The sequence below is a fragment of the Phyllobates terribilis genome, unplaced genomic scaffold (assembly GCF_046119375.1).
Source record: "Phyllobates terribilis strain yellow unplaced genomic scaffold, ASM4611937v1 Scaffold_230__1_contigs__length_3167835, whole genome shotgun sequence".
In the NCBI taxonomy this organism is placed as follows: Eukaryota; Metazoa; Chordata; class Amphibia; order Anura; family Dendrobatidae; genus Phyllobates; species Phyllobates terribilis.
The window spans coordinates 986067-1263679 of NW_027362990.1; the positions used below are offsets into that span (position 1 = coordinate 986067).

The following is a 277613-nucleotide window of genomic DNA, read 5'->3' on the forward strand; positions in this document are numbered from 1 at the left end:
TCCATCAACTTTTATATCCAACTCACACAACATACACACATGATCTGAAAAAAGAACGTTTTCCTGCCTATAATTAACAGAAACTATATTTTTAGAAATAAAACAATAATCCAATCTGGATTGTACCCTACCACTCTCAGAAAAGAAAGTGTTCAACAAAGGATTCATGTTACACACGCGCTGCATATCACACAACCCAAAATCATTCACTAACTCCAATAATGCTTTCCCAGACACATCCACATTCACTCTCCCCACATCACAGTTCATATCACCCACAATTACCACAGGTATTCTTCCTGGAACAAAAAGCTTAATTTTTTCAAATAAATTTTTGCGCTCATTTTTTTCAACTGGCGCATAAACATTAATAACACAAAACTTTACATTCTTGTATACAAAATTAGCAAGGATACATCTCCCCACCTCAATAACCAAATAATCACTCAAAACAACCTCCCTTCCTTTAACCAAAATACCCACACCATCATTCTTATTACATGCACTCCCCGACCACACAGACGCTCCATAAGACCATTCATCCCCTTTCACACCATCCACTACCCCACATTCTTGTAAACAAAAAATAGATGCATTTTGCATAGCTAAAAACTCAAAAATAGCAGCTCTTCTTACTTTACTTTTAAACACTCTTACGTTTTGGGACACTATGGTAAATCCCATAATACTTCTACTCCTTCACCAATTACACAAAGAAATAGCCTTTGGCCTAAACCAAAGCTCACAAGAGGACAAAAAGAAAAAACATTTACAATATTATATGGTGACACTATCCAGCACCACCACTATCCTCCTCCGCCATCAGAACAGAACAGCTGGTTTCCGACCCGCTGGCTTCACCAGCCACACTCCTCATTCTGGCAGTTCTGATCTTCCTCCGAGGCTCACTAAAATCTGCATCATCACTGCCCCCACCATCCTCCCTACGACTCTTCTTTGCACCCCTATCATCCTCCGAAGAAAAATCTTCAATGTTTTCAGGACCCGAAGGGTGTTCAGGACTGTCGGGTTCCGAGATTTGCACTTCACATCCTGTTGCATCCATTGCCTCTCCAAAAGTCATCATCTCAGGCAGCTCTGCTTCCACCACTTTCCTAGATATTCTCGCAGACACTGCCTTTTTCTCCACCTTTGCCACTTCCCTCCAGAACTCCTTTTCTTCCCTCCGCTTCTTCCTCATTTCTTCAGCAGAAGAAGAACATGGTCTCAGGGACACCTCCTCTGGCGCCGTAGAGGGAGAGGCTCTACCAGTTTCCCGCCTCCTTCCCTCTCTCTCCTCCCTCTCCAATCTTTCCAGCACTTTCAGTGCGCTTGCCATCTGCCTCCTCTCCAGCTCTTCCTCCTTCTGTTCTTTATCAGAACGTCTAGGTGCACTCATAGGACAGTCCTTATACATGTGATCACTACTCCCACAGACATCACAGGACTTGGCCTCTGGACACTGGTTGGCCATATGCCCCTCCTTTCTGCAATTTCGGCAACACTGCCCTTTAAGGCATGTTACCATGGTATGTCCGAAAGAAAAGCATCTACGGCAAAACATGGGCTGGCCTGGGTAAAAGAGGAAACCTCTATGGCCTGCAACGGAAAAATTTGATGGAGGGTGTCTAAAGCCCCCCACACTGTCAGGATCCCTTTTCAATTTCACACGGAATTTATACTGACAGTTAAAGATTCCTAGACAATTGACTTGCTTCACTCCCTTCCGCACATATTCACAGTAGCGAGAGAGGAAGCACTCCAGCAGCTCAGGGTCTGTAAAAGGGTTATAGACAGTCACAGTCACCTCCTTTTCTTGCAGACCAAACAAAGGTTCCCATCTAACTCCTTCCAAGCAGGGGTCACTAGAGTGACCACGGAGCCATTCAAAGACATTAAGGCAAACATCCTGGTCCATAAAGGTAACGTCATAATTACCTTGACGTGAAAATTCGTTGACACTGAAGATCTCAGAACGTCTTGCTCCAGCTTTGCCTTCAACGATGTCTTGGACAATGAAAACCACGTTGTTCTTGTTCTGGTCAGATGGATCCACGGACAAACGGATGGTGTTCTTCACAAAAGACATCTTGGATTCTGTCGGTATGGAATACCACAGGAAAAAGCAGAAAATCCTCCACAAAAGGGTCCGGATTCCTCCAGGAGACTCGCACCAATCAAGGTACAGTCATACGATCTTAGCCAAAAGGCCGAGAAGCGATAACCAGAATTGGTTTCAAACTACGGAGCCACCCAAGGATCCTGAAAAGTCCATTTGTGGAGATGAGCTCCTGGACTCCCGTTAAGAAGACATGTTGTCAACCTCTAGATCCCTTACATGCCTGCACTTTTCGGCTTGCTGCTGCTGCAATCCACGCGTTTTAGATCTGCATAACTCCACCTCTTTAAACACAGCACCTTCACCCCCTGCTGTTCCCACCCGCCTCAACACCGTTGGAAGGGAGGAGAACCAATTAAGGCGGGGGGTGGGGTGGAACGAGCAGCTGTCTACCCTTAGCAGGAGGGCTCCTGATTACATACCTCTCCTGCTGCTGCTGCTGCTGGCTGTCCAGCAGCAGACTGAAGGTGGCTGCTGCTGTGCACAGGTATATAAAGGCTCAGAGCCTATTATGACACGCGCAGCCAGCGTTCCATTGCCACATTCCATCTACTGCAGGCAGGATACCTGGCTGGCTGAATGTCGCTGAGAAGCTCACAGAGACCGCCATAAGCAACAGTTTAACAGAATGCTACAGACTAATCAACCAAACTTTTTGGGTTGGGTTCTCTTTTATAGTCTGCAGGCATTAAATGAAAGAAGTCAGTGTTCCAGCAGAAGGAGACAACGTTTCAGAAAAGGCATTGCAGCAAACCAAAAAAGAAATTTTAAGCGCAGCAGAGTAACCAGCGCACATACCTGTTAGCTCAGGTGAGTTTAAAAGGCTGCTGTTGATAACAAGGGCATTTGCTAAATAGATGGTGTGTGTGCAACAATATACTGAAAGGTCAATTATATTGTGCAGCTTATCTCACCACCTGTAGTTATTTAGGTGAAAGCTCCAAAATGCTTGCCTAATATGTCTGTTTATCCAAAAGGAAGTAAAAAGGGAGAGCTAGAAAGATAGCATTGCATCACATTACATGGCAATGCAATGCACAGTTGCTGAAGTTGAACCAAAATGAGCTTGTAATCTGGCTTCTGCAACTTTGAACATGAAAAATCCAATGAGGAGAAGAAAAGCAAAGCCAAAGAGTCCATCCCAAAATCCGACAAACAAGCAAAATGAACAAAAAACATTGAATTCAATTCTTTCTGATTTTAGAAACTGCATTAAAGAAGGGGTGCACCGGTCCTGGAGATACTGCAATACCAGGTCAATGCGTGGAGTGGACAGAGCAAGCTCTTTTTCCATCTCCCTGTTCTAAAAATCCATTTAATATATGGTCCCCAGATAGGGGACGTATCAGATATTAAACTGATAAGAACAGATACTACACTTGATCTTAGCCAAAAGGCCGAGAAGCGATAACCAGAATTGGTTTCAAACTACGGAGCCACCCAAGGATCCTGAAAAGTCCATTTGTGGAGATGAGCTCCTGGACTCCCGTTAAGAAGACATGTTGTCAACCTCTAGATCCCTTACATGCCTGCACTTTTCGGCTTGCTGCTGCTGCAATCCACGCGTTTTAGATCTGCATAACTCCACCTCTTTAAACACAGCACCTTCACCCCCTGCTGTTCCCACCCGCCTCAACACCGTTGGAAGGGAGGAGAACCAATTAAGGCGGGGGGTGGGGTGGAACGAGCAGCTGTCTACCCTTAGCAGGAGGGCTCCTGATTACATACCTCTCCTGCTGCTGCTGCTGCTGGCTGTCCAGCAGCAGACTGAAGGTGGCTGCTGCTGTGCACAGGTATATAAAGGCTCAGAGCCTATTATGACACGCGCAGCCAGCGTTCCATTGCCACATTCCATCTACTGCAGGCAGGATACCTGGCTGGCTGAATGTCGCTGAGAAGCTCACAGAGACCGCCATAAGCAACAGTTTAACAGAATGCCACAGACTAATCAACCAAACTTTTTGGGTTGGGTTCTCTTTTATAGTCTGCAGGCATTAAATGAAAGAAGTCAGTGTTCCAGCAGAAGGAGACAACGTTTCAGAAAAGGCAGTGTAGCAAACCAAAAAAGAAATTTTAAGCGCAGCAGAGTAACCAGCGCACATACCTGTTAGCTCAGGTGAGTTTAAAAGGCTGCTGTTGATAACAAGGGCATTTGCTAAATAGATGGTGTGTGTGCAACAATATACTGAAAGGTCAATTATATTGTGCAGCTTATCTCACCACCTGTAGTTATTTAGGTGAAAGCTCCAAAATGCTTGCCTAATATGTCTGTTTATCCAAAAGGAAATAAAAAGGGAGAGCTAGAAAGATAGCATTGCATCACATTACATGGCAATGCAATGCACAGTTGCTGAAGTTGAACCAAAATGAGCTTGTAATCTGGCTTCTGCAACTTTGAACATGAAAAATCCAATGAGGAGAAGAAAAGCAAAGCCAAAGAGTCCATCCCAAAATCCGACAAACAAGCAAAATGAACAAAAAACATTGAATTCAATTCTTTCTGATTTTAGAAACTGCATTAAAGAAGGGGTGCACCGGTCCTGGAGATACTGCAATACCAGGTCAATGCGTGGAGTGGACAGAGCAAGCTCTTTTTCCATCTCCCTGTTCTAAAAATCCATTTAATATATGGTCCCCAGATAGGGGACGTATCAGATATTAAACTGATAAGAACAGATTTTTTTTTTTTTTTTTTTTTTGAAAGCCCGAATTCGTGTACAAAACCCGAGTGCGCTTAAAAAAGTGACAAGTGCCACAAAAAAAGTGCACTAGGATGCTGGTCTTCTTGAAACCCTCTCCAAAAGGAGAAGGGTCCCCCAAACCATTCCCTGTCCCTCCGAGCCAAAAGGCCACAGCGAGGAACAGGGACAAAAAGCCACCTCCAGCCGAAGCCAGAGGCGACCCAATCTTACCCCCAGCACCTGCCCGAGTTCTCACCCGAGCAAGGCACTGGGAGCCAAAGACTGTGCTCCCCTCCCGGAAGAGGGGAGCCAACAACGCTCTCCTCCCGAAAGAGGAGAGCCAGGGGGGTTCAGGGGGGAGCGGAACCTGATGGCCACACACTCCCCCCCTAGACCTGCCAAGAGAGGAACCCGTAAGGGAACCGCATCCCGACAAAATCCTAGTAGGACGTGACACACGTGAATAAGTGGACACACAGTGACAAAGAAATTAAATAAATAGTGAAGGTTTCACAGTATAATACTGCCCGGACCTCCGACCGGGAATTGAAAAATTCCCCATCCTAAGGCCAGAAGGCCCGGAATAAGGGTGTGTGCGAAGAAAGAAAATTTGAAGTGCTTGTGCAAATGTGCCATAAACTCAAGTGGGGTTCCCAATCCCAGTGAGTTAAGGCACCCCAGGGTCACCACTCCTGGGGCACTTCACACTTCGGGCTTTCGATCTTCCCCGGCCCAATGGCGTCGATCCTGGGGGGCCATGCTTTCCACCAGATGACTATATTAGCCACCTGGCGTACTAACAAGCGCCTAAACCCCAGTGAGCATAATGTATCAATCTACTAGGGCGGCCAACATCCAAAACCGCCTTTTCGAAAGATACTACACTTGATCTTAGCCAAAAGGCCGAGAAGCGATAACCAGAATTGGTTTCAAACTACGGAGCCACCCAAGGATCCTGAAAAGTCCATTTGTGGAGATGAGCTCCTGGACTCCCGTTAAGAAGACATGTTGTCAACCTCTAGATCCCTTACATGCCTGCACTTTTCGGCTTGCTGCTGCTGCAATCCACGCGTTTTAGATCTGCATAACTCCACCTCTTTAAACACAGCACCTTCACCCCCTGCTGTTCCCACCCGCCTCAACACCGTTGGAAGGGAGGAGAACCAATTAAGGCGGGGGGTGGGGTGGAACGAGCAGCTGTCTACCCTTAGCAGGAGGGCTCCTGATTACATACCTCTCCTGCTGCTGCTGCTGCTGGCTGTCCAGCAGCAGACTGAAGGTGGCTGCTGCTGTGCACAGGTATATAAAGGCTCAGAGCCTATTATGACACGCGCAGCCAGCGTTCCATTGCCACATTCCATCTACTGCAGGCAGGATACCTGGCTGGCTGAATGTCGCTGAGAAGCTCACAGAGACCGCCATAAGCAACAGTTTAACAGAATGCCACAGACTAATCAACCAAACTTTTTGGGTTGGGTTCTCTTTTATAGTCTGCAGGCATTAAATGAAAGAAGTCAGTGTTCCAGCAGAAGGAGACAACGTTTCAGAAAAGGCATTGTAGCAAACCAAAAAAGAAATTTTAAGCGCAGCAGAGTAACCAGCGCACATACCTGTTAGCTCAGGTGAGTTTAAAAGGCTGCTGTTGATAACAAGGGCATTTGCTAAATAGATGGTGTGTGTGCAACAATATACTGAAAGGTCAATTATATTGTGCAGCTTATCTCACCACCTGTAGTTATTTAGGTGAAAGCTCCAAAATGCTTGCCTAATATGTCTGTTTATCCAAAAGGAAGTAAAAAGGGAGAGCTAGAAAGATAGCATTGCATCACATTACATGGCAATGCAATGCACAGTTGCTGAAGTTGAACCAAAATGAGCTTGTAATCTGGCTTCTGCAACTTTGAACATGAAAAATCCAATGAGGAGAAGAAAAGCAAAGCCAAAGAGTCCATCCCAAAATCCGACAAACAAGCAAAATGAACAAAAAACATTGAATTCAATTCTTTCTGATTTTAGAAACTGCATTAAAGAAGGGGTGCACCGGTCCTGGAGATACTGCAATACCAGGTCAATGCGTGGAGTGGACAGAGCAAGCTCTTTTTCCATCTCCCTGTTCTAAAAATCCATTTAATATATGGTCCCCAGATAGGGGACCTATCAGATATTAAACTGATAAGAACAGATACTACACTTGATCTTAGCCAAAAGGCCGAGAAGCGATAACCAGAATTGGTTTCAAACTACGGAGCCACCCAAGGATCCTGAAAAGTCCATTTGTGGAGATGAGCTCCTGGACTCCCGTTAAGAAGACATGTTGTCAACCTCTAGATCCCTTACATGCCTGCACTTTTCGGCTTGCTGCTGCTGCAATCCACGCGTTTTAGATCTGCATAACTCCACCTCTTTAAACACAGCACCTTCACCCCCTGCTGTTCCCACCCGCCTCAGCACCGTTGGAAGGGAGGAGAACCAATTAAGGCGGGGGGTGGGGTGGAACGAGCAGCTGTCTACCCTTAGCAGGAGGGCTCCTGATTACATACCTCTCCTGCTGCTGCTGCTGCTGGCTGTCCAGCAGCAGACTGAAGGTGGCTGCTGCTGTGCACAGGTATATAAAGGCTCAGAGCCTATTATGACACGCGCAGCCAGCGTTCCATTGCCACATTCCATCTACTGCAGGCAGGATACCTGGCTGGCTGAATGTCGCTGAGAAGCTCACAGAGACCGCCATAAGCAACAGTTTAACAGAATGCCACAGACTAATCAACCAAACTTTTTGGGTTGGGTTCTCTTTTATAGTCTGCAGGCATTAAATGAAAGAAGTCAGTGTTCCAGCAGAAGGAGACAACGTTTCAGAAAAGGCATTGTAGCAAACCAAAAAAGAAATTTTAAGCGCAGCAGAGTAACCAGCGCACATACCTGTTAGCTCAGGTGAGTTTAAAAGGCTGCTGTTGATAACAAGGGCATTTGCTAAATAGATGGTGTGTGTGCAACAATATACTGAAAGGTCAATTATATTGTGCAGCTTATCTCACCACCTGTAGTTATTTAGGTGAAAGCTCCAAAATGCTTGCCTAATATGTCTGTTTATCCAAAAGGAAGTAAAAAGGGAGAGCTAGAAAGATAGCATTGCATCACATTACATGGCAATGCAATGCACAGTTGCTGAAGTTGAACCAAAATGAGCTTGTAATCTGGCTTCTGCAACTTTGAACATGAAAAATCCAATGAGGAGAAGAAAAGCAAAGCCAAAGAGTCCATCCCAAAATCCGACAAACAAGCAAAATGAACAAAAAACATTGAATTCAATTCTTTCTGATTTTAGAAACTGCATTAAAGAAGGGGTGCACCGGTCCTGGAGATACTGCAATACCAGGTCAATGCGTGGAGTGGACAGAGCAAGCTCTTTTTCCATCTCCCTGTTCTAAAAATCCATTTAATATATGGTCCCCAGATAGGGGACGTATCAGATATTAAACTGATAAGAACAGATTTTTTTTTTTTTTTTTTTTTTTCCAAACACTCAGAAATTAAGTTTTATAATCTTAAATCATATATCACTAAACTCAAGATTTTAGTTCCATCATCGTGTTTAGATATTATATTTATATTTTTTCATTTGAATTAATATATATAAAGTTAAACATAACAATTCCTTTACAGTTTCAACAGTTTCCAAACAAATCACAACTGACATTACTTCACCCGGTTTCCCAAACTAAATATCCCCTTTTTCCCTTTTACTTTCCTCCCAACAAAACCCCTTAACTTCTTTTCTTCCTCCTCATGCTCTAACCGCATCTGTTCCCAATCATACTCTTCCTCATCATCTCTGAAAGTCACCACCTTCTCCAAAACTTTACCCTTTTCCTCTTTTACTTCTTTCTTTTCACCAGATACTTTCCTTGATCCACAATTTTCCTGTACCGTTACCTTTTTCTTCACCTTTAAACTTTCAACTTCTTTTCCCTGCTTATTCTCCTCTATAATTATCGCATCAACTTCCTTCTTCATTTTATCACCAATATCTTCCTTTTGTCCTCCAAAGTTCTTTTCAAAAGTTCCTTTGCTGCTTTCCATGTAACAATACCCAGAACTCCCGTTTACCATAATCCTCCCATTGTGCAAATTTTCTTCTCCTGTTGTCCACACCAAAAAACGTCTCTTTCCGTTCCAAATACCAACTTTGTTCCTGTATAATTTCTGAAACTTTACCATCTTACATTTAGATTCCAAAAAAACCATTATCTCCTCTATTTCCACAAACGGATTGTCCATGTAAATTATCACACTCTTCGGTTTCCCCATGAATGATGCACTTACTCCAATTTTCCCAGAATCCTCTTCACTCCAGCATTTGAAAAAATGAATGCACTTTTCCTCAGAAACTAGAGTCACATCACAAACTTTACCTTGCTTTATTTCTTGCATACAGTAGATATCCTTCTCCAAAACTTCATGTTTCCTCAAAATTTCCAGAATCCATTTTTCTTCCAAAAAAGTTTCTTCCGTCTCCCGTTTCACAAAAAAACGTAAGCATCTCTTCTTTTTCCAAAACTCCATCTCAATAATCCGTTTTCCTTCCGTTTTTCCTTTTAATCCTCCAAATGTTGCCACCACAGCTATGTGTGGCGACAGTTGCCCCCCACAGCTATGTGTGGTGACAAGGTGATCGCTTCTCGTTGCCCAGGGACTAATCCGACTCCCTAATAGCAGCAGGGGGGTTTAGCTCCACCGATGAGTGTAGCGATCCCCCCAGGCCAAGGAGCCGGGTACCCCAAGCACCTCCCAGTCAAGACCAAGGCAGCAACCGCTAGATCACTGCACTTGATCTTAGCCAAAAGGCCGAGAAGCGATAACCAGAATTGGTTTCAAACTACGGAGCCACCCAAGGATCCTGAAAAGTCCATTTGTGGAGATGAGCTCCTGGACTCCCGTTAAGAAGACATGTTGTCAACCTCTAGATCCCTTACATGCCTGCACTTTTCGGCTTGCTGCTGCTGCAATCCACGCGTTTTAGATCTGCATAACTCCACCTCTTTAAACACAGCACCTTCACCCCCTGCTGTTCCCACCCGCCTCAACACCGTTGGAAGGGAGGAGAACCAATTAAGGCGGGGGGTGGGGTGGAACGAGCAGCTGTCTACCCTTAGCAGGAGGGCTCCTCATTACATACCTCTCCTGCTGCTGCTGCTGCTGGCTGTCCAGCAGCAGACTGAAGGTGGCTGCTGCTGTGCACAGGTATATAAAGGCTCAGAGCCTATTATGACACGCGCAGCCAGCGTTCCATTGCCACATTCCATCTACTGCAGGCAGGATACCTGGCTGGCTGAATGTCGCTGAGAAGCTCACAGAGACCGCCATAAGCAACAGTTTAACAGAATGCCACAGACTAATCAACCAAACTTTTTGGGTTGGGTTCTCTTTTATAGTCTGCAGGCATTAAATGAAAGAAGTCAGTGTTCCAGCAGAAGGAGACAACGTTTCAGAAAAGGCATTGTAGCAAACCAAAAAAGAAATTTTAAGCGCAGCAGAGTAACCAGCGCACATACCTGTTAGCTCAGGTGAGTTTAAAAGGCTGCTGTTGATAACAAGGGCATTTGCTAAATAGATGGTGTGTGTGCAACAATATACTGAAAGGTCAATTATATTGTGCAGCTTATCTCACCACCTGTAGTTATTTAGGTGAAAGCTCCAAAATGCTTGCCTAATATGTCTGTTTATCCAAAAGGATGTAAAAAGGGAGAGCTAGAAAGATAGCATTGCATCACATTACATGGCAATGCAATGCACAGTTTCTGAAGTTGAACCAAAATGAGCTTGTAATCTGGCTTCTGCAACTTTGAACATGAAAAATCCAATGAGGAGAAGAAAAGCAAAGCCAAAGAGTTCATCCCAAAATCCAACAAACAAGCAAAATGAACAAAAAACATTGAATTCAATTCTTTCTGATTTTAGAAACTGCATTAAAGAAGGGGTGCACCGGTCCTGGAGATACTGCAATACCAGGTCAATTCGTGGAGTGGACAGAGCAAGCTCTTTTTCCATCTCCCTGTTCTAAAAATCCATTTAATATATGGTCCCCAGATAGGGGACGTATCAGATATTAAACTGATAAGAACAGATACTACACTTGATCTTAGCCAAAAGGCCGAGAAGCGATAACCAGAATTGGTTTCAAACTACGGAGCCACCCAAGGATCCTGAAAAGTCCATTTGTGGAGATGAGCTCCTGGATTCCCGTTAAGAAGACATGTTGTCAACCTCTAGATCCCTTACATGCCTGCACTTTTCGGCTTGCTGCTGCTGCAATCCACGTGTTTTAGATCTGCATAACTCCACCTCTTTAAACACAGCACCTTCACCCCCTGCTGTTCCCACCCGCCTCAACACCGTTGGAAGGGAGGAGAACCAATTAAGGCGGGGGGTGGGGTGGAACGAGCAGCTGTCTACCCTTAGCAGGAGGGCTCCTGATTACATACCTCTCCTGCTGCTGCTGCTGCTGGCTGTCCAGCAGCAGACTGAAGGTGGCTGCTGCTGTGCACAGGTATATAAAGGCTCAGAGCCTATTATGACACGCGCAGCCAGCGTTCCATTGCCACATTCCATCTACTGCAGGCAGGATACCTGGCTGGCTGAATGTCGCTGAGAAGCTCACAGAGACCGCCATAAGCAACAGTTTAACAGAATGCCACAGACTAATCAACCAAACTTTTTGGGTTGGGTTCTCTTTTATAGTCTGCAGGCATTAAATGAAAGAAGTCAGTGTTCCAGCAGAAGGAGACAACGTTTCAGAAAAGGCATTGTAGCAAACCAAAAAAGAAATTTTAAGCGCAGCAGAGTAACCAGCGCACATACCTGTTAGCTCAGGTGAGTTTAAAAGGCTGCTGTTGATAACAAGGGCATTTGCTAAATAGATGGTGTGTGTGCAACAATATACTGAAAGGTCAATTATATTGTGCAGCTTATCTCACCACCTGTAGTTATTTAGGTGAAAGCTCCAAAATGCTTGCCTAATATGTCTGTTTATCCAAAAGGAAGTAAAAAGGGAGAGCTAGAAAGATAGCATTGCATCACATTACATGGCAATGCAATGCACAGTTGCTGAAGTTGAACCAAAATGAGCTTGTAATCTGGCTTCTGCAACTTTGAACATGAAAAATCCAATGAGGAGAAGAAAAGCAAAGCCAAAGAGTCCATCCCAAAATCCGACAAACAAGCAAAATGAACAAAAAACATTGAATTCAATTCTTTCTGATTTTAGAAACTGCATTAAAGAAGGGGTGCACCGGTCCTGGAGATACTGCAATACCAGGTCAATGCATGGAGTGGACAGAGCAAGCTCTTTTTCCATCTCCCTGTTCTAAAAATCCATTTAATATATGGTCCCCAGATAGGGGACGTATCAGATATTAAACTGATAAGAACAGATACTACACTTGATCTTAGCCAAAAGGCCGAGAAGCGATAACCAGAATTGGTTTCAAACTACGGAGCCACCCAAGGATCCTGAAAAGTCCATTTGTGGAGATGAGCTCCTGGACTCCCGTTAAGAAGACATGTTGTCAACCTCTAGATCCCTTACATGCCTGCACTTTTCGGCTTGTTGCTGCTGCAATCCACGCGTTTTAGATCTGCATAACTCCACCTCTTTAAACACAGCACCTTCACCCCCTGCTGTTCCCACCCGCCTCAACACCGTTGGAAGGGAGGAGAACCAATTAAGGCGGGGGGTGGGGTGGAACGAGCAGCTGTCTACCCTTAGCAGGAGGGCTCCTGATTACATACCTCTCCTGCTGCTGCTGCTGCTGGCTGTCCATCAGCAGACTGAAGGTGGCTGCTGCTGTGCACAGGTATATAAAGGCTCAGAGCCTATTATGACACGCGCAGCCAGCGTTCCATTGCCACATTCCATCTACTGCAGGCAGGATACCTGGCTGGCTGAATGTCGCTGAGAAGCTCACAGAGACCGCCATAAGCAACAGTTTAACAGAATGCCACAGACTAATCAACCAAACTTTTTGGGTTGGGTTCTCTTTTATAGTCTGCAGGCATTAAATGAAAGAAGTCAGTGTTCCAGCAGAAGGAGACAACGTTTCAGAAAAGGCATTGTAGCAAACCAAAAAAGAAATTTTAAGCGCAGCAGAGTAACCAGCGCACATACCTGTTAGCTCAGGTGAGTTTAAAAGGCTGCTGTTGATAACAAGGGCATTTGCTAAATAGATGGTGTGTGTGCAACAATATACTGAAAGGTCAATTATATTGTGCAGCTTATCTCACCACCTGTAGTTATTTAGGTGAAAGCTCCAAAATGCTTGCCTAATATGTCTGTTTATCCAAAAGGAAGTAAAAAGGGAGAGCTAGAAAGATAGCATTGCATCACATTACATGGCAATGCAATGCACAGTTGCTGAAGTTGAACCAAAATGAGCTTGTAATCTGGCTTCTGCAACTTTGAACATGAAAAATCCAATGAGGAGAAGAAAAGCAAAGCCAAAGAGTCCATCCCAAAATCCGACAAACAAGCAAAATGAACAAAAAACATTGAATTCAATTCTTTCTGATTTTAGAAACTGCATTAAAGAAGGGGTGCACCGGTCCTGGAGATACTGCAATACCAGGTCAATGCGTGGAGTGGACAGAGCAAGCTCTTTTTCCATCTCCCTGTTCTAAAAATCCATTTAATATATGGTCCCCAGATAGGGGACGTATCAGATATTAAACTGATAAGAACAGATACTACACTTGATCTTAGCCAAAAGGCCGAGAAGCGATAACCAGAATTGGTTTCAAACTACGGAGCCACCCAAGGATCCTGAAAAGTCCATTTGTGGAGATGAGCTCCTGGACTCCCGTTAAGAAGACATGTTGTCAACCTCTAGATCCCTTACATGCCTGCACTTTTCGGCTTGCTGCTGCTGCAATCCACGCGTTTTAGATCTGCATAACTCCACCTCTTTAAACACAGCACCTTCACCCCCTGCTGTTCCCACCCGCCTCAACACCGTTGGAAGGGAGGAGAACCAATTAAGGCGGGGGGTGGGGTGGAACGAGCAGCTGTCTACCCTTAGCAGGAGGGCTCCTGATTACATACCTCTCCTGCTGCTGCTGCTGCTGGCTGTCCAGCAGCAGACTGAAGGTGGCTGCTGCTGTGCACAGGTATATAAAGGCTCAGAGCCTATTATGACACGCGCAGCCAGCGTTCCATTGCCACATTCCATCTACTGCAGGCAGGATACCTGGCTGGCTGAATGTCGCTGAGAAGCTCACAGAGACCGCCATAAGCAACAGTTTAACAGAATGCCACAGACTAATCAACCAAACTTTTTGGGTTGGGTTCTCTTTTATAGTCTGCAGGCATTAAATGAAAGAAGTCAGTGTTCCAGCAGAAGGAGACAACGTTTCAGAAAAGGCATTGTAGCAAACCAAAAAAGAAATTTTAAGCGCAGCAGAGTAACCAGCGCACATACCTGTTAGCTCAGGTGAGTTTAAAAGGCTGCTGTTGATAACAAGGGCATTTGCTAAATAGATGGTGTGTGTGCAACAATATACTGAAAGGTCAATTATATTGTGCAGCTTATCTCACCACCTGTAGTTATTTAGGTGAAAGCTCCAAAATGCTTGCCTAATATGTCTGTTTATCCAAAAGGAAGTAAAAAGGGAGAGCTAGAAAGATAGCATTGCATCACATTACATGGCAATGCAATGCACAGTTGCTGAAGTTGAACCAAAATGAGCTTGTAATCTGGCTTCTGCAACTTTGAACATGAAAAATCCAATGAGGAGAAGAAAAGCAAAGCCAAAGAGTCCATCCCAAAATCCGACAAACAAGCAAAATGAACAAAAAACATTGAATTCAATTCTTTCTGATTTTAGAAACTGCATTAAAGAAGGGGTGCACCGGTCCTGGAGATACTGCAATACCAGGTCAATGCGTGGAGTGGACAGAGCAAGCTCTTTTTCCATCTCCCTGTTCTAAAAATCCATTTAATATATGGTCCCCAGATAGGGGACGTATCAGATATTAAACTGATAAGAACAGATACTACACTTGATCTTAGCCAAAAGGCCGAGAAGCGATAACCAGAATTGGTTTCAAACTACGGAGCCACCCAAGGATCCTGAAAAGTCCATTTGTGGAGATGAGCTCCTGGACTCCCGTTAAGAAGACATGTTGTCAACCTCTAGATCCCTTACATGCCTGCACTTTTCGGCTTGCTGCTGCTGCAATCCACGCGTTTTAGATCTGCATAACTCCACCTCTTTAAACACAGCACCTTCACCCCCTGCTGTTCCCACCCGCCTCAACACCGTTGGAAGGGAGGAGAACCAATTAAGGCGGGGGGTGGGGTGGAACGAGCAGCTGTCTACCCTTAGCAGGAGGGCTCCTGATTACATACCTCTCCTGCTGCTGCTGCTGCTGGCTGTCCAGCAGCAGACTGAAGGTGGCTGCTGCTGTGCACAGGTATATAAAGGCTCAGAGCCTATTATGACACGCGCAGCCAGCGTTCCATTGCCACATTCCATCTACTGCAGGCAGGATACCTGGCTGGCTGAATGTCGCTGAGAAGCTCACAGAGACCGCCATAAGCAACAGTTTAACAGAATGCCACAGACTAATCAACCAAACTTTTTGGGTTGGGTTCTCTTTTATAGTCTGCAGGCATTAAATGAAAGAAGTCAGTGTTCCAGCAGAAGGAGACAACGTTTCAGAAAAGGCATTGTAGCAAACCAAAAAAGAAATTTTAAGCGCAGCAGAGTAACCAGCGCACATACCTGTTAGCTCAGGTGAGTTTAAAAGGCTGCTGTTGATAACAAGGGCATTTGCTAAATAGATGGTGTGTGTGCAACAATATACTGAAAGGTCAATTATATTGTGCAGCTTATCTCACCACCTGTAGTTATTTAGGTGAAAGCTCCAAAATGCTTGCCTAATATGTCTGGTTATCCAAAAGGAAGTAAAAAGGGAGAGCTAGAAAGATAGCATTGCATCACATTACATGGCAATGCAATGCACAGTTGCTGAAGTTGAACCAAAATGAGCTTGTAATCTGGCTTCTGCAACTTTGAACATGAAAAATCCAATGAGGAGAAGAAAAGCAAAGCCAAAGAGTCCATCCCAAAATCCGACAAACAAGCAAAATGAACAAAAAACATTGAATTCAATTCTTTCTGATTTTAGAAACTGCATTAAAGAAGGGGTGCACCGGTCCTGGAGATACTGCAATACCAGGTCAATGCGTGGAGTGGACAGAGCAAGCTCTTTTTCCATCTCCCTGTTCTAAAAATCCATTTAATATATGGTCCCCAGATAGGGGACGTATCAGATATTAAACTGATAAGAACAGATACTACACTTGATCTTAGCCAAAAGGCCGAGAAGCGATAACCAGAATTGGTTTCAAACTACGGAGCCACCCAAGGATCCTGAAAAGTCCATTTGTAGAGATGAGCTCCTGGACTCCCGTTAAGAAGACATGTTGTCAACCTCTAGATCCCTTACATGCCTGCACTTTTCGGCTTGTTGCTGCTGCAATCCACGCGTTTTAGATCTGCATAACTCCACCTCTTTAAACACAGCACCTTCACCCCCTGCTGTTCCCACCCGCCTCAACACCGTTGGAAGGGAGGAGAACCAATTAAGGCGGGGGGTGGGGTGGAACGAGCAGCTGTCTACCCTTAGCAGGAGGGCTCCTGATTACATACCTCTCCTGCTGCTGCTGCTGCTGGCTGTCCATCAGCAGACTGAAGGTGGCTGCTGCTGTGCACAGGTATATAAAGGCTCAGAGCCTATTATGACACGCGCAGCCAGCGTTCCATTGCCACATTCCATCTACTGCAGGCAGGATACCTGGCTGGCTGAATGTCGCTGAGAAGCTCACAGAGACCGCCATAAGCAACAGTTTAACAGAATGCCACAGACTAATCAACCAAACTTTTTGGGTTGGGTTCTCTTTTATAGTCTGCAGGCATTAAATGAAAGAAGTCAGTGTTCCAGCAGAAGGAGACAACGTTTCAGAAAAGGCATTGTAGCAAACCAAAAAAGAAATTTTAAGCGCAGCAGAGTAACCAGCGCACATACCTGTTAGCTCAGGTGAGTTTAAAAGGCTGCTGTTGATAACAAGGGCATTTGCTAAATAGATGGTGTGTGTGCAACAATATACTGAAAGGTCAATTATATTGTGCAGCTTATCTCACCACCTGTAGTTATTTAGGTGAAAGCTCCAAAATGCTTGCCTAATATGTCTGTTTATCCAAAAGGAAGTAAAAAGGGAGAGCTAGAAAGATAGCATTGCATCACATTACATGGCAATGCAATGCACAGTTGCTGAAGTTGAACCAAAATGAGCTTGTAATCTGGCTTCTGCAACTTTGAACATGAAAAATCCAATGAGGAGAAGAAAAGCAAAGCCAAAGAGTCCATCCCAAAATCCGACAAACAAGCAAAATGAACAAAAAACATTGAATTCAATTCTTTCTGATTTTAGAAACTGCATTAAAGAAGGGGTGCACCGGTCCTGGAGATACTGCAATACCAGGTCAATGCGTGGAGTGGACAGAGCAAGCTCTTTTTCCATCTCCCTGTTCTAAAAATCCATTTAATATATGGTCCCCAGATAGGGGACGTATCAGATATTAAACTGATAAGAACAGATACTACACTTGATCTTAGCCAAAAGGCCGAGAAGCGATAACCAGAATTGGTTTCAAACTACGGAGCCACCCAAGGATCCTGAAAAGTCCATTTGTGGAGATGAGCTCCTGGACTCCCGTTAAGAAGACATGTTGTCAACCTCTAGATCCCTTACATGCCTGCACTTTTCGGCTTGCTGCTGCTGCAATCCACGCGTTTTAGATCTGCATAACTCCACCTCTTTAAACACAGCACCTTCACCCCCTGCTGTTCCCACCCGCCTCAACACCGTTGGAAGGGAGGAGAACCAATTAAGGCGGGGGGTGGGGTGGAACGAGCAGCTGTCTACCCTTAGCAGGAGGGCTCCTGATTACATACCTCTCCTGCTGCTGCTGCTGCTGGCTGTCCAGCAGCAGACTGAAGGTGGCTGCTGCTGTGCACAGGTAAATAAAGGCTCAGAGCCTATTATGACACGCGCAGCCAGCGTTCCATTGCCACATTCCATCTACTGCAGGCAGGATACCTGGCTGGCTGAATGTCGCTGAGAAGCTCACAGAGACCGCCATAAGCAACAGTTTAACAGAATGCCACAGACTAATCAACCAAACTTTTTGGGTTGGGTTCTCTTTTATAGTCTGCAGGCATTAAATGAAAGAAGTCAGTGTTCCAGCAGAAGGAGACAACATTTCAGAAAAGGCATTGTAGCAAACCAAAAAAGAAATTTTAAGCGCAGCAGAGTAACCAGCGCACATACCTGTTAGCTCAGGTGAGTTTAAAAGGCTGCTGTTGATAACAAGGGCATTTGCTAAATAGATGGTGTGTGTGCAACAATATACTGAAAGGTCAATTATATTGTGCAGCTTATCTCACCACCTGTAGTTATTTAGGTGAAAGCTCCAAAATGCTTGCCTAATATGTCTGTTTATCCAAAAGGAAGTAAAAAGGGAGAGCTAGAAAGATAGCATTGCATCACATTACATGGCAATGCAATGCACAGTTGCTGAAGTTGAACCAAAATGAGCTTGTAATCTGGCTTCTGCAACTTTGAACATGAAAAATCCAATGAGGAGAAGAAAAGCAAAGCCAAAGAGTCCATCCCAAAATCCGACAAACAAGCAAAATGAACAAAAAACATTGAATTCAATTCTTTCTGATTTTAGAAACTGCATTAAAGAAGGGGTGCACCGGTCCTGGAGATACTGCAATACCAGGTCAATGCGTGGAGTGGACAGAGCAAGCTCTTTTTCCATCTCCCTGTTCTAAAAATCCATTTAATATATGGTCCCCAGATAGGGGACGTATCAGATATTAAACTGATAAGAACAGATTTTTTAATTGAATGCGTCAGAAGACGCGACATAAATTAAATTCCATTTGCATGGATAACCAAAAAAATGTCGCCTACGCCTTCATCATCCGAATTCAACTTTTTGTTTTTTTTAAGAAAATTTAATGATAATTAATAAATAAAACATAACATAACATATCCTTACATCAACAACAAAAAACTTCCAACAAAAACATCAACTCAACATTTTTCTTCTTCCACGTTTCTTCTTCCTCCATGACATGTCCAACAATTTCCAGTCAAAACCTTGCAGCAAAATCTTTTCATCTTCTTCAGCTTCAGCACTGGTATCAACACAATCCTGCATTACTTTCTCTTTTCCCTTATCATCCACCTTCCTTTTTTCCTTAACGTCTTTACTTCTAGGTACTCTCTCCAGTCTGCAAAACATAGAGTCCCCAACTCCTGAGAACTCCTGCTTCTCTCCCACAAACTCCTTCTTATTTTCAACTACTTGTATATCTTTGTCTTCTTTCTCTTTACAATCTTCAAACGATTCTTCAAATATCTTTTTCCCTTTCTCCTCTTTTTTCCCTCCTTCCTCATAACAAAATCCAGGTTTCCCATTATCAATTCTTCTTTTACCATTTTCCACATAACTGAATCCACATTTACCATTTATAACAATCCTTCCTAAACTTAGTTCATTTTGTCCATTTTCCCAAACTAGGAAACTTCTCTTCCCATTCCAGACTCCCACTTTATTTAAGTAGTCCTTCTGGAATTTTACCAAAATACTCCATGGCTTCAAAAACTCCATCACTTCCTCCATCTCTACAAAGGGGTCATCCATACAGATAACCACCTTTTTCGGCCTTCCAGCAAAAAGAGCATTAACTCCAATTTCTTTTCCTTCCCAATTCTTGAGAAGACAAATACACTTTTCTTCAGACTTCAGTGTTACGTCAAATACCTTTTTAAACTTGATTTCTTGCATACAAAAAATGTCCTCTTCAATGATCGTCCCATACTTGAACAGAATATCCAAGATCTGATTCTCCTCCAACGAAAAATCCTCTAACTCCGTCTTCACATAGAACCGTAAACAGTTCCTCTTCCTCGTCAACTCCATCTTCTTCCTCCAAAAGAACTGCCCCCCACAGCTATGTGTGGTGACACGATGATCGCCTCTCGTTGCCCAGGGACTAATCCGACTCCCCAATAGCAGCAGGAGGGTGAAGCCCTGCCGTTAGACAAAGCGATCCCCCCAGGCCAAGGAGCCGGGTACCCTGGGCACCTCCTAGCCAAGGCCAAGGCAGCAACTGGTAGATCACTGCACCTGATCTTAGCCAAAAGGCCGAGAAGCGATAACCAGAATTGGTTTCAAACTACGGAGCCACCCAAGGATCCTGAAAAGTCCATTTGTGGAGATGAGCTCCTGGACTCCCGTTAAGAAGACATGTTGTCAACCTCTAGATCCCTTACATGCCTGCACTTTTCGGCTTGCTGCTGCTGCAATCCACGCGTTTTAGATCTGCATAACTCCACCTCTTTAAACACAGCACCTTCACCCCCTGCTGTTCCCACCCGCCTCAACACCGTTGGAAGGGAGGAGAACCAATTAAGGCGGGGGGTGGGGTGGAACGAGCAGCTGTCTACCCTTAGCAGGAGGGCTCCTGATTACATACCGCTCCTGCTGCTGCTGCTGCTGGCTGTCCAGCAGCAGACTGAAGGTGGCTGCTGCTGTGCACAGGTAAATAAAGGCTCAGAGCCTATTATGACATGCGCAGCCAGCGTTCCATTGCCACATTCCATCTACTGCAGGCAGGATACCTGGCTGGCTGAATGTCGCTGAGAAGCTCACAGAGACCGCCATAAGCAACAGTTTAACAGAATGCCACAGACTAATCAACCAAACTTTTTGGGTTGGGTTCTCTTTTATAGTCTGCAGGCATTAAATGAAAGAAGTCAGTGTTCCAGCAGAAGGAGACAACATTTCAGAAAAGGCATTGTAGCAAACCAAAAAAGAAATTTTAAGCGCAGCAGAGTAACCAGCGCACATACCTGTTAGCTCAGGTGAGTTTAAAAGGCTGCTGTTGATAACAAGGGCATTTGCTAAATAGATGGTGTGTGTGCAACAATATACTGAAAGGTCAATTATATTGTGCAGCTTATCTCACCACCTGTAGTTATTTAGGTGAAAGCTCCAAAATGCTTGCCTAATATGTCTGTTTATCCAAAAGGAAGTAAAAAGGGAGAGCTAGAAAGATAGCATTGCATCACATTACATGGCAATGCAATGCACAGTTGCTGAAGTTGAACCAAAATGAGCTTGTAATCTGGCTTCTGCAACTTTGAACATGAAAAATCCAATGAGGAGAAGAAAAGCAAAGCCAAAGAGTCCATCCCAAAATCCGACAAACAAGCAAAATGAACAAAAAACATTGAATTCAATTCTTTCTGATTTTAGAAACTGCATTAAAGAAGGGGTGCACCGGTCCTGGAGATACTGCAATACCAGGTCAATGCGTGGAGTGGACAGAGCAAGCTCTTTTTCCATCTCCCTGTTCTAAAAATCCATTTAATATATGGTCCCCAGATAGGGGACGTATCAGATATTAAACTGATAAGAACAGATACTACACTTGATCTTAGCCAAAAGGCCGAGAAGCGATAACCAGAATTGGTTTCAAACTACGGAGCCACCCAAGGATCCTGAAAAGTCCATTTGTGGAGATGAGCTCCTGGACTCCCGTTAAGAAGACATGTTGTCAACCTCTAGATCCCTTACATGCCTGCACTTTTCGGCTTGCTGCTGCTGCAATCCACGCGTTTTAGATCTGCATAACTCCACCTCTTTAAACACAGCACCTTCACCCCCTGCTGTTCCCACCCGCCTCAACACCGTTGGAAGGGAGGAGAACCAATTAAGGCGGGGGGTGGGGTGGAACGAGCAGCTGTCTACCCTTAGCAGGAGGGCTCCTGATTACATACCTCTCCTGCTGCTGCTGCTGCTGGCTGTCCAGCAGCAGACTGAAGGTGGCTGCTGCTGTGCACAGGTATATAAAGGCTCAGAGCCTATTATGACACGCGCAGCCAGCGTTCCATTGCCACATTCCATCTACTGCAGGCAGGATACCTGGCTGGCTGAATGTCGCTGAGAAGCTCACAGAGACCGCCATAAGCAACAGTTTAACAGAATGCCACAGACTAATCAACCAAACTTTTTGGGTTGGGTTCTCTTTTATAGTCTGCAGGCATTAAATGAAAGAAGTCAGTGTTCCAGCAGAAGGAGACAACGTTTCAGAAAAGGCATTGTAGCAAACCAAAAAAGAAATTTTAAGCGCAGCAGAGTAACCAGCGCACATACCTGTTAGCTCAGGTGAGTTTAAAAGGCTGCTGTTGATAACAAGGGCATTTGCTAAATAGATGGTGTGTGTGCAACAATATACTGAAAGGTCAATTATATTGTGCAGCTTATCTCACCACCTGTAGTTATTTAGGTGAAAGCTCCAAAATGCTTGCCTAATATGTCTGTTTATCCAAAAGGAAGTAAAAAGGGAGAGCTAGAAAGATAGCATTGCATCACATTACATGGCAATGCAATGCACAGTTGCTGAAGTTGAACCAAAATGAGCTTGTAATCTGGCTTCTGCAACTTTGAACATGAAAAATCCAATGAGGAGAAGAAAAGCAAAGCCAAAGAGTCCATCCCAAAATCCGACAAACAAGCAAAATGAACAAAAAACATTGAATTCAATTCTTTCTGATTTTAGAAACTGCATTAAAGAAGGGGTGCACCGGTCCTGGAGATACTGCAATACCAGGTCAATGCGTGGAGTGGACAGAGCAAGCTCTTTTTCCATCTCCCTGTTCTAAAAATCCATTTAATATATGGTCCCCAGATAGGGGACGTATCAGATATTAAACTGATAAGAACAGATTTTTTTTTTTTTTTTTTTCTTTTTTTTTTTTTTAGCCCGAATTCGTGTACAAAACCCGAGTGCGCTTAAAAAAGTGACAAGTGCCACAAAAAAAGTGCACTAGGATGCTGGTCTTCTTGAAACCCTCTCCAAAAGGAGAAGGGTCCCCCAAACCATTCCCCGTCCCTCCGAGCCAAAAGGCCACAGCGAGGAACAGGGACAAAAAGCCACCTCCAGCCGAAGCCAGAGGCGACCCAATCTTACCCCCAGCACCTGCCCGAGTTCTCACCCGAGCAAGGCACTGGGAGCCAAAGACTGTGCTCCCCTCCCGGAAGAGGGGAGCCAACAACGCTCTCCTCCCGAAAGAGGAGAGCCAGGGGGGTTCAGGGGGAGCGGAACCTGATGGCCACACACTCCCCCCCTAGACCTGCCAAGAGAGGAACCCGTAAGGGAACCGCATCCCGACAAAATCCTAGTAGGACGTGACACACGTGAATAAGTGGACACACAGTGACAAAGAAATTAAATAAATAGTGAAGGTTTCACAGTATAATACTGCCCGGACCTTCGACCGGGAATTGAAAAATTCCCCATCCTAAGGCCAGAAGGCCCGGAATAAGGGTGTGTGCGAAGAAAGAAAATTTGAAGTGCTTGTGCAAATGTGCCATAAACTCAAGTGGGGTTCCCAATCCCAGTGAGTTAAGGCACCCCAGGGTCACCACTCCTGGGGCACTTCACACTTCGGGCTTTCGATCTTCCCCGGCCCAATGGCGTCGATCCTGGGGGGCCATGCTTTCCACCAGATGACTATATTAGCCACCTGGCGTACTAACAAGCGCCTAAACCCCAGTGTGCATAATGTATCAATCTACTAGGGCGGCCAACATCCAAAACCGCCTTTTCAAAAGATACTACACTTGATCTTAGCCAAAAGGCCGAGAAGCGATAACCAGAATTGGTTTCAAACTACGGAGCCACCCAAGGATCCTGAAAAGTCCATTTGTGGAGATGAGCTCCTGGACTCCCGTTAAGAAGACATGTTGTCAACCTCTAGATCCCTTACATGCCTGCACTTTTCGGCTTGCTGCTGCTGCAATCCACGCGTTTTAGATCTGCATAACTCCACCTCTTTAAACACAGCACCTTCACCCCCTGCTGTTCCCACCCGCCTCAACACCGTTGGAAGGGAGGAGAACCAATTAAGGCGGGGGGTGGGGTGGAACGAGCAGCTGTCTACCCTTAGCAGGAGGGCTCCTGATTACATACCTCTCCTGCTGCTGCTGCTGCTGGCTGTCCAGCAGCAGACTGAAGGTGGCTGCTGCTGTGCACAGGTATATAAAGGCTCAGAGCCTATTATGACACGCGCAGCCAGCGTTCCATTGCCACATTCCATCTACTGCAGGCAGGATACCTGGCTGGCTGAATGTCGCTGAGAAGCTCACAGAGACCGCCATAAGCAACAGTTTAACAGAATGCCACAGACTAATCAACCAAACTTTTTGGGTTGGGTTCTCTTTTATAGTCTGCAGGCATTAAATGAAAGAAGTCAGTGTTCCAGCAGAAGGAGACAACGTTTCAGAAAAGGCATTGTAGCAAACCAAAAAAGAAATTTTAAGCGCAGCAGAGTAACCAGCGCACATACCTGTTAGCTCAGGTGAGTTTAAAAGGCTGCTGTTGATAACAAGGGCATTTGCTAAATAGATGGTGTGTGTGCAACAATATACTGAAAGGTCAATTATATTGTGCAGCTTATCTCACCACCTGTAGTTATTTAGGTGAAAGCTCCAAAATGCTTGCCTAATATGTCTGTTTATCCAAAAGGAAGTAAAAAGGGAGAGCTAGAAAGATAGCATTGCATCACATTACATGGCAATGCAATGCACAGTTGCTGAAGTTGAACCAAAATGAGCTTGTAATCTGGCTTCTGCAACTTTGAACATGAAAAATCCAATGAGGAGAAGAAAAGCAAAGCCAAAGAGTCCATCCCAAAATCCGACAAACAAGCAAAATGAACAAAAAACATTGAATTCAATTCTTTCTGATTTTAGAAACTGCATTAAAGAAGGGGTGCACCGGTCCTGGAGATACTGCAATACCAGGTCAATGCGTGGAGTGGACAGAGCAAGCTCTTTTTCCATCTCCCTGTTCTAAAAATCCATTTAATATATGGTCCCCAGATAGGGGACGTATCAGATATTAAACTGATAAGAACAGATACTACACTTGATCTTAGCCAAAAGGCCGAGAAGCGATAACCAGAATTGGTTTCAAACTACGGAGCCACCCAAGGATCCTGAAAAGTCCATTTGTGGAGATGAGCTCCTGGACTCCCGTTAAGAAGACATGTTGTCAACCTCTAGATCCCTTACATGCCTGCACTTTTCGGCTTGCTGCTGCTGCAATCCACGCGTTTTAGATCTGCATAACTCCACCTCTTTAAACACAGCACCTTCACCCCCTGCTGTTCCCACCCGCCTCAACACCGTTGGAAGGGAGGAGAACCAATTAAGGCGGGGGGTGGGGTGGAACGAGCAGCTGTCTACCCTTAGCAGGAGGGCTCCTGATTACATACCTCTCCTGCTGCTGCTGCTGCTGGCTGTCCAGCAGCAGACTGAAGGTGGCTGCTGCTGTGCACAGGTATATAAAGGCTCAGAGCCTATTATGACACGCGCAGCCAGCGTTCCATTGCCACATTCCATCTACTGCAGGCAGGATACCTGGCTGGCTGAATGTCGCTGAGAAGCTCACAGAGACCGCCATAAGCAACAGTTTAACAGAATGCCACAGACTAATCAACCAAACTTTTTGGGTTGGGTTCTCTTTTATAGTCTGCAGGCATTAAATGAAAGAAGTCAGTGTTCCAGCAGAAGGAGACAACGTTTCAGAAAAGGCATTGTAGCAAACCAAAAAAGAAATTTTAAGCGCAGCAGAGTAACCAGCGCACATACCTGTTAGCTCAGGTGAGTTTAAAAGGCTGCTGTTGATAACAAGGGCATTTGCTAAATAGATGGTGTGTGTGCAACAATATACTGAAAGGTCAATTATATTGTGCAGCTTATCTCACCACCTGTAGTTATTTAGGTGAAAGCTCCAAAATGCTTGCCTAATATGTCTGTTTATCCAAAAGGAAGTAAAAAGGGAGAGCTAGAAAGATAGCATTGCATCACATTACATGGCAATGCAATGCACAGTTGCTGAAGTTGAACCAAAATGAGCTTGTAATCTGGCTTCTGCAACTTTGAACATGAAAAATCCAATGAGGAGAAGAAAAGCAAAGCCAAAGAGTCCATCCCAAAATCCGACAAACAAGCAAAATGAACAAAAAACATTGAATTCAATTCTTTCTGATTTTAGAAACTGCATTAAAGAAGGGGTGCACCGGTCCTGGAGATACTGCAATACCAGGTCAATGCGTGGAGTGGACAGAGCAAGCTCTTTTTCCATCTCCCTGTTCTAAAAATCCATTTAATATATGGTCCCCAGATAGGGGACGTATCAGATATTAAACTGATAAGAACAGATTTTTTTTTTTTAATTTGGCTATCCCCTGCAGAGGGATAAAACCGTTTATTAAAACTTTAACAAATTACAAGCATAATTAAAAAAATACCAAACGTTAAAAGACAAATGAAATTTACAAAACAAAAAAATACAAAGATTTTAAATAATTAGGTTCCATTGGTCAACAAGCCATTTTTTGGAAATATGTACATTCTTCTTTTTGTCAATTAAATAATAAGTATACATTTGACATAAACATAAACTTAAAACATCATTCACTGATAAAACATCTTGTTTAAAAATAGCAATGTTGCGCGCTTTCCAGAGAGATGACTTGGCGCAGTTCACTGTCTTCCAAGCCATTGTGTACTGGTCCATTGTGGGGCATTCCATAAGTCCGTATAGCACAGTTTTATATGTAAAGTCCTTGAGGTCTGCCACCCTTTCCAGTAGGGGGAGCAGTCTTCTCCAGAAATCCTTTGCAAAATTACATGTCCATAATAGATGTTCCACCGTTTCCTCTTCTTGGCATCCGGCTCTTGGGCAGATGGCAGACCTCACAAATCCTCTTCTGTATTGGAATGCCCGGCAAGGAAGACAGCGGTGCATGCAACTCCAAGCCAGATCTCTCTGTTCATTAAAAAGATAAAAAACGTTAATCATTTTCCAGATAGACATAGATTTGTCATCATCATATCTGTCAACATTACATATTTCCTCACTTTTTCGTATTTCTTTAATTAGTTTCTTACTATTTCTTAATTCCTCTATTTTCTTAGTCCCTAAATTAAAATCGGACACTATTTTCCTTAAAATCTCATAATGCGTCGACAAATTAAAAGCATGGGGCACAGATATATTAACTTCATACCATCCAAACTTTCTCATAAAAAATCCTGTATTAAAACGCATAAAAAAGGACCAATAGTGATTCTTAAAAAGGGCATTAAAACAGTAAACGAACAGATGGATTAAAAGAAACCTATTAAAATCTGGAAAATCTTTACCACCTTTTACTTTTGATTTCATCACGATTTCTCTTTTCAGCTTTTCCATTTTTGAGTTCCAAAAGAAGGTAAAACAGGTTTTGGTTATCTTTTTTAAAACATTAACAGGCGGGGGGAAAACCATGCTAAGATACAATAAAAGAGGTAAAATCACCATCTTTAAAACCAATACTTTACCCTCCATTGTAAGTCTCCTCATGTTCCACATACATATTTTCGTATTTACTTTCTGTGTAACTGTTTCCCAACTATTATAACCATCATTATTTTCAGTGAATGATATACCTAAAATGGAAATGGATTCGGAGACATTAATTGGTACATCACGTAAAATCATCCCCCCAACACTTAAAATGTTACACTTATTAAAATTGATTTTAAAACCAGAAGCTAGACAAAAGGATTGCACTTGATGGAGAGTGGCCGTAAGTGATGGTGCATCTGTACACAAGACCGCCACGTCATCCATGTAGCCTACAACCTTGGCCTCCAAACCACCGCTTCCAGGCAGAGGGACACCGCATATCTGTTTATTTTGGCGTATTGCACATAACATTGGTTCCAGTGCACAGATAAACAGTAGGGGGGACAGAGGGCATCCCTGTTTCACCCCTGACCGTAAAAAAACCTCTTGTGTCTTAAAACCATTCACTAAAATCTTACTTGTACAATCCTTGTAAAATGCTTTAAGCGATAGTAAAAACCCTTCTGGTATGCCCATTTTCTCTAAAACTTTAAAAAGATAAAAGTGTGAGACACGGTCAAATGCTTTTTCAAAATCAATAGATAAAATCGCCATTTTCCCCTTTCTGTCTTTCACATCCTCAATACAGTCTTTCACTAAATTCAGATTGTCCCATATACTGCGCCCCGGAACCCCACACACTTGATTAGAATGAATAACTTTGCTGATGACTTCTTTTAGACGATTTGCACAAATTTTAGCCATTATTTTATAGTCACAATTTAAAAGTGTTATTGGTCTCCAGTTTTCTAATTTTGATTTATCACCTTTTTTGTATAGGAGGGAGACTTCACCTTTCTTCCAGGAATTTAATAAAACCTTATTATTAAAAACCTCAGTAAACAAATAAAACAAATCATCTTTTAAAATATCATAAAAACATACATAAAATTCTATTGGGATGCCATCAGGACCAGGGACCTTTCCAGTTTTAAAACTTTTAATAGTTTTTAACACTTCTTGTTCCGTTAAAACTTGGGATAAAAACTCTTGGGATGCGGGATCTAAAACAGCTGTTAGTCCTTGCAGCGAATCATCCATTAATTTATTATCTATATTTTTTCCATTAAAAAGATTAGAAAAAAAAACCTCAACTTTACCCAGCATATTTTTTATATTATTCTCACCATCTATATGGTCAATTATCACTTTTTCTTTTTTATTTTTCCTAAAAAAATATCTGGAACACTTTTCATTTTCTTCTATATGTTGTACTCTAGAACGAAAAATTATCTCTTTTCCTTTTTGTTCTAGCCATTTTGAAATCTCTTCTTTTAAGTTTGAAATATCAACTTGTACATCTATCCCATTGTCTCTGAGCTTAAATAATGTTTGTAGGCGGGTATTTAAAATTCTATATTCTTCATATTTTTCTTTGGCTCTACATATACTCTTTTTAATAAAAAAGTCTTTTATTTTTACTTTCATTCTATCCCACCATACACTCATAGTCTCATTTGTTTTTTTCCCTTTTCTACATTTCCTATAAAACTCAATAAAATCTGATAAAATCTGCGGGTCGGTTAAAAGGGATACGTTCATTTTCCAGCTTTTCTTACCACATTTTTTGTTGTCATTTACTTTTATGGTAAAGGATAAAAGTTTATGGTCTGAAAATATATTAGTTAAAACTTCACATTTGGCAGGTATTGTTTTATCTGAACCAAAAATAAAATCAATCCTAGAGCTACAATTAGCATTGCTCCAAGTGAAACCGGCGTCCTCTGGGCTGTCACTATGACACTCTTTATATATGTCTATCAATTTAGCATCTTTGACTATATCATGTAGCATACCTGAGGTTTTATCGTAGTTCCTGCTTACAGAGCTGGAGCGCCGGTTTTCACCTTTTAAAACACAATTAAAATCCCCTGCTAAGATAAAAGGTTCAGAGTTATTAATAAATAATGGTAAAAGATCAAGCATTTCGGCTCTTTCATTTTTCTCTGGGGATCCATAAAAATTTAAAAACTGCCATCTAATACCATCAATAAAAGCTTTCACTAATAAAATACGACCTGGTAAAATTTCCTGAATAAAATCAATTAAAACGTTCCCTTTAAAAAGTATGGCTACACCCGCTGATCCTGCAGCATTCGATCCGGACCAGACAGATGGCCCACACTTCCACTCATCTTTATATTTTTGATATGACATTTCATGTGGGATATTACATTCTTGCAGAAAAAATACAGATGCAGTAAAACACGTAAAAAAATTAAAAAGAGCAGTTCTTCTCGTGTTAGATTTTATGCCTCTCACGTTGAGGGAAATACCTTTGAGTTCAGCCATCATTAGAAAATGTAGAAATTTTACTTAGGTAACTAAGAGCAACGGATTTACCTGTCCGATGAACCTGATCAGACCACTGGGCTTGCGCCTCCCTCCTCATCTGATAGTATCGTCACGAGAGTCTCCGTGGAGGAGGAAAGATTACCACATTTATATAAACCCGACGCTACACTGGCATAGCTCGGAGGGCTGGCTGGCAGAACCCGCTGGGTCTCCATTGGCTGGCCATGCAGTTCCTCATCAGGTGGGTCCCCGAGGGGTTCCGCCGCCCCTGTTTGACCTGTAGAAGGTCGTCCTATAGGAGGAGGTTGCGCACAAGGCAGAGCCTCTGACTCTTCAGAGGCAGCAAGATCCCGGTCCCCACCTGTAGCAGCGGAGACCGAAACCCCTGAGGGTCCAGCGTCCACGTCCCCTTCTGGAGAAGTGTCCATCTGTTCACCTCCTGCTGCCTCCTCCGAACCACCCTTTTTCTTTTTCTTAGGACCCACCTTTATCCACTCAGCGCCCTCAGCACTAGGAGACCCAGACTGGGCATGGGCTTCTGTGTCGGCCTTTTGCCGGTCCCTTTTGACCTTACCAGTAGTGCCCTTCTGCTCCTTCTCAGCCCTCCTTTTGGACTCCCGCAGGTCCTGCAGCCAGGTTTTGGGATTTGGTATTTTACCTGTCATAGACTCTGGAGACACTTCACTATTTGGTACGCCCTTATTGTCTCCAGAGGCTCCAGGTTGTTGTTCCTCCTCCTGAGGGGTGGTCTGATCTTTTGGTCCTTGGTCGGACGTCTTGGACTTCCCCTTTTGCTCATCTTCCCGAAATCTGTGAGGGCAAGAAAAATAAAAGTGACCTGGAGTCTGGCAAAAACTGCATTTCTTTTCCTTAGGGCATTCTTTTGTCTCATGTTCTTCACTAGCACAATTTCAACATGATACATGACAGTTTTCTTTTGAATGACCATAGCGCCCACAATTTCTGCAATATACTGGCATCCCAGAAAAGAAGAAATCCCCATTTGTTTGCCCAATTTTGAAACGGGCAGGGGGGAGCCGTATACCACCTGGTGTATTTGGATCTCTTGTACACTTCACAAGGAATTTCCACTTAGATGTCCATATGTTATATTCGTTTAATATCTTCCCAATACATTTAACACTTTTAAAATAAATTGCTAGAAATGACATTACTTCTGGAGCAGAAACAAAGGGCGAAAATATTTTTACAATAACCAGTCTTACCTCATCCAGGACGTGCTCAACAATTTGTATCCCTTTCAAAACAGGACTATTTTCAACTTTTTTTAACTTTTCTAGTACATCTCTAAAAATACCTTCTCCGGTGAATGTGATGTCATAGTCACCTCTTCTGGGATAATCCTGGATGGAGAGAATTTCATTCCTTTGTACGCCAAGTAGGTTCCTGAGCACGTCCTGGACTACATACCCTAATTTCCTCATATCCGAGCCACCCGCCGTGAAGTGAACTCGGATAGAGTTTTTTAGCCTCGCATAAAGAGGCACGAGGTTAGGGTCAACCTCCATGGAAAAACGCAACAAGGTTGCAAATTGCAGCCGCTTGCAATCTGCGCTCCCAGTGTTCTTGCAGCGAAAAACACCTGGAAGCTGGGGGATCGCAACTCGTTACCCTGGGACTAAGCCCTCTCCCTAATAGCAGCAAGCAGGTTAAGTCCACCAAAGTGGACGATCCTGCCAGGCCAAGGAGAGGGGTACCCGAGTGCCCTTCAACCACAATCTCCTGCAATAAAGCACTTGATCTTAGCCAAAAGGCCGAGAAGCGATAACCAGAATTGGTTTCAAACTACGGAGCCACCCAAGGATCCTGAAAAGTCCATTTGTGGAGATGAGCTCCTGGACTCCCGTTAAGAAGACATGTTGTCAACCTCTAGATCCCTTACATGCCTGCACTTTTCGGCTTGCTGCTGCTGCAATCCACGCGTTTTAGATCTGCATAACTCCACCTCTTTAAACACAGCACCTTCACCCCCTACTGTTCCCACCCGCCTCAACACCGATGGAAGGGAGGAGAACCAATTAAGACGGGGGGTGGGGTGGAACGAGCAGCTGTCTACCCTTAGCAGGAGGGCTCCTGATTACATACCTCTCCTGCTGCTGCTGCTGCTGGCTGTCCAGCAGCAGACTGAAGGTGGCTGCTGCTGTGCACAGGTATATAAAGGCTCAGAGCCTATTATGACACGCGCAGCCAGCGTTCCATTGCCACATTCCATCTACTGCAGGCAGGATACCTGGCTGGCTGAATGTCGCTGAGAAGCTCACAGAGACCGCCATAAGCAACAGTTTAACAGAATGCCACAGACTAATCAACCAAACTTTTTGGGTTGGGTTCTCTTTTATAGTCTGCAGGCATTAAATGAAAGAAGTCAGTGTTCCAGCAGAAGGAGACAACGTTTCAGAAAAGGCATTGTAGCAAACCAAAAAAGAAATTTTAAGCGCAGCAGAGTAACCAGCGCACATACCTGTTAGCTCAGGTGAGTTTAAAAGGCTGCTGTTGATAACAAGGGCATTTGCTAAATAGATGGTGTGTGTGCAACAATATACTGAAAGGTCAATTATATTGTGCAGCTTATCTCACCACCTGTAGTTATTTAGGTGAAAGCTCCAAAATGCTTGCCTAATATGTCTGTTTATCCAAAAGGAAGTAAAAAGGGAGAGCTAGAAAGATAGCATTGCATCACATTACATGGCAATGCAATGCACAGTTGCTGAAGTTGAACCAAAATGAGCTTGTAATCTGGCTTCTGCAACTTTGAACATGAAAAATCCAATGAGGAGAAGAAAAGCAAAGCCAAAGAGTCCATCCCAAAATCCGACAAACAAGCAAAATGAACAAAAAACATTGAATTCAATTCTTTCTGATTTTAGAAACTGCATTAAAGAAGGGGTGCACCCGTCCTGGAGATACTGCAATACCAGGTCAATGCGTGGAGTGGACAGAGCAAGCTCTTTTTCCATCTCCCTGTTCTAAAAATCCATTTAATATATGGTCCCCAGATAGGGGACGTATCAGATATTAAACTGATAAGAACAGATACTACACTTGATCTTAGCCAAAAGGCCGAGAAGCGATAACCAGAATTGGTTTCAAACTACGGAGCCACCCAAGGATCCTGAAAAGTCCATTTGTGGAGATGAGCTCCTGGACTCCCGTTAAGAAGACATGTTGTCAACCTCTAGATCCCTTACATGCCTGCACTTTTCGGCTTGCTGCTGCTGCAATCCACGCGTTTTAGATCTGCATAACTCCACCTCTTTAAACACAGCACCTTCACCCCCTGCTGTTCCCACCCGCCTCAACACCGTTGGAAGGGAGGAGAACCAATTAAGGCGGGGGGTGGGGTGGAACGAGCAGCTGTCTACCCTTAGCAGGAGGGCTCCTGATTACATACCTCTCCTGCTGCTGCTGCTGCTGGCTGTCCAGCAGCAGACTGAAGGTGGCTGCTGCTGTGCACAGGTATATAAAGGCTCAGAGCCTATTATGACACGCGCAGCCAGCGTTCCATTGCCACATTCCATCTACTGCAGGCAGGATACCTGGCTGGCTGAATGTCGCTGAGAAGCTCACAGAGACCGCCATAAGCAACAGTTTAACAGAATGCCACAGACTAATCAACCAAACTTTTTGGGTTGGGTTCTCTTTTATAGTCTGCAGGCATTAAATGAAAGAAGTCAGTGTTCCAGCAGAAGGAGACAACGTTTCAGAAAAGGCATTGTAGCAAACCAAAAAAGAAATTTTAAGCGCAGCAGAGTAACCAGCGCACATACCTGTTAGCTCAGGTGAGTTTAAAAGGCTGCTGTTGATAACAAGGGCATTTGCTAAATAGATGGTGTGTGTGCAACAATATACTGAAAGGTCAATTATATTGTGCAGCTTATCTCACCACCTGTAGTTAATTAGGTGAAAGCTCCAAAATGCTTGCCTAATATGTCTGTTTATCCAAAAGGAAGTAAAAAGGGAGAGCTAGAAAGATAGCATTGCATCACATTACATGGCAATGCAATGCACAGTTGCTGAAGTTGAACCAAAATGAGCTTGTAATCTGGCTTCTGCAACTTTGAACATGAAAAATCCAATGAGGAGAAGAAAAGCAAAGCCAAAGAGTCCATCCCAAAATCCGACAAACAAGCAAAATGAACAAAAAACATTGAATTCAATTCTTTCTGATTTTAGAAACTGCATTAAAGAAGGGGTGCACCGGTCCTGGAGATACTGCAATACCAGGTCAATGCGTGCAGTGGACAGAGCAAGCTCTTTTTCCATCTCCCTGTTCTAAAAATCCATTTAATATATGGTCCCCAGATAGGGGACGTATCAGATATTAAACTGATAAGAACAGATACTACACTTGATCTTAGCCAAAAGGCCGAGAAGCGATAACCAGAATTGGTTTCAAACTACGGAGCCACCCAAGGATCCTGAAAAGTCCACTTGTGGAGATGAGCTCCTGGACTCCCGTTAAGAAGACATGTTGTCAACCTCTAGATCCCTTACATGCCTGCACTTTTCGGCTTGCTGCTGCTGCAATCCACGCGTTTTAGATCTGCATAACTCCACCTCTTTAAACACAGCACCTTCACCCCCTGCTGTTCCCACCCGCCTCAACACCGTTGGAAGGGAGGAGAACCAATTAAGGCGGGGGGTGGGGTGGAACGAGCATCTGTCTACCCTTAGCAGGAGGGCTCCTGATTACATACCTCTCCTGCTGCTGCTGCTGCTGGCTGTCCAGCAGCAGACTGAAGGTGGCTGCTGCTGTGCACAGGTATATAAAGGCTCAGAGCCTATTATGACACGCGCAGCCAGCGTTCCATTGCCACATTCCATCTACTGCAGGCAGGATACCTGGCTGGCTGAATGTCGCTGAGAAGCTCACAGAGACCGCCATAAGCAACAGTTTAACAGAATGCCACAGACTAATCAACCAAACTTTTTGGGTTGGGTTCTCTTTTATAGTCTGCAGGCATTAAATGAAAGAAGTCAGTGTTCCAGCAGAAGGAGACAACGTTTCAGAAAAGGCATTGTAGCAAACCAAAAAAGAAATTTTAAGCGCAGCAGAGTAACCAGCGCACATACCTGTTAGCTCAGGTGAGTTTAAAAGGCTGCTGTTGATAACAAGGGCATTTGCTAAATAGATGGTGTGTGTGCAACAATATACTGAAAGGTCAATTATATTGTGCAGCTTATCTCACCACCTGTAGTTATTTAGGTGAAAGCTCCAAAATGCTTGCCTAATATGTCTGTTTATCCAAAAGGAAGTAAAAAGGGAGAGCTAGAAAGATAGCATTGCATCACATTACATGGCAATGCAATGCACAGTTGCTGAAGTTGAACCAAAATGAGCTTGTAATCTGGCTTCTGCAACTTTGAACATGAAAAATCCAATGAGGAGAAGAAAAGCAAAGCCAAAGAGTCCATCCCAAAATCCGACAAACAAGCAAAATGAACAAAAAACATTGAATTCAATTCTTTCTGATTTTAGAAACTGCATTAAAGAAGGGGTGCACCGGTCCTGGAGATACTGCAATACCAGGTCAATGCGTGGAGTGGACAGAGCAAGCTCTTTTTCCATCTCCCTGTTCTAAAAATCCATTTAATATATGGTCCCCAGATAGGGGACGTATCAGATATTAAACTGATAAGAACAGATACTACACTTGATCTTAGCCAAAAGGCCGAGAAGCGATAACCAGAATTGGTTTCAAACTACGGAGCCACCCAAGGATCCTGAAAAGTCCATTTGTGGAGATGAGCTCCTGGACTCCCGTTAAGAAGACATGTTGTCAACCTCTAGATCCCTTACATGCCTGCACTTTTCGGCTTGCTGCTGCTGCAATCCACGCGTTTTAGATCTGCATAACTCCACCTCTTTAAACACAGCACCTTCACCCCCTGCTGTTCCCACCCGCCTCAACACCGTTGGAAGGGAGGAGAACCAATTAAGGCGGGGGGTGGGGTGGAACGAGCAGCTGTCTACCCTTAGCAGGAGGGCTCCTGATTACATACCTCTCCTGCTGCTGCTGCTGCTGCTGGCTGTCCAGCAGCAGACTGAAGGTGGCTGCTGCTGTGCACAGGTATATAAAGGCTCAGAGCCTATTATGACACGCGCAGCCAGCGTTCCATTGCCACATTCCATCTACTGCAGGCAGGATACCTGGCTGGCTGAATGTCGCTGAGAAGCTCACAGAGACCGCCATAAGCAACAGTTTAACAGAATGCCACAGACTAATCAACCAAACTTTTTGGGTTGGGTTCTCTTTTATAGTCTGCAGGCATTAAATGAAAGAAGTCAGTGTTCCAGCAGAAGGAGACAACGTTTCAGAAAAGGCATTGTAGCAAACCAAAAAAGAAATTTTAAGCGCAGCAGAGTAACCAGCGCACATACCTGTTAGCTCAGGTGAGTTTAAAAGGCTGCTGTTGATAACAAGGGCATTTGCTAAATAGATGGTGTGTGTGCAACAATATACTGAAAGGTCAATTATATTGTGCAGCTTATCTCACCACCTGTAGTTATTTAGGTGAAAGCTCCAAAATGCTTGCCTAATATGTCTGTTTATCCAAAAGGAAGTAAAAAGGGAGAGCTAGAAAGATAGCATTGCATCACATTACATGGCAATGCAATGCACAGTTGCTGAAGTTGAACCAAAATGAGCTTGTAATCTGGCTTCTGCAACTTTGAACATGAAAAATCCAATGAGGAGAAGAAAAGCAAAGCCAAAGAGTCCATCCCAAAATCCGACAAACAAGCAAAATGAACAAAAAAAATTGAATTCAATTCTTTCTGATTTTAGAAACTGCATTAAAGAAGGGGTGCACCGGTCCTGGAGATACTGCAATACCAGGTCAATGCGTGGAGTGGACAGAGCAAGCTCTTTTTCCATCTCCCTGTTCTAAAAATCCATTTAATATATGGTCCCCAGATAGGGGACGTATCAGATATTAAACTGATAAGAACAGATACTACACTTGATCTTAGCCAAAAGGCCGAGAAGCGATAACCAGAATTGGTTTCAAACTACGGAGCCACCCAAGGATCCTGAAAAGTCCATTTGTGGAGATGAGCTCCTGGACTCCCGTTAAGAAGACATGTTGTCAACCTCTAGATCCCTTACATGCCTGCACTTTTCGGCTTGCTGCTGCTGCAATCCACGCGTTTTAGATCTGCATAACTCCACCTCTTTAAACACAGCACCTTCACCCCCTGCTGTTCCCACCCGCCTCAACACCGTTGGAAGGGAGGAGAACCAATTAAGGCGGGGGGTGGGGTGGAACGAGCAGCTGTCTACCCTTAGCAGGAGGGCTCCTGATTGCATACCTCTCCTGCTGCTGCTGCTGCTGGCTGTCCAGCAGCAGACTGAAGGTGGCTGCTGCTGTGCACAGGTATATAAAGGCTCAGAGCCTATTATGACACGCGCAGCCAGCGTTCCATTGCCACATTCCATCTACTGCAGGCAGGATACCTGGCTGGCTGAATGTCGCTGAGAAGCTCACAGAGACCGCCATAAGCAACAGTTTAACAGAATGCCACAGACTAATCAACCAAACTTTTTGGGTTGGGTTCTCTTTTATAGTCTGCAGGCATTAAATGAAAGAAGTCAGTGTTCCAGCAGAAGGAGACAACGTTTCAGAAAAGGCATTGTAGCAAACCAAAAAAGAAATTTTAAGCGCAGCAGAGTAACCAGCGCACATACCTGTTAGCTCAGGTGAGTTTAAAAGGCTGCTGTTGATAACAAGGGCATTTGCTAAATAGATGGTGTGTGTGCAACAATATACTGAAAGGTCAATTATATTGTGCAGCTTATCTCACCACCTGTAGTTATTTAGGTGAAAGCTCCAAAATGCTTGCCTAATATGTCTGTTTATCCAAAAGGAAGTAAAAAGGGAGAGCTAGAAAGATAGCATTGCATCACATTACATGGCAATGCAATGCACAGTTGCTGAAGTTGAACCAAAATGAGCTTGTAATCTGGCTTCTGCAACTTTGAACATGAAAAATCCAATGAGGAGAAGAAAAGCAAAGCCAAAGAGTCCATCCCAAAATCCGACAAACAAGCAAAATGAACAAAAAACATTGAATTCAATTCTTTCTGATTTTAGAAACTGCATTAAAGAAGGGGTGCACCGGTCCTGGAGATACTGCAATACCAGGTCAATGCGTGGAGTGGACAGAGCAAGCTCTTTTTCCATCTCCCTGTTCTAAAAATCCATTTAATATATGGTCCCCAGATAGGGGACGTATCAGATATTAAACTGATAAGAACAGATACTACACTTGATCTTAGCCAAAAGGCCGAGAAGCGATAACCAGAATTGGTTTCAAACTACGGAGCCACCCAAGGATCCTGAAAAGTCCATTTGTGGAGATGAGCTCCTGGACTCCCGTTAAGAAGACATGTTGTCAACCTCTAGATCCCTTACATGCCTGCACTTTTCGGCTTGCTGCTGCTGCAATCCACGCGTTTTAGATCTGCATAACTCCACCTCTTTAAACACAGCACCTTCACCCCCTGCTGTTCCCACCCGCCTCAACACCGTTGGAAGGGAGGAGAACCAATTAAGGCGGGGGGTGGGGTGGAACGAGCAGCTGTCTACCCTTAGCAGGAGGGCTCCTGATTACATACCTCTCCTGCTGCTGCTGCTGCTGGCTGTCCAGCAGCAGACTGAAGGTGGCTGCTGCTGTGCACAGGTATATAAAGGCTCAGAGCCTATTATGACACGCGCAGCCAGCGTTCCATTGCCACATTCCATCTACTGCAGGCAGGATACCTGGCTGGCTGAATGTCGCTGAGAAGCTCACAGAGACCGCCATAAGCAACAGTTTAACAGAATGCCACAGACTAATCAACCAAACTTTTTGGGTTGGGTTCTCTTTTATAGTCTGCAGGCATTAAATGAAAGAAGTCAGTGTTCCAGCAGAAGGAGACAACGTTTCAGAAAAGGCATTGTAGCAAACCAAAAAAGAAATTTTAAGCGCAGCAGAGTAACCAGCGCACATACCTGTTAGCTCAGGTGAGTTTAAAAGGCTGCTGTTGATAACAAGGGCATTTGCTAAATAGATGGTGTGTGTGCAACAATATACTGAAAGGTCAATTATATTGTGCAGCTTATCTCACCACCTGTAGTTATTTAGGTGAAAGCTCCAAAATGCTTGCCTAATATGTCTGTTTATCCAAAAGGAAGTAAAAAGGGAGAGCTAGAAAGATAGCATTGCATCACATTACATGGCAATGCAATGCACAGTTGCTGAAGTTGAACCAAAATGAGCTTGTAATCTGGCTTCTGCAACTTTGAACATGAAAAATCCAATGAGGAGAAGAAAAGCAAAGCCAAAGAGTCCATCCCAAAATCCGACAAACAAGCAAAATGAACAAAAAACATTGAATTCAATTCTTTCTGATTTTAGAAACTGCATTAAAGAAGGGGTGCACCGGTCCTGGAGATACTGCAATACCAGGTCAATGCGTGGAGTGGACAGAGCAAGCTCTTTTTCCATCTCCCTGTTCTAAAAATCCATTTAATATATGGTCCCCAGATAGGGGACGTATCAGATATTAAACTGATAAGAACAGATACTACACTTGATCTTAGCCAAAAGGCCGAGAAGCGATAACCAGAATTGGTTTCAAACTACGGAGCCACCCAAGGATCCTGAAAAGTCCATTTGTGGAGATGAGCTCCTGGACTCCCGTTAAGAAGACATGTTGTCAACCTCTAGATCCCTTACATGCCTGCACTTTTCGGCTTGCTGCTGCTGCAATCCACGCGTTTTAGATCTGCATAACTCCACCTCTTTAAACACAGCACCTTCACCCCCTGCTGTTCCCACCCGCCTCAACACCGTTGGAAGGGAGGAGAACCAATTAAGGCGGGGGGTGGGGTGGAACGAGCAGCTGTCTACCCTTAGCAGGAGGGCTCCTGATTACATACCTCTCCTGCTGCTGCTGCTGCTGCTGGCTGTCCAGCAGCAGACTGAAGGTGGCTGCTGCTGTGCACAGGTATATAAAGGCTCAGAGCCTATTATGACACGCGCAGCCAGCGTTCCATTGCCACATTCCATCTACTGCAGGCAGGATACCTGGCTGGCTGAATGTCGCTGAGAAGCTCACAGAGACCGCCATAAGCAACAGTTTAACAGAATGCCACAGACTAATCAACCAAACTTTTTGGGTTGGGTTCTCTTTTATAGTCTGCAGGCATTAAATGAAAGAAGTCAGTGTTCCAGCAGAAGGAGACAACGTTTCAGAAAAGGCATTGTAGCAAACCAAAAAAGAAATTTTAAGCGCAGCAGAGTAACCAGCGCACATACCTGTTAGCTCAGGTGAGTTTAAAAGGCTGCTGTTGATAACAAGGGCATTTGCTAAATAGATGGTGTGTGTGCAACAATATACTGAAAGGTCAATTATATTGTGCAGCTTATCTCACCACCTGTAGTTATTTAGGTGAAAGCTCCAAAATGCTTGCCTAATATGTCTGTTTATCCAAAAGGAAGTAAAAAGGGAGAGCTAGAAAGATAGCATTGCATCACATTACATGGCAATGCAATGCACAGTTGCTGAAGTTGAACCAAAATGAGCTTGTAATCTGGCTTCTGCAACTTTGAACATGAAAAATCCAATGAGGAGAAGAAAAGCAAAGCCAAAGAGTCCATCCCAAAATCCGACAAACAAGCAAAATGAACAAAAAACATTGAATTCAATTCTTTCTGATTTTAGAAACTGCATTAAAGAAGGGGTGCACCGGTCCTGGAGATACTGCAATACCAGGTCAATGCGTGGAGTGGACAGAGCAAGCTCTTTTTCCATCTCCCTGTTCTAAAAATCCATTTAATATATGGTCCCCAGATAGGGGACGTATCAGATATTAAACTGATAAGAACAGATACTACACTTGATCTTAGCCAAAAGGCCGAGAAGCGATAACCAGAATTGGTTTCAAACTACGGAGCCACCCAAGGATCCTGAAAAGTCCATTTGTGGAGATGAGCTCCTGGACTCCCGTTAAGAAGACATGTTGTCAACCTCTAGATCCCTTACATGCCTGCACTTTTCGGCTTGCTGCTGCTGCAATCCACGCGTTTTAGATCTGCATAACTCCACCTCTTTAAACACAGCACCTTCACCCCCTGCTGTTCCCACCCGCCTCAACACCGTTGGAAGGGAGGAGAACCAATTAAGGTGGGGGGTGGGGTGGAACGAGCAGCTGTCTACCCTTAGCAGGAGGGCTCCTGATTACATACCTCTCCTGCTGCTGCTGCTGCTGCTGCTGGCTGTCCAGCAGCAGACTGAAGGTGGCTGCTGCTGTGCACAGGTATATAAAGGCTCAGAGCCTATTATGACACGCGCAGCCAGCGTTCCATTGCCACATTCCATCTACTGCAGGCAGGATACCTGGCTGGCTGAATGTCGCTGAGAAGCTCACAGAGACCGCCATAAGCAACAGTTTAACAGAATGCCACAGACTAATCAACCAAACTTTTTGGGTTGGGTTCTCTTTTATAGTCTGCAGGCATTAAATGAAAGAAGTCAGTGTTCCAGCAGAAGGAGACAACGTTTCAGAAAAGGCATTGTAGCAAACCAAAAAAGAAATTTTAAGCGCAGCAGAGTAACCAGCGCACATACCTGTTAGCTCAGGTGAGTTTAAAAGGCTGCTGTTGATAACAAGGGCATTTGCTAAATAGATGGTGTGTGTGCAACAATATACTGAAAGGTCAATTATATTGTGCAGCTTATCTCACCACCTGTAGTTATTTAGGTGAAAGCTCCAAAATGCTTGCCTAATATGTCTGTTTATCCAAAAGGAAGTAAAAAGGGAGAGCTAGAAAGATAGCATTGCATCACATTACATGGCAATGCAATGCACAGTTGCTGAAGTTGAACCAAAATGAGCTTGTAATCTGGCTTCTGCAACTTTGAACATGAAAAATCCAATGAGGAGAAGAAAAGCAAAGCCAAAGAGTCCATCCCAAAATCCGACAAACAAGCAAAATGAACAAAAAACATTGAATTCAATTCTTTCTGATTTTAGAAACTGCATTAAAGAAGGGGTGCACCGGTCCTGGAGATACTGCAATACCAGGTCAATGCGTGGAGTGGACAGAGCAAGCTCTTTTTCCATCTCCCTGTTCTAAAAATCCATTTAATATATGGTCCCCAGATAGGGGACGTATCAGATATTAAACTGATAAGAACAGATACTACACTTGATCTTAGCCAAAAGGCCGAGAAGCGATAACCAGAATTGGTTTCAAACTACGGAGCCACCCAAGGATCCTGAAAAGTCCATTTGTGGAGATGAGCTCCTGGACTCCCGTTAAGAAGACATGTTGTCAACCTCTAGATCCCTTACATGCCTGCACTTTTCGGCTTGCTGCTGCTGCAATCCACGCGTTTTAGATCTGCATAACTCCACCTCTTTAAACACAGCACCTTCACCCCCTGCTGTTCCCACCCGCCTCAACACCGTTGGAAGGGAGGAGAACCAATTAAGGCGGGGGGTGGGGTGGAACGAGCAGCTGTCTACCCTTAGCAGGAGGGCTCCTGATTACATACCTCTCCTGCTGCTGCTGCTGCTGCTGGCTGTCCAGCAGCAGACTGAAGGTGGCTGCTGCTGTGCACAGGTATATAAAGGCTCAGAGCCTATTATGACACGCGCAGCCAGCGTTCCATTGCCACATTCCATCTACTGCAGGCAGGATACCTGGCTGGCTGAATGTCGCTGAGAAGCTCACAGAGACCGCCATAAGCAACAGTTTAACAGAATGCCACAGACTAATCAACCAAACTTTTTGGGTTGGGTTCTCTTTTATAGTCTGCAGGCATTAAATGAAAGAAGTCAGTGTTCCAGCAGAAGGAGACAACGTTTCAGAAAAGGCATTGTAGCAAACCAAAAAAGAAATTTTAAGCGCAGCAGAGTAACCAGCGCACATACCTGTTAGCTCAGGTGAGTTTAAAAGGCTGCTGTTGATAACAAGGGCATTTGCTAAATAGATGGTGTGTGTGCAACAATATACTGAAAGGTCAATTATATTGTGCAGCTTATCTCACCACCTGTAGTTATTTAGGTGAAAGCTCCAAAATGCTTGCCTAATATGTCTGTTTATCCAAAAGGAAGTAAAAAGGGAGAGCTAGAAAGATAGCATTGCATCACATTACATGGCAATGCAATGCACAGTTGCTGAAGTTGAACCAAAATGAGCTTGTAATCTGGCTTCTGCAACTTTGAACATGAAAAATCCAATGAGGAGAAGAAAAGCAAAGCCAAAGAGTCCATCCCAAAATCCGACAAACAAGCAAAATGAACAAAAAAAATTGAATTCAATTCTTTCTGATTTTAGAAACTGCATTAAAGAAGGGGTGCACCGGTCCTGGAGATACTGCAATACCAGGTCAATGCGTGGAGTGGACAGAGCAAGCTCTTTTTCCATCTCCCTGTTCTAAAAATCCATTTAATATATGGTCCCCAGATAGGGGACGTATCAGATATTAAACTGATAAGAACAGATACTACACTTGATCTTAGCCAAAAGGCCGAGAAGCGATAACCAGAATTGGTTTCAAACTACGGAGCCACCCAAGGATCCTGAAAAGTCCATTTGTGGAGATGAGCTCCTGGACTCCCGTTAAGAAGACATGTTGTCAACCTCTAGATCCCTTACATGCCTGCACTTTTCGGCTTGCTGCTGCTGCAATCCACGCGTTTTAGATCTGCATAACTCCACCTCTTTAAACACAGCACCTTCACCCCCTGCTGTTCCCACCCGCCTCAACACCGTTGGAAGGGAGGAGAACCAATTAAGGCGGGGGGTGGGGTGGAACGAGCAGCTGTCTACCCTTAGCAGGAGGGCTCCTGATTGCATACCTCTCCTGCTGCTGCTGCTGCTGGCTGTCCAGCAGCAGACTGAAGGTGGCTGCTGCTGTGCACAGGTATATAAAGGCTCAGAGCCTATTATGACACGCGCAGCCAGCGTTCCATTGCCACATTCCATCTACTGCAGGCAGGATACCTGGCTGGCTGAATGTCGCTGAGAAGCTCACAGAGACCGCCATAAGCAACAGTTTAACAGAATGCCACAGACTAATCAACCAAACTTTTTGGGTTGGGTTCTCTTTTATAGTCTGCAGGCATTAAATGAAAGAAGTCAGTGTTCCAGCAGAAGGAGACAACGTTTCAGAAAAGGCATTGTAGCAAACCAAAAAAGAAATTTTAAGCGCAGCAGAGTAACCAGCGCACATACCTGTTAGCTCAGGTGAGTTTAAAAGGCTGCTGTTGATAACAAGGGCATTTGCTAAATAGATGGTGTGTGTGCAACAATATACTGAAAGGTCAATTATATTGTGCAGCTTATCTCACCACCTGTAGTTATTTAGGTGAAAGCTCCAAAATGCTTGCCTAATATGTCTGTTTATCCAAAAGGAAGTAAAAAGGGAGAGCTAGAAAGATAGCATTGCATCACATTACATGGCAATGCAATGCACAGTTGCTGAAGTTGAACCAAAATGAGCTTGTAATCTGGCTTCTGCAACTTTGAACATGAAAAATCCAATGAGGAGAAGAAAAGCAAAGCCAAAGAGTCCATCCCAAAATCCGACAAACAAGCAAAATGAACAAAAAACATTGAATTCAATTCTTTCTGATTTTAGAAACTGCATTAAAGAAGGGGTGCACCGGTCCTGGAGATACTGCAATACCAGGTCAATGCGTGGAGTGGACAGAGCAAGCTCTTTTTCCATCTCCCTGTTCTAAAAATCCATTTAATATATGGTCCCCAGATAGGGGACGTATCAGATATTAAACTGATAAGAACAGATACTACTCTTAGCCAAAAGGCCGAGAAGCGATAACCAGAATTGGTTTCAAACTACGGAGCCACCCAAGGATCCTGAAAAGTCCATTTGTGGAGATGAGCTCCTGGACTCCCGTTAAGAAGACATGTTGTCAACCTCTAGATCCCTTACATGCCTGCACTTTTCGGCTTGCTGCTGCTGCAATCCACGCGTTTTAGATCTGCATAACTCCACCTCTTTAAACACAGCACCTTCACCCCCTGCTGTTCCCACCCGCCTCAACACCGTTGGAAGGGAGGAGAACCAATTAAGGCGGGGGGTGGGGTGGAACGAGCAGCTGTCTACCCTTAGCAGGAGGGCTCCTGATTACATACCTCTCCTGCTGCTGCTGCTGCTGGCTGTCCAGCAGCAGACTGAAGGTGGCTGCTGCTGTGCACAGGTATATAAAGGCTCAGAGCCTATTATGACACGCGCAGCCAGCGTTCCATTGCCACATTCCATCTACTGCAGGCAGGATACCTGGCTGGCTGAATGTCGCTGAGAAGCTCACAGAGACCGCCATAAGCAACAGTTTAACAGAATGCCACAGACTAATCAACCAAACTTTTTGGGTTGGGTTCTCTTTTATAGTCTGCAGGCATTAAATGAAAGAAGTCAGTGTTCCAGCAGAAGGAGACAACGTTTCAGAAAAGGCATTGTAGCAAACCAAAAAAGAAATTTTAAGCGCAGCAGAGTAACCAGCGCACATACCTGTTAGCTCAGGTGAGTTTAAAAGGCTGCTGTTGATAACAAGGGCATTTGCTAAATAGATGGTGTGTGTGCAACAATATACTGAAAGGTCAATTATATTGTGCAGCTTATCTCACCACCTGTAGTTATTTAGGTGAAAGCTCCAAAATGCTTGCCTAATATGTCTGTTTATCCAAAAGGAAGTAAAAAGGGAGAGCTAGAAAGATAGCATTGCATCACATTACATGGCAATGCAATGCACAGTTGCTGAAGTTGAACCAAAATGAGCTTGTAATCTGGCTTCTGCAACTTTGAACATGAAAAATCCAATGAGGAGAAGAAAAGCAAAGCCAAAGAGTCCATCCCAAAATCCGACAAACAAGCAAAATGAACAAAAAACATTGAATTCAATTCTTTCTGATTTTAGAAACTGCATTAAAGAAGGGGTGCACCGGTCCTGGAGATACTGCAATACCAGGTCAATGCGTGGAGTGGACAGAGCAAGCTCTTTTTCCATCTCCCTGTTCTAAAAATCCATTTAATATATGGTCCCCAGATAGGGGACGTATCAGATATTAAACTGATAAGAACAGATACTACACTTGATCTTAGCCAAAAGGCCGAGAAGCGATAACCAGAATTGGTTTCAAACTACGGAGCCACCCAAGGATCCTGAAAAGTCCATTTGTGGAGATGAGCTCCTGGACTCCCGTTAAGAAGACATGTTGTCAACCTCTAGATCCCTTACATGCCTGCACTTTTCGGCTTGCTGCTGCTGCAATCCACGCGTTTTAGATCTGCATAACTCCACCTCTTTAAACACAGCACCTTCACCCCCTGCTGTTCCCACCCGCCTCAACACCGTTGGAAGGGAGGAGAACCAATTAAGGCGGGGGGTGGGGTGGAACGAGCAGCTGTCTACCCTTAGCAGGAGGGCTCCTGATTACATACCTCTCCTGCTGCTGCTGCTGCTGCTGGCTGTCCAGCAGCAGACTGAAGGTGGCTGCTGCTGTGCACAGGTATATAAAGGCTCAGAGCCTATTATGACACGCGCAGCCAGCGTTCCATTGCCACATTCCATCTACTGCAGGCAGGATACCTGGCTGGCTGAATGTCGCTGAGAAGCTCACAGAGACCGCCATAAGCAACAGTTTAACAGAATGCCACAGACTAATCAACCAAACTTTTTGGGTTGGGTTCTCTTTTATAGTCTGCAGGCATTAAATGAAAGAAGTCAGTGTTCCAGCAGAAGGAGACAACGTTTCAGAAAAGGCATTGTAGCAAACCAAAAAAGAAATTTTAAGCGCAGCAGAGTAACCAGCGCACATACCTGTTAGCTCAGGTGAGTTTAAAAGGCTGCTGTTGATAACAAGGGCATTTGCTAAATAGATGGTGTGTGTGCAACAATATACTGAAAGGTCAATTATATTGTGCAGCTTATCTCACCACCTGTAGTTATTTAGGTGAAAGCTCCAAAATGCTTGCCTAATATGTCTGTTTATCCAAAAGGAAGTAAAAAGGGAGAGCTAGAAAGATAGCATTGCATCACATTACATGGCAATGCAATGCACAGTTGCTGAAGTTGAACCAAAATGAGCTTGTAATCTGGCTTCTGCAACTTTGAACATGAAAAATCCAATGAGGAGAAGAAAAGCAAAGCCAAAGAGTCCATCCCAAAATCCGACAAACAAGCAAAATGAACAAAAAACATTGAATTCAATTCTTTCTGATTTTAGAAACTGCATTAAAGAAGGGGTGCACCGGTCCTGGAGATACTGCAATACCAGGTCAATGCGTGGAGTGGACAGAGCAAGCTCTTTTTCCATCTCCCTGTTCTAAAAATCCATTTAATATATGGTCCCCAGATAGGGGACGTATCAGATATTAAACTGATAAGAACAGATACTACACTTGATCTTAGCCAAAAGGCCGAGAAGCGATAACCAGAATTGGTTTCAAACTACGGAGCCACCCAAGGATCCTGAAAAGTCCATTTGTGGAGATGAGCTCCTGGACTCCCGTTAAGAAGACATGTTGTCAACCTCTAGATCCCTTACATGCCTGCACTTTTCGGCTTGCTGCTGCTGCAATCCACGCGTTTTAGATCTGCATAACTCCACCTCTTTAAACACAGCACCTTCACCCCCTGCTGTTCCCACCCGCCTCAACACCGTTGGAAGGGAGGAGAACCAATTAAGGTGGGGGGTGGGGTGGAACGAGCAGCTGTCTACCCTTAGCAGGAGGGCTCCTGATTACATACCTCTCCTGCTGCTGCTGCTGCTGCTGCTGGCTGTCCAGCAGCAGACTGAAGGTGGCTGCTGCTGTGCACAGGTATATAAAGGCTCAGAGCCTATTATGACACGCGCAGCCAGCGTTCCATTGCCACATTCCATCTACTGCAGGCAGGATACCTGGCTGGCTGAATGTCGCTGAGAAGCTCACAGAGACCGCCATAAGCAACAGTTTAACAGAATGCCACAGACTAATCAACCAAACTTTTTGGGTTGGGTTCTCTTTTATAGTCTGCAGGCATTAAATGAAAGAAGTCAGTGTTCCAGCAGAAGGAGACAACGTTTCAGAAAAGGCATTGTAGCAAACCAAAAAAGAAATTTTAAGCGCAGCAGAGTAACCAGCGCACATACCTGTTAGCTCAGGTGAGTTTAAAAGGCTGCTGTTGATAACAAGGGCATTTGCTAAATAGATGGTGTGTGTGCAACAATATACTGAAAGGTCAATTATATTGTGCAGCTTATCTCACCACCTGTAGTTATTTAGGTGAAAGCTCCAAAATGCTTGCCTAATATGTCTGTTTATCCAAAAGGAAGTAAAAAGGGAGAGCTAGAAAGATAGCATTGCATCACATTACATGGCAATGCAATGCACAGTTGCTGAAGTTGAACCAAAATGAGCTTGTAATCTGGCTTCTGCAACTTTGAACATGAAAAATCCAATGAGGAGAAGAAAAGCAAAGCCAAAGAGTCCATCCCAAAATCCGACAAACAAGCAAAATGAACAAAAAACATTGAATTCAATTCTTTCTGATTTTAGAAACTGCATTAAAGAAGGGGTGCACCGGTCCTGGAGATACTGCAATACCAGGTCAATGCGTGGAGTGGACAGAGCAAGCTCTTTTTCCATCTCCCTGTTCTAAAAATCCATTTAATATATGGTCCCCAGATAGGGGACGTATCAGATATTAAACTGATAAGAACAGATACTACACTTGATCTTAGCCAAAAGGCCGAGAAGCGATAACCAGAATTGGTTTCAAACTACGGAGCCACCCAAGGATCCTGAAAAGTCCATTTGTGGAGATGAGCTCCTGGACTCCCGTTAAGAAGACATGTTGTCAACCTCTAGATCCCTTACATGCCTGCACTTTTCGGCTTGCTGCTGCTGCAATCCACGCGTTTTAGATCTGCATAACTCCACCTCTTTAAACACAGCACCTTCACCCCCTGCTGTTCCCACCCGCCTCAACACCGTTGGAAGGGAGGAGAACCAATTAAGGCGGGGGGTGGGGTGGAACGAGCAGCTGTCTACCCTTAGCAGGAGGGCTCCTGATTACATACCTCTCCTGCTGCTGCTGCTGCTGGCTGTCCAGCAGCAGACTGAAGGTGGCTGCTGCTGTGCACAGGTATATAAAGGCTCAGAGCCTATTATGACACGCGCAGCCAGCGTTCCATTGCCACATTCCATCTACTGCAGGCAGGATACCTGGCTGGCTGAATGTCGCTGAGAAGCTCACAGAGACCGCCATAAGCAACAGTTTAACAGAATGCCACAGACTAATCAACCAAACTTTTTGGGTTGGGTTCTCTTTTATAGTCTGCAAGCATTAAATGAAAGAAGTCAGTGTTCCAGCAGAAGGAGACAACGTTTCAGAAAAGGCATTGTAGCAAACCAAAAAAGAAATTTTAAGCGCAGCAGAGTAACCAGCGCACATACCTGTTAGCTCAGGTGAGTTTAAAAGGCTGCTGTTGATAACAAGGGCATTTGCTAAATAGATGGTGTGTGTGCAACAATATACTGAAAGGTCAATTATATTGTGCAGCTTATCTCACCACCTGTAGTTATTTAGGTGAAAGCTCCAAAATGCTTGCCTAATATGTCTGTTTATCCAAAAGGAAGTAAAAAGGGAGAGCTAGAAAGATAGCATTGCATCACATTACATGGCAATGCAATGCACAGTTGCTGAAGTTGAACCAAAATGAGCTTGTAATCTGGCTTCTGCAACTTTGAACATGAAAAATCCAATGAGGAGAAGAAAAGCAAAGCCAAAGAGTCCATCCCAAAATCCGACAAACAAGCAAAATGAACAAAAAACATTGAATTCAATTCTTTCTGATTTTAGAAACTGCATTAAAGAAGGGGTGCACCGGTCCTGGAGATACTGCAATACCAGGTCAATGCGTGGAGTGGACAGAGCAAGCTCTTTTTCCATCTCCCTGTTCTAAAAATCCATTTAATATATGGTCCCCAGATAGGGGACGTATCAGATATTAAACTGATAAGAACAGATACTACACTTGATCTTAGCCAAAAGGCCGAGAAGCGATAACCAGAATTGGTTTCAAACTACGGAGCCACCCAAGGATCCTGAAAAGTCCATTTGTGGAGATGAGCTCCTGGACTCCCGTTAAGAAGACATGTTGTCAACCTCTAGATCCCTTACATGCCTGCACTTTTCGGCTTGCTGCTGCTGCAATCCACGCGTTTTAGATCTGCATAACTCCACCTCTTTAAACACAGCACCTTCACCCCCTGCTGTTCCCACCCGCCTCAACACCGTTGGAAGGGAGGAGAACCAATTAAGGCGGGGGGTGGGGTGGAACGAGCAGCTGTCTACCCTTAGCAGGAGGGCTCCTGATTACATACCTCTCCTGCTGCTGCTGCTGCTGGCTGTCCAGCAGCAGACTGAAGGTGGCTGCTGCTGTGCACAGGTATATAAAGGCTCAGAGCCTATTATGACACGCGCAGCCAGCGTTCCATTGCCACATTCCATCTACTGCAGGCAGGATACCTGGCTGGCTGAATGTCGCTGAGAAGCTCACAGAGACCGCCATAAGCAACAGTTTAACAGAATGCCACAGACTAATCAACCAAACTTTTTTGGGTTGGGTTCTCTTTTATAGTCTGCAGGCATTAAATGAAAGAAGTCAGTGTTCCAGCAGAAGGAGACAACGTTTCAGAAAAGGCATTGTAGCAAACCAAAAAAGAAATTTTAAGCGCAGCAGAGTAACCAGCGCACATACCTGTTAGCTCAGGTGAGTTTAAAAGGCTGCTGTTGATAACAAGGGCATTTGCTAAATAGATGGTGTGTGTGCAACAATATACTGAAAGGTCAATTATATTGTGCAGCTTATCTCACCACCTGTAGTTATTTAGGTGAAAGCTCCAAAATGCTTGCCTAATATGTCTGTTTATCCAAAAGGAAGTAAAAAGGGAGAGCTAGAAAGATAGCATTGCATCACATTACATGGCAATGCAATGCACAGTTGCTGAAGTTGAACCAAAATGAGCTTGTAATCTGGCTTCTGCAACTTTGAACATGAAAAATCCAATGAGGAGAAGAAAAGCAAAGCCAAAGAGTCCATCCCAAAATCCGACAAACAAGCAAAATGAACAAAAAACATTGAATTCAATTCTTTCTGATTTTAGAAACTGCATTAAAGAAGGGGTGCACCGGTCCTGGAGATACTGCAATACCAGGTCAATGCGTGGAGTGGACAGAGCAAGCTCTTTTTCCATCTCCCTGTTCTAAAAATCCATTTAATATATGGTCCCCAGATAGGGGACGTATCAGATATTAAACTGATAAGAACAGATACTACACTTGATCTTAGCCAAAAGGCCGAGAAGCGATAACCAGAATTGGTTTCAAACTACGGAGCCACCCAAGGATCCTGAAAAGTCCATTTGTGGAGATGAGCTCCTGGACTCCCGTTAAGAAGACATGTTGTCAACCTCTAGATCCCTTACATGCCTGCACTTTTCGGCTTGCTGCTGCTGCAATCCACGCGTTTTAGATCTGCATAACTCCACCTCTTTAAACACAGCACCTTCACCCCCTGCTGTTCCCACCCGCCTCAACACCGTTGGAAGGGAGGAGAACCAATTAAGGCGGGGGGTGGGGTGGAACGAGCAGCTGTCTACCCTTAGCAGGAGGGCTCCTGATTACATACCTCTCCTGCTGCTGCTGCTGCTGGCTGTCCAGCAGCAGACTGAAGGTGGCTGCTGCTGTGCACAGGTATATAAAGGCTCAGAGCCTATTATGACACGCGCAGCCAGCGTTCCATTGCCACATTCCATCTACTGCAGGCAGGATACCTGGCTGGCTGAATGTCGCTGAGAAGCTCACAGAGACCGCCATAAGCAACAGTTTAACAGAATGCCACAGACTAATCAACCAAACTTTTTGGGTTGGGTTCTCTTTTATAGTCTGCAGGCATTAAATGAAAGAAGTCAGTGTTCCAGCAGAAGGAGACAACGTTTCAGAAAAGGCATTGTAGCAAACCAAAAAAGAAATTTTAAGCGCAGCAGAGTAACCAGCGCACATACCTGTTAGCTCAGGTGAGTTTAAAAGGCTGCTGTTGATAACAAGGGCATTTGCTAAATAGATGGTGTGTGTGCAACAATATACTGAAAGGTCAATTATATTGTGCAGCTTATCTCACCACCTGTAGTTATTTAGGTGAAAGCTCCAAAATGCTTGCCTAATATGTCTGTTTATCCAAAAGGAAGTAAAAAGGGAGAGCTAGAAAGATAGCATTGCATCACATTACATGGCAATGCAATGCACAGTTGCTGAAGTTGAACCAAAATGAGCTTGTAATCTGGCTTCTGCAACTTTGAACATGAAAAATCCAATGAGGAGAAGAAAAGCAAAGCCAAAGAGTCCATCCCAAAATCCGACAAACAAGCAAAATGAACAAAAAAACATTGAATTCAATTCTTTCTGATTTTAGAAACTGCATTAAAGAAGGGGTGCACCGGTCCTGGAGATACTGCAATACCAGGTCAATGCGTGGAGTGGACAGAGCAAGCTCTTTTTCCATCTCCCTGTTCTAAAAATCCATTTAATATATGGTCCCCAGATAGGGGACGTATCAGATATTAAACTGATAAGAACAGATACTACACTTGATCTTAGCCAAAAGGCCGAGAAGCGATAACCAGAATTGGTTTCAAACTACGGAGCCACCCAAGGATCCTGAAAAGTCCATTTGTGGAGATGAGCTCCTGGACTCCCGTTAAGAAGACATGTTGTCAACCTCTAGATCCCTTACATGCCTGCACTTTTCGGCTTGCTGCTGCTGCAATCCACGCGTTTTAGATCTGCATAACTCCACCTCTTTAAACACAGCACCTTCACCCCCTGCTGTTCCCACCCGCCTCAACACCGTTGGAAGGGAGGAGAACCAATTAAGGCGGGGGGTGGGGTGGAACGAGCAGCTGTCTACCCTTAGCAGGAGGGCTCCTGATTACATACCTCTCCTGCTGCTGCTGCTGGCTGTCCAGCAGCAGACTGAAGGTGGCTGCTGCTGTGCACAGGTATATAAAGGCTCAGAGCCTATTATGACACGCACAGCCAGCGTTCCATTGCCACATTCCATCTACTGCAGGCAGGATACCTGGCTGGCTGAATGTCGCTGAGAAGCTCACAGAGACTGCCATAAGCAACAGTTTAACAGAATGCCACAGACTAATCAACCAAACTTTTTGGGTTGGGTTCTCTTTTATAGTCTGCAGGCATTAAATGAAAGAAGTCAGTGTTCCAGCAGAAGGAGACAACGTTTCAGAAAAGGCATTGTAGCAAACCAAAAAAGAAATTTTAAGCGCAGCAGAGTAACCAGCGCACATACCTGTTAGCTCAGGTGAGTTTAAAAGGCTGCTGTTGATAACAAGGGCATTTGCTAAATAGATGGTGTGTGTGCAACAATATACTGAAAGGTCAATTATATTGTGCAGCTTATCTCACCACCTGTAGTTATTTAGGTGAAAGCTCCAAAATGCTTGCCTAATATGTCTGTTTATCCAAAAGGAAGTAAAAAGGGAGAGCTAGAAAGATAGCATTGCATCACATTACATGGCAATGCAATGCACAGTTGCTGAAGTTGAACCAAAATGAGCTTGTAATCTGGCTTCTGCAACTTTGAACATGAAAAATCCAATGAGGAGAAGAAAAGCAAAGCCAAAGAGTCCATCCCAAAATCCGACAAACAAGCAAAATGAACAAAAAACATTGAATTCAATTCTTTCTGATTTTAGAAACTGCATTAAAGAAGGGGTGCACCGGTCCTGGAGATACTGCAATACCAGGTCAATGCGTGGAGTGGACAGAGCAAGCTCTTTTTCCATCTCCCTGTTCTAAAAATCCATTTAATATATGGTCCCCAGATAGGGGACGTATCAGATATTAAACTGATAAGAACAGATACTACACTTGATCTTAGCCAAAAGGCCGAGAAGCGATAACCAGAATTGGTTTCAAACTACGGAGCCACCCAAGGATCCTGAAAAGTCCATTTGTGGAGATGAGCTCCTGGACTCCCGTTAAGAAGACATGTTGTCAACCTCTAGATCCCTTACATGCCTGCACTTTTCGGCTTGCTGCTGCTGCAATCCACGCGTTTTAGATCTGCATAACTCCACCTCTTTAAACACAGCACCTTCACCCCCTGCTGTTCCCACCCGCCTCAACACCGTTGGAAGGGAGGAGAACCAATTAAGGCGGGGGGTGGGGTGGAACGAGCAGCTGTCTACCCTTAGCAGGAGGGCTCCTGATTACATACCTCTCCTGCTGCTGCTGCTGCTGGCTGTCCAGCAGCAGACTGAAGGTGGCTGCTGCTGTGCACAGGTATATAAAGGCTCAGAGCCTATTATGACACGCGCAGCCAGCGTTCCATTGCCACATTCCATCTACTGCAGGCAGGATACCTGGCTGGCTGAATGTCGCTGAGAAGCTCACAGAGACCGCCATAAGCAACAGTTTAACAGAATGCCACAGACTAATCAACCAAACTTTTTGGGTTGGGTTCTCTTTTATAGTCTGCAGGCATTAAATGAAAGAAGTCAGTGTTCCAGCAGAAGGAGACAACGTTTCAGAAAAGGCATTGCAGCAAACCAAAAAAGAAATTTTAAGCGCAGCAGAGTAACCAGCGCACATACCTGTTAGCTCAGGTGAGTTTAAAAGGCTGCTGTTGATAACAAGGGCATTTGCTAAATAGATGGTGTGTGTGCAACAATATACTGAAAGGTCAATTATATTGTGCAGCTTATCTCACCACCTGTAGTTATTTAGGTGAAAGCTCCAAAATGCTTGCCTAATATGTCTGTTTATCCAAAAGGAAGTAAAAAGGGAGAGCTAGAAAGATAGCATTGCATCACATTACATGGCAATGCAATGCACAGTTGCTGAAGTTGAACCAAAATGAGCTTGTAATCTGGCTTCTGCAACTTTGAACATGAAAAATCCAATGAGGAGAAGAAAAGCAAAGCCAAAGAGTCCATCCCAAAATCCGACAAACAAGCAAAATGAACAAAAAACATTGAATTCAATTCTTTCTGATTTTAGAAACTGCATTAAAGAAGGGGTGCACCGGTCCTGGAGATACTGCAATACCAGGTCAATGCGTGGAGTGGACAGAGCAAGCTCTTTTTCCATCTCCCTGTTCTAAAAATCCATTTAATATGTGGTCCCCAGATAGGGGACGTATCAGATATTAAACTGATAAGAACAGATACTACACTTGATCATAGCCAAAAGGCCGAGAAGCGATAACCAGAATTGGTTTCAAACTACGGAGCCACCCAAGGATCCTGAAAAGTCCATTTGTGGAGATGAGCTCCTGGACTCCCGTTAAGAAGACATGTTGTCAACCTCTAGATCCCTTACATGCCTGCACTTTTCGGCTTGCTGCTGCTGCAATCCACGCGTTTTAGATCTGCATAACTCCACCTCTTTAAACACAGCACCTTCACCCCCTGCTGTTCCCACCCGCCTCAACACCGTTGGAAGGGAGGAGAACCAATTAAGGCGGGGGGTGGGGTGGAACGAGCAGCTGTCTACCCTTAGCAGGAGGGCTCCTGATTGCATACCTCTCCTGCTGCTGCTGCTGCTGGCTGTCCAGCAGCAGACTGAAGGTGGCTGCTGCTGTGCACAGGTATATAAAGGCTCAGAGCCTATTATGACACGCGCAGCCAGCGTTCCATTGCCACATTCCATCTACTGCAGGCAGGATACCTGGCTGGCTGAATGTCGCTGAGAAGCTCACAGAGACCGCCATAAGCAACAGTTTAACAGAATGCCACAGACTAATCAACCAAACTTTTTGGGTTGGGTTCTCTTTTATAGTCTGCAGGCATTAAATGAAAGAAGTCAGTGTTCCAGCAGAAGGAGACAACGTTTCAGAAAAGGCATTGTAGCAAACCAAAAAAGAAATTTTAAGCGCAGCAGAGTAACCAGCGCACATACCTGTTAGCTCAGGTGAGTTTAAAAGGCTGCTGTTGATAACAAGGGCATTTGCTAAATAGATGGTGTGTGTGCAACAATATACTGAAAGGTCAATTATATTGTGCAGCTTATCTCACCACCTGTAGTTATTTAGGTGAAAGCTCCAAAATGCTTGCCTAATATGTCTGTTTATCCAAAAGGAAGTAAAAAGGGAGAGCTAGAAAGATAGCATTGCATCACATTACATGGCAATGCAATGCACAGTTGCTGAAGTTGAACCAAAATGAGCTTGTAATCTGGCTTCTGCAACTTTGAACATGAAAAATCCAATGAGGAGAAGAAAAGCAAAGCCAAAGAGTCCATCCCAAAATCCGACAAACAAGCAAAATGAACAAAAAACATTGAATTCAATTCTTTCTGATTTTAGAAACTGCATTAAAGAAGGGGTGCACCGGTCCTGGAGATACTGCAATACCAGGTCAATGCGTGGAGTGGACAGAGCAAGCTCTTTTTCCATCTCCCTGTTCTAAAAATCCATTTAATATATGGTCCCCAGATAGGGGACGTATCAGATATTAAACTGATAAGAACAGATACTACACTTGATCTTAGCCAAAAGGCCGAGAAGCGATAACCAGAATTGGTTTCAAACTACGGAGCCACCCAAGGATCCTGAAAAGTCCATTTGTGGAGATGAGCTCCTGGACTCCCGTTAAGAAGACATGTTGTCAACCTCTAGATCCCTTACATGCCTGCACTTTTCGGCTTGCTGCTGCTGCAATCCACGCGTTTTAGATCTGCATAACTCCACCTCTTTAAACACAGCACCTTCACCCCCTGCTGTTCCCACCCGCCTCAACACCGTTGGAAGGGAGGAGAACCAATTAAGGCGGGGGGTGGGGTGGAACGAGCAGCTGTCTACCCTTAGCAGGAGGGCTCCTGATTACATACCTCTCCTGCTGCTGCTGCTGGCTGTCCAGCAGCAGACTGAAGGTGGCTGCTGCTGTGCACAGGTATATAAAGGCTCAGAGCCTATTATGACACGCGCAGCCAGCGTTCCATTGCCACATTCCATCTACTGCAGGCAGGATACCTGGCTGGCTGAATGTCGCTGAGAAGCTCACAGAGACCGCCATAAGCAACAGTTTAACAGAATGCCACAGACTAATCAACCAAACTTTTTGGGTTGGGTTCTCTTTTATAGTCTGCAGGCATTAAATGAAAGAAGTCAGTGTTCCAGCAGAAGGAGACAACGTTTCAGAAAAGGCATTGTAGCAAACCAAAAAAGAAATTTTAAGCGCAGCAGAGTAACCAGCGCACATACCTGTTAGCTCAGGTGAGTTTAAAAGGCTGCTGTTGATAACAAGGGCATTTGCTAAATAGATGGTGTGTGTGCAACAATATACTGAAAGGTCAATTATATTGTGCAGCTTATCTCACCACCTGTAGTTATTTAGGTGAAAGCTCCAAAATGCTTGCCTAATATGTCTGTTTATCCAAAAGGAAGTAAAAAGGGAGAGCTAGAAAGATAGCATTGCATCACATTACATGGCAATGCAATGCACAGTTGCTGAAGTTGAACCAAAATGAGCTTGTAATCTGGCTTCTGCAACTTTGAACATGAAAAATCCAATGAGGAGAAGAAAAGCAAAGCCAAAGAGTCCATCCCAAAATCCGACAAACAAGCAAAATGAACAAAAAACATTGAATTCAATTCTTTCTGATTTTAGAAACTGCATTAAAGAAGGGGTGCACCGGTCCTGGAGATACTGCAATACCAGGTCAATGCGTGGAGTGGACAGAGCAAGCTCTTTTTCCATCTCCCTGTTCTAAAAATCCATTTAATATATGGTCCCCAGATAGGGGACGTATCAGATATTAAACTGATAAGAACAGATACTACACTTGATCTTAGCCAAAAGGCCGAGAAGCGATAACCAGAATTGGTTTCAAACTACGGAGCCACCCAAGGATCCTGAAAAGTCCATTTGTGGAGATGAGCTCCTGGACTCCCGTTAAGAAGACATGTTGTCAACCTCTAGATCCCTTACATGCCTGCACTTTTCGGCTTGCTGCTGCTGCAATCCACGCGTTTTAGATCTGCATAACTCCACCTCTTTAAACACAGCACCTTCACCCCCTGCTGTTCCCACCCGCCTCAACACCGTTGGAAGGGAGGAGAACCAATTAAGGCGGGGGGTGGGGTGGAACGAGCAGCTGTCTACCCTTAGCAGGAGGGCTCCTGATTACATACCTCTCCTGCTGCTGCTGCTGGCTGTCCAGCAGCAGACTGAAGGTGGCTGCTGCTGTGCACAGGTATATAAAGGCTCAGAGCCTATTATGACACGCGCAGCCAGCGTTCCATTGCCACATTCCATCTACTGCAGGCAGGATACCTGGCTGGCTGAATGTCGCTGAGAAGCTCACAGAGACCGCCATAAGCAACAGTTTAACAGAATGCCACAGACTAATCAACCAAACTTTTTGGGTTGGGTTCTCTTTTATAGTCTGCAGGCATTAAATGAAAGAAGTCAGTGTTCCAGCAGAAGGAGACAACGTTTCAGAAAAGGCATTGTAGCAAACCAAAATAGAAATTTTAAGCGCAGCAGAGTAACCAGCGCACATACCTGTTAGCTCAGGTGAGTTTAAAAGGCTGCTGTTGATAACAAGGGCATTTGCTAAATAGATGGTGTGTGTGCAACAATATACTGAAAGGTCAATTATATTGTGCAGCTTATCTCACCACCTGTAGTTATTTAGGTGAAAGCTCCAAAATGCTTGCCTAATATGTCTGTTTATCCAAAAGGAAGTAAAAAGGGAGAGCTAGAAAGATAGCATTGCATCACATTACATGGCAATGCAATGCACAGTTGCTGAAGTTGAACCAAAATGAGCTTGTAATCTGGCTTCTGCAACTTTGAACATGAAAAATCCAATGAGGAGAAGAAAAGCAAAGCCAAAGAGTCCATCCCAAAATCCGACAAACAAGCAAAATGAACAAAAAACATTGAATTCAATTCTTTCTGATTTTAGAAACTGCATTAAAGAAGGGGTGCACCGGTCCTGGAGATACTGCAATACCAGGTCAATGCGTGGAGTGGACAGAGCAAGCTCTTTTTCCATCTCCCTGTTCTAAAAATCCATTTAATATATGGTCCCCAGATAGGGGACGTATCAGATATTAAACTGATAAGAACAGATACTACACTTGATCTTAGCCAAAAGGCCGAGAAGCGATAACCAGAATTGGTTTCAAACTACGGAGCCACCCAAGGATCCTGAAAAGTCCATTTGTGGAGATGAGCTCCTGGACTCCCGTTAAGAAGACATGTTGTCAACCTCTAGATCCCTTACATGCCTGCACTTTTCGGCTTGCTGCTGCTGCAATCCACGCGTTTTAGATCTGCATAACTCCACCTCTTTAAACACAGCACCTTCACCCCCTGCTGTTCCCACCCGCCTCAACACCGTTGGAAGGGAGGAGAACCAATTAAGGCGGGGGGTGGGGTGGAACGAGCAGCTGTCTACCCTTAGCAGGAGGGCTCCTGATTGCATACCTCTCCTGCTGCTGCTGCTGCTGGCTGTCCAGCAGCAGACTGAAGGTGGCTGCTGCTGTGCACAGGTATATAAAGGCTCAGAGCCTATTATGACACGCGCAGCCAGCGTTCCATTGCCACATTCCATCTACTGCAGGCAGGATACCTGGCTGGCTGAATGTCGCTGAGAAGCTCACAGAGACCGCCATAAGCAACAGTTTAACAGAATGCCACAGACTAATCAACCAAACTTTTTGGGTTGGGTTCTCTTTTATAGTCTGCAGGCATTAAATGAAAGAAGTCAGTGTTCCAGCAGAAGGAGACAACGTTTCAGAAAAGGCATTGTAGCAAACCAAAAAAGAAATTTTAAGCGCAGCAGAGTAACCAGCGCACATACCTGTTAGCTCAGGTGAGTTTAAAAGGCTGCTGTTGATAACAAGGGCATTTGCTAAATAGATGGTGTGTGTGCAACAATATACTGAAAGGTCAATTATATTGTGCAGCTTATCTCACCACCTGTAGTTATTTAGGTGAAAGCTCCAAAATGCTTGCCTAATATGTCTGTTTATCCAAAAGGAAGTAAAGAGGGAGAGCTAGAAAGATAGCATTGCATCACATTACATGGCAATGCAATGCACAGTTGCTGAAGTTGAACCAAAATGAGCTTGTAATCTGGCTTCTGCAACTTTGAACATGAAAAATCCAATGAGGAGAAGAAAAGCAAAGCCAAAGAGTCCATCCCAAAATCCGACAAACAAGCAAAATGAACAAAAAACATTGAATTCAATTCTTTCTGATTTTAGAAACTGCATTAAAGAAGGGGTGCACCGGTCCTGGAGATACTGCAATACCAGGTCAATGCGTGGAGTGGACAGAGCAAGCTCTTTTTCCATCTCCCTGTTCTAAAAATCCATTTAATATATGGTCCCCAGATAGGGGACGTATCAGATATTAAACTGATAAGAACAGATACTACACTTGATCTTAGCCAAAAGGCCGAGAAGCGATAACCAGAATTGGTTTCAAACTACGGAGCCACCCAAGGATCCTGAAAAGTCCATTTGTGGAGATGAGCTCCTGGACTCCCGTTAAGAAGACATGTTGTCAACCTCTAGATCCCTTACATGCCTGCACTTTTCGGCTTGCTGCTGCTGCAATCCACGCGTTTTAGATCTGCATAACTCCACCTCTTTAAACACAGCACCTTCACCCCCTGCTGTTCCCACCCGCCTCAACACCGTTGGAAGGGAGGAGAACCAATTAAGGCGGGGGGTGGGGTGGAACGAGCAGCTGTCTACCCTTAGCAGGAGGGCTCCTGATTACATACCTCTCCTGCTGCTGCTGCTGCTGGCTGTCCAGCAGCAGACTGAAGGTGGCTGCTGCTGTGCACAGGTATATAAAGGCTCAGAGCCTATTATGACACGCGCAGCCAGCGTTCCATTGCCACATTCCATCTACTGCAGGCAGGATACCTGGCTGGCTGAATGTCGCTGAGAAGCTCACAGAGACCGCCATAAGCAACAGTTTAACAGAATGCCACAGACTAATCAACCAAACTTTTTGGGTTGGGTTCTCTTTTATAGTCTGCAGGCATTAAATGAAAGAAGTCAGTGTTCCAGCAGAAGGAGACAACGTTTCAGAAAAGGCATTGTAGCAAACCAAAAAAGAAATTTTAAGCGCAGCAGAGTAACCAGCGCACATACCTGTTAGCTCAGGTGAGTTTAAAAGGCTGCTGTTGATAACAAGGGCATTTGCTAAATAGATGGTGTGTGTGCAACAATATACTGAAAGGTCAATTATATTGTGCAGCTTATCTCACCACCTGTAGTTATTTAGGTGAAAGCTCCAAAATGCTTGCCTAATATGTCTGTTTATCCAAAAGGAAGTAAAAAGGGAGAGCTAGAAAGATAGCATTGCATCACATTACATGGCAATGCAATGCACAGTTGCTGAAGTTGAACCAAAATGAGCTTGTAATCTGGCTTCTGCAACTTTGAACATGAAAAATCCAATGAGGAGAAGAAAAGCAAAGCCAAAGAGTCCATCCCAAAATCCGACAAACAAGCAAAATGAACAAAAAACATTGAATTCAATTCTTTCTGATTTTAGAAACTGCATTAAAGAAGGGGTGCACCGGTCCTGGAGATAATGCAATACCAGGTCAATGCGTGGAGTGGACAGAGCAAGCTCTTTTTCCATCTCCCTGTTCTAAAAATCCATTTAATATATGGTCCCCAGATAGGGGACGTATCAGATATTAAACTGATAAGAACAGATACTACACTTGATCTTAGCCAAAAGGCCGAGAAGCGATAACCAGAATTGGTTTCAAACTACGGAGCCACCCAAGGATCCTGAAAAGTCCATTTGTGGAGATGAGCTCCTGGACTCCCGTTAAGAAGACATGTTGTCAACCTCTAGATCCCTTACATGCCTGCACTTTTCGGCTTGCTGCTGCTGCAATCCACGCGTTTTAGATCTGCATAACTCCACCTCTTTAAACACAGCACCTTCACCCCCTGCTGTTCCCACCCGCCTCAACACCGTTGGAAGGGAGGAGAACCAATTAAGGCGGGGGGTGGGGTGGAACGAGCAGCTGTCTACCCTTAGCAGGAGGGCTCCTGATTACATACCTCTCCTGCTGCTGCTGCTGCTGGCTGTCCAGCAGCAGACTGAAGGTGGCTGCTGCTGTGCACAGGTATATAAAGGCTCAGAGCCTATTATGACACGCGCAGCCAGCGTTCCATTGCCACATTCCATCTACTGCAGGCAGGATACCTGGCTGGCTGAATGTCGCTGAGAAGCTCACAGAGACTGCCATAAGCAACAGTTTAACAGAATGCCACAGACTAATCAACCAAACTTTTTGGGTTGGGTTCTCTTTTATAGTCTGCAGGCATTAAATGAAAGAAGTCAGTGTTCCAGCAGAAGGAGACAACGTTTCAGAAAAGGCATTGTAGCAAACCAAAAAAGAAATTTTAAGCGCAGCAGAGTAACCAGCGCACATACCTGTTAGCTCAGGTGAGTTTAAAAGGCTGCTGTTGATAACAAGGGCATTTGCTAAATAGATGGTGTGTGTGCAACAATATACTGAAAGGTCAATTATATTGTGCAGCTTATCTCACCACCTGTAGTTATTTAGGTGAAAGCTCCAAAATGCTTGCCTAATATGTCTGTTTATCCAAAAGGAAGTAAAAAGGGAGAGCTAGAAAGATAGCATTGCATCACATTACATGGCAATGCAATGCACAGTTGCTGAAGTTGAACCAAAATGAGCTTGTAATCTGGCTTCTGCAACTTTGAACATGAAAAATCCAATGAGGAGAAGAAAAGCAAAGCCAAAGAGTCCATCCCAAAATCTGACAAACAAGCAAAATGAACAAAAAACATTGAATTCAATTCTTTCTGATTTTAGAAACTGCATTAAAGAAGGGGTGCACCGGTCCTGGAGATACTGCAATACCAGGTCAATGCGTGGAGTGGACAGAGCAAGCTCTTTTTCCATCTCCCTGTTCTAAAAATCCATTTAATATATGGTCCCCAGATAGGGGACGTATCAGATATTAAACTGATAAGAACAGATACTACACTTGATCTTAGCCAAAAGGCCGAGAAGCGATAACCAGAATTGGTTTCAAACTACGGAGCCACCCAAGGATCCTGAAAAGTCCATTTGTGGAGATGAGCTCCTGGACTCCCGTTAAGAAGACATGTTGTCAACCTCTAGATCCCTTACATGCCTGCACTTTTCGGCTTGCTGCTGCTGCAATCCACGCGTTTTAGATCTGCATAACTCCACCTCTTTAAACACAGCACCTTCACCCCCTGCTGTTCCCACCCGCCTCAACACCGTTGGAAGGGAGGAGAACCAATTAAGGCGGGGGGTGGGGTGGAACGAGCAGCTGTCTACCCTTAGCAGGAGGGCTCCTGATTACATACCTCTCCTGCTGCTGCTGCTGGCTGTCCAGCAGCAGACTGAAGGTGGCTGCTGCTGTGCACAGGTATATAAAGGCTCAGAGCCTATTATGACACGCGCAGCCAGCGTTCCATTGCCACATTCCATCTACTGCAGGCAGGATACCTGGCTGGCTGAATGTCGCTGAGAAGCTCACAGAGACTGCCATAAGCAACAGTTTAACAGAATGCCACAGACTAATCAACCAAACTTTTTGGGTTGGGTTCTCTTTTATAGTCTGCAGGCATTAAATGAAAGAAGTCAGTGTTCCAGCAGAAGGAGACAACGTTTCAGAAAAGGCATTGTAGCAAACCAAAAAAGAAATTTTAAGCGCAGCAGAGTAACCAGCGCACATACCTGTTAGCTCAGGTGAGTTTAAAAGGCTGCTGTTGATAACAAGGGCATTTGCTAAATAGATGGTGTGTGTGCAACAATATACTGAAAGGTCAATTATATTGTGCAGCTTATCTCACCACCTGTAGTTATTTAGGTGAAAGCTCCAAAATGCTTGCCTAATATGTCTGTTTATCCAAAAGGAAGTAAAAAGGGAGAGCTAGAAAGATAGCATTGCATCACATTACATGGCAATGCAATGCACAGTTGCTGAAGTTGAACCAAAATGAGCTTGTAATCTGGCTTCTGCAACTTTGAACATGAAAAATCCAATGAGGAGAAGAAAAGCAAAGCCAAAGAGTCCATCCCAAAATCCGACAAACAAGCAAAATGAACAAAAAACATTGAATTCAATTCTTTCTGATTTTAGAAACTGCATTAAAGAAGGGGTGCACCGGTCCTGGAGATACTGCAATACCAGGTCAATGCGTGGAGTGGACAGAGCAAGCTCTTTTTCCATCTCCCTGTTCTAAAAATCCATTTAATATATGGTCCCCAGATAGGGGACGTATCAGATATTAAACTGATAAGAACAGATACTACACTTGATCTTAGCCAAAAGGCCGAGAAGCGATAACCAGAATTGGTTTCAAACTACGGAGCCACCCAAGGATCCTGAAAAGTCCATTTGTGGAGATGAGCTCCTGGACTCCCGTTAAGAAGACATGTTGTCAACCTCTAGATCCCTTACATGCCTGCACTTTTCGGCTTGCTGCTGCTGCAATCCACGCGTTTTAGATCTGCATAACTCCACCTCTTTAAACACAGCACCTTCACCCCCTGCTGTTCCCACCCGCCTCAACACCGTTGGAAGGGAGGAGAACCAATTAAGGCGGGGGGTGGGGTGGAACGAGCAGCTGTCTACCCTTAGCAGGAGGGCTCCTGATTACATACCTCTCCTGCTGCTGCTGCTGCTGGCTGTCCAGCAGCAGACTGAAGGTGGCTGCTGCTGTGCACAGGTATATAAAGGCTCAGAGCCTATTATGACACGCGCAGCCAGCGTTCCATTGCCACATTCCATCTACTGCAGGCAGGATACCTGGCTGGCTGAATGTCGCTGAGAAGCTCACAGAGACCGCCATAAGCAACAGTTTAACAGAATGCCACAGACTAATCAACCAAACTTTTTGGGTTGGGTTCTCTTTTATAGTCTGCAGGCATTAAATGAAAGAAGTCAGTGTTCCAGCAGAAGGAGACAACGTTTCAGAAAAGGCATTGCAGCAAACCAAAAAAGAAATTTTAAGCGCAGCAGAGTAACCAGCGCACATACCTGTTAGCTCAGGTGAGTTTAAAAGGCTGCTGTTGATAACAAGGGCATTTGCTAAATAGATGGTGTGTGTGCAACAATATACTGAAAGGTCAATTATATTGTGCAGCTTATCTCACCACCTGTAGTTATTTAGGTGAAAGCTCCAAAATGCTTGCCTAATATGTCTGTTTATCCAAAAGGAAGTAAAAAGGGAGAGCTAGAAAGATAGCATTGCATCACATTACATGGCAATGCAATGCACAGTTGCTGAAGTTGAACCAAAATGAGCTTGTAATCTGGCTTCTGCAACTTTGAACATGAAAAATCCAATGAGGAGAAGAAAAGCAAAGCCAAAGAGTCCATCCCAAAATCCGACAAACAAGCAAAATGAACAAAAAACATTGAATTCAATTCTTTCTGATTTTAGAAACTGCATTAAAGAAGGGGTGCACCGGTCCTGGAGATACTGCAATACCAGGTCAATGCGTGGAGTGGACAGAGCAAGCTCTTTTTCCATCTCCCTGTTCTAAAAATCCATTTAATATGTGGTCCCCAGATAGGGGACGTATCAGATATTAAACTGATAAGAACAGATACTACACTTGATCATAGCCAAAAGGCCGAGAAGCGATAACCAGAATTGGTTTCAAACTACGGAGCCACCCAAGGATCCTGAAAAGTCCATTTGTGGAGATGAGCTCCTGGACTCCCGTTAAGAAGACATGTTGTCAACCTCTAGATCCCTTACATGCCTGCACTTTTCGGCTTGCTGCTGCTGCAATCCACGCGTTTTAGATCTGCATAACTCCACCTCTTTAAACACAGCACCTTCACCCCCTGCTGTTCCCACCCGCCTCAACACCGTTGGAAGGGAGGAGAACCAATTAAGGCGGGGGGTGGGGTGGAACGAGCAGCTGTCTACCCTTAGCAGGAGGGCTCCTGATTGCATACCTCTCCTGCTGCTGCTGCTGCTGGCTGTCCAGCAGCAGACTGAAGGTGGCTGCTGCTGTGCACAGGTATATAAAGGCTCAGAGCCTATTATGACACGCGCAGCCAGCGTTCCATTGCCACATTCCATCTACTGCAGGCAGGATACCTGGCTGGCTGAATGTCGCTGAGAAGCTCACAGAGACCGCCATAAGCAACAGTTTAACAGAATGCCACAGACTAATCAACCAAACTTTTTGGGTTGGGTTCTCTTTTATAGTCTGCAGGCATTAAATGAAAGAAGTCAGTGTTCCAGCAGAAGGAGACAACGTTTCAGAAAAGGCATTGTAGCAAACCAAAAAAGAAATTTTAAGCGCAGCAGAGTAACCAGCGCACATACCTGTTAGCTCAGGTGAGTTTAAAAGGCTGCTGTTGATAACAAGGGCATTTGCTAAATAGATGGTGTGTGTGCAACAATATACTGAAAGGTCAATTATATTGTGCAGCTTATCTCACCACCTGTAGTTATTTAGGTGAAAGCTCCAAAATGCTTGCCTAATATGTCTGTTTATCCAAAAGGAAGTAAAAAGGGAGAGCTAGAAAGATAGCATTGCATCACATTACATGGCAATGCAATGCACAGTTGCTGAAGTTGAACCAAAATGAGCTTGTAATCTGGCTTCTGCAACTTTGAACATGAAAAATCCAATGAGGAGAAGAAAAGCAAAGCCAAAGAGTCCATCCCAAAATCCGACAAACAAGCAAAATGAACAAAAAACATTGAATTCAATTCTTTCTGATTTTAGAAACTGCATTAAAGAAGGGGTGCACCGGTCCTGGAGATACTGCAATACCAGGTCAATGCGTGGAGTGGACAGAGCAAGCTCTTTTTCCATCTCCCTGTTCTAAAAATCCATTTAATATATGGTCCCCAGATAGGGGACGTATCAGATATTAAACTGATAAGAACAGATACTACACTTGATCTTAGCCAAAAGGCCGAGAAGCGATAACCAGAATTGGTTTCAAACTACGGAGCCACCCAAGGATCCTGAAAAGTCCATTTGTGGAGATGAGCTCCTGGACTCCCGTTAAGAAGACATGTTGTCAACCTCTAGATCCCTTACATGCCTGCACTTTTCGGCTTGCTGCTGCTGCAATCCACGCGTTTTAGATCTGCATAACTCCACCTCTTTAAACACAGCACCTTCACCCCCTGCTGTTCCCACCCGCCTCAACACCGTTGGAAGGGAGGAGAACCAATTAAGGCGGGGGGTGGGGTGGAACGAGCAGCTGTCTACCCTTAGCAGGAGGGCTCCTGATTACATACCTCTCCTGCTGCTGCTGCTGGCTGTCCAGCAGCAGACTGAAGGTGGCTGCTGCTGTGCACAGGTATATAAAGGCTCAGAGCCTATTATGACACGCGCAGCCAGCGTTCCATTGCCACATTCCATCTACTGCAGGCAGGATACCTGGCTGGCTGAATGTCGCTGAGAAGCTCACAGAGACCGCCATAAGCAACAGTTTAACAGAATGCCACAGACTAATCAACCAAACTTTTTGGGTTGGGTTCTCTTTTATAGTCTGCAGGCATTAAATGAAAGAAGTCAGTGTTCCAGCAGAAGGAGACAACGTTTCAGAAAAGGCATTGTAGCAAACCAAAAAAGAAATTTTAAGCGCAGCAGAGTAACCAGCGCACATACCTGTTAGCTCAGGTGAGTTTAAAAGGCTGCTGTTGATAACAAGGGCATTTGCTAAATAGATGGTGTGTGTGCAACAATATACTGAAAGGTCAATTATATTGTGCAGCTTATCTCACCACCTGTAGTTATTTAGGTGAAAGCTCCAAAATGCTTGCCTAATATGTCTGTTTATCCAAAAGGAAGTAAAAAGGGAGAGCTAGAAAGATAGCATTGCATCACATTACATGGCAATGCAATGCACAGTTGCTGAAGTTGAACCAAAATGAGCTTGTAATCTGGCTTCTGCAACTTTGAACATGAAAAATCCAATGAGGAGAAGAAAAGCAAAGCCAAAGAGTCCATCCCAAAATCCGACAAACAAGCAAAATGAACAAAAAACATTGAATTCAATTCTTTCTGATTTTAGAAACTGCATTAAAGAAGGGGTGCACCGGTCCTGGAGATACTGCAATACCAGGTCAATGCGTGGAGTGGACAGAGCAAGCTCTTTTTCCATCTCCCTGTTCTAAAAATCCATTTAATATATGGTCCCCAGATAGGGGACGTATCAGATATTAAACTGATAAGAACAGATACTACACTTGATCTTAGCCAAAAGGCCGAGAAGCGATAACCAGAATTGGTTTCAAACTACGGAGCCACCCAAGGATCCTGAAAAGTCCATTTGTGGAGATGAGCTCCTGGACTCCCGTTAAGAAGACATGTTGTCAACCTCTAGATCCCTTACATGCCTGCACTTTTCGGCTTGCTGCTGCTGCAATCCACGCGTTTTAGATCTGCATAACTCCACCTCTTTAAACACAGCACCTTCACCCCCTGCTGTTCCCACCCGCCTCAACACCGTTGGAAGGGAGGAGAACCAATTAAGGCGGGGGGTGGGGTGGAACGAGCAGCTGTCTACCCTTAGCAGGAGGGCTCCTGATTACATACCTCTCCTGCTGCTGCTGCTGCTGGCTGTCCAGCAGCAGACTGAAGGTGGCTGCTGCTGTGCACAGGTATATAAAGGCTCAGAGCCTATTATGACACGCGCAGCCAGCGTTCCATTGCCACATTCCATCTACTGCAGGCAGGATACCTGGCTGGCTGAATGTCGCTGAGAAGCTCACAGAGACCGCCATAAGCAACAGTTTAACAGAATGCCACAGACTAATCAACCAAACTTTTTGGGTTGGGTTCTCTTTTATAGTCTGCAGGCATTAAATGAAAGAAGTCAGTGTTCCAGCAGAAGGAGACAACGTTTCAGAAAAGGCATTGTAGCAAACCAAAATAGAAATTTTAAGCGCAGCAGAGTAACCAGCACACATACCTGTTAGCTCAGGTGAGTTTAAAAGGCTGCTGTTGATAACAAGGGCATTTGCTAAATAGATGGTGTGTGTGCAACAATATACTGAAAGGTCAATTATATTGTGCAGCTTATCTCACCACCTGTAGTTATTTAGGTGAAAGCTCCAAAATGCTTGCCTAATATGTCTGTTTATCCAAAAGGAAGTAAAAAGGGAGAGCTAGAAAGATAGCATTGCATCACATTACATGGCAATGCAATGCACAGTTGCTGAAGTTGAACCAAAATGAGCTTGTAATCTGGCTTCTGCAACTTTGAACATGAAAAATCCAATGAGGAGAAGAAAAGCAAAGCCAAAGAGTCCATCCCAAAATCCGACAAACAAGCAAAATGAACAAAAAACATTGAATTCAATTCTTTCTGATTTTAGAAACTGCATTAAAGAAGGGGTGCACCGGTCCTGGAGATACTGCAATACCAGGTCAATGCGTGGAGTGGACAGAGCAAGCTCTTTTTCCATCTCCCTGTTCTAAAAATCCATTTAATATATGGTCCCCAGATAGGGGACGTATCAGATATTAAACTGATAAGAACAGATACTACACTTGATCTTAGCCAAAAGGCCGAGAAGCGATAACCAGAATTGGTTTCAAACTACGGAGCCACCCAAGGATCCTGAAAAGTCCATTTGTGGAGATGAGCTCCTGGACTCCCGTTAAGAAGACATGTTGTCAACCTCTAGATCCCTTACATGCCTGCACTTTTCGGCTTGCTGCTGCTGCAATCCACGCGTTTTAGATCTGCATAACTCCACCTCTTTAAACACAGCACCTTCACCCCCTGCTGTTCCCACCCGCCTCAACACCGTTGGAAGGGAGGAGAACCAATTAAGGCGGGGGGTGGGGTGGAACGAGCAGCTGTCTACCCTTAGCAGGAGGGCTCCTGATTGCATACCTCTCCTGCTGCTGCTGCTGCTGGCTGTCCAGCAGCAGACTGAAGGTGGCTGCTGCTGTGCACAGGTATATAAAGGCTCAGAGCCTATTATGACACGCGCAGCCAGCGTTCCATTGCCACATTCCATCTACTGCAGGCAGGATACCTGGCTGGCTGAATGTCGCTGAGAAGCTCACAGAGACCGCCATAAGCAACAGTTTAACAGAATGCCACAGACTAATCAACCAAACTTTTTGGGTTGGGTTCTCTTTTATAGTCTGCAGGCATTAAATGAAAGAAGTCAGTGTTCCAGCAGAAGGAGACAACGTTTCAGAAAAGGCATTGTAGCAAACCAAAAAAGAAATTTTAAGCGCAGCAGAGTAACCAGCGCACATACCTGTTAGCTCAGGTGAGTTTAAAAGGCTGCTGTTGATAACAAGGGCATTTGCTAAATAGATGGTGTGTGTGCAACAATATACTGAAAGGTCAATTATATTGTGCAGCTTATCTCACCACCTGTAGTTATTTAGGTGAAAGCTCCAAAATGCTTGCCTAATATGTCTGTTTATCCAAAAGGAAGTAAAAAGGGAGAGCTAGAAAGATAGCATTGCATCACATTACATGGCAATGCAATGCACAGTTGCTGAAGTTGAACCAAAATGAGCTTGTAATCTGGCTTCTGCAACTTTGAACATGAAAAATCCAATGAGGAGAAGAAAAGCAAAGCCAAAGAGTCCATCCCAAAATCCGACAAACAAGCAAAATGAACAAAAAACATTGAATTCAATTCTTTCTGATTTTAGAAACTGCATTAAAGAAGGGGTGCACCGGTCCTGGAGATACTGCAATACCAGGTCAATGCGTGGAGTGGACAGAGCAAGCTCTTTTTCCATCTCCCTGTTCTAAAAATCCATTTAATATATGGTCCCCAGATAGGGGACGTATCAGATATTAAACTGATAAGAACAGATACTACACTTGATCTTAGCCAAAAGGCCGAGAAGCGATAACCAGAATTGGTTTCAAACTACGGAGCCACCCAAGGATCCTGAAAAGTCCATTTGTGGAGATGAGCTCCTGGACTCCCGTTAAGAAGACATGTTGTCAACCTCTAGATCCCTTACATGCCTGCACTTTTCGGCTTGCTGCTGCTGCAATCCACGCGTTTTAGATCTGCATAACTCCACCTCTTTAAACACAGCACCTTCACCCCCTGCTGTTCCCACCCGCCTCAACACCGTTGGAAGGGAGGAGAACCAATTAAGGCGGGGGGTGGGGTGGAACGAGCAGCTGTCTACCCTTAGCAGGAGGGCTCCTGATTACATACCTCTCCTGCTGCTGCTGCTGCTGGCTGTCCAGCAGCAGACTGAAGGTGGCTGCTGCTGTGCACAGGTATATAAAGGCTCAGAGCCTATTATGACACGCGCAGCCAGCGTTCCATTGCCACATTCCATCTACTGCAGGCAGGATACCTGGCTGGCTGAATGTCGCTGAGAAGCTCACAGAGACCGCCATAAGCAACAGTTTAACAGAATGCCACAGACTAATCAACCAAACTTTTTGGGTTGGGTTCTCTTTTATAGTCTGCAGGCATTAAATGAAAGAAGTCAGTGTTCCAGCAGAAGGAGACAACGTTTCAGAAAAGGCATTGTAGCAAACCAAAAAAGAAATTTTAAGCGCAGCAGAGTAACCAGCGCACATACCTGTTAGCTCAGGTGAGTTTAAAAGGCTGCTGTTGATAACAAGGGCATTTGCTAAATAGATGGTGTGTGTGCAACAATATACTGAAAGGTCAATTATATTGTGCAGCTTATCTCACCACCTGTAGTTATTTAGGTGAAAGCTCCAAAATGCTTGCCTAATATGTCTGTTTATCCAAAAGGAAGTAAAAAGGGAGAGCTAGAAAGATAGCATTGCATCACATTACATGGCAATGCAATGCACAGTTGCTGAAGTTGAACCAAAATGAGCTTGTATAATAGGTATAAATTCGCGCCAGTGGTAGTGGGCCTGGAGAAAGGAAGCCAGAGGTGGACAATTAAAAATATATTTATTGAGAAGATAAAAAGCAAATAAATTATAAAATGTAAAATATAAGAGGGTGAGGACAAAGATAAAAGATAGTGGGCGTCACTCAGATTGATGGACCAATAGCTTTGGAGGGTACCACGCTAATTATAAAAGGAACATCAATACAGCATAAATACAATATAAAATTAGTTGAGAGATCTTTCTTCTCAGATGCGACGGGCGGGTAGAGTCAGCTGGGCCCGTTAAGGGTAGGGACTCACGTAATGCCTATAGCAAAAGAGGGGGAGATTAATTAAAAGTATGTAATGGTAATCAGTAGTAGCTTGGATATAAATAAATATAAAGTAAGTACCTGTAAGGCCGGAGAAACGGCGGGAGGTGTCCAGGAAGAGTGGAGTTGGACTAATAAATATTGACCCCTTAGGTCGGTACAATAACTAGTTAAGACTGCACCAGGAGGCTCAGGATGAGCCGGGTAGGTCCAAGTTAAAATAGACTATCGGGTAACAGGAGATTCTGATTCTAAAAAACGTAAGTGATAAATATATGTAAGCGATAAATAAATGTTTGGTGGTGTCAGTATTGGTGAAAGAGCCAAATTTAACGCAATGGATGCTTAGTAAGAGGGTATAAGGTTATATTTACCTGCCCGGTAGTAGGTATAGGATATTGGCGACTGGTTTAAGTGATGTCTCAATAACTAGTTAAGACTGCACCAGGAGGCTCAGGATGAGTCAAGTAGGTCCAAGTTGAATAGACTACCAAGTAGCAGGAGGTTCCGATTCTAAAAATAAGTAAGCAATAAATAAATGTTTAGTGGTGTTAATCTTGGTGATAGAGCTAGGTTTAACGCAATGGATGCTTAGTATGAGCGTATAAGGTTATATTTACCTGCCCGGTAGCTGGTAAAGGATTTGGGCGATTGATCTGAGTGATGTCTCAAGTAGATAGTAATTCCTGGAATAGTTAGCCAGAGATAGGTAGGGCACAGGGTTACAGCTGCATCAGGAGGCTCTGACTGAGCTAGGAGTCGGTCAGCGTCTAGCGGACTAAAAGAGATCAGTAAACAGATAAATAGAGCTAGCAAGTAGGTCCTAAGTCGTTATTGTGAGGTTTAAATACCTAGAGGATGGTCTGGATGGCAGCAGGATGGTGCAGCAGGAGGCTTGTCCCAATATTGGGGAGCTGCAGGTGCTGCTTAGGAGAAGAAGGATTGTCGTCACTGTAAGGCTATGATGTGCGGTGCGGTGGGGCCGTGGCCCGAATCTACTTACAGTACGTAGTCCCCGATGTCAGGTGGTGTCGGTGGTCCGGGGCGAATGCGGAGTCCCGGCCGGTGACTGCCGCGTGTTCGCTGTTCCGGGTAGCGGGAGGGGGAGAGGAGGAGGGAGGAAGGAGCGCGCTTCCAGGAGAAAGGCGCGCGAGAGGAACGATGTGACGAGCAGTCACGTGGTACGCAACGTGCTGGTGTACGGAGGCCTGGCTGGTGCCTCTTGTGCTGGGTCAGAGTATAATCCTACGCGTTTCGGCAGCTGCGGCTGCCTTCATCAGGGACCACCGACACCACCTGACATCGGGGACTACGTACTGTAAGTAGATTCGGGCCACGGCCCCACCGCACCGCACATCATAGCCTTACAGTGACGACAATCCTTCTTCTCCTAAGCAGCACCTGCAGCTCCCCAATATTGGGACAAGCCTCCTGCTGCACCATCCTGCTGCCATCCAGACCATCCTCTAGGTATTTAAACCTCACAATAACGACTTAGGACCTACTTGCTAGCTCTATTTATCTGTTTACTGATCTCTTTTAGTCCGCTAGACGCTGACCGACTCCTAGCTCAGTCAGAGCCTCCTGATGCAGCTGTAACCCTGTGCCCTACCTATCTCTGGCTAACTATTCCAGGAATTACTATCTACTTGAGACATCACTCAGATCAATCGCCCAAATCCTTTACCAGCTACCGGGCAGGTAAATATAACCTTATACGCTCATACTAAGCATCCATTGCGTTAAACCTAGCTCTATCACCAAGATTAACACCACTAAACATTTATTTATTGCTTACTTATTTTTAGAATCGGAACCTCCTGCTACTTGGTAGTCTATTCAACTTGGACCTACTTGACTCATCCTGAGCCTCCTGGTGCAGTCTTAACTAGTTATTGAGACATCACTTAAACCAGTCGCCAATATCCTATACCTACTACCGGGCAGGTAAATATAACCTTATACCCTCTTACTAAGCATCCATTGCGTTAAATTTGGCTCTTTCACCAATACTGACACCACCAAACATTTATTTATCGCTTACATATATTTATCACTTACGTTTTTTAGAATCAGAATCTCCTGTTACCCGATAGTCTATTTTAACTTGGACCTACCCGGCTCATCCTGAGCCTCCTGGTGCAGTCTTAACTAGTTATTGTACCGACCTAAGGGGTCAATATTTATTAGTCCAACTCCACTCTTCCTGGACACCTCCCGCCGTTTCTCCGGCCTTACAGGTACTTACTTTATATTTATTTATATCCAAGCTACTACTGATTACCATTACATACTTTTAATTAATCTCCCCCTCTTTTGCTATAGGCATTACGTGAGTCCCTACCCTTAACGGGCCCAGCTGACTCTACCCGCCCGTCGCATCTGAGAAGAAAGATCTCTCAACTAATTTTATATTGTATTTATGCTGTATTGATGTTCCTTTTATAATTAGCGTGGTACCCTCCAAAGCTATTGGTCCATCAATCTGAGTGACGCCCACTATCTTTTATCTTTGTCCTCACCCTCTTATATTTTACATTTTATAATTTATTTGCTTTTTATCTTCTCAATAAATATATTTTTAATTGTCCACCTCTGGCTTCCTTTCTCCAGGCCCACTACCACTGGCGCGAATTTATACCTATTATTTAACCTAACCTTTACCTGGACACCGGTGGTTCCCTGTCCATTAATTCGCCGCTTTGTTAGTGTTTAGCCGGTAGCGCCTTCTAAACCTACTATTACCAAAATGAGCTTGTAATCTGGCTTCTGCAACTTTGAACATGAAAAATCCAATGAGGAGAAGAAAAGCAAAGCCAAAGAGTCCATCCCAAAATCCGACAAACAAGCAAAATGAACAAAAAACATTGAATTCAATTCTTTCTGATTTTAGAAACTGCATTAAAGAAGGGGTGCACCGGTCCTGGAGATACTGCAATACCAGGTCAATGCGTGGAGTGGACAGAGCAAGCTCTTTTTCCATCTCCCTGTTCTAAAAATCCATTTAATATATGGTCCCCAGATAGGGGACGTATCAGATATTAAACTGATAAGAACAGATACTACACTTGATCTTAGCCAAAAGGCCGAGAAGCGATAACCAGAATTGGTTTCAAACTACGGAGCCACCCAAGGATCCTGAAAAGTCCATTTGTGGAGATGAGCTCCTGGACTCCCGTTAAGAAGACATGTTGTCAACCTCTAGATCCCTTACATGCCTGCACTTTTCGGCTTGCTGCTGCTGCAATCCACGCGTTTTAGATCTGCATAACTCCACCTCTTTAAACACAGCACCTTCACCCCCTGCTGTTCCCACCCGCCTCAACACCGTTGGAAGGGAGGAGAACCAATTAAGGCGGGGGGTGGGGTGGAACGAGTAGCTGTCTACCCTTAGCAGGAGGGCTCCTGATTACATACCTCTCCTGCTGCTGCTGCTGCTGGCTGTCCAGCAGCAGACTGAAGGTGGCTGCTGCTGTGCACAGGTATATAAAGGCTCAGAGCCTATTATGACACGCGCAGCCAGCGTTCCATTGCCACATTCCATCTACTGCAGGCAGGATACCTGGCTGGCTGAATGTCGCTGAGAAGCTCACAGAGACCGCCATAAGCAACAGTTTAACAGAATGCCACAGACTAATCAACCAAACTTTTTGGGTTGGGTTCTCTTTTATAGTCTGCAGGCATTAAATGAAAGAAGTCAGTGTTCCAGCAGAAGGAGACAACGTTTCAGAAAAGGCATTGTAGCAAACCAAAAAAGAAATTTTAAGCGCAGCAGAGTAACCAGCGCACATACCTGTTAGCTCAGGTGAGTTTAAAAGGCTGCTGTTGATAACAAGGGCATTTGCTAAATAGATGGTGTGTGTGCAACAATATACTGAAAGGTCAATTATATTGTGCAGCTTATCTCACCACCTGTAGTTATTTAGGTGAAAGCTCCAAAATGCTTGCCTAATATGTCTGTTTATCCAAAAGGAAGTAAAAAGGGAGAGCTAGAAAGATAGCATTGCATCACATTACATGGCAATGCAATGCACAGTTGCTGAAGTTGAACCAAAATGAGCTTGTAATCTGGCTTCTGCAACTTTGAACATGAAAAATCCAATGAGGAGAAGAAAAGCAAAGCCAAAGAGTCCATCCCAAAATCCGACAAACAAGCAAAATGAACAAAAAACATTGAATTCAATTCTTTCTGATTTTAGAAACTGCATTAAAGAAGGGGTGCACCGGTCCTGGAGATACTGCAATACCAGGTCAATGCGTGGAGTGGACAGAGCAAGCTCTTTTTCCATCTCCCTGTTCTAAAAATCCATTTAATATATGGTCCCCAGATAGGGGACGTATCAGATATTAAACTGATAAGAACAGATACTACACTTGATCTTAGCCAAAAGGCCGAGAAGCGATAACCAGAATTGGTTTCAAACTACGGAGCCACCCAAGGATCCTGAAAAGTCCATTTGTGGAGATGAGCTCCTGGACTCCCGTTAAGAAGACATGTTGTCAACCTCTAGATCCCTTACATGCCTGCACTTTTCGGCTTGCTGCTGCTGCAATCCACGCGTTTTAGATCTGCATAACTCCACCTCTTTAAACACAGCACCTTCACCCCCCTGCTGTTCCCACCCGCCTCAACACCGTTGGAAGGGAGGAGAACCAATTAAGGCGGGGGGTGGGGTGGAACGAGCAGCTGTCTACCCTTAGCAGGAGGGCTCCTGATTACATACCTCTCCTGCTGCTGCTGCTGCTGGCTGTCCAGCAGCAGACTGAAGGTGGCTGCTGCTGTGCACAGGTATATAAAGGCTCAGAGCCTATTATGACACGCGCAGCCAGCGTTCCATTGCCACATTCCATCTACTGCAGGCAGGATACCTGGCTGGCTGAATGTCGCTGAGAAGCTCACAGAGACCGCCATAAGCAACAGTTTAACAGAATGCCACAGACTAATCAACCAAACTTTTTGGGTTGGGTTCTCTTTTATAGTCTGCAGGCATTAAATGAAAGAAGTCAGTGTTCCAGCAGAAGGAGACAACGTTTCAGAAAAGGCATTGTAGCAAACCAAAAAAGAAATTTTAAGCGCAGCAGAGTAACCAGCGCACATACCTGTTAGCTCAGGTGAGTTTAAAAGGCTGCTGTTGATAACAAGGGCATTTGCTAAATAGATGGTGTGTGTGCAATAATATACTGAAAGGTCAATTATATTGTGCAGCTTATCTCACCACCTGTAGTTATTTAGGTGAAAGCTCCAAAATGCTTGCCTAATATGTCTGTTTATCCAAAAGGAAGTAAAAAGGGAGAGCTAGAAAGATAGCATTGCATCACATTACATGCCAATTCAATGCACAGTTGCTGAAGTTGAACCAAAATGAGCTTGTAATCTGGCTTCTGCAACTTTGAACATGAAAAATCCAATGAGGAGAAGAAAAGCAAAGCCAAAGAGTCCATCCCAAAATCCGACAAACAAGCAAAATGAACAAAAAACATTGAATTCAATTCTTTCTGATTTTAGAAACTGCATTAAAGAAGGGGTGCACCGGTCCTGGAGATACTGCAATACCAGGTCAATGCGTGGAGTGGACAGAGCAAGCTCTTTTTCCATCTCCCTGTTCTAAAAATCCATTTAATATATGGTCCCCAGATAGGGGACGTATCAGATATTAAACTGATAAGAACAGATACTACACTTGATCATAGCCAAAAGGCCGAGAAGCGATAACCAGAATTGGTTTCAAACTACGGAGCCACCCAAGGATCCTGAAAAGTCCATTTGTGGAGATGAGCTCCTGGACTCCCGTTAAGAAGACATGTTGTCAACCTCTAGATCCCTTACATGCCTGCACTTTTCGGCTTGCTGCTGCTGCAATCCACGCGTTTTAGATCTGCATAACTCCACCTCTTTAAACACAGCACCTTCACCCCCTGCTGTTCCCACCCGCCTCAACACCGTTGGAAGGGAGGAGAACCAATTAAGGCGGGGGGTGGGGTGGAACGAGCAGCTGTCTACCCTTAGCAGGAGGGCTCCTGATTACATACCTCTCCTGCTGCTGCTGCTGCTGGCTGTCCAGCAGCAGACTGAATGTGGCTGCTGCTGTGCACAGGTATATAAAGGCTCAGAGCCTATTATGACACGCGCAGCCAGCGTTCCATTGCCACATTCCATCTACTGCAGGCAGGATACCTGGCTGGCTGAATGTCGCTGAGAAGCTCACAGAGACCGCCATAAGCAACAGTTTAACAGAATGCCACAGACTAATCAACCAAACTTTTTGGGTTGGGTTCTCTTTTATAGTCTGCAGGCATTAAATGAAAGAAGTCAGTGTTCCAGCAGAAGGAGACAACGTTTCAGAAAAGGCATTGTAGCAAACCAAAAAAGAAATTTTAAGCGCAGCAGAGTAACCAGCGCACATACCTGTTAGCTCAGGTGAGTTTAAAAGGCTGCTGTTGATAACAAGGGCATTTGCTAAATAGATGGTGTGTGTGCAACAATATACTGAAAGGTCAATTATATTGTGCAGCTTATCTCACCACCTGTAGTTATTTAGGTGAAAGCTCCAAAATGCTTGCCTAATATGTCTGTTTATCCAAAAGGAAGTAAAAAGGGAGAGCTAGAAAGATAGCATTGCATCACATTACATGGCAATGCAATGCACAGTTGCTGAAGTTGAACCAAAATGAGCTTGTAATCTGGCTTCTGCAACTTTGAACATGAAAAATCCAATGAGGAGAAGAAAAGCAAAGCCAAAGAGTCCATCCCAAAATCCGACAAACAAGCAAAATGAACAAAAAACATTGAATTCAATTCTTTCTGATTTTAGAAACTGCATTAAAGAAGGGGTGCACCGGTCCTGGAGATACTGCAATACCAGGTCAATGCGTGGAGTGGACAGAGCAAGCTCTTTTTCCATCTCCCTGTTCTAAAAATCCATTTAATATATGGTCCCCAGATAGGGGACGTATCAGATATTAAACTGATAAGAACAGATACTACACTTGATCTTAGCCAAAAGGCCGAGAAGCGATAACCAGAATTGGTTTCAAACTACGGAGCCACCCAAGGATCCTGAAAAGTCCATTTGTGGAGATGAGCTCCTGGACTCCCGTTAAGAAGACATGTTGTCAACCTCTAGATCCCTTACATGCCTGCACTTTTCGGCTTGCTGCTGCTGCAATCCACGCGTTTTAGATCTGCATAACTCCACCTCTTTAAACACAGCACCTTCACCCCCTGCTGTTCCCACCCGCCTCAACACCGTTGGAAGGAAGGAGAACCAATTAAGGCGGGGGGTGGGGTGGAACGAGCAGCTGTCTACCCTTAGCAGGAGGGCTCCTGATTACATACCTCTCCTGCTGCTGCTGCTGCTGGCTGTCCAGCAGCAGACTGAAGGTGGCTGCTGCTGTGCACAGGTATATAAAGGCTCAGAGCCTATTATGACACGCGCAGCCAGCGTTCCATTGCCACATTCCATCTACTGCAGGCAGGATACCTGGCTGGCTGAATGTCGCTGAGAAGCTCACAGAGACCGCCATAAGCAACAGTTTAACAGAATGCCACAGACTAATCAACCAAACTTTTTGGGTTGGGTTCTCTTTTATAGTCTGCAGGCATTAAATGAAAGAAGTCAGTGTTCCAGCAGAAGGAGACAACGTTTCAGAAAAGGCATTGTAGCAAACCAAAAAAGAAATTTTAAGCGCAGCAGAGTAACCAGCGCACATACCTGTTAGCTCAGGTGAGTTTAAAAGGCTGCTGTTGATAACAAGGGCATTTGCTAAATAGATGGTGTGTGTGCAACAATATACTGAAAGGTCAATTATATTGTGCAGCTTATCTCACCACCTGTAGTTATTTAGGTGAAAGCTCCAAAATGCTTGCCTAATATGTCTGTTTATCCAAAAGGAAGTAAAAAGGGAGAGCTAGAAAGATAGCATTGCATCACATTACATGGCAATGCAATGCACAGTTGCTGAAGTTGAACCAAAATGAGCTTGTAATCTGGCTTCTGCAACTTTGAACATGAAAAATCCAATGAGGAGAAGAAAAGCAAAGCCAAAGAGTCCATCCCAAAATCCGACAAACAAGCAAAATGAACAAAAAACATTGAATTCAATTCTTTCTGATTTTAGAAACTGCATTAAAGAAGGGGTGCACCGGTCCTGGAGATACTGCAATACCAGGTCAATGCGTGGAGTGGACAGAGCAAGCTCTTTTTCCATCTCCCTGTTCTAAAAATCCATTTAATATATGGTCCCCAGATAGGGGACGTATCAGATATTAAACTGATAAGAACAGATTTTTTTTTTTTTTTCCCTCAGATGGGGAAATCCACGGTCTATAGTCACGACCAAAGGAACTTCCTTCCAAACAGCTGCATCATCTCAACGACACAAATGCTGCTCCCATCATCACCGGAAAAATTTTTATTTCTTCTTTTTAAACCTTACACAGAAAACAAGATCAAGAAGTATTTACAAAATATCTCCACTTTTTAACTTTCCATATTCCCTCCGCATCCACTTCCCCTCTCCTCTTTTTGTCCCATAAGAAACACACATACATCTTCCCCATAATCACCTTCACACTATCCTTTACAGCAATTTCCTTCCTTTTAAACACATACACATTCCTCACATCCCATAACACTTCCTTTATACACGCAAGCATCAACCACAAGACTCTTTCCTTCGTCCCATCACATATTCCCAAACCAAACATAAACAACTCAAAGGACAACAAATTCACACCACACAATTCTTTACACAAAGGCCCCATTCTCCCAATCACATCTCTAGCATACTGGCAATTCCAAAAAACATGCAACACACTTTCCCTTCCACCACAGCCATTTCTTGGACACGTTTCACTCCTCACTAAACCTCTATTCCTCTGAAACTCTCTTACTGGCAACACTCCATGCAAAGACTGCCACACAACCTCACTCTGCTTATTTGTCATACCACCCATCCGCACCTTCTTCCATACTTTTTGCACATCACACCCTCTCACCAAATTTATTCCACTCTCCATTTCTCTACACTCAATCATCCTGTACACAGCCTTCTTATTTCCCAACAACCTCACATCCACATCACACAACTCATACTTCACCAAAAACTTATAAACCCACACATACCACACGGGCACCTCAAAAGCAACCGGACACCGCAAATCCCTCTCTCTCCACTTCAAACGAAAAGAATAAGCCCCAAATAAATATCCACACATACATGAAAACTTTCCATCGCCCATAATCACTTTCAGCACAAACACCACAATATTCACACCCAAAAAAACTTCTAAATTTGGAAAACCCAAACCACCTTTCTCCATACGCTTCACCAACACTTCCCTCCGCGCCCTCTCCATTTTAGAATTCCACAAAAAAACAAACAAAATCCTATTCAATCCTCTCAAAACCATATAACCTGGTGGAAACACAACTGCAACATATAAAAAAATAGGCAACACCACGCTTTTAATGACTAAGATTTTTCCAAAGAAAGTAAGGCTTCTCAACTTCCAAAAACATAACTTCTTTTCAACCTTCTCTTTCGCGTCATCCCAACTTTCTTTCCCATCCAATCTTTCTGAAAACTTCACTCCCAAAACCTTAATGGGCCCATTCACTACGTTCACACCTACATCTCTACTCAAAATACCACTTCCAAAAACCTTACACTCACTCTTTTCCCAATTCACTTTAAATGCAGACGCACCACAAAAGATAGACACTAACAACTTCACCCGCCTCACCGAACATTCAGAATCACATAATACACACACGTCATCCATATAACCACTCACCTTCCACTCTCTTCCTCCACCTCCCGGCACTTGCACACCACGAACCACTTTATCCTTCCTCAACATACACAACAAAGGTTCAATTGCACAAATAAAAGCCACAGGGGATAACGGACACCCCTGCCTCACGCCCGAATGCACATTCACTCTCCTACCGACATAACCGTTCATTAAAACACAACTATAAATATCTGTATATAGACTTCTCACTCTCCCAACAAAATCAGCAGGAAAACCCATTCTCAGCAACACTCTAAACAAAAAACCATGCGACAACCTATCATACGCCTTTTCAAAATCCAGGCTCAACAAAAACACACTCTTCTTCCGGCTCATACAATCCCATAGACAATCTCTCAATATACACACACACTCGTGAATCCGTCTCCCAGGTACTGCACAACACTGCTCATCCCCAATCACACTCTCTATCACATCACGCATCCTATTTGCCATTAATTTTGCGTAGATCTTATAATCACAGTTCAATAATGTTATTGGCCTCCAGTTTTTCAGACTCTTCAAATCACCCTTTTTCGGAATCAATACAACCATACCTGCACGCATACTACCTGCCACCTCCATATTTTCCCACATATACTTACAAAAATCCACAAAATCACTCCCAATCACATCCCACATCATGCGGTAAAATTCTACTGGAAGACCATCCCCCCCCGGCGTCTTATTCAAAGCCATACTACACATAACCTTCCATACTTCATCACTTGTCACAGCATCCATCACCCTCTCTCTTTCCGCCTCATTCAATTTACTCTCTAACGTACTCAAAACATCATTCTCCAAACACTCATCCCTCCACTTTACAGCATACAAATCCTCATAAAACTTTGCCACTTCCTCACACATATCCTCTCCACTCACCTCGCTTCCATCTGCTCCATTCAACACACACATATTTTGCTTTTTCCCAAAAACCTTCTTGAAAAAAAAACGTGAACATTTTTCATCATACTCCAAATTATCAACTTTTGCTCTAAAGACAATACTCCTCCCTTTTTCCAACAAGAACTCATGAACCTCCTTTTTCACTTGTAAAATATCCTCCTCCACCTCCATCCCTCCCTCCCTCAATTTATACAAGAAACTTAAACGTGCATTTAAACTCACAAAATGTCTCCTCTTGACTGCTGCCATCTTATAACCCAAATTTTTGAAAAAATTTTTTGTCTGTTTTTTAACCCAATCCCACCACCCACAAACATTCCCAAAACCATTTTTACACTCACACCACTCCTCATACCGTCTTGCATATTCCTTTCTTACTTCCTCATACTCCAATAACTTAACATTCAACTTCCACAAACCTTTCCCAAACACCCCATTCACATTCACATCCAACTCACACGACATGCACACATGATCTGAAAACAAAACATTCTCCTGCTTATAGTCAACAGGAATTATATTTTTTGAAATAAAACAGTAATCCAATCTAGATTGTATTCTTCCACTTTCGGAAAAGAAGGTATTTAACAAAGGCCTCACTTTACATACACTTTGCATATCATGCAAATCAAAATCACTAACCAACTCTAACAAAGTTTTCCCAGACACATCCACATTCACTCTCCCCACATCACAATTCATATCACCCACAATCACCACAGGCATTCTTCCCGGAACAAAAAGTTTAATTTTTTCAAATAACTTTTTCCGGTCATTTTTCTCCACCGGCGCATAAACATTAATAACACAAAATTTAACATTTTTATACTCAAAATTTGCTAAAATGCACCTCCCCACATCAATCACCACATAATCACTCAAAACCACCTCCCTCCCTTTAACTAAAATCCCCACACCATCATTTTTATTACATGCACTCCCCGACCACACAGATGCTCCATGAGACCATTCATCTCCTCTCACCCCATCCACCACTCCACACTCTTGCAAACAAAAAATCGATGCATTCTTCATAGCCAAAAAATCAAAAATTGCAGCCCTCCTGGCCTTATTTTTAAACACTCTCACATTTTGTGAAATTATAGTAAAACCCATTTTTTCCTTTTTTAAACCTCCTAAAAAAAAACGAAAACAGAAAGGTTACAAAAACACTACAAAAACTCCACTCACAAGAAAAAGCCTTTGACTTAAGTCAAAGCTTATAATAGGCATTATCACGCATATTGCAAGGCAACCTTAACCAGCACCCCCACTATCTTCTTCCACCATCTGAACCGAGCAACTCGTTTCCGAGCCGCTAGCAGCATCACCATCACCCCACCTTGCTTTCTTGGCACCCACTTTTCGCTGCGGTGCCTTGATATCTTCTTCATCATTTGCCCCACCACCCTCCCTGTGACACTTTCTACTCCCCCCACCCTCATCGGAGAAGTACTCCTCAATATTCTCAGGATCTGAAGGGTGTGATGACCCTTCCCCAGTTTCCATACAATCTGCAGCATCTACAGCGTCCTGAAAGTCCAACGTATCCGGACACCTTCCTTCTCCCGCTGCATTCATCTGCCCCTCCATTCTCCTCAATTCTTTCACAAGCTCCTTCTCCATTTTAGGTGCCTTTTTCTCCTTCTGGTAAGCAGGCCTCAGACTCACAGTTTCAGGGGCAGACCTTTCACTCCGCCTCCTCTGCTCTCTCTCCATTCTAGCAGTTTCTCTTTCTATCTGCTGCAAAACCCTCCTCTCCTCCTCCTCCTTCTTCCTCTCCTTATCAGTTTTCCTGGGCACACCCTGCGGGCAATCTTTAAACATGTGCTCACCACTTCCACACATGTCACAAGCCTTGGGCTTCGGGCACGCACTTGCCACATGCCCCTCCTCTTTGCAGTTACGGCAACATTGCCCTTTCTTACATGCATCCTGCACATGTCCAAAGCAGTAACATTTCCTGCAATACATAGGCTGCCCTACATAGTAAAGGAAGCCCCTATGTCCCGCCACAGAAAAATTCGCAGGAGGATGTCTAAAGCCTCCCACACTTCCAGGATCCTTCTTCAGTTTCACCCGAAACTTGTATTTGCAGTTGAAAATACCTAAAGAATTAAACTGCTTTTCCCCTTTACGCACATAATCACAGTACCGTGCAAGGAAGCCTTCAAGCAATGCTGGCTCAGTAAAAGGGTTATAAACTGTTACCCACACAATCTTTTCTTGAAGTCCAAACAAGGGTTCAAACCACACCCCTTCCAAAAAAGGATCATCAGTGTGACTCCGAAGCCACTCAAACACATCAAGGCAGGTATTTTCTTCTACAAAAGTCACGTCATATGTACCTGATTTAGGAAACTCGTTGACGCTGTAGAAGTCGCCTCGTTTTGCTCCAGCTTTTCCTTCCAAAAGTTTCTCCACGATGAAGGACACATTATTCCTCTCGGAAACTGATGGATCCACTCCAATTCGGATAGTATTCTTCACGAAGTTCATCTTCAAAACCTGTCGGTATATTACCACAGAAAATCGCCAAATCCTTTCGCAAAAAGGCCTGGATTCCTCCAGAGAACTCGCACCTATCAGGCTGCAACCAAATGGTCTTAGCCAAAAGGCCGAGAAGCGATAACCAGAATTGGTTTCAAACTACGGAGCCACCCAAGGATCCTGAAAAGTCCATTTGTGGAGATGAGCTCCTGGACTCCCGTTAAGAAGACATGTTGTCAACCTCTAGATCCCTTACATGCCTGCACTTTTCGGCTTGCTGCTGCTGCAATCCACGCGTTTTAGATCTGCATAACTCCACCTCTTTAAACACAGCACCTTCACCCCCTGCTGTTCCCACCCGCCTCAACACCGTTGGAAGGGAGGAGAACCAATTAAGGCGGGGGGTGGGGTGGAACGAGCAGCTGTCTACCCTTAGCAGGAGGGCTCCTGATTACATACCTCTCCTGCTGCTGCTGCTGCTGGCTGTCCAGCAGCAGACTGAAGGTGGCTGCTGCTGTGCACAGGTATATAAAGGCTCAGAGCCTATTATGACACGCGCAGGCAGCGTTCCATTGCCACATTCCATCTACTGCAGGCAGGATACCTGGCTGGCTGAATGTCGCTGAGAAGCTCACAGAGACCGCCATAAGCAACAGTTTAACAGAATGCCACAGACTAATCAACCAAACTTTTTGGGTTGGGTTCTCTTTTATAGTCTGCAGGCATTAAATGAAAGAAGTCAGTGTTCCAGCAGAAGGAGACAACGTTTCAGAAAAGGCATTGTAGCAAACCAAAAAAGAAATTTTAAGCGCAGCAGAGTAACCAGCGCACATACCTGTTAGCTCAGGTGAGTTTAAAAGGCTGCTGTTGATAACAAGGGCATTTGCTAAATAGATGGTGTGTGTGCAACAATATACTGAAAGGTCAATTATATTGTGCAGCTTATCTCACCACCTGTAGATATTTAGGTGAAAGCTCCAAAATGCTTGCCTAATATGTCTGTTTATCCAAAAGGAAGTAAAAAGGGAGAGCTAGAAAGATAGCATTGCATCACATTACATGGCAATGCAATGCACAGTTGCTGAAGTTGAACCAAAATGAGCTTGTAATCTGGCTTCTGCAACTTTGAACATGAAAAATCCAATGAGGAGAAGAAAAGCAAAGCCAAAGAGTCCATCCCAAAATCCGACAAACAAGCAAAATGAACAAAAAACATTGAATTCAATTCTTTCTGATTTTAGAAACTGCATTAAAGAAGGGGTGCACCGGTCCTGGAGATACTGCAATACCAGGTCAATGCGTGGAGTGGACAGAGCAAGCTCTTTTTCCATCTCCCTGTTCTAAAAATCCATTTAATATATGGTCCCCAGATAGGGGACGTATCAGATATTAAACTGATAAGAACAGATACTACACTTGATCTTAGCCAAAAGGCCGAGAAGCGATAACCAGAATTGGTTTCAAACTACGGAGCCACCCAAGGATCAGGAAAAGTCCATTTGTGTAGATGAGCTCCTGGACTCCCGTTAAGACGACATGTTGTCAACCTCTAGATCCCTTACATGCCTGCACTTTTCGGCTTGCTGCTGCTGCAATCCACGCGTTTTAGATCTGCATAACTCCACCTCTTTAAACACAGCACCTTCACCCCCTGCTGTTCCCACCCGCCTCAACACCGTTGGAAGGGAGGAGAACCAATTAAGGCGGGGGGTGGGGTGGAACGAGCAGCTGTCTACCCTTAGCAGGAGGGCTCCTGATTACATACCTCTCCTGCTGCTGCTGCTGCTGGCTGTCCAGCAGCAGACTGAAGGTGGCTGCTGCTGTGCACAGGTATATAAAGGCTCAGAGCCTATTATGACACGCGCAGCCAGCGTTCCATTGCCACATTCCATCTACTGCAGGCAGGATACCTGGCTGGCTGAATGTCGCTGAGAAGCTCACAGAGACCGCCATAAGCAACAGTTTAACAGAATGCCACAGACTAATCAACCAAACTTTTTGGGTTGGGTTCTCTTTTATAGTCTGCAGGCATTAAATGAAAGAAGTCAGTGTTCCAGCAGAAGGAGACAACGTTTCAGAAAAGGTATTGTAGCAAACCAAAAAAGAAATTTTAAGCGCAGCAGAGTAACCAGCGCACATACCTGTTAGCTCAGGTGAGTTTAAAAGGCTGCTGTTGATAACAAGGGCATTTGCTAAATAGATGGTGTGTGTGCAACAATATACTGAAAGGTCAATTATATTGTGCAGCTTATCTCACCACCTGTAGTTATTTAGGTGAAAGCTCCAAAATGCTTGCCTAATATGTCTGTTTATCCAAAAGGAAGTAAAAAGGGAGAGCTAGAAAGATAGCATTGCATCACATTACATGGCAGTGCAATGCACAGTTGCTGAAGTTGAACCAAAATGAGCTTGTAATCTGGCTTCTGCAACTTTGAACATGAAAAATCCAATGAGGAGAAGAAAAGCAAAGCCAAAGAGTCCATCCCAAAATCCGACAAACAAGCAAAATGAACAAAAAACATTGAATTCAATTCTTTCTGATTTTAGAAACTGCATTAAAGAAGGGGTGCACCGGTCCTGGAGATACTGCAATACCAGGTCAATGCGTGGAGTGGACAGAGCAAGCTCTTTTTCCATCTCCCTGTTCTAAAAATCCATTTAATATATGGTCCCCAGATAGGGGACGTATCAGATATTAAACTGATAAGAACAGATACTACACTTGATCTTAGCCAAAAGGCCGAGAAGCGATAACTAGAATTGGTTTCAAACTACGGAGCCACCCAAGGATCCTGAAAAGTCCATTTGTGGAGATGAGCTCCTGGACTCCCGTTAAGAAGACATGTTGTCAACCTCTAGATCCCTTACATGCCTGCACTTTTCGGCTTGCTGCTGCTGCAATCCACGCGTTTTAGATCTGCATAACTCCACCTCTTTAAACACAGCACCTTCACCCCCTGCTGTTCCCACCCGCCTCAACACCGTTGGAAGGGAGGAGAACCAATTAAGGCGGTGGGTGGGGTGGAACGAGCAGCTGTCTACCCTTAGCAGGAGGGCTCCTGATTACATACCTCTCCTGCTGCTGCTGCTGCTGGCTGTCCAGCAGCAGACTGAAGGTGGCTGCTGCTGTGCACAGGTATATAAAGGCTCAGAGCCTATTATGACACGCGCAGCCAGCGTTCCATTGCCACATTCCATCTACTGCAGGCAGGATACCTGGCTGGCTGAATGTCGCTGAGAAGCTCACAGAGACCGCCATAAACAACAGTTTAACAGAATGCCACAGACTAATCAACCAAACTTTTTGGGTTGGGTTCTCTTTTATAGTCTGCAGGCATTAAATGAAAGAAGTCAGTGTTCCAGCAGAAGGAGACAACGTTTCAGAAAAGGCATTGTAGCAAACCAAAAAAGAAATTTTAAGCGCAGCAGAGTAACCAGCGCACATACCTGTTAGCTCAGGTGAGTTTAAAAGGCTGCTGTTGATAACAAGGGCATTTGCTAAATAGATGGTGTGTGTGCAACAATATACTGAAAGGTCAATTATATTGTGCAGCTTATCTCACCACCTGTAGTTATTTAGGTGAAAGCTCCAAAATGCTTGCCTAATATGTCTGTTTATCCAAAAGGAAGTAAAAAGGGAGAGCTAGAAAGATAGCATTGCATCACATTACATGGCAATGCAATGCACAGTTGCTGAAGTTGAACCAAAATGAGCTTGTAATCTGGCTTCTGCAACTTTGAACATGAAAAATCCAATGAGGAGAAGAAAAGCAAAGCCAAAGAGTCCATCCCAAAATCCGACAAACAAGCAAAATGAACAAAAAACATTGAATTCAATTCTTTCTGATTTTAGAAACTGCATTAAAGAAGGGGTGCACCGGTCCTGGAGATACTGCAATACCAGGTCAATGCGTGGAGTGGACAGAGCAAGCTCTTTTTCCATCTCCCTGTTCTAAAAATCCATTTAATATATGGTCCCCAGATAGGGGACGTATCAGATATTAAACTGATAAGAACAGATACTACACTTGATCTTAGCCAAAAGGCCGAGAAGCGATAACCAGAATTGGTTTCAAACTACAGAGCCACCCAAGGATCCTGAAAAGTCCATTTGTGGAGATGAGCTCCTGGACTCCCGTTAAGAAGACATGTTGTCAACCTCTAGATCCCTTACATGCCTGCACTTTTCGGCTTGCTGCTGCTGCAATCCACGCGTTTTAGATCTGCATAACTCCACCTCTTTAAACACAGCACCTTCACCCCCTGCTGTTCCCACCCGCCTCAACACCGTTGGAAGGGAGGAGAACCAATTAAGGCGGGGGGTGGGGTGGAACGAGCAGCTGTCTACCCTTAGCAGGAGGGCTCCTGATTACATACCTCTCCTGCTGCTGCTGCTGCTGGCTGTCCAGCAGCAGACTGAAGGTGGCTGCTGCTGTGCACAGGTATATAAAGGCTCAGAGCCTATTATGACACGCGCAGCCAGCGTTCCATTGCCACATTCCATCTACTGCAGGCAGGATACCTGGCTGGCTGAATGTCGCTGAGAAGCTCACAGAGACCGCCATAAGCAACAGTTTAACAGAATGCCACAGACTAATCAACCAAACTTTTTGGGTTGGGTTCTCTTTTATAGTCTGCAGGCATTAAATGAAAGAAGTCAGTGTTCCAGCAGAAGGAGACAACGTTTCAGAAAAGGCATTGTAGCAAACCAAAAAAGAAATTTTAAGTGCAGCAGAGTAACCAGCGCACATACCTGTTAGCTCAGGTGAGTTTAAAAGGCTGCTGTTGATAACAAGGGCATTTGCTAAATAGATGGTGTGTGTGCAACAATATACTGAAAGGTCAATTATATTGTGCAGCTTATCTCACCACCTGTAGTTATTTAGGTGAAAGCTCCAAAATGCTTGCCTAATATGTCTGTTTATCCAAAAGGAAGTAAAAAGGGAGAGCTAGAAAGATAGCATTGCATCACATTACATGGCAATGCAATGCACAGTTGCTGAAGTTGAACCAAAATGAGCTTGTAATCTGGCTTCTGCAACTTTGAACATGAAAAATCCAATGAGGAGAAGAAAAGCAAAGCCAAAGAGTCCATCCCAAAATCCGACAAACAAGCAAAATGAACAAAAAACATTGAATTCAATTCTTTCTGATTTTAGAAACTGCATTAAAGAAGGGGTGCACCGGTCCTGGAGATACTGCAATACCAGGTCAATGCGTGGAGTGGACAGAGCAAGCTCTTTTTCCATCTCCCTGTTCTAAAAATCCATTTAATATATGGTCCCCAGATAGGGGACGTATCAGATATTAAACTGATAAGAACAGATACTACACTTGATCTTAGCCAAAAGGCCGAGAAGCGATAACCAGAATTGGTTTCAAACTACGGAGCCACCCAAGGATCCTGAAAAGTCCATTTGTGGAGATGAGCTCCTGGACTCCCGTTAAGAAGACATGTTGTCAACCTCTAGATCCCTTACATGCCTGCACTTTTCGGCTTGCTGCTGCTGCAATCCACGCGTTTTAGATCTGCATAACTCCACCTCTTTAAACACAGCACCTTCACCCCCTGCTGTTCCCACCCGCCTCAACACCGTTGGAAGGGAGGAGAACCAATTAAGGCGGGGGGTGGGGTGGAACGAGCAGCTGTCTACCCTTAGCAGGAGGGCTCCTGATTACATACCTCTCCTGCTGCTGCTGCTGCTGGCTGTCCAGCAGCAGACTGAAGGTGGCTGCTGCTGTGCACAGGTATATAAAGGCTCGGAGCCTATTATGACACGCGCAGCCAGCGTTCCATTGCCACATTCCATCTACTGCAGGCAGGATACCTGGCTGGCTGAATGTCGCTGAGAAGCTCACAGAGACCGCCATAAGCAACAGTTTAACAGAATGCCACAGACTAATCAACCAAACTTTTTGGGTTGGGTTCTCTTTTATAGTCTGCAGGCATTAAATGAAAGAAGTCAGTGTTCCAGCAGAAGGAGACAACGTTTCAGAAAAGGCATTGTAGCAAACCAAAAAAGAAATTTTAAGCGCAGCAGAGTAACCAGCGCACATACCTGTTAGCTCAGGTGAGTTTAAAAGGCTGCTGTTGATAACAAGGGCATTTGCTAAATAGATGGTGTGTGTGCAACAATATACTGAAAGGTCAATTATATTGTGCAGCTTATCTCACCACCTGTAGTTATTTAGGTGAAAGCTCCAAAATGCTTGCCTAATATGTCTGTTTATCCAAAAGGAAGTAAAAAGGGAGAGCTAGAAAGATAGCATTGCATCACATTACATGGCAATGCAATGCACAGTTGCTGAAGTTGAACCAAAATGAGCTTGTAATCTGGCTTCTGCAACTTTGAACATGAAAAATCCAATGAGGAGAAGAAAAGCAAAGCCAAAGAGTCCATCCCAAAATCCGACAAACAAGCAAAATGAACAAAAAACATTGAATTCAATTCTTTCTGATTTTAGAAACTGCATTAAAGAAGGGGTGCACCGGTCCTGGAGATACTGCAATACCAGGTCAATGCGTGGAGTGGACAGAGCAAGCTCTTTTTCCATCTCCCTGTTCTAAAAATCCATTTAATATATGGTCCCCAGATAGGGGACGTATCAGATATTAAACTGATAAGAACAGATACTACACTTGATCTTAGCCAAAAGGCCGAGAAGCGATAACCAGAATTGGTTTCAAACTACGGAGCCACCCAAGGATCCTGAAAAGTCCATTTGTGGAGATGAGCTCCTGGACTCCCGTTAAGAAGACATGTTGTCAACCTCTAGATCCCTTACATGCCTGCACTTTTCGGCTTGCTGCTGCTGCAATCCACGCGTTTTAGATCTGCATAACTCCACCTCTTTAAACACAGCACCTTCACCCCCTGCTGTTCCCACCCGCCTCAACACCGTTGGAAGGGAGAAGAACCAATTAAGGCGGGGGGTGGGGTGGAACGAGCAGCTGTCTACCCTTAGCAGGAGGGCTCCTGATTACATACCTCTCCTGCTGCTGCTGCTGCTGGCTGTCCAGCAGCAGACTGAAGGTGGCTGCTGCTGTGCACAGGTATATAAAGGCTCAGAGCCTATTATGACACGCGCAGCCAGCGTTCCATTGCCACATTCCATCTACTGCAGGCAGGATACCTGGCTGGCTGAATGTCGCTGAGAAGCTCACAGAGACCGCCATAAGCAACAGTTTAACAGAATGCCACAGACTAATCAACCAAACTTTTTGGGTTGGGTTCTCTTTTATAGTCTGCAGGCATTAAATGAAAGAAGTCAGTGTTCCAGCAGAAGGAGACAACGTTTCAGAAAAGGCATTGTAGCAAACCAAAAAAGAAATTTTAAGCGCAGCAGAGTAACCAGCGCACATACCTGTTAGCTCAGGTGAGTTTAAAAGGCTGCTGTTGATAACAAGGGCATTTGCTAAATAGATGGTGTGTGTGCAACAATATACTGAAAGGTCAATTATATTGTGCAGCTTATCTCACCACCTGTAGTTATTTAGGTGAAAGCTCCAAAATGCTTGCCTAATATGTCTGTTTATCCAAAAGGAAGTAAAAAGGGAGAGCTAGAAAGATAGCATTGCATCACATTACATGGCAATGCAATGCACAGTTGCTGAAGTTGAACCAAAATGAGCTTGTAATCTGGCTTCTGCAACTTTGAACATGAAAAATCCAATGAGGAGAAGAAAAGCAAAGCCAAAGAGTCCATCCCAAAATCCGACAAACAAGCAAAATGAACAAAAAACATTGAATTCAATTCTTTCTGATTTTAGAAACTGCATTAAAGAAGGGGTGCACCGGTCCTGGAGATACTGCAATACCAGGTCAATGCGTGGAGTGGACAGAGCAAGCTCTTTTTCCATCTCCCTGTTCTAAAAATCCATTTAATATATGGTCCCCAGATAGGGGACGTATCAGATATTAAACTGATAAGAACAGATTTTTTTGATTGAAGCTGCATCCAAGGCACTGAAAAATGTGACCGAAGTCACACCAAAACAGCGCACGAGGCGAGGATTCATGTGGACCCTTCCCGGAGGAGAGGGTCCCCAATAAACCATCCCCATCCCTCCGAGCCAGAAGGCCACAGCGAGGGTCAGGGATCTCCGATGCTCTCCCTAGCCGAAGCCGGAGAAGAGCCGTTTTCGTGCTCCCAGCTTCCATCTAGGCTGCCACCCTAGTGGAGCTGGAGCCTGTGTTGGTTTCTCAGCCCAAAGCTGACCGGACCTCCGACCGGGTTTATAAAAATTCCCCTTCCTAGCCCGGAGGCCAGGAATAGGGGGGGTTGCTCAGAAAGTATGATTGGCAAAGGTGCGGCGTGCTACGAAGCCAAGTCTTTCTGGGGTTCCCAGTCCCAGTAAGCTTGGACTCCCACCAGGGCGCCTACTCCTGGGGCACATTGCTCCAAAGCCCTCACACTTACCCAGCCTAGTGACTTCGATCCTGGAGGGCCATGTTTTCCATCAGATAACTCTATGAGCCACCAGCCGTACTAACAAGTGCACCAAACCAGTGTGTAATATGCATCAATTTACTAGGGCAGCCCAAGGACAAAACTGCCTTTTCAAAAGATACTACACTTGATCTTAGCCAAAAGGCCGAGAAGCGATAACCAGAATTGGTTTCAAACTACGGAGCCACCCAAGGATCCTGAAAAGTCCATTTGTGGAGATGAGCTCCTGGACTCCCGTTAAGAAGACATGTTGTCAACCTCTAGATCCCTTACATGCCTGCACTTTTCGGCTTGCTGCTGCTGCAATCCACGCGTTTTAGATCTGCATAACTCCACCTCTTTAAACACAGCACCTTCACCCCCTGCTGTTCCCACCCGCCTCAACACCGTTGGAAGGGAGGAGAACCAATTAAGGCGGGGGGTGGGGTGGAACGAGCAGCTGTCTACCCTTAGCAGGAGGGCTCCTGATTACATACCTCTCCTGCTGCTGCTGCTGCTGGCTGTCCAGCAGCAGACTGAAGGTGGCTGCTGCTGTGCACAGGTATATAAAGGCTCAGAGCCTATTATGACACGCGCAGCCAGCGTTCCATTGCCACATTCCATCTACTGCAGGCAGGATACCTGGCTGGCTGAATGTCGCTGAGAAGCTCACAGAGACCGCCATAAGCAACAGTTTAACAGAATGCCACAGACTAATCAACCAAACTTTTTGGGTTGGGTTCTCTTTTATAGTCTGCAGGCATTAAATGAAAGAAGTCAGTGTTCCAGCAGAAGGAGACAACGTTTCAGAAAAGGCATTGTAGCAAACCAAAAAAGAAATTTTAAGCGCAGCAGAGTAACCAGCGCACATACCTGTTAGCTCAGGTGAGTTTAAAAGGCTGCTGTTGATAACAAGGGCATTTGCTAAATAGATGGTGTGTGTGCAACAATATACTGAAAGGTCAATTATATTGTGCAGCTTATCTCACCACCTGTAGTTATTTAGGTGAAAGCTCCAAAATGCTTGCCTAATATGTCTGTTTATCCAAAAGGAAGTAAAAAGGGAGAGCTAGAAAGATAGCATTGCATCACATTACATGGCAATGCAATGCACAGTTGCTGAAGTTGAACCAAAATGAGCTTGTAATCTGGCTTCTGCAACTTTGAACATGAAAAATCCAATGAGGAGAAGAAAAGCAAAGCCAAAGAGTCCATCCCAAAATCCGACAAACAAGCAAAATGAACAAAAAACATTGAATTCAATTCTTTCTGATTTTAGAAACTGCATTAAAGAAGGGGTGCACCGGTCCTGGAGATACTGCAATACCAGGTCAATGCGTGGAGTGGACAGAGCAAGCTCTTTTTCCATCTCCCTGTTCTAAAAATCCATTTAATATATGGTCCCCAGATAGGGGACGTATCAGATATTAAACTGATAAGAACAGATTTTTTGATTGAATATATCTTTTATTAGCACAAAAAATAAGTTAACAGACAGTGTACAGTGCCGCAGCCCAGTACACACAGAATTCTACATCATATTTACATAGCATGAGGATACGACGCACTAACTAGACACATCACACCCCTATGCTACACAAAACACTCAATCTGAAAGAAAAAGCATGTCAATCAATACAGTACGACGAACCGTGATAAGGGATGGGGATTGGGAAAAAGGGGATGGGGAGGGGAAAATCACAGGCCCGAAGCTTTATTGAAAGACAAGACACATAAGGGGAGAGGGGGAGGAGGGGTTTAGTCCTCGTCCTCGTCCTCCGGACCGTCCATGATGGAATAGTCTCTGAGCAGGCTGTGGATCAGCCTGCGGCAGTCCTGGATGGACATCCTCTCCCTCCTCAAGATGAGCCGGTTCCTGGCGACCCAAACGGCATCCTTGAAGCAGTTCATAAGGCGCCAAGCCTCCTGGATGGCTCCGACGGTATGAACCCCAGGGAAGAGTCCGTAAAGCACAGAATGGTGCGATAGGCTCGCCCTGGGGACAGAGTTCCTCAGGTCGTCCTCAAGTGCAGTCAATAGGCGCTGTGCAAATCCGCAGTCCCAAAAAGTGTGCAAAGATGTTTCCTCCACGAAGGGGCACCTTGGGCAGTACCGGGTCTTACACAGGTTCCGGGCATGCATGAATGACCGGACGGGCAGTCCGCCCTGAATCGCCATCCACGACAAGTCCTTGTGCCCGTTGGTCAGCCTGTCAGACGACACATTTGTCCACACAGTCTCCAGCGTGTCCTGGTGAAGTCCTGTGATGTTCTCCACGTCATCCTTGGCTCTGATTAGCTTGTGGATAGTTTTGGGCTTCCACAAGTCGGGCTTGAGTCCCTCCAGTTGATGCTCCCCCACAAATCGAACGACGTCTCCGTAGAACCATGGCGTCGTCCAGTTGTAGGGGAAGGAGCTGTCCCACTTGTCCCAGCCGAGTCGCCTCCAAAGAGGAAGCAGGAAGAAGCGAGACATGGACCTGCCCGCGGAGCCATTCTTGACTTGCAAAGTCCGGCGGACACAATCACACACAAAAGAGGATCGCAGGAGGGTGGGGATATCTGGAACGCCCTTCCCACCCTTGCGAGGCTCCTTGTACATGACGGCCCGCCTGACTCTGTCCATCTTGGATCCCCAGACAAAGTGAAACACTGTCCTGGTAATGGCCCTGCACACAGTGACGTGTGGGGGCCAGGCCTGCGCCGTGTACTGCAAGACGGGCAGGACCTCATTACGCAGGACGAGTGCCTTACCCTCACAAGTGAGGTGTCTGAGGCTCCAGAGTCCGATCCGTTGCTTCACCTTGGCCAAGCGTTCTTGCCAGGACTTGAGGGCCGCTCCTTCCTTCCCGAACCAGACTCCCAGCACCTTGAGGAAATCCGGTTGAATGTTGAAGGGGAAGGGGGCGGAGGAGGCCGGCTGCCAATCCCCGAAGAGCATGGCTTCCGACTTCCTGCAGTTGACTTTGGCCCCTGAAGCCCGGCCGAACCTCTCACACGTCTGGACGAGGGCGTCGACTGAACCACGATCAGCGCAGAAGACGGTGACGTCGTCCATGTAGAGCGAGCACTTGACCTCATGTCGTCCCGGACCCGGTGCGGTGATCCCTCTGATCTCTCCATTCTGCCGGATAGCCTCTGCGAAGAGTTCTATAACACAAACAAAAAGAAGAGGTGATAGAGGGCAGCCTTGTCTGACCCCAGAGAGGACAGGGAAGGGGTCAGTCTTCCAGCCGTTCACCAACACCGAGCTGTGGATATCAAAATACATCAGACGGACATACGAACAAAACATGTTACCCAAACCTAACCGGTGCAGAGCTCGGCCCATGAACTCGTGGGAAACCCGGTCGAAGGCCTTCTCCTGATCCAAGGAGACCAGGGCCGCGTGTGCGCGGCGGACCTTGATGTACTCGACCGTGTCCCGCACGAGAGCGAGGCTGTCTGCGATGCGACGTCCAGGGATGCCGCAGGTCTGGTCCGGGTGGATGATCCGTCCGATGACCGTCTTAAGTCGTGTCGCCATCGTCTTGGCCAGGATCTTGTAGTCCACGTTGAGCAGAGTGATGGGACGCCAATTCCTCAGGTCGCACCTCTCTCCCTTCCGCTTGTACAGGATCGTGACCATTCCTTCCCTCAAAGATGGAGGCATTCTACCCTCCACCACCATCTCCTCGTACAGGTCCAACAGGTCCGGACAGATGAGGTCTCCCAGCGCTACATAGAGCTCCGCTGGAAGACCATCACTGCCCGGGGTCCTGCCGGTCCTAAAGGATTTAGCGGCAGAGAGCAATTCGCCCACCATCAGAGGTTTGTCCAAGGCTGCCGTGCCTGCAGGATCAAGATGGTTAGTGATACCTGACAGGAACTTATCAGCAGCGTCGGGGTCGGTAGTCTTGTGGGAGTAGAGTTCGCTGTAGAAGTCGCTGACGACCCTCATCACGTCCTCCTTCCCACGTCGCATGTTTCCGCTCTCGTCTCGCAGCTCGTTCAGGGGCGTGTGACCGGCATGAAGTTTCCTGAAAAAGAATGAGTTACATTTCTCACCCTTCTCCAGATTCTCCACTTTGGAACGGAAGATGATTCGCTTGGACTCCTCCTCAAAGTGCCTTTTCAGGCTCTTCTTGGTCTCCTCCAGCTCCTCCCTCACGTCCCAGCCGCAGTGAAGAAGGTCCTGCAGCGACCGCAGCTCGCGCTGCAGCCCTCTGAAGTCCCTCCTCTTCTCACACTCCTGTTGTCGACCCTTGGCCTGAAAGAAACAGCGAAACTCAAGTTTAACATATTCCCACCAATCAGAGACTGTTTGGAAGCTACCCTTGTAGGACTGCCACATTGCGTAGGCTGCTCTCAGCTCCTCCACGACTTCATCCTGAGCCAGCAGAGCACAATTCAGCTTCCAGGAGCCGGGGCCGGACGGAAAACCGTCGCCGAGGACACCTTGTAAGTGAATGGCTCTGTGGTCGGAGAAGAAGCAGGAGACCATCGAGTGCCTACTCTGCCTGACTGCCCGAGAGGTGAACACAAAGTCAATCCTGGAGCGGAGTGAGCCATCGGGTCGGCTCCACGAATAGTTCGTGGAGCCTCTCCCCATGGAGCCCACCACGTCCTGAAGAGAGGCCTCGGTTACCATCTCGATGAGCAGCTTGGACGTGATGTCCAACTTGGCAGATGTGCCAGAACTACGACCGTCCTCCTCGATGGGGCAGTTGAAATCCCCGGCCATCACTAAGGTCCTGGTGGTGGCAAGCTGAAGCCGCAGGGTCTGGAAAAGCTCCAAACGCTCATTCTTCAGTGGGGACGCATACACGTTGATGAACCTGACAGGTTCTCCCGCCCAGTTGCCATCTACAACAAGAGCCCTGCCGCAGATGAGCTCCTGGACGGACTCAAGCGTGAATGCGTCCCCCCTGATCAGAATTGCGACCCCCGCAGACTTGCAGTCACCCCCACCGGACCAGTAGGATGGACCGTGGGACCACTCCCTGGCCAGATGTTTGAAGGACCTAGAGGAGGGAAGGGAACATTCCTGCAACATATAAACATCACACAACTGGGAAGTAAGGAAGGCATAAATAGTCTGACGTCTGAACTTGTCCTTGATGCTCCTGACATTAATGGAAAATAAGTTAATATTAGCCATCATGTAGGGAAAAAAGAAAAAGTTAGCGCAGGCAATACACCTTAGTTACCACTCCGGTCGGGTGGTCCCTCGTCGGTGTTGACTGCTGGTGACGGGATCACCAGCAGGCCCTCTTCCTCCATCTGGTCAAGCAGCGCGGCCTCAATCTCGGCGACCACCAGTTCCTCCTCTTCTGGCTCGGCCACCAGGGTCTCAACCATGTGCTCCATCTCTTCTGGCTCAGGGAGGGTATCCTCCTTTTCGCCTACGAAATCCAGAATCTTCTTTTTGGAGGATTCAGTAGCAGGGCTGTCCTCCACCTTCCTCTTTCCCCGGGTTGGAACTGGGGAGACAAGAAGGGGAAAATCCTCCTCGGAATAGATAGCGGCGGGTGGAGGAAAGGTTAATTCCACCGCTACCATGGTCTGGGGAGGGAGAGTGGCTGCCGGGGCAGGGGAAAGGACACCTGCTGAGGAGTAGGGGAAGGAGGAAGAGGAAGTGGAATCCTCAGCAGGGGTGGCCGGGGTGGGGGGGGATTGGACGGGGGTGGCAGGGGGAGGGATCGAGAGAGGGGTGACAGAACTCTTACCCTCCTTTGACTTTTTCTTCTGCTTCGGAGCTGCTGGGACCGTCGCTGGGGCTTTGGCCACCGACTCCTTGACCGCTTTGGCCTTGGTCGTCTCGGCCTTGGCCGCTGGGGCCTTGGTCGTCACGTCCTTGACCTTCACAGGCCTGGTCGTCGGGGCCTTGTCCTCCGTAGCTGGGGTCGTCGCAACCACCGATGCCCAGGATCTCTCACGCCTGGGGCAATCCTTGTACAGATGAGCCGCCAGCCCACACAGGTTGCAGGACGTCTTCTTCGGGCAGTCCTTCGAGCTGTGTCCCGTCACTCGACAAATCCTGCAGGCATCCTCCTTGCAGTCCTTCATCTCGTGGCCGTTCTTGCCGCATCTCCTGCAGTTCCGCGGCATGTCCGGGTAATAGATGAGGCCGTAGGAGTTGCCCAGGGAGAATGTCGGGGGCAGGTGCCGAAGTCCGTCTGAGTACGCCAGGTCCCTGTGAAGTCTAACGGTCACCGACCACTTACCTGTCCAGAAGCCGAGTCCATTCAGGATGTGAGAGGGTTCCTTCACAACCAAACAGAAGCGTCTCAGGAAGGTACAGATGTCTTGGCCTGGGGTGTGCGGGTTGCGCATGGAGACCGTGATCCTCCTTTCATCCCTCTGGATAGGGCAGCTACCTGTAAAGGCAGAGAAAGAATTATCCGGTCCTTTTGCGCTTACCATTTCCCAGAACCTCCTGCAGGTGTTCACAGTGGCGAAGGTGACGAAGAAGATCCCCGTCAAGAAGGTCTGGATGCTGAGGGTGTCCGACCTGGAGAAGCCTCGATCCAGCAGCATCTTCTGGCAGAACACGTCCGAGGACATGTCCGGCACCCTCCCATCCACTTCCTTCAGCTTCAGGGCCACCGTCTGCCGCATCCATGGCTCCAGGGCTGGAGCTTCGTGGCGGGGCTTCTGGGGTCCCTTCTGCTGGCCAGTCGTGGAGGCAGAGTCCTTGGGGTCAGAATCGGCTCCTGGCTGGGCCCTCCTGGCTGTCCCCAGCTCCAGGCTCTTCTTTTCGGCCTTCCTCGCAGCGCTTGCCATGGCTTTCCTCCTGCAGTTACTTCTTGGAGCTGGATCTGGAACTCTTCCCGGAATGGGTGGAGCTATGCAGATTCTTCTCCCGTCGTGTTCTGGACAAATTCCCCGAAAGGTCTTTGTCACGATGATTTTCTTCCTCGAAGATTCCACAGGACAGCCCGATTCTTCTCCGAGTCTTCGTCTTCTTCTGGATTCTTTAGAGCTTCTTCCTCCCACCGATATCCGCCTTCGTTCTCTGATGTCAGCTGGGCTCCGAAGCTCTTCTCCTTCCGAGTTCGATCGCTTTCGTCAAGTGTAGATCGTAGCTCTTGTGTTCTTAAAAGAACAGATACTACACTTGATCTTAGCCAAAAGGCCGAGAAGCGATAACCAGAATTGGTTTCAAACTACGGAGCCACCCAAGGATCCTGAAAAGTCCATTTGTGGAGATGAGCTCCTGGACTCCCGTTAAGAAGACATGTTGTCAACCTCTAGATCCCTTACATGCCTGCACTTTTCGGCTTGCTGCTGCTGCAATCCACGCGTTTTAGATCTGCATAACTCCACCTCTTTAAACACAGCACCTTCACCCCCTGCTGTTCCCACCCGCCTCAACACCGTTGGAAGGGAGGAGAACCAATTAAGGCGGGGGGTGGGGTGGAACGAGCAGCTGTCTACCCTTAGCAGGAGGGCTCCTGATTACATACCTCTCCTGCTGCTGCTGCTGCTGGCTGTCCAGCAGCAGACTGAAGGTGGCTGCTGCTGTGCACAGGTATATAAAGGCTCAGAGCCTATTATGACACGCGCAGCCAGCGTTCCATTGCCACATTCCATCTACTGCAGGCAGGATACCTGGCTGGCTGAATGTCGCTGAGAAGCTCACAGAGACCGCCATAAGCAACAGTTTAACAGAATGCCACAGACTAATCAACCAAACTTTTTGGGTTGGGTTCTCTTTTATAGTCTGCAGGCATTAAATGAAAGAAGTCAGTGTTCCAGCAGAAGGAGACAACGTTTCAGAAAAGGCATTGTAGCAAACCAAAAAAGAAATTTTAAGCGCAGCAGAGTAACCAGCGCACATACCTGTTAGCTCAGGTGAGTTTAAAAGGCTGCTGTTGATAACAAGGGCATTTGCTAAATAGATGGTGTGTGTGCAACAATATACTGAAAGGTCAATTATATTGTGCAGCTTATCTCACCACCTGTAGTTATTTAGGTGAAAGCTCCAAAATGCTTGCCTAATATGTCTGTTTATCCAAAAGGAAGTAAAAAGGGAGAGCTAGAAAGATAGCATTGCATCACATTACATGGCAATGCAATGCACAGTTGCTGAAGTTGAACCAAAATGAGCTTGTAATCTGGCTTCTGCAACTTTGAACATGAAAAATCCAATGAGGAGAAGAAAAGCAAAGCCAAAGAGTCCATCCCAAAATCCGACAAACAAGCAAAATGAACAAAAAACATTGAATTCAATTCTTTCTGATTTTAGAAACTGCATTAAAGAAGGGGTGCACCGGTCCTGGAGATACTGCAATACCAGGTCAATGCGTGGAGTGGACAGAGCAAGCTCTTTTTCCATCTCCCTGTTCTAAAAATCCATTTAATATATGGTCCCCAGATAGGGGACGTATCAGATATTAAACTGATAAGAACAGATACTACACTTGATCTTAGCCAAAAGGCCGAGAAGCGATAACCAGAATTGGTTTCAAACTACGGAGCCACCCAAGGATCCTGAAAAGTCCATTTGTGGAGATGAGCTCCTGGACTCCCGTTAAGAAGACATGTTGTCAACCTCTAGATCCCTTACATGCCTGCACTTTTCGGTTTGCTGCTGCTGCAATCCACGCGTTTTAGATCTGCATAACTCCACCTCTTTAAACACAGCACCTTCACCCCCTGCTGTTCCCACCCGCCTCAACACCGTTGGAAGGGAGGAGAACCAATTAAGGCGGGGGGTGGGGTGGAACGAGCAGCTGTCTACCCTTAGCAGGAGGGCTCCTGATTACATACCTCTCCTGCTGCTGCTGCTGCTGGCTGTCCAGCAGCAGACTGAAGGTGGCTGCTGCTGTGCACAGGTATATAAAGGCTCAGAGCCTATTATGACACGCGCAGCCAGCGTTCCATTGCCACATTCCATCTACTGCAGGCAGGATACCTGGCTGGCTGAATGTCGCTGAGAAGCTCACAGAGACCGCCATAAGCAACAGTTTAACAGAATGCCACAGACTAATCAACCAAACTTTTTGGGTTGGGTTCTCTTTTATAGTCTGCAGGCATTAAATGAAAGAAGTCAGTGTTCCAGCAGAAGGAGACAACGTTTCAGAAAAGGCATTGTAGCAAACCAAAAAAGAAATTTTAAGCGCAGCAGAGTAACCAGCGCACATACCTGTTAGCTCAGGTGAGTTTAAAAGGCTGCTGTTGATAACAAGGGCATTTGCTAAATAGATGGTGTGTGTGCAACAATATACTGAAAGGTCAATTATATTGTGCAGCTTATCTCACCACCTGTAGTTATTTAGGTGAAAGCTCCAAAATGCTTGCCTAATATGTCTGTTTATCCAAAAGGAAGTAAAAAGGGAGAGCTAGAAAGATAGCATTGCATCACATTACATGGCAATGCAATGCACAGTTGCTGAAGTTGAACCAAAATGAGCTTGTAATCTGGCTTCTGCAACTTTGAACATGAAAAATCCAATGAGGAGAAGAAAAGCAAAGCCAAAGAGTCCATCCCAAAATCCGACAAACAAGCAAAATGAACAAAAAACATTGAATTCAATTCTTTCTGATTTTAGAAACTGCATTAAAGAAGGGGTGCACCGGTCCTGGAGATACTGCAATACCAGGTCAATGCGTGGAGTGGACAGAGCAAGCTCTTTTTCCATCTCCCTGTTCTAAAAATCCATTTAATATATGGTCCCCAGATAGGGGACGTATCAGATATTAAACTGATAAGAACAGATACTACACTTGATCTTAGCCAAAAGGCCGAGAAGCGATAACCAGAATTGGTTTCAAACTACGGAGCCACCCAAGGATCCTGAAAAGTCCATTTGTGGAGATGAGCTCCTGGACTCCCGTTAAGAAGACATGTTGTCAACCTCTAGATCCCTTACATGCCTGCACTTTTCGGCTTGCTGCTGCTGCAATCCACGCGTTTTAGATCTGCATAACTCCACCTCTTTAAACACAGCACCTTCACCCCCTGCTGTTCCCACCCGCCTCAACACCGTTGGAAGGGAGGAGAACCAATTAAGGCGGGGGGTGGGGTGGAACGAGCAGCTGTCTACCCTTAGCAGGAGGGCTCCTGATTACATACCTCTCCTGCTGCTGCTGCTGCTGGCTGTCCAGCAGCAGACTGAAGGTGGCTGCTGCTGTGCACAGGTATATAAAGGCTCAGAGCCTATTATGACACGCGCAGCCAGCGTTCCATTGCCACATTCCATCTACTGCAGGCAGGATACCTGGCTGGCTGAATGTCGCTGAGAAGCTCACAGAGACCGCCATAAGCAACAGTTTAACAGAATGCCACAGACTAATCAACCAAACTTTTTGGGTTGGGTTCTCTTTTATAGTCTGCAGGCATTAAATGAAAGAAGTCAGTGTTCCAGCAGAGGGAGACAACGTTTCAGAAAAGGCATTGTAGCAAACCAAAAAAGAAATTTTAAGCGCAGCAGAGTAACCAGCGCACATACCTGTTAGCTCAGGTGAGTTTAAAAGGCTGCTGTTGATAACAAGGGCATTTGCTAAATAGATGGTGTGTGTGCAACAATATACTGAAAGGTCAATTATATTGTGCAGCTTATCTCACCACCTGTAGTTATTTAGGTGAAAGCTCCAAAATGCTTGCCTAATATGTCTGTTTATCCAAAAGGAAGTAAAAAGGGAGAGCTAGAAAGATAGCATTGCATCACATTACATGGCAATGCAATGCACAGTTGCTGAAGTTGAACCAAAATGAGCTTGTAATCTGGCTTCTGCAACTTTGAACATGAAAAATCCAATGAGGAGAAGAAAAGCAAAGCCAAAGAGTCCATCCCAAAATCCGACAAACAAGCAAAATGAACAAAAAACATTGAATTCAATTCTTTCTGATTTTAGAAACTGCATTAAAGAAGGGGTGCACCGGTCCTGGAGATACTGCAATACCAGGTCAATGCGTGGAGTGGACAGAGCAAGCTCTTTTTCCATCTCCCTGTTCTAAAAATCCATTTAATATATGGTCCCCAGATAGGGGACGTATCAGATATTAAACTGATAAGAACAGATACTACACTTGATCTTAGCCAAAAGGCCGAGAAGCGATAACCAGAATTGGTTTCAAACTACGGAGCCACCCAAGGATCCTGAAAAGTCCATTTGTGGAGATGAGCTCCTGGACTCCCGTTAAGAAGACATGTTGTCAACCTCTAGATCCCTTACATGCCTGCACTTTTCGGTTTGCTGCTGCTGCAATCCACGCGTTTTAGATCTGCATAACTCCACCTCTTTAAACACAGCACCTTCACCCCCTGCTGTTCCCACCCGCCTCAACACCGTTGGAAGGGAGGAGAACCAATTAAGGCGGGGGGTGGGGTGGAACGAGCAGCTGTCTACCCTTAGCAGGAGGGCTCCTGATTACATACCTCTCCTGCTGCTGCTGCTGCTGGCTGTCCAGCAGCAGACTGAAGGTGGCTGCTGCTGTGCACAGGTATATAAAGGCTCAGAGCCTATTATGACACGCGCAGCCAGCGTTCCATTGCCACATTCCATCTACTGCAGGCAGGATACCTGGCTGGCTGAATGTCGCTGAGAAGCTCACAGAGACCGCCATAAGCAACAGTTTAACAGAATGCCACAGACTAATCAACCAAACTTTTTGGGTTGGGTTCTCTTTTATAGTCTGCAGGCATTAAATGAAAGAAGTCAGTGTTCCAGCAGAAGGAGACAACGTTTCAGAAAAGGCATTGTAGCAAACCAAAAAAGAAATTTTAAGCGCAGCAGAGTAACCAGCGCACATACCTGTTAGCTCAGGTGAGTTTAAAAGGCTGCTGTTGATAACAAGGGCATTTGCTAAATAGATGGTGTGTGTGCAACAATATACTGAAAGGTCAATTATATTGTGCAGCTTATCTCACCACCTGTAGTTATTTAGGTGAAAGCTCCAAAATGCTTGCCTAATATGTCTGTTTATCCAAAAGGAAGTAAAAAGGGAGAGCTAGAAAGATAGCATTGCATCACATTACATGGCAATGCAATGCACAGTTGCTGAAGTTGAACCAAAATGAGCTTGTAATCTGGCTTCTGCAACTTTGAACATGAAAAATCCAATGAGGAGAAGAAAAGCAAAGCCAAAGAGTCCATCCCAAAATCCGACAAACAAGCAAAATGAACAAAAAACATTGAATTCAATTCTTTCTGATTTTAGAAACTGCATTAAAGAAGGGGTGCACCGGTCCTGGAGATACTGCAATACCAGGTCAATGCGTGGAGTGGACAGAGCAAGCTCTTTTTCCATCTCCCTGTTCTAAAAATCCATTTAATATATGGTCCCCAGATAGGGGACGTATCAGATATTAAACTGATAAGAACAGATACTACACTTGATCTTAGCCAAAAGGCCGAGAAGCGATAACCAGAATTGGTTTCAAACTACGGAGCCACCCAAGGATCCTGAAAAGTCCATTTGTGGAGATGAGCTCCTGGACTCCCGTTAAGAAGACATGTTGTCAACCTCTAGATCCCTTACATGCCTGCACTTTTCGGCTTGCTGCTGCTGCAATCCACGCGTTTTAGATCTGCATAACTCCACCTCTTTAAACACAGCACCTTCACCCCCTGCTGTTCCCACCCGCCTCAACACCGTTGGAAGGGAGGAGAACCAATTAAGGCGGGGGGTGGGGTGGAACGAGCAGCTGTCTACCCTTAGCAGGAGGGCTCCTGATTACATACCTCTCCTGCTGCTGCTGCTGCTGGCTGTCCAGCAGCAGACTGAAGGTGGCTGCTGCTGTGCACAGGTATATAAAGGCTCAGAGCCTATTATGACACGCGCAGCCAGCGTTCCATTGCCACATTCCATCTACTGCAGGCAGGATACCTGGCTGGCTGAATGTCGCTGAGAAGCTCACAGAGACCGCCATAAGCAACAGTTTAACAGAATGCCACAGACTAATCAACCAAACTTTTTGGGTTGGGTTCTCTTTTATAGTCTGCAGGCATTAAATGAAAGAAGTCAGTGTTCCAGCAGAAGGAGACAACGTTTCAGAAAAGGCATTGTAGCAAACCAAAAAAGAAATTTTAAGCGCAGCAGAGTAACCAGCGCACATACCTGTTAGCTCAGGTGAGTTTAAAAGGCTGCTGTTGATAACAAGGGCATTTGCTAAATAGATGGTGTGTGTGCAACAATATACTGAAAGGTCAATTATATTGTGCAGCTTATCTCACCACCTGTAGTTATTTAGGTGAAAGCTCCAAAATGCTTGCCTAATATGTCTGTTTATCCAAAAGGAAGTAAAAAGGGAGAGCTAGAAAGATAGCATTGCATCACATTACATGGCAATGCAATGCACAGTTGCTGAAGTTGAACCAAAATGAGCTTGTAATCTGGCTTCTGCAACTTTGAACATGAAAAATCCAATGAGGAGAAGAAAAGCAAAGCCAAAGAGTCCATCCCAAAATCCGACAAACAAGCAAAATGAACAAAAAACATTGAATTCAATTCTTTCTGATTTTAGAAACTGCATTAAAGAAGGGGTGCACCGGTCCTGGAGATACTGCAATACCAGGTCAATGCGTGGAGTGGACAGAGCAAGCTCTTTTTCCATCTCCCTGTTCTAAAAATCCATTTAATATATGGTCCCCAGATAGGGGACGTATCAGATATTAAACTGATAAGAACAGATTTTTTTGATTGAAGCTGCATCCAAGGCACTGAAAAATGTGACCGAAGTCACACCAAAACAGCGCACGAGGCGAGGATTCATGTGGACCCTTCCCGGAGGAGAGGGTCCCCAATAAACCATCCCCATCCCTCCGAGCCAGAAGGCCACAGCGAGGGTCAGGGATCTCCGATGCTCTCCCTAGCCGAAGCCGGAGAAGAGCCGTTTTCGTGCTCCCAGCTTCCATCTAGGCTGCCACCCTAGTGGAGCTGGAGCCTGTGTTGGTTTCTCAGCCCAAAGCTGACCGGACCTCCGACCGGGTTTATAAAAATTCCCCTTCCTAGCCCGGAGGCCAGGAATAGGGGGGGTTGCTCAGAAAGTATGATTGGCAAAGGTGCGGCGTGCTACGAAGCCAAGTCTTTCTGGGGTTCCCAGTCCCAGTAAGCTTGGACTCCCACCAGGGCGCCTACTCCTGGGGCACATTGCTCCAAAGCCCTCACACTTACCCAGCCTAGTGACTTCGATCCTGGAGGGCCATGTTTTCCATCAGATAACTCTATGAGCCACCTGGCGTACTAACAAGTGCACCAAACCAGTGTGTAATATGCATCAATTTACTAGGGCAGCCCAAGGACAAAACTGCCTTTTCAAAAGATACTACACTTGATCTTAGCCAAAAGGCCGAGAAGCGATAACCAGAATTGGTTTCAAACTACGGAGCCACCCAAGGATCCTGAAAAGTCCATTTGTGGAGATGAGCTCCTGGACTCCCGTTAAGAAGACATGTTGTCAACCTCTAGATCCCTTACATGCCTGCACTTTTCGGCTTGCTGCTGCTGCAATCCACGCGTTTTAGATCTGCATAACTCCACCTCTTTAAACACAGCACCTTCACCCCCTGCTTTTCCCACCCGCCTCAACACCGTTGGAAGGGAGGAGAACCAATTAAGGCGGGGGGTGGGGTGGAACGAGCAGCTGTCTACCCTTAGCAGGAGGGCTCCTGATTACATACCTCTCCTGCTGCTGCTGCTGCTGGCTGTCCAGCAGCAGACTGAAGGTGGCTGCTGCTGTGCACAGGTATATAAAGGCTCAGAGCCTATTATGACACGCGCAGCCAGCGTTCCATTGCCACATTCCATCTACTGCAGGCAGGATACCTGGCTGGCTGAATGTCGCTGAGAAGCTCACAGAGACCGCCATAAGCAACAGTTTAACAGAATGCCACAGACTAATCAACCAAACTTTTTGGGTTGGGTTCTCTTTTATAGTCTGCAGGCATTAAATGAAAGAAGTCAGTGTTCCAGCAGAAGGAGACAACGTTTCAGAAAAGGCATTGTAGCAAACCAAAAAAGAAATTTTAAGCGCAGCAGAGTAACCAGCGCACATACCTGTTAGCTCAGGTGAGTTTAAAAGGCTGCTGTTGATAACAAGGGCATTTGCTAAATAGCTGGTGTGTGTGCAACAATATACTGAAAGGTCAATTATATTGTGCAGCTTATCTCACCACCTGTAGTTATTTAGGTGAAAGCTCCAAAATGCTTGCCTAATATGTCTGTTTATCCAAAAGGAAGTAAAAAGGGAGAGCTAGAAAGATAGCATTGCATCACATTACATGGCAATGCAATGCACAGTTGCTGAAGTTGAACCAAAATGAGCTTGTAATCTGGCTTCTGCAACTTTGAACATGAAAAATCCAATGAGGAGAAGAAAAGCAAAGCCAAAGAGTCCATCCCAAAATCCGACAAACAAGCAAAATGAACAAAAAACATTGAATTCAATTCTTTCTGATTTTAGAAACTGCATTAAAGAAGGGGTGCACCGGTCCTGGAGATACTGCAATACCAGGTCAATGCGTGGAGTGGACAGAGCAAGCTCTTTTTCCATCTCCCTGTTCTAAAAATCCATTTAATATATGGTCCCCAGATAGGGGACGTATCAGATATTAAACTGATAAGAACAGATTTTTTGATTGAAGCTGCATCCAAGGCACTGAAAAATGTGACCGAAGTCACACCAAAACAGCGCACGAGGCGAGGATTCATGTGGACCCTTCCCGGAGGAGAGGGTCCCCAATAAACCATCCCCATCCCTCCGAGCCAGAAGGCCACAGCGAGGGTCAGGGATCTCCGATGCTCTCCCTAGCCGAAGCCGGAGAAGAGCCGTTTTTGTGCTCCCAGCTTCCATCTAGGCTGCCACCCTAGTGGAGCTGGAGCCTGTGTTGGTTTCTCAGCCCAAAGCTGACCGGACCTCCGACCGGGTTTATAAAAATTCCCCTTCCTAGCCCAGAGGCCAGGAATAGGGGGGGTTGCTCAGAAAGTATGATTGGCAAAGGTGCGGCGTGCTACGAAGCCAAGTCTTTCTGGGGTTCCCAGTCCCAGTAAGCTTGGACTCCCACCAGGGCGCCTACTCCTGGGGCACATTGCTCCAAAGCCCTCACACTTACCCAGCCTAGTGACTTCGATCCTGGAGGGCCATGTTTTCCATCAGATAACTCTATGAGCCACCTGGCGTACTAACAAGTGCACCAAACCAGTGTGTAATATGCATCAATTTACTAGGGCAGCCCAAGGACAAAACTGCCTTTTCAAAAGATACTACACTTGATCTTAGCCAAAAGGCCGAGAAGCGATAACCAGAATTGGTTTCAAACTACGGAGCCACCCAAGGATCCTGAAAAGTCCATTTGTGGAGATGAGCTCCTGGACTCCCGTTAAGAAGACATGTTGTCAACCTCTAGATCCCTTACATGCCTGCACTTTTCGGCTTGCTGCTGCTGCAATCCACGCGTTTTAGATCTGCATAACTCCACCTCTTTAAACACAGCACCTTCACCCCCTGCTGTTCCCACCCGCCTCAACACCGTTGGAAGGGAGGAGAACCAATTAAGGCGGGGGGTGGGGTGGAACGAGCAGCTGTCTACCCTTAGCAGGAGGGCTCCTGATTACATACCTCTCCTGCTGCTGCTGCTGCTGGCTGTCCAGCAGCAGACTGAAGGTGGCTGCTGCTGTGCACAGGTATATAAAGGCTCAGAGCCTATTATGACACGCGCAGCCAGCGTTCCATTGCCACATTCCATCTACTGCAGGCAGGATACCTGGCTGGCTGAATGTCGCTGAGAAGCTCACAGAGACCGCCATAAGCAACAGTTTAACAGAATGCCACAGACTAATCAACCAAACTTTTTGGGTTGGGTTCTCTTTTATAGTCTGCAGGCATTAAATGAAAGAAGTCAGTGTTCCAGCAGAAGGAGACAACGTTTCAGAAAGGCATTGTAGCAAACCAAAAAAGAAATTTTAAGCGCAGCAGAGTAACCAGCGCACATACCTGTTAGCTCAGGTGAGTTTAAAAGGCTGCTGTTGATAACAAGGGCATTTGCTAAATAGATGGTGTGTGTGCAACAATATACTGAAAGGTCAATTATATTGTGCAGCTTATCTCACCACCTGTAGTTATTTAGGTGAAAGCTCCAAAATGCTTGCCTAATATGTCTGTTTATCCAAAAGGAAGTAAAAAGGGAGAGCTAGAAAGATAGCATTGCATCACATTACATGGCAATGCAATGCACAGTTGCTGAAGTTGAACCAAAATGAGCTTGTAATCTGGCTTCTGCAACTTTGAACATGAAAAATCCAATGAGGAGAAGAAAAGCAAAGCCAAAGAGTCCATCCCAAAATCCGACAAACAAGCAAAATGAACAAAAAACATTGAATTCAATTCTTTCTGATTTTAGAAACTGCATTAAAGAAGGGGTGCACCGGTCCTGGAGATACTGCAATACCAGGTCAATGCGTGGAGTGGACAGAGCAAGCTCTTTTTCCATCTCCCTGTTCTAAAAATCCATTTAATATATGGTCCCCAGATAGGGGACGTATCAGATATTAAACTGATAAGAACAGATTTTTTTGATTGAAGCTGCATCCAAGGCACTGAAAAATGTGACCGAAGTCACACCAAAACAGCGCACGAGGCGAGGATTCATGTGGACCCTTCCCGGAGGAGAGGGTCCCCAATAAACCATCCCCATCCCTCCGAGCCAGAAGGCCACAGCGAGGGTCAGGGATCTCCGATGCTCTCCCTAGCCGAAGCCGGAGAAGAGCCGTTTTCGTGCTCCCAGCTTCCATCTAGGCTGCCACCCTAGTGGAGCTGGAGCCTGTGTTGGTTTCTCAGCCCAAAGCTGACCGGACCTCCGACCGGGTTTATAAAAATTCCCCTTCCTAGCCCGGAGGCCAGGAATAGGGGGGGTTGCTCAGAAAGTATGATTGGCAAAGGTGCGGCGTGCTACGAAGCCAAGTCTTTCTGGGGTTCCCAGTCCCAGTAAGCTTGGACTCCCACCAGGGCGCCTACTCCTGGGGCACATTGCTCCAAAGCCCTCACACTTACCCAGCCTAGTGACTTCGATCCTGGAGGGCCATGTTTTCCATCAGATAACTCTATGAGCCACCTGGCGTACTAACAAGTGCACCAAACCAGTGTGTAATATGCATCAATTTACTAGGGCAGCCCAAGGACAAAACTGCCTTTTCAAAAGATACTACACTTGATCTTAGCCAAAAGGCCGAGAAGCGATAACCAGAATTGGTTTCAAACTACGGAGCCACCCAAGGATCCTGAAAAGTCCATTTGTGGAGATGAGCTCCTGGACTCCCGTTAAGAAGACATGTTGTCAACCTCTAGATCCCTTACATGCCTGCACTTTTCGGCTTGCTGCTGCTGCAATCCACGCGTTTTAGATCTGCATAACTCCACCTCTTTAAACACAGCACCTTCACCCCCTGCTGTTCCCACCCGCCTCAACACCGTTGGAAGGGAGGAGAACCAATTAAGGCGGGGGGTGGGGTGGAACGAGCAGCTGTCTACCCTTAGCAGGAGGGCTCCTGATTACATACCTCTCCTGCTGCTGCTGCTGCTGGCTGTCCAGCAGCAGACTGAAGGTGGCTGCTGCTGTGCACAGGTATATAAAGGCTCAGAGCCTATTATGACACGCGCAGCCAGCGTTCCATTGCCACATTCCATCTACTGCAGGCAGGATACCTGGCTGGCTGAATGTCGCTGAGAAGCTCACAGAGACCGCCATAAGCAACAGTTTAACAGAATGCCACAGACTAATCAACCAAACTTTTTGGGTTGGGTTCTCTTTTATAGTCTGCAGGCATTAAATGAAAGAAGTCAGTGTTCCAGCAGAAGGAGACAACGTTTCAGAAAAGGCATTGTAGCAAACCAAAAAATTTTAAGCGCAGCAGAGTAACCAGCGCACATACCTGTTAGCTCAGGTGAGTTTAAAAGGCTGCTGTTGATAACAAGGGCATTTGCTAAATAGATGGTGTGTGTGCAACAATATACTGAAAGGTCAATTATATTGTGCAGCTTATCTCACCACCTGTAGTTATTTAGGTGAAAGCTCCAAAATGCTTGCCTAATATGTCTGTTTATCCAAAAGGAAGTAAAAAGGGAGAGCTAGAAAGATAGCATTGCATCACATTACATGGCAATGCAATGCACAGTTGCTGAAGTTGAACCAAAATGAGCTTGTAATCTGGCTTCTGCAACTTTGAACATGAAAAATCCAATGAGGAGAAGAAAAGCAAAGCCAAAGAGTCCATCCCAAAATCCGACAAACAAGCAAAATGAACAAAAAACATTGAATTCAATTCTTTCTGATTTTAGAAACTGCATTAAAGAAGGGGTGCACCGGTCCTGGAGATACTGCAATACCAGGTCAATGCGTGGAGTGGACAGAGCAAGCTCTTTTTCCATCTCCCTGCTCTAAAAATCCATTTAATATATGGTCCCCAGATAGGGGACGTATCAGATATTAAACTGATAAGAACAGATACTACACTTGATCTTAGCCAAAAGGCCGAGAAGCGATAACCAGAATTGGTTTCAAACTACGGAGCCACCCAAGGATCCTGAAAAGTCCATTTGTGGAGATGAGCTCCTGGACTCCCGTTAAGAAGACATGTTGTCAACCTCTAGATCCCTTACATGCCTGCACTTTTCGGCTTGCTGCTGCTGCTGCAATCCACGCGTTTTAGATCTGCATAACTCCACCTCTTTAAACACAGCACCTTCACCCCCTGCTGTTCCCACCCGCCTCAACACCGTTGGAAGGGAGGAGAACCAATTAAGGCGGGGGGTGGGGTGGAACGAGCAGCTGTCTACCCTTAGCAGGAGGGCTCCTGATTACATACCTCTCCTGCTGCTGCTGCTGCTGGCTGTCCAGCAGCAGACTGAAGGTGGCTGCTGCTGTGCACAGGTATATAAAGGCTCAGAGCCTATTATGACACGCGCAGCCAGCGTTCCATTGCCACATTCCATCTACTGCAGGCAGGATACCTGGCTGGCTGAATGTCGCTGAGAAGCTCACAGAGACCGCCATAAGCAACAGTTTAACAGAATGCCACAGACTAATCAACCAAACTTTTTGGGTTGGGTTCTCTTTTATAGTCTGCAGGCATTAAATGAAAGAAGTCAGTGTTCCAGCAGAAGGAGACAACGTTTCAGAAAAGGCATTGTAGCAAACCAAAAAAGAAATTTTAAGCGCAGAAGAGTAACCAGCGCACATACCTGTTAGCTCAGGTGAGTTTAAAAGGCTGCTGTTGATAACAAGGGCATTTGCTAAATAGATGGTGTGTGTGCAACAATATACTGAAAGGTCAATTATATTGTGCAGCTTATCTCACCACCTGTAGTTATTTAGGTGAAAGCTCCAAAATGCTTGCCTAATATGTCTGTTTATCCAAAAGGAAGTAAAAAGGGAGAGCTAGAAAGATAGCATTGCATCACATTACATGGCAATGCAATGCACAGTTGCTGAAGTTGAACCAAAATGAGCTTGTAATCTGGCTTCTGCAACTTTGAACATGAAAAATCCAATGAGGAGAAGAAAAGCAAAGCCAAAGAGTCCATCCCAAAATCCGACAAACAAGCAAAATGAACAAAAAACATTGAATTCAATTCTTTCTGATTTTAGAAACTGCATTAAAGAAGGGGTGCACCGGTCCTGGAGATACTGCAATACCAGGTCAATGCGTGGAGTGGACAGAGCAAGCTCTTTTTCCATCTCCCTGTTCTAAAAATCCATTTAATATATGGTCCCCAGATAGGGGACGTATCAGATATTAAACTGATAAGAACAGATACTACACTTGATCTTAGCCAAAAGGCCGAGAAGCGATAACCAGAATTGGTTTCAAACTACGGAGCCACCCAAGGATCCTGAAAAGTCCATTTGTGGAGATGAGCTCCTGGACTCCCGTTAAGAAGACATGTTGTCAACCTCTAGATCCCTTACATGCCTGCACTTTTCGGCTTGCTGCTGCTGCAATCCACGCGTTTTAGATCTGCATAACTCCACCTCTTTAAACACAGCACCTTCACCCCCTGCTGTTCCCACCCGCCTCAACACCGTTGGAAGGGAGGAGAACCAATTAAGGCGGGGGGTGGGGTGGAACGAGCAGCTGTCTACCCTTAGCAGGAGGGCTCCTGATTACATACCTCTCCTGCTGCTGCTGCTGCTGGCTGTCCAGCAGCAGACTGAAGGTGGCTGCTGCTGTGCACAGGTATATAAAGGCTCAGAGCCTATTATGACACGCGCAGCCAGCGTTCCATTGCCACATTCCATCTACTGCAGGCAGGATACCTGGCTGGCTGAATGTCGCTGAGAAGCTCACAGAGACCGCCATAAGCAACAGTTTAACAGAATGCCACAGACTAATCAACCAAACTTTTTGGGTTGGGTTCTCTTTTATAGTCTGCAGGCATTAAATGAAAGAAGTCAGTGTTCCAGCAGAAGGAGACAACGTTTCAGAAAAGGCATTGTAGCAAACCAAAAAAGAAATTTTAAGCGCAGCAGAGTAACCAGCGCACATACCTGTTAGCTCAGGTGAGTTTAAAAGGCTGCTGTTGATAACAAGGGCATTTGCTAAATAGATGGTGTGTGTGCAACTATATACTGAAAGGTCAATTATATTGTGCAGCTTATCTCACCACCTGTAGTTACTTAGGTGAAAGCTCCAAAATGCTTGCCTAATATGTCTGTTTATCCAAAAGGAAGTAAAAAGGGAGAGCTAGAAAGATAGCATTGCATCACATTACATGGCAATGCAATGCACAGTTGCTGAAGTTGAACCAAAATGAGCTTGTAATCTGGCTTCTGCAACTTTGAACATGAAAAATCCAATGAGGAGAAGAAAAGCAAAGCCAAAGAGTCCATCCCAAAATCCGACAAACAAGCAAAATGAACAAAAAACATTGAATTCAATTCTTTCTGATTTTAGAAACTGCATTAAAGAAGGGGTGCACCGGTCCTGGAGATACTGCAATACCAGGTCAATGCGTGGAGTGGACAGAGCAAGCTCTTTTTCCATCTCCCTGTTCTAAAAATCCATTTAATATATGGTCCCCAGATAGAGGACGTATCAGATATTAAACTGATAAGAACAGATACTACACTTGATCTTAGCCAAAAGGCCGAGAAGCGATAACCAGAATTGGTTTCAAACTACGGAGCCACCCAAGGATCCTGAAAAGTCCATTTGTGGAGATGAGCTCCTGGACTCCCGTTAAGAAGACATGTTGTCAACCTCTAGATCCCTTACATGCCTGCACTTTTCGGCTTGCTGCTGCTGCAATCCACGCGTTTTAGATCTGCATAACTCCACCTCTTTAAACACAGCACCTTCACCCCCTGCTGTTCCCACCCGCCTCAACACCGTTGGAAGGGAGGAGAACCAATTAAGGCGGGGGGTGGGGTGGAACGAGCAGCTGTCTACCCTTAGCAGGAGGTCTCCTGATTACATACCTCTCCTGCTGCTGCTGCTGCTGGCTGTCCAGCAGCAGACTGAAGGTGGCTGCTGCTGTGCACAGGTATATAAAGGCTCAGAGCCTATTATGACACGCGCAGCCAGCGTTCCATTGCCACATTCCATCTACTGCAGGCAGGATACCTGGCTGGCTGAATGTCGCTGAGAAGCTCACAGAGACCGCCATAAGCAACAGTTTAACAGAATGCCACAGACTAATCAACCAAACTTTTTGGGTTGGGTTCTCTTTTATAGTCTGCAGGCATTAAATGAAAGAAGTCAGTGTTCCAGCAGAAGGAGACAACGTTTCAGAAAAGGCATTGTAGCAAACCAAAAAAGAAATTTTAAGCGCAGCAGAGTAACCAGCGCACATACCTGTTAGCTCAGGTGAGTTTAAAAGGCTGCTGTTGATAACAAGGGCATTTGCTAAATAGATGGTGTGTGTGCAACAATATACTGAAAGGTCAATTATATTGTGCAGCTTATCTCACCACCTGTAGTTATTTAGGTGAAAGCTCCAAAATGCTTGCCTAATATGTCTGTTTATCCAAAAGGAAGTAAAAAGGGAGAGCTAGAAAGATAGCATTGCATCACATTACATGGCAATGCAATGCACAGTTGCTGAAGTTGAACCAAAATGAGCTTGTAATCTGGCTTCTGCAACTTTGAACATGAAAAATCCAATGAGGAGAAGAAAAGCAAAGCCAAAGAGTCCATCCCAAAATCCGACAAACAAGCAAAATGAACAAAAAACATTGAATTCAATTCTTTCTGATTTTAGAAACTGCATTAAAGAAGGGGTGCACCGGTCCTGGAGATACTGCAATACCAGGTCAATGCGTGGAGTGGACAGAGCAAGCTCTTTTTCCATCTCCCTGTTCTAAAAATCCATTTAATATATGGTCCCCAGATAGGGGACGTATCAGATATTAAACTGATAAGAACAGATACTACACTTGATCTTAGCCAAAAGGCCGAGAAGCGATAACCAGAATTGGTTTCAAACTACGGAGCCACCCAAGGATCCTGAAAAGTCCATTTGTGGAGATGAGCTCCTGGACTCCCGTTAAGAAGACATGTTGTCAACCTCTAGATCCCTTACATGCCTGCACTTTTCGGTTTGCTGCTGCTGCAATCCACGCGTTTTAGATCTGCATAACTCCACCTCTTTAAACACAGCACCTTCACCCCCTGCTGTTCCCACCCGCCTCAACACCGTTGGAAGGGAGGAGAACCAATTAAGGCGGGGGGTGGGGTGGAACGAGCAGCTGTCTACCCTTAGCAGGAGGGCTCCTGATTACATACCTCTCCTGCTGCTGCTGCTGCTGGCTGTCCAGCAGCAGACTGAAGGTGGCTGCTGCTGTGCACAGGTATATAAAGGCTCAGAGCCTATTATGACACGCGCAGCCAGCGTTCCATTGCCACATTCCATCTACTGCAGGCAGGATACCTGGCTGGCTGAATGTCGCTGAGAAGCTCACAGAGACCGCCATAAGCAACAGTTTAACAGAATGCCACAGACTAATCAACCAAACTTTTTGGGTTGGGTTCTCTTTTATAGTCTGCAGGCATTAAATGAAAGAAGTCAGTGTTCCAGCAGAAGGAGACAACGTTTCAGAAAAGGCATTGTAGCAAACCAAAAAAGAAATTTTAAGCGCAGCAGAGTAACCAGCGCACATACCTGTTAGCTCAGGTGAGTTTAAAAGGCTGCTGTTGATAACAAGGGCATTTGCTAAATAGATGGTGTGTGTGCAACAATATACTGAAAGGTCAATTATATTGTGCAGCTTATCTCACCACCTGTAGTTATTTAGGTGAAAGCTCCAAAATGCTTGCCTAATATGTCTGTTTATCCAAAAGGAAGTAAAAAGGAGAGCTAGAAAGATAGCATTGCATCACATTACATGGCAATGCAATGCACAGTTGCTGAAGTTGAACCAAAATGAGCTTGTAATCTGGCTTCTGCAACTTTGAACATGAAAAATCCAATGAGGAGAAGAAAAGCAAAGCCAAAGAGTCCATCCCAAAATCCGACAAACAAGCAAAATGAACAAAAAACATTGAATTCAATTCTTTCTGATTTTAGAAACTGCATTAAAGAAGGGGTGCACCGGTCCTGGAGATACTGCAATACCAGGTCAATGCATGGAGTGGACAGAGCAAGCTCTTTTTCCATCTCCCTGTTCTAAAAATCCATTTAATATATGGTCCCCAGATAGGGGACGTATCAGATATTAAACTGATAAGAACAGATTTTTTTTTTTTTTTTTTTTTTGTTTCCAAACATTCAGAAATTAAGTTTTATAATCTTAAATCGTATATCACCAAACTCAAGATTTTAGTTCCATCATCGTGTTTAGATATTATATTTATATTTTTTCATTTGAATTAATATATATAAAGTTAAACATAACAATTCCTTTGCAGTTTCAACAGTTTCCAAACAAATCAGCACTGACATTACTTCACCCGGTTTCCCAAACTAAATATCCCCTTTTTCTCTTTTACTTTCCTCCCAACAAAACCCCTTAACTTCTTTTCTTCCTCCTCATGCTCTAACCGCATCTGTTCCCTATCATACTCTTCCTCATCATCTCTGAAAGTCACCACCTTCTCCAACACTTTACCCTTTTCCTCTTTTACTTCTTTCTTTTCACCAGATACTTTCCTTGATCCACAATTTTCCTGTACCGTTACCTTTTTCTTCAATTTCACCTTTAAACTTTCAACTTCTTTTCCCTGCTTATTCTCCTCTATAATTATGGCATCAACTTCCTTCTTCATTTTATCACCAATATCTTCCTTTTGTCCTCCAAAGTTCTTTTCAAAAGTTCCTTTGCTGCTTTCCATGTAACAATACCCAGAACTCCCGTTTACCATAATCCTCCCATTATGCAAATTTTCTTCTCCTGTTGTCCACACCAAAAAACGTCTCTTTCCGTTCCAAATACCAACTTTGTTCCTGTATAATTTCTGAAACTTTACCATCTTACATTTAGATTCCAAAAAAACCATTATCTCCTCTATTTCCACAAACGGATTGTCCATGTAAATTATCACACTCTTCGGTTTCCCCATGAATGATGCACTTACTCCAATTTTCCCAGAATCCTCTTCACTCCAGCCTTTGAAAAAATGAATGCACTTTTCCTCAGAAACTAGAGTCACATCACAAACTTTACCTTGCTTTATTTCTTGCATACAGTAGATATCCTTCTCCAAAACTTCATATTTCCTCAAAATTTCCAGAATCCATTTTTCTTCCAAAAAAGTTTCTTCCGTCTCCCGTTTCACAAAAAAACATAAGCATCTCTTCTTTTTCCAAAACTCCATCTCAACGATCCGTTTTCCTTCCGTTTTTTCCTTTTAATCCTCCAAATGTTGCCACCACAGCTATGTGTGGCGACAGTTGCCCCCCACAGCTATGTGTGGTGACAAGGTGATCGCCTCTCGTTGCCCAGGGACTAATCCGACTCCCTAATAGCAGCAGGGGGGTTTAGCTCCACCGATAAGTGTAGCGATCCCCCCAGGCCAAGGAGCCGGGTACCCCAAGCGCCTCCCAGCCAAGACCAAGGCAGAAACCGCTAGATCACTGCACTTGATCTTAGCCAAAAGGCCGAGAAGCGATAACCAGAATTGGTTTCAAACTACGGAGCCACCCAAGGATCCTGAAAAGTCCATTTGTGGAGATGAGCTCCTGGACTCCCGTTAAGAAGACATGTTGTCAACCTCTAGATCCCTTACATGCCTGCACTTTTCGGCTTGCTGCTGCTGCAATCCACGCGTTTTAGATCTGCATAACTCCACCTCTTTAAACACAGCACCTTCACCCCCTGCTGTTCCCACCCGCCTCAACACCGTTGGAAGGGAGGAGAACCAATTAAGGCGGGGGGTGGGGTGGAACGAGCAGCTGTCTACCCTTAGCAGGAGGGCTCCTGATTACATACCTCTCCTGCTGCTGCTGCTGCTGGCTGTCCAGCAGCAGACTGAAGGTGGCTGCTGCTGTGCACAGGTATATAAAGGCTCAGAGCCTATTATGACATGCGCAGCCAGCGTTCCATTGCCACATTCCATCTACTGCAGGCAGGATACCTGGCTGGCTGAATGTCGCTGAGAAGCTCACAGAGACCGCCATAAGCAACAGTTTAACAGAATGCCACAGACTAATCAACCAAACTTTTTGGGTTGGGTTCTCTTTTATAGTCTGCAGGCATTAAATGAAAGAAGTCAGTGTTCCAGCAGAAGGAGACAACGTTTCAGAAAAGGCATTGTAGCAAACCAAAAAAGAAATTTTAAGCGCAGCAGAGTAACCAGCGCACATACCTGTTAGCTCAGGTGAGTTTAAAAGGCTGCTGTTGATAACAAGGGCATTTGCTAAATAGATGGTGTGTGTGCAACAATATACTGAAAGGTCAATTATATTGTGCAGCTTATCTCACCACCTGTAGTTATTTAGGTGAAAGCTCCAAAATGCTTGCCTAATATGTCTGTTTATCCAAAAGGAAGTAAAAAGGGAGAGCTAGAAAGATAGCATTGCATCACATTACATGGCAATGCAATGCACAGTTGCTGAAGTTGAACCAAAATGAGCTTGTAATCTGGCTTCTGCAACTTTGAACATGAAAAATCCAATGAGGAGAAGAAAAGCAAAGCCAAAGAGTCCATCCCAAAATCCGACAAACAAGCAAAATGAACAAAAAACATTGAATTCAATTCTTTCTGATTTTAGAAACTGCATTAAAGAAGGGGTGCACCGGTCCTGGAGATACTGCAATACCAGGTCAATGCGTGGAGTGGACAGAGCAAGCTCTTTTTCCATCTCCCTGTTCTAAAAATCCATTTAATATATGGTCCCCAGATAGGGGACGTATCAGATATTAAACTGATAAGAACAGATACTACACTTGATCTTAGCCAAAAGGCCGAGAAGCGATAACCAGAATTGGTTTCAAACTACGGAGCCACCCAAGGATCCTGAAAAGTCCATTTGTGGAGATGAGCTCCTGGACTCCCGTTAAGAAGACATGTTGTCAACCTCTAGATCCCTTACATGCCTGCACTTTTCGGCTTGCTGCTGCTGCAATCCACGCGTTTTAGATCTGCATAACTCCACCTCTTTAAACACAGCACCTTCACCCCCTGCTGTTCCCACCCGCCTCAACACCGTTGGAAGGGAGGAGAACCAATTAAGGCGGGGGGTGGGGTGGAACGAGCAGCTGTCTACCCTTAGCAGGAGGGCTCCTGATTACATACCTCTCCTGCTGCTGCTGCTGCTGGCTGTCCAGCAGCAGACTGAAGGTGGCTGCTGCTGTGCACAGGTATATAAAGGCTCAGAGCCTATTATGACACGCGCAGCCAGCGTTCCATTGCCACATTCCATCTACTGCAGGCAGGATACCTGGCTGGCTGAATGTCGCTGAGAAGCTCACAGAGACCGCCATAAGCAACAGTTTAACAGAATGCCACAGACTAATCAACCAAACTTTTTGGGTTGGGTTCTCTTTTATAGTCTGCAGGCATTAAATGAAAGAAGTCAGTGTTCCAGCAGAAGGAGACAACGTTTCAGAAAAGGCATTGTAGCAAACCAAAAAAGAAATTTTAAGCGCAGCAGAGTAACCAGCGCACATACCTGTTAGCTCAGGTGAGTTTAAAAGGCTGCTGTTGATAACAAGGGCATTTGCTAAATAGATGGTGTGTGTGCAACAATATACTGAAAGGTCAATTATATTGTGCAGCTTATCTCACCACCTGTAGTTATTTAGGTGAAAGCTCCAAAATGCTTGCCTAATATGTCTGTTTATCCAAAAGGAAGTAAAAAGGGAGAGCTAGAAAGATAGCATTGCATCACATTACATGGCAATGCAATGCACAGTTGCTGAAGTTGAACCAAAATGAGCTTGTAATCTGGCTTCTGCAACTTTGAACATGAAAAATCCAATGAGGAGAAGAAAAGCAAAGCCAAAGAGTCCATCCCAAAATCCGACAAACAAGCAAAATGAACAAAAAACATTGAATTCAATTCTTTCTGATTTTAGAAACTGCATTAAAGAAGGGGTGCACCGGTCCTGGAGATACTGCAATACCAGGTCAATGCGTGGAGTGGACAGAGCAAGTTCTTTTTCCATCTCCCTGTTCTAAAAATCCATTTAATATATGGTCCCCAGATAGGGGACGTATCAGATATTAAACTGATAAGAACAGATACTACACTTGATCTTAGCCAAAAGGCCGAGAAGCGATAACCAGAATTGGTTTCAAACTACGGAGCCACCCAAGGATCCTGAAAAGTCCATTTGTGGAGATGAGCTCCTGGACTCCCGTTAAGAAGACATGTTGTCAACCTCTAGATCCCTTACATGCCTGCACTTTTCGGCTTGCTGCTGCTGCAATCCACCCGTTTTAGATCTGCATAACTCCACCTCTTTAAACACAGCACCTTCACCCCCTGCTGTTCCCACCCGCCTCAACACCGTTGGAAGGGAGGAGAACCAATTAAGGCGGGGGGTGGGGTGGAACGAGCAGCTGTCTACCCTTAGCAGGAGGGCTCCTGATTACATACCTCTCCTGCTGCTGCTGCTGCTGGCTGTCCAGCAGCAGACTGAAGGTGGCTGCTGCTGTGCACAGGTATATAAAGGCTCAGAGCCTATTATGACATGCGCAGCCAGCGTTCCATTGCCACATTCCATCTACTGCAGGCAGGATACCTGGCTGGCTGAATGTCGCTGAGAAGCTCACAGAGACCGCCATAAGCAACAGTTTAACAGAATGCCACAGACTAATCAACCAAACTTTTTGGGTTGGGTTCTCTTTTATAGTCTGCAGGCATTAAATGAAAGAAGTCAGTGTTCCAGCAGAAGGAGACAACGTTTCAGAAAAGGCATTGTAGCAAACCAAAAAAGAAATTTTAAGCGCAGCAGAGTAACCAGCGCACATACCTGTTAGCTCAGGTGAGTTTAAAAGGCTGCTGTTGATAACAAGGGCATTTGCTAAATAGATGGTGTGTGTGCAACAATATACTGAAAGGTCAATTATATTGTGCAGCTTATCTCACCACCTGTAGTTATTTAGGTGAAAGCTCCAAAATGCTTGCCTAATATGTCTGTTTATCCAAAAGGAAGTAAAAAGGGAGAGCTAGAAAGATAGCATTGCATCACATTACATGGCAATGCAATGCACAGTTGCTGAAGTTGAACCAAAATGAGCTTGTAATCTGGCTTCTGCAACTTTGAACATGAAAAATCCAATGAGGAGAAGAAAAGCAAAGCCAAAGAGTCCATCCCAAAATCCGACAAACAAGCAAAATGAACAAAAAACATTGAATTCAATTCTTTCTGATTTTAGAAACTGCATTAAAGAAGGGGTGCACCGGTCCTGGAGATACTGCAATACCAGGTCAATGCGTGGAGTGGACAGAGCAAGCTCTTTTTCCATCTCCCTGTTCTAAAAATCCATTTAATATATGGTCCCCAGATAGGGGACGTATCAGATATTAAACTGATAAGAACAGATACTACACTTGATCTTAGCCAAAAGGCCGAGAAGCGATAACCAGAATTGGTTTCAAACTACGGAGCCACCCAAGGATCCTGAAAAGTCCATTTGTGGAGATGAGCTCCTGGACTCCCGTTAAGAAGACATGTTGTCAACCTCTAGATCCCTTACATGCCTGCACTTTTCGGCTTGCTGCTGCTGCAATCCACGCGTTTTAGATCTGCATAACTCCACCTCTTTAAACACAGCACCTTCACCCCCTGCTGTTCCCACCCGCCTCAACACCGTTGGAAGGGAGGAGAACCAATTAAGGCGGGGGGTGGGGTGGAACGAGCAGCTGTCTACCCTTAGCAGGAGGGCTCCTGATTACATACCTCTCCTGCTGCTGCTGCTGCTGGCTGTCCAGCAGCAGACTGAAGGTGGCTGCTGCTGTGCACAGGTATATAAAGGCTCAGAGCCTATTATGACACGCGCAGCCAGCGTTCCATTGCCACATTCCATCTACTGCAGGCAGGATACCTGGCTGGCTGAATGTCGCTGAGAAGCTCACAGAGACCGCCATAAGCAACAGTTTAACAGAATGCCACAGACTAATCAACCAAACTTTTTGGGTTGGGTTCTCTTTTATAGTCTGCAGGCATTAAATGAAAGAAGTCAGTGTTCCAGCAGAAGGAGACAACGTTTCAGAAAAGGCATTGTAGCAAACCAAAAAAGAAATTTTAAGCGCAGCAGAGTAACCAGCGCACATACCTGTTAGCTCAGGTGAGTTTAAAAGGCTGCTGTTGATAACAAGGGCATTTGCTAAATAGATGGTGTGTGTGCAACAATATACTGAAAGGTCAATTATATTGTGCAGCTTATCTCACCACCTGTAGTTATTTAGGTGAAAGCTCCAAAATGCTTGCCTAATATGTCTGTTTATCCAAAAGGAAGTAAAAAGGGAGAGCTAGAAAGATAGCATTGCATCACATTACATGGCAATGCAATGCACAGTTGCTGAAGTTGAACCAAAATGAGCTTGTAATCTGGCTTCTGCAACTTTGAACATGAAAAATCCAATGAGGAGAAGAAAAGCAAAGCCAAAGAGTCCATCCCAAAATCCGACAAACAAGCAAAATGAACAAAAAACATTGAATTCAATTCTTTCTGATTTTAGAAACTGCATTAAAGAAGGGGTGCACCGGTCCTGGAGATACTGCAATACCAGGTCAATGCGTGGAGTGGACAGAGCAAGCTCTTTTTCCATCTCCCTGTTCTAAAAATCCATTTAATATATGGTCCCCAGATAGGGGACGTATCAGATATTAAACTGATAAGAACAGATTTTTTTTTTTTAATTTGGCTATCCCCTGCAGAGGGATAAAACCGTTTATTAAAACTTTAACAAATTACAAGCATAATTACACAAATACCAAACGTTAAAAGACAAATGAAATTTACAAAACAAAAAAATACAAAGATTTTAAATAATTAGGTTCCATTGGTCAACAAGCCATTTTTTGGAAATATGTATATTCTTCTTTTTGTCAATTAAATAATAAGTATACATTTCACATAAACATAAACTTAAAACATCATTCACTGATAAAACATCTTGTTTAAAAATAGCAATGTTGCGCGCTTTCCAGAGAGATGACTTGGCGCAGTTCACTGTCTTCCAAGCCATTGTGTACTGGTCCATTGTGGGGCATTCCATAAGTCCGTATAGCACAGTTTTATATGTAAAGTCCTTGAGGTCTGCCACCCTTTCCAGTAGGGGGAGCAGTCTTCTCCAGAAATCCTTTGCAAAATTACATGTCCATAATAGATGTTCCACCGTTTCCTCGTCTTGGCATCCGGCTCTTGGGCAGATGGCAGACCTCACAAATCCTCTTCTGTATTGGAATGCCCGGCAAGGAAGACAGCGGTGCATGCAACTCCAAGCCAGATCTCTCTGTTCATTAAAAAGATAAAAAACGTTAATCATTTTCCAGATAGACATAGATTTGTCATCATCATATCTGTCAACATTACATATTTCCTCACTTTTACGTATTTCTTTAATTAGTTTCTTACTATTTCTTAATTCCTCTATTTTCTTAGTCCCTAAATTAAAATCGGACACTATTTTCCTTAAAATCTCATAATGCGTCGACAAATTAAAAGCATGGGGCACAGATATATTAACTTCATACCATCCAAACTTTCTCATAAAAAATCCTGTATTAAAACGCATAAAAAAGGACCAATAGTGATTCTTAAAAAGGGCATTAAAACAGTAAACGAACAGATGGATTAAAAGAAACCTATTAAAATCTGGAAAATCTTTACCACCTTTTACTTTTGATTTCATCACGATTTCTCTTTTCAGCTTTTCCATTTTTGAGTTCCAAAAGAAGGTAAAACAGGTTTTGGTTATCTTTTTTAAAACATTAACAGGCGGGGGGAAAACCATGCTAAGATACAATAAAAGAGGTAAAATCACCATCTTTAAAACCAATACTTTACCCTCCATTGTAAGTCTCCTCATGTTCCACATACATATTTTCGTATTTACTTTCTGTGTAACTGTTTCCCAACTATTATAACCATCATTATTTTCAGTGAATGATATACCTAAAATGGAAATGGATTCGGAGACATTAATTGGTACATCACGTAAAATCATCCCCCCAACACTTAAAATGTTACACTTATTAAAATTGATTTTAAAACCAGAAGCTAGACAAAAGGATTGCACTTGATGGAGAGTGGCCGTAAGTGATGGTGCATCTGTACACAAGACCGCCACGTCATCCATGTAGCCTACAACCTTGGCCTCCAAACCACCGCTTCCAGGCAGAGGGACACCGCATATCTGTTTATTTTGGCGTATTGCACATAACATTGGTTCCAGTGCACAGATAAACAGTAGGGGGGACAGAGGGCATCCCTGTTTCACCCCTGACCGTAAAAATACCTCTTGTGTCTTAAAACCATTCACTAAAATCTTACTTGTACAATCCTTGTAAAATGCTTTAAGCGATAGTAAAAACCCTTCTGGTATGCCCATTTTCTCTAAAACTTTAAAAAGATAAAAGTGTGAGACACGGTCAAATGCTTTTTCAAAATCAATAGATAAAATCGCCATTTTCCCCTTTCTGTCTTTCACATCCTCAATACAGTCTTTCACTAAATTCAGATTGTCCCATATACTGCGCCCCGGCACCCCACACACTTGATTAGAATGAATAACTTTGCTGATGACTTCTTTTAGACGATTTGCACAAATTTTAGCCATTATTTTATAGTCACAATTTAAAAGTGTTATTGGTCTCCAGTTTTCTAATTTTGATTTATCGCCTTTTTTGTATAGGAGGGAGACTTCACCTTTCTTCCAGGAATTTAATAAAACCTTATTATTAAAAACCTCAGTAAACAAATAAAACAAATCATCTTTTAAAATATCATAAAAACATACATAAAATTCTATTGGGATGCCATCAGGACCAGGGACCTTTCCAGTTTTAAAACTTTTAATAGTTTTTAACACTTCTTGTTCCGTTAAAACTTGGGATAAAAACTCTTGGGATGCGGGATCTAAAACAGCTGTTAGTCCTTGCAGCGAATCATCCATTAATTTATTATCTATATTTTTTCCATTAAAAAGATTAGAAAAAAACCCCTCAACTTTACCCAGCATATTTTTTATATTATTCTCACCATCTATATGGTCAATTATCACTTTTTCTTTTTTATTTTTCCTAAAAAAATATCTGGAACACTTTTCATTTTCTTCTATATGTTGTACTCTAGAACGAAAAATTATCTCTTTTCCTTTTTGTTCTAGCCATTTTGAAATCTCTTCTTTTAAGTTTGAAATATCAACTTGTACATCTATCCCATTGTCTCTGAGCTTAAATAATGTTTGTAGGCGGGTATTTAAAATTCTATATTCTTCATATTTTTCTTTGGCTCTACATATACTCTTTTTAATAAAAAAGTCTTTTATTTTTACTTTCATTCTATCCCACCATACACTCATAGTCTCATTTGTTTTTTTCCCTTTTCTACATTTCCTATAAAACTCAATAAAATCTGATAAAATCTGCGGGTCGGTTAAAAGGGATACGTTCATTTTCCAGCTTTTCTTACCACATTTTTTGTTGTCATTTACTTTTATGGTAAAGGATAAAAGTTTATGGTCTGAAAATATATTAGTTAAAACTTCACATTTGGCAGGTATTGTTTTATCTGAACCAAAAATAAAATCAATCCTAGAGCTACAATTAGCATTGCTCCAAGTAAAACCGGCGTCCTCTGGGCTGTCACTATGACACTCTTTATATATGTCTATCAATTTAGCATCTTTGACTATATCATGTAGCATACCTGAGGTTTTATCGTAGTTCCTGCTTACAGAGCTGGAGCGCCGGTTTTCACCTTTTAAAACACAATTAAAATCCCCTGCTAAGATAAAAGGTTCAGAGTTATTAATAAATAATGGTAAAAGATCAAGCATTTCGGCTCTTTCATTTTTCTCTGGGGATCCATAAAAATTTAAAAACTGCCATCTAATACCATCAATAAAAGCTTTTACTAATAAAATACGACCTGGTAAAATTTCCTGAATAAAATCAATTAAAACGTTCCCATTAAAAAGTATGGCTACACCCGCTGATCCTGCAGCATTCGATCCGGACCAGACAGATGGCCCACACTTCCACTCATCTTTATATTTTTGATATGACATTTCATGTGGGATATTACATTCTTGCAGAAAAAATACAGATGCAGTAAAACACGTAAAAAAATTAAAAAGAGCAGTTCTTCTCGTGTTAGATTTTATGCCTCTCACGTTGAGGGAAATACCTTTGAGTTCAGCCATCATTAGAAAATGTAGAAATTTTACTTAGGTAACTAAGAGCAACGGATTTACCTGTCCGATGAACCTGATCAGACCACTGGGCTTGCGCCTCCCTCCTCATCTGATAGTATCGTCACGAGAGTCTCCGTGGAGGAGGAAAGATTACCACATTTATATAAACCCGACGCTACACTGGCATAGCTCGGAGGGCTGGCTGGCAGAACCCGCTGGGTCTCCATTGGCTGGCCATGCAGTTCCTCATCAGGTGGGTCCCCGAGGGGTTCCGCCGCCCCTGTTTGACCTGTAGAAGGTCGTCCTATAGGAGGAGGTTGCGCACAAGGCAGAGCCTCTGACTCTTCAGAGGCAGCAAGATCCCGGTCCCCACCTGTAGCAGCGGAGACCGAAACCCCTGAGGGTCCAGCGTCCACGTCCCCTTCAGGAGAAGTGTCCATCTGTTCACCTCCTGCTGCCTCCTCCGAACCACCCTTTTTCTTTTTCTTAGGACCTACCTTTATCCACTCAGCGCCCTCAGCACTAGGAGACCCAGACTGGGCATGGGCTTCTGTGTCGGCCTTTTGCCGGTCCCTTTTGACCTTACCAGTAGTGCCCTTCTGCTCCTTCTCAGCCCTCCTTTTGGACTCCCGCAGGTCCTGCAGCCAGGTTTTGGGATTTGGTATTTTACCTGTCATAGACTCTGGAGACACTTCACTATTTGGTACGCCCTTATTGTCTCCAGAGGCTCCAGGTTGTTGTTCCTCCTCCTGAGGGGTGGTCTGATCTTTTGGTCCTTGGTCGGACGTCTTGGACTTCCCCTTTTGCTCATCTTCCCGAAATCTGTGAGGGCAAGAAAAATAAAAGTGACCTGGAGTCTGGCAAAAACTGCATTTCTTTTCCTTAGGGCATTCTTTTGTCTCATGTTCTTCACTAGCACAATTTCTACATGATACATGACAGTTTTCTTTTGAATGACCATAGCGCCCACAATTTCTGCAATATACTGGCATCCCAGAAAAGAAGAAATCCCCATTTGTTTGCCCAATTTTGAAACGGGCAGGGGGGAGCCGTATACCACCTGGTGTATTTGGATCTCTTGTACACTTCACAAGGAATTTCCACTTAGATGTCCATATGTTATATTCGTTTAATATCTTCCCAATACATTTAACACTTTTAAAATAAATTGCTAGAAATGACATTACTTCTGGAGCAGAAACAAAGGGCGAAAATATTTTTACAATAACCAGTCTTACCTCATCCAGGACGTGCTCAACAATTTGTATCCCTTTCAAAACAGGACTATTTTCAACTTTTTTTAACTTTTCTAGTACATCTCTAAAAATACCTTCTCCGGTGAATGTGATGTCATAGTCACCTCTTCTGGGATAATCCTGGATGGAGAGAATTTCATTCCTTTGTACGCCAAGAAGGTTCCTGAGCACGTCCTGGACTACATACCCTAATTTCCTCATATCCGAGCCACCCGCCGTGAAGTGAACTCGGATAGAGTTTTTTAGCCTCGCATAAAGAGGCACGAGGTTAGGGTCAACCTCCATGGAAAAACGCAACAAGGTTGCAAATTGCAGCCGCTTGCAATCTGCGCTCCCAGTGTTCTTGCAGCGAAAAACACCTGGAAGCTGGGGGATCGCAACTCGTTACCCTGGGACTAAGCCCTCTCCCTAATAGCAGCAAGCAGGTTAAGTCCACCAAAGTGGACGATCCTGCCAGGCCAAGGAGAGGGGTACCCGAGTGCCCTTCAACCACAATCTCCTGCAATAAAGCACTTGATCGTAGCCAAAAGGCCGAGAAGCGATAACCAGAATTGGTTTCAAACTACGGAGCCACCCAAGGATCCTGAAAAGTCCATTTGTGGAGATGAGCTCCTGGACTCCCGTTAAGAAGACATGTTGTCAACCTCTAGATCCCTTACATGCCTGCACTTTTCGGCTTGCTGCTGCTGCAATCCACGCGTTTTAGATCTGCATAACTCCACCTCTTTAAACACAGCACCTTCACCCCCTGCTGTTCCCACCCGCCTCAACACCGTTGGAAGGGAGGAGAACCAATTAAGGCGGGGGGTGGGGTGGAACGAGCAGCTGTCTACCCTTAGCAGGAGGGCTCCTGATTACATACCTCTCCTGCTGCTGCTGCTGCTGGCTGTCCAGCAGCAGACTGAAGGTGGCTGCTGCTGTGCACAGGTATATAAAGGCTCAGAGCCTATTATGACACGCGCAGCCAGCGTTCCATTGCCACATTCCATCTACTGCAGGCAGGATACCTGGCTGGCTGAATGTCGCTGAGAAGCTCACAGAGACCGCCATAAGCAACAGTTTAACAGAATGCCACAGACTAATCAACCAAACTTTTTGGGTTGGGTTCTCTTTTATAGTCTGCAGGCATTAAATGAAAGAAGTCAGTGTTCCAGCAGAAGGAGACAACGTTTCAGAAAAGGCATTGTAGCAAACCAAAAAAGAAATTTTAAGCGCAGCAGAGTAACCAGCGCACATACCTGTTAGCTCAGGTGAGTTTAAAAGGCTGCTGTTGATAACAAGGGCATTTGCTAAATAGATGGTGTGTGTGCAACAATATACTGAAAGGTCAATTATATTGTGCAGCTTATCTCACCACCTGTAGTTATTTAGGTGAAAGCTCCAAAATGCTTGCCTAATATGTCTGTTTATCCAAAAGGAAGTAAAAAGGGAGAGCTAGAAAGATAGCATTGCATCACATTACATGGCAATGCAATGCACAGTTGCTGAAGTTGAACCAAAATGAGCTTGTAATCTGGCTTCTGCAACTTTGAACATGAAAAATCCAATGAGGAGAAGAAAAGCAAAGCCAAAGAGTCCATCCCAAAATCCGACAAACAAGCAAAATGAACAAAAAACATTGAATTCAATTCTTTCTGATTTTAGAAACTGCATTAAAGAAGGGGTGCACCGGTCCTGGAGATACTGCAATACCAGGTCAATGCGTGGAGTGGACAGAGCAAGCTCTTTTTCCATCTCCCTGTTCTAAAAATCCATTTAATATATGGTCCCCAGATAGGGGACGTATCAGATATTAAACTGATAAGAACAGATACTACACTTGATCTTAGCCAAAAGGCCGAGAAGCGATAACCAGAATTGGTTTCAAACTACGGAGCCACCCAAGGATCCTGAAAAGTCCATTTGTGGAGATGAGCTCCTGGACTCCCGTTAAGAAGACATGTTGTCAACCTCTAGATCCCTTACATGCCTGCACTTTTCGGCTTGCTGCTGCTGCAATCCACGCGTTTTAGATCTGCATAACTCCACCTCTTTAAACACAGCACCTTCACCCCCTGCTGTTCCCACCCGCCTCAACACCGTTGGAAGGGAGGAGAACCAATTAAGGCGGGGGGTGGGGTGGAACGAGCAGCTGTCTACCCTTAGCAGGAGGGCTCCTGATTACATACCTCTCCTGCTGCTGCTGCTGCTGGCTGTCCAGCAGCAGACTGAAGGTGGCTGCTGCTGTGCACAGGTATATAAAGGCTCAGAGCCTATTATGACACGCGCAGCCAGCGTTCCATTGCCACATTCCATCTACTGCAGGCAGGATACCTGGCTGGCTGAATGTCGCTGAGAAGCTCACAGAGACCGCCATAAGCAACAGTTTAACAGAATGCCACAGACTAATCAACCAAACTTTTTGGGTTGGGTTCTCTTTTATAGTCTGCAGGCATTAAATGAAAGAAGTCAGTGTTCCAGCAGAAGGAGACAACGTTTCAGAAAAGGCATTGTAGCAAACCAAAAAAGAAATTTTAAGCGCAGCAGAGTAACCAGCGCACATACCTGTTAGCTCAGGTGAGTTTAAAAGGCTGCTGTTGATAACAAGGGCATTTGCTAAATAGATGGTGTGTGTGCAACAATATACTGAAAGGTCAATTATATTGTGCAGCTTATCTCACCACCTGTAGTTATTTAGGTGAAAGCTCCAAAATGCTTGCCTAATATGTCTGTTTATCCAAAAGGAAGTAAAAAGGGAGAGCTAGAAAGATAGCATTGCATCACATTACATGGCAATGCAATGCACAGTTGCTGAAGTTGAACCAAAATGAGCTTGTAATCTGGCTTCTGCAACTTTGAACATGAAAAATCCAATGAGGAGAAGAAAAGCAAAGCCAAAGAGTCCATCCCAAAATCCGACAAACAAGCAAAATGAACAAAAAACATTGAATTCAATTCTTTCTGATTTTAGAAACTGCATTAAAGAAGGGGTGCACCGGTCCTGGAGATACTGCAATACCAGGTCAATGCGTGGAGTGGACAGAGCAAGCTCTTTTTCCATCTCCCTGTTCTAAAAATCCATTTAATATATGGTCCCCAGATAGGGGACGTATCAGATATTAAACTGATAAGAACAGATACTACACTTGATCTTAGCCAAAAGGCCGAGAAGCGATAACCAGAATTGGTTTCAAACTACGGAGCCACCCAAGGATCCTGAAAAGTCCATTTGTGGAGATGAGCTCCTGGACTCCCGTTAAGAAGACATGTTGTCAACCTCTAGATCCCTTACATGCCTGCACTTTTCGGCTTGCTGCTGCTGCAATCCACGCGTTTTAGATCTGCATAACTCCACCTCTTTAAACACAGCACCTTCACCCCCTGCTGTTCCCACCCGCCTCAACACCGTTGGAAGGGAGGAGAACCAATTAAGGCGGGGGGTGGGGTGGAACGAGCAGCTGTCTACCCTTAGCAGGAGGGCTCCTGATTACATACCTCTCCTGCTGCTGCTGCTGCTGGCTGTCCAGCAGCAGACTGAAGGTGGCTGCTGCTGTGCACAGGTATATAAAGGCTCAGAGCCTATTATGACACGCGCAGCCAGCGTTCCATTGCCACATTCCATCTACTGCAGGCAGGATACCTGGCTGGCTGAATGTCGCTGAGAAGCTCACAGAGACCGCCATAAGCAACAGTTTAACAGAATGCCACAGACTAATCAACCAAACTTTTTGGGTTGGGTTCTCTTTTATAGTCTGCAGGCATTAAATGAAAGAAGTCAGTGTTCCAGCAGAAGGAGACAACGTTTCAGAAAAGGCATTGTAGCAAACCAAAAAAGAAATTTTAAGCGCAGCAGAGTAACCAGCGCACATACCTGTTAGCTCAGGTGAGTTTAAAAGGCTGCTGTTGATAACAAGGGCATTTGCTAAATAGATGGTGTGTGTGCAACAATATACTGAAAGGTCAATTATATTGTGCAGCTTATCTCACCACCTGTAGTTATTTAGGTGAAAGCTCCAAAATGCTTGCCTAATATGTCTGTTTATCCAAAAGGAAGTAAAAAGGGAGAGCTAGAAAGATAGCATTGCATCACATTACATGGCAATGCAATGCACAGTTGCTGAAGTTGAACCAAAATGAGCTTGTAATCTGGCTTCTGCAACTTTGAACATGAAAAATCCAATGAGGAGAAGAAAAGCAAAGCCAAAGAGTCCATCCCAAAATCCGACAAACAAGCAAAATGAACAAAAAACATTGAATTCAATTCTTTCTGATTTTAGAAACTGCATTAAAGAAGGGGTGCAACGGTCCTGGAGATACTGCAATACCAGGTCAATGCGTGGAGTGGACAGAGCAAGCTCTTTTTCCATCTGCCTGTTCTAAAAATCCATTTAATATATGGTCCCCAGATAGGGGACGTATCAGATATTAAACTGATAAGAACAGATATTACACTTGATCTTAGCCAAAAGGCCGAGAAGCGATAACCAGAATTGGTTTCAAACTACGGAGCCACCCAAGGATCCTGAAAAGTCCATTTGTGGAGATGAGCTCCTGGACTCCCGTTAAGAAGACATGTTGTCAACCTCTAGATCCCTTACATGCCTGCACTTTTCGGCTTGCTGCTGCTGCAATCCACGCGTTTTAGATCTGCATAACTCCACCTCTTTAAACACAGCACCTTCACCCCCTGCTGTTCCAACCCGCCTCAACACCGTTGGAAGGGAGGAGAACCAATTAAGGCGGGGGGTGGGGTGGAACGAGCAGCTGTCTACCCTTAGCAGGAGGGCTCCTGATTACATACCTCTCCTGCTGCTGCTGCTGCTGGCTGTCCAGCAGCAGACTGAAGGTGGCTGCTGCTGTGCACAGGTATATAAAGGCTCAGAGCCTATTATGACTAGAGATGAGCGGTGTTCGACTAGAACTGTTCGCCAATCTCAAATTCGAGCTGTTTTGGGCGGTGTTCGAGTTGTTCGACGAACCCGAACGATTTGCAAAAAATTCAGCTGTTCGAGGTTATGTTCGATAACTGTTCGTGCACCAAAAGCGTGTCCTGCATGTCTGGCGCTATTTAGAGCACCAATCATGCAGGGATTGTCTGCCACTCACTGTAATGCCACAGCCATGGTGGTTGTGGCATTACAGTGATTGCCCAAATCGATGGGAACAGTGCCAACAGTGAAACATGAAAAGCCGGCAATACAGCAGCGGCATACACCTGTACCCGACAATTTAGAACCGAAAGAATAGAGCTTCACACATAGATTAGATAGATATAAACATGTCAGCCACATATATAAGAAGTACAGTGAAAGTGCTGCTTACTGTACTTGTCATTTAGCGTAAAGGATTTATCAAAAAAAATAATAGTGTTTTCATGCACCGTCTCTTTAAAAAAGCCGGCCGGCAATTCAGCAGCGGTACCCGACAATTTAGAATAGAAAGAATAGAGAATCACACATAGATTAGATAGATAGAAACATGTCAGTCACATATATATGAAGTACAGTGACAGTGCTGCTTACTGTACTTGTCATTTAGCGTAAAGGATTTATCAAAAAAAATAATAGTGTTTTCATGCACTGTCTCTTTAAAAAAGCCGGCCGGCAATTCAGCAGCTGTACCCGACAATTTAGAACAGAAAGATAGAGCATCACACATAGATTAGATAGATAGAAACAAGTCAGTCACATATATATGAAGTACAGTGATAGTGTTGGTTACTGTACTTGTCATTTAGTATTAAAACAAAGGATTTATTATTAAAAAAATTGGCGTGGGGTTCCCCTTAATTTTAGGCTCTAGCGGAGGTTAAGCAGACGGCTGGGGCAGATGTTTGAAGCCTGGGAAGGGGGTAATACCCACGGAGCTTCCCAGGCTACTAATATCAGCCCCCAGCTGAATACATAGCCTTTACTAGCTATTAAAATGGGGGACCCCCCGAAAAAAATGACGTGGGGTCCCCCCTAATTTAATAGCTAGCAAAGGCTAGGCAGACAGCTGGGGGCTGATATTAATAGCCCAGGAAGGGAGCCATGAATATTGGCCCCCTCCCAGGCTAGAAACACCAGCCGTCAGCCGCCCCAGAAATGGCGCATTCATAGGATGCGCCAATTCTGGCACTTAGCCTCGCTCTTCCACGCTGCCCTGGTGCGGTGGCAGGGGGTAATAGGGTTGGGGTTGATGTCAGCTTATAATGCCAGCTGACATCAAGCCCAGGTTAGTAATGGAGAGGCGTCTATAAGACACCCCCATTACTAACCCCATAGTCAAAGTTAAAAAAAACACAAACACCCAGAATAAAGTCCTTTAATTGAAATAAAGACACAATCCTTTATTGTTCTAAATTAAACCATACTTACCGTCACGCCCATTCCAGCTGAAGCCAACGATCTCCTGCAATAAAAGAAAAATAATAAAGCAACCTCATCCTTACCTTTCCATGGTTCCCACGACAGCTTCAGCTCTGCTACATCGAGATGACAGGCTGGACCGCAGCAGAACGCTGCCATCCAGCCTCTCATCCCGCAGACACTGAGAAGCGCAGGCTTGCTTGCGCTGCTCAGCGTCTCTCTGTGACGACATCCAGATGAGCCGAGTTCATGTCCAATGAACTCGGCTCACCTCATGCACGTCACTGACAGCGTGGGAAAATTCTCACGCTGAAGCGGTGAGTGCAGGAGAATTCTCCCACGCTGTCAGTGACGTGCATAAGGTGAGCTCATGTCCAATGAACTCAGCTCACCTCCTGCTCGTCACTGACAGCGTGGGAGAATTCTCCTGCACTCAGCGCTTCAGTGTGAGAATTCTCCCACGCTGAAGCGCTGAGTGCAGGAGAATTTTCCCACGCTGTCAGTGACGTGCATGAGGTGAGCCGAGTTCATTGGACATTAACTCGGCTCATCTGGATGCCCTCACAGAGAGACACTGTGGAGCGCAAGCAAGCCTGCGCTTCTCAGTGTCTGCGGGATGACAGGCTGGATGGCAGCGTTCTGCTGCGGTCCAGCCTGTCATCTCGATGTAGCAGAGCTGAAGCTGTCATGGGAACCATGGAAAGGTAAGGATGATGTTGCTTTATTATTTTTCTTTTATTTCAGGAGATCGTTGGCTTCAGCTGGAATGGGCGTGATGGTAAGTATGGTTTAATTTAGAACAATAAAGAATTGTGTGTTTATTTCAATTAAAGGACTTTTTTCTGGGTGTTGTGTTTTTTTTAAATACTTTACTAGAAATTCATGGTGTTCATGTCTAATATTGGCGTGACCCCATGAATTTCGGGCTTAGGGCCAGCTGATAATGCCAAGCTGGCCCTAACCCCTTTATTACCCAGTGAGCCACCGCATCAGGGCCCTGGATGAGTTGGGTACAGCGCCAGAAGATGGCGCTTCTATGAACGCGCCATTTTCCGGGGTGGCTGCGGACTGCAATTTGCAGCGGGGGTGGCCCAGAAAGCTTGGGTCTCCCTGCGCTGCGGATTCCAGCCCCCAGCTGCCTAGTTGTACCTGGCTGGACACAAAAACAGGGCGAAGCCCCACGTCAATTTTCTTTAAATTATTTCATGAAATAATTAAGAAAAAAAGGGCTTCCCTATATTGTTGTGTCCGGCCAGGTACAAATAGGCAGCTGGTGGTTGGGGGCAGCCCGTTCCTGCCTGCTGTACCTGGCTGGACACAAATATAGTGCGAAGCCCCACGTCAATTTTTTTTAAATTATTTCATGAATTTCCTGAAATAATTTAAAAAAATTGAAGTGGGGCTTCGCACTATATTTGTGTCCAGCCAGGTACAGCAGGCAGGAACGGGCTGCCCCCATCCACCAGCTGCCTATTTGTACCTGGCCGGACACAACAATATAGGGAAGCCCTTTTTTTCTTAATTATTTCATGAATTTCATGAAATAATTAAAAAAAAAGTACGTGGGGCTTCGCCCTATTTTTGTGTCCAGCCAGGTACAACTAGGCAGCTGGGGGCTGGAATCTGCAGCGCAGGGAGGCCCAAGCTTTCTGGGCCCCCCCCCGCTACAAATTGCAGTCCGCAGCCACCCCGGAAAATGGCGCGTTCATAGAAGCGCCATCTTCTGGCGCTGTACCCAACTCATCCAGGGCCCTGGTGCGGTGGCTCACTGTGTAATAAAGGGGTTAGGGCCAGCTTGGTATTATCAGCTGGCCCCAAGCCCAAAATTCATGGGGTCACGCCAGTATTAGACATGACCGCCATGAATTTCTAGTAAAGTATTTAAAAAAAACACAACACCCAGAATAAAGTCCTTTAATTGAAATAAAGACACAATTCTTTATTGTTCTAAATTAAACCATACTTACCATCACACCCATTCCAGCTGAAGCCAACGATCTCCTGCAATAAAAGAAAAATAATAAACCAACCTCATCCTTACCTTTCCATGGTTCCCACGACAGCTTCAGCTCTGCTACATCGAGATGACTGGCTGGACCGCAGCAGAACGCTGCCATCCAGTCTGTCATCCCGCAGACACTGAGAAGCGCAGGCATGCTTGCGCTCCTCACTGTCTCGCTGTGACGGCATAAAGATGAGCCGAGGTCATGTCCAATGAACTCGGCTCACCTCATGCACGTCACTGACAGCGTGGGAAAATTCTCACGCTGAAGTGCTGAGTGCAGGAGAATTCTCCCACGCTGTCAGTGATGTGCATGAGGTGAGCTCATGTCCAATGAACTCAGCTCACCTCCTGCAGGTCACTGACAGCGTGGGAAAATTCTCCTGCACTCACCGCTTCAGCGTGAGAATTTTCCCACGCTATCAGTGACGTGCATGAGGTGAGCCGAGTTCATTGGACATGAACTCGGCTCATCTGGATGTCGTCACAGAGAGACGCTGAGCAGCGCAAGCAAGCCTGCGCTTCTCAGTGTCTGCGGGATGCCAGGCTGGATGGCGGCGTTCTGCTGCGGTCCAGCCTGTCATCTCGATGTAGCAGAGCTGAAGCTGTCGTGGGAACCATGGAAAGGTAAGGATGAGGTTGCTTTATTATTTTTCTTTTATTGCAGGAGATCGTTGGCTTCAGCTGGAATGGGCGTGATGGTAAGTATGGTTTAATTTAGAACAATAAAGGATTGTGTCTTTATTTCAATTAAAGGACTTTATTCTGGGTGTTTGTGTTTTTTTTAACTTTGACTATGGGGTTAGTAATGGGGGTGTCTTATAGACGCCTCTCCATTACTAACCTGGGCTTGATGTCAGCTGGCATTATAAGCTGACATCAACCCCAACCCTATTACCCCCTGCCACCGCACCAGGGCAGCGTGGAAGAGCGAGGCTAAGTGCCAGAATTGGCGCATCCTATGAATGCGCCATTTCTGGGGCGGCTGACGGCTGGTGTTTCTAGCCTGGGAGGGGGCCAATATTCATGGCTCCCTTCCTGGGCTATTAATATCAGCCCCCAGCTGTCTGCCTAGCCTTTGCTAGCTATTAAATTAGGGGGGACCCCACGTCATTTTTTGGGGGGGGGCCCCCATTTTAATAGCTAGTAAAGGCTATGTATTCAGCTGGGGGCTGATATTAGTAGCCTGGGAAGCTCCGTGGGTATTACCCCCTTCCCAGGCTTCAAACATCTGCCCCAGCCGTCTGCTTAACCTCCGCTAGAGCCTAAAATTAAGGGGAACCCCACGCCAATTTTTTTAATAATAAATCCTTTATTTTAATACTAAATGACAAGTACAGTAACCAACACTATCACTGTACTTCATATATATGTGACTGACATGTTTCTATCTATCTAATCTATGTGTGATGCTCTATCTTTCTGTTCTAAATTGTCGGGTACCGCTGCTGAATTGCCGGCCGGCTTTTTTAAAGAGACAGTGCATGAAAACACTATTATTTTTTTAAATAAATCCTTTACACTAAATGACAAGTACAGTAAGCAACACTATCACTGTACTTATTATATATGTGACTGACATGTTTCTATCTATCTAATCTATGTGTGAAGCTCTATTCTTTCTGTTCTAAATTGTCGGGTACCGCTGCTGAATTGCCGGCCGGCTTTTTTAAAGAGACGGTGCATGAAAACACTAATATTTTTTTTAATAAATCCTTTACACTAAATGACAAGTACAGTAACCAACACTGTCACTGTGATTCTTATATGTGTGACTGACATGTTTCTATCTATCTAATCTATGTGTGATGCTCTATTCCTTCTTGTCTAAATTGTCGGGTACCGGTGTATGCCGCTGCTGAATTTGCCGGCCGGCTTTTTTAAACAGAGTGTCTTCTGAGCAGTTTGTCAGCTTTTGGACACCTTTGCAGGTGTTTTCTATGTGTTTCTATGTGTTTTTGTTTGCCTGCCATTGGTTTTAACGGTGTTCGACGGTGTTCTAAGGTGTTCGACGAACAGTTCAACGAACAGTTCCTCGAACATCCCGGTGTTCGACGAACCGAACCGAACCCGAACACTACGGGGGTGGCTCAACACTAATTATGACACGCGCAGCCAGCGTTCCATTGCCACATTCCATCTACTGCAGGCAGGATACCTGGCTGGCTGAATGTCGCTGAGAAGCTCACAGAGACCGCCATAAGCAACAGTTTAACAGAATGCCACAGACTAATCAACCAAACTTTTTGGGTTGGGTTCTCTTTTATAGTCTGCAGGCATTAAATGAAAGAAGTCAGTGTTCCAGCAGAAGGAGACAACGTTTCAGAAAAGGCATTGTAGCAAACCAAAAAAGAAATTTTAAGCGCAGCAGAGTAACCAGCGCACATACCTGTTAGCTCAGGTGAGTTTAAAAGGCTGCTGTTGATAACAAGGGCATTTGCTAAATAGATGGTGTGTGTGCAACAATATACTGAAAGGTCAATTATATTGTGCAGCTTATCTCACCACCTGTAGTTATTTAGGTGAAAGCTCCAAAATGCTTGCCTAATATGTCTGTTTATCCAAAAGGAAGTAAAAAGGGAGAGCTAGAAAGATAGCATTGCATCACATTACATGGCAATGCAATGCACAGTTGCTGAAGTTGAACCAAAATGAGCTTGTAATCTGGCTTCTGCAACTTTGAACATGAAAAATCCAATGAGGAGAAGAAAAGCAAAGCCAAAGAGTCCATCCCAAAATCCGACAAACAAGCAAAATGAACAAAAAACATTGAATTCAATTCTTTCTGATTTTAGAAACTGCATTAAAGAAGGGGTGCACCGGTCCTGGAGATACTGCAATACCAGGTCAATGCGTGGAGTGGACAGAGCAAGCTCTTTTTCCATCTCCCTGTTCTAAAAATCCATTTAATATATGGTCCCCAGATAGGGGACGTATCAGATATTAAACTGATAAGAACAGATTTTTTTTTTTTTTTTTTTTTACAAAACCATTCAGGTTTAAAACAATAATGCAGAATAAAAGGTCGTCTCCTCATCTGAAAAAAACAACCATTCCACAATCATTTATCGTTTAAAACTCATCATGATGGTTTCTTTTATTATCCAGTTAAATTGAAAAAATGCAATATACACATCAGAAAAAAACAAAATTACAGACTAATTATATGTTTCCATTTCTGGAATTTCCATACTCCCTCTGCATCCATCCCACCTTTCATATCACATTTATAATAGAAATATAACTTCTCAAGGACCATTTTAACACAATCATCCACCTCAAAACGCTCATTTTTAAACACATACAAGTTCCGGCAATTCCACAAAACCTCCTTCACACAAGCCAAAAACAGCCACAAAATCCTATCCTTTTCACGGTTTAACATGCATAACCCAAACATGACAATTTCAAAATTCAAACGTTTCACCCCAGTCAATTCCATACATAACCCACCCAATTTAGCCCAAACATCCTTCGCAAACCTACATGACCATAGAACATGATGGACCTCTTCATTACACCCACACCGCTCTCTCGGACACCTTTCAGACACCGCCAACCCTTTCCTTTTTTGTACACTCCTCACAGGTAAAATCCCATGCAAAGACATCCAAACTAAATCTTTCTGTTTGTTAGACATATCATGTTTGACCAGCTTACACCAGACATCCTCCGCTTCAGCTGACCTTAACCCAATAATTTCACACATCCTATTATCCGCACACATCCTTTTCACCATGCTTTTATTCTTCAGAAAACTCACCATCTGAACTTTCTCAAGATGAAATTTTTTGATAAAACATTCCAATTGTAGGTACCAATAAGGGCATATGTGACACCCCAGGGGTCTGGTTGTCACAGTGATAGAGATATTACGTCTGAGAGCAGGTGGGAGGTCCTTTGGTCAGGGATCCTGTGCATGCCACACCTCCTGCCCAGCCTTGGGAGGGGAAGAACTTCCCCTGTATAAACCCGGGGCTGAGGCAGGGTTAGTGAGTCCAGGAAGAGTAGAGACAAGAGCAGCATAGGAAGCAGCAGAGTCCCAAGGAGTCAGGGGCTGGCAGCTAAAGAGCTCGCCCTGACTAAGAAGATTCTTTACCGGACCCGGAGTCCGAGGCTGTGGGGACTAACTTCTACCCAGCAGCAGAATCCGTCAGGCAGGGGATTTCAGGTCCCCTGGCCCAGAAGCCCGAAGGCCCGGTCACACGCGTGGGACCAGCACCGCCATCGTGGAGCGGAAGCCATTAGAAGGCCCCGAGTCACCGGCCATACGGGTGAGCACCACACGGTACACTCAGGGACGTGGGCTACTTACATCAGCTTCTAGCAAGGTAGCCAGAAGAGTACAGTCAGCTTGGGAGGCCTACAACTACGCCTGGCCAGGGGAGATCCCATCTGCTCAAGGACTGACCAGGCCCCGTTCGCTAGCAAGTACTCCGGGAGGGTCTATCGTTGTTACCAGTAAAGACCCTGAACGCTACCATACCGTCTCTGAGTGGTTCCTGCTACCCCCATCATCCACGTCGGCTGCCCTGAGGCCATACCCCTCCCGTTGGGGGTTATACTATCACGCTGCACCATCCTTCCACCGGCCTCAGCGGTCTGCCCTGCAGCAGCAGCCCCCTGGCTGCATTCAACGGGTGGCGTAGTCATCAACCATTTTCTACCGCTAACAGACTGCCGTCCAGTTTGACTCCCTGGGCACGGACCGGGTCACCGCCACGAGACTACAACCCTAAACAGATCCGGCTCCGGGTAAGCTCCCGCGTGCGCAACGCAGCGCGACACAGGCCCAGGGGCGCGTCAACTTTGGCGTAGTCGGCAGGATCACGTGCCCGCAACCACCGGGTACTGCGTGCCTGAAAAGCAAAGACTGTTCAAACTTACCAGTGGTGAAGATTCCTGCCATCGGTGAAGATTCCCGCCATCCGGCGCCATCTTCAGCCTTCTTCCCGCCATCGGTGAAGTTTCCCGCCATCCGGCGCCATCTTCAGCCTTCTTCCCGCCATCCGTGGAGTTTTCCCGCCATTGGACGCCATCTTGAGGACGCCGCGCGGGAAGAAGAGGGGCGTGGACTCCGAAAGCGCGCGAGAACTGAAGCCCCGCCTCACGTCCGGACGTTGCGTAAGGTCCTGGAAGGAGCCCAGCAGACGCCGACGTCACAGGAGCGCAACGGAAGGTCCTCAACCCTGACGATCCACTGCGGAGCCGCGGCCTACGGAACAGGATCATCGCAAGGTAGGCCACGGTCCACTAGGGGGGAGGAAGATGTCGGATACGGAGGAGAGCTCCACTGCCTCAACCCCCGCCAGCGCTACCGCTGTTGCAGTTATGCCCTTCACCATGCCCTATATCCCGGGAGCAGCTTGGCTACCCCAGTACTCAGGGGAGTCACATACCCTGCATGACTTTAGAGAAAAGCTGGATAGCCTCTTCCAGGTGTACCCCCTCACAGAAGAGCAAAAAGTGAGCATCCTGGTGGCCCAACTAACTGGGGCAGCCAAAAGGGAAGTAAAATCCTGGCCACCTGGGAGGAAGACTGTCGCAGGGATACTAACCCGGCTGAAGGACACCTTTGATACCCGCACCTCAGCCGAGATTAAACTTAGATTCTACGGGTGCAAGCAGCGAGCGCATGAGAGTATAAGGGACTATGCACTCAACCTACAAGAGGCCCTGAGGGCCATTAAGCAGACCGACCCTAATGGAGTGGGAAACGAGGACAGGCTGTTGACCGAACAATTTATAGAGGGTTTATATTGCAATGCCCACCGCACCCAGTTGCGGGCAATGGCCTTACAGGACCCTCATCTAGAATTTGCACAGTTCAAGGACAGAGCCATCCGGGTGCTCCGAGAACCGGCACCAGGTGGCGTTGTGACCCACAGACGCCCCACTACCACTTACTACCAGGAGGCGGCGCCCTTGTCAGCAGGGCCTGTGGGAGCTGATGCGCAGGCTTTGGACAATGACCCGGCTCCAGACCTACACCATCAGGTCCAAGAGCTAGCTAAAAGCGTTGCTGCGCTAACCCGAACTGTGCAGTCTTTACAGGTTTCCACTCCAGGGAAGATCCAGCTGGCATCCGGACCGGAGGACATCCCGTGGCGTCGACCAAGGAGGACCCCACCGGCCAGAGGAAGACCCAGTGACCGATACAGCGAGGACGGACGACCCATCTGCCGCCGCTGCAATCAACCCGGACATATGGAAAGGTACTGTTCTTTAAACGGGCACAACCTGGGGTAGAGGGCCAACCCCCAGGAAAAAGATCACCAGGCCCATCGAACTGGCGCGACAGATATGTGGGAGGACGTCCAGTCTTGCCTGTGGTACTGGATGGCATTCCCATGAGTGCCCTACTGGACACCGGGTCACAGGTCACCACCATCCCGTACGTGCTCTTCAAGCAGTACTGGAATGACTCGGATATTACCCGCTACCCTGACGACGACTTGAGTATCATCGCCAGCAATGGTCAGCCCGTGCCACAGATCGGATTTAAAGAGGTGACCATCAAAATTGGTAGAGTCGAACTGGCCGCACAGGGACTGATCATTGTAGATATTGACAAACATGAGAGTCACCCAAAAATAACTCTAGGAACTAATGTAATTGAAAATTGTCTTGCAGAGGTGATTTTCCTTTTACAGCAGGTTGCCAAGAATGCCAGCTCCGGCGAGCAGCGGGTGCTCCAGAAAGAGATCCGGGCACTGATGCAACGGCAACAAGTGGAACTCTCCGGCGGTGAGATTGGTAGCGTAAGAATGTGTGACCCTTTTCCTATTGCCATGCCCCCAAAAAGTGAAATGATGATTTGGTGCCGGGCAGCTATTGGTCTGAGAGGTAGAGATTACCAGGCAATGGTAGAACCAGTTTACTCAGACAGTAGGCCCACCATTTTGACAGCACGGGGGGTGGTCAATGTACGCCATGGGAGGGTGCCCGTTCGCATAATAAATATCGGGGAGAGGGAAGTGTACCTGCCCCGGTATGCCACGCTAGCCAAATTATATACCACTAATCAAAATTCTATACAATCTGTGGAACCCTTGCCTCCATCTCACCCGGAGGAAGGTAACGGCTCTAAGAAAGACATGGAGGACTGGTGTCAGCAACTACATCTGGGTACTGACTCCACTCCCTCACACCAGAAACAAGGAGTCTATCGGGTGGTTCAAGAGTATGAGAGAGTGTTTAGTAAACACCCGTTAGACTTCGGGCGAGTCAAGGGGGTAGAACACCGCATCCCCACGGGAGATCATCCTCCCATAAAAGAGAGGTATCGACCCGTACCCCCTGCACATTACCAACACGCCAAGGGGATGCTTAGAGACATGAAGGAGGCTGGGGTAATCCGGGATAGCTGTAGCCCCTGGGCAGCCCCACTAGTTTTAGTCAAAAAGAAAGACAACACCATGAGGATGTGTGTAGATTACCGGAAAATCAACCGTATCACACACAAGGATGCGTACCCCTTACCAAGGATAGAGGAGTCATTGGCTGCTTTAAGATCTGCTAACTTCTTCTCTACCTTGGATCTCACTAGCGGGTACTGGCAGGTTCCTGTAGCAGAGGCGGACCGGGAGAAGACCGCATTCACCACCCCGATGGGACTTAGCGAGTTCACCTGCATGCCGTTCGGACTCTGCAACGCCCCAGGAACCTTCCAACGATTAATGGAGTGCTGTCTGGGCCACAGAAACTTCGAGACGGTCCTGTTGTACCTGGACGATGTCATCGTATACTCCAAAACTTATGAGGACCACCTGAAACACCTGGCGGAGGTGTTCGAAGCTCTGGCGAGTTACGGCCTAAAGGTGAAACCCTCCAAGTGTCACCTCCTGAAACCAAAGGTGCAATACCTGGGACACGTGGTGAGCGCTGACGGAGTGGCTCCCGACCCCGATAAGATCACCGCAATTAAGGGATGGCCAAGCCCCTCCAGCGTAAAAGAAGTGCGGCAGTTCCTAGGGTTGGTAGGCTACTACCGAAGGTTTATTCCCGGTTTCACCAAAAAGGCAGCACCTATGCAGGACCTCCTGATAGGCCAGTCCCGGAAGGCCAAGAACCAGAAGCCGCCCTTCAAATGGGAAAAGCTAGAAGAAGAGTCCTTCCGCCAGCTGAAGATGGCCCTCACGGGGGATGAAATCTTGGCGTACCCGGACTATAGCCAGCCCTTCATCCTCTACACCGACGCCAGTAACATCGGGCTAGGAGCCGTACTGTCCCAGATTCAGCAGGGGAGAGAACGAGTAATCTCCTATGCCAGCCGAAAACTGCGACCCACCGAAAGGAACCCCGAAAATTACAGCTCATTTAAGCTAGAGTTCCTGGCCGTGGTATGGGCAGTCACCGAGCGCTTTAGGCATTACCTCGCTTCTTCCCGGTTCACCGTATACACGGATAACAACCCGCTGACACACCTGGACACGGCAAGACTCGGTGCCCTGGAGCAGAGGTGGATGGCCCGTCTGTCCAACTACGAGTTCACAATTAAATACCGGGCAGGGCGCTCCAATACCAACGCGGACGCCCTGTCCAGGATGCCCAACCTGCCGGACGGAGGAGAAGATCCGGAGGGACTGGAAGAAGTTGAACTCCCTGCGTTCCACCGTCATGGGACTATCCAGTATTCCCACCGGGTAAGGAGTAAGCAGGCTGCTACGTTGAACCCCTTACCTCACTACAACTGGGCGGAAACGCAAGACAGCGACCCTGCCGTCCGACTGGTGAAGGAGATGCTGACTCGCCCGGAGGCTAGCCTGGAATCAGACGCTCCAGAGGAAGCCAAACAACTATGGGCAGAGAAGAGTCGACTGTTCCTTTACAAGGGGAAGTTGTGCCGCAGAATGGTTAACTCCAGGACGCATGAACTACTCTGGCAAGTAGTGGTGCCACGAAGAGACGCAGCCATGGTGATGGAGGCATACCACGACGGAGCTGGACACTTCGGGTGGAAAAAGCTGGAGTTCCTGCTGCGCGAGCGGTTCCACTGGGTAGGCATGAGGGGAACCATCGAGAAGTGGTGCAGAGACTGTGGCCCGTGCAATCTGAGAAGGAAGGACCGGGCCAGCCAGAAGACTCCCCTGCAGTCCATCGTCACCCGGCAACCGTTGGAACTGGTAGCCTTGGATCATGTAAAACTGACCCCCAGCAGAAGTGGCTACGTCTACGCGTTAACCATCGTGGATCATTACTCCCGGTTTCTGGTTGTCGTCCCCGTCAAGGACTTAACGGCTCGAACAGCAGCTAGAGCCTTCCAGCAGCACTTTTGCCGTCCACACGGGTACCCGGACCAAGTGCTGACGGACCAGGGACCTGCCTTTGAAGCGGAGGTCTTCCAGGAATTCTGCAATCTGTATGGCTGCCGGAAGATAAGGACGACACCCTACCATCCGCAAACTAATGGACTTTGTGAGAAAATGAACCAGGTGGTAATGGATCTTCTAAAAACGTTGCCCCTGGAAGAACGCAGTCTGTGGCCTGAGAAGTTGCCCGATCTGGTGGACCTATACAACCACATCCCGGTAGGTTCCACCAACTGTACCCCGGCTTACCTAATGAGGGCAAGACCTGGTAAGTTACCTGTTGACCTGGAAATGGGAGTCCTGACGCCCGAGGACACTTCACCAGAAACGGACTGGGACACAGAGAGGCAGCAGCAGTACCGGAAAGTACAGGAGAGCGTGGAGCGAAGTCTCTGTCAGGCTAGGGAAAGACAAGAGAAGACTTACAACCAGTATGCTCCCGCTGTTCCCCTGGTACCCGGAGAGCAGGTCTTGAAGAGGAAGAGACGGCTCCACAAGTTGGACGACCAGTGGGAGAAGGACCCGTACACCGTACTGCCCTCAAGCCACGAGAACCCGAAGGTCTGTACCATCAGTAAAGACGGAGGGGAAACCACAGCCATTGTATCCCGGGACCACCTGAAGAAGTGCCCCGAACAACTGAGGAACCCTGAGGAGGAACAGGAAGACCATCGACCCGTGGAAGAAAGGGAAGATATGGTTAGTACCGTGCTCGGGGACTTCCCTCGGTCTTGGACTCAAGTCAATGGTGCAGTTGTGGTACCCGTACTCACCTTCCTCCAACCATCATCCCAAGAACCTACGGAGCAACGGGTAGAGCTGGAAGAGCAGCCGGTCCAGGAGGCAGAAGACTCCACCCAAGCGGAACAGGAGAATCCACCCTCTGCTTATAGTGAGCCTGCCGTACCCCTAGTGAGACAAAGAGCCGGTAGACAGCTGCCCAGTTTACCCTTGACAGCTCCTACACCCTGTAGTTCAGGGCCAGACAGTCAGCTCCGTAGGTCCACTAGGGCCACTAGAGGCCAGTTACCCGCACGTTGGAGGATCTAAATGTTTAAGTTGTTTTACAATGTTTACCTGTTTATTGTTGCTTGTGTGTAATTTTGTGTTTCTAGTTGTTTTTAGGAGTCTTCGGTGGATTTACCGGGAATCCTTTGTATATAGTTGGAGCGTAACCCAGGATGGACTAGAGACTGTTAAGGACTCGGGGTAGGACAGACCCCTACCTGGTTACGTCTCCCTGTGTTGGTGAAATGGACACTTTTGCTTTTCTTCAAAGACTGCACCCGGTTGCGGACATCCGTGACCATCTTATTGTGTTTCCTTATTGTATTTTATTGTTCTTTGATATACCTTGTTATATTTTTCTAAAAAGTGTTTAGTCCCGGAGTACTAAATTTCACTAGGGGGGAGTGTGACACCCCAGGGGTCTGGTTGTCACAGTGATAGAGATATTACGTCTGAGAGCAGGTGGGAGGTCCTTTGGTCAGGGATCCTGTGCATGCCACACCTCCTGCCCAGCCTTGGGAGGGGAAGAACTTCCCCTGTATAAACCCGGGGCTGAGGCAGGGTTAGTGAGTCCAGGAAGAGTAGAGACAAGAGCAGCATAGGAAGCAGCAGAGTCCCAAGGAGTCAGGGGCTGGCAGCTAAAGAGCTCGCCCTGACTAAGAAGATTCTTTACCGGACCCGGAGTCCGAGGCTGTGGGGACTAACTTCTACCCAGCAGCAGAATCCGTCAGGCAGGGGATTTCAGGTCCCCTGGCCCAGAAGCCCGAAGGCCCGGTCACACGCGTGGGACCAGCACCGCCATCGTGGAGCGGAAGCCATTAGAAGGCCCCGAGTCACCGGCCATACGGGTGAGCACCACACGGTACACTCAGGGACGTGGGCTACTTACATCAGCTTCTAGCAAGGTAGCCAGAAGAGTACAGTCAGCTTGGGAGGCCTACAACTACGCCTGGCCAGGGGAGATCCCATCTGCTCAAGGACTGACCAGGCCCCGTTCGCTAGCAAGTACTCCGGGAGGGTCTATCGTTGTTACCAGTAAAGACCCTGAACGCTACCATACCGTCTCTGAGTGGTTCCTGCTACCCCCATCATCCACGTCGGCTGCCCTGAGGCCATACCCCTCCCGTTGGGGGTTATACTATCACGCTGCACCATCCTTCCACCGGCCTCAGCGGTCTGCCCTGCAGCAGCAGCCCCCTGGCTGCATTCAACGGGTGGCGTAGTCATCAACCATTTTCTACCGCTAACAGACTGCCGTCCAGTTTGACTCCCTGGGCACGGACCGGGTCACCGCCACGAGACTACAACCCTAAACAGATCCGGCTCCGGGTAAGCTCCCGCGTGCGCAACGCAGCGCGACACAGGCCCAGGGGCGCGTCACATACATAAGCAGTAGGTTTACAGTTATCATAATTCATCCATTTTAACCGATGGAAGACGGAGCCTCCAAGGTATCTACACATACATGCAGCCTTGGATTGCTTTAATAAAAGTCCTGCAAAAAAACTAATACAATTCAGACCAATAAAAGTCTCGATGTTAGGGAATCCTAGGCCACCATTCCTTTTACACCTATGAAGAAATTCCCTCTTGGCCTTCTCTATATTACTGCCCCAAAGGAACACAAAAAGTAATCTATTAATCTTCTTCAAAACTCCAACAGATGGGGGAAAAATCAAAGCTACATAAATAAGCATAGGGAGAATGATACTTTTAATGATTAAAATTTTCCCAGTAAAGGACAGATCACGCAGACGCCATAATTCCAATTTCCTTGCAATTTTACCACCCAGATCCTCCCAACTCTTGTCCCCTTTTAAACTCTCATCCAGACACACCCCCAACACTTTAATCCCCCCTTCCACACATTCCATATCTGCATCACTCACTTTTTTACTACTAAAAAATCCCTTAACCTTACTTTTTCCCAATTTATTTTGAAAGCAGAGGCCACACAAAAACATTGGACTAACCATTTAACCCTTGCGACATCACTCTCAGAATCACACAACACACACACATCATCCATATAACCAATCACTTTAATAGCCTTACCATCACAGCCAGGGATCAAAAACCCCTTTAAAACTGTATCCCTTCTAATAAGCTGGAGAAGAGGCTCCATCACACAAATAAACATGATTGGAGAAAGCGGGCATCCCTGCCTCACCCCTGACAATATTTCAAAAGACTCAGATAAAAAACCATTCACCTGCACCACACTTCTAGCACCCTCATACATTCCCATAATCAATCTAACCAAGCGCTCTGGAAAGCCCATCTTCAACAACACATTAAACAAAAACACATGAGCCACACAATCAAAGGCCTTTTCAAAGTCAAGCGCACATACAATCACACCTTTCTTTCTACTCTTACAATCCTCTAGCACATCCCTCACCAGACAAATGTTCTCTTGTATCCTCCGTTCAGGCACTGCACACACTTGTTCCTCCTCAATCACAGATGCTATCACTTCTCTCATACGACAAGCCAAAATTTTCGCAAAAATCTTATAATCAGCATTAAGCAGCGTAATTGGTCTCCAGTTGGCTAGCCTCTTTCTATCACCTTTTTTAAACAATAACACAACCAAACCTCCCTTCATACACTCAGGCATACTCACTCCGGCAAACAAGGATTTCATGACTTCAAACAGATCCTGAGAAACAACGTCCCAATATTTTGCATAAAAATCACATGGGATTCCATCCTGCCCAGGGGATTTGTTCTTCGGAGACTTGGAGATCACACCCAACAATTCTTTCTCTGTTAAATCATCCATCAAAGCCTGACTTTCACTTTCTGTAACAAAATTTCCAAGTACCTGCAAAAACTCATTCTCGTTCCCCAAATCACACTTTTTCTCCCCATACAAGCCTTTATAAAAATTAACCACTTCCTTGATCACTCCCTCACCATGTACCTCATCACCCTTATCATTCACTAACACATGCATATCCCGTTTACCACCACACATTTTCTTAAAAAAGAAGCGCGTACATTTCTCATTCTGTTCCCTAAACTTCACTCTCGACCGGAATATGATTTCCTTTCCTCGTCCAAACATCCAATCACCCATTTCGTTCTTCATTTTAACCAACTCACTTTTAACATCTATACCCATAGCTCTACATTCATGCAAAAAGGAAATCCTCCTATTTATTTGTGTATATAATAATCTCTTCTTTTTAGCCTTAATATAGCCAATTTTCCTGAAAAAATCCCTAATTCTAACCTTGACCCACACCCACCATTCCAAGATATTGCAAAAATCCCTTTTCCTCCTCACCCAACCATGGTATTTTTTTGAAAAACACCTGAAAACTTGCTTGTCATCCAGAACACTCACATTCATCCGCCACCTCCCTTTGCCATAGAAAAAACCATCCACCTCAAACACCCCAAGCAAACACTCATGATCAGAGAAGCAAACTTTCTCTTGGGAATACTTAACACATTTAACTGCCGGTGAGGAAACAAAAAAATAGTCCAGTCTAGACTCGGCATGGCCATCATCTGAATGATATGTAAAAGGTCCCGGCTTCTCCGACACAGCATCCCTAAGGGAGAAGTCTTTAGTCATTTGGTTCCATAGATTACCTGTAACATCCACTTTAGATTGCCATGAACCTGCCCTTGCTTCTTTTGAAAAAATACAGTTAAAGTCACCAATAACAAAAACAGGCAACTTGCCATGCAAAAAAAAAGTCAATTTTTTGAAGAGTGATAAGCGCTCATTTTTATCCACATTTGCATATATGCAAATTAGTTTAAAGTCCCAACCAAGGTATGATAGAGTGATACAAGCACATCTTCCTTCCAGAATAATAGTTTTCTGTTTTAAGCGAATGTCTCTGTTTTGGATAAGGATTCCAATGCCATCATTTCTGTTAGTATTAGAAAAGGACCACACTGCCTCCCCATACAGCCACTCATTTTGTTTAGGAAATTTAGATAAACCACATTCTTGAACACATATAATGTCACAGCCCTTAGATGCCAAATAGTCCAGAACAGTGGCACGCTTTGTCGCTGATGCAAACATACGTACATTCTGGGAGATTATTTTCAGCCGCAGGACCATAGGTGTCAATGCAGGTTATGGAGACCGGGAAGACCAGAAAAGGAAATCAACATGTCTCAGGCCACCTCAGAAAATTCAAATAGGCTCTCCAAGCCTGCCACATCCTTTTCCTCTAAGAAACCTTCACTAGGTGATATGGGAGTGGCCTTATAAGGTTCATTCAAATGTGAATCCTCCCCAGAGTCAGATAGGACGGAAAAAGGGTTGTGAGACTCAAAAGACTCAAATTTCTTCTTTCGTAACCTCTTTACAGTTTTACCAGTCTTCTTCTGTTTGGCCAAGGCTTTACAAACGATGGCAGCATTTTCAGCTGAAGGCATCCTGGCAGCCTCTATTTCCTCTGGAGAAACTGACCACTGTATGTCAACGGAACTTGGGGCAGACATCTCCTCAGAGCTTTCCACCTCCTCAATTACCTCACTGAGAGCCGTCTCAGCCCCTGACCCAGAAGGCAACTCTACAGGTGGTGCCACACCCACGTCAGGCTGCACCTGGTCTCCAAGATTTCCCTCTACAGTGATATCATGCACCTCAGCCACAGTGGGAATAAAATCCACCACTTCCTCCACCATTGTAGTAGTTTCAGGAACAACACGAGGGATTTCAGTAGGGCCCTCCTGTGCCTGAGGAGCCCCCTGTCTCTCCCCCCATGTCCTACGTCTCTCAGTATTAAGACGCGCCAAAAAAACCTGACGGCTAACATTAGGACATGATCTACAAGTGTGGCCATTTTCACCACATAAGTCACATATTGCAGGATAGGGACATTCAAAGGCTTCATGCCCTGATTTTTTACAATTCCTACAAGTTACATCAGAGGTACATTCCGCAGCTATATGGCCATAACAAAAACATTTCCTACAAAAAGAGGGCTGACCAGGATAATGTAGGAATCCTCTATTTCCTCCAATGGAGAAATTTGCAGGTGGGTGCATGGTTCCACCAATACCCTCAGGGTCAGATTTGAAACGAGCCCAAAATTTCACATTCCCATTGAAAACAGCAAAAATATTCTTTTGCATGATTCCCCCCCTTATTACTGAGCAATACTGTGATAAGAAAGCTCTAATCAAAGGGATCTCCACAAACGGGTTATACATGTGTACAGTAATGGGCCTTTCAATATTAGAAAACAAAGGCTTAGGGATTATAAATTGTAAATACTCATGATGTCTTTTCTCTTTTAAACGCTGAAAGAAAGTCAAACAGTCTGCTTCCAAGTAGAAAGAAGTGTCATAATTACCAGCTTTAGGAAACTCCTGGATACAAAAAATCTTCTCCAGTTTAAATCCCGTCAATTCCATCACTATATTCCGGACAATAAATTCCAAGCCGATGTTATGTCTGTGGTCCTCAATAACCTCCAATCGCACGGTATTCTTTACAGCCGCCATTGTAATGCCCAAGGCACGGATCGCTTTCTCCACCACACGAGCCGAAAATACGCACCCCTCAGCCCAGACCGAGGCAAACACCCCGATCTGAGCCAAAAGGCCGAGAAGCGATAACCAGAATTGGTTTCAAACTACGGAGCCACCCAAGGATCCTGAAAAGTCCATTTGTGGAGATGAGCTCCTGGACTCCCGTTAAGAAGACATGTTGTCAACCTCTAGATCCCTTACATGCCTGCACTTTTCGGCTTGCTGCTGCTGCAATCCACGCGTTTTAGATCTGCATAACTCCACCTCTTTAAACACAGCACCTTCACCCCCTGCTGTTCCCACCCGCCTCAACACCGTTGGAAGGGAGGAGAACCAATTAAGGCGGGGGGTGGGGTGGAACGAGCAGCTGTCTACCCTTAGCAGGAGGGCTCCTGATTACATACCTCTCCTGCTGCTGCTGCTGCTGGCTGTCCAGCAGCAGACTGAAGGTGGCTGCTGCTGTGCACAGGTATATAAAGGCTCAGAGCCTATTATGACACGCGCAGCCAGCGTTCCATTGCCACATTCCATCTACTGCAGGCAGGATACCTGGCTGGCTGAATGTCGCTGAGAAGCTCACAGAGACCGCCATAAGCAACAGTTTAACAGAATGCCACAGACTAATCAACCAAACTTTTTGGGTTGGGTTCTCTTTTATAGTCTGCAGGCATTAAATGAAAGAAGTCAGTGTTCCAGCAGAAGGAGACAACGTTTCAGAAAAGGCATTGTAGCAAACCAAAAAAGAAATTTTAAGCGCAGCAGAGTAACCAGCGCACATACCTGTTAGCTCAGGTGAGTTTAAAAGGCTGCTGTTGATAACAAGGGCATTTGCTAAATAGATGGTGTGTGTGCAACAATATACTGAAAGGTCAATTATATTGTGCAGCTTATCTCACCACCTGTAGTTATTTAGGTGAAAGCTCCAAAATGCTTGCCTAATATGTCTGTTTATCCAAAAGGAAGTAAAAAGGGAGAGCTAGAAAGATAGCATTGCATCACATTACATGGCAATGCAATGCACAGTTGCTGAAGTTGAACCAAAATGAGCTTGTAATCTGGCTTCTGCAACTTTGAACATGAAAAATCCAATGAGGAGAAGAAAAGCAAAGCCAAAGAGTCCATCCCAAAATCCGACAAACAAGCAAAATGAACAAAAAACATTGAATTCAATTCTTTCTGATTTTAGAAACTGCATTAAAGAAGGGGTGCACCGGTCCTGGAGATACTGCAATACCAGGTCAATGCGTGGAGTGGACAGAGCAAGCTCTTTTTCCATCTCCCTGTTCTAAAAATCCATTTAATATATGGTCCCCACATAGGGGACGTATCAGATATTAAACTGATAAGAACAGATACTACACTTGATCTTAGCCAAAAGGCCGAGAAGCGATAACCAGAATTGGTTTCAAACTACGGAGCCACCCAAGGATCCTGAAAAGTCCATTTGTGGAGATGAGCTCCTGGACTCCCGTTAAGAAGACATGTTGTCAACCTCTAGATCCCTTACATGCCTGCACTTTTCGGCTTGCTGCTGCTGCAATCCACGCGTTTTAGATCTGCATAACTCCACCTCTTTAAACACAGCACCTTCACCCCCTGCTGTTCCCACCCGCCTCAACACCGTTGGAAGGGAGGAGAACCAATTAAGGCGGGGGGTGGGGTGGAACGAGCAGCTGTCTACCCTTAGCAGGAGGGCTCCTGATTACATACCTCTCCTGCTGCTGCTGCTGCTGGCTGTCCAGCAGCAGACTGAAGGTGGCTGCTGCTGTGCACAGGTATATAAAGGCTCAGAGCCTATTATGACACGCGCAGCCAGCGTTCCATTGCCACATTCCATCTACTGCAGGCAGGATACCTGGCTGGCTGAATGTCGCTGAGAAGCTCACAGAGACCGCCATAAGCAACAGTTTAACAGAATGCCACAGACTAATCAACCAAACTTTTTGGGTTGGGTTCTCTTTTATAGTCTGCAGGCATTAAATGAAAGAAGTCAGTGTTCCAGCAGAAGGAGACAACGTTTCAGAAAAGGCATTGTAGCAAACCAAAAAAGAAATTTTAAGCGCAGCAGAGTAACCAGCGCACATACCTGTTAGCTCAGGTGAGTTTAAAAGGCTGCTGTTGATAACAAGGGCATTTGCTAAATAGATGGTGTGTGTGCAACAATATACTGAAAGGTCAATTATATTGTGCAGCTTATCTCACCACCTGTAGTTATTTAGGTGAAAGCTCCAAAATGCTTGCCTAATATGTCTGTTTATCCAAAAGGAAGTAAAAAGGGAGAGCTAGAAAGATAGCATTGCATCACATTACATGGCAATGCAATGCACAGTTGCTGAAGTTGAACCCAAATGAGCAATGTAATCTGGCTTCTGCAACTTTGAACATGAAAAATCCAATGAGGAGAAGAAAAGCAAAGCCAAAGAGTCCATCCCAAAATCCGACAAACAAGCAAAATGAACAAAAAACATTGAATTCAATTCTTTCTGATTTTAGAAACTGCATTAAAGAAGGGGTGCACCGGTCCTGGAGATACTGCAATACCAGGTCAATGCGTGGAGTGGACAGAGCAAGCTCTTTTTCCATCTCCCTGTTCTAAAAATCCATTTAATATATGGTCCCCAGATAGGGGACGTATCAGATATTAAACTGATAAGAACAGATACTACACTTGATCTTAGCCAAAAGGCCGAGAAGCGATAACCAGAATTGGTTTCAAACTACGGAGCCACCCAAGGATCCTGAAAAGTCCATTTGTGGAGATGAGCTCCTGGACTCCCGTTAAGAAGACATGTTGTCAACCTCTAGATCCCTTACATGCCTGCACTTTTCGGCTTGCTGCTGCTGCAATCCACGCGTTTTAGATCTGCATAACTCCACCTCTTTAAACACAGCACCTTCACCCCCTGCTGTTCCCACCCGCCTCAACACCGTTGGAAGGGAGGAGAACCAATTAAGGCGGGGGGTGGGGTGGAACGAGCAGCTGTCTACCCTTAGCAGGAGGGCTCCTGATTACATACCTCTCCTGCTGCTGCTGCTGCTGCTGGCTGTCCAGCAGCAGACTGAAGGTGGCTGCTGCTGTGCACAGGTATATAAAGGCTCAGAGCCTATTATGACACGCGCAGCCAGCGTTCCATTGCCACATTCCATCTACTGCAGGCAGGATACCTGGCTGGCTGAATGTCGCTGAGAAGCTCACAGAGACCGCCATAAGCAACAGTTTAACAGAATGCCACAGACTAATCAACCAAACTTTTTGGGTTGGGTTCTCTTTTATAGTCTGCAGGCATTAAATGAAAGAAGTCAGTGTTCCAGCAGAAGGAGACAACGTTTCAGAAAAGGCATTGTAGCAAACCAAAAAAGAAATTTTAAGCGCAGCAGAGTAACCAGCGCACATACCTGTTAGCTCAGGTGAGTTTAAAAGGCTGCTGTTGATAACAAGGGCATTTGCTAAATAGATGGTGTGTGTGCAACAATATACTGAAAGGTCAATTATATTGTGCAGCTTATCTCACCACCTGTAGTTATTTAGGTGAAAGCTCCAAAATGCTTGCCTAATATGTCTGTTTATCCAAAAGGAAGTAAAAAGGGAGAGCTAGAAAGATAGCATTGCATCACATTACATGGCAATGCAATGCACAGTTGCTGAAGTTGAACCAAAATGAGCTTGTAATCTGGCTTCTGCAACTTTGAACATGAAAAATCCAATGAGGAGAAGAAAAGCAAAGCCAAAGAGTCCATCCCAAAATCCGACAAACAAGCAAAATGAACAAAAAACATTGAATTCAATTCTTTCTGATTTTAGAAACTGCATTAAAGAAGGGGTGCACCGGTCCTGGAGATACTGCAATACCAGGTCAATGCGTGGAGTGGACAGAGCAAGCTCTTTTTCCATCTCCCTGTTCTAAAAATCCATTTAATATATGGTCCCCAGATAGGGGACGTATCAGATATTAAACTGATAAGAACAGATACTACACTTGATCTTAGCCAAAAGGCCGAGAAGCGATAACCAGAATTGGTTTCAAACTACGGAGCCACCCAAGGATCCTGAAAAGTCCATTTGTGGAGATGAGCTCCTGGACTCCCGTTAAGAAGACATGTTGTCAACCTCTAGATCCCTTACATGCCTGCACTTTTCGGCTTGCTGCTGCTGCAATCCACGCGTTTTAGATCTGCATAACTCCACCTCTTTAAACACAGCACCTTCACCCCCTGCTGTTCCCACCCGCCTCAACACCGTTGGAAGGGAGGAGAACCAATTAAGGCGGGGGGTGGGGTGGAACGAGCAGCTGTCTACCCTTAGCAGGAGGGCTCCTGATTACATACCTCTCCTGCTGCTGCTGCTGCTGCTGGCTGTCCAGCAGCAGACTGAAGGTGGCTGCTGCTGTGCACAGGTATATAAAGGCTCAGAGCCTATTATGACACGCGCAGCCAGCGTTCCATTGCCACATTCCATCTACTGCAGGCAGGATACCTGGCTGGCTGAATGTCGCTGAGAAGCTCACAGAGACCGCCATAAGCAACAGTTTAACAGAATGCCACAGACTAATCAACCAAACTTTTTGGGTTGGGTTCTCTTTTATAGTCTGCAGGCATTAAATGAAAGAAGTCAGTGTTCCAGCAGAAGGAGACAACGTTTCAGAAAAGGCATTGTAGCAAACCAAAAAAGAAATTTTAAGCGCAGCAGAGTAACCAGCGCACATACCTGTTAGCTCAGGTGAGTTTAAAAGGCTGCTGTTGATAACAAGGGCATTTGCTAAATAGATGGTGTGTGTGCAACAATATACTGAAAGGTCAATTATATTGTGCAGCTTATCTCACCACCTGTAGTTATTTAGGTGAAAGCTCCAAAATGCTTGCCTAATATGTCTGTTTATCCAAAAGGAAGTAAAAAGGGAGAGCTAGAAAGATAGCATTGCATCACATTACATGGCAATGCAATGCACAGTTGCTGAAGTTGAACCAAAATGAGCTTGTAATCTGGCTTCTGCAACTTTGAACATGAAAAATCCAATGAGGAGAAGAAAAGCAAAGCCAAAGAGTCCATCCCAAAATCCGACAAACAAGCAAAATGAACAAAAAACATTGAATTCAATTCTTTCTGATTTTAGAAACTGCATTAAAGAAGGGGTGCACCGGTCCTGGAGATACTGCAATACCAGGTCAATGCGTGGAGTGGACAGAGCAAGCTCTTTTTCCATCTCCCTGTTCTAAAAATCCATTTAATATATGGTCCCCAGATAGGGGACGTATCAGATATTAAACTGATAAGAACAGATACTACACTTGATCTTAGCCAAAAGGCCGAGAAGCGATAACCAGAATTGGTTTCAAACTACGGAGCCACCCAAGGATCCTGAAAAGTCCATTTGTGGAGATGAGCTCCTGGACTCCCGTTAAGAAGACATGTTGTCAACCTCTAGATCCCTTACATGCCTGCACTTTTCGGCTTGCTGCTGCTGCAATCCACGCGTTTTAGATCTGCATAACTCCACCTCTTTAAACACAGCACCTTCACCCCCTGCTGTTCCCACCCGCCTCAACACCGTTGGAAGGGAGGAGAACCAATTAAGGCGGGGGGTGGGGTGGAACGAGCAGCTGTCTACCCTTAGCAGGAGGGCTCCTGATTACATACCTCTCCTGCTGCTGCTGCTGCTGGCTGTCCAGCAGCAGACTGAAGGTGGCTGCTGCTGTGCACAGGTATATAAAGGCTCAGAGCCTATTATGACACGCGCAGCCAGCGTTCCATTGCCACATTCCATCTACTGCAGGCAGGATACCTGGCTGGCTGAATGTCGCTGAGAAGCTCACAGAGACCGCCATAAGCAACAGTTTAACAGAATGCCACAGACTAATCAACCAAACTTTTTGGGTTGGGTTCTCTTTTATAGTCTGCAGGCATTAAATGAAAGAAGTCAGTGTTCCAGCAGAAGGAGACAACGTTTCAGAAAAGGCATTGTAGCAAACCAAAAAAGAAATTTTAAGCGCAGCAGAGTAACCAGCGCACATACCTGTTAGCTCAGGTGAGTTTAAAAGGCTGCTGTTGATAACAAGGGCATTTGCTAAATAGATGGTGTGTGTGCAACAATATACTGAAAGGTCAATTATATTGTGCAGCTTATCTCACCACCTGTAGTTATTTAGGTGAAAGCTCCAAAATGCTTGCCTAATATGTCTGTTTATCCAAAAGGAAGTAAAAAGGGAGAGCTAGAAAGATAGCATTGCATCACATTACATGGCAATGCAATGCACAGTTGCTGAAGTTGAACCAAAATGAGCTTGTAATCTGGCTTCTGCAACTTTGAACATGAAAAATCCAATGAGGAGAAGAAAAGCAAAGCCAAAGAGTCCATCCCAAAATCCGACAAACAAGCAAAATGAACAAAAAACATTGAATTCAATTCTTTCTGATTTTAGAAACTGCATTAAAGAAGGGGTGCACCGGTCCTGGAGATACTGCAATACCAGGTCAATGCGTGGAGTGGACAGAGCAAGCTCTTTTTCCATCTCCCTGTTCTAAAAATCCATTTAATATATGGTCCCCAGATAGGGGACGTATCAGATATTAAACTGATAAGAACCGATTTTTTTTTTTTTTTTTTTTTTTTTTTTTTTTTTTCTCCTCAGACGAGGAAATTCCACAGTCTATGGAAACCAGACAAAGGAAAATTCCATCAAAACAGCTGCGTCAAATCCAATACGCAATTTGCTGTCCCCATCATCATCGGAAATATTTATTTCATATTTCAAAACAACAATAACAAAAATCAAGAGGTACTAACAATATATCTCCACTTTTTAACTTTCCATATTCCCTCCGCATCCACTTCCCCTCTCCTCTTTTTGTCCCATAGGAAACACACATACATCTTCCCCAAAATCACCTTCACACTATCCTTTACAGCAATTTCCTTCCTTTTAAACACATACACATTCCTCACATCCCATAACACTTCCTTTATACATGCAAGCATCAACCACAAGACTCTTTCCTTCGTCCCATCACATATTCCCAAACCAAACATAAACAACTCAAAAGACAACAAATTCACACCACACAATTCTTTACACAAAGGCCCCATTCTCCCAATCACATCTCTAGCATACTGGCAATTCCAAAAAACATGCAACACACTTTCCCTTCCACCACAGCCATTTCTTGGACACATTTCACTCCTCACCAAACCTCTATTCCTCTGAAACTCTCTCACAGGTAATACTCCATGTAAAGACTGCCACACAACTTCACTCTGTTTGTTGGTCATACCACTCATCCGCACTTTCTTCCAAACCTTCTGCACATCACCACCCCTAACCATATTTATTCCACATTCTACCTCTCTACATTCAATCATCCTATACACAGCCTTCTTATTCTCCAGCAATCTCACATCTGCATCACACAGTTCATACCTCACCAAAAACTTATAAACCCACACATACCATACAGGCACCTCAAAAGCAATCGGACATCGCAAATCCCTTTCTTGCCACTTTAAACGAAACAAATACGCTCCAAATAAATACCTACACATAGATGAAAACTTTCCATCCGCCCTAATCACTTTCAAAACAAACACAACGATATTCACACCAAAAAACACGTCCAAATTCGGAAAACCCAAACCACCTTTTTCCACTCTTTTAACCAAAATTTCTCTCCTAGCTCTCTCCATTTTCGAGTTCCACAAAAAAACAAATAAAATTCTATTCAAGCTTCTCATACACATATATCCTGGTGGAAATACTACCGCAATATATAAAAATATTGGCAACACCACACTCTTAACAATTAAAATCTTCCCAAAAAAGGATAAACTCCTCAATTTCCAAAAATTCAACTTCTGCTCAACTTTTCCTTTCGCATCATCCCAACTTTCTTTCCCATCCAAACTCTCTGAAAACTTCACACCCAAAACTTTAATAGGTCCATTCACTACATTCACACCTACATCCCTACTTAAACTTCCGCCTCCAAAACCCTTACACTCACTCTTTTCCCAATTCACTTTAAACGCAGATGCACCACAAAAAATAGACACTAACAACTTCACCCGCCTCACCGAACATTCAGAATCACATAATACACACACGTCATCCATATAACCACTCACCTTCCATTCTTTTCCTCCACCTCCCGGCACTTGCACACCACGAATTACCTTATCTTTCCTCAGCATACACAACAATGGCTCAATTGCACAAATAAATGCTACAGGGGACAAAGGACACCCCTGTCGCACACCCGAAAACACATTCACTTTCCTACCCACATACCCATTCATTAAAACACAGCAATAAACACCCGCATACAAACTTCTCACTCGCCCAACAAAATCAGCCGGAAAACCCATTTTTAACAACACTCTGAACAAAAAACCATGCGACAACCTATCATAAGCCTTTTCAAAATCCAAACTTAACAAAAATACACTCTTCTTACGACCCATGCAATCCCATAGACAATCTCTTAACATACACACACACTCATGAATCCGCCTCCCAGGTACCGCACAACACTGCTCATCCCCAATCACACTCTCTATCACATCACGCATCCTATTAGCCATAAGTTTTGCATAGATTTTATAATCACAATTAAGTAGCGTTATTGGCCTCCAATTCCTCAGACTTTTCAAATCCCCTTTCTTAGGAATTAACACAACCATACCTGCACGCATACTCTCAGTCACCTCCATGTTTCCCCACATATACTTACATACATCCACAAAGTCCTTACCAATCACACCCCACATCACACGATAAAATTCTACTGGGAGGCCATCCTCCCCCGGCGTCTTATTCAAAGCCATACTACACATAACCTTCCATACCTCATCACCAGTCACCTCACCCATCACTCTCTCTCTTTCTGCTTCACTCAACTTACTCTCTAACACACTCAAAACATCATTCTCCAAACATTCATCCCTCTGTTTCACTGCATACAGATCCTCATAAAACTTAGCCACCTCTTCACACATATCCTCTCCACTCACCTCACTTCCATCTGCTCCATACACCACGCTCATACTCTGTTTCTTTCCAAAAACTTTTTTAAAGAAAAACCGAGAACATTTCTCATCCTGCTCCATCTTATCAATCTTTGCCCTAAACACTATGCTTCTCCCTCTCTCCAACAAAAACTCACTAATCTCCTTTTTTACCTCTAAAATATCCTCCTCCACCTCAACTCCTCCTTCCCTTAACTTATACAAAACGCTCAACCGCGCGTTCAGTTTAACAAAACTCTCTCTTTTAATTGCTGCATACTTGTATCCTAAATTTTTAAAGAACATTTTTGTTTGTTTCTTCACCCAGTCCCACCACTCACAAACATTCCCAAACTCATTTTTATGCTTACACCATTCTTCATACCGCCTTTCATACTCCTTTCTCACATCTTCATTCTCTAACAGTTTAACATTTAACTTCCACAATCCTCTCCCAAACACTCCATCAACTTTTATATCCAACTCACACAACATACACACATGATCTGAAAAAAGAACGTTTTCCTGCCTATAATTAACAGAAACTATATTTTTAGAAATAAAACAATAATCCAATCTGGATTGTACCCTACCACTCTCAGAAAAGAAAGTGTTCAACAAAGGATTCATGTTACACACGCGCTGCATATCACACAACCCAAAATCATTCACTAACTCCAATAATGCTTTCCCAGACACATCCACATTCACTCTCCCCACATCACAGTTCATATCACCCACAATTACCACAGGTATTCTTCCTGGAACAAAAAGCTTAATTTTTTCAAATAAATTTTTGCGCTCATTTTTTTCAACTGGCGCATAAACATTAATAACACAAAACTTTACATTCTTGTATACAAAATTAGCAAGGATACATCTCCCCACCTCAATAACCAAATAATCACTCAAAACAACCTCCCTTCCTTTAACCAAAATACCCACACCATCATTCTTATTACATGCACTCCCCGACCACACAGACGCTCCATAAGACCATTCATCCCCTTTCACACCATCCACTACCCCACATTCTTGTAAACAAAAAATAGATGCATTTTGCATAGCTAAAAACTCAAAAATAGCAGCTCTTCTTACTTTACTTTTAAACACTCTTACGTTTTGGGACACTATGGTAAATCCCATAATACTTCTACTCCTTCACCAATTACACAAAGAAATAGCCTTTGGCCTAAACCAAAGCTCACAAGAGGACAAAAAGAAAAAACATTTACAATATTATATGGTGACACTATCCAGCACCACCACTATCCTCCTCCGCCATCAGAACAGAACAGCTGGTTTCCGACCCGCTGGCTTCACCAGCCACACTCCTCATTCTGGCAGTTCTGATCTTCCTCCGAGGCTCACTAAAATCTGCATCATCACTGCCCCCACCATCCTCCCTACGACTCTTCTTTGCACCCCTATCATCCTCCGAAGAAAAATCTTCAATGTTTTCAGGACCCGAAGGGTGTTCAGGACTGTCGGGTTCCGAGATTTGCACTTCACATCCTGTTGCATCCATTGCCTCTCCAAAAGTCATCATCTCAGGCAGCTCTGCTTCCACCACTTTCCTAGATATTCTCGCAGACACTGCCTTTTTCTCCACCTTTGCCACTTCCCTCCAGAACTCCTTTTCTTCCCTCCGCTTCTTCCTCATTTCTTCAGCAGAAGAAGAACATGGTCTCAGGGACACCTCCTCTGGCGCCGTAGAGGGAGAGGCTCTACCAGTTTCCCGCCTCCTTCCCTCTCTCTCCTCCCTCTCCAATCTTTCCAGCACTTTCAGTGCGCTTGCCATCTGCCTCCTCTCCAGCTCTTCCTCCTTCTGTTCTTTATCAGAACGTCTAGGTGCACTCATAGGACAGTCCTTATACATGTGATCACTACTCCCACAGACATCACAGGACTTGGCCTCTGGACACTGGTTGGCCATATGCCCCTCCTTTCTGCAATTTCGGCAACACTGCCCTTTAAGGCATGTTACCATGGTATGTCCGAAAGAAAAGCATCTACGGCAAAACATGGGCTGGCCTGGGTAAAAGAGGAAACCTCTATGGCCTGCAACGGAAAAATTTGATGGAGGGTGTCTAAAGCCCCCCACACTGTCAGGATCCCTTTTCAATTTCACACGGAATTTATACTGACAGTTAAAGATTCCTAGACAATTGACTTGCTTCACTCCCTTCCGCACATATTCACAGTAGCGAGAGAGGAAGCACTCCAGCAGCTCAGGGTCTGTAAAAGGGTTATAGACAGTCACAGTCACCTCCTTTTCTTGCAGACCAAACAAAGGTTCCCATCTAACTCCTTCCAAGCAGGGGTCACTAGAGTGACCACGGAGCCATTCAAAGACATTAAGGCAAACATCCTGGTCCATAAAGGTAACGTCATAATTACCTTGACGTGAAAATTCGTTGACACTGAAGATCTCAGAACGTCTTGCTCCAGCTTTGCCTTCAACGATGTCTTGGACAATGAAAACCACGTTGTTCTTGTTCTGGTCAGATGGATCCACGGACAAACGGATGGTGTTCTTCACAAAAGACATCTTGGATTCTGTCGGTATGGAATACCACAGGAAAAAGCAGAAAATCCTCCACAAAAGGGTCCGGATTCCTCCAGGAGACTCGCACCAATCAAGGTACAGTCATACGATCGCAGCCAAAAGGCCGAGAAGCGATAACCAGAATTGGTTTCAAACTACGGAGCCACCCAAGGATCCTGAAAAGTCCATTTGTGGAGATGAGCTCCTGGACTCCCGTTAAGAAGACATGTTGTCAACCTCTAGATCCCTTACATGCCTGCACTTTTCGGCTTGCTGCTGCTGCAATCCACGCGTTTTAGATCTGCATAACTCCACCTCTTTAAACACAGCACCTTCACCCCCTGCTGTTCCCACCCGCCTCAACACCGTTGGAAGGGAGGAGAACCAATTAAGGCGGGGGGTGGGGTGGAACGAGCAGCTGTCTACCCTTAGCAGGAGGGCTCCTGATTACATACCTCTCCTGCTGCTGCTGCTGCTGGCTGTCCAGCAGCAGACTGAAGGTGGCTGCTGCTGTGCACAGGTATATAAAGGCTCAGAGCCTATTATGACACGCGCAGCCAGCGTTCCATTGCCACATTCCATCTACTGCAGGCAGGATACCTGGCTGGCTGAATGTCGCTGAGAAGCTCACAGAGACCGCCATAAGCAACAGTTTAACAGAATGCCACAGACTAATCAACCAAACTTTTTGGGTTGGGTTCTCTTTTATAGTCTGCAGGCATTAAATGAAAGAAGTCAGTGTTCCAGCAGAAGGAGACAACGTTTCAGAAAAGGCATTGTAGCAAACCAAAAAAGAAATTTTAAGCGCAGCAGAGTAACCAGCGCACATACCTGTTAGCTCAGGTGAGTTTAAAAGGCTGCTGTTGATAACAAGGGCATTTGCTAAATAGATGGTGTGTGTGCAACAATATACTGAAAGGTCAATTATATTGTGCAGCTTATCTCACCACCTGTAGTTATTTAGGTGAAAGCTCCAAAATGCTTGCCTAATATGTCTGTTTATCCAAAAGGAAGTAAAAAGGGAGAGCTAGAAAGATAGCATTGCATCACATTACATGGCAATGCAATGCACAGTTGCTGAAGTTGAACCAAAATGAGCTTGTAATCTGGCTTCTGCAACTTTGAACATGAAAAATCCAATGAGGAGAAGAAAAGCAAAGCCAAAGAGTCCATCCCAAAATCCGACAAACAAGCAAAATGAACAAAAAACATTGAATTCAATTCTTTCTGATTTTAGAAACTGCATTAAAGAAGGGGTGCACCGGTCCTGGAGATACTGCAATACCAGGTCAATGCGTGGAGTGGACAGAGCAAGCTCTTTTTCCATCTCCCTGTTCTAAAAATCCATTTAATATATGGTCCCCAGATAGGGGACGTATCAGATATTAAACTGATAAGAACAGATACTACACTTGATCTTAGCCAAAAGGCCGAGAAGCGATAACCAGAATTGGTTTCAAACTACGGAGCCACCCAAGGATCCTGAAAAGTCCATTTGTGGAGATGAGCTCCTGGACTCCCGTTAAGAAGACATGTTGTCAACCTCTAGATCCCTTACATGCCTGCACTTTTCGGCTTGCTGCTGCTGCAATCCACGCGTTTTAGATCTGCATAACTCCACCTCTTTAAACACAGCACCTTCACCCCCTGCTGTTCCCACCCGCCTCAACACCGTTGGAAGGGAGGAGAACCAATTAAGGCGGGGGGTGGGGTGGAACGAGCAGCTGTCTACCCTTAGCAGGAGGGCTCCTGATTACATACCTCTCCTGCTGCTGCTGCTGCTGCTGGCTGTCCAGCAGCAGACTGAAGGTGGCTGCTGCTGTGCACAGGTATATAAAGGCTCAGAGCCTATTATGACACGCGCAGCCAGCGTTCCATTGCCACATTCCATCTACTGCAGGCAGGATACCTGGCTGGCTGAATGTCGCTGAGAAGCTCACAGAGACCGCCATAAGCAACAGTTTAACAGAATGCCACAGACTAATCAACCAAACTTTTTGGGTTGGGTTCTCTTTTATAGTCTGCAGGCATTAAATGAAAGAAGTCAGTGTTCCAGCAGAAGGAGACAACGTTTCAGAAAAGGCATTGTAGCAAACCAAAAAAGAAATTTTAAGCGCAGCAGAGTAACCAGCGCACATACCTGTTAGCTCAGGTGAGTTTAAAAGGCTGCTGTTGATAACAAGGGCATTTGCTAAATAGATGGTGTGTGTGCAACAATATACTGAAAGGTCAATTATATTGTGCAGCTTATCTCACCACCTGTAGTTATTTAGGTGAAAGCTCCAAAATGCTTGCCTAATATGTCTGTTTATCCAAAAGGAAGTAAAAAGGGAGAGCTAGAAAGATAGCATTGCATCACATTACATGGCAATGCAATGCACAGTTGCTGAAGTTGAACCAAAATGAGCTTGTAATCTGGCTTCTGCAACTTTGAACATGAAAAATCCAATGAGGAGAAGAAAAGCAAAGCCAAAGAGTCCATCCCAAAATCCGACAAACAAGCAAAATGAACAAAAAACATTGAATTCAATTCTTTCTGATTTTAGAAACTGCATTAAAGAAGGGGTGCACCGGTCCTGGAGATACTGCAATACCAGGTCAATGCGTGGAGTGGACAGAGCAAGCTCTTTTTCCATCTCCCTGTTCTAAAAATCCATTTAATATATGGTCCCCAGATAGGGGACGTATCAGATATTAAACTGATAAGAACAGATACTACACTTGATCTTAGCCAAAAGGCCGAGAAGCGATAACCAGAATTGGTTTCAAACTACGGAGCCACCCAAGGATCCTGAAAAGTCCATTTGTGGAGATGAGCTCCTGGACTCCCGTTAAGAAGACATGTTGTCAACCTCTAGATCCCTTACATGCCTGCACTTTTCGGCTTGCTGCTGCTGCAATCCACGCGTTTTAGATCTGCATAACTCCACCTCTTTAAACACAGCACCTTCACCCCCTGCTGTTCCCACCCGCCTCAACACCGTTGGAAGGGAGGAGAACCAATTAAGGCGGGGGGTGGGGTGGAACGAGCAGCTGTCTACCCTTAGCAGGAGGGCTCCTGATTACATACCTCTCCTGCTGCTGCTGCTGCTGGCTGTCCAGCAGCAGACTGAAGGTGGCTGCTGCTGTGCACAGGTATATAAAGGCTCAGAGCCTATTATGACACGCGCAGCCAGCGTTCCATTGCCACATTCCATCTACTGCAGGCAGGATACCTGGCTGGCTGAATGTCGCTGAGAAGCTCACAGAGACCGCCATAAGCAACAGTTTAACAGAATGCCACAGACTAATCAACCAAACTTTTTGGGTTGGGTTCTCTTTTATAGTCTGCAGGCATTAAATGAAAGAAGTCAGTGTTCCAGCAGAAGGAGACAACGTTTCAGAAAAGGCATTGTAGCAAACCAAAAAAGAAATTTTAAGCGCAGCAGAGTAACCAGCGCACATACCTGTTAGCTCAGGTGAGTTTAAAAGGCTGCTGTTGATAACAAGGGCATTTGCTAAATAGATGGTGTGTGTGCAACAATATACTGAAAGGTCAATTATATTGTGCAGCTTATCTCACCACCTGTAGTTATTTAGGTGAAAGCTCCAAAATGCTTGCCTAATATGTCTGTTTATCCAAAAGGAAGTAAAAAGGGAGAGCTAGAAAGATAGCATTGCATCACATTACATGGCAATGCAATGCACAGTTGCTGAAGTTGAACCAAAATGAGCTTGTAATCTGGCTTCTGCAACTTTGAACATGAAAAATCCAATGAGGAGAAGAAAAGCAAAGCCAAAGAGTCCATCCCAAAATCCGACAAACAAGCAAAATGAACAAAAAACATTGAATTCAATTCTTTCTGATTTTAGAAACTGCATTAAAGAAGGGGTGCACCGGTCCTGGAGATACTGCAATACCAGGTCAATGCGTGGAGTGGACAGAGCAAGCTCTTTTTCCATCTCCCTGTTCTAAAAATCCATTTAATATATGGTCCCCAGATAGGGGACGTATCAGATATTAAACTGATAAGAACCGATTTTTTTTTTTTTTTTTTTTTTTTTTTTTTTTTTCTCCTCAGACGAGGAAATTCCACAGTCTATGGAAACCAGACAAAGGAAAATTCCATCAAAACAGCTGCGTCAAATCCAATACGCAATTTGCTGTCCCCATCATCATCGGAAATATTTATTTCATATTTCAAAACAACAATAACAAAAATCAAGAGGTACTAACAATATATCTCCACTTTTTAACTTTCCATATTCCCTCCGCATCCACTTCCCCTCTCCTCTTTTTGTCCCATAGGAAACACACATACATCTTCCCCAAAATCACCTTCACACTATCCTTTACAGCAATTTCCTTCCTTTTAAACACATACACATTCCTCACATCCCATAACACTTCCTTTATACATGCAAGCATCAACCACAAGACTCTTTCCTTCGTCCCATCACATATTCCCAAACCAAACATAAACAACTCAAAAGACAACAAATTCACACCACACAATTCTTTACACAAAGGCCCCATTCTCCCAATCACATCTCTAGCATACTGGCAATTCCAAAAAACATGCAACACACTTTCCCTTCCACCACAGCCATTTCTTGGACACATTTCACTCCTCACCAAACCTCTATTCCTCTGAAACTCTCTCACAGGTAATACTCCATGTAAAGACTGCCACACAACTTCACTCTGTTTGTTGGTCATACCACTCATCCGCACTTTCTTCCAAACCTTCTGCACATCACCACCCCTAACCATATTTATTCCACATTCTACCTCTCTACATTCAATCATCCTATACACAGCCTTCTTATTCTCCAGCAATCTCACATCTGCATCACACAGTTCATACCTCACCAAAAACTTATAAACCCACACATACCATACAGGCACCTCAAAAGCAATCGGACATCGCAAATCCCTTTCTTGCCACTTTAAACGAAACAAATACGCTCCAAATAAATACCTACACATAGATGAAAACTTTCCATCCGCCCTAATCACTTTCAAAACAAACACAACGATATTCACACCAAAAAACACGTCCAAATTCGGAAAACCCAAACCACCTTTTTCCACTCTTTTAACCAAAATTTCTCTCCTAGCTCTCTCCATTTTCGAGTTCCACAAAAAAACAAATAAAATTCTATTCAAGCTTCTCATACACATATATCCTGGTGGAAATACTACCGCAATATATAAAAATATTGGCAACACCACACTCTTAACAATTAAAATCTTCCCAAAAAAGGATAAACTCCTCAATTTCCAAAAATTCAACTTCTGCTCAACTTTTCCTTTCGCATCATCCCAACTTTCTTTCCCATCCAAACTCTCTGAAAACTTCACACCCAAAACTTTAATAGGTCCATTCACTACATTCACACCTACATCCCTACTTAAACTTCCGCCTCCAAAACCCTTACACTCACTCTTTTCCCAATTCACTTTAAACGCAGATGCACCACAAAAAATAGACACTAACAACTTCACCCGCCTCACCGAACATTCAGAATCACATAATACACACACGTCATCCATATAACCACTCACCTTCCATTCTTTTCCTCCACCTCCCGGCACTTGCACACCACGAATTACCTTATCTTTCCTCAGCATACACAACAATGGCTCAATTGCACAAATAAATGCTACAGGGGACAAAGGACACCCCTGTCGCACACCCGAAAACACATTCACTTTCCTACCCACATTAAAACACAGCTATAAACACCCGCATACAAACTTCTCACTCGCCCAACAAAATCAGCCGGAAAACCCATTTTTAACAACACTCTGAACAAAAAACCATGCGACAACCTATCATAAGCCTTTTCAAAATCCAAACTTAACAAAAATACACTCTTCTTACGACCCATGCAATCCCATAGACAATCTCTTAACATACACACACACTCATGAATCCGCCTCCCAGGTACCGCACAACACTGCTCATCCCCAATCACACTCTCTATCACATCACGCATCCTATTAGCCATAAGTTTTGCATAGATTTTATAATCACAATTAAGTAGCGTTATTGGCCTCCAATTCCTCAGACTTTTCAAATCCCCTTTCTTAGGAATTAACACAACCATACCTGCACGCATACTCTCAGTCACCTCCATGTTTCCCCACATATACTTACATACATCCACAAAGTCCTTACCAATCACACCCCACATCACACGATAAAATTCTACTGGGAGGCCATCCTCCCCCGGCGTCTTATTCAAAGCCATACTACACATAACCTTCCATACCTCATCACCAGTCACCTCACCCATCACTCTCTCTCTTTCTGCTTCACTCAACTTACTCTCTAACACACTCAAAACATCATTCTCCAAACATTCATCCCTCTGTTTCACTGCATACAGATCCTCATAAAACTTAGCCACCTCTTCACACATATCCTCTCCACTCACCTCACTTCCATCTGCTCCATACACCACGCTCATACTCTGTTTCTTTCCAAAAACTTTTTTAAAGAAAAACCGAGAACATTTCTCATCCTGCTCCATCTTATCAATCTTTGCCCTAAACACTATGCTTCTCCCTCTCTCCAACAAAAACTCACTAATCTCCTTTTTTACCTCTAAAATATCCTCCTCCACCTCAACTCCTCCTTCCCTTAACTTATACAAAACGCTCAACCGCGCGTTCAGTTTAACAAAACTCTCTCTTTTAATTGCTGCATACTTGTATCCTAAATTTTTAAAGAACATTTTTGTTTGTTTCTTCACCCAGTGGCACCACTCACAAACATTCCCAAACTCATTTTTATGCTTACACCATTCTTCATACCGCCTTTCATACTCCTTTCTCACATCTTCATTCTCTAACAGTTTAACATTTAACTTCCACAATCCTCTCCCAAACACTCCATCAACTTTTATATCCAACTCACACAACATACACACATGATCTGAAAAAAGAACGTTTTCCTGCCTATAATTAACAGAAACTATATTTTTAGAAATAAAACAATAATCCAATCTGGATTGTACCCTACCACTCTCAGAAAAGAAAGTGTTCAACAAAGGATTCATGTTACACACGCGCTGCATATCACACAACCCAAAATCATTCACTAACTCCAATAATGCTTTCCCAGACACATCCACATTCACTCTCCCCACATCACAGTTCATATCACCCACAATTACCACAGGTATTCTTCCTGGAACAAAAAGCTTAATTTTTTCAAATAAATTTTTGCGCTCATTTTTTTCAACTGGCGCATAAACATTAATAACACAAAACTTTACATTCTTGTATACAAAATTAGCAAGGATACATCTCCCCACCTCAATAACCAAATAATCACTCAAAACAACCTCCCTTCCTTTAACCAAAATACCCACACCATCATTCTTATTACATGCACTCCCCGACCACACAGACGCTCCATAAGACCATTCATCCCCTTTCACACCATCCACTACCCCACATTCTTGTAAACAAAAAATAGATGCATTTTGCATAGCTAAAAACTCAAAAATAGCAGCTCTTCTTACTTTACTTTTAAACACTCTTACGTTTTGGGACACTATGGTAAATCCCATAATACTTCTACTCCTTCACCAATTACACAAAGAAATAGCCTTTGGCCTAAACCAAAGCTCACAAGAGGACAAAAAGAAAAAACATTTACAATATTATATGGTGACACTATCCAGCACCACCACTATCCTCCTCCGCCATCAGAACAGAACAGCTGGTTTCCGACCCGCTGGCTTCACCAGCCACACTCCTCATTCTGGCAGTTCTGATCTTCCTCCGAGGCTCACTAAAATCTGCATCATCACTGCCCCCACCATCCTCCCTACGACTCTTCTTTGCACCCCTATCATCCTCCGAAGAAAAATCTTCAATGTTTTCAGGACCCGAAGGGTGTTCAGGACTGTCGGGTTCCGAGATTTGCACTTCACATCCTGTTGCATCCATTGCCTCTCCAAAAGTCATCATCTCAGGCAGCTCTGCTTCCACCACTTTCCTAGATATTCTCGCAGACACTGCCTTTTTCTCCACCTTTGCCACTTCCCTCCAGAACTCCTTTTCTTCCCTCCGCTTCTTCCTCATTTCTTCAGCAGAAGAAGAACATGGTCTCAGGGACACCTCCTCTGGCGCCGTAGAGGGAGAGGCTCTACCAGTTTCCCGCCTCCTTCCCTCTCTCTCCTCCCTCTCCAATCTTTCCAGCACTTTCAGTGCGCTTGCCATCTGCCTCCTCTCCAGCTCTTCCTCCTTCTGTTCTTTATCAGAACGTCTAGGTGCACTCATAGGACAGTCCTTATACATGTGATCACTACTCCCACAGACATCACAGGACTTGGCCTCTGGACACTGGTTGGCCATATGCCCCTCCTTTCTGCAATTTCGGCAACACTGCCCTTTAAGGCATGTTACCATGGTATGTCCGAAAGAAAAGCATCTACGGCAAAACATGGGCTGGCCTGGGTAAAAGAGGAAACCTCTATGGCCTGCAACGGAAAAATTTGATGGAGGGTGTCTAAAGCCCCCCACACTGTCAGGATCCCTTTTCAATTTCACACGGAATTTATACTGACAGTTAAAGATTCCTAGACAATTGACTTGCTTCACTCCCTTCCGCACATATTCACAGTAGCGAGAGAGGAAGCACTCCAGCAGCTCAGGGTCTGTAAAAGGGTTATAGACAGTCACAGTCACCTCCTTTTCTTGCAGACCAAACAAAGGTTCCCATCTAACTCCTTCCAAGCAGGGGTCACTAGAGTGACCACGGAGCCATTCAAAGACATTAAGGCAAACATCCTGGTCCATAAAGGTAACGTCATAATTACCTTGACGTGAAAATTCGTTGACACTGAAGATCTCAGAACGTCTTGCTCCAGCTTTGCCTTCAACGATGTCTTGGACAATGAAAACCACGTTGTTCTTGTTCTGGTCAGATGGATCCACGGACAAACGGATGGTGTTCTTCACAAAAGACATCTTGGATTCTGTCGGTATGGAATACCACAGGAAAAAGCAGAAAATCCTCCACAAAAGGGTCCGGATTCCTCCAGGAGACTCGCACCAATCAAGGTACAGTCATACGATCGCAGCCAAAAGGCCGAGAAGCGATAACCAGAATTGGTTTCAAACTACGGAGCCACCCAAGGATCCTGAAAAGTCCATTTGTGGAGATGAGCTCCTGGACTCCCGTTAAGAAGACATGTTGTCAACCTCTAGATCCCTTACATGCCTGCACTTTTCGGCTTGCTGCTGCTGCAATCCACGCGTTTTAGATCTGCATAACTCCACCTCTTTAAACACAGCACCTTCACCCCCTGCTGTTCCCACCCGCCTCAACACCGTTGGAAGGGAGGAGAACCAATTAAGGCGGGGGGTGGGGTGGAACGAGCAGCTGTCTACCCTTAGCAGGAGGGCTCCTGATTACATACCTCTCCTGCTGCTGCTGCTGCTGGCTGTCCAGCAGCAGACTGAAGGTGGCTGCTGCTGTGCACAGGTATATAAAGGCTCAGAGCCTATTATGACACGCGCAGCCAGCGTTCCATTGCCACATTCCATCTACTGCAGGCAGGATACCTGGCTGGCTGAATGTCGCTGAGAAGCTCACAGAGACCGCCATAAGCAACAGTTTAACAGAATGCCACAGACTAATCAACCAAACTTTTTGGGTTGGGTTCTCTTTTATAGTCTGCAGGCATTAAATGAAAGAAGTCAGTGTTCCAGCAGAAGGAGACAACGTTTCAGAAAAGGCATTGTAGCAAACCAAAAAAGAAATTTTAAGCGCAGCAGAGTAACCAGCGCACATACCTGTTAGCTCAGGTGAGTTTAAAAGGCTGCTGTTGATAACAAGGGCATTTGCTAAATAGATGGTGTGTGTGCAACAATATACAGAAAGGTCAATTATATTGTGCAGCTTATCTCACCACCTGTAGTTATTTAGGTGAAAGCTCCAAAATGCTTGCCTAATATGTCTGTTTATCCAAAAGGAAGTAAAAAGGGAGAGCTAGAAAGATAGCATTGCATCACATTACATGGCAATGCAATGCAGAGTTGCTGAAGTTGAACCAAAATGAGCTTGTAATCTGGCTTCTGCAACTTTGAACATGAAAAATCCAATGAGGAGAAGAAAAGCAAAGCCAAAGAGTCCATCCCAAAATCCGACAAACAAGCAAAATGAACAAAAAACATTGAATTCAATTCTTTCTGATTTTAGAAACTGCATTAAAGAAGGGGTGCACCGGTCCTGGAGATACTGCAATACCAGGTCAATGCGTGGAGTGGACAGAGCAAGCTCTTTTTCCATCTCCCTGTTCTAAAAATCCATTTAATATATGGTCCCCAGATAGGGGACGTATCAGATATTAAACTGATAAGAACAGATTTTTTTTTTTTTTCGAAAGCCCGAATTCGTGTACAAAACCCGAGTGCGCTTAAAAAAGTGACAAGTGCCACAAAAAAAGTGCACTAGGATGCTGGTCTTCTTGAAACCCTCTCCAAAAGGAGAAGGGTCCCCCAAACCATTCCCCGTCCCTCCGAGCCAGAAGGCCACAGCGAGGAACAGGGACAAATAGCCACCTCCAGCCGGAGCCAGAGGCGACCCAATCTTACCCCCAGCACCTGCCCGAGTTCTCACCCGAGCAAGGCACTGGGAGCCAAAGACTGTGCTCCCCTCCCGGAAGAGGGGAGCCAACAACGCTCTCCTCCCGAAAGAGGAGAGCCAGGGGGGTTCAGGGGGGAGCGGAACCTGATGGCCACACACTCCCCCCCTAGACCTGCCAAGAGAGGAACCCGTAAGGGAACCGCATCCCGACAAAATCCTAGTAGGACGTGACACACGTGAATAAGTGGACACACAGTGACAAAGAAATTAAATAAATAGTGAAGGTTTCACAGTATAATACTGCCCGGACCTTCGACCGGGAATTGAAAAATTCCCCATCCTAAGGCCAGAAGGCCCGGAATAAGGGTGTGTGTGAAGAAAGAAAATTTAAAGTGCTTGTGCAAATGTGCCATAAACTCAAGTGGGGTTCCCAATCCCAGTGAGTTAAGGCACCCCAGGGTCACCACTCCTGGGGCACTTCACACTTCGGGCTTTCGATCTTCCCCGGCCCAATGGCGTCGATCCTGGGGGGCCATGCTTTCCACCAGATGACTATATTAGCCACCTGGCGTACTAACAAGCGCCTAAACCCCAGTGTGCATAATGTATCAATCTACTAGGGCGGCCAACATCCAAAACCGCCTTTTCGAAAGATACTACACTTGATCTTAGCCAAAAGGCCGAGAAGCGATAACCAGAATTGGTTTCAAACTACGGAGCCACCCAAGGATCCTGAAAAGTCCATTTGTGGAGATGAGCTCCTGGACTCCCGTTAAGAAGACATGTTGTCAACCTCTAGATCCCTTACATGCCTGCACTTTTCGGCTTGCTGCTGCTGCAATCCACGCGTTTTAGATCTGCATAACTCCACCTCTTTAAACACAGCACCTTCACCCCCTGCTGTTCCCACCCGCCTCAACACCGTTGGAAGGGAGGAGAACCAATTAAGGCGGGGGGTGGGGTGGAACGAGCAGCTGTCTACCCTTAGCAGGAGGGCTCCTGATTACATACCTCTCCTGCTGCTGCTGCTGCTGGCTGTCCAGCAGCAGACTGAAGGTGGCTGCTGCTGTGCACAGGTATATAAAGGCTCAGAGCCTATTATGACACGCGCAGCCAGCGTTCCATTGCCACATTCCATCTACTGCAGGCAGGATACCTGGCTGGCTGAATGTCGCTGAGAAGCTCACAGAGACCGCCATAAGCAACAGTTTAACAGAATGCCACAGACTAATCAACCAAACTTTTTGGGTTGGGTTCTCTTTTATAGTCTGCAGGCATTAAATGAAAGAAGTCAGTGTTCCAGCAGAAGGAGACAACGTTTCAGAAAAGGCATTGTAGCAAACCAAAAAAGAAATTTTAAGCGCAGCAGAGTAACCAGCGCACATACCTGTTAGCTCAGGTGAGTTTAAAAGGCTGCTGTTGATAACAAGGGCATTTGCTAAATAGATGGTGTGTGTGCAACAATATACTGAAAGGTCAATTATATTGTGCAGCTTATCTCACCACCTGTAGTTATTTAGGTGAAAGCTCCAAAATGCTTGCCTAATATGTCTGTTTATCCAAAAGGAAGTAAAAAGGGAGAGCTAGAAAGATAGCATTGCATCACATTACATGGCAATGCAATGCACAGTTGCTGAAGTTGAACCAAAATGAGCTTGTAATCTGGCTTCTGCAACTTTGAACATGAAAAATCCAATGAGGAGAAGAAAAGCAAAGCCAAAGAGTCCATCCCAAAATCCGACAAACAAGCAAAATGAACAAAAAACATTGAATTCAATTCTTTCTGATTTTAGAAACTGCATTAAAGAAGGGGTGCACCGGTCCTGGAGATACTGCAATACCAGGTCAATGCGTGGAGTGGACAGAGCAAGCTCTTTTTCCATCTCCCTGTTCTAAAAATCCATTTAATATATGGTCCCCAGATAGGGGACGTATCAGATATTAAACTGATAAGAACAGATACTACACTTGATCTTAGCCAAAAGGCCGAGAAGCGATAACCAGAATTGGTTTCAAACTACGGAGCCACCCAAGGATCCTGAAAAGTCCATTTGTGGAGATGAGCTCCTGGACTCCCGTTAAGAAGACATGTTGTCAACCTCTAGATCCCTTACATGCCTGCACTTTTCGGCTTGCTGCTGCTGCAATCCACGCGTTTTAGATCTGCATAACTCCACCTCTTTAAACACAGCACCTTCACCCCCTGCTGTTCCCACCTGCCTCAACACCGTTGGAAGGGAGGAGAACCAATTAAGGCGGGGGGTGGGGTGGAACGAGCAGCTGTCTACCCTTAGCAGGAGGGCTCCTGATTACATACCTCTCCTACTGCTGCTGCTGCTGGCTGTCCAGCAGCAGACTGAAGGTGGCTGCTGCTGTGCACAGGTATATAAAGGCTCAGAGCCTATTATGACACGCGCAGCCAGCGTTCCATTGCCACATTCCATCTACTGCAGGCAGGATACCTGGCTGGCTGAATGTCGCTGAGAAGCTCACAGAGACCGCCATAAGCAACAGTTTAACAGAATGCCACAGACTAATCAACCAAACTTTTTGGGTTGGGTTCTCTTTTATAGTCTGCAGGCATTAAATGAAAGAAGTCAGTGTTCCAGCAGAAGGAGACAATGTTTCAGAAAAGGCATTGTAGCAAACCAAAAAAGAAATTTTAAGCGCAGCAGAGTAACCAGCGCACATACCTGTTAGCTCAGGTGAGTTTAAAAGGCTGCTGTTGATAACAAGGGCATTTGCTAAATAGATGGTGTGTGTGCAACAATATACTGAAAGGTCAATTATATTGTGCAGCTTATCTCACCACCTGTAGTTATTTAGGTGAAAGCTCCAAAATGCTTGCCTAATATGTCTGTTTATCCAAAAGGAAGTAAAAAGGGAGAGCTAGAAAGATAGCATTGCATCACATTACATGGCAATGCAATGCACAGTTGCTGAAGTTGAACCAAAATGAGCTTGTAATCTGGCTTCTGCAACTTTGAACATGAAAAATCCAATGAGGAGAAGAAAAGCAAAGCCAAAGAGTCCATCCCAAAATCCGACAAACAAGCAAAATGAACAAAAAACATTGAATTCAATTCTTTCTGATTTTAGAAACTGCATTAAAGAAGGGGTGCACCGGTCCTGGAGATACTGCAATACCAGGTCAATGCGTGGAGTGGACAGAGCAAGCTCTTTTTCCATCTCCCTGTTCTAAAAATCCATTTAATATATGGTCCCCAGATAGGGGACGTATCAGATATTAAACTGATAAGAACAGATTTTTTTTGATTGAATATATCTTTTATTAGCACAAAAAATAAGTTAACAGACAGTGTACAGTGCCGCAGCCCAGTACTCACAGAATTCTACATCATATTTACATAGCATGAGGATACGACGCACTAACTAGACACATCACACCCCTATGCTACACAAAACACTCAATCTGAAAGAAAAAGCATGTCAATCAATACAGTACGACGAACCGTGATAAGGGATGGGGATTGGGAAAAAGGGGATGGGGAGGGGAAAATCACAGGCCCGAAGCTTTATTGAAAGACAAGACACATAAGGGGAGAGGGGGAGGAGGGGTTTAGTCCTCATCCTCGTCCTCCGGACCGTCCATGATGGAATAGTCTCTGAGCAGGCTGTGGATCAGCCTGCGGCAGTCCTGGATGGACATCCTCTCCCTCCTCAAGATGAGCCGGTTCCTGGCGACCCAAACGGCATCCTTGAAGCAGTTCATAAGGCGCCAAGCCTCCTGGATGGCTCCGACGGTATGAACCCCAGGGAAGAGTCCGTAAAGCACAGAATGGTGCGATAGGCTCGCCCTGGGGACAGAGTTCCTCAGGTCGTCCTCAAGTGCAGTCAATAGGCGCTGTGCAAATCCGCAGTCCCAAAAAGTGTGCAAAGATGTTTCCTCCACGAAGGGGCACCTTGGGCAGTACCGGGTCTTGCACAGGTTCCGGGCATGCATGAATGACCGGACGGGCAGTCCGCCCTGAATCGCCATCCACGACAAGTCCTTGTGCCCGTTGGTCAGCCTGTCAGACGACACATTTGTCCACACAGTCTCCAGCGTGTCCTGGTGAAGTCCTGTGATGTTCTCCACGTCATCCTTGGCTCTGATTAGCTTGTGGATAGTTTTGGGCTTCCACAAGTCGGGCTTGAGTCCCTCCAGTTGATGCTCCCCCACAAATCGAACGACGTCTCCGTAGAACCATGGCGTCGTCCAGTTGTAGGGGAAGGAGCTGTCCCACTTGTCCCAGCCGAGTCGCCTCCAAAGAGGAAGCAGGAAGAAGCGAGACATGGACCTGCCCGCGGAGCCATTCTTGACTTGCAAAGTCCGGCGGACACAATCACACACAAAAGAGGATCGCAGGAGGGTGGGGATATCTGGAACGCCCTTCCCACCCTTGCGAGGCTCCTTGTACATGACGGCCCGCCTGACTCTGTCCATCTTGGATCCCCAGACAAAGTGAAACACTGTCCTGGTAATGGCCCTGCACACAGTGACGTGTGGGGGCCAGGCCTGCGCCGTGTACTGCAAGACGGGCAGGACCTCATTACGCAGGACGAGTGCCTTACCCTCACAAGTGAGGTGTCTGAGGCTCCAGAGTCCGATCCGTTGCTTCACCTTGGCCAAGCGTTCTTGCCAGGACTTGAGGGCCGCTCCTTCCTTCCCGAACCAGACTCCCAGCACCTTGAGGAAATCCGGTTGAATGTTGAAGGGGAAGGGGGCGGAGGAGGCCTGCTGCCAATCCCCGAAGAGCATGGCTTCCGACTTCCTGCAGTTGACTTTGGCCCCTGAAGCCCGGCCGAACCTCTCACACGTCTGGACGAGGGTGTCGACTGAACCACGATCAGCGCAGAAGACGGTGACGTCGTCCATGTAGAGCGAGCACTTGACCTCGTGTCGTCCCGGACCCGGTGCGGTGATCCCTCTGATCTCTCCATTCTGCCGGATAGCCTCTGCGAAGAGTTCTATAACACAAACAAAAAGAAGAGGTGATAGAGGGCAGCCTTGTCTGACCCCAGAGAGGACAGGGAAGGGGTCAGTCTTCCAGCCGTTCACCAACACCGAGCTGTGGATATCAAAATACATCAGACGGACATACGAACAAAACATGTTACCCAAACCTAACCGGTGCAGAGCTCGGCCCATGAACTCGTGGGAAACCCGGTCGAAGGCCTTCTCCTGATCCAAGGAGACCAGGGCCGCGTGTGCGCGGCGGACCTTGATGTACTCGACCGTGTCCCGCACGAGAGCGAGGCTGTCTGCGATGCGACGTCCAGGGATGCCGCAGGTCTGGTCCGGGTGGATGATCCGTCCGATGATCGTCTTAAGTCGTGTCGCCATCGTCTTGGCCAGGATCTTGTAGTCCACGTTGAGCAGAGTAATGGGACGCCAATTCCTCAGGTCGCACCTCTCTCCCTTCCGCTTGTACAGGATCGTGACCATTCCTTCCCTCAAAGATGGAGGCATTCTACCCTCCACCACCATCTCCTCATACAGGTCCAACAGGTCCGGACAGATGAGGTCTCCCAGCGCTACATAGAGCTCCGCTGGAAGACCATCACTGCCCGGGGTCCTGCCGGTCCTAAAGGATTTAGCGGCAGAGAGCAATTCGCCCACCATCAGAGGTTTGTCCAAGGCTGCCGTGCCTGCAGGATCAAGATGGTTAGTGATACCTGACAGGAACTTATCAGCAGCGTCAGGGTCAGTAGTCTTGTGGGAGTAGAGTTCGCTGTAGAAGTCGCTGACGACCCTCATCACGTCCTCCTTCCCACGTCGCATGTTTCCGCTCTCGTCTCGCAGCTCGTTCAGGGGCGTGTGACCGGCATGAAGTTTCCTGAAAAAGAATGAGTTACATTTCTCACCCTTCTCCAGATTCTCCACTTTGGAACGGAAGACGATTCGCTTGGACTCCTCCTCAAAGTGCCTTTTCAGGCTCTTCTTGGTCTCCTCCAGCTCCTCCCTCACGTCCCAGCCGCAGTGAAGAAGGTCCTGCAGCGACCGCAGCTCGCGCTGCAGCCCTCTGAAGTCCCTCCTCTTCTCACACGCCTGTTGTCGACCCTTGGCCTGAAAGAAACAGCGAAACTCAAGTTTAACATATTCCCACCAATCAGAGACTGTTTGGAAGCTACCCTTGTAGGACTGCCACATTGCGTAGGCTGCTCTCAGCTCCTCCACGACTTCATCCTGAGCCAGCAGAGCACAATTCAGCTTCCAGGAGCCGGGGCCGGACGGAAAACCGTCGCCGAGGACACCTTGTAAGTGAATGGCTCTGTGGTCGGAGAAGAAGCAGGAGACCATCGAGTGCCTACTCTGCCTGACTGCCCGAGAGGTGAACACAAAGTCAATCCTGGAGCGGAGTGAGCCATCGGGTCGGCTCCACGAATAGTTCGTGGAGCCTCTCCCCATGGAGCCCACCACGTCCTGAAGAGAGGCCTCGGTTACCATCTCGATGAGCAGCTTGGACGTGATGTCCAACTTGGCAGATGTACCAGAACTACGACCGTCCTCCTCGATGGGGCAGTTGAAATCCCCGGCCATCACTAAGGTCCTGGTGGTGGCAAGCTGAAGCCGCAGGGTCTGGAAAAGCTCCAAACGCTCATTCTTCAGTGGGGACGCATACACGTTGATGAACCTGACAGGTTCTCCCGCCCAGTTGCCATCTACAACAAGAGCCCTGCCGCAGATGAGCTCCTGGACGGACTCAAGCGTGAATGCGCCCCCCCTGATCAGAATTGCGACCCCCGCAGACTTGCAGTCACCCCCACCGGACCAGTAGGATGGACCGTGGGACCACTCCCTGGCCAGATGTTTGAAGGACCTAGAGGAGGGAAGGGAACATTCCTGCAACATATAAACATCACACAACTGGGAAGTAAGGAAGGCATAAATAGTCTGACGTCTGAACTTGTCCTTGATGCTCCTGACATTAATGGAAAATAAGTTAATATTAGCCATCATGTAGGGAAAAAAGAAAAAGTTAGCGCAGGCAATACACCTTAGTTACCACTCCGGTCGGGTGGTCCCTCGTCGGTGTTGACTGCTGGTGACGGGATCACCAGCAGGCCCTCTTCCTCCATCTGGTAAAGCAGCGCGGCCTCGATCTCGGCGACCACCAGTTCCTCCTCTTCTGGCTCGGCCACCAGGGTCTCAACCATGTGCTCCATCTCTTCTGGCTCAGGGAGGGTATCCTCCTTTTCGCCTACGAAATCCAGAATCTTCTTTTTGGAGGATTCAGTAGCAGGGCTGTCCTCCACCTTCCTCTTTCCCCGGGTTGGAACTGGGGAGACAAGAAGGGGAAAATCCTCCTCGGAATAGATAGCGGCGGGTGGAGGAAAGGTTAATTCCACCGCTACCATGGTCTGGGGAGGGAGAGTGGCTGCCGGGGCAGGGGAAAGGACACCTGCTGAGGAGTAGGGGAAGGAGGAAGAGAAAGTGGAATCCTCAGCAGGGGTGGCCGGGGTGGGGGGGAATTGGACGGGGGTGGCAGGGGGAGGGATCGAGAGAGGGGTGACAGAACTCTTACCCTCCTTTGACTTTTTCTTCTGCTTCGGAGCTGCTGGGACCGTCGCTGGGGCTTTGGCCACCGACTCCTTGACCGCTTTGGCCTTGGTCGTCTCGGCCTTGACCTTCACAGGCCTGGTCGTCGGGGCCTTGTCCTCCGTAGCTGGGGTCGTCGCAACCACCGATGCCCAGGATCTCTCACGCTTGGGGCAATCCTTGTACAGATGAGCCGCCAGCCCACACAGGTTGCAGGATGTCTTCTTCGGGCAGTCTTTCGAGCTGTGTCCCGTCACTCGACAAATCCTGCAGGCATCCTCCTTGCAGTCCTTCATCTCGTGGCCGTTCTTGCCGCATCTCCTGCAGTTCCGCGGCATGTCCGGGTAATAGATGAGGCCGTAGGAGTTGCCCAGGGAGGATGTCGGGGGCAGGTGCCGAAGTCCGTCTGAGTACGCCAGGTCCCTGTGAAGTCTAACGGTCACCGACCACTTACCTGTCCAGAAGCCGAGTCCATTCAGGATGTGAGAGGGTTCCTTCACAACCAAACAGAAGCGTCTCAGGAAGGTACAGATGTCTTGGCCTGGGGTGTGCGGGTTGCGCATGGAGACCGTGATCCTCCTTTCGTCCCTCTGGATAGGGCAGCTACCTGTAAAGGCAGAGAAAGAATTATCCGGTCCTTTTGCGCTTACCATTTCCCAGAACCTCCTGCAGGTGTTCACAGTGGCGAAGGTGACGAAGAAGATCCCCGTCAAGAAGGTCTGGATGCTGAGGGTGTCCGACCTGGAGAAGCCTCGATCCAGCAGCATCTTCTGGCAGAACACGTCCGAGGACATGTACGGCACCCTCCCATCCACTTCCTTCAGCTTCAGGGCCACCGTCTGCCGCATCCATGGCTCCAGGGCTGGAGCTTCGTGGCGGGGCTTCTGGGGTCCCTTCTGCTGGCCAGTCGTGGAGGCAGAGTCCTTGGGGTCAGAATCGGCTCCTGGCTGGGCCCTCCTGGCTGTCCCCTGCTCCAGGCTCTTCTTTTCGGCCTTCCTCGCAGCGCTTGCCATGGCTTTCCTCCTGCAGTTACTTCTTGGAGCTGGATCTGGAACTCTTCCCGGAATGGGTGGAGCTATGCAGATTCTTCTCCCGTCGTGTTCTGGACAAATTCCCCGAAAGGTCTTTGTCTCGATGATTTTCTTCCTCGAAGATTCCACAGGACAGCCCGATTCTTCTCCGAGTCTTCGTCTTCTTCTGGATTCTTTAGAGCTTCTTCCTCCCACCGATATCCGCCTTCCTTCTCCGATGTCAGCTGGGCTCCGAAGCTCTTCTCCTTCCGAGTTCGATCGCTCTCGTCAAGTGTAGATCGCAGCTCTTGTGTTCTTAAAAGAACAGATACTACACTTGATCTTAGCCAAAAGGCCGAGAAGCGATAACCAGAATTGGTTTCAAACTACGGAGCCACCCAAGGATCCTGAAAAGTCCATTTGTGGAGATGAGCTCCTGGACTCCCGTTAAGAAGACATGTTGTCAACCTCTAGATCCCTTACATGCCTGCACTTTTCGGCTTGCTGCTACTGCAATCCACGCGTTTTAGATCTGCATAACTCCACCTCTTTAAACACAGCACCTTCACCCCCTGCTGTTCCCACCCGCCTCAACACCGTTGGAAGGGAGGAGAACCAATTAAGGCGGGGGGTGGGGTGGAACGAGCAGCTGTCTACCCTTAGCAGGAGGGCTCCTGATTACATACCTCTCCTGCTGCTGCTGCTGCTGGCTGTCCAGCAGCAGACTGAAGGTGGCTGCTGCTGTGCACAGGTATATAAAGGCTCAGAGCCTATTATGACACGCGCAGCCAGCGTTCCATTGCCACATTCCATCTACTGCAGGCAGGATACCTGGCTGGCTGAATGTCGCTGAGAAGCTCACAGAGACCGCCATAAGCAACAGTTTAACAGAATGCCACAGACTAATCAACCAAACTTTTTGGGTTGGGTTCTCTTTTATAGTCTGCAGGCATTAAATGAAAGAAGTCAGTGTTCCAGCAGAAGGAGACAACGTTTCAGAAAAGGCATTGTAGCAAACCAAAAAAGAAATTTTAAGCGCAGCAGAGTAACCAGCGCACATACCTGTTAGCTCAGGTGAGTTTAAAAGGCTGCTGTTGATAACAAGGGCATTTGCTAAATAGATGGTGTGTGTGCAACAATATACTGAAAGGTCAATTATATTGTGCAGCTTATCTCACCACCTGTAGTTATTTAGGTGAAAGCTCCAAAATGCTTGCCTAATATGTCTGTTTATCCAAAAGGAAGTAAAAAGGGAGAGCTAGAAAGATAGCATTGCATCACATTACATGGCAATGCAATGCACAGTTGCTGAAGTTGAACCAAAATGAGCTTGTAATCTGGCTTCTGCAACTTTGAACATGAAAAATCCAATGAGGAGAAGAAAAGCAAAGCCAAAGAGTCCATCCCAAAATCCGACAAACAAGCAAAATGAACAAAAAACATTGAATTCAATTCTTTCTGATTTTAGAAACTGCATTAAAGAAGGGGTGCACCGGTCCTGGAGATACTGCAATACCAGGTCAATGCGTGGAGTGGACAGAGCAAGCTCTTTTTCCATCTCCCTGTTCTAAAAATCCATTTAATATATGGTCCCCAGATAGGGGACGTATCAGATATTAAACTGATAAGAACAGATACTACACTTGATCTTAGCCAAAAGGCCGAGAAGCGATAACCAGAATTGGTTTCAAACTACGGAGCCACCCAAGGATCCTGAAAAGTCCATTTGTGGAGATGAGCTCCTGGACTCCCGTTAAGAAGACATGTTGTCAACCTCTAGATCCCTTACATGCCTGCACTTTTCGGCTTGCTGCTGCTGCAATCCACGCGTTTTAGATCTGCATAACTCCACCTCTTTAAACACAGCACCTTCACCCCCTGCTGTTCCCACCCGCCTCAACACCGTTGGAAGGGAGGAGAACCAATTAAGGCGGGGGGTGGGGTGGAACGAGCAGCTGTCTACCCTTAGCAGGAGGGCTCCTGATTACATACCTCTCCTGCTGCTGCTGCTGCTGGCTGTCCAGCAGCAGACTGAAGGTGGCTGCTGCTGTGCACAGGTATATAAAGGCTCAGAGCCTATTATGACACGCGCAGCCAGCGTTCCATTGCCACATTCCATCTACTGCAGGCAGGATACCTGGCTGGCTGAATGTCGCTGAGAAGCTCACAGAGACCGCCATAAGCAACAGTTTAACAGAATGCCACAGACTAATCAACCAAACTTTTTGGGTTGGGTTCTCTTTTATAGTCTGCAGGCATTAAATGAAAGAAGTCAGTGTTCCAGCAGAAGGAGACAACGTTTCAGAAAAGGCATTGTAGCAAACCAAAAAAGAAATTTTAAGCGCAGCAGAGTAACCAGCGCACATACCTGTTAGCTCAGGTGAGTTTAAAAGGCTGCTGTTGATAACAAGGGCATTTGCTAAATAGATGGTGTGTGTGCAACAATATACTGAAAGGTCAATTATATTGTGCAGCTTATCTCACCACCTGTAGTTATTTAGGTGAAAGCTCCAAAATGCTTGCCTAATATGTCTGTTTATCCAAAAGGAAGTAAAAAGGGAGAGCTAGAAAGATAGCATTGCATCACATTACATGGCAATGCAATGCACAGTTGCTGAAGTTGAACCAAAATGAGCTTGTAATCTGGCTTCTGCAACTTTGAACATGAAAAATCCAATGAGGAGAAGAAAAGCAAAGCCAAAGAGTCCATCCCAAAATCCGACAAACAAGCAAAATGAACAAAAAACATTGAATTCAATTCTTTCTGATTTTAGAAACTGCATTAAAGAAGGGGTGCACCGGTCCTGGAGATACTGCAATACCAGGTCAATGCGTGGAGTAGACAGAGCAAGCTCTTTTTCCATCTCCCTGTTCTAAAAATCCATTTAATATATGGTCCCCAGATAGGGGACGTATCAGATATTAAACTGATAAGAACAGATACTACACTTGATCTTAGCCAAAAGGCCGAGAAGCGATAACCAGAATTGGTTTCAAACTACGGAGCCACCCAAGGATCCTGAAAAGTCCATTTGTGGAGATGAGCTCCTGGACTCCCGTTAAGAAGACATGTTGTCAACCTCTAGATCCCTTACATGCCTGCACTTTTCGGCTTGCTGCTGCTGCAATCCACGCGTTTTCGATCTGCATAACTCCACCTCTTTAAACACAGCACCTTCACCCCCTGCTGTTCCCACCCGCCTCAACACCGTTGGAAGGGAGGAGAACCAATTAAGGCGGGGGGTGGGGTGGAACGAGCAGCTGTCTACCCTTAGCAGGAGGGCTCCTGATTACATACCTCTCCTGCTGCTGCTGCTGCTGCTGGCTGTCCAGCAGCAGACTGAAGGTGGCTGCTGCTGTGCACAGGTATATAAAGGCTCAGAGCCTATTATGACACGCGCAGCCAGCGTTCCATTGCCACATTCCATCTACTGCAGGCAGGATACCTGGCTGGCTGAATGTCGCTGAGAAGCTCACAGAGACCGCCATAAGCAACAGTTTAACAGAATGCCACAGACTAATCAACCAAACTTTTTGGGTTGGGTTCTCTTTTATAGTCTGCAGGCATTAAATGAAAGAAGTCAGTGTTCCAGCAGAAGGAGACAACGTTTCAGAAAAGGCATTGTAGCAAACCAAAAAAGAAATTTTAAGCGCAGCAGAGTAACCAGCGCACATACCTGTTAGCTCAGGTGAGTTTAAAAGGCTGCTGTTGATAACAAGGGCATTTGCTAAATAGATGGTGTGTGTGCAACAATATACTGAAAGGTCAATTATATTGTGCAGCTTATCTCACCACCTGTAGTTATTTAGGTGAAAGCTCCAAAATGCTTGCCTAATATGTCTGTTTATCCAAAAGGAAGTAAAAAGGGAGAGCTAGAAAGATAGCATTGCATCACATTACATGGCAATGCAATGCACAGTTGCTGAAGTTGAACCAAAATGAGCTTGTAATCTGGCTTCTGCAACTTTGAACATGAAAAATCCAATGAGGAGAAGAAAAGCAAAGCCAAAGAGTCCATCCCAAAATCCGACAAACAAGCAAAATGAACAAAAAACATTGAATTCAATTCTTTCTGATTTTAGAAACTGCATTAAAGAAGGGGTGCACCGGTCCTGGAGATACTGCAATACCAGGTCAATGCGTGGAGTGGACAGAGCAAGCTCTTTTTCCATCTCCCTGTTCTAAAAATCCATTTAATATATGGTCCCCAGATAGGGGACGTATCAGATATTAAACTGATAAGAACAGATACTACACTTGATCTTAGCCAAAAGGCCGAGAAGCGATAACCAGAATTGGTTTCAAACTACGGAGCCACCCAAGGATCCTGAAAAGTCCATTTGTGGAGATGAGCTCCTGGACTCCCGTTAAGAAGACATGTTGTCAACCTCTAGATCCCTTACATGCCTGCACTTTTCGGCTTGCTGCTGCTGCAATCCACGCGTTTTAGATCTGCATAACTCCACCTCTTTAAACACAGCACCTTCACCCCCTGCTGTTCCCACCCGCCTCAACACCGTTGGAAGGGAGGAGAACCAATTAAGGCGGGGGGTGGGGTGGAACGAGCAGCTGTCTACCCTTAGCAGGAGGGCTCCTGATTACATACCTCTCCTGCTGCTGCTGCTGCTGCTGGCTGTCCAGCAGCAGACTGAAGGTGGCTGCTGCTGTGCACAGGTATATAAAGGCTCAGAGCCTATTATGACACGCGCAGCCAGCGTTCCATTGCCACATTCCATCTACTGCAGGCAGGATACCTGGCTGGCTGAATGTCGCTGAGAAGCTCACAGAGACCGCCATAAGCAACAGTTTAACAGAATGCCACAGACTAATCAACCAAACTTTTTGGGTTGGGTTCTCTTTTATAGTCTGCAGGCATTAAATGAAAGAAGTCAGTGTTCCAGCAGAAGGAGACAACGTTTCAGAAAAGGCATTGTAGCAAACCAAAAAAGAAATTTTAAGCGCAGCAGAGTAACCAGCGCACATACCTGTTAGCTCAGGTGAGTTTAAAAGGCTGCTGTTGATAACAAGGGCATTTGCTAAATAGATGGTGTGTGTGCAACAATATACTGAAAGGTCAATTATATTGTGCAGCTTATCTCACCACCTGTAGTTATTTAGGTGAAAGCTCCAAAATGCTTGCCTAATATGTCTGTTTATCCAAAAGGAAGTAAAAAGGGAGAGCTAGAAAGATAGCATTGCATCACATTACATGGCAATGCAATGCACAGTTGCTGAAGTTGAACCAAAATGAGCTTGTAATCTGGCTTCTGCAACTTTGAACATGAAAAATCCAATGAGGAGAAGAAAAGCAAAGCCAAAGAGTCCATCCCAAAATCCGACAAACAAGCAAAATGAACAAAAAACATTGAATTCAATTCTTTCTGATTTTAGAAACTGCATTAAAGAAGGGGTGCACCGGTCCTGGAGATACTGCAATACCAGGTCAATGCGTGGAGTGGACAGAGCAAGCTCTTTTTCCATCTCCCTGTTCTAAAAATCCATTTAATATATGGTCCCCAGATAGGGGACGTATCAGATATTAAACTGATAAGAACAGATTTTTTGATTGAATATATCTTTTATTAGCACAAAAAATAAGTTAACAGACAGTGTACAGTGCCGCAGCCCAGTACACACAGAATTCTACATCATATTTACATAGCATGAGGATACGACGCACTAACTAGACACATCACACCCCTATGCTACACAAAACACTCAATCTGAAAGAAAAAGCATGTCAATTAATACAGTACGACGAACCGTGATAAGGGATGGGGATTGGGAAAAAGGGGATGGGGAGGGGAAAATCACAGGCCCGAAGCTTTATTGAAAGACAAGACACATAAGGGGAGAGGGGGAGGAGGGGTTTAGTCCTCGTCCTCGTCCTCCGGACCGTCCATGATGGAATAGTCTCTGAGCAGGCTGTGGATCAGCCTGCGGCAGTCCTGGATGGACATCCTCTCCCTCCTCAAGATGAGCCGGTTCCTGGCGACCCAAACGGCATCCTTGAAGCAGTTCATAAGGCGCCAAGCCTCCTGGATGGCTCCGACGGTATGAACCCCAGGGAAGAGTCCGTAAAGCACAGAATGGTGCGATAGGCTCGCCCTGGGGACAGAGTTCCTCAGGTCGTCCTCAAGTGCAGTCAATAGGCGCTGTGCAAATCCGCAGTCCCAAAAAGTGTGCAAAGATGTTTCCTCCACGAAGGGGCACCTTGGGCAGTACCGGGTCTTGCACAGGTTCCGGGCATGCATGAATGACCGGACGGGCAGTCCGCCCTGAATCGCCATCCACGACAAGTCCTTGTGCCCGTTGGTCAGCCTGTCAGACGACACATTTGTCCACACAGTCTCCAGCGTGTCCTGGTGAAGTCCTGTGATGTTCTCCACGTCATCCTTGGCTCTGATTAGCTTGTGGATAGTTTTGGGCTTCCACAAGTCGGGCTTGAGTCCCTCCAGTTGATGCTCCCCCACAAATCGAACGACGTCTCCGTAGAACCATGGCGTCGTCCAGTTGTAGGGGAAGGAGCTGTCCCACTTGTCCCAGCCGAGTCGCCTCCAAAGAGGAAGCAGGAAGAAGCGAGACATGGACCTGCCCGCGGAGCCATTCTTGACTTGCAAAGTCTGGCGGACACAATCACACACAAAAGAGGATCGCAGGAGGGTGGGGATATCTGGAACGCCCTTCCCACCCTTGCGAGGCTCCTTGTACATGACGGCCCGCCTGACTCTGTCCATCTTGGATCCCCAGACAAAGTGAAACACTGTCCTGGTAATGGCCCTGCACACAGTGACGTGTGGGGGCCAGGCCTGCGCCGTGTACTGCAAGACGGGCAGGACCTCATTACGCAGGACGAGTGCCTTACCCTCACAAGTGAGGTGTCTGAGGCTCCAGAGTCCGATCCGTTGCTTCACCTTGGCCAAGCGTTCTTGCCAGGACTTGAGGGCCGCTCCTTCCTTCCCGAACCAGACTCCCAGCACCTTGAGGAAATCCGGTTGAATGTTGAAGGGGAAGGGGGCGGAGGAGGCCGGCTGCCAATCCCCGAAGAGCATGGCTTCCGACTTCCTGCAGTTGACTTTGGCCCCTGAAGCCCGGCCGAACCTCTCACACGTCTGGACGAGGGCGTCGACTGAACCACGATCAGCGCAGAAGACGGTGACGTCGTCCATGTAGAGCGAGCACTTGACCTCGTGTCGTCCCGGACCCGGTGCGGTGATCCCTCTGATCTCTCCATTCTGCCGGATAGCCTCTGCGAAGAGTTCTATAACACAAACAAAAAGAAGAGGTGATAGAGGGCAGCCTTGTCTGACCCCAGAGAGGACAGGGAAGGGGTCAGTCTTCCAGCCGTTCACCAACACCGAGCTGTGGATATCAAAATACATCAGACGGACATACGAACAAAACATGTTACCCAAACCTAACCGGTGCAGAGCTCGGCCCATGAACTCGTGGGAAACCCGGTCGAAGGCCTTCTCCTGATCCAAGGAGACCAGGGCCGCGTGTGCGCGGCGGACCTTGATGTACTCGACCGTGTCCCGCACGAGAGCGAGGCTGTCTGCGATGCGACGTCCAGGGATGCCGCAGGTCTGGTCCGGGTGGATGATCCGTCCGATGACCGTCTTAAGTCGTGTCGCCATCGTCTTGGCCAGGATCTTGTAGTCCACGTTGAGCAGAGTGATGGGACGCCAATTCCTCAGGTCGCACCTCTCTCCCTTCCGCTTGTACAGGATCATGACCATTCCTTCCCTCAAAGATGGAGGCATTCTACCCTCCACCACCATCTCCTCGTACAGGTCCAACAGGTCCGGACAGATGAGGTCTCCCAGCGCTACATAGAGCTCCGCTGGAAGACCATCACTGCCCGGGGTCCTGCCGGTCCTAAAGGATTTAGCGGCAGAGAGCAATTCGCCCACCATCAGAGGTTTGTCCAAGGCTGCCGTGCCTGTAGGATCAAGATGGTTAGTGATACCTGACAGGAACTTATCAGCAGCGTCGGGGTCGGTAGTCTTGTGGGAGTAGAGTTCGCTGTAGAAGTCGCTGACGACCCTCATCACGTCCTCCTTCCCACGTCGCATGTTTCTGCTCTCGTCTCGCAGCTCGTTCAGGGGCGTGTGACCGGCATGAAGTTTCCTGAAAAAGAATGAGTTACATTTCTCACCCTTCTCCAGATTCTCCACTTTGGAACGGAAGATGATTCGCTTGGACTCCTCCTCAAAGTGCCTTTTCAGGCTCTTCTTGGTCTCCTCCAGCTCCTCCCTCACGTCCCAGCCGCAGTGAAGAAGGTCCTGCAGCGACCGCAGCTCGCGCTGCAGCCCTCTGAAGTCCCTCCTCTTCTCACACTCCTGTTGTCGACCCTTGGCCTGAAAGAAACAGCGAAACTCAAGTTTAACATATTCCCACCAATCAGAGACTGTTTGGAAGCTACCCTTGTAGGACTGCCACATTGCGTAGGCTGCTCTCAGCTCCTCCACGACTTCATCCTGAGCCAGCAGAGCACAATTCAGCTTCCAGGAGCCGGGGCCGGACGGAAAACCGTCGCCGAGGACACCTTGTAAGTGAATGGCTCTGTGGTCGGAGAAGAAGCAGGAGACCATCGAGTGCCTACTCTGCCTGACTGCCCGAGAGGTGAACACAAAGTCAATCCTGGAGCGGAGTGAGCCATCGGGTCGGCTCCACGAATAGTTCGTGGAGCCTCTCCCCATGGAGCCCACCACGTCCTGAAGAGAGGCCTCGGTTACCATCTCGATGAGCAGCTTGGACGTGATGTCCAACTTGGCAGATGTGCCAGAACTACGACCGTCCTCCTCGATGGGGCAGTTGAAATCCCCGGCCATCACTAAGGTCCTGGTGGTGGCAAGCTGAAGCCGCAGGGTCTGGAAAAGCTCCAAACGCTCATTCTTCAGTGGGGACGCATACACGTTGATGAACCTGACAGGTTCTCCCGCCCAGTTGCCATCTACAACAAGAGCCCTGCCGCAGATGAGCTCCTGGACGGACTCAAGCGTGAATGCGCCCCCCCTGATCAGAATTGCGACCCCCGCAGACTTGCAGTCACCCCCACCGGACCAGTAGGATGGACCGTGGGACCACTCCCTGGCCAGATGTTTGAAGGACCTAGAGGAGGGAAGGGAACATTCCTGCAACATATAAACATCACACAACTGGGAAGTAAGGAAGGCATAAATAGTCTGACGTCTGAACTTGTCCTTGATGCTCCTGACATTAATGGAAAATAAGTTAATATTAGCCATCATGTAGGGAAAAAAGAAAAAGTTAGCGCAGGCAATACACCTTAGTTACCACTCCGGTCGGGTGGTCCCTCGTCGGTGTTGACTGCTGGTGACGGGATCACCAGCAGGCCCTCTTCCTCCATCTGGTCAAGCAGCGCGGCCTCAATCTCGGCGACCACCAGTTCCTCCTCTTCTGGCTCGGCCACCAGGGTCTCAACCATGTGCTCCATCTCTTCTGGCTCAGGGAGGGTATCCTCCTTTTCGCCTACGAAATCCAGAATCTTCTTTTTGGAGGATTCAGTAGCAGGGCTGTCCTCCACCTTCCTCTTTCCCCGGGTTGGAACTGGGGAGACAAGAAGGGGAAAATCCTCCTCGGAATAGATAGCGGCGGGTGGAGGAAAGGTTAATTCCACCGCTACCATGGTCTGGGGAGGGAGAGTGGCTGCCGGGGCAGGGGAAAGGACACCTGCTGAGGAGTAGGGGAAGGAGGAAGAGGAAGTGGAATCCTCAGCAGGGGTGGCCGGGGTGGGGGGGGATTGGACGGGGGTGGCAGGGGGAGGGATCGAGAGAGGGGTGACAGAACTCTTACCCTCCTTTGACTTTTTCTTCTGCTTCGGAGCTGCTGGGACCGTCGCTGGGGCTTTGGCCACCGACTCCTTGACCGCTTTGGCCTTGGTCGTCTCGGCCTTGGCCGCTGGGGCCTTGGTCGTCGCGTCCTTGACCTTCACAGGCCTGGTCGTCGGGGCCTTGTCCTCCGTAGCTGGGGTCGTCGCAACCACCGATGCCCAGGATCTCTCACGCCTGGGGCAATCCTTGTACAGATGAGCCGCCAGCCCACACAGGTTGCAGGACGTCTTCTTCGGGCAGTCCTTCGAGCTGTGTCCCGTCACTCGACAAATCCTGCAGGCATCCTCCTTGCAGTCCTTCATCTCGTGGCCGTTCTTGCCGCATCTCCTGCAGTTCCGCGGCATGTCCGGGTAATAGATGAGGCCGTAGGAGTTGCCCAGGGAGAATGTCGGGGGCAGGTGCCGAAGTCCGTCTGAGTACGCCAGGTCCCTGTGAAGTCTAACGGTCACCGACCACTTACCTGTCCAGAAGCCGAGTCCATTCAGGATGTGAGAGGGTTCCTTCACAACCAAACAGAAGCGTCTCAGGAAGGTACAGATGTCTTGGCCTGGGGTGTGCGGGTTGCGCATGGAGACCGTGATCCTCCTTTCATCCCTCTGGATAGGGCAGCTACCTGTAAAGGCAGAGAAGGAATTATCCGGTCCTTTTGCGCTTACCATTTCCCAGAACCTCCTGCAGGTGTTCACAGTGGCGAAGGTGACGAAGAAGATCCCCGTCAAGAAGGTCTGGATGCTGAGGGTGTCCGACCTGGAGAAGCCTCGATCCAGCAGCATCTTCTGGCAGAACACGTCCGAGGACATGTCCGGCACCCTCCCATCCACTTCCTTCAGCTTCAGGGCCACCGTCTGCCGCATCCATGGCTCCAGGGCTGGAGCTTCGTGGCGGGGCTTCTGGGGTCCCTTCTGCTGGCCAGTCGTGGAGGCAGAGTCCTTGGGGTCAGAATCGGCTCCTGGCTGGGCCCTCCTGGCTGTCCCCAGCTCCAGGCTCTTCTTTTCGGCCTTCCTCGCAGCGCTTGCCATGGCTTTCCTCCTGCAGTTACTTCTTGGAGCTGGATCTGGAACTCTTCCCGGAATGGGTGGAGCTATGCAGATTCTTCTCCCGTCGTGTTCTGGACAAATTCCCCGAAAGGTCTTTGTCTCGATGATTTTCTTCCTCGAAGATTCCACAGGACAGCCCGATTCTTCTCCGAGTCTTCGTCTTCTTCTGGATTCTTCAGAGCTTCTTCCTCCCACCGATATCCGCCTTCGTTCTCTGATGTCAGCTGGGCTCCGAAGCTCTTCTCCTTCCGAGTTCGATCGCTCTCGTCAAGTGTAGATCGTAGCTCTTGTGTTCTTAAAAGAACAGATACTACACTTGATCTTAGCCAAAAGGCCGAGAAGCGATAACCAGAATTGGTTTCAAACTACGGAGCCACCCAAGGATCCTGAAAAGTCCATTTGTGGAGATGAGCTCCTGGACTCCCGTTAAGAAGACATGTTGTCAACCTCTAGATCCCTTACATGCCTGCACTTTTCGGCTTGCTGCTGCTGCAATCCACGCGTTTTAGATCTGCATAACTCCACCTCTTTAAACACAGCACCTTCACCCCCTGCTGTTCCCACCCGCCTCAACACCGTTGGAAGGGAGGAGAACCAATTAAGGCGGGGGGTGGGGTGGAACGAGCAGCTGTCTACCCTTAGCAGGAGGGCTCCTGATTACATACCTCTCCTGCTGCTGCTGCTGCTGCTGGCTGTCCAGCAGCAGACTGAAGGTGGCTGCTGCTGTGCACAGGTATATAAAGGCTCAGAGCCTATTATGACACGCGCAGCCAGCGTTCCATTGCCACATTCCATCTACTGCAGGCAGGATACCTGGCTGGCTGAATGTCGCTGAGAAGCTCACAGAGACCGCCATAAGCAACAGTTTAACAGAATGCCACAGACTAATCAACCAAACTTTTTGGGTTGGGTTCTCTTTTATAGTCTGCAGGCATTAAATGAAAGAAGTCAGTGTTCCAGCAGAAGGAGACAACGTTTCAGAAAAGGCATTGTAGCAAACCAAAAAAGAAATTTTAAGCGCAGCAGAGTAACCAGCGCACATACCTGTTAGCTCAGGTGAGTTTAAAAGGCTGCTGTTGATAACAAGGGCATTTGCTAAATAGATGGTGTGTGTGCAACAATATACTGAAAGGTCAATTATATTGTGCAGCTTATCTCACCACCTGTAGTTATTTAGGTGAAAGCTCCAAAATGCTTGCCTAATATGTCTGTTTATCCAAAAGGAAGTAAAAAGGGAGAGATAGAAAGATAGCATTGCATCACATTACATGGCAATGCAATGCACAGTTGCTGAAGTTGAACCAAAATGAGCTTGTAATCTGGCTTCTGCAACTTTGAACATGAAAAATCCAATGAGGAGAAGAAAAGCAAAGCCAAAGAGTCCATCCCAAAATCCGACAAACAAGCAAAATGAACAAAAAACATTGAATTCAATTCTTTCTGATTTTAGAAACTGCATTAAAGAAGGGGTGCACCGGTCCTGGAGATACTGCAATACCAGGTCAATGCGTGGAGTGGACAGAGCAAGCTCTTTTTCCATCTCCCTGTTCTAAAAATCCATTTAATATATGGTCCCCAGATAGGGGACGTATCAGATATTAAACTGATAAGAACAGATACTACACTTGATCTTAGCCAAAAGGCCGAGAAGCGATAACCAGAATTGGTTTCAAACTACGGAGCCACCCAAGGATCCTGAAAAGTCCATTTGTGGAGATGAGCTCCTGGACTCCCGTTAAGAAGACATGTTGTCAACCTCTAGATCCCTTACATGCCTGCACTTTTCGGCTTGCTGCTGCTGCAATCCACGCGTTTTAGATCTGCATAACTCCACCTCTTTAAACACAGCACCTTCACCCCCTGCTGTTCCCACCCACCTCAACACCGTTGGAAGGGAGGAGAACCAATTAAGGCGGGGGGTGGGGTGGAACGAGCAGCTGTCTACCCTTAGCAGGAGGGCTCCTGATTACATACCTCTCCTGCTGCTGCTGCTGCTGCTGGCTGTCCAGCAGCAGACTGAAGGTGGCTGCTGCTGTGCACAGGTATATAAAGGCTCAGAGCCTATTATGACACGCGCAGCCAGCGTTCCATTGCCACATTCCATCTACTGCAGGCAGGATACCTGGCTGGCTGAATGTCGCTGAGAAGCTCACAGAGACCGCCATAAGCAACAGTTTAACAGAATGCCACAGACTAATCAACCAAACTTTTTGGGTTGGGTTCTCTTTTATAGTCTGCAGGCATTAAATGAAAGAAGTCAGTGTTCCAGCAGAAGGAGACAACGTTTCAGAAAAGGCATTGTAGCAAACCAAAAAAGAAATTTTAAGCGCAGCAGAGTAACCAGCGCACATACCTGTTAGCTCAGGTGAGTTTAAAAGGCTGCTGTTGATAACAAGGGCATTTGCTAAATAGATGGTGTGTGTGCAACAATATACTGAAAGGTCAATTATATTGTGCAGCTTATCTCACCACCTGTAGTTATTTAGGTGAAAGCTCCAAAATGCTTGCCTAATATGTCTGTTTATCCAAAAGGAAGTAAAAAGGGAGAGCTAGAAAGATAGCATTGCATCACATTACATGGCAATGCAATGCACAGTTGCTGAAGTTGAACCAAAATGAGCTTGTAATCTGGCTTCTGCAACTTTGAACATGAAAAATCCAATGAGGAGAAGAAAAGCAAAGCCAAAGAGTCCATCCCAAAATCCGACAAACAAGCAAAATGAACAAAAAACATTGAATTCAATTCTTTCTGATTTTAGAAACTGCATTAAAGAAGGGGTGCACCGGTCCTGGAGATACTGCAATACCAGGTCAATGCGTGGAGTGGACAGAGCAAGCTCTTTTTCCATCTCCCTGTTCTAAAAATCCATTTAATATATGGTCCCCAGATAGGGGACGTATCAGATATTAAACTGATAAGAACAGATACTACACTTGATCTTAGCCAAAAGGCCGAGAAGCGATAACCAGAATTGGTTTCAAACTACGGAGCCACCCAAGGATCCTGAAAAGTCCATTTGTGGAGATGAGCTCCTGGACTCCCGTTAAGAAGACATGTTGTCAACCTCTAGATCCCTTACATGCCTGCACTTTTCGGCTTGCTGCTGCTGCAATCCACGCGTTTTAGATCTGCATAACTCCACCTCTTTAAACACAGCACCTTCACCCCCTGCTGTTCCCACCCGCCTCAACACCGTTGGAAGGGAGGAGAACCAATTAAGGCGGGGGGTGGGGTGGAACGAGCAGCTGTCTACCCTTAGCAGGAGGGCTCCTGATTACATACCTCTCCTGCTGCTGCTGCTGCTGCTGGCTGTCCAGCAGCAGACTGAAGGTGGCTGCTGCTGTGCACAGGTATATAAAGGCTCAGAGCCTATTATGACACGCGCAGCCAGCGTTCCATTGCCACATTCCATCTACTGCAGGCAGGATACCTGGCTGGCTGAATGTCGCTGAGAAGCTCACAGAGACCGCCATAAGCAACAGTTTAACAGAATGCCACAGACTAATCAACCAAACTTTTTGGGTTGGGTTCTCTTTTATAGTCTGCAGGCATTAAATGAAAGAAGTCAGTGTTCCAGCAGAAGGAGACAACGTTTCAGAAAAGGCATTGTAGCAAACCAAAAAAGAAATTTTAAGCGCAGCAGAGTAACCAGCGCACATACCTGTTAGCTCAGGTGAGTTTAAAAGGCTGCTGTTGATAACAAGGGCATTTGCTAAATAGATGGTGTGTGTGCAACAATATACTGAAAGGTCAATTATATTGTGCAGCTTATCTCACCACCTGTAGTTATTTAGGTGAAAGCTCCAAAATGCTTGCCTAATATGTCTGTTTATCCAAAAGGAAGTAAAAAGGGAGAGCTAGAAAGATAGCATTGCATCACATTACATGGCAATGCAATGCACAGTTGCTGAAGTTGAACCAAAATGAGCTTGTAATCTGGCTTCTGCAACTTTGAACATGAAAAATCCAATGAGGAGAAGAAAAGCAAAGCCAAAGAGTCCATCCCAAAATCCGACAAACAAGCAAAATGAACAAAAAACATTGAATTCAATTCTTTCTGATTTTAGAAACTGCATTAAAGAAGGGGTGCACCGGTCCTGGAGATACTGCAATACCAGGTCAATGCGTGGAGTGGACAGAGCAAGCTCTTTTTCCATCTCCCTGTTCTAAAAATCCATTTAATATATGGTCCCCAGATAGGGGACGTATCAGATATTAAACTGATAAGAACAGATACTACACTTGATCTTAGCCAAAAGGCCGAGAAGCGATAACCAGAATTGGTTTCAAACTACGGAGCCACCCAAGGATCCTGAAAAGTCCATTTGTGGAGATGAGCTCCTGGACTCCCGTTAAGAAGACATGTTGTCAACCTCTAGATCCCTTACATGCCTGCACTTTTCGGCTTGCTGCTGCTGCAATCCACGCGTTTTAGATCTGCATAACTCCACCTCTTTAAACACAGCACCTTCACCCCCTGCTGTTCCCACCCGCCTCAACACCGTTGGAAGGGAGGAGAACCAATTAAGGCGGGGGGTGGGGTGGAACGAGCAGCTGTCTACCCTTAGCAGGAGGGCTCCTGATTACATACCTCTCCTGCTGCTGCTGCTGCTGCTGGCTGTCCAGCAGCAGACTGAAGGTGGCTGCTGCTGTGCACAGGTATATAAAGGCTCAGAGCCTATTATGACACGCGCAGCCAGCGTTCCATTGCCACATTCCATCTACTGCAGGCAGGATACCTGGCTGGCTGAATGTCGCTGAGAAGCTCACAGAGACCGCCATAAGCAACAGTTTAACAGAATGCCACAGACTAATCAACCAAACTTTTTGGGTTGGGTTCTCTTTTATAGTCTGCAGGCATTAAATGAAAGAAGTCAGTGTTCCAGCAGAAGGAGACAACGTTTCAGAAAAGGCATTGTAGCAAACCAAAAAAGAAATTTTAAGCGCAGCAGAGTAACCAGCGCACATACCTGTTAGCTCAGGTGAGTTTAAAAGGCTGCTGTTGATAACAAGGGCATTTGCTAAATAGATGGTGTGTGTGCAACAATATACTGAAAGGTCAATTATATTGTGCAGCTTATCTCACCACCTGTAGTTATTTAGGTGAAAGCTCCAAAATGCTTGCCTAATATGTCTGTTTATCCAAAAGGAAGTAAAAAGGGAGAGCTAGAAAGATAGCATTGCATCACATTACATGGCAATGCAATGCACAGTTGCTGAAGTTGAACCAAAATGAGCTTGTAATCTGGCTTCTGCAACTTTGAACATGAAAAATCCAATGAGGAGAAGAAAAGCAAAGCCAAAGAGTCCATCCCAAAATCCGACAAACAAGCAAAATGAACAAAAAACATTGAATTCAATTCTTTCTGATTTTAGAAACTGCATTAAAGAAGGGGTGCACCGGTCCTGGAGATACTGCAATACCAGGTCAATGCGTGGAGTGGACAGAGCAAGCTCTTTTTCCATCTCCCTGTTCTAAAAATCCATTTAATATATGGTCCCCAGATAGGGGACGTATCAGATATTAAACTGATAAGAACAGATCAGGTTTCAACATAATTTATTAAGTGCGTAAAAGATGGTTTACAATCAAAAACAACAACACAAACAGTACATTATTAAAACACAGAATTCCACCCATAAAAACCCCATATACGATTGGCATCCCTTCTCCCAATACATTTGACATCCCTCAAGTAATAAATATACATCTGGCTAAAAGCAATTTTAAGACAATCCTTCACAGAAATAGCATCACGTTTAAAAAGTAAAATATTGCGTGCCTTCCAAAGGGCGTCTTTAAAACAGTTAATCATACACCAACATATACAATACTGTTGAGGGGTCGGACATTTAAAAAGGCCATATAAAACATATTCATGGTTAAAATCTCTTAAACCGCAAGTCCATTTTAAAAGAATCCCAACTTTGTGCCAAAGTTCCTGTGCAAATGGGCAATTCCACATAAGGTGCAAGGTGGTTTCGTCATTAACACATGAGTCTCTGGGGCATTTGGCTCTGGCCACCAGGCCTCTCCTGTGTTGAAATTCTCTGGTGGGGAGGCACTGGTGGACCACCATCCATGCGATGTCCTTATGTCCATTTGCTAAGAATTTCCCGAAGACATTCTTCCAAACTTGCTTCGATCTCTCTTCTGAGAAATTTACTATGGGGGTCACATCTTCATTCCTCCTCAGAAAAGATAAAAGCTTCTTGCGGTCTTTAAAAATGTCCATATTAAAATCACCAAGGCTATAAAATCGAACAGTCTTTTCTAAGATTGCTTGGTGTTTGGGGGGGCATAGTAAAACAGGGGAATTCAACGACAACTTAAACCATCTTTTAAAAATCATCCCACAAGTATATTTTAAAAAATAACTTAGCGCACTATTACCATTAAAATGTTTGAAACAAAAGCAGAAATAATTTAAATACAAATAAATATGTAAGTCGGGGACATCCCTTCCGCCGTTCATTTTATTCTTCCTCATTATTTCTCGCCTTAATTTTTCCATTTTGGAGTTCCATAAAAACATAAAGATCATCCTAGTCATTTTTTTAATTAAAACATCAGAGGGGGGGTACACCATAGCTATATACAGTATGAGGGGTAACAACACTGATTTTATAATTAAAATTTTCCCCTCCATTGTTAGGGACCTCAAACCCCAAAATGATATTTTCTTTGACATTTTTTCTATGACATTCTCCCAGCTTTGAGTTCCCACATTCTCCTCGTTAAAAACAACTCCAAGAATTTTTACATTGTCTCGTTTTATAGTGAGCTGCGGGAGTTGGGCGGTGTCCCAGGATCCCAAAGTCAGACATTCAGATTTATTTAAATTAAGTTTAAACCCGGATGCCTGGGAAAAAAATTCAATGCGCAACACCGCCCTCCGGAGGGAAGCAGGGTCCACGCACACAACTGTCACGTCATCCATGTAGCCAAAGACTCTCACATCACTGCCACCTCCGCCTGGAACAGGAACCCCTCTAATCACTTTGTCTTTCCTTATTGCGCTCAGCAGGGGCTCCATGGCGCAGATGAACAGGATGGGCGACAAGGGGCATCCCTGCTTCACTCCGGACTCAAGGGGAACTCCATCTGTTAAAAAGCCATTAAGAGAAATTTGACTAAAACAATTTTTATATAAAATCTTAATACAATTTAAAAGCATATTAGGGATACCCATTCTTTTTAAAACTCTAAAAAGAAATCTATGAGAGACTCTATCGAAAGCTTTTTCAAAATCTAGGGCTAAAAGAGCTACATTTTGACCCCGGTCTCTGGAATACCAAATTACATCCCTTAATACGTTTAAAACCTCTGAAATACTTCTGCCTGGTACACTACAAACCTGCTTAGGCTGGATTAGTTTGGCAATGACACTCCTGAGCCGGTCTGCAACCACCTTAGCAAGTACCTTGTAATCAACATTTAGGAGAGTTATGGGTCTCCAATTCGCTAGAGTACTGCGGTCACCTTTTTTATATATCAAAGACACCACTCCTCTCCTCCACGAAAATGGCAACTGTTCAGAAATAAAAACTTCTTTAAAAAGCATAAAAAGGTCCTCTTTTAAAATGTCCCAAAAAGTAAGGTAAAATTCTACAGGTAGTCCGTCACACCCAGGTGCTTTACCCTTAGAGAAACTTTTAAAAACATAAAATAATTCCTCTAAAACAATATCGCGTTCTAAAAACTCCTGGTCTGTAAAATTTAACTTAAAATCGAGATCATTAAGAGCATCAGATAAAAAGGACTCATCTATACACTTTTTACTAAAAAGATGCTTATAAAAGTTAAAAGTAACATTCAACATTCCCTGCATAGATGTTTCACCCTCTAGATTTGTGATCACTTCTCTTTTATCCATGACTTTTTTGAAGAAGAAGCGAGAGCACTTCTCCCCCTCCTCCAAGTGCTGCACTCTAGAGTTAAAAATAATCTCTTTCCCCTTTGTGTCTATGCAGTTCTGAATTTCAGTTTTTAGGCTAGCAATATCATCTCCCACCTCCACCCCTAGCTCTTTGAATTTAAAAAGTGTTTGTAGTTTGGTGTTAAGATCACTAAAACATCTTTTTTTCTCTCTAGCTTTACGTCTCCCTGCTTTTATAAAAAACATTCTGACTTTTTTTTTCAAATTTTCCCACCAGGTTACCATAGGGGCATCAGAAGGTTTTTGTCGCCGCCAGGCTTGATAGGCTTTACCAAAGTCTTGTCGAATCAGAGGGTCCTCCAGCAGGTAAGTACTTAGACGCCAGAGGCCCCTGTTGACCCTCTGTTCATCCCGGTATTCTAGATGCACCTCCAAGCCCTTATGGTCAGAAAATATATTTGATGTTAAAACACATTTTACAGGGTTAAAATCATCTGATAGGAAAATAAAATCGATCCTGGAGGACACCCCTCTTCCGGACCACGTATAACCAGGGTCCGTCGGCAGGAGTGACCTCCACGCATCGCATAATTTAAAATCAGTTATAAAATCTTTCAATAGATGACATGACTTATCCAATTTGCGTAAAGGGTCACCCCCTGCTCGTTGTTCACTAGCACAAAGACAATTAAAATCACCCCCTACGACCAGGGGAGATGACCCAGTACAGTACAATGGCAATATCCCAAATAAATTAATTCTCTCTTGCTTATCAGGGGGAGCATAAATATTCATTACACGTAGGGTAAAACCATTAAATTTAAAATGCACTAAAACCACTCTGCCTGGTACTATTTCTGTGACAGCATTTATAGTAATATTTCTCCCACGACAGAGGAAGCCCACCCCCGCTGACTTGTTGTCATTGGAGCCAGACCAGATGGAGGGCCCCAGTCTCCAATCTGTCTTGATATCATTATAATTTAGTGCATGTTGTATCCCGCATTCCTGTAATAAACATATATCAAAGTCAGTGGTTTCTAAATACTTGAATAGAGCAGCCCTACGAACTGGGCTCTTTAATGACCTCACATTCAGTGAGACAAGTCTTATTGTGGGCATTCATAGGTCAGGGTGGTGGATCTTCCATGAGGACACCTGACTCAAAGCCCTGTATATCAAATTGCTCCAGGACATCCGGGCTAGAAGACCCAAACGACTCGATATTCTGTGAGCCGGCGGTTGCCCCCTCGTAGGTCACGGTTCCCAGCCACATTCCAGGAGACGCTGGGGATTCGACATTCCGTCTCTTTTTCGGGGCAGACTCCACTAGGTCACTGGTGCAGTCCTCCTCTTCCTCCACCTCCTCCAGGGGGGGAGACTGGTCCATCAGGACAAGATCAGCAACACAGATTTCCTGATGTTCGCCACCTAGAAGCAAAGCCCCCTCATGTGGCTGGCTAATCGCCCTGGAAGATCCTGAGGCCATCGCTGCGTGGTCCCCTGTAGCCAACCGCACAGGGGCACCACCCTCCAGCCCAACAGGATCGGTATCGGGAACCATCGATACGGAGGATACCCTCCCAGAAGGAGGACCCCCCCGCTCCGGTCCATGCGAGGTCCGCCCATCGTTAAGGGACTTCGATGCAGGTGCCGCCCCAGAGGGGCCTCCGGCTCCCTGCTCCATCCCAGCCTTCTCGCCCTTCGAACTGCCCTCCGACGCCGGCCTGCCAGTGAAGACCGGTGGGCGCATCGGCTCAGCTTCAGAAGATGCAGCTTCTGCGTAGGTCCTGGTCCTGGTCCTGTTGGGGCATCCTCGGAACATGTGCCCCGCCTCACCGCAGAGATTACATTTCCTCCCAGCGGGACAGTCCTTCATTAAATGTCCGTAACAGCTGCAATTATTGCAGCGGTCTACTTTCCTGCCCGTGCAGGACGTTTGGGTATGACCCATTTGTCCACAGTTCCTGCAACATACTGGCATTCCAGGATAAAATAAGTAGCCTCTGCTCTTACCGATTACGAAGGTTGAGAGAGGGTGTAGCATTCCTCCCACTCCACTAAGGTCCCTCTTTAGACGGGCCATATACCTTCTCTTGCCGCACCAGAAGCCTACCGCGTTCTTCACAGTACCCAGGTATCTCAGATCATCACAATAGCGGGTAAGGTAGGTCGAGATGTCTGCAGCTTCCACAAAGGGGTTCGGGAAATGCACCACGATGGGGATCTCGTCATAAGCATACAAGAGACAAAAGGTTAGTCCATCCAACTCATCTAAGTAGTTTTTCTCGTTTACCTTTTGTACGAGTTGCTGACAGCATCCCTGGCTCTTGAAGGTGATGGTGTATGTCCCCTTGTACTCGTTGTCCTGGAAGCAGAATATGTCTTCCCGCCGAAACTCCAGAACTCCAAGAAGAATCCTATGGCAGATGTAGTCCAAATTCTTCTCCATCCTCGATGCTGCTCCAACTTCAATCCTCACGGTGTTCCGCATCCGGGCATCACCCGATGAATATGTGAGCGTTGCCGGCATCCTTCACTCAGGAACGTACCGACTCTTCTCTCTGAAAGGCGCAAGCCTTCATGGGATCCCTTCCCGTTGCTCCCGGACTAATCCTTCCTCCCAATAGCAGCAGGGGGGTTAAGTCCCTCCGAAGAGGAACGATCCCCCCAGGCCGAGAGAAAGGGTACCAAGAGCACCTCACAGGCAAGACCACACAGGTAAACCTGATAGATCGTGCCAAAAGGCCGAGAAGCGATAACCAGAATTGGTTTCAAACTACGGAGCCACCCAAGGATCCTGAAAAGTCCATTTGTGGAGATGAGCTCCTGGACTCCCGTTAAGAAGACATGTTGTCAACCTCTAGATCCCTTACATGCCTGCACTTTTCGGCTTGCTGCTGCTGCAATCCACGCGTTTTAGATCTGCATAACTCCACCTCTTTAAACACAGCACCTTCACCCCCTGCTGTTCCCACCCGCCTCAACACCGTTGGAAGGGAGGAGAACCAATTAAGGCGGGGGGTGGGGTGGAACGAGCAGCTGTCTACCCTTAGCAGGAGGGCTCCTGATTACATACCTCTCCTGCTGCTGCTGCTGCTGGCTGTCCAGCAGCAGACTGAAGGTGGCTGCTGCTGTGCACAGGTATATAAAGGCTCAGAGCCTATTATGACACGCGCAGCCAGCGTTCCATTGCCACATTCCATCTACTGCAGGCAGGATACCTGGCTGGCTGAATGTCGCTGAGAAGCTCACAGAGACCGCCATAAGCAACAGTTTAACAGAATGCCACAGACTAATCAACCAAACTTTTTGGGTTGGGTTCTCTTTTATAGTCTGCAGGCATTAAATGAAAGAAGTCAGTGTTCTAGCAGAAGGAGACAACGTTTCAGAAAAGGCATTGTAGCAAACCAAAAAAGAAATTTTAAGCGCAGCAGAGTAACCAGCGCACATACCTGTTAGCTCAGGTGAGTTTAAAAGGCTGCTGTTGATAACAAGGGCATTTGCTAAATAGATGGTGTGTGTGCAACAATATACTGAAAGGTCAATTATATTGTGCAGCTTATCTCACCACCTGTAGTTATTTAGGTGAAAGCTCCAAAATGCTTGCCTAATATGTCTGTTTATCCAAAAGGAAGTAAAAAGGGAGAGCTAGAAAGATAGCATTGCATCACATTACATGGCAATGCAATGCACAGTTGCTGAAGTTGAACCAAAATGAGCTTGTAATCTGGCTTCTGCAACTTTGAACATGAAAAATCCAATGAGGAGAAGAAAAGCAAAGCCAAAGAGTCCATCCCAAAATCCGACAAACAAGCAAAATGAACAAAAAACATTGAATTCAATTCTTTCTGATTTTAGAAACTGCATTAAAGAAGGGGTGCACCGGTCCTGGAGATACTGCAATACCAGGTCAATGCGTGGAGTGGACAGAGCAAGCTCTTTTTCCATCTCCCTGTTCTAAAAATCCATTTAATATATGGTCCCCAGATAGGGGACGTATCAGATATTAAACTGATAAGAACAGATTTTTTTTTTTTTTTTTTTTTTTTTTTCCAAACACTCAGAAATTAAGTTTTATAATCTTAAATCATATATCACTAAACTCAAGATTTTAGTTCCATCATCGTGTTTAGATATTATATTTATATTTTTTCATTTGAATTAATATATATAAAGTTAAACATAACAATTCCTTTACAGTTTCAACAGTTTCCAAACAAATCACAACTGACATTACTTCACCCGGTTTCCCAAACTAAATATCCCCTTTTTCCCTTTTACTTTCCTCCCAACAAAACCCCTTAACTTCTTTTCTTCCTCCTCATGCTCTAACCGCATCTGTTCCCAATCATACTCTTCCTCATCATCTCTGAAAGTCACCACCTTCTCCAAAACTTTACCCTTTTCCTCTTTTACTTCTTTCTTTTCACCAGATACTTTCCTTGATCCACAATTTTCCTGTACCGTTACCTTTTTCTTCACCTTTAAACTTTCAACTTCTTTTCCCTGCTTATTCTCCTCTATAATTATCGCATCAACTTCCTTCTTCATTTTATCACCAATATCTTCCTTTTGTCCTCCAAAGTTCTTTTCAAAAGTTCCTTTGCTGCTTTCCATGTAACAATACCCAGAACTCCCGTTTACCATAATCCTCCCATTATGCAAATTTTCTTCTCCTGTTGTCCACACCAAAAAACGTCTCTTTCCGTTCCAAATACCAACTTTGTTCCTGTATAATTTCTGAAACTTTACCATCTTACATTTAGATTCCAAAAAAACCATTATCTCCTCTATTTCCACAAACGGATTGTCCATGTAAATTATCACACTCTTCGGTTTCCCCATGAATGATGCACTTACTCCAATTATCCCAGAATCCTCTTCACTCCAGCATTTGAAAAAATGAATGCACTTTTCCTCAGAAACTAGAGTCACATCACAAACTTTACCTTGCTTTATTTCTTGCATACAGTAGATATCCTTCTCCAAAACTTCATGTTTCCTCAAAATTTCCAGAATCCATTTTTCTTCCAAAAAAGTTTCTTCCGTCTCCCGTTTCACAAAAAAACGTAAGCATCTCTTCTTTTTCCAAAACTCCATCTCAACAATCCGTTTTCCTTCGGTTTTTCCTTTTAATCCTCCAAATGTTGCCACCACAGCTATGTGTGGCGACAGTTGCCCCCCACAGCTATGTGTGGTGACAAGGTGATCGCCTCTCGTTGCCCAGGGACTAATCCGACTCCCTAATAGCAGCAGGGGGGTTTAGCTCCACCGATGAGTGTAGCGATCCCCCCAGGCCAAGGAGCCGGGTACCCCAAGCACCTCCCAGTCAAGACCAAGGCAGCAACCGCTAGATCACTGCACTTGATCTTAGCCAAAAGGCCGAGAAGCGATAACCAGAATTGGTTTCAAACTACGGAGCCACCCAAGGATCCTGAAAAGTCCATTTGTGGAGATGAGCTCCTGGACTCCCGTTAAGAAGACATGTTGTCAACCTCTAGATCCCTTACATGCCTGCACTTTTCGGCTTGCTGCTGCTGCAATCCACGCGTTTTAGATCTGCATAACTCCACCTCTTTAAACACAGCACCTTCACCCCCTGCTGTTCCCACCCGCCTCAACACCGTTGGAAGGGAGGAGAACCAATTAAGGCGGGGGGTGGGGTGGAACGAGCAGCTGTCTACCCTTAGCAGGAGGGCTCCTGATTACATACCTCTCCTGCTGCTGCTGGCTGTCCAGCAGCAGACTGAAGGTGGCTGCTGCTGTGCACAGGTATATAAAGGCTCAGAGCCTATTATGACACGCGCAGCCAGCGTTCCATTGCCACATTCCATCTACTGCAGGCAGGATACCTGGCTGGCTGAATGTCGCTGAGAAGCTCACAGAGACCGCCATAAGCAACAGTTTAACAGAATGCCACAGACTAATCAACCAAACTTTTTGGGTTGGGTTCTCTTTTATAGTCTGCAGGCATTAAATGAAAGAAGTCAGTGTTCCAGCAGAAGGAGACAACGTTTCAGAAAAGGCATTGTAGCAAACCAAAAAAGAAATTTTAAGCGCAGCAGAGTAACCAGCGCACATACCTGTTAGCTCAGGTGAGTTTAAAAGGCTGCTGTTGATAACAAGGGCATTTGCTAAATAGATGGTGTGTGTGCAACAATATACTGAAAGGTCAATTATATTGTGCAGCTTATCTCACCACCTGTAGTTATTTAGGTGAAAGCTCCAAAATGCTTGCCTAATATGTCTGTTTATCCAAAAGGAAGTAAAAAGGGAGAGCTAGAAAGATAGCATTGCATCACATTACATGGCAATGCAATGCACAGTTGCTGAAGTTGAACCAAAATGAGCTTGTAATCTGGCTTCTGCAACTTTGAACATGAAAAATCCAATGAGGAGAAGAAAAGCAAAGCCAAAGAGTCCATCCCAAAATCCGACAAACAAGCAAAATGAACAAAAAACATTGAATTCAATTCTTTCTGATTTTAGAAACTGCATTAAAGAAGGGGTGCACCGGTCCTGGAGATACTGCAATACCAGGTCAATGCGTGGAGTGGACAGAGCAAGCTCTTTTTCCATCTCCCTGTTCTAAAAATCCATTTAATATATGGTCCCCAGATAGGGGACGTATCAGATATTAAACTGATAAGAACAGATACTACACTTGATCTTAGCCAAAAGGCCGAGAAGCGATAACCAGAATTGGTTTCAAACTACGGAGCCACCCAAGGATCCTGAAAAGTCCATTTGTGGAGATGAGCTCCTGGACTCCCGTTAAGAAGACATGTTGTCAACCTCTAGATCCCTTACATGCCTGCACTTTTCGGCTTGCTGCTGCTGCAATCCACGCGTTTTAGATCTGCATAACTCCACCTCTTTAAACACAGCACCTTCACCCCCTGCTGTTCCCACCCGCCTCAACACCGTTGGAAGGGAGGAGAACCAATTAAGGCGGGGGGTGGGGTGGAACGAGCAGCTGTCTACCCTTAGCAGGAGGGCTCCTGATTACATACCTCTCCTGCTGCTGCTGCTGCTGGCTGTCCAGCAGCAGACTGAAGGTGGCTGCTGCTGTGCACAGGTATATAAAGGCTCAGAGCCTATTATGACACGCGCAGCCAGCGTTCCATTGCCACATTCCATCTACTGCAGGCAGGATACCTGGCTGGCTGAATGTCGCTGAGAAGCTCACAGAGACCGCCATAAGCAACAGTTTAACAGAATGCCACAGACTAATCAACCAAACTTTTTGGGTTGGGTTCTCTTTTATAGTCTGCAGGCATTAAATGAAAGAAGTCAGTGTTCCAGCAGAAGGAGACAACGTTTCAGAAAAGGCATTGTAGCAAACCAAAAAAGAAATTTTAAGCGCAGCAGAGTAACCAGCGCACATACCTGTTAGCTCAGGTGAGTTTAAAAGGCTGCTGTTGATAACAAGGGCATTTGCTAAATAGATGGTGTGTGTGCAACAATATACTGAAAGGTCAATTATATTGTGCAGCTTATCTCACCACCTGTAGTTATTTAGGTGAAAGCTCCAAAATGCTTGCCTAATATGTCTGTTTATCCAAAAGGAAGTAAAAAGGGAGAGCTAGAAAGATAGCATTGCATCACATTACATGGCAATGCAATGCACAGTTGCTGAAGTTGAACCAAAATGAGCTTGTAATCTGGCTTCTGCAACTTTGAACATGAAAAATCCAATGAGGAGAAGAAAAGCAAAGCCAAAGAGTCCATCCCAAAATCCGACAAACAAGCAAAATGAACAAAAAACATTGAATTCAATTCTTTCTGATTTTAGAAACTGCATTAAAGAAGGGGTGCACCGGTCCTGGAGATACTGCAATACCAGGTCAATGCGTGGAGTGGACAGAGCAAGCTCTTTTTCCATCTCCCTGTTCTAAAAATCCATTTAATATATGGTCCCCAGATAGGGGACGTATCAGATATTAAACTGATAAGAACAGATACTACACTTGATCTTAGCCAAAAGGCCGAGAAGCGATAACCAGAATTGGTTTCAAACTACGGAGCCACCCAAGGATCCTGAAAAGTCCATTTGTGGAGATGAGCTCCTGGACTCCCGTTAAGAAGACATGTTGTCAACCTCTAGATCCCTTACATGCCTGCACTTTTCGGCTTGCTGCTGCTGCAATCCACGCGTTTTAGATCTGCATAACTCCACCTCTTTAAACACAGCACCTTCACCCCCTGCTGTTCCCACCCGCCTCAACACCGTTGGAAGGGAGGAGAACCAATTAAGGCGGGGGGTGGGGTGGAACGAGCAGCTGTCTACCCTTAGCAGGAGGGCTCCTGATTACATACCTCTCCTGCTGCTGCTGCTGGCTGTCCAGCAGCAGACTGAAGGTGGCTGCTGCTGTGCACAGGTATATAAAGGCTCAGAGCCTATTATGACACGCGCAGCCAGCGTTCCATTGCCACATTCCATCTACTGCAGGCAGGATACCTGGCTGGCTGAATGTCGCTGAGAAGCTCACAGAGACCGCCATAAGCAACAGTTTAACAGAATGCCACAGACTAATCAACCAAACTTTTTGGGTTGGGTTCTCTTTTATAGTCTGCAGGCATTAAATGAAAGAAGTCAGTGTTCCAGCAGAAGGAGACAACGTTTCAGAAAAGGCATTGTAGCAAACCAAAAAAGAAATTTTAAGCGCAGCAGAGTAACCAGCGCACATACCTGTTAGCTCAGGTGAGTTTAAAAGGCTGCTGTTGATAACAAGGGCATTTGCTAAATAGATGGTGTGTGTGCAACAATATACTGAAAGGTCAATTATATTGTGCAGCTTATCTCACCACCTGTAGTTATTTAGGTGAAAGCTCCAAAATGCTTGCCTAATATGTCTGTTTATCCAAAAGGAAGTAAAAAGGGAGAGCTAGAAAGATAGCATTGCATCACATTACATGGCAATGCAATGCACAGTTGCTGAAGTTGAACCAAAATGAGCTTGTAATCTGGCTTCTGCAACTTTGAACATGAAAAATCCAATGAGGAGAAGAAAAGCAAAGCCAAAGAGTCCATCCCAAAATCCGACAAACAAGCAAAATGAACAAAAAACATTGAATTCAATTCTTTCTGATTTTAGAAACTGCATTAAAGAAGGGGTGCACCGGTCCTGGAGATACTGCAATACCAGGTCAATGCGTGGAGTGGACAGAGCAAGCTCTTTTTCCATCTCCCTGTTCTAAAAATCCATTTAATATATGGTCCCCAGATAGGGGACGTATCAGATATTAAACTGATAAGAACAGATACTACACTTGATCTTAGCCAAAAGGCCGAGAAGCGATAACCAGAATTGGTTTCAAACTACGGAGCCACCCAAGGATCCTGAAAAGTCCATTTGTGGAGATGAGCTCCTGGACTCCCGTTAAGAAGACATGTTGTCAACCTCTAGATCCCTTACATGCCTGCACTTTTCGGCTTGCTGCTGCTGCAATCCACGCGTTTTAGATCTGCATAACTCCACCTCTTTAAACACAGCACCTTCACCCCCTGCTGTTCCCACCCGCCTCAACACCGTTGGAAGGGAGGAGAACCAATTAAGGCGGGGGGTGGGGTGGAACGAGCAGCTGTCTACCCTTAGCAGGAGGGCTCCTGATTACATACCTCTCCTGCTGCTGCTGCTGCTGCTGGCTGTCCAGCAGCAGACTGAAGGTGGCTGCTGCTGTGCACAGGTATATAAAGGCTCAGAGCCTATTATGACACGCGCAGCCAGCGTTCCATTGCCACATTCCATCTACTGCAGGCAGGATACCTGGCTGGCTGAATGTCGCTGAGAAGCTCACAGAGACCGCCATAAGCAACAGTTTAACAGAATGCCACAGACTAATCAACCAAACTTTTTGGGTTGGGTTCTCTTTTATAGTCTGCAGGCATTAAATGAAAGAAGTCAGTGTTCCAGCAGAAGGAGACAACGTTTCAGAAAAGGCATTGTAGCAAACCAAAAAAGAAATTTTAAGCGCAGCAGAGTAACCAGCGCACATACCTGTTAGCTCAGGTGAGTTTAAAAGGCTGCTGTTGATAACAAGGGCATTTGCTAAATAGATGGTGTGTGTGCAACAATATACTGAAAGGTCAATTATATTGTGCAGCTTATCTCACCACCTGTAGTTATTTAGGTGAAAGCTCCAAAATGCTTGCCTAATATGTCTGTTTATCCAAAAGGAAGTAAAAAGGGAGAGCTAGAAAGATAGCATTGCATCACATTACATGGCAATGCAATGCACAGTTGCTGAAGTTGAACCAAAATGAGCTTGTAATCTGGCTTCTGCAACTTTGAACATGAAAAATCCAATGAGGAGAAGAAAAGCAAAGCCAAAGAGTCCATCCCAAAATCCGACAAACAAGCAAAATGAACAAAAAACATTGAATTCAATTCTTTCTGATTTTAGAAACTGCATTAAAGAAGGGGTGCACCGGTCCTGGAGATACTGCAATACCAGGTCAATGCGTGGAGTGGACAGAGCAAGCTCTTTTTCCATCTCCCTGTTCTAAAAATCCATTTAATATATGGTCCCCAGATAGGGGACGTATCAGATATTAAACTGATAAGAACAGATACTACACTTGATCTTAGCCAAAAGGCCGAGAAGCGATAACCAGAATTGGTTTCAAACTACGGAGCCACCCAAGGATCCTGAAAAGTCCATTTGTGGAGATGAGCTCCTGGACTCCCGTTAAGAAGACATGTTGTCAACCTCTAGATCCCTTACATGCCTGCACTTTTCGGCTTGCTGCTGCTGCAATCCACGCGTTTTAGATCTGCATAACTCCACCTCTTTAAACACAGCACCTTCACCCCCTGCTGTTCCCACCCGCCTCAACACCGTTGGAAGGGAGGAGAACCAATTAAGGCGGGGGGTGGGGTGGAACGAGCAGCTGTCTACCCTTAGCAGGAGGGCTCCTGATTACATACCTCTCCTGCTGCTGCTGCTGGCTGTCCAGCAGCAGACTGAAGGTGGCTGCTGCTGTGCACAGGTATATAAAGGCTCAGAGCCTATTATGACACGCGCAGCCAGCGTTCCATTGCCACATTCCATCTACTGCAGGCAGGATACCTGGCTGGCTGAATGTCGCTGAGAAGCTCACAGAGACCGCCATAAGCAACAGTTTAACAGAATGCCACAGACTAATCAACCAAACTTTTTGGGTTGGGTTCTCTTTTATAGTCTGCAGGCATTAAATGAAAGAAGTCAGTGTTCCAGCAGAAGGAGACAACGTTTCAGAAAAGGCATTGTAGCAAACCAAAAAAGAAATTTTAAGCGCAGCAGAGTAACCAGCGCACATACCTGTTAGCTCAGGTGAGTTTAAAAGGCTGCTGTTGATAACAAGGGCATTTGCTAAATAGATGGTGTGTGTGCAACAATATACTGAAAGGTCAATTATATTGTGCAGCTTATCTCACCACCTGTAGTTATTTAGGTGAAAGCTCCAAAATGCTTGCCTAATATGTCTGTTTATCCAAAAGGAAGTAAAAAGGGAGAGCTAGAAAGATAGCATTGCATCACATTACATGGCAATGCAATGCACAGCTGCTGAAGTTGAACCAAAATGAGCTTGTAATCTGGCTTCTGCAACTTTGAACATGAAAAATCCAATGAGGAGAAGAAAAGCAAAGCCAAAGAGTCCATCCCAAAATCCGACAAACAAGCAAAATGAACAAAAAACATTGAATTCAATTCTTTCTGATTTTAGAAACTGCATTAAAGAAGGGGTGCACCGGTCCTGGAGATACTGCAATACCAGGTCAATGCGTGGAGTGGACAGAGCAAGCTCTTTTTCCATCTCCCTGTTCTAAAAATCCATTTAATATATGGTCCCCAGATAGGGGACGTATCAGATATTAAACTGATAAGAACAGATTTTTTTTTTTTTTTCCCTCAGATGGGGAAATCCACGGTCTATAGTCACGACCAAAGGAACTTCCTTCCAAACAGCTGCATCATCTCAACGACACAAATGCTGCTCCCATCATCACCGGAAAATTTTTATTTCTTCTTTTTAAACCTTACACAGAAAACAAGATCAAGAAGTATTTACAAAATATCTCCACTTTTTAACTTTCCATATTCCCTCCGCATCCACTTCCCCTCTCCTCTTTTTGTCCCATAGGAAACACACATACATCTTCCCCATAATCACCTTCACACTATCCTTTACAGCAATTTCCTTCCTTTTAAACACATACACATTCCTCACATCCCATAACACTTCCTTTATACACGCAAGCATCAACCACAAGACTCTTTCCTTCGTCCCATCACATATTCCCAAACCAAACATAAACAACTCAAAGGACAACAAATTCACACCACACAATTCTTTACACAAAGGCCCCATTCTCCCAATCACATCTCTAGCATACTGGCAATTCCAAAAAACATGCAACACACTTTCCCTTCCACCACAGCCATTTCTTGGACACGTTTCACTCCTCACTAAACCTCTATTCCTCTGAAACTCTCTTACTGGCAACACTCCATGCAAAGACTGCCACACAACCTCACTCTGCTTATTTGTCATACCACCCATCCGCACCTTCTTCCATACTTTTTGCACATCACACCTTCTCACCAAATTTATTCCACTCTCCATTTCTCTACACTCAATCATCCTGTACACAGCCTTCTTATTTCCCAACAACCTCACATCCACATCACACAACTCATACTTCACCAAAAACTTATAAACCCACACATACCACACGGGCACCTCAAAAGCAACCGGACACCGCAAATCCCTCTCTCTCCACTTCAAACGAAAAGAATAAGCCCCAAATAAATATCCACACATACATGAAAACTTTCCATCGCCCATAATCACTTTCAGCACAAACACCACAATATTCACACCCAAAAAAACTTCTAAATTTGGAAAACCCAAACCACCTTTCTCCATACGCTTCACCAACACTTCCCTCCGCGCCCTCTCCATTTTAGAATTCCACAAAAAAACAAACAAAATCCTATTCAATCCTCTCAAAACCATATAACCTGGTGGAAACACAACTGCAACATATAAAAAAATAGGCAACACCACGCTTTTAATGACTAAGATTTTTCCAAAGAAAGTAAGGCTTCTCAACTTCCAAAAACATAACTTCTTTTCAACCTTCTCTTTCGCGTCATCCCAACTTTCTTTCCCATCCAATCTTTCTGAAAACTTCACTCCCAAAACCTTAATGGGCCCACTCACTACGTTCACACCTACATCTCTACTCAAAATACCACTTCCAAAAACCTTACACTCACTCTTTTCCCAATTCACTTTAAATGCAGACGCACCACAAAAGATAGACACTAACAACTTCACCCGCCTCACCGAACATTCAGAATCACATAATACACACACGTCATCCATATAACCACTCACCTTCCACTCTCTTCCTCCACCTCCCGGCACTTGCACACCTCGAACCACTTTATCCTTCCTCAACATACACAACAAAGGTTCAATTGCACAAATAAAAGCCACAGGGGATAACGGACACCCCTGCCTCACGCCCGAATGCACATTCACTCTCCTACCGACATAACCGTTCATTAAAACACAACTATAAATATCTGTATATAGACTTCTCACTCTCCCAACAAAATCAGCAGGAAAACCCATTCTCAGCAACACTCTAAACAAAAAACCATGCGACAACCTATCATACGCCTTTTCAAAATCCAGGCTCAACAAAAACACACTCTTCTTCCGGCTCATACAATCCCATAGACAATCTCTCAATATACACACACACTCGTGAATCCGTCTCCCAGGTACTGCACAACACTGCTCATCCCCAATCACACTCTCTATCACATCACGCATCCTATTTGCCATTAATTTTGCGTAGATCTTATAATCACAGTTCAATAATGTTATTGGCCTCCAGTTTTTCAGACTCTTCAAATCACCCTTTTTCGGAATCAATACAACCATACCTGCACGCATACTACCTGCCACCTCCATATTTTCCCACATATACTTACAAAAATCCACAAAATCACTCCCAATCACATCCCACATCATGCGGTAAAATTCTACTGGAAGACCATCCTCCCCCGGCGTCTTATTCAAAGCCATACTACACATAACCTTCCATACTTCATCACTTGTCACAGCATCCATCAGCCTCTCTCTTTCCGCCTCATTCAATTTACTCTCTAACGTACTCAAAACATCATTCTCCAAACACTCATCCCTCCACTTTACAGCATACAAATCCTCATAAAACTTTGCCACTTCCTCACACATATCCTCTCCACTCACCTCGCTTCCATCTGCTCCATTCAACACACACATATTTTGCTTTTTCCCAAAAACCTTCTTGAAAAAAAAACGTGAACATTTTTCATCATACTCCAAATTATCAACTTTTGCTCTAAAGACAATACTCCTCCCTTTTTCCAACAAGAACTCATGAACCTCCTTTTTCACTTGTAAAATATCCTCCTCCACCTCCATCCCTCCCTCCCTCAATTTATACAAGAAACTTAAACGTGCATTTAAACTCACAAAATGTCTCCTCTTGACTGCTGCCATCTTATAACCCAAATTTTTGAAAAAAATTTTTGTCTGTTTTTTAACCCAATCCCACCACCCACAAACATTCCCAAAACCATTTTTACACTCACACCACTCCTCATACCGTCTTGCATATTCCTTTCTTACTTCCTCATACTCCAATAACTTAACATTCAACTTCCACAAACCTTTCCCAAACACCCCATTCACATTCACATCCAACTCACACGACATGCACACATGATCTGAAAACAAAACATTCTCCTGCTTATAGTCAACAGGAATCATATTTTTTGAAATAAAACAGTAATCCAATCTAGATTGTATTCTTCCACTTTCGGAAAAGAAGGTATTTAACAAAGGCCTCACTTTACATACACTTTGCATATCATGCAAATCAAAATCACTAACCAACTCTAACAAAGTTTTCCCAGACACATCCACATTCACTCTCCCCACATCACAATTCATATCACCCACAATCACCACAGGCATTCTTCCCGGAACAAAAAGTTTAATTTTTTCAAATAACTTTTTCCGGTCATTTTTCTCCACCGGCGCATAAACATTAATAACACAAAATTTAACATTTTTATACTCAAAATTTGCTAAAATGCACCTCCCCACATCAATCACCACATAATCACTCAAAACCACCTCCCTCCCTTTAACTAAAATCCCCACACCATCATTTTTATTACATGCACTCCCCGACCACACAGATGCTCCATGAGACCATTCATCTCCTCTCACCCCATCCACCACTCCACACTCTTGCAAACAAAAAATCGATGCATTCTTCATAGCCAAAAAATCAAAAATTGCAGCCCTCCTGGCCTTATTTTTAAACACTCTCACATTTTGTGAAATTATAGTAAAACCCATTTTTTCCTTTTTTAAACCTCCTAAAAAAAACGAAAACAGAAAAGTTACAAAAACACTACAAAAACTCCACTCACAAGAAAAAGCCTTTGACTTAAGTCAAAGCTTATAATAGGCATTATCACGCATATTGCAAGGCAACCTTAACCAGCACCCCCACTATCTTCTTCCACCATCTGAACCGAGCAACTCGTTTCCGAGCCGCTAGCAGCATCACCATCACCCCACCTTGCTTTCTTGGCACCCACTTTTCGCTGCGGTGCCTTGATATCTTCTTCATCATTTGCCCCACCACCCTCCCTGTGACATTTTCTACTCCCCCCACCCTCATCGGAGAAGTACTCCTCAATATTCTCAGGATCTGAAGGGTGTGATGACCCTTCCCCAGTTTCCATACAATCTGCAGCATCTACAACGTCCTGAAAGTCCAACGTATCCGGACACCTTCCTTCTCCCGCTGCATTCATCTGCCCCTCCATTCTCCTCAATTCTTTCACAAGCTCCTTCTCCATTTTAGGTGCCTTTTTCTCCTTCTGGTAAGCAGGCCTCAGACTCACAGTTTCAGGGGCAGACCTTTCCCTCCGCCTCCTCTGCTCTCTCTCCATTCTAGCAGTTTCTCTTTCTATCTGCTGCAAAACCCTCCTCTCCTCCTCCTCCTTTTTCCTCTCCTTATCAGTTTTCCTGGGCACACCCTGCGGGCAATCTTTAAACATGTGCTCACCACTTCCACACATGTCACAAGCCTTGGGCTTCGGGCACGCACTTGCCACATGCCCCTCCTCTTTGCAGTTACGGCAACATTGCCCTTTCTTACATGCATCCTGCACATGTCCAAAGCAGTAACATTTCCTGCAATACATAGGCTGCCCTACATAGTAAAGGAAGCCCCTATGTCCCGCCACAGAAAAATTCGCAGGAGGATGTCTAAAGCCTCCCACACTTCCAGGATCCTTCTTCAGTTTCACCCGAAACTTGTATTTGCAGTTGAAAATACCTAAAGAATTAAACTGCTTTTCCCCTTTACGCACATAATCACAGTACCGTGCAAGGAAGCCTTCAAGCAATGCTGGCTCAGTAAAAGGGTTATAAACTGTTACCCACACAATCTTTTCTTGAAGTCCAAACAAGGGTTCAAACCACACCCCTTCCAAGAAAGGATCATCAGTGTGACTCCGAAGCCACTCAAACACATCAAGGCAGGTATTTTCTTCTACAAAAGTCACGTCATATGTACCTGATTTAGGAAACTCGTTGACGCTGTAGAAGTCGCCTCGTTTTGCTCCAGCTTTTCCTTCCAAAAGTTTCTCCACGATGAAGGACACATTATTCCTCTCGGAAACTGATGGATCCACTCCAATTCGGATAGTATTCTTCACGAAGTTCATCTTCAAAACCTGTCGGTATAATACCACAGAAAATCGCCAAATCCTTTCGCAAAAAGGCCTGGATTCCTCCAGAGAACTCGCACCTATCAGGCTGCAACCAAATGGTCTTAGCCAAAAGGCCGAGAAGCGATAACCAGAATTGGTTTCAAACTACGGAGCCACCCAAGGATCCTGAAAAGTCCATTTGTGGAGATGAGCTCCTGGACTCCCGTTAAGAAGACATGTTGTCAACCTCTAGATCCCTTACATGCCTGCACTTTTCGGCTTGCTGCTGCTGCAATCCACGCGTTTTAGATCTGCATAACTCCACCTCTTTAAACACAGCACCTTCACCCCCTGCTGTTCCCACCCGCCTCAACACCGTTGGAAGGGAGGAGAACCAATTAAGGCGGGGGGTGGGGTGGAACGAGCAGCTGTCTACCCTTAGCAGGAGGGCTCCTGATTACATACCTCTCCTGCTGCTGCTGCTGCTGGCTGTCCAGCAGCAGACTGAAGGTGGCTGCTGCTGTGCACAGGTATATAAAGGCTCAGAGCCTATTATGACACGCGCAGCCAGCGTTCCATTGCCACATTCCATCTACTGCAGGCAGGATACCTGGCTGGCTGAATGTCGCTGAGAAGCTCACAGAGACCGCCATAAGCAACAGTTTAACAGAATTCCACAGACTAATCAACCAAACTTTTTGGGTTGGGTTCTCTTTTATAGTCTGCAGGCATTAAATGAAAGAAGTCAGTGTTCCAGCAGAAGGAGACAACGTTTCAGAAAAGGCATTGTAGCAAACCAAAAAAGAAATTTTAAGCGCAGCAGAGTAACCAGCGCACATACCTGTTAGCTCAGGTGAGTTTAAAAGGCTGCTGTTGATAACAAGGGCATTTGCTAAATAGATGGTGTGTGTGCAACAATATACTGAAAGGTCAATTATATTGTGCAGCTTATCTCACCACCTGTAGTTATTTAGGTGAAAGCTCCAAAATGCTTGCCTAATATGTCTGTTTATCCAAAAGGAAGTAAAAAGGGAGAGCTAGAAAGATAGCATTGCATCACATTACATGGCAATGCAATGCACAGTTGCTGAAGTTGAACCAAAATGAGCTTGTAATCTGGCTTCTGCAACTTTGAACATGAAAAATCCAATGAGGAGAAGAAAAGCAAAGCCAAAGAGTCCATCCCAAAATCCGACAAACAAGCAAAATGAACAAAAAACATTGAATTCAATTCTTTCTGATTTTAGAAACTGCATTAAAGAAGGGGTGCACCGGTCCTGGAGATACTGCAATACCAGGTCAATGCGTGGAGTGGACAGAGCAAGCTCTTTTTCCATCTCCCTGTTCTAAAAATCCATTTAATATATGGTCCCCAGATAGGGGACGTATCAGATATTAAACTGATAAGAACAGATACTACACTTGATCTTAGCCAAAAGGCCGAGAAGCGATAACCAGAATTGGTTTCAAACTACGGAGCCACCCAAGGATCCTGAAAAGTCCATTTGTGGAGATGAGCTCCTGGACTCCCGTTAAGAAGACATGTTGTCAACCTCTAGATCCCTTACATGCCTGCACTTTTCGGCTTGCTGCTGCTGCAATCCACGCGTTTTAGATCTGCATAACTCCACCTCTTTAAACACAGCACCTTCACCCCCTGCTGTTCCCACCCGCCTCAACACCGTTGGAAGGGAGGAGAACCAATTAAGGCGGGGGGTGGGGTGGAACGAGCAGCTGTCTACCCTTAGCAGGAGGGCTCCTGATTACATACCTCTCCTGCTGCTGCTGCTGCTGGCTGTCCAGCAGCAGACTGAAGGTGGCTGCTGCTGTGCACAGGTATATAAAGGCTCAGAGCCTATTATGACACGCGCAGCCAGCGTTCCATTGCCATATTCCATCTACTGCAGGCAGGATACCTGGCTGGCTGAATGTCGCTGAGAAGCTCACAGAGACCGCCATAAGCAACAGTTTAACAGAATGCCACAGACTAATCAACCAAACTTTTTGGGTTGGGTTCTCTTTTATAGTCTGCAGGCATTAAATGAAAGAAGTCAGTGTTCCAGCAGAAGGAGACAACGTTTCAGAAAAGGCATTGTAGCAAACCAAAAAAGAAATTTTAAGCGCAGCAGAGTAACCAGCGCACATACCTGTTAGCTCAGGTGAGTTTAAAAGGCTGCTGTTGATAACAAGGGCATTTGCTAAATAGATGGTGTGTGTGCAACAATATACTGAAAGGTCAATTATATTGTGCAGCTTATCTCACCACCTGTAGTTATTTAGGTGAAAGCTCCAAAATGCTTGCCTAATATGTCTGTTTATCCAAAAGGAAGTAAAAAGGGAGAGCTAGAAAGATAGCATTGCATCACATTACATGGCAATGCAATGCACAGTTGCTGAAGTTGAACCAAAATGAGCTTGTAATCTGGCTTCTGCAACTTTGAACATGAAAAATCCAATGAGGAGAAGAAAAGCAAAGCCAAAGAGTCCATCCCAAAATCCGACAAACAAGCAAAATGAACAAAAAACATTGAATTCAATTCTTTCTGATTTTAGAAACTGCATTAAAGAAGGGGTGCACCGGTCCTGGAGATACTGCAATACCAGGTCAATGCGTGGAGTGGACAGAGCAAGCTCTTTTTCCATCTCCCTGTTCTAAAAATCCATTTAATATATGGTCCCCAGATAGGGGACGTATCAGATATTAAACTGATAAGAACAGATCAGGTTTCAACATAATTTATTAAGTGCGTAAAAGATGGTTTACAATCAAAAACAACAACACAAACAGTACATTATTAAAACACAGAATTCCACCCATAAAAACCCCATATACGATTGGCATCCCTTCTCCCAATACATTTGACATCCCTCAAGTAATAAATATACATCTGGCTAAAAGCAATTTTAAGACAATCCTTCACAGAAATAGCATCACGTTTAAAAAGTAAAATATTGCGTGCCTTCCAAAGGGCGTCTTTAAAACAGTTAATCATACACCAACATATACAATACTGTTGAGGGGTCGGACATTTAAAAAGGCCATATAAAACATATTCATGGTTAAAATCTCTTAAACCGCAAGTCCATTTTAAAAGAATCCCAACTTTGTGCCAAAGTTCCTGTGCAAATGGGCAATTCCACATAAGGTGCAAGGTGGTTTCGTCATTAACACATGAGTCTCTGGGGCATTTTGATCTGGCCACCAGGCCTCTCCTGTGTTGAAACTCTCTGGTGGGGAGGCACTGGTGGACCACCATCCATGCGATGTCCTTATGTCCATTTGCTAAGAATTTCCCGAAGACATTCTTCCAAACTTGCTTTGATCTCTCTTCTGAGAAATTTACTATGGGGGTCACATCTTCATTCCTCCTCAGAAAAGATAAAAGCTTCTTGCGGTCTTTAAAAATGTCCATATTAAAATCACCAAGGCTATAAAATCGAACAGTCTTTTCTAAGATTGCTTGGTGTTTGGGGGGGCATAGTAAAACAGGGGAATTCAACGACAACTTAAACCATCTTTTAAAAATCATCCCACAAGTATATTTTAAAAAATAACTTAGCGCACTATTACCATTAAAATGTTTGAAACAAAAGCAGAAATAATTTAAATACAAATAAATATGTAAATCGGGGACATCCCTTCCGCCGTTCATTTTATTCTTCCTCATTATTTCTCTCCTTAATTTTTCCATTTTGGAGTTCCATAAAAACATAAAGATCATCCTAGTCATTTTTTTAATTAAAACATCAGAGGGGGGGTACACCATAGCTATATACAGTATGAGGGGTAACAACACTGATTTTATAATTAAAATTTTCCCCTCCATTGTTAGGGACCTCAAACCCCAAAATGATATTTTCTTTGACATTTTTTCTATGACATTCTCCCAGCTTTGAGTTCCCACATTCTCCTCGTTAAAAACAACTCCAAGAATTTTTACATTGTCTCGTTTTATAGTGAGCTGCGGGAGTTGGGCGGTGTCCCAGGATCCCAAAGTCAGACATTCAGATTTATTTAAATTAAGTTTAAACCCGGATGCCTGGGAAAAAAATTCAATGCGCAACACCGCCCTCCGGAGGGAAGCAGGGTCCACGCACACAACCGTCACGTCATCCATGTAGCCAAAGACTCTCACATCACTGCCACCTCCGCCAGGAACAGGAACCCCTCTAATCACTTTGTCTTTCCTTATTGCGCTCAGCAGGGGCTCCATGGCGCAGATGAACAGGATGGGCGACAAGGGGCATCCCTGCTTCACTCCGGACTCAAGGGGAACTCCATCTGTTAAAAAGCCATTAAGAGAAATTTGACTAAAACAATTTTTATATAAAATCTTAATACAATTTAAAAGCATATTAGGGATACCCATTCTTTTTAAAACTCTAAAAAGAAATCTATGAGAGACTCTATCGAAAGCTTTTTCAAAATCTAGGGCTAAAAGAGCTACATTTTGACCCCGGTCTCTGGAATACCAAATTACATCCCTTAATACGTTTAAAACCTCTGAAATACTTCTACCTGGTACACTACACACCTGCTCAGGCCGGATCAGTTTGGCAATGACACTCCTGAGCCGGTCAGCAACCACCTTAGCAAGTACCTTGTAATCAACATTTAGGAGAGTTATGGGTCTCCAATTCGCTAGAGTACTGCGGTCACCTTTTTTATATATCAAAGACACCACTCCTCTCCTCCACGAAAATGGCAACTGTTCAGAAATAAAAACTTCTTTAAAAAGCATAAAAAGGTCCTCTTTTAAAATGTCCCAAAAAGTAAGGTAAAATTCTACAGGTAGTCCGTCACACCCAGGTGCTTTACCCTTAGAGAAACTTTTAAAAACATAAAATAATTCCTCTAAAACAATATCGCGTTCTAAAAACTCCTGGTCTGTAAAATTTAACTTAAAATCGAGATCATTAAGAGCATCAGATAAAAAGGACTCATCAATATACTTTTTACTAAAAAGATGCTTATAAAAGTTAAAAGTAGCATTCAACATTCCCTGCATAGATGTTTCACCCTCTAGATTTGTGATCACTTCTCTTTTATCCTTGACTTTTTTGAAGAAGAAGCGAGAGCACTTCTCCCCCTCCTCCAAGTGCTGCACTCTAGAGTTAAAAATAATCTCTTTCCCCTTTGTGTCTATGCAGTTCTGGATTTCAGTTTTTAGGCTAGCAATATCATCTCCCACCTCCACCCCTAGCTCTTTGAATTTAAAAAGTGTTTGCAGTTTGGTGTTAAGATCACTAAAACATCTTTTTTTCTCTCTGGCTTTACGTCTCCCTGCTTTTATAAAAAACATTCTGACTTTTTTTTTCAAAATTTCCCACCAGGTTACCATAGGGGCATCAGAAGGTTTTTGTCGCCGCCAGGCTTGATATGCTTTAACAAAGTCTTGTCGAATCAGAGGGTCCTCCAGCAGGTAAGTACTTAGACGCCAGAGGCCCCTGTTGACCCTCTGTTCATCCCGGTATTCTAGGTGCACCTCCAAGCCCTTATGGTCAGAAAATATATTTGATGTTAAAACACATTTTACAGGGTTAAAATCATCTGATAGGAAAATAAAATCGATCCTGGAGGACACCCCTCTTCCGGACCACGTGTAACCAGGGTCCGTCGGCAGGAGTGACCTCCACGCATCGCATAATTTAAAATCAGTTATAAAATCTTTCAATAGATGACATGACTTATCCAATTTGCGTAAAGGGTCACCCCCCGCTCGTTGTTCACTAGCACAAAGACAATTAAAATCACCCCCTACGATCAGGGGAGGTGACCCAGTACAGTACAATGGCAATATCCCAAATAAATTAATTCTCTCTTGCTTATCAGGGGGAGCATAAACATTCATTACACGTAGGATAAAACCATTAAATTTAAAATGCACTAAAACCACTCTGCCTGGTACTATTTCTGTGACAGTATTTATAGTAATATTTCTCCCATAACAGAGGAAGCCCACCCCCGCTGACTTGTTGTCGTTGGAGCCAGACCAGATGGAGGGCCCCAGTCTCCAATCTGTCTTGATATCATTATAATTTAGTGCATGTTGTATCCCGCATTCCTGTAATAAACATATGTCAAAGTCAGTGGTTTCTAAGTACTTAAATAGAGCAGCCCTACGAACTGGGCTCTTTAATGACCTCACATTCAGTGAGACAAGTCTTAATGTGGGCATTCATAGGTCAGGGTGGTGGATCTTCCATGAGGACACCTGACTCAAAGCCCTGTATATCAAATTGCTCCAGGACATCTGGGCTAGAGGAACCAAACGACTCGATATTCTGTGAGCCGGCGGTTGCCCCCTCGTAGGTCACGGTTCCCAGCCACATTCCAGGAGACGCTGGGGCTTCGACATTCCGTCTCTTTTTCGGGGCAGAATCCACTAGGTCACTGGTGCAGTCCTCCTCTTCCTCCACCTCCTCCAGGGGGGGAGACTGGTCCATCAGGACAAGATCAGCAACACAGATTTCCTGATGTTCGCCACCTAGAAGCAAAGCCCCCTCATCTGGCTGGCTAATCGCCCTGGAAGATCCTGAGGCCATCGCTGCGTGGTCCCCTATAGCCAACCGCACAGGGGCACCACCCTCCAGCCCAACAGGATCGGTATCGGGAACCATCGATACGGAGGATACCCTCCCAGAAGGAGGACCCCCCCGCTCCGGTCCATGCGAGGTCCGCCCATCGTTAAGGGACTTCGATGCAGGGGCCGCCCCAGAGGGGCCTCCGGCTCCCTGCTCCATCCCAGCCTTCTCGCCCTTCGAACCACCCTCCGACGCCGGCCTGCCAGTGAAGACCGGTGGGCGCATCGGCTCAGCTTCAGAAGATGCAGCTTCTGCGTAGGTCCTGGTCCTGTTGGAGCATCCTCGGAACATGTGCCCCGCCTCACCGCAGAGATTACATTTCCTCCCAGCGGGACAGTCCTTCATTAAATGTCCATAACAGCTGCAATTATTGCAGCGGTCTACTTTCCTGCCCGTGCAGGATGTTTGGGTATGACCCATTTGTCCACAGTTCCTGCAACATACTGGCATTCCAGGATAAAATAAGTAGCCTCTGCTCTTACCGATTACGAAGGTTGAGGGAGGGTGTAGCATTCCTCCCACTCCACTAAGGTCCCTCTTTAGACGGGCCATATACCTTCTCTTGCCGCACCAGAAGCCTACCGCGTTCTTCACAGTACCCAGGTATCTCAGATCATCACAATAGCGGGTAAGGTAGGTCGAGATGTCTGCAGCTTCCACAAAGGGGTTTGGGAAATGCACCACGATGGGGATCTCGTCATAAGCATACAAGAGACAAAAGGTTAGTCCATCCAATTCATCTAAGTAGTTTTTCTCGTTTACCTTTTGTACGATTTGCTGACAGCATCCCTGGCTCTTGAAGGTGATGGTGTAAGTCCCCTTGTACTCGTTGTCCTGGAAGCAGAATATATCTTCCTGCCGAAACTCCAGAACTCCAAGAAGAATCCTATGGCAGATGTAGTCCAAATTCTTCTCCATCCTCGATGCTGCTCCAACTTCAATCCTCACGGTGTTCCGCATCCGGGCATCACCCGATGAATATGTGAGCGTTGCCGGCATCCTTCACTCAGGAACGTACCGACTCTTCTCTCTGAAAGGCGCAAGCCTTCATGGGATCCCTTCCCGTTGCTCCCGGACTAATCCTTCCTCCCAATAGCAGCAGGGGGGTTAAGTCCCTCCGAAGAGGAACGATCCCCCCAGGCCGAGAGAAAGGGTACCAAGAGCACCTCACAGGCAAGACCACACAGGAAAACCTGATAGATCGTGCCAAAAGGCCGAGAAGCGATAACCAGAATTGGTTTCGGCCTACGGTGCCACCCTCGGATCCTGAAAAGTCCATTTGTGGAGATGGCCACCTGGACTCCCGTTAAGAAGACATGTTGTCAACCTCTAGATCCCTTACATGCCTGCACTTTTCGGCTTGCTGCTGCAGCAATCCACGCGTTTTAGATCTGCATGACTCCAACTATTTTAGCACAGCACCCTCACCCCCTGCTGTTCCCACCCGCCTCAACACCGGTGGAAGGGAGGAGAACCAATTAAGGGGGGGATAAGCAGCTGTCTACCCTTAGCAGGAGTGTTGCTGATTACTTACCTTTCCTGCTGCTGCTGGCTGTCCAGCAGCAGACTGAAGGTGGCTGCTGCCGTGCGCAGGTATATTAAGGCTCAGAGCCTATTATGACACGCGCAGCCAGTGTTCCATTGCCACATTCCATCTACTGCAGGCAGGATACCTGGCTGGTTGAACGGCACTGAGAAGCTCACAGAGACTGCCATAAGCAACAGTTTAAAAGAATGCCACAGACTAATCAACCAAACTTTTGGGTTGGGTTATTTTTTATAGTCTGCAGGCGTTAAATGAAAGAAGTCAGTGTTCCACCAGAGGGAGACAACGTTTCAGAAAAGGCATTGGAGCAAGCCAAAAAAGACATTTTAAGTTCAGCAGAGTAACCAGCGCACATACCTGTTAGCTCAGGTGAGTTTAAATGGCTGCTGTTGATAACAAGGGCATTTGCTAAATAGATGGTGTGTGTGCAACAATATACTGAAAGAACAATTATATTGTGCAGCTTATCTCACCACCTGTAATTAGTTAGGTGAAAGCTCCAAAATGCTTGCCTAATATGGCTGTTTATCCAAAAGGAAGTAAAGAGGGAGAGCTAGAAAGATAGCATTGCATTACAGTACATGGCTATGCAATGCAGAGTTGCTGAAGTTGAACCAAAATGAGTTTGTCATCTGGCTTCTGCAACTTTTAACATGAAAAATACAATGAGGAGAAGAAAAGCAAAGCAAAAAAGTCCATCCAAAAATCCGACAAACAAGCAAAAGCAACAAAAAGCATTGAATTCAATTCTTTTTGATTTTAGAAACTGCATTAAAGAATGAGTGCACTGGTCCTGGAAATGCTGCAATACCAGGTCAATGCGTGGAGTGGACAGAGCAAGCTCTTTTACCATCTCCCTGTTTTAAAAATCCATTTAATATATGGTCCCCAGATAGGGGACGTATCAGATATTAAACTGATAAGAACAGATACTACACTTGATCTTAGCCAAAAGGCCGAGAAGCGATAACCAGAATTGGTTTCGGCCTACGGTGCCACCCTCGGATCCTGAAAAGTCCATTTGTGGAGATGGCCACCTGGACTCCCGTTAAGAAGACATGTTGTCAACCTCTAGATCCCTTACATGCCTGCACTTTTCGGCTTGCTGCTGCAGCAATCCACGCGTTTTAGATCTGCATGACTCCAACTATTTTAGCACAGCACCCTCACCCCCTGCTGTTCCCACCCGCCTCAACACCGGTGGAAGGGAGGAGAACATTTAAGTTGGGGACGAGCAGCTGTCTACACTTAGCAGGAGTGTTGCTGATTACTTACCTTTCTTGCTGCTGCTCGCTGTCCAGCAGCAGACTGAAGGTGGCTGCTGCCGTGCGCTGGTATATAAAGGCTCAGAGCCTATTATGACACGCGCAGCCAGTGTTCCATTGCCACATTCCATCTACTGCAGGCAGGATACCTGGCTGGTTGAACGGCACTGAGAAGCTCACAGAGACCGCCATAAGCAACAGTTTAAAAGAATGCCACAGACTAATCAACCAAACTTTTTGGGTTGGGTTATTTTTTATAGTCTGCAGGCGTTAAATGAAAGAAGTCAGTGTTCCACCAGAGGGAGACAACGTTTCAGAAAAGGCATTGGAGCAAGCCAAAAAAGACATTTTAAGTGCAGCAGAGTAACCAGCGCACATACCTGTTAGCTCAGGTGAGTTTAAATGGCTGCTGTTGATAACAAGGGCATTTGCTAAATAGATGGTGTGTGTGCAACATTATACTGAAAGAACAATTATATTGTGCAGCTTATCTCACCACCTGTAATTAGTTAGGTGAAAGCTCCAAAATGCTTGCCTAATATGGCTGTTTATCCAAAAGGAAGTAAAGAGGGAGAGCTAGATAGATAGCATTGCATTACAGTACATGGCTATGCAATGCAGAGTTGCTGAAGTTGAACCAAAATGAGTTTGTCATCTGGCTTCTGCAACTTTTAACATGAAAAATACAATGAGGAGAAGAAAAGCAAAGCAAAAAAGTCCATCCAAAAATCCGACAAACAAGCAAAAGCAACAAAAAGCATTGAATTCAATTCTTTTTGATTTTAGAAACTGCATTAAAGAATGAGTGCACTGGTCCTGGAAATGCTGCAATACCAGGTCAATGCGTGGAGTGGACAGAGCAAGCTCTTTTACCATCTCCCTGTTTTAAAAATCCATTTAATATATGGTCCCCAGATAGGGGACGTATCAGATATTAAACTGATAAGAACAGATACTACACTTGATCTTAGCCAAAAGGCCGAGAAGCGATAACCAGAATTGGTTTCGGCCTACGGTGCCACCCTCGGATCCTGAAAAGTCCATTTGTGGAGATGGCCACCTGGACTCCCGTTAAGAAGACATGTTGTCAACCTCTAGATCCCTTACATGCCTGCACTTTTCGGCTTGCTGCTGCAGCAATCCACGCGTTTTAGATCTGCATGACTCCAACTATTTTAGCACAGCACCCTCACCCCCTGCTGTTCCCACCCGCCTCAACACCGGTGGAAGGGAGGAGAACATTTAAGGTGGGGACGAGCAGCTGTCTACACTTAGCAGGAGTGTTGCTGATTACTTACCTTTCTTGCTGCTGCTCGCTGTCCAGCAGCAGACTGAAGGTGGCTGCTGCCGTGCGCTGGTATATAAAGGCTCAGAGCCTATTATGACACGCGCAGCCAGTGTTCCATTGCCACATTCCATCTACTGCAGGCAGGATACCTGGCTGGTTGAACGGCACTGAGAAGCTCACAGAGACCGCCATAAGCAACAGTTTAAAAGAATGCCACAGACTAATCAACCAAACTTTTTGGGTTGGGTTATTTTTTATAGTCTGCAGGCGTTAAATGAAAGAAGTCAGTGTTCCACCAGAGGGAGACAACGTTTCAGAAAAGGCATTGGAGCAAGCCAAAAAAGACATTTTAAGTGCAGCAGAGTAACCAGCGCACATACCTGTTAGCTCAGGTGAGTTTAAATGGCTGCTGTTGATAATAAGGGCATTTGCTAAATAGATGGTGTGTGTGCAACAATATACTGAAAGAACAATTATATTGTGCAGCTTATCTCACCACCTGTAATTAGTTAGGTGAAAGCTCCAAAATGCTTGCCTAATATGGCTGTTTATCCAAAAGGAAGTAAAGAGGGAGAGCTAGATAGATAGCATTGCATTACAGTACATGGCTATGCAATGCAGAGTTGCTGAAGTTGAACCAAAATGAGTTTGTCATCTGGCTTCTGCAACTTTTAACATGAAAAATACAATGAGGAGAAGAAAAGCAAAGCCAAAAAGTCCATCCAAAAATCCGACAAACAAGCAAAAGCAGCAAAAAGCATTGAATTCAATTCTTTCTGATTTTAGAAACTGCATTAAAGAATGAGTGCACTGGTCCTGGAAATGCTGCAATACCAGGTCAATGCGTGGAGTGGACAGAGCAAGCTCTTTTACCATCTCCCTGTTCTAAAAATCCATTTAATATATGGTCCCCAGATAGGGGACGTATCAGATATTAAACTGATAAGAACAGATACTACACTTGATCTTAGCCAAAAGGCCGAGAAGCGATAACCAGAATTGGTTTCAGCCTACGGTGCCACCCTCGGATCCTGAAAAGTCCATTTGTGGAGATGGCCACCTGGGCTACCGTTAAGAAGACATGTTGTCAACCTCTAGATCCCTTACATGCCTGCACTTTTCGGCTTGCTGCTAAAGCAATCCACGCGTTTTAGATCTGCATGACTCCAACTATTTTAGCACAGCACCCTCACCCCCTGCTGTTCCCACCCGCCTCAACACCGGTGGAAGGGAGGAGAACCAATTAAGGGGGGGACGAGCAGCTGTCTACCCTTAGCAGGAGTGTTGCTGATTACTTACCTTTCCTGCTGCTGCTGGCTGTCCAGCAGCAGACTGAAGGTGGCTGCTGCCGTGCGCTGGTATATAAAGGCTCAGAGCCTATTATGACACGCGCAGCCAGTGTTCCATTGCCACATTCCATCTACTGCAGGCAGGATACCTGGCTGGTTGAACGGCACTGAGAAGCTCACAGAGACCGCCATAAGCAACAGTTTAAAAGAATGCCACAGACTAATCAACCAAACTTTTTGGGTTGGGTTATTTTTTATAGTCTGCAGGCGTTAAATGAAAGAAGTCAGTGTTCCACCAGAGGGAGACAACGTTTCAGAAAAGGCATTGGAGCAAGCCAAAAAAGACATTTTAAGTGCAGCAGAGTAACCAGCGCACATACAGTGGTGGCCAAAAGTATTGGCACCCCTGCAATTCTGTCAGGTAATACTCAGTTTCTTCCTGAAAATGATTGCAATCACAAATCTTTGGTATTATTATCTTCATTTAATTTGCTTGCAAGGAAAAAACACAAAAGAGAATGAAGCAAAAATCAAATCATTGATCATTTCACACAAAACTCCAAAAATGGGCCAGACAAAAGTATTGGCACCCTCAGCCTAATACTTGGTTGCACAACCTTTAGCCAAAATAGCTGCGAACAACCGCTTCCGTTAACCATCAATGAGTTTCTTACAATGCTCTGCTGGAATTGTAGACCATTCTTCTTTGGCAAACTGCTCCAGGTTCCTGATATTTGAAGGATGCCTTCTCCAAACTGCCATTTTGAGATCTCTCCACAGGTGTTCTATGGGATTCAGGTCTGGACTCATTGCTGGCCACCTTAGAAGTCTCCAGTGCTTTCTCTGAAACCATTTTATAGTGCTTTTGGAAGTGTGTTTTGGGTCATTGTCCTGCTGGAAGACCCATGACCTCTGAGGGAGACCCTGCTTTCTCACACTGGGCCCTACATTATGCTGCAAAATTTGTTGGTAGTCTTCAGACTTCATAATGCCATGCACACGGTCAAGCAATCCAGTGCCAGAGGCAGCAAATCAACCCCAAAACATCAGGGAACCTCCGCCATGTTTGACTGTAGGGACCGTGTTTTTTTCTTTGAATGCCTCTTTTTTTTTCCTGTACACTCTATGTTGATGCTTTTTCCCAAAAAGCTCTACTTTTGTCTCATCTTACCAGAGAACATTCTTCCAAAACGTTTTAGGCTTTCTCAGGTAAGTTTTGGCAAACTCCAGCCTGGCTTTTTTATGTCTCGGGGTAAGAAGTGGGGTCTTCCTGGGTATCCTACCATACAGTCCCTTTTCATTCAGACGCCGACGGATAGTACGGGTTGACACTGTTGTACCCTCGGACTGCAGGGTTGCTTGAACTTGTTTGGATGTTAGTCGAGGTTCTTTATCCACCATCCGCACAATCTTGCATTGAAATCTCTCGTCAATTTTTCTTTTCCGTCCACATCTAGGGAGGTTAGCCACAGTGCCATGGGCTTTAAACTTCTTGATGACACTGCGCACGGAAGACACAGGAACATTCAGGTTTTTGGAGATGGACTTGTAGCCTTGAGATTGCTCATGCTTCCTCACAATTTGGTTTCTCAAGTCCTCAGACAGTTCTTTGGTCTTCTTTCTTTTCTCCATGCTCAATGTGGTACACACAAGGACACAGGACAGAGGTTGAGTCAACTTTAATCCATGTTAACTGGCTGCAAGTGTGATTTAGTTATTGCCAACACCTGTTAGGTGCCACAGGTAAGTTACAGGTGCTGTTAATTACACGAATTAGAGAAGCATCACATGATTTTTCAAACAGTGCCAATACTTTTGTCCACCCCCTTTTTTAGGTTTGGTGTGGAATTATATCCAATTTGGCTTTAGGGCAATTGTTTTTCTGTTTTTTCATTGAAGACAAATTAAATGAAGATAATAATACCAAAGAATTTGTGATTGCAATCATTTTCAGGAAGAAACTGAGTATTATCTGACAGAATTGCAGGGGTGCCAATACTTTTGGCCACCACTGTACCTGTTAGCTCAGGTGAGGTTAAATGGCTGCTGTTGATAACAAGGGCATTTGCTAAATAGATGGTGTGTGTGCAACAATATACTGAAAGAACAATTATATTGTGCAGCTTATCTCACCACCTGTAATTAGTTAGGTGAAAGATCCAAAATGCTTGCCTAATATGGCTGTTTATCCAAAAGGAAGTAAAGAGGGAGAGCTAGATAGATAGCATTGCATTATAGTACATGGCTATGCAATGCAGAGTTGCTGAAGTTGAACCAAAATGAGTTTGTCATCTGGCTTCTGCAACTTTTAACATGAAAAATACAATGAGGAGAAGAAAAGCAAAGCCAAAAAGTCCATCCAAAAATCCGACAAACATGCAAAAGCAACAAAAAGCATTGAATTCAATTCTTTCTGATTTTAGAAACTGCATTAAAGAATGAGTGCACTGGTCCTGGAAATGCTGCAATACCAGGTCAATGAGTGGAGTGGACAGAGCAAGCTCTTTTACCATCTCCCTGTTCTAAAAATCCATTTAATAAATGGTCCCCAGATAGGGGACGTATCAGATATTAAACTGATAAGAACAGATACTACACTTGATCTTAGCCAAAAGGCCGAGAAGCGATAACCAGAATTGGTTTCGGCCTATGGTGCCACCCTCGGATCCTGAAAAGTCCATTTGTGGAGATGGCCACCTGGGCTCCCGTTAAGAAGACATGTTGTCAACCTCTAGATCCCTTACATGCCTGCACTTTTCGGCTTGCTGCTGCAGCAATCCACGCGTTTTAGATCTGCATGACTCCAACTATTTTAGCACAGCACCCTCACCCCCTGCTGTTCCCACCCGCCTCAACATCGGTGGAAGGGAGGAGAACCAATTAAGGGGGGAACGAGCAGCTGTCTACCCTTAGCAGGAGTGTTGCTGATTACTTACCTTTCCTGCTGCTGCTGGCTGTCCAGCAGCAGACTGAAGGTGGCTGCTGCCGTGCGCTGGTATATAAAGGCTCAGAGCCTATTATGACACGCGCAGCCAGTGTTCCATTGCCACATTCCATCTACTGCAGGCAGGATACCTGGCTGGTTGAACGGCACTGAGAAGCTCACAGAGACCGCCATAAGCAACAGTTTAAAAGAATGCCACAGACTAATCAACCAAACTTTTTGGGTTGGGTTATTTTTTATAGTCTGCAGGCGTTAAATGAAAGAAGTCAGTGTTCCACCAGAGGGAGACAACGTTTCAGAAAAGGCATTGGAGCAAGCCAAAAAAGACATTTTAAGTGCAGCAGAGTAACCAACGCACATACAGTGGTGGCCAAAAGTATTGGCACCCCTGCAATTCTGTCAGGTAATACTCAGTTTCTTCCTGAAAATGATTGCAATCACAAATCTTTGGTATTATTATCTTCATTTAATTTGCTTGCAAGGAAAAAACACAAAAGAGAATGAAGCAAAAATCAAATCATTGATCATTTCACACAAAACTCCAAAAATGGGCCAGACAAAAGTATTGGCACCCTCAGCCTAATACTTGGTTGCACAACCTTTAGCCAAAATAGCTGCGAACAACCGCTTCTGTTAACCATCAATGAGTTTCTTACAATGCTCTGCTGGAATTGTAGACCATTCTTCTTTGGCAAACTGCTCCAGGTTCCTGATATTTGAAGGGTGCCTTCTTCAAACTGCCATTTTGAGATCTCTCCACAGGTGTTCTATGGGATTCAGGTCTGGACTCATTGCTGGCCACCTTAGAAGTCTCCAGTGCTTTCTCTCAAACCATTTTATAGTGCTTTTGGAAGTGTGTTTTGGGTCATTGTCCTGCTGGAAGACCCATGACCTCTGAGGGAGACCCAGCTTTCTCACACTGGGCCCTACATTATGCTGCAAAATTTGTTGGTAGTCTTCAGACTTCATAATGCCATGCACACGGTCAAGCAATCCAGTGCCAGAGGCAGCAAATCAACCCCAAAACATCAGGGAACCTCCGCCATGTTTGACTGTAGGGACCGTGTTTTTTTCTTTGAATGCCTCTTTTTTTTTCCTGTACACTCTATGTTGATGCTTTTTCCCAAAAAGCTCTACTTTTGTCTCATCTTACCAGAGAACATTCTTCCAAAACGTTTTAGGCTTTCTCAGGTAAGTTTTGGCAAACTCCAGCCTGGCTTTTTTATGTCTCGGGGTAAGAAGTGGGGTCTTCCTGGGTATCCTACCATACAGTCCCTTTTCATTCAGACGCCGACGGATAGTACGGGTTGACACTGTTGTACCCTCGGACTGCAGGGTTGCTTGAACTTGTTTGGATGTTAGTCGAGGTTCTTTATCCACCATCCGCACAATCTTGCATTGAAATCTCTCGTCAATTTTTCTTTTCCGTTCACATCTAGGGAGGTTAGCCACAGTGCCATGGGCTTTAAACTTCTTGATGACACTGCGCACGGAAGACACAGGAACATTCAGGTCTTTGGAGATGGACTTGTAGCCTTGAGATTGCTCATGCTTCCTCACAATTTGGTTTCTCAAGTCCTCAGACAGTTCTTTGGTCTTCTTTCTTTTCTCCATGCTCAATGTGGTACACACAAGGACACAGGACAGAGGTTGAGTCAACTTTAATCCATGTTAACTGGCTGCAAGTGTGATTTAGTTATTGCCAACACCTGTTAGGTGCCACAGATAAGTTACAGGTGCTGTTAATTACACGAATTAGAGAAGCATCACATGATTTTTCAAACAGTGCCAATACTTTTGTCCACCCCCTTTTTTAGGTTTGGTGTGGAATTATATCCAATTTGGCTTTAGGGCAATTCTTTTTGTGTTTTTTTCATTGAAGACAAATTAAATGAAGATAATAATACCAAAGAATTTGTGATTGCAATCATTTTCAGGAAGAAACTGAGTATTATCTGACAGAATTGCAGGGGTGCCAATACTTTTGGCCACCACTGTACCTGTTAGCTCAGGTGAGGTTAAATGGCTGCTGTTGCTAACAAGGGCATTTGCTAAATAGATGGTGTGTGTGCAACAATATACTGAAAGAACAATTATATTGTGCAGCTTATCTCACCACCAGTAATTAGTTAGGTGAAATCTCCAAAATGCTTGCCTAATATGGCTGTTTATCCAAAAGGAAGTAAAGAGGGAGAGCTAGATAGATAGCATTGCATTACAGTACATGGCTATGCAATGCAGAGTTGCTGAAGTTGAACCAAAATGAGTTTGTCATCTGGCTTCTGCAACTTTTAACATGAAAAATACAATGAGGAGAAGAAAAGCAAAGCCAAAAAGTCCATCCAAAAATCCGACAAACAAGCAAAAGCAACAAAAACCATTGAATTCAATTCTTTCTGATTTTAGAAACTGCATTAAAGAATGAGTGCACTGGTCCTGGAAATGCTGCAATACCAGGTCAATGCGTGGAGTGGACAGAGCAAGCTCTTTTACCATCTCCCTGTTCTAAAAATCCATTTAATATATGGTCCCCAGATAGGGGACGTATCAGATATTAAACTGATAAGAACAGATACTACACTTGATCTTAGCCAAAAGGCCGAGAAGCGATAACCAGAATTGGTTTCGGCCTACGGTGCCACCCTCGGATCCTGAAAAGTCCATTTGTGGAGATGGCCACCTGGACTCCCGTTAAGAAGACATGTTGTCAACCTCTAGATCCCTTACATGCCTGCACTTTTCGGCTTGCTGCTGCAGCAATCCACGCGTTTTAGATCTGCATGACTCCAACTATTTTAGCACCGCACCCTCACCCCCTGCTGTTCCCATCCGCCTCACCGCCTCAACACCGGTGGAAGGGAGGAGAACCAATTAAGGGGGGGACGAGCAGCTGTCTACCCTTAGCAGGAGTGTTGCTGATTACTTACCTTTCCTGTTGCTGCTGGCTGTCCAGCAGCAGACTGAAGGTGGCTGCTGCCGTGCGCTGGTATATAAAGGCTCAGAGCCTATTATGACACGCGCAGCCAGTGTTCCATTGCCACATTCCATCTACTGCAGGCAGGATACCTGGCTGGTTGAACGGCACTGAGAAGCTCACAGAGACCGCCATAAGCAACAGTTTAAAAGAATGCCACAGACTAATCAACCAAACTTTTTGGGTTGGGTTATTTTTTATAGTCTGCAGGCGTTAAATGAAAGAAGTCAGTGTTCCACCAGAGGGAGACAACTAGAGATGAGCGTTGTTCTACTCGAACTGTTCGCCAATCTCAAATTCGAGCTGTTTTGGGCGGTGTTCGAGCCGTTCGGCGAACACGAACGATTTGAGAAAAATTCGGCTGTTCGAGGTTATGTTCGATAACTGTTCGTGCACCAAAATCATAACTGGATTTTTTCTCAGTAATGATGAAAATAAATGTTTATACGCAGTTTGAGTGTACAGCGGGGTGGGGGGAGGGGCAGGGGATGGATCTCTGCAGGAATAATGAAGATCTCCATTTTTTTTTCTCTTTCCCGCATTTACAGTGGGAGGTGCAATCTGTCAGCCTATCAGCAGCGCACACACGGAGCGAAGTGATTTTTTTCACACAAGCAAGGGCATGTGTCATTGGCAGTGTATGTCACATGTCCTTCATGTCCCTACATCCATCATGGTGGGTATATGCCCCCCCTCCATCCATCCTGGTGGGTATATACCCCCCCTCCATACTGGTGGGTATATACCCCCTCCATCCATCCTGGTGGGTATATGCCCCCCCTCCATCCATCCTGGTGTGTATATGCCCCCTACATCCTGGTGGGTTTATGCCTCCTCCTCCATCCTGGTGGGTTTATGACTCCTCCTCCTCCATCCTTGTGGTTTTATGCCCCCATATATTCAATGCAAAGGAAAAAAAAATCAAAACAATAAACGCTTCTACTCACCTTCCACGTTTCCATGCAGCGCTGTGTCTGTGTTGCCTGAAGATGTCGGCGGTGATAACAGCAGAGAAGCTGAGATCACCGCACGGCGCCGCCACAGATACTCACTCGAGGCCTCCACTCCCAGGCATTTCCTCCCCGGCAGCTCCTGTCATGGCACGCTCTGACTGAGCAGTGCGTGCAACGACAGGGGGAATGTACAGCTTACACTGCAGGCTCCACAAAGATGGCTGCAATCTCCTCCCACGGCTGCGGCCTGAACAGCCAAGGGGGCGTGCCCAGGTCACAGCTAGAGGCAGGAGGAGCGGCCTCTAATGTTAGAGATAGGGTCGGTGACAGACTACTGTCTCTTATGGCCAGGGCTGCCGTAAATGAGGTGTGTAAGAGCGCTTCTTACACCCCCCCCCAAATAAAAATGGCAGCCCCTAGTGGCCAATGTAAAAATAAATAAATAAAAAACTAATAAAGTGGTACATTTAATTTTGTATTAAAAATAATTGATTACATAATTATTAATACAAAACATAAAATCGTGGCCCCTTCCCTGTAAGAATAGCACACGGCTCTTTTCACATCTGGTTATTTCTCTAACAGGTAGAATATGCTCCGTTATAGACCGGGGACAGGTTTACAGCTCTATTTTCTGTGGACGATTGATCTGTAAATCAGAACTGAGACCGGTCCGATTTTCATCCGATTTGTAGATAAAGATCATCTATTGAAGTCAATGAGTCTGTCAGAAAAATGGCCAGAACCAACCATGTTGCCTGTACTGCCTGTTTTCCAGTGTCTATAGGCCGGGCAAGCGAGGCTAGGAAACCTTTAGCTTTTTACTTTACATATAAAAAAATATGCCCCACTGAGGAGAAAAACTGCCACACTGACCAAAATCAGATGAAAATGAGAAAAAAACACTGATTAAAACCTGACATGTGAACGGGGCCTTAGGCCTTAATCAGATGTCAGTGACTTATCGTATATGCAAAAAATGTCTGAAAGTGGTCAGTTTTTATCTTCAGCGTTTCATCAGCTTTTCTTGTATGCAAAATAAATCCATAAATTGAGAAGCTTCTCCTATGGTAACAGTGTTATCACAGACAGCACATGGATGGCAATGCCAGCTGTCAGCGATGTCATGGACCCATAGATCTGACTGGAGAATTTTCATCAACCACTAGGATAAAAAACGGACACTACGCGGTTTTCAAAAAAAAAATGACATGTGGACGACTACAGATTATATTGTGTATGTGATCTATCCGTAACAAATATGGAGAGGACACAAACATGAAAAACAGACGTCTGAATGAGGCCAAAGATATATGTGTACACCCTGATAAGGGAGCGAGAAATATCTATTTCAGATTTGCCAATGAGTCCATGGCAGAAAATTCCAGTTAACCCCTTTATCACCTCAGGTTTTTCCGTTTTTGCGCTTTCATTTTTTGCTCCCCTTCTTCCCAGAGCCATAACTTTTTTATTTTCCCGTCAATATGGCCATGTGAGGGCTTGTTTTATTGTGGGATGAGTTATTCTTTTGAACACCACCATTGATTTTACCATATTGTGCACTGGAAAATGGGAAAAATATCCAAGTGCAGTGAAATGGCAAAAAAGTGCAATTCCACAAAAGTTTTTTTTTTACCATGTTCAGTAAATGCTAACACTGACCGGCCATTATGATTCTCCAGGTCATTACGAGTTCGTAGTTACCAAACATGTGGAGCTTCTATTTTATTTAAGTGGTGAAATCAAAATTCAAAGCTTGTAAAAAAAAATAATCATTTTTCCGAGTCCCGTAGCGTCTCCATTTTTCGTGATCTAGAGCCGGGTCAGGGGTTATTTTTTGCGCACTGAGCTGACATTTTTATTGATACCGTTTTGGTGTAGATATGATGCTATCATCGCCTGTTATTACATTTTAATGCAATGTTGCGGCGACCAAAACAACTTAATTCTGGAGTTTTCTTTTTTTTCTCGTTATACAGTTTACTGATGGAAGTCATTCTTTTTATATATTGATAGATCGGGCGATTCTAAATGCGGAGATACCAAACGTGTATTTTTGATTGTTTTATTTTGAATGGGGTAAAAGGGGGGTGATTTGAACTTTTAAATATTTTTTTTTACTTTTTACATGCTTCAATAGTCTCCTTAGCAGACTAGAAGCTGTGATCTTCCGATCGCTTGTGTTACACAAATGGCCGCCTGAGGCAGCAGATGCGCAATTGAGACCTCAGTAGCCGAGATCTCAGGAGACATTTGCTTGGTTTGGCTTTCTACTTCTTTATCTAACTGTATTGCCCTCTATATCATCCATTCTGTATGGACTGCTCTGTACTCATATTGGACATTTATGCATTTAGTAGGGCTTAAGGGGATTATTGTGCTTGTTATCCATCAAATCTGTAGATGCGCTCACTAATTAGACTTTGTTTAAGGGAATTTTAAAGTATAATATTGATAACGGTCCTGCATAGTGACAAGATTATGTTACAGGATTCTGGACAAATGTACAGTGCCAGTTATTCAAGGGTTAATTCTTTGGAACACTGAGAGAGACTTTCTAGCCAGTGAAACACCAGTAATGAACACCTGTGGTAACTACGGAAACTGTGCTGATGTCATAAACACTTACATCTATGATATAGAAGATGATTCCGGAACCACAGGTCATTCAGCCGTATGAAGCGCCGTACTTGATGTGTCTGGAGACCTGGAGCTTCATCACTCCACAACATGTAAGGGAGGAAGGGGATACGGCCTAGCCAGCCAGATCAGCCATACCGCCTAGCCAGCCAGATCAGCCATACCGCCTAGCCAGCCAGATCAGCCATACCGCCTAGCCAGCCAGATCAGCCATATCGCCTAGCCAGCCAGATCAAACTAACCCTAGCGATCAATGGGGTGACAGATGTTGCAGCCAGATCTCCCTCACGTCCGGTACTAGTTGCCTTCACCTTTATGTGTACGGCCTGGAGATGTCGCATTAGACTTCTCCATATGGTGCTCGCACAGAGCACCTACTTTGACCTTTTCCATTACTGTCTGTTTTCTCATGATGTAATGTGTAACTTGTGTGACTATGTGATGTCACTGCTATCATATCTATAGTGGATGTATATCATGTCTCACTGTGCTGTTACTTGTTGGCACTATCCTTCTAAGCCCGAGGGATGGGCAAGTCCTCCAGCCATGGTTCCCTAGAGGTTTCCTCCACAGGGGGTTTTCCTCTCCTGAGTGCTGACGGATGATTCTTCGTGAGTCGGAGGTTTGCCATTTTCAGTGTCTTTTTCATAGCAATTGGCTGATTCTAAATTTCAGACACTGAATGAAATAATATGATTTGTAATAAAATTTGGTCTATTTAACATTCACTAAAAGTGTTTTGTGCATTTCTTTCACAATCTTGGGTTGGTGGGATTTTCTTGGGAATCAGGATCCAGCATCTATGATCAAGCCATGAAGCCGGATATGGAGTCAGAGCATTGTTAACCCTGTGCTTGAAGACAGAATGGAGCAGAAATGACAAAGTGTTACTGCGCAAGTAGCACAAGTTCACAATCTTCCTTGCATTCAGATAATGGAGGTGACTGCTGCAGAAAAACATACCCACAGCATGATACTGCAACCACCATGTTTCACTGTGGGGATGGTGTTCTTGGAGTGATGAGCTGTTGGTTTGGTGCCAGACATAGCATTTACCTTGGTGGCCAAAAGTTAAATTTTGGTCTCATCTGACCACAGCACATTCCTCCATATATTTTGGGAGTCTCCCACATGTTTTTTGGCAAACTCAAATCGAGACTTACAATTTTTAAGTAAAAGCTTTTTTCTGCCCACTGAACGAGACAACTGTAGACTGGACAAGGGGATCAGAGGATGCCCGCAAGCTCGTGACACTGAGTTTTCAGCTCCTGCAGTGTCAGTGTGTGCAGGGATGAGGATTCAATATAGGCAGTGCTGTCAATCATCGTAAGGGGAGGGGCAGAGGATGGTAATTAAGCGTGGGGTGTAAATGCTGTTTTTGCATAAAAATATCATCTGTACCTAAAGTATATTTTTTTTTATAGGGGCCAAGATTCTTATACAAATCCATAAATGATTTGAGTATTGGGGTGACAGACTCCCTTTAAGAAACTGAGACCCCCCCATTAACTGGTTGTACAAAAAAACATGAAAAGTATGAATTAACCAGACAGGTAAATTACAAAAAAGGAGATGAACACCAATGGAAATTCTCTGAAAATGTTATCAGTTTATTTCTATTAAGCATAAAACACGCTTTCCTGGAATATCCCTGTGTTTCCAAATAAATACCAGTAGCGCAGTGAAGGATGGACATGGTGGAACAGGTTTCTATTAAAGTGCTTGAGCATATATTATGGATGCACCAAAATTCTGTAGTATAATAAAGCCTGCATCTTGGAGGGTTTCGTCCATATCTGGAGTAATATTAATAAAAATGTGGAGTTGGTGCATCCCTAGTATACTGCTATATCACTAGTAACACAATGGGACACACACAAAGCACCGTGTGCTGCCACCTAGACAGGGTAGCTGCTCAGCAGTGAGGGGTGCGGATTCGGTACAGATTGTCTATGATGACAGATATGTTGAGCTGTCCTCCACATTTATCTGATCGAAACTAGAGGGCTCCACAGCAAACAGTCTTAGCATATCCAGTTCTAGGGGATGCATGCAGCCGCTGACCACCAGGGAATGAAGAGGACCTCCAAAGTCAACAGTGCTGAGTTGCTGCAGAGTGCCCACCGCTATATGTTGGCCAGATGCCCCCCACTCGACCCAGTCCCACGCAGATTGTGTTCTCAGGTAGAGCTGAGGATCGCAACAGAAACATTTGTATCTCAATGATATCGCAATACGGTCTTCTGTTTAAAACATTATAAGAAAACTCACATGGAAAAATACTTATTTTATATATATATATATATATATATATATATATATATAAACCTTTAGGCACAATGGATATTGATGCAAATCAAGGTATTTATTCAGACAATAAATTGTTCATGAGACAGATGTATGACCAACACTTCAGCCTCAGCCTTTATCAAGGTTTATCTAAAACAATACAAAAATGGGAAGAACTGTATAAAAAACGAAAATCCATCGTCTCAAGATAAATCAAATTACAATCATATCTGAGAAAAAGAGCGGGGGTAACAAATAAGCCGACACTCAGCACATGAAAATATCTCATATAAATGAATACAAAGCGGTGCTTCATTCCAGAGTTAACCACTAAAGAGGAAAAATAAAAAATACACACGATTTAGTTATGGATTGTAACACATATATGCTTCAAGTGTAAAACAGCCTCCTTCAAAAGAGTAAAAAGGGGGGACATACTATGAGGTCAGACGTATCACAGGTATCAAAAGAGCCAAAGCGTAATGACACCATATACGCCCTACAGTATATGCCCCTCATCCTTCTATATGCCCCATCCTGGTATATGGAATATGGTCCCCATCCTGGGTAGGTGTAGATGCCCCTCCATCCATCCATCCATCCATCCAGGGTAGGTGTATATGCCCCTCCATCCATCCTGGGCAGGTGTATATGCCCCTCCATCCATCCATCCTGGGTAGGTGTATATCCCCTTCCATACATCCATCCTGGGTAGGTGTATATCCCCCTCCATCCATCCATCCAGGGTAGGTGTATATCCCCCTCCATCCATCCATCCTGGGTAGGTGTATATCCCCCTCCATCCATCCATCCTGGGTAGGTGTATATCCCCCTCCATCCATCCATCCTGGGTAGGTGTATATCCCCCTCCATCCATCCATCCTGGGTAGGTGTATATGCCCCTCCATCCATCCATCCTGGGTAGGTGTATATCCCCCTCCATCCATCCATCCTGGGTAGGTGTATATGCCCCTCCATCCATCCATCCTGGGTAGGTGTATATCCCCCTCCATCCATCCATCCTGGGTAGGTGTATATCCCCCTCCATCCATCCATCCTGGGTAGGTGTATATCCCCCTCCATCCATCCATCCTAGGTAGGTGTATATCCCCCTCCATCCATCCATCCTAGGTAGGTGTATATCCCCCTCCATCCATCCATCCTAGGTAGGTGTATATGCCCCTCCATCCATCCATCCATCCTGGGTAGGTGTATATGCCCCTTCATCCATCCATCCTGGGTAGGTGTAGATGCCCCTCCATCCATCCATCCATCCTAGGTAGTCTATTCTGGTAGGTGTATATGCCCCTCCATCCATCCTGGTTAGGTGAAAATGCCCCTCCATCCATCCACCCTGGTTAGGTATAGATGCCCTTCCATCCATCCACCCTGGGTAGGTGTAGATGCCCCTCCATCCATCCATCCTGGGTAGGTGTATATTCCCCTCCACCCATCCATTCTAGGTAGGTGTATATTCCCCTCCACCCATCCTAGGTAGGTGTATATTCCCCTCCATCCATCCATCCTGGGTAGGTGTATATGCCCCTCCATCCATCCATCCTGGGTAGGTGTATATGCTTCTCCATCCATCCATCCTGGGTAGGTGTATATGCCCCTTCATCCATCCATTCTGGGTAGGCGTAGATGCCCCTCCATCCATCCTGGGTAGTCTATTCTGGTAGGTGTATATGCCCCTCCATCCATCCTGGTTAGGTATAGATGCCCCTCCATCCATCCACCCTCGGTAGGTGTAGATGCCCCTCCATCCATCCATCCTGGGTAGGTGTATATTCCCCTCCATCCATCCATCCATCCTGGGTAGGTGTATATTCCCCTCCAACCATCCTGGGTAGGTGTATATGCCCCTCCATCCATCCATCCTGGGTAGGTGTATATGCCCCTCCATCCATCCATCCTTCCTGGGTAGGTGTATATGCCCCTCCATCCATCCATCCATCCTGGGTAGGTGTATATGCTTCCCCATCCATCCATCCTGGGTAGGTGTAGATGCTTCTCCATCCATCCATCCTGGGTAGGTGTAGATGCCCCTCCATCCATAACTCCATCCTGGGTAGGTGTATCGGCCCCTCCATCTATCCTGGGTAGGTGTATATGCCCCTCCATCCATCCTGGGTAGGTGTATATGTCCCTCCATCCATCCTGGGTAGGTGTATATGCCCCTCCATCCATCCTGGATAAGTATATATGCTCCATCATCTATCCATCCTGGTTAGGTGTAGATGCCCCTTTATCAATCCATCCATCCTGGGTAGGAGTATATGCCCTCCATCCATCCTTGGTAGAAGAATATGCCCCTCCATCCATCCTAGGCAGGAGAATATGCCCCTCCATCCATCCATCCTGGGTAGGTGTATGTGCCCCTCCATCTATCCATCCTGAGTAGGTGTATATGCCCCTCCATCCATCGATCCTGGGTAGGTGTATGTGCCCCTCCATCCATCGATCCTGGGTAGGTGTATGTGCCCCTCCATCCATCCATCCTGGGTAGGTGTATATGCCCCTCCATCCATCCATCCTGGGTAGGTGTATATGCCCCTCCATCCATCCATCCTGGGTAGGTGTATATGCCCCTCCATCCATCCATCCTGGGTAGGTGTATATGCCCCTCCATCCATCCATCCTGGGTAGGTGTATATGCCCCTCCATCCATCCATCCTGGGAAGGTGTATATGCCCCTCCATCCATCCATCCTGGGAAGGTGTATATGCCCCTCCATTCATCCAGCCTGGGAAGGTGTATATGCCCCCTCCCTCTATTCTGGTGAGTATATGCCACCTCTCCATTCTGGTGGGTATATGCCACCTCTCCATCCTGGTGGGTATATGCCACCTCTCCATCCTGGTGGGTATATGCCACCTCTCCATCCTGGTGGGTATATGCCCCCCCTCCATCCATCTTGGTGGGTATATGCCCCCCCTCCATCCATCCTGGTGGGTATATGCCCCCCTCCATCCATCCTGGTGGGTATATGCCCCCCTCCATCCTTGTCGGTATATGCCCCACCTTCATCCTTGTGGGTATACACCCCCCCTCCATCCTTGTGGGTGTATGCCCCCCCTCCATCCATCCTGGTGGATATATGCCCCCTTCATCCATCCTGGTGGGTAAATGCCCCCCTTCATCCATCCTGGTGGGTAAATGCCCCCCTTCATTGGTGGGTATATGCACACTCCCTACATCCTGGTGGGTATATGCCTCTTCCATCCATCCTGGTGGGTATATGCCTCCCCCTCCACCCTGGTGGGTATATGCCTCCAACTCCACCCTTGTGTGTATATGCCCCCATATATTCACTGCAAAGGAAAAAAAAACAAAAAACAATAAACGCTTCTACTCACCTTCCACGTTCCCACGCAGCGCTGTGTCTGTGTTGCCTGAAGATGTCGGCAGTGATAACAGCAGAGAAGCTGAGATCACCGCACGGCGCCGCCGCAGATACTCACTCGGGACGTCCACTCCCAGGCATTTCCTCCCCGGCAGCTCCTGTCATGGCACGCTCTGACTGAGCAGTGCGTGCGACAACAGGGGGAATGTACAGCTTACACTGCAGGCTCCACAAAGATGGCTGCAATCTCCTCCCACGGCTGCGACCTGAACAGCCAAGGGGGCGTGCCCAGGTCACAGCTAGAGGCAGGAGGAGCGGCCTGTAATGTTAGAGATAGGGTCGGTGACAGACTACTGTCTCTTATGGCCAGGGCTGCCGTAAATGAGGTGTGTAAGAGCGCTTCTTACACACCCCCCAAATAAAAATGGCAGCCCCCAGTGGCCAATGTCAACATAAATAAATAAAAAACTAATAAAGTGGAACATTTAATTTTGTATTAAAAATAATTGATTACATAATTATTAATACAAAACATAAAATGGTGGCCCCTTCCCTGTAAGAATAGCACACGGCTCTTTTCACGTCTGGTTATTTGTCTAACAGGTAGAATATGCTCCGTTATAGACCGGGGACAGGTTTACAGCTCTATTTTTTGTGGACGATTGATCTGTAAATCAGAACTGAGACCGGTCCGATTTCCATCCGATTTGTAGATAGAGATCATCTATTGAAGTCAATGAGTCGGTCAGAAAAATGGCCAGAACCAACCATGTTGCCTGTACTGCTTGTTTTCCAGTGTCTATAGGCCGGGCAAGCGAGGCTAGGAAACCTTTAGCTTTTTACTTTACATATAAAAAAATATGCCCCACTGAGGAGAAAAACTGCCACACTGACCAAAATCAGATGAAAATGAGAAAAAAACACTGATTAAAACCTGACATGTGAACGGGGCCTTAGGCCTTAATCAGATGTCAGCAGGGTTGGACTGGGGTGTCTGGGGCCCACAGGTGACAGTGACTCTAGGGGCCACCTACAGCAATATGCAGATCTCTTTTCTCTGCTCTCCCTGTTATAGTGGAGCAGTGACCGGCGGCTCCTCACATCTACTGTGCACATTCGTTCTCTTGGGGGCTTCCAAAAAAGAGCAGCGCTCGCAGCCTCTGAGGGAATGAATGGATCAGTGGTCGAGTCGCACATGAGCTCCAGTCTAATGGGGAGAAAAGCTCCACATTCTGCCGATCGGTGCAGGTCCCAGTAGTCAACCAATAACCAACCCCCGCCAACCAATAAGTTATCACTGATCCTGTGGAGAGGTGATTACTTGTTTTCACCAGAGAACCCCTGTAAGTGCATCTCTGACGCTCTGCTCCAAGTATTTCATCTCTAAGGCCACAGCCCCACTATCAGTATTCACTCAGGATTATTCTCAGGAGTGGGAGCCAAAACCAGGGGAGGAACAATCAGAGAAAGAGAATAATAGAAACAAGTCACCAATTCTGGATTTATCACCCACTCCTGCTTTTGCCTCTCACTACTGAGAAAAAATACTGACCAAATACTGATAGTGAAGCCGTGGCCTCATGGAAAAAAATCTTTTCCTAGTTAATCTCAGCGAGAACAAATGACCGCCATACACAACATAATCCACTATAATAACACCAATAATACCACATACAAAAGGGACAAATATCGCCACACCATGACCAGACCACATATTACCACCACATAGTGACCAAATACTACAATACTGATCAGGAATACAAACCACAATACTAACAACACTGTCACTATACATATGAGCTCTGTATAAAGTGTCAGTGTACAGGTAATACAGTGATCACCGGTGACATTATACACAGGAGCTCTGTATATAGTGTACAGGTAATACAGTGATTACCGATAACATTATACACAGGAGCTCTGTATATAGTGTATAGGTAATACACTGGTCACCAGTGACATACACAGGAGCTCTGAATATACTATATAGTGTAAGTGTACAGTAATACACTGACTCACCAGTGATGTCTCTAGGTGAAGTTCTTCATCTTCGCTTTTCTTCATCTGGCACAGTCCGCCATCACTTCTTCCAGCGAGGAATCATCTCTGCAGAAAATAACACACAGTTATCAATAACTGATCTCTTTTAGAGCACATTACCACTTTTCCCCAGGCTTCTACACTACACCAGTTGAAGAAATAAAGCGACATAGTGGCGCCCTGCACAGTAACAGGACCCCCCTTTTGTCCCCTCTTATGGAAAACAGTTTCCTAAAAAGTAAATTATATTACAGAAGTAATAATGTTCCTAATTAGACTTTAAAGTAATAATGTTCCAGCGAGGCCACCCATCTATCCATCCTGACCCCCCCCACCCATATATCCATTCTGGTCTCCATGTGTCCAGCCTGCCCCTCCCATATATCCATCCGGGCCTCCATGTGTCCAGCCCGCCCCCTTCATATATCCATCCTGTCCCCCCCATATATGCATCCCACCCCACCCCATATATCTATCCAGGTCCCCATGTGTCCAGCTTGCCGCCCTTCACCTCCATGTGTCCATCCAGGTCCCCAACTTGGCCACCTTCACCTCCATGTGTCTCCCCATGCGTCCAGCCAGCCCCCTCTTCAGCCCCGAGCCTCCATCCATAAGTCCCCCCATGCGTCCAGCCAGCCTCCCCCTATTCAGCCCCATGCCTCAATCCATGTCTCCCCATGCGTCCAGCCAGCCCCCCTTCAGCCCCATGTCTCCTTCCATGTCCCCACGGGTCCAGCCAGCCCCCCCTTCAGCCCCATGTCTCCATCCATGACCCCATGGGTCCAGCCAGCCCCCCCTTCAGCCCCATGTCTCCATCCATGACCCCATGGGTCCAGCCAGCCCCCCCTTCAGCCCCATGTCTCCATCCATGTCCCCATGGGTCCAGCCAGCCCCCCCCTTCAGCCCCATGTCTCCATCCATGTCCCCATGGGTCCAGCCAGCACCCCCCTTCAGCCCCATGTCTCCATCCATGTCCCCATGGGTCCAGCCAGCCCCCCCCCTTCAGCCCCATGTCTCCATCCATGTCCCCATGGGTCCAGCCAGCCCCCCCCTTCAGCCCCATGTCTCCATCCATGTCCCCATGGGTCCAGCCAGCCCCCCCTTCAGCCCCATGTCCCCATGGGTAAAGCCTGCCCCCCCTTCAGCCCCATGTCCCCATGGGTAAAGCCAGCCCCCCCTTCAGCTCCATGTCCCCATGGGTCCAGCCAGCCCCCCCTTCAGCCCCATGTCCCCATGGGTCCAGCCAGCCCCCCCTTCAGCCCCATGTCCCCATCCATGTCCCCATGGGTCCAGCCAGCCCCCCCCTTCAGCCCCATGGGTCCAGCCAGCCCCCCCCTTCAGCCCCAAGTCCCCATCCATGTCTCCATGGGTCCAGCCAGCCCCCCCCCTTCAGCCCCATCCATGTCCCCATGGGTCCAGCCAGCCCCCCCTTCAGCCCCATCCATGTCCCCATGGGTCCAGCCAGCCCCCCCTTCAGCCCCATGTCCCCATGGGTCCAGCCAGCCCCCCCTTCAGCCCCATGTCCCCATCCATGTCACCATGGGTCCATCCAGCCCCCCCCTTCAGCCCCATGGGTCCAGCCAGCCCCCCTTCAGCCCCAAGTCCCCATCCATGTCTCCATGGGTCCAGCCAGCCCCCCCCTTCAGCCCCATCCATGTCCCCATGGGTCCAGCCAGCCCCCCCTTCAGCCCCATCCATGTCCCCATGGGTCCAGCCAGCCCCCCCTTCAGCCCCATCCATGTCCCCATGGGTCCAGCCAGCCCCCCCTTCAGCCCCATGGGTCCAGCCAGCCCCCCCTTCAGCCCCATGTCCCCATCCATGTCACCATGGGTCCATCCAGCCCCCCCCCTTCAGCCCCATGGGTCCATCCAGCCCCCCCCTTCAGCCCCAAGTCCCCATCCATGTCCCCATGTGTCCAGCCAGCCCCCCCTTCAGCCCCATCCATGTCCCCATGGGTCCAGCCAGCCCCCCCTTCAGCCCCATCCATGTCCCCATGGGTCCAGCCAGCCCCCCCTTCAGCCCCATCCATGTCCCCATGGGTCCAGCCAGCCCCCCCTTCAGCCCCATCCATGTCCCCATGGGTCCATCCAGCCCCCCCTCAGCCCCATCCATGTCCCCATGGGTCCAGCCAGCCCCCCCTTCAGCCCCATCCATGTCTCCATGGGTCCAGCCAGCCCCCCCTTCAGCCCCATCCATGTCCCCATGGGTCCAGCCAGCCCCCCCTTCAGCCCCATCCATGTCCCCATGGGTCCAGCCAGCCCCCCCTTCAGCCCCATCCATGTCCCCATGGGTCCAGCCAGCCCCCCTTTCAGCCCCATCCATGTCCCCATGGGTCCAGCCAGCCCCCCCTTCAGCCCCATCCATGTCCCCATGGGTCCAGCCAGCCCCCCCTTCAGCCCCATCCATGTCCCCATGGGTCCAGCCAGCCCCCCCCTTCAGCCCCATCCATGTCCCCATGGGTCCAGCCAGCCCCCCCTTCAGCCCCATGTCCCCATGGGTCCAGCCAGCCCCCCCTTCAGCCCCATGTCCCCATGGGTCCAGCCAGCCCCCCCCCCTTCAGCCCCATGTCCCCATGGGTCCAGCCAGCCCCCCCTTCAGCCCCATGTCCCCATGGGTCCAGCCAGCCCCCCCTTCAGCCCCATGTCCCCATCCCTGTCCCCATTGGACCAGCCAGCCCCCCCTTCAGCCCCATGTCTCCATCCATGTCCCCACGGGTGCAACCAGCCCCCCCTTCAGCCCCATGTCTCCATCCATGTCCCCACGGGTGCAACCAGCCCCCCCTTCAGCCCCATGTCTCCATCCATGTCCCCACGGGTCCAACCAGCCCCCCCTTCAGCCCCATGTCTCCATCCATGTCCCCACGGGTCCAACCAGCCCCCCCTTCAGCCCCATGTCTCCATCCATGTCCCCACGGGTCCAACCAGCCCCCCCTTCAGCCCCATGTCTCCATCCATGTCGCCACGGGTCCAGCCAGCCCCCCCTTCAGCCCCATGTCTCCATCCATGGCCCCTTGGGTCCAGCCAGCCCCCCCTTCAGCCCCATGTCTCCATCCATGGCCCCTTGGGTCCAGCCAGCCCCCCCTTCAGCCCCATGTCTCCATCCATGTCTCCATGGGTCCAGCCAGCCCCCCCTTCAGCCCCATGTCCCCATGGGTAAAGCCATCCCCCCCTTCAGCCCCATGTCCCCATGGGTCCATCCAGCCCCCCCTTCAGCCCCATGGGTCCAGCCAGCCCCCCCTTCAGCCCCATGTCCCCATCCCTGTCCCCATGGGTCCAGCCAGCCCCCCCTTCAGCCCCATGTCTCCATCCATGTCCCCACGGGTGCAACCAGCCCCCCCTTCAGCCCCATGTCTCCATCCATGTCCCCATGGGTCCAACCAGCCCCCCCTTCAGCCCCATGTCTCCATCCATGTCGCCACGGGTCCATCCAGCCCCCCCTTCAGCCCCATGTCTCCATACATGTCCCGACGGGTCCATCCAGCACCGCCCTTCAGCCCCATGTCTCCATACATGTCCCCATGTGACCAGCCTGCGACCCCTCCATATATGGATGATGACCAATGCTGGTAACACTCACCCAGAAAAATGTGGATATTGCACTTGACTTGAAGTTGAAGCAGGGAGAGCTGTAGCCGGGGCCGGCAGCCTTGTTTCCAGGGTGATGGTGAGAGAGCAGAGTGCAGGTCACCGCATACTCAGCCCAGGAGCCGGCTTAAAAGGCCAAGAGAGCAGGAGAGAAGAGGGCGGTGCGCGGTGCTGGTGCGGTGTTACATACCCGGACGGGAGCCGGTGTTACAAGGCCAATTCCAAGGGAGCAGGAGCCGGGACTGGAGAGCAGAGCGCGGCGTCGGCGTATCAAAAACCGGCAGGGGAGCAGGGAGAGGAGAGCGTGACGTCAGCGTGTCACCTGACACCACACAACTGCCAGCCACCAGCGGGAAAGCAGAGCGCGGTGCGTGTCACCGCCCACCAAGATCACGTCCTCCTGTCATGTGACTATGCGCGTCACCCGCTGTCACCACTGAATAGTATGAGAGCCGCACGCGACGCTACATTTCCTTCGGCTGCGCTTTTAAAGGGCCCGCACTTTTTAAGAGCCCCCGCTACCAATTCTCTCACTCTCTCATCGGGGCCCACCGGGAATTTATCACACCAGGCCAGTCCGACCCTGCATGGGCCCATCAGGTAAAGTGGTGGAATGAAGTTTTCTCTCCTCATGTTGAAAAATGACATTTTCTGCCACCTATTGATGAGAGAAAAAAAGTGATGAAGATTTACAAACTTCTAACATTAGTCAGTGAAAAACATACAGAACAAGGATGCAAATGGATCTTTTTTTGGCAATCCAATCATTTGAATGGGCCAGTTTTATCTGCAAATCAGATTATAATCAAACATGTCTCAAATTTCTTTTGTGAACCATCAGCATCAGAAAAGGTCCATAGACTATAATTATTATGTTTTTATAAGCAAAGAAAAGGAACACAATGCAAACTCTAAAATCAGACATTTAAATGGATGAGTTTGGTGGGCAAACAGGGTCTGACTGGAGCACCGGGACACTGGACGATTATCCGGTGGGCCAGGGTCCTTGGCAGGACCCTGAGCAGGACGTAGAGGGGGCCCACTGGTTTCAACTGAATGTGCGTCCGAGGACATTTCATTAATGATCAGTATTGTAATATTCGGTCACTATGTTGTAATATCTGGTCCGGTCATGGTGTGGTATTTATCCCTGTATGTGTTATTATTTGGTCACTATGTGGTGTGGACATGGTGTGGTGGTATTTCTCCCTTGTATTTGGAATTATTTGGTCGCTATATGCTGCTAAAATCTGGTCTGGTCATGGTGTGGCACTATTTGTCCCTTTTACAGTATGAGGTATTGTTCGGTCACTATGTGGTGGTCATATGTGGTCTGCTCACGGTGTGACGGTAGTTCTCCCTTCTATGTGGAATAATTTGCTCGCTATATGCTGCTAAAATCTGGTCTGGTCATGGTGTGGCGATATTTGTCCCTTATACAATATGTGGTATTGTTCGGTCACTATGTGGTGGTCATATGTGGTCTGCTCACGGTGTGACGGTAGTTCTCCCTTCTATGTGGAATAATTTGGTCGCTATATGCTGCTAAAATCTGGTCTGATCATGGTGTGGCAATATTTGTCCCTTATACAATATGTGGTATTATTCGGTCACTATGTGGTGGTAATATGTGGTCTGGTCACGGTGTGGCTGTATTTCTCCCTTCTGCGTGGGATTATTCGGTCGCTTTATGCTGGTAATATGTGGTCTGGTCACAGTGTCACGTTAGTTCTCCCTTGAATGTGGTATTATTGGTCTTGAAAAAGTGGAGTGTGTTGTGTACAGCAGTCAATTGTTCTCTCTGATATTAGGAGAATAATCTTTATTTAGATTTGTGATTAAATACTTGGAACAAGATGCACTTACAGGAATTCTACTGTGAAAACAAGTAATCACCTTTCCAAAGGATAAGTGATAAGGTATTGATTGGTGGGGGTCTGACTGCTGGGACCTGCACCGATTGGTAGAATGTGGAGCTTTTATCCCCACTAGACTGGAGCAGCATGTGCGACTTCACCACTGATCCATTGATTTCCTCAATGGCTGCGAGCGCTGCTCTTGTTTTTTTCTGGAAGCCCCAAAGAGAATGAATGGATCTGCGGTCAGACATCCCACCTGCCACTGCATTTTAAAATGGGGATAAAAGTGTCCTGTCAGGGATAAAACTTCCCAATTCTGATCAGTGCAGTTTCCAATGGTCGGACCCAAACGATCATTAAGTTATCACCAATCCTGAGGAGCCCATGGATCGGTGATAACTTGTTTTCACCAAAGAAGCCCTTTAATGCAAACTACCGTAATTGTCCATCCCAGTTGTGCTGTGCGCACAGTAGATGTGCAGGAGCCGCCTGTGTTTTACAGTCGAGGTCCCACTATAACGGGGATAACGGCTATCAGGTATCTGCATCTAGCTGTAGGGTGGGCCCCAGTCTCCCCAGTCCGACGCTGTGGGCAAATATAACCTGTCTGGGCAATTGTAGCCAATTTTGCTGCAAAAAAAGAAAAGTCTTTTTACCTTTTTAACCATAACTTTCAATGTCTTGGATAAATGTGTAACCCTTTATTAAATTCTGCCTTTATTATGGGGATCTCATGGTAGTAGAGCATACCAGAGGTTGACTATATTTTATTTTTTATTTATTTATTTTTTACAGAAAGATCCACGTAAAGAAAAAAAAGAAGAAAAGTAAAAAAAAATGGAAACCAAAAGAAAATAAACAGAACACACCTTTTTGGTAAATTTTTATACTCTGAGCAGCCCCATGATATAAGCTGGTGCAGGTCACTAATCAGACAAATCCACATGAATGAGTGTAAGAAGTGAATGCAGCACTCACCGCTATAATAAAACATTGTATTCCATCATTAATAACCATCAGCTTCTCACAGAGGGAGGTCAGCGAGTGGTAGATACAGCGCATTGTGAAAGGATTTGGCCCCCTTGAACTTTTCCACCTTTTGCCACATTTCTGGCTTCAAACATAAAGATATAAAATTCAAATTTTTTGGGGAAGAATCAACAAGTGGGAATGAAATTTATTGGATATTTTAAACTTAAAAATAAAAAATGAAAAGTGGGGCGTGCAATATTATTCGGCCCCTTTACTTTCAGTGCAGCAAACTCACTCCAGAAGTTCAGTGAGGATCTCTGAATGATCCAATGTTGTCCTAAATGACTGGTAACGATAACTAGAATCCACTGATCCAATGTTGTCCTAAATGACTGGTAACGATAACTAGAATCCACCTGTGTGTAATCAAGTCTCTGTATAAATGCACCTGCTCTGTGATAGTCTCAGGGTTCTGTTTCAAGTGCAGAGAGCACCATGAAGACCAAGGAACACACCAGGCAGGTCCGAGATACTGTTGTGGCGAAGTTCAAAGCCGGATTTGGATAAAAAAAGATTTCCCAAGTTTTAAACATCTCAAGGAGCACTGTGCAAGCGATCATATTGAAATGGAAGGAGTATCAGACTAATGCAAATCTACCAAGACCCGGCCGTACCTCTAAACCAGTGTTTCCCAAACTCCAGTCCTCACGGACCACCACAGGTCATGTTTTCAGGATTTCCTTAGTATTGCATAGGTGATGGAAGTATCATCAAGGCATCAGGAATTTTCTCACCTGTGCAATACCATGGAAATCCTGAAAACATGACCTGTGGGGTCTGTGAGGACTGGAGTATGGGAAACACTGCTCTAAACTTTCATCTCGAACAAGGAGAAGACTGATCAGAGATGCAGCCAAAAGGCCCATGATCACTCTGGATGAACTGCAGAGATCTAGAGCTGAGGTGGGTTAGTCTGTCCATAGGACAACAATCAGTTGTACACTGCACAAATCTGGGCTTTATGGAAGAACGGCAAGAAGAAAGCCATTTCTCAAAGATATCCATAAAAAGTCTCGTTTGAAGTTTGCCACAAGCCATCTGGGAGACACACCAAACATGTGGAATAAGGTGCTCTGGTCAGATGAAACCAAAATCAAACTTTTTGGCCACAATGCAAAACGATATGTTTGGCGTAAAAGCAACACAGCTCATCACCCTCAAAACACCATCCCCACTGTCGAACATGGTGGTGGCAGCATCATGGTTTGGGCCTGCTTTTCTTCAGCAGGGACAGAGAAGATGGTTAAAATTGATGGGAAGATGGATGGAGCCAAATACAGGACCATTCTGGAAGAAAACCTGTTGGAGTCTGCAAAAGACCTGAGACTGGGACGGAAATTTATCTTCCAACAAGACAATGATCCCAAACATAAAGCAAAATCTACAATGGAATGGTTCAAAAATAAACATATCCAGGTGTTAGAATGGCCAAGTCAAAGTCCAGACCTGAATCCAATCGAGAATCTGTGGAAAGAGCTGAAAACTGCTGTTCACAAACGCCCTCCATCCAACCTCAATGAGCTCGAGCTGTTTTGCAAGGAAGTATGGGCAAGAATTTCAGCCACTCGATGTGCAAAACTGATAGAGGCATACCCCAAGCGACTTGCAGCTGTAATCGCAGCAAAAGGTGGCGCTACAAAGTATTAACTCAAGGGGGCCGAATAATATTGCACCCCCCACTTTTCAGTTTTTAATTTGTTAAAAAAGTTTAAAATAGCAAATAAATTTCATTCCACTTCACGATTGTGTCCCACTTGTTGTTGATTCTTCCCCCAAAAAATAGAATTTTATATCTTTATGTTTAAAGCCAGAAATGTGGCAAAAGGTAGAAAAGTTCAAGGGGGCCAAATCCTTTCACAATGCAGTGTATAGGCGACGGCAGTGCTGTGTATCTGCAGGATTCCAGGCCAGTATCTGCCACCCGCTGGATTTCCCATGGGAGAAGCTCTGGGATTTTATTACAGGGAAACTGTCATCAGGTTTTTGCTATGTAATCTAAAAGCAACAAGTCGGGGCAGAGGACCTTATGCCAGCGATGTGTCACTTGCTGGTCTGCATGATGGCATTTTGATATAATCCCTCTTTTATCTGCTGCAGATCTAGCAGTTCCCTGAATTCACAGATTATGTAGAGACCAATGCGGGAAAGTTACCCCAAATGTTCTAGAAGTCATCATTGGATTTTCTGCTTTCAGATCACCTCACAGACCAATGTAAGTTAAGGGACAAGTTCAGATGACTGTTTATCCCACTGTTTTTTTAAAGAAATTCGCCATTAAAACTCATGCATACAGTACAAAAAGAAATAGATGCCACAACCAGGGCCGGCTCCAGGATTTCATGGGCCCCGGGCAAAAGTCTCAGTGGACCCCTTTCACACCTACCACGATTCATGATGCACAGAAATATAGGTATAGTACAATGCTAAAGATTTCACTGACTTCTCACATTACATGAGTGATATCTATTGTAAAGTCTACAACAGCTCAGAAACCGGCCAATCCTCCCAGCGCACAGTTCAGACCAGACAATATAGTCCTCTATACAGTATTATGGGCCCCACGTAGTCCTCCATATACAGTATTATGGGCCCCACGTGGTCCTCCATATACAGTATTATGGGCACAACGTGGTCCTCCATACAGTATTATGGGCACCACGTGGTCCTCCATATACAGTATTATGGGCACCACATGGTCCTGCATCCAGTACTATGGGCACCATATATTGCTCCATACAGAATAACGGACCGTATATAATGCTCCATACAGTATGATCCCCATATATTGCTCCATTCAGTATAATGGATCCCATATATTGCTCCATAAAGTAAAATGAGCCCCATATATTGCTCCATACATAATGGGTACCATATAATGCTCCATACAGAATAATGGAGCCCAAATATTGCTCCATACAGTATGGGCCCTATATATTGCTCCATAAATAGTGGGACCAATATATTGCTCCATAAAGAATAGGCCCCATATAATGCTCCATAGATAATGGGCCCTATATAATACTCCATACATAATGGGCCCCATATATTGTTCAATAGATAATGAGCCCCATATAATACTACATACATAATGAGCCCCATATATTGTTCAATAGATAATAAGCCCTATATAATACTCCATACATAATGGGCCCCATATATTGTTCAATAGATAATGAGCCCCATATAATACTCATAACATAAAAAAAAAAAATCAAACACTCACCGCTCCTTGCTGGAAGCAGGCCTGTCTCATCAGCGTCTTCCGACTCTCTGCACTGGGACTGCTCAGCAGAGGGCGCTCTGTAGTGACGTCATTGCGCCCTCTGCCCTGAGATGTCACAGAGTAAGAAGACGCAGAAGACAGAGGAGCAGCAGAGGAACAGGGAGAGGTAAGTATTGCAAACAGTTTAAAGCACTGGGGAAGGCCCAGTGCAAGTGCCCATTCGCTGGCATCAGGCCCCGCTGACTCATGGGCCCCATAGCGCGCTGGTGTCCCAGAGGGTGAGTGGGCCCCCTGCTCGCTCAGGGCCCAGGCACTTGCCCGGGTGGTGATGCCGGCCCTGGGTACAACACATACGGCACCCGTTTTTAACTGATCCGCTGCAATGATTATGTAGGAAACTGTATTCATTTACAATCATCCACAGCGTGAGAGAAAACAGCTACAACATTACTGAATAAACAGAAACCCTGCAAGTATAAGAAAATGATTTTATTAAAAATATTTTGCATATCAATCCAGTTTGAAAAAAAATAACTCATTAAGCATTTTTTGCAACGTAGCAGTCCACATCTGACAGACTCCTGTAAGGCTGTATGCCCACGTACCATTTTTCAAGCGTATATGCTGCGGAATTTCCGCAGCGTAAACGCTTGAAAAACGCATGTATATCCGCACCCCATGGTCCCCAATGGGATTCCGCAAGTTCTATGCACATGCTGCGGATTTTTCCGCAGCGTTTATGCCGCGTTCAAAAATCCGCAGCATGTCATTTAATTTTGCGTTTCCGCAAGCGGAATTGCCTTTGTCCGATGCATAAAAAACGCAAGGCAATTCTGCATGTGGAAAACGCGTGATAAACGCGCGAAAAATGCGCGATAAACGCGTGCGGAATTCCGCATGCGTTTTTCCGGGAGAGGACTTGCATTTATGCAGCAGAAATTTTCTGCTTCATAAATGCAACGTGGGCACATAGCCTAACTCTGGACACAGTATAATAGTGTGGCCGCTGTTCTCTAGCAGGACCCTCTAATGATAGAAGCAGGACGGCATACTGGATCTCGCACAACGCTACCTGCATGCCATCTGATTGGCTACTGTAAGTGCTCCAGCCGTATAAAGATCACTATGTATACAATATACTCCGAAAAGATGTCAGTGATTACTGTGAAGTCAAAATATTGTGGCCCCCATTGAGCAGGAATGATTAGAGATGGACAAGCTCCAGTTGGCAGACAGTCAGTGATGGCGGAGAGCTGATCATCTTTACTCGCTGCTCATTAGGAAAGTGGTCGCTTTCTGAAACCATTTGACTCTGAACTCGGCGTCAGACGGCATTATGTAAGAGGCCAATGTCTGAGTGGTTTTTGTCTCCATTTGTCCTTCCTCTGTTCTTTCTGCCAAAAGATCCTCACCCATAACCTAAGGATTAAAATAAAGTTGAATTGTTACTAATATTTTTTTACATTTAGCACATGAATTGAATTTCATAAATTAAAAGAAAACTTTCCCTCCGATGTCCACAAAACTGAGCGCCACTACATAAGCCACAAATAGTCTCCCCTCTCTCTCCCAGTCTGTGCAGCGGACGGGAACCATTTAAATGGGTGCAGGGCCGATTTTAGATAAAGTGGGGCCCTGGGGAAAAGTTTAAAGTGGGGTCCCAAATGCTGACATACAGCACCACACAAACATTTAGCTTGTATTTACATGCGCTGAGATCAGGCCGCTAAACGAGCGCAATCCACAATACTGAAGCCGTTCGACGCTTGTTTCCCGACCTCTTTACACCAGCTGAGGAAGAATGATGGATACAGAACAACCACTAATAGATCAATCTGTCCCCATACAGCATCATGTTATCAGCAGCACATCTGCAGGTTACACCGGGCGATGTGCTGCTGAGAACAAGGATTTTTGTTCTGGCATAAACAATCCAATTACTCGATGAATAGGCAGCATTTTGCTTGTTTAGTATAATACATGCCATAGTCCTCCATATTTTATAATGTGCCCCACAGCCCCCCATATTGTATAATGAGGCCCATAGTCCTCCATATAGTATAATACACTCCCGATAGCCCTCCATATAGTATAATGCACTCCCCATAACCCTCTATATAGTATAATATACTCCCCATAGCCCTCCATATTGTATAATGTGCCCCACAGCCCTCCATATTTTATAATGTGGCCCATATTCCTCCAAATAGTATAATGCACCTCATAGCCCTCCATATAGTATAATGCACCTCATAGCCCTCCATATAGTATAATATACTCCCCATAGTCCTTCATATAGTATAATGCACTCCCCATAGTCTTTCATATTGCATAATGTGCCCCACAGCCCTCCATATTGTATAATGTGGCCCATATTCCTCAATATAGTAAATTCATTCCCCATAGCCCTCCATATAGTATAATGTACCCCATAGTCCTCCATATAGTATAATGCTCCTCATAGTCCTCCATATAGTATAATGCACCCCATAGCCCTCCATATAGTATAATATACTCTCCATAGTCTTTCATATTGTATAATGTACCCCACAGCTCTCCATATTGTATAATGTGGCCCATATTCCTCAATATAGTAAATACATTCCCCATAGCCCTCCATATAGTATAATGCACCTCATAGTCCTCCATATAGTATAGTACACTCCCCATAGCCCTCCATATAGTATAATACACTGCCCCATAGCCCTCCATATAGTATAATACACTGCCCCATAACCCTCTATATAGTATAATATACTCCTCATAGTCCTCCATATTGTATAATGTACCCCACAGCCCTCCATATTGTATAATGTGGCCCATATTCCTCCAAATAGTATAATACACTCCCCATAGCTCCCTATATAGTATAATGCACCTCATAGTTCTCCATATAGCATAATGCACCTCATAGTCCTCCATATAGTATAATGCACCTTATAGTCCTCCATATAGTATAATGCACTCCCCATAGTCCTTCATATAGTATAATGCACTCCCCATAGTCTTTCATATTGTATAATGTGCCCCACAGCCCTCCATATTGTATAATGTGGCCCATATTCCTCAATATAGTAAATACATTTCCCATAGCCCTCCATATAGTATAATGCACCTCATAATCCTCCATATAGTATAGTACACTCCCCATAGCCCTCCATATAGTATAATACACTGCCCCATAGCCCTCCATATAGTATAATACACTGCCCCATAGCCCTCCATATAGTATAATACACTGCCCCCATAGCCCTCTATATAGTATAATATACTGCTCCATAGCCCTCCATATAGTATAATACACTCCCTATAGTATAATGCACTCCCCAAAGTCTTCAATATTGTATAATGTGCCCCACAGAGCTCCATATTGTATAATGTGACCCATATTCCTCCAAATAGTATAATACACTCCCCGTAGCCCTCCACATAGTATAATGCACCTCATAGTCCTCCATATAGTATAATGAACCTCATAGTCCGCCATATAGTATAATACACTCCCCATAGCCCTCTATATAGTATAATGCACTTCATAGTCCTCCATATAGTATAATACACTCCCTATAGCCCTCTAAATAGTATAATGCACTCCCCAAAGTCCTCCATATAGTATAATATACTCCCCATAGTCCTCCATATAGTATAATGCACTCCCAATAGTCCTCCATATACAGTTATATGAAAAAGTTTGGGCACCCCTATTAATCTTAAGCTTAATGTTTTATAAAAATTGGTGTTTTTTCAACAGCTATTTCAGTTTGATATATGTAATAACTGTTTGACACAGTAATGTTTCTGCCTTGAAATGAGGTTTATTGTACTAACAGAAAATGTGCAATCTGTATTCAAACAAATTTGACAGGTGCATAAGTATGGGCACCCTTATCATTTTCTTGTTTTAAATACTCCTACCTACTTTTTACTGACTTACTAAAGCACCTTTTTTGGTTTTGTAACCTCATTGAGCTTTGAACTTCATAGCCAGGTGTATGCAATCATGAGAAAAGCTACTTAAAGTGGCCACTTGCAAGTTGTTCTCCTGTTTGAATCTCCTCTGAAGAGCGGCATCATGGGCTCCTCAAAACAACTGTCAAATGATCTGAAAACAAAGATTATTCGACATAGTTGTTCAGGGGAAGGATACAAAAAGCAGTCTCAGAGATTTAACCTGTCAGTTTCCACTGTGAGGAACATAGTAAGGAAATGGAAGAACATAGGTACAGTTCTTGTTAAGGCCAGAAGTGGCAGGCCAAGAAAAACATCAGAAAGGCAGAGAAGAAGAATGGTGAGATCAGTCAAGGACAATCCTCAGACCACCTTCAGAGAGCTGCTGCATCAACTTGCTGCAGATGGTGTCACTGTGCATCGGTCAACTATACAATGCACTTTGCACAAGGAGAAGCTGTATGGGAGAGTGATGCGAAAGAAGCCGTTTCTGCAAGCACGCCACAAACAGAGTCGGCTGAGGTATGCAAAAGCCAATTTCTTTTTGGAAGAAGGTCCTGTGGACTGATGAAACCAAGATTGAGTTCTTTGGTCATACAAAAAGGCATTATGCATGGCGGCAAAAAAACACAGCATTCCAAGAAAAACACTTGCTACCCACAGTAAAATTTGGTGGAGGTTACATCATGCTTTGGGGCTGTGTGGCCAATGCCGGCACCGGGAATCTTGTTAAAGTTGAGGGACGCATTGATTCCACTCAGCATCAGCAGATTCTTGACAATAATGTTCAAGAATCAGTGATAAAGTTGAAGTTACGCAAGGGATGGATCTTTCAGCAAGACAATGATCCAAAACACAGCTCCAAATCTACTCAGGCATTCATGCAGAGGAACAATTACAATGTTCTGGAATGGCCATCCCAGTGCCCAGACCTGAATATCATTGAATATCTGTGGGATCATTTGAAGAGGGCTGTCCATGCTCGGCGACCATCAAACTTAACTGAACTGGAATTGTTTTGTAAAGAGGAATGGTCAAAAATACCTTCATCCAGGATCCAGGAAATCATTAAAAGCTACAGGAAGCGACTAGAGGCTGTTATTTTTGCAAAACGAAGATCTACTAAATATTAATGTCACTTTTCTGGTGAGGTGCCCATACTTATGCACCTGTCAAATTTTGTTTGAATGCAGATTGCACATTTTCTGTTAGTACAATAAACCTCATTTCAAGGCAGAAACATTACTGTGTCCAACAGTTATTACATATATCAAACTGAAATAGCTGTTGCAAAAACACCAATTTTTATAAAACAATAAGCTTAAGATAAATAGGGGTGCCCAAACTTTTTCATATAACTGTAGTATAATGTGCCCCACAGCCCTCCATATTGTATAATGTGGCCCATATTCCTCAATATAGTATAATACATTCCCCATAGTCCTCCATATAGTATAATACACTTCCCATAGCCCTCCATATAGTATAATACACTCCCCATAGCCCTCCATATAGTATAATGCACCTCATTGTCCTCCATATAGTATAATACACTCCCCATAGCCCTCCATATAGTATAATTTACTCCCCATAGTCCTCCATATAATGGAATGCACCTCATAGTCCTCCATATAGTATAATGCATTCCCCATAGCAATCCATATAGTATAATACACTCCCCATAGCCCTCCATATAGTATAATACACTTCCCATAGCCCCCCCATATAGTATAATGCACCTCATAGTCCTCCATATAGTATAATACACTCCCCATAGCCCTCCATATAGTATAATACACTCCCCATAGCCCTCCATATAGTATAATGAACCTCATAGTCCTCCATATAGTATAATACACTCCCCATAGCCCTCCATATAGTATAATGCACCTCATAGTCCTCCATATAGTATAATACACTCCCCATAGCCCTCCATATAGTATAATATACTCCCCATAGTCCTCCATATAATGGAATGCACCTCATAGTCCTCCATATAGTATAATGCACTCCCTATAGCCCTCCATATAGTATAATGCACTCCCTATAGCCCTCCATATAGTATAATACACTCCCCATAGCCCTCCATATAGTATAATATACTCCCCATAGTCCTCCATATAATGGAATGCACCTCATAGTCCTCCATATAGTATAATGCACTCCCTATAGCCCTCCATATAGTATAATGCACTCCCTATAGCCCTCCCTATAGTATAATGCACTCCCCATAACCCTCCCTATAGTATTATGCACTCTCCATAGTCCTTCATAGTGTATAATGCACTGCCCATAGTCCTTCATATAGTATAATGCATTCTCCTCAGTCCTTAATAGAGTATAATGCAGCCTCCCTATAGTATAATGCAGCCAAACATATAGTACATATAATATAATGCAACCCATAGTCCTCGTAAAGTATAATTCGGCCCCAACCATAGAGTATAATTCAGCCACTCCATACAGTATAATGCAGCCCCCCAGTTCTGCAGTATTATGGTCACCACGTATAAAAAACAAATGCATACAATACTCACCTCTCCTCGTTCTCCAGCTGCTCCATGCTCTGCAGAGCGTCTCAGCAGCTCCACTCTGCAGGCACAGTCATTCCCCCGCTACCGATACAGTTCAATGCGCGATGCGGGGGGACGAACTCACGGGCCCTATAGCGGCACGCCACGGGCTGGAGGCCCTAGGCAGATGCCTTGTCTGCTTGCCCTTACGCCGGACCCTGAATGGGTGTCTCATGCTGGGGACGTGTTTTTCTGCTTTTTTTCTTGCCATAGTACAAATTCTATTCAGTAGGACTATCAGCTGTGTATCCACCAGACTTCTGCACAACACAACTGATGGTCCCAACCCCATTTATAAGGCAAGAAATCCCACTTATTAAACCTGACAGGGCACACCTGTGAAGTGAAAACCATTTCCGGTGACTACCTCTTGAAGCTCATCAAGAGAATGCCAAGAGTGTGCAAAGCAGTCATCAAAGCAAAAGGTGGCTACTTTGAAGAACCTAGAATGTAAGACATATTTTCAGTTGTTTCACACTTTTTTGTTAAGTATATAATTCCACATGTGTTAATTCACAGTTTTGATGCCTTCAGTGTGAATGTACAATTTTCATAGTCATTGAAAATACAGAAAAATCTTTAAATGAGAAGGTGTGTCCAAACTTTTGGTCTGTTACTGTATGTATCCAGGATGTGTGATCACGGGGTGCCATACATACCAGAATGGGAGATCAAGGGGTGTCATGCATACCAGAATGGGGGATCAAGGGATGCCATGCATACCAGGATGGGGGATCAAAGGGGTGCCATTCATACCAGGATGGGGGATCAAGGGGTGCCATGCATTCCAGGATGGGGATGAGGGCCACATATACCAAGATGGGATGGGGGCCACATATACCAGGAAGGAGGGACCATACATACCAGGATGGAGGATATTAACAGAATTGGGGGACATTACCCCAATACCAATGTCAGCAGCAGACTCCTATTAGACAAAGATAGCACAAGTATACACAAAATGCAGTTTTTAAAAGGAAGGTTTTTATGATTAAGGGAAAAGGAAATACAAACCTACAGGGCCCTGTGTGAAAAAGTGATGCCCCTCCCTCCTTAAAACATAAATTAACTGTGATTTGTCACATCTTTGGGAAGCTGAGTTCAATTTCCGTAGCCCCACACAGCCCTGTTTACTGCCACACGTGTTCTCAATCAAGAAATCACTTAAATAGGACATGCCTGACAAAGTGAAGTAGAACAAAAGATCCTCTAAAGCTAGACATCATGCTGCGATCCAAAGAAATTCAGGACCAAATGAGAAACAAAGTAATTGAGATCTATCAGTCTGGAAAAAGTTCTAAAGCCATTTCTAAAGATTTGGGACTCCAGCGAACCACAGTGGGAGTCATTATCCACAATAGGCAAAATATGGAACAATGGTGAACTTTCCTAGGTGTGGCCGGCTGATCAAAATTACCCCAAGAGCGCAGCAACGACTCATCCAAGAGGTCACAAAAGACCCCACAACAACATCCAGAGAACTGAGGGTCTCACTTGCCTCAGTTAAGGACAGTGTTCATGACTACACCATAAGAAAGACACTGGGCAAAAATGACACGCATAGCAGAGTTCCAAGACAAAAACAACTGCTGAGCAATAAGAACAAAGACTCATCTCAGTTTTGGCAGAAAACATCTTGATGATCGCCAAGACTTTTAGGAAAATACTCTGTGGACTGACAAGACAAAAGTTGAACTTTTTGGAAGGTGTATGTCCCATTACATCTGGCGTAGAAGTAACACTGCATTTCAAAAAAGGAACATCATACCAACAGTAAAATATGGTGGCGGTAGCGTGATGGTCTGGGACTGTTATGCTGCTTCAGGACCTGGAAGACTTGCTGTGGTAAATGGAACCATGAATTCTGCTGGTTAACCAAAAAATCCTGAAAGAGAATGTTCGGCCATCTGTTCATGACCTCAAGCTGAAGTGCACTTGGGTTATGCAGCAGGACAATGATCCAAAACACACTATTAAGTCCACCTCTGAATGGCTTAAGGAAAACTAAATTAAGACTTTGCAGTGGCTTAGTCAAAGTCCTGACCTTAAGAAAGCGGTTCATCCTCGGAAACCCTCCAATGTGGCTAAATTACAACAATTTTGCAAAGATGAGTGGGCAAAAATTCCTCCAGAGTGTTGTAAAAGACTCATTGCCAATTATCCCAAACACTTGATTGTAGTTGTTGTTGCTGAGGGTGCTTCAACCAGTTATTAGGTTTAGAGGGCAATCACTTTTTCACACAGGGCCCTGTAGGTTTGGATTTCTTTTTCCCTTAATAATTAGGATCTTCATTTAAAAACTGCATTTTGTGGTTACTTGTGTTATCTTTGTCTAATATTAAAATTTGTTTTGAGATCTGAAATATTTAAGTATGACAAACATGCAAAAGAATGAGAAATCAGGAAGGGGCAAACAACTTTTCACACATACACATATACATATATATATATTCATCCCACAATGTCACATTCATGGTAGAAGAGAGGGATTGGTAAGATGGGACAACCATTACAAACCAGCCACCTGATCAGACGTTATTGAACACCTTTCCAGAAGCTTTAATCAATCTTATCTACTGTTATTTTCTGAAGAGAGGAAACAAATGTCCTAAAAATAAAAAAATATAAAAATGAAAGTTAAAAAAAGATTAAAAATAATAATAGTCTCACCTCCACTATGAGCATTTTTTGCTCTTCTAATAATCCAAGCTTTCCTAATTGTTCTTCTATTTGCTCCTGCGTCTTCATATTCCTCTCCAGCACAAATGATGCATGCTGGGGCTGTAAGAGCTGTAATAGAAGCCTAGAAGAACCATCAGAGGTCAGGCCCATCTGGTTACAGAAAGAACACAGATACACGCTGTATAAGACAATGGGATGGAAACAAGATTTTAAAAGGAGTTATCAAACACTTTTATACTCCACTGGATAGGTCATTAATATAAGACAGGTGGGGTCCAACCATCGGCCCCCCGATGATCAGCTGTCATCACCTCTGGCAAGATGCAGGCAATGTTCAAAGTGGAACAAAACCGCTCCGTACACTGCGGCCGCTGCCGGGTGCAGACCAGCTATTGAGGAGTACCGGAGGTGATCTGCAGCACCAGGCAGTGGCTACTGGGGTGCGCTCTGTTCACAAGTTACATCCGGCCATTGCCAGAGCTATAAACAGTTTATTGGTGGGGAGCCAAGAGTCGGACCTACAACGATCTGATATAGACCACCTATTTTATGCATAAATCATCTGCATTAAAGTATTAGAGAACGTCTTTAAGAGCCCTGCATTTTCAGAGCCAAACTTCAGTCAACATCTAATAACCAATTACAATGTCTTTCTTAGGACTCGTTCACACGAATGTATTTTCAGTAGGAAAGTTGTCTGTGGAACAAATGGACAGCACTCAGACCAATGGGATTCAATGGGAAAGTGCAGAGGAGTCATTTTTCTTTTTTGTCACTGATCGAATCTGTGTGTGAGCAAAAAATAAAGAAAGAAAATGGCAGCATGTCCTCGTTTCATCCGTCAGACAAGATTCACCCATTCAAGTCTATGGGTACAGAAAAAAATCTGCTTTTTACAGATACATTGCAATCCTGTAGCCCTGGAAACTGTAAATGGTTAAAAAGCCAGATTAGATCTGGACTGCACATGGACGACAAGTGAGAAAAGAATTCTCCCACTTTTCTGGATGAAACTCTGAATGATATTTTATCTGCTTGTGTGAACAGGCCCTTAGAGGTCTCGACAAGACGGAGGAGCTGATCCAGAGTGTCCAGGTAAAGCTAGCAGTCCAGGTAATGGCGGATATGGAGGCAACCATCCACATCGTGCTCCATGCCCTTCTAATCTGACCTCCGTGACAGTGATGCTCAGTGTAAAGCCTGAGCTCAGGAGATGTGGGCTCAGACCCTGTTCAGACACACTGGAACTGATCAATCTCCATTCAACATTATGAACGTAAACCTGGAGCACTGGCCCCACTCAAATATATTGTATTATGGTCAAATCATTCCCTTTAGGAGCTGAGTGCTGTGTAATAGAGGAGGATAAGGCCCCCGTATACAGTAATCTATTCTCTGATAGGCGAGAGGGCAGAGACGTCATCTCCTCCTTTCTGATAATGTCCCCTGTATCCTGCTGACAGTGATTGTGCCATCCCAGCCGGTGACACTAGAGCCGCTCCCCGCTCTTAGGCTATGTGCCCATGTAAAACCGTCTGCCATGCAAAGCAATGTGAATTGGGATGTGCTGTGCACATGATGCGCTAATTAGCGCGCCGAATTCACATTGCATTGCAAAACGCAGCATGACCATTTCTACCGCGATTACGCGGCCATTGAAAAGCAGCAAACCCGCAGGTATATGTGGATTTGCTGCGTTTCAATTAAATTCAATGGCCGAGAATTTGCAGCGTAATCGGGGTGCGTGTGGTACCCAGGATGAAGAAGAGACTACAACTCCTCTTCATCCCGGCTACCAAGCGGTGAAAAAAAGAAATAAATAAGTTAAAAATAAAAAAACCTGTATACTCCCCTCTCCGGTCTGCTCCCGGCGGCGTCCTCTCTCCTCGGCGTCCAGCGGTGTACTGGCAGGACCTGCGGTGACGTCATCTAGTCAGCTGATGGTCACGCGACCGCTGACGTCAGAGGTCAGGTGATGGTCGCGTGACCATCAGCTGACTAGATGACGTCACCGCAGGTCCTGCCAGTATACCGCGGGACGCTGAAGAGAGAGAACGCCGCCGGGAGGAGACTGGAGAGGTGAGTATACAGGGTTTTTTTTATTTCTAACTTTTTAATTCTTTTTTTTTTTTACTATAGATGCAGCATTTAAAGCATCTAAGTTGGTCACACAATATAAATCCATGCCGGTTGCCGGTTGCATTGATTTATATTGTGCAACCAACTTGTCAAGCACTTTTCCAAGTGATGCTCAAAATCACTTGGAAAAGTGCTTGAAAAAACGCTGAAAAAATGCTGAAAAAACACTTCTCTCTGGCAGAAAAAATGCATGTAAATCTGCTACGTGGGCACATAGCCTTAGCGTGTATGTGCTGTACTTATCATTCAGGACTGTGCAAAGACCTGCCTGTGACCAAAAGAACAACAAGGCTGTGTGCACACGCTGCAGATTTGGTGCGTTTTTCAATGGAACAGGCTGCCACGAGAGGTGGTGAATTCTCCTTCAATGGAAGTCTTCAAACAGAGGCTGGACAGACATTTGTCTGAGATGCTTTAGTGAATCCTGCATTGAGCAGGGGTTGGACACTAGGACCCTGGAGGTTCCTCCAATTCTAATGTTCTAGGATTCTATGTATAAACACCAGCTGCAATCTTCCATGGAGAAGTAACTGTGGTTTCAGGAGAACTTGCAGCAGAAGGTCTGTGCCTTCCGCTAGCTCCTCCCCCTTCCGCTAGCTCCTCCCCTTCCTTCTGTAAAGAGTATTAATAGCACTAAGGGTATGTGCACACGATGCAGAAATGAAGCAGAAAATTTCTGCATCATTTCTGCATCTCCCTGGCAGAAAAAACGCATGCAGATTGTGCATGCGTTTTTCCTGCAGAATACATGCGGATCCACATGCAGATTCACATGCGTTTCCGCATGCAGATTGACAAGCGCTTTCCAGGCGATTTTAGCATCACCTGGAAAGTGCTTGACAACTAGGTCACACTATATAATCCATGCAAACAGCATGGATTTATATAGTGTGACCCGAGAGAGTGTATATACTTACCTCCGATGGCCCGCGCTGTCCTGCTTTACAAAGTTCCCGGCTGCCGGCAACTTTGAATTGAAAGACCTACCGACGTCAGCGTCACGTGACCCGTCACATGACTCTGACGTCACCGCAGGTCCTACAACTCACTGCAAGTGCCGGGAACCAAGCGGGAGCGCTGCGCGGGCCGACAGAAGGTAAGAATACATTTATTTTTTATTTTATTCTTTTTTTACAGCTTTTTTAATGGTACCTGGGTGTGGATGAGACTCTCCTCTCCTCCACACCCGGGTACCATCCGCATATTAGAACGCGCCAATAACGCAAGTACAAATGCTGTCTTGCGGAATTGGCGCGTTCTAATGCAAGTCAATGGCGGCGAAATCGCCGCGTTTCCGCAAAATTAATTGACATGCTGCGGATTTTTGACCGCAGCGTTAACGCTGCGGAAAAATCCGCATCATGGGCACAGCACATGCGGATTTCCATTGGGGAACATTGCTGCCCTTCTACCATGCGTTTTTCATGCGTTTCCGCGGTGTTTACGCAACTGCAAAAACGCCGCGGAAACGCATGAAATATGCATCGTGTGAACTCAGCCTAACTGTCATCGATCTCACTAATAGGAAAGTTTGTCTTCACTGAATACAGATTTTACAGATGTTACCGCGAATTGAGACTGAAAGATCAATCCAGCAGGAAAAAGAAGACTTCTCTGATAAGATTATAAAATTACTTATTTTCATGTGTAATATTAATTTACAAAACAAAAATTAAAACAACGGTTATTCTTTAACTAGTAAAGCACTTAGGACACGGATTCATTAAGACTGGCCATATTCAAGCTGCTCTTGATGAGGGAGCGTGCTGGAGTCAGACGGTCCAGATTCATTAAGTGGCGCATGAATTATGTGCTTCTGACAAGTGGTGTGTGCACCTTGCCACAAATCTTACTCCAGTCACGGACTGGAGTAAGATTTCTGGTGTAAGGGAAGCCACAGTTCGCTATGAATTAGACAAGCTGTGGTGCCACACTTCCATCCTGCCCCAACTCTGCCCATTTTGGTGAAGCTGCGCAAAACTGACGTGAAAACACAAAACGTCACAACATTTTTGATCAACTCAACAATGCACAAAAATTGTGACTTTTCAAAGTGATTTACACCAGAATTCTGGCATAATTGCATTGATCAATCAGGACTATAGTGTCCTAAGTTTTTATACTTCATTAAAACATCCTCCTCCTCCCAAGAGGTGGTCCTAGGTCCTGACCCTCGCAGTGTTCGGTCACTTCTGCTGCAGGACTGCTTGTCCGGCTTCTCGGTACAGATGAGATCCTCTATATACCTTGCCCTAATGAAACCGGCACAGGACCACGTCCACAGCTGCCCCCTGTGTGTGGGGGCCGTCCACTTCTATTCCAGGGTCCTAGTACGGAGTGATCAGCTCTGGATACAGTGGGGTGGTCTGTTCTGGCAATGTCATGTATACATTGCTGGGGGGCTCCCAGTGATGTCTGAGCACATAAGCTGAATCTATGGCAGTTCTGTGATGGATCCTCGCAGTCAGTGATGGAGGAAAAGCCTCATGGAAGATTCAGCCGGACAAATCCACAACTGTGGACTGAATGGAGGCAGAGAAATCAGTGGCTGCAAACAAGACATTTCTTCTTGTAGATTCCCAGATGATTGGGAATAGTTGCTTGAAGATGTAAGACCCCGGTCAGGTGGTCGCTGTTATTAACTCCTTTTGCCTAAAAAGATACAAATAAAATCTGCAGTCACTTTTGATCATTTTTGGTCACAGCTTCGAGCCTTAGTCTTTCTTCTCTAATTCTATCCAGTAATGGAGATTACAATGATCGCATACACGGTACCATCTAGAGCCACAATACATTTATATGGAAAGGAGTTCTAGAATAGCAGAAAATGTCTGTTTTGTCACAGAAACAATCACATTAAATAGGATCTGTCACTTGTCATAAATCTAGAACATTTATTTGGTGTAAATGCCGCTGTTCTTCTGGATCTGGGATTGGTTTTATTCCCTTTTCCATCGGCCACTCCACTCCTCTTACTTATATATTCATCTTGTCCCTTTAGCTAAGTGGTAGTGATACAAAACTCTTCTACATGGGGGTCTTTTTAACCCCTTAATGACCGGAGCATTTTCCATTTTTGCATTTTCATTTTTTGCTCCCCTTCTTCCCAGACCCATAGCCTTTTTATTTTTAGGTCAATATTGCCATGTGAGGGCTTATTTTTTGCGGGACAAGTTGTACTTTTAAACGCCATCACTGGTTTTACCATATCATGTACTGGAGAACGGGGAAAAAAATTCCAAGCGCGGTGAAATTGCAAATGAAATGCAATTCCACGGTTGTTTTTTTTTTACCACGTTCACTGAATGCTATAACTGACCTGCAATTATGACTCTCCAGGTCATTACGAGTTTGTAGACACCAAACATGTACAGGTTCTTTTTTATTTAAGCGGTGAAAAAAAAATCCAAAGTTTGCTAAAAATGGCGCCATTTTCCGAGACCCGTAGAGTCTCCATTTTTCGGGATCTGGGGCCAAGTGAGGGCTTATTTTTTGCGTGTCGAGCTGATCGCCCGTTATTTCATTTTATTTCAATGTTCTGACGACCAAAAAACATAATTCTGGCGTTTAGAATTTTCTCGTTACACCGTTTACTGATCGGATTAATTCTTTTTTTTTTATTGATAGAATGGGCGATTCTGAACGCAGCAATACCAAATATGTGTATGTGTTTTTTCTTTATTATTATTATTTTGAATGGGGTGAAAGGGGGCGATTTAAACTTTTATATATTGTTTTACCTTTTTCATATTTTTAAAAACATTTTTTCCCACTTTCTGCATGCTTCAATAGTCTCCGCAGGAGACCAGAAGCTGCAGTTACCTGATCGGCTCGGCTTCAGAAAGGCGATGAGCAGATTGCCTCTATGTAGCAGAAATGCTCATGTGCTATGAGCGCCAACCACTAGGTGGCGCTCATAGCAAGCAAGACATGACAACCACAGGGGTCTGCTGCAGACCCCGGGTTGCCATGCCCACGCATCGGTAACCCGCGATCACGTGACAGGTCACAGATGGGCGGGGCTAATGCCGCTGTCGGAGATTGACTGCGGCATTTAAGTGGTTAACAGCTGCGGGTGGATCGCAATTCCACCAACGGCTGTTGCAGCCACATGTCAGCTGTAAGAATCAGCTGACATGTGCCTGGTTCAGTGCGGGCTCAGCGCCGGAGCCAGTGCTGAACCGGGGGTGATGGCCTGGGGCGTACTAATACGCCCCTGGCCAGTAAGGGGTTAAAGACCACTCCGAGTTGGCTAAAAAGACTACTTTACACAAGGCGTAAAGTGCCATATCTTAGAAACGAAGGGGCACAGGAAAGAAAAACAAAATGACGCAGATTCATGAGAACGGAAAAAATTACACATTTATGTCAAGTGACAGCTTCTCTACAAAGGAAGTTGTTCAACAGAAAAAGTTGTCTTAATGTCCTTAAAATAAAAACTGCTGAAACTTCCTGTAACACGGCTGGGTGTGGACCCACTGCTCCTGGGGCCGGGCTTACCCTGGAGTGGCGTGACTAAGCAACTAACTGGTTTTCTCTAGAGCCTCTGGTGGCGAGGATAGTCTCGGCCACAGGTAGTCGCCAGGTACCACTCCTGATCTCTGCAGGACAAAGCAGGGTTAAATTCCTGCAGAGACCGGCCATGCCCCCTAAGGCCAAATGGAAAACACCATGCTGTTGCAGCTGTGCAGAGGAGAGCGGCAAGAGGCAAACCTCAGCGAGCCGACCTGATGGGAGGAGACGCCGAACGCTGACGATGGAGAGTAGGACGACGCTGAGGAGGCACGTGAGTTACCGCTGTGACAGCACCCCCCTTACGCCCCACTGTTCTTTAGGCCAACCCGACGGAGAAACTGCTCAAAAATCGCAGGGGGGAGAACGATGCTGTCGGCAGGCTCCCAAAACCTTTCCTCAGGACCGAAACCCCTCCAATCAACTAGAGAGGCAGGTGTGGAAAAATGCTGCATAGTGAAAATGGTTTAAAAAGTAGAAGTGGGGAGCGTGGCCTGGGCTTGGCTGATGTAGGTTGCAGAAGAGCTGAGCTCCGTACAGGCAACCATATCAAAGCTATCTCAAAGCAATTTAAATGAGGAAATCCCAAATGCTCCTACAAAATCCGTCTGGGGAACGTCTCAGGAGTATTTTGAGACCTTCCCTGAAGAAATCGCACCAAAATTGAAGTTGTTCCAGCTACTTGAAGCCGGCGGCTGCACTTTCCCACCATCAGAAGCACAGCTCAAGTTCCCAAGGGAGAAGAGGGAAGGCGACAGCACCTCAGGCACCATTAATAAGCTGTGCCTCATCACAAACCCACATCCTTCCTGACACCCTTGGATCACGAAAAGGCCGACCGAGGTCCCACACAGGAAGGCACGGAGGAGAAGATCCAGCACCACGGTGAGGAGGACAGCGCGGACTGCACGGAGGGAGCGAAGAGGACACCGGATCAGCGGAGACATAGTACAGGCTAGTACATACTCCCCCGTCCCGTCCCCCCCTACTACCCGGCGAACGAAGGAATCATGGCGTCCTTCTCAGCTCCCACAGTGTGAATACAGACTGCTGACTGCTCTGCATTTAAATATTAACTGGCCCTTGTGGCACATTGCATCTATACATTGCAGTTCTGTCTCTTTTGGAACTCAGAGTGTGAATACAGATTGCCATCTGCATATCACAGCTACAACTCCCCTAACACCTACAGTGTTACACCTGACAGTCAACTGCCTCAACAGCAGAATCTAAGTGCATCTGGCAGCACTAATTGGAATTGCAAAACGTAACACTGTTCCCTACTTGAATCTACAGAATTACTTCTGCCAACTGCCAATCTTGAGCATAGATCACATCTGAATGCAAAATCTATGACACATATAACACGACAAAGTTGTGACTTCCTCAATTTTGGCACAATAAATCAGTGCTACTGACCTCTTAAGGTTCAATTCTCGTATCATTTACTTGGATCCCCTACAAAACTCTCCTATGTTCAGGCAATAAGTCTCAACCTGTCACTGGAAAAGAAGGAAAATCATATTAAACGTTAGGATTACAGAGTCCCACGGACTTATTTCCAACCGTCTAACTTGTATTTTTCTCACTTAGTAATACAGGTTAATTATATCTCTGACAGATTACCTCTGCTTGGTTGTTATCATTTAATATCCAATAACATTTTTTTTTCTTTACAAAAACCTATAAACTACAGAGGTGTCGGATAAACTCATTTCAAAATCAAATCCTGTCTAAAAATTTCAAATTTTGCTCTAACTGACACAGTCAAACATGAGCTCTACCAAAAAAAGTGATACTGCAAGTAGCAAATCCTCTAATTCTACAAATAAATCTAAAAATCCTGCTGAGAAAAATCCTCATTACCACACATACTGTAATACCCTGGAGGACTCTCCAAATACAGCCAGCCCTCTCAAGTCCAGATCTCCCCTCAAAAGGGAAGAAACATCAACCTCCAGAAAAAATTCCCAAAAAGAAGTGTCACAAACTTCTTTCCAAAATCCCTCTTCCTCTATCCTATCCCCTCCAACAGTCATAAACAAGGACCATCCTCCTTCAATCGCACCTAACAATCTGAACTTTGAGGGAATGGACACCTCAATATCTCATAAAAGATCAAAACCTGAAAGCTGGGGTCACAAGGGCACAGTGTGCCAGGATCACGCTGAGTCTGACTCAGACTCTGACTTCACAGACTCATCCCCAAATCATAGCCCGGAAAAAATAAGCAGAAAACAGATCACGGGCCCAAGACCCCCGATAAAGCTTCTTACAATTCAGGCAGTTTCAAGGAATTTCCACCTCCCTCAAATAACACTTAATCTTACATGTTAGAATTGGCCAGAGTGATCAACGATAATATGAAAATTACTCTGGACAAACAAACAGAAACAATAAATTCCACTTTCCAAGTTTTCAATAAAAGACTGGAGGATTATGAAAAAAGACTTACTCTTGTAGAAGTCAAAACCGAAAAAGCAACAAACGACCAGTATAATACCCACGCAGAGATCAACAAGCTCAGAGCAAAACTTGCGGATTTGGAGGACCGTAACCGCAGGAACAACCTCAAAATACGAGGTATCCCGGAGACAGTCCCACCACAAGATCTATCTGAATACGCTAAATCAGTGTTCAAAAAATCTCTGCCCTTATTATCCAATCAAGAACTCACTATAGACAGGATCCACAGACTACCCCGTCCCAACTCAGTTGCAGCCGACACCCCAAGAGATACAATCTTACGAATTCACTTCTACCAAACAAAAGAAAAAATTCAAAACTTTATCAAGGTAGAAAAAACCTTTCCTGAACCATTTAAAGATCTAAAAATCTACACAGACCTGTCTAAGGAAACAATAGATGCCAGAAAATCCTTCAGAGACACCACGACATATTTGAGAGAATCGGGAGTGCCCTACAGATGGGGCTTCCC

The 277613-nt window shown here is 45.5% G+C and overlaps 105 non-coding genes and 14 pseudogenes across 105 annotated transcripts; all 119 read right to left on the reverse strand.

Annotated features, from left to right (window-relative positions):
• Positions 1–3337: 3337 nt before the first annotated feature.
• Positions 3338–3528, reverse strand: LOC141215192 (U2 spliceosomal RNA). The gene has a single exon (XR_012284310.1). It is a non-coding gene; the product is annotated as a U2 spliceosomal RNA (small nuclear RNA).
• A 1115-nt stretch (positions 3529–4643) lies between these two features.
• LOC141215144 (U2 spliceosomal RNA) lies at positions 4644–4829 on the reverse strand. The gene has a single exon (XR_012284285.1). It is a non-coding gene; the product is annotated as a U2 spliceosomal RNA (small nuclear RNA).
• A 794-nt stretch (positions 4830–5623) lies between these two features.
• On the reverse strand, positions 5624–5715 carry LOC141215164 (U2 spliceosomal RNA; annotated as a pseudogene).
• A 1115-nt stretch (positions 5716–6830) lies between these two features.
• On the reverse strand, positions 6831–7021 carry LOC141215077 (U2 spliceosomal RNA). Its single transcript, XR_012284223.1, has one exon. It is a non-coding gene; the product is annotated as a U2 spliceosomal RNA (small nuclear RNA).
• Positions 7022–8136: 1115 nt separating this feature from the next.
• LOC141215134 (U2 spliceosomal RNA) lies at positions 8137–8331 on the reverse strand. Its single transcript, XR_012284276.1, has one exon. It is a non-coding gene; the product is annotated as a U2 spliceosomal RNA (small nuclear RNA).
• Positions 8332–10769: 2438 nt separating this feature from the next.
• LOC141215093 (U2 spliceosomal RNA) lies at positions 10770–10960 on the reverse strand. The gene has a single exon (XR_012284239.1). It is a non-coding gene; the product is annotated as a U2 spliceosomal RNA (small nuclear RNA).
• Positions 10961–12075: 1115 nt separating this feature from the next.
• On the reverse strand, positions 12076–12266 carry LOC141215073 (U2 spliceosomal RNA). The gene has a single exon (XR_012284220.1). It is a non-coding gene; the product is annotated as a U2 spliceosomal RNA (small nuclear RNA).
• Positions 12267–13381: 1115 nt separating this feature from the next.
• Positions 13382–13572, reverse strand: LOC141215193 (U2 spliceosomal RNA). Its single transcript, XR_012284311.1, has one exon. It is a non-coding gene; the product is annotated as a U2 spliceosomal RNA (small nuclear RNA).
• A 1115-nt stretch (positions 13573–14687) lies between these two features.
• LOC141215194 (U2 spliceosomal RNA) lies at positions 14688–14878 on the reverse strand. The gene has a single exon (XR_012284312.1). It is a non-coding gene; the product is annotated as a U2 spliceosomal RNA (small nuclear RNA).
• Positions 14879–15993: 1115 nt separating this feature from the next.
• On the reverse strand, positions 15994–16184 carry LOC141215195 (U2 spliceosomal RNA). The gene has a single exon (XR_012284313.1). It is a non-coding gene; the product is annotated as a U2 spliceosomal RNA (small nuclear RNA).
• A 1115-nt stretch (positions 16185–17299) lies between these two features.
• Positions 17300–17490, reverse strand: LOC141215196 (U2 spliceosomal RNA). Its single transcript, XR_012284314.1, has one exon. It is a non-coding gene; the product is annotated as a U2 spliceosomal RNA (small nuclear RNA).
• A 1115-nt stretch (positions 17491–18605) lies between these two features.
• Positions 18606–18791, reverse strand: LOC141215103 (U2 spliceosomal RNA). The gene has a single exon (XR_012284248.1). It is a non-coding gene; the product is annotated as a U2 spliceosomal RNA (small nuclear RNA).
• A 2412-nt stretch (positions 18792–21203) lies between these two features.
• On the reverse strand, positions 21204–21394 carry LOC141215197 (U2 spliceosomal RNA). Its single transcript, XR_012284315.1, has one exon. It is a non-coding gene; the product is annotated as a U2 spliceosomal RNA (small nuclear RNA).
• Positions 21395–22509: 1115 nt separating this feature from the next.
• LOC141215146 (U2 spliceosomal RNA) lies at positions 22510–22738 on the reverse strand (annotated as a pseudogene).
• Positions 22739–23497: 759 nt separating this feature from the next.
• On the reverse strand, positions 23498–23589 carry LOC141215161 (U2 spliceosomal RNA; annotated as a pseudogene).
• A 1115-nt stretch (positions 23590–24704) lies between these two features.
• Positions 24705–24895, reverse strand: LOC141215198 (U2 spliceosomal RNA). The gene has a single exon (XR_012284316.1). It is a non-coding gene; the product is annotated as a U2 spliceosomal RNA (small nuclear RNA).
• A 1115-nt stretch (positions 24896–26010) lies between these two features.
• LOC141215123 (U2 spliceosomal RNA) lies at positions 26011–26201 on the reverse strand. Its single transcript, XR_012284266.1, has one exon. It is a non-coding gene; the product is annotated as a U2 spliceosomal RNA (small nuclear RNA).
• A 6390-nt stretch (positions 26202–32591) lies between these two features.
• Positions 32592–32782, reverse strand: LOC141215092 (U2 spliceosomal RNA). Its single transcript, XR_012284238.1, has one exon. It is a non-coding gene; the product is annotated as a U2 spliceosomal RNA (small nuclear RNA).
• A 1115-nt stretch (positions 32783–33897) lies between these two features.
• On the reverse strand, positions 33898–34088 carry LOC141215094 (U2 spliceosomal RNA). Its single transcript, XR_012284240.1, has one exon. It is a non-coding gene; the product is annotated as a U2 spliceosomal RNA (small nuclear RNA).
• A 1115-nt stretch (positions 34089–35203) lies between these two features.
• Positions 35204–35394, reverse strand: LOC141215199 (U2 spliceosomal RNA). Its single transcript, XR_012284317.1, has one exon. It is a non-coding gene; the product is annotated as a U2 spliceosomal RNA (small nuclear RNA).
• A 1118-nt stretch (positions 35395–36512) lies between these two features.
• On the reverse strand, positions 36513–36703 carry LOC141215201 (U2 spliceosomal RNA). Its single transcript, XR_012284319.1, has one exon. It is a non-coding gene; the product is annotated as a U2 spliceosomal RNA (small nuclear RNA).
• Positions 36704–37818: 1115 nt separating this feature from the next.
• Positions 37819–38009, reverse strand: LOC141215202 (U2 spliceosomal RNA). The gene has a single exon (XR_012284320.1). It is a non-coding gene; the product is annotated as a U2 spliceosomal RNA (small nuclear RNA).
• A 1115-nt stretch (positions 38010–39124) lies between these two features.
• On the reverse strand, positions 39125–39315 carry LOC141215203 (U2 spliceosomal RNA). The gene has a single exon (XR_012284321.1). It is a non-coding gene; the product is annotated as a U2 spliceosomal RNA (small nuclear RNA).
• Positions 39316–40433: 1118 nt separating this feature from the next.
• On the reverse strand, positions 40434–40624 carry LOC141215204 (U2 spliceosomal RNA). Its single transcript, XR_012284322.1, has one exon. It is a non-coding gene; the product is annotated as a U2 spliceosomal RNA (small nuclear RNA).
• Positions 40625–41745: 1121 nt separating this feature from the next.
• Positions 41746–41936, reverse strand: LOC141215205 (U2 spliceosomal RNA). The gene has a single exon (XR_012284323.1). It is a non-coding gene; the product is annotated as a U2 spliceosomal RNA (small nuclear RNA).
• A 1118-nt stretch (positions 41937–43054) lies between these two features.
• LOC141215011 (U2 spliceosomal RNA) lies at positions 43055–43245 on the reverse strand. The gene has a single exon (XR_012284160.1). It is a non-coding gene; the product is annotated as a U2 spliceosomal RNA (small nuclear RNA).
• Positions 43246–44360: 1115 nt separating this feature from the next.
• LOC141215102 (U2 spliceosomal RNA) lies at positions 44361–44545 on the reverse strand. Its single transcript, XR_012284247.1, has one exon. It is a non-coding gene; the product is annotated as a U2 spliceosomal RNA (small nuclear RNA).
• Positions 44546–45660: 1115 nt separating this feature from the next.
• On the reverse strand, positions 45661–45851 carry LOC141215012 (U2 spliceosomal RNA). Its single transcript, XR_012284161.1, has one exon. It is a non-coding gene; the product is annotated as a U2 spliceosomal RNA (small nuclear RNA).
• A 1118-nt stretch (positions 45852–46969) lies between these two features.
• On the reverse strand, positions 46970–47160 carry LOC141215013 (U2 spliceosomal RNA). Its single transcript, XR_012284162.1, has one exon. It is a non-coding gene; the product is annotated as a U2 spliceosomal RNA (small nuclear RNA).
• Positions 47161–48281: 1121 nt separating this feature from the next.
• Positions 48282–48472, reverse strand: LOC141215014 (U2 spliceosomal RNA). Its single transcript, XR_012284163.1, has one exon. It is a non-coding gene; the product is annotated as a U2 spliceosomal RNA (small nuclear RNA).
• A 1115-nt stretch (positions 48473–49587) lies between these two features.
• Positions 49588–49778, reverse strand: LOC141215015 (U2 spliceosomal RNA). The gene has a single exon (XR_012284164.1). It is a non-coding gene; the product is annotated as a U2 spliceosomal RNA (small nuclear RNA).
• Positions 49779–50894: 1116 nt separating this feature from the next.
• LOC141215017 (U2 spliceosomal RNA) lies at positions 50895–51085 on the reverse strand. Its single transcript, XR_012284166.1, has one exon. It is a non-coding gene; the product is annotated as a U2 spliceosomal RNA (small nuclear RNA).
• Positions 51086–52201: 1116 nt separating this feature from the next.
• On the reverse strand, positions 52202–52392 carry LOC141215018 (U2 spliceosomal RNA). Its single transcript, XR_012284167.1, has one exon. It is a non-coding gene; the product is annotated as a U2 spliceosomal RNA (small nuclear RNA).
• A 1112-nt stretch (positions 52393–53504) lies between these two features.
• On the reverse strand, positions 53505–53695 carry LOC141215019 (U2 spliceosomal RNA). Its single transcript, XR_012284168.1, has one exon. It is a non-coding gene; the product is annotated as a U2 spliceosomal RNA (small nuclear RNA).
• Positions 53696–54810: 1115 nt separating this feature from the next.
• LOC141215090 (U2 spliceosomal RNA) lies at positions 54811–55001 on the reverse strand. The gene has a single exon (XR_012284236.1). It is a non-coding gene; the product is annotated as a U2 spliceosomal RNA (small nuclear RNA).
• A 1115-nt stretch (positions 55002–56116) lies between these two features.
• On the reverse strand, positions 56117–56307 carry LOC141215020 (U2 spliceosomal RNA). The gene has a single exon (XR_012284169.1). It is a non-coding gene; the product is annotated as a U2 spliceosomal RNA (small nuclear RNA).
• Positions 56308–57419: 1112 nt separating this feature from the next.
• Positions 57420–57610, reverse strand: LOC141215022 (U2 spliceosomal RNA). The gene has a single exon (XR_012284170.1). It is a non-coding gene; the product is annotated as a U2 spliceosomal RNA (small nuclear RNA).
• A 1112-nt stretch (positions 57611–58722) lies between these two features.
• LOC141215023 (U2 spliceosomal RNA) lies at positions 58723–58913 on the reverse strand. Its single transcript, XR_012284171.1, has one exon. It is a non-coding gene; the product is annotated as a U2 spliceosomal RNA (small nuclear RNA).
• A 1115-nt stretch (positions 58914–60028) lies between these two features.
• LOC141215024 (U2 spliceosomal RNA) lies at positions 60029–60219 on the reverse strand. The gene has a single exon (XR_012284172.1). It is a non-coding gene; the product is annotated as a U2 spliceosomal RNA (small nuclear RNA).
• Positions 60220–61334: 1115 nt separating this feature from the next.
• LOC141215010 (U2 spliceosomal RNA) lies at positions 61335–61525 on the reverse strand. Its single transcript, XR_012284159.1, has one exon. It is a non-coding gene; the product is annotated as a U2 spliceosomal RNA (small nuclear RNA).
• A 1115-nt stretch (positions 61526–62640) lies between these two features.
• Positions 62641–62831, reverse strand: LOC141215025 (U2 spliceosomal RNA). The gene has a single exon (XR_012284173.1). It is a non-coding gene; the product is annotated as a U2 spliceosomal RNA (small nuclear RNA).
• A 1112-nt stretch (positions 62832–63943) lies between these two features.
• LOC141215026 (U2 spliceosomal RNA) lies at positions 63944–64134 on the reverse strand. Its single transcript, XR_012284174.1, has one exon. It is a non-coding gene; the product is annotated as a U2 spliceosomal RNA (small nuclear RNA).
• A 1115-nt stretch (positions 64135–65249) lies between these two features.
• LOC141215091 (U2 spliceosomal RNA) lies at positions 65250–65440 on the reverse strand. Its single transcript, XR_012284237.1, has one exon. It is a non-coding gene; the product is annotated as a U2 spliceosomal RNA (small nuclear RNA).
• Positions 65441–66555: 1115 nt separating this feature from the next.
• On the reverse strand, positions 66556–66746 carry LOC141215027 (U2 spliceosomal RNA). The gene has a single exon (XR_012284176.1). It is a non-coding gene; the product is annotated as a U2 spliceosomal RNA (small nuclear RNA).
• Positions 66747–67858: 1112 nt separating this feature from the next.
• Positions 67859–68049, reverse strand: LOC141215029 (U2 spliceosomal RNA). The gene has a single exon (XR_012284178.1). It is a non-coding gene; the product is annotated as a U2 spliceosomal RNA (small nuclear RNA).
• A 1115-nt stretch (positions 68050–69164) lies between these two features.
• On the reverse strand, positions 69165–69355 carry LOC141215030 (U2 spliceosomal RNA). Its single transcript, XR_012284179.1, has one exon. It is a non-coding gene; the product is annotated as a U2 spliceosomal RNA (small nuclear RNA).
• A 1115-nt stretch (positions 69356–70470) lies between these two features.
• On the reverse strand, positions 70471–70661 carry LOC141215031 (U2 spliceosomal RNA). The gene has a single exon (XR_012284180.1). It is a non-coding gene; the product is annotated as a U2 spliceosomal RNA (small nuclear RNA).
• A 4201-nt stretch (positions 70662–74862) lies between these two features.
• On the reverse strand, positions 74863–75053 carry LOC141215033 (U2 spliceosomal RNA). Its single transcript, XR_012284181.1, has one exon. It is a non-coding gene; the product is annotated as a U2 spliceosomal RNA (small nuclear RNA).
• A 1115-nt stretch (positions 75054–76168) lies between these two features.
• LOC141215034 (U2 spliceosomal RNA) lies at positions 76169–76359 on the reverse strand. Its single transcript, XR_012284182.1, has one exon. It is a non-coding gene; the product is annotated as a U2 spliceosomal RNA (small nuclear RNA).
• Positions 76360–77475: 1116 nt separating this feature from the next.
• Positions 77476–77666, reverse strand: LOC141215088 (U2 spliceosomal RNA). Its single transcript, XR_012284234.1, has one exon. It is a non-coding gene; the product is annotated as a U2 spliceosomal RNA (small nuclear RNA).
• A 1115-nt stretch (positions 77667–78781) lies between these two features.
• Positions 78782–78972, reverse strand: LOC141215035 (U2 spliceosomal RNA). The gene has a single exon (XR_012284183.1). It is a non-coding gene; the product is annotated as a U2 spliceosomal RNA (small nuclear RNA).
• A 1115-nt stretch (positions 78973–80087) lies between these two features.
• LOC141215126 (U2 spliceosomal RNA) lies at positions 80088–80279 on the reverse strand. Its single transcript, XR_012284269.1, has one exon. It is a non-coding gene; the product is annotated as a U2 spliceosomal RNA (small nuclear RNA).
• A 6126-nt stretch (positions 80280–86405) lies between these two features.
• LOC141215036 (U2 spliceosomal RNA) lies at positions 86406–86596 on the reverse strand. Its single transcript, XR_012284184.1, has one exon. It is a non-coding gene; the product is annotated as a U2 spliceosomal RNA (small nuclear RNA).
• A 1115-nt stretch (positions 86597–87711) lies between these two features.
• LOC141215037 (U2 spliceosomal RNA) lies at positions 87712–87902 on the reverse strand. The gene has a single exon (XR_012284185.1). It is a non-coding gene; the product is annotated as a U2 spliceosomal RNA (small nuclear RNA).
• Positions 87903–89017: 1115 nt separating this feature from the next.
• On the reverse strand, positions 89018–89208 carry LOC141215038 (U2 spliceosomal RNA). Its single transcript, XR_012284186.1, has one exon. It is a non-coding gene; the product is annotated as a U2 spliceosomal RNA (small nuclear RNA).
• A 1115-nt stretch (positions 89209–90323) lies between these two features.
• On the reverse strand, positions 90324–90514 carry LOC141215039 (U2 spliceosomal RNA). The gene has a single exon (XR_012284187.1). It is a non-coding gene; the product is annotated as a U2 spliceosomal RNA (small nuclear RNA).
• Positions 90515–91629: 1115 nt separating this feature from the next.
• On the reverse strand, positions 91630–91820 carry LOC141215041 (U2 spliceosomal RNA). Its single transcript, XR_012284189.1, has one exon. It is a non-coding gene; the product is annotated as a U2 spliceosomal RNA (small nuclear RNA).
• A 1115-nt stretch (positions 91821–92935) lies between these two features.
• Positions 92936–93118, reverse strand: LOC141215105 (U2 spliceosomal RNA). The gene has a single exon (XR_012284250.1). It is a non-coding gene; the product is annotated as a U2 spliceosomal RNA (small nuclear RNA).
• Positions 93119–93642: 524 nt separating this feature from the next.
• LOC141215156 (U2 spliceosomal RNA) lies at positions 93643–93758 on the reverse strand (annotated as a pseudogene).
• A 1115-nt stretch (positions 93759–94873) lies between these two features.
• On the reverse strand, positions 94874–95066 carry LOC141215110 (U2 spliceosomal RNA). Its single transcript, XR_012284255.1, has one exon. It is a non-coding gene; the product is annotated as a U2 spliceosomal RNA (small nuclear RNA).
• Positions 95067–100630: 5564 nt separating this feature from the next.
• Positions 100631–100708, reverse strand: LOC141215154 (U2 spliceosomal RNA; annotated as a pseudogene).
• A 1115-nt stretch (positions 100709–101823) lies between these two features.
• Positions 101824–102014, reverse strand: LOC141215042 (U2 spliceosomal RNA). Its single transcript, XR_012284190.1, has one exon. It is a non-coding gene; the product is annotated as a U2 spliceosomal RNA (small nuclear RNA).
• Positions 102015–103129: 1115 nt separating this feature from the next.
• LOC141215043 (U2 spliceosomal RNA) lies at positions 103130–103320 on the reverse strand. Its single transcript, XR_012284191.1, has one exon. It is a non-coding gene; the product is annotated as a U2 spliceosomal RNA (small nuclear RNA).
• A 1115-nt stretch (positions 103321–104435) lies between these two features.
• LOC141215044 (U2 spliceosomal RNA) lies at positions 104436–104626 on the reverse strand. The gene has a single exon (XR_012284192.1). It is a non-coding gene; the product is annotated as a U2 spliceosomal RNA (small nuclear RNA).
• Positions 104627–105741: 1115 nt separating this feature from the next.
• LOC141215045 (U2 spliceosomal RNA) lies at positions 105742–105932 on the reverse strand. The gene has a single exon (XR_012284193.1). It is a non-coding gene; the product is annotated as a U2 spliceosomal RNA (small nuclear RNA).
• A 1115-nt stretch (positions 105933–107047) lies between these two features.
• Positions 107048–107230, reverse strand: LOC141215106 (U2 spliceosomal RNA). Its single transcript, XR_012284251.1, has one exon. It is a non-coding gene; the product is annotated as a U2 spliceosomal RNA (small nuclear RNA).
• Positions 107231–107754: 524 nt separating this feature from the next.
• LOC141215158 (U2 spliceosomal RNA) lies at positions 107755–107870 on the reverse strand (annotated as a pseudogene).
• Positions 107871–108985: 1115 nt separating this feature from the next.
• LOC141215104 (U2 spliceosomal RNA) lies at positions 108986–109167 on the reverse strand. The gene has a single exon (XR_012284249.1). It is a non-coding gene; the product is annotated as a U2 spliceosomal RNA (small nuclear RNA).
• Positions 109168–109691: 524 nt separating this feature from the next.
• On the reverse strand, positions 109692–109807 carry LOC141215159 (U2 spliceosomal RNA; annotated as a pseudogene).
• Positions 109808–110921: 1114 nt separating this feature from the next.
• On the reverse strand, positions 110922–111104 carry LOC141215107 (U2 spliceosomal RNA). Its single transcript, XR_012284252.1, has one exon. It is a non-coding gene; the product is annotated as a U2 spliceosomal RNA (small nuclear RNA).
• Positions 111105–111628: 524 nt separating this feature from the next.
• On the reverse strand, positions 111629–111744 carry LOC141215160 (U2 spliceosomal RNA; annotated as a pseudogene).
• Positions 111745–112855: 1111 nt separating this feature from the next.
• LOC141215071 (U2 spliceosomal RNA) lies at positions 112856–113046 on the reverse strand. The gene has a single exon (XR_012284218.1). It is a non-coding gene; the product is annotated as a U2 spliceosomal RNA (small nuclear RNA).
• A 1118-nt stretch (positions 113047–114164) lies between these two features.
• On the reverse strand, positions 114165–114355 carry LOC141215046 (U2 spliceosomal RNA). The gene has a single exon (XR_012284194.1). It is a non-coding gene; the product is annotated as a U2 spliceosomal RNA (small nuclear RNA).
• A 1115-nt stretch (positions 114356–115470) lies between these two features.
• On the reverse strand, positions 115471–115661 carry LOC141215079 (U2 spliceosomal RNA). The gene has a single exon (XR_012284225.1). It is a non-coding gene; the product is annotated as a U2 spliceosomal RNA (small nuclear RNA).
• Positions 115662–116776: 1115 nt separating this feature from the next.
• Positions 116777–116967, reverse strand: LOC141215047 (U2 spliceosomal RNA). The gene has a single exon (XR_012284195.1). It is a non-coding gene; the product is annotated as a U2 spliceosomal RNA (small nuclear RNA).
• A 1114-nt stretch (positions 116968–118081) lies between these two features.
• LOC141215138 (U2 spliceosomal RNA) lies at positions 118082–118281 on the reverse strand. The gene has a single exon (XR_012284280.1). It is a non-coding gene; the product is annotated as a U2 spliceosomal RNA (small nuclear RNA).
• A 2443-nt stretch (positions 118282–120724) lies between these two features.
• On the reverse strand, positions 120725–120915 carry LOC141215048 (U2 spliceosomal RNA). Its single transcript, XR_012284196.1, has one exon. It is a non-coding gene; the product is annotated as a U2 spliceosomal RNA (small nuclear RNA).
• A 1115-nt stretch (positions 120916–122030) lies between these two features.
• LOC141215096 (U2 spliceosomal RNA) lies at positions 122031–122221 on the reverse strand. Its single transcript, XR_012284242.1, has one exon. It is a non-coding gene; the product is annotated as a U2 spliceosomal RNA (small nuclear RNA).
• Positions 122222–123336: 1115 nt separating this feature from the next.
• LOC141215049 (U2 spliceosomal RNA) lies at positions 123337–123527 on the reverse strand. Its single transcript, XR_012284197.1, has one exon. It is a non-coding gene; the product is annotated as a U2 spliceosomal RNA (small nuclear RNA).
• A 1115-nt stretch (positions 123528–124642) lies between these two features.
• Positions 124643–124833, reverse strand: LOC141215124 (U2 spliceosomal RNA). Its single transcript, XR_012284267.1, has one exon. It is a non-coding gene; the product is annotated as a U2 spliceosomal RNA (small nuclear RNA).
• A 6390-nt stretch (positions 124834–131223) lies between these two features.
• On the reverse strand, positions 131224–131414 carry LOC141215050 (U2 spliceosomal RNA). Its single transcript, XR_012284198.1, has one exon. It is a non-coding gene; the product is annotated as a U2 spliceosomal RNA (small nuclear RNA).
• Positions 131415–132529: 1115 nt separating this feature from the next.
• On the reverse strand, positions 132530–132720 carry LOC141215052 (U2 spliceosomal RNA). The gene has a single exon (XR_012284200.1). It is a non-coding gene; the product is annotated as a U2 spliceosomal RNA (small nuclear RNA).
• Positions 132721–133835: 1115 nt separating this feature from the next.
• LOC141215099 (U2 spliceosomal RNA) lies at positions 133836–134026 on the reverse strand. Its single transcript, XR_012284245.1, has one exon. It is a non-coding gene; the product is annotated as a U2 spliceosomal RNA (small nuclear RNA).
• A 6679-nt stretch (positions 134027–140705) lies between these two features.
• LOC141215120 (U2 spliceosomal RNA) lies at positions 140706–140908 on the reverse strand (annotated as a pseudogene).
• A 14015-nt stretch (positions 140909–154923) lies between these two features.
• On the reverse strand, positions 154924–155114 carry LOC141215076 (U2 spliceosomal RNA). The gene has a single exon (XR_012284222.1). It is a non-coding gene; the product is annotated as a U2 spliceosomal RNA (small nuclear RNA).
• A 1116-nt stretch (positions 155115–156230) lies between these two features.
• LOC141215053 (U2 spliceosomal RNA) lies at positions 156231–156421 on the reverse strand. The gene has a single exon (XR_012284201.1). It is a non-coding gene; the product is annotated as a U2 spliceosomal RNA (small nuclear RNA).
• Positions 156422–157539: 1118 nt separating this feature from the next.
• LOC141215054 (U2 spliceosomal RNA) lies at positions 157540–157730 on the reverse strand. The gene has a single exon (XR_012284202.1). It is a non-coding gene; the product is annotated as a U2 spliceosomal RNA (small nuclear RNA).
• Positions 157731–158848: 1118 nt separating this feature from the next.
• Positions 158849–159039, reverse strand: LOC141215055 (U2 spliceosomal RNA). The gene has a single exon (XR_012284203.1). It is a non-coding gene; the product is annotated as a U2 spliceosomal RNA (small nuclear RNA).
• A 1115-nt stretch (positions 159040–160154) lies between these two features.
• On the reverse strand, positions 160155–160360 carry LOC141215148 (U2 spliceosomal RNA; annotated as a pseudogene).
• Positions 160361–166515: 6155 nt separating this feature from the next.
• Positions 166516–166706, reverse strand: LOC141215056 (U2 spliceosomal RNA). The gene has a single exon (XR_012284204.1). It is a non-coding gene; the product is annotated as a U2 spliceosomal RNA (small nuclear RNA).
• A 1118-nt stretch (positions 166707–167824) lies between these two features.
• LOC141215057 (U2 spliceosomal RNA) lies at positions 167825–168015 on the reverse strand. The gene has a single exon (XR_012284205.1). It is a non-coding gene; the product is annotated as a U2 spliceosomal RNA (small nuclear RNA).
• Positions 168016–169130: 1115 nt separating this feature from the next.
• LOC141215147 (U2 spliceosomal RNA) lies at positions 169131–169335 on the reverse strand (annotated as a pseudogene).
• Positions 169336–175480: 6145 nt separating this feature from the next.
• On the reverse strand, positions 175481–175664 carry LOC141215130 (U2 spliceosomal RNA). Its single transcript, XR_012284273.1, has one exon. It is a non-coding gene; the product is annotated as a U2 spliceosomal RNA (small nuclear RNA).
• A 789-nt stretch (positions 175665–176453) lies between these two features.
• Positions 176454–176545, reverse strand: LOC141215170 (U2 spliceosomal RNA; annotated as a pseudogene).
• A 1115-nt stretch (positions 176546–177660) lies between these two features.
• LOC141215058 (U2 spliceosomal RNA) lies at positions 177661–177851 on the reverse strand. The gene has a single exon (XR_012284206.1). It is a non-coding gene; the product is annotated as a U2 spliceosomal RNA (small nuclear RNA).
• Positions 177852–178966: 1115 nt separating this feature from the next.
• On the reverse strand, positions 178967–179161 carry LOC141215114 (U2 spliceosomal RNA). The gene has a single exon (XR_012284259.1). It is a non-coding gene; the product is annotated as a U2 spliceosomal RNA (small nuclear RNA).
• A 5522-nt stretch (positions 179162–184683) lies between these two features.
• LOC141215155 (U2 spliceosomal RNA) lies at positions 184684–184773 on the reverse strand (annotated as a pseudogene).
• A 1115-nt stretch (positions 184774–185888) lies between these two features.
• LOC141215059 (U2 spliceosomal RNA) lies at positions 185889–186079 on the reverse strand. The gene has a single exon (XR_012284207.1). It is a non-coding gene; the product is annotated as a U2 spliceosomal RNA (small nuclear RNA).
• Positions 186080–187194: 1115 nt separating this feature from the next.
• LOC141215127 (U2 spliceosomal RNA) lies at positions 187195–187385 on the reverse strand. The gene has a single exon (XR_012284270.1). It is a non-coding gene; the product is annotated as a U2 spliceosomal RNA (small nuclear RNA).
• Positions 187386–188503: 1118 nt separating this feature from the next.
• On the reverse strand, positions 188504–188694 carry LOC141215060 (U2 spliceosomal RNA). Its single transcript, XR_012284208.1, has one exon. It is a non-coding gene; the product is annotated as a U2 spliceosomal RNA (small nuclear RNA).
• Positions 188695–189812: 1118 nt separating this feature from the next.
• LOC141215111 (U2 spliceosomal RNA) lies at positions 189813–190005 on the reverse strand. Its single transcript, XR_012284256.1, has one exon. It is a non-coding gene; the product is annotated as a U2 spliceosomal RNA (small nuclear RNA).
• A 5564-nt stretch (positions 190006–195569) lies between these two features.
• LOC141215150 (U2 spliceosomal RNA) lies at positions 195570–195647 on the reverse strand (annotated as a pseudogene).
• Positions 195648–196765: 1118 nt separating this feature from the next.
• On the reverse strand, positions 196766–196956 carry LOC141215061 (U2 spliceosomal RNA). Its single transcript, XR_012284209.1, has one exon. It is a non-coding gene; the product is annotated as a U2 spliceosomal RNA (small nuclear RNA).
• A 1118-nt stretch (positions 196957–198074) lies between these two features.
• Positions 198075–198265, reverse strand: LOC141215064 (U2 spliceosomal RNA). The gene has a single exon (XR_012284211.1). It is a non-coding gene; the product is annotated as a U2 spliceosomal RNA (small nuclear RNA).
• Positions 198266–199383: 1118 nt separating this feature from the next.
• On the reverse strand, positions 199384–199574 carry LOC141215065 (U2 spliceosomal RNA). Its single transcript, XR_012284212.1, has one exon. It is a non-coding gene; the product is annotated as a U2 spliceosomal RNA (small nuclear RNA).
• A 1118-nt stretch (positions 199575–200692) lies between these two features.
• On the reverse strand, positions 200693–200882 carry LOC141215118 (U2 spliceosomal RNA). The gene has a single exon (XR_012284262.1). It is a non-coding gene; the product is annotated as a U2 spliceosomal RNA (small nuclear RNA).
• A 6175-nt stretch (positions 200883–207057) lies between these two features.
• LOC141215137 (U2 spliceosomal RNA) lies at positions 207058–207256 on the reverse strand. Its single transcript, XR_012284279.1, has one exon. It is a non-coding gene; the product is annotated as a U2 spliceosomal RNA (small nuclear RNA).
• A 2432-nt stretch (positions 207257–209688) lies between these two features.
• LOC141215066 (U2 spliceosomal RNA) lies at positions 209689–209879 on the reverse strand. The gene has a single exon (XR_012284213.1). It is a non-coding gene; the product is annotated as a U2 spliceosomal RNA (small nuclear RNA).
• A 1115-nt stretch (positions 209880–210994) lies between these two features.
• On the reverse strand, positions 210995–211185 carry LOC141215067 (U2 spliceosomal RNA). Its single transcript, XR_012284214.1, has one exon. It is a non-coding gene; the product is annotated as a U2 spliceosomal RNA (small nuclear RNA).
• Positions 211186–212297: 1112 nt separating this feature from the next.
• Positions 212298–212488, reverse strand: LOC141215068 (U2 spliceosomal RNA). The gene has a single exon (XR_012284215.1). It is a non-coding gene; the product is annotated as a U2 spliceosomal RNA (small nuclear RNA).
• A 1118-nt stretch (positions 212489–213606) lies between these two features.
• Positions 213607–213797, reverse strand: LOC141215069 (U2 spliceosomal RNA). The gene has a single exon (XR_012284216.1). It is a non-coding gene; the product is annotated as a U2 spliceosomal RNA (small nuclear RNA).
• A 1112-nt stretch (positions 213798–214909) lies between these two features.
• LOC141215128 (U2 spliceosomal RNA) lies at positions 214910–215101 on the reverse strand. Its single transcript, XR_012284271.1, has one exon. It is a non-coding gene; the product is annotated as a U2 spliceosomal RNA (small nuclear RNA).
• A 6124-nt stretch (positions 215102–221225) lies between these two features.
• On the reverse strand, positions 221226–221416 carry LOC141215070 (U2 spliceosomal RNA). The gene has a single exon (XR_012284217.1). It is a non-coding gene; the product is annotated as a U2 spliceosomal RNA (small nuclear RNA).
• A 1115-nt stretch (positions 221417–222531) lies between these two features.
• On the reverse strand, positions 222532–222721 carry LOC141215119 (U2 spliceosomal RNA). The gene has a single exon (XR_012284263.1). It is a non-coding gene; the product is annotated as a U2 spliceosomal RNA (small nuclear RNA).
• A 6151-nt stretch (positions 222722–228872) lies between these two features.
• On the reverse strand, positions 228873–229063 carry LOC141215085 (U2 spliceosomal RNA). Its single transcript, XR_012284231.1, has one exon. It is a non-coding gene; the product is annotated as a U2 spliceosomal RNA (small nuclear RNA).
• Positions 229064–230160: 1097 nt separating this feature from the next.
• On the reverse strand, positions 230161–230351 carry LOC141215087 (U2 spliceosomal RNA). Its single transcript, XR_012284233.1, has one exon. It is a non-coding gene; the product is annotated as a U2 spliceosomal RNA (small nuclear RNA).
• Positions 230352–231448: 1097 nt separating this feature from the next.
• On the reverse strand, positions 231449–231639 carry LOC141215081 (U2 spliceosomal RNA). Its single transcript, XR_012284227.1, has one exon. It is a non-coding gene; the product is annotated as a U2 spliceosomal RNA (small nuclear RNA).
• A 2735-nt stretch (positions 231640–234374) lies between these two features.
• LOC141215098 (U2 spliceosomal RNA) lies at positions 234375–234565 on the reverse strand. The gene has a single exon (XR_012284244.1). It is a non-coding gene; the product is annotated as a U2 spliceosomal RNA (small nuclear RNA).
• Positions 234566–237301: 2736 nt separating this feature from the next.
• On the reverse strand, positions 237302–237492 carry LOC141215082 (U2 spliceosomal RNA). Its single transcript, XR_012284228.1, has one exon. It is a non-coding gene; the product is annotated as a U2 spliceosomal RNA (small nuclear RNA).
• Positions 237493–277613: the final 40121 nt, after the last annotated feature.